Source organism: Talpa occidentalis, unplaced genomic scaffold (assembly GCF_014898055.3).
Source record: "Talpa occidentalis isolate TD23 unplaced genomic scaffold, MPIMG_talOcc4v2.1 talOcc4.5, whole genome shotgun sequence".
Taxonomy (NCBI): Eukaryota; Metazoa; Chordata; class Mammalia; order Eulipotyphla; family Talpidae; genus Talpa; species Talpa occidentalis.
This window is the reverse complement of record NW_023604861.1, coordinates 127197955-127468745: the sequence shown is the minus strand read 5'-3', so window position 1 is coordinate 127468745 and position 270791 is coordinate 127197955. Positions and strand designations below refer to the sequence as shown.

Sequence of the window (270791 nt, the reverse complement as noted above, 5' to 3'; positions counted from 1 at the left end):
GAGGAGCTTGACCTCAGAGTGAGGGCAGGCTGGTCTGTTCTGACTCTGGCCTTTGACACTGACATGAGCATCTAAGCCTTGAGGTCACAGGGGGCACCAGAGATAGAGCTGGGCTCAGCTTCTCTTCACAGCCTGTTTGATTCAGGAAGGGGCCAGCAAGAAGCTCTGGCTCCCACCTTTGTGCCTGGGCATGGACATGTGCGTGCACACACACAGAACAGTGTCTTAACAGTGGGGTATCACTGGCTGTGTGGTACCAACTTGGTAAGACAGATGCAAAGTCAATTTCTACCCTGCTACCATGTTATGTATGCTATGCTTTGGAAACCTGGGCAAGGCAGGCAGAGTCAGAATCTCGCGCCAAATGTTACCGGTTTGTTTCCAGGACTTCAGCCTCAAGGAGTGGCGCAAGGAGCCACCTCTAGGAATCAGGGACTAGATGTGAGAATGGAGACCATCACGGGCTAACAGGAGGTACTAACTCCCTTTTTTCCTCAAGGCAGCCGTTTGAAGCAGGTACTTATATTCAGATGAGGAAACAGGCTTAGATTAAGCATCTTGCCTGAGGTGAGTTGATGGTGCAAATGATCTTGAGCCCAAATCTGCCTGACTCAAACCTGTAGAGCTAGCCAGTGCTCAAGGCATTTGTTGGGGGTTTCTAGTCTCTGGACTTGAGTATCACTGGGATGTTTCCTCCTCTGGAACCAAATGCCAGCATCCCTGCCTCTGACTTATGCTCAATCCCACTGTAATTCCCATCATTTCTACTCACTAGTCTTCAGTTCACACTTGCCCACTGGGTCTCCCCACATCTCCACATCCCTATTTCAGAGAACTCTCTCTTTGCCACCAAGGCCAATGTGTGGCTAAGAGCAGGCATTTCCCCTCACCCTTTCTGTCTCTACGACCTTGTCCATCTCCACTTAAATCCAGATCATACCATTCACTTGCTCAGGACCCTCCTGATCCACCTTGCATCCCATCCACATAGTCCCTATGAAGGCCTTAAGGCCGCACAAGGTCAGGCAGCTCAAATGCCGCTTCCTCAGTTAGGCCTTTCTGGCTCCCCTGCTAACCCACAGGCCCAGCACCTCCATGTACAAGTATGTGTCAATGGTTTGTTTATTGCTTGACAACTCATGAAAATGTACACCTCACAAAGACAGGGACCTTACTGCTGCATCCCCAATGTCTAGAAGAAAATATTTAATATGAAAAAGTGCTTAATGAACAAGAGAATGTTCATATTGGCCTCATCCTAACACAGCCTTCCTTACTTCCCTAAGCTTTTTCCTCTCAAAAAATTCTGCCTTACCATCCTCCCCATCCATTACCACCACAGCATTTTCCTTTAGTCCTCACCGGCCATTCCCTCCTTAACCCATTAAACCTGGGCTCTGCCCCCCACTAAGGAGCCAGCACAGCCTGGCGGGATGATCCAGCACTGGAGAGAGAGGTAGGAGTCGGTATGTTGCTTCCATCTTTTACATGTGTGACTGGTGAATTTACTCAACAAATCTGAGCCTCCGTTTCTTTTTTGACCAAATACATACACTATTACTTGCATCTCAGAATGGCTATGAAGGCTAAGTAAGACAACAACTGATTAAGATGCTGCAGAAGAAAACACTCAGGGACCAACAGTCATTAATGCTGACACTATTTTTCAGAACTTTATTCCCCCTTGGCCTGATACCACATTCTTGGTTTTTCTCCAACTCTGACCATTCATTCATTTGCTGTCTTTTCCTTTGCTGCTGTTTCTTATGTTCCATAGTAGTCTGAGCTTCCAGGGTCATGTGATCGCATTATCCCCACCTACCCATAAACTGCTACAGTCTCTCTAACTCTGAACTCTGCTGAACTTCAGCTTCCCAGCTCCAGCTGGGCACTGAGTGTTCTTCAGGCAACCACAACATCACCTGTCCAAAGCAGGGCTCATCACCTTCTCCCCACACTTCTTCTGCCTCCTTCATTTTCAGTAAATTACAGCAGCATCTGTCTAATCACCAAAATCAACTTGGTATCCTCTCAGATTCCTTTCTCCCCCATTCACCCCGCCATCCCTCTACCAGAGTATGGACAAAGCAACAGAACAAAAGAATTGCAGTCTGTGGGTTATTATCAAATGGTGGAAGTTATTTGAAATGGGACAGGAAATGTAATACCAGCTCTGTATGGGTGTGCTCATACAGTGAGCTGCGGGAGCTGCTTACTGAGAGTTTGAGCTGTACATGTGTGTGTCTGTGTCCTTTTCTGGGACTCAGTTTAGCTGGGGATAGTTAACTGTGTTTTGACTAGTGTCTCTTAAGGACAAAACTGGTGCATAAGCAATAGGAAATTCATGTTATGCTCTAACTGTTCCCTAATATAGCAACTATATTGGAACAAATATGTTTTCAAAACAAGCATTAAAATAGAACTAAGTATATGTGTGTGGGCATAAATATATAGAAACCCTACATGATTCCAAACTCATTAAAGGGATGAAATAAATATTTATAAATATTTCCAAACAAAATATAAGCAAACTAAGTGGCAACGTCTAAAAACATACATTATGAACATATTTGGTTTGTTCCAAGAACACAGAATCTAACATTAGAAAAACCTATCAAATAAAACTTACCACATTAACAGATTAAAGGAGGAAAAAATTATCCCGAAAGAATTTAGTAAAAATCCCCATAAATGCTGACCCACATGGCGCAGCAGAACTCTCCTGTCTCACCCGCTTCTCCCCTCAGCAGTGTATTTCAGTCAGTTGCCTGTTCTGCTCCCCACTCTGTTTCTGGTGAATCCTCTCACCCTCTCTGGCCTATACCCCAGTTTTTGTATGTATAATAAATAAATCTTTAAAAAAATTAAAGTTGTTCAGAAAAACATATCTTAAAGAGAAGTCACAACCGAATAAAGATACCAGCATAGCATAACATTTAGAACATGTGAAGAATCCCTACGAATCAACAAGAAAAAGACAACCCAAGAGAAATTTGGGCAAAAAATTTGATTGGCTAATAAATACATGAAAGGTGTGTGGTCTTTGGTGGTACGGAAGTGAAAATTAGGATCACAGTGATACCATTTAAAACTACTAGAATGTCATAAATTAAGAAGCTTTGAACATGACTAGTAAGGGCTCTGGTACACTGCTGCTCAGTGAAGGCTGATATAACAATACTGAAAAATAATTTGAACTCATACATACCCTGTGATCCAGCAATTTCAGGCAAAAGACCCTAGAGATACCTTCAAACACCTATATCAGGAAACATTTAGTAGCATATTCTGAATGACACAGTTTATAACTGCAAAAATAAAAACCAGGAAACATTCCAAATGTGCATGATAGAAAAATGAATAAATTGTGGTAACTCTGGAACAGTGAAAGTAATAGAATACATACATAATAAGAACAAATCTTAGAAAGAATGTGAATGAAGAGAAGCATGTCCCACAAAACTATATATACAATACCATTTATATAAAGTTCAAAATAGGCCAAAGAGTTTAGGCCAAAGAGTTACAGTGGCTATTGTGGAACTTTTTTAAAAAGAAAGAAGATATGATAATTACAACAATCAAGAGTTAGTTATCTCTGGGATGGAGAGAGAAGGATCAAGGAGGAGCACAGAAGGAGCTAGAAAGGTTCCTGGTGATGTCCTAATGGTAGGGGGTTCAGCTTATTATTAAGCCATTCTGTATTTTATATCAACTGCAAGTATCAAATAATAGCCACACAAAATTTAATAAATTTGGGTACAAATTGGGATGTATAAATAATGTCTTTCCAAATGCGAAATATTCTCAGTATGTTAAGCACTGAAGAACTTAACTTTCTTCCTGTCTCAAAAGTCAGCAAATACTGGATTACCTTCTATTGTTCCAATCATTATAATACCGCCAAAGGTCAAGGAAAAATCTTTTGAGAGATGTCATGGAATCAGATTTGTTGTAGAAAAAGAAATAATTTGTAGTCTAGACTGTCCACCAGAAGTGAAATATGAACCCAAATATATACACACACAATCAAGAACATTTCTCTATACCAGCAATAATCAGCCACAACCATTAGTGATTTTATTGAAGATACATTCACAGAATTTTTTGATCAGTGAAATGTGATTATAACATCTATCTTGGGGCACCTCACTGATCTCACTTCAGAATCCGCCTAACCCCCTCTTTGGGCTTCACAACAGTGTACTTTCATCCCTCCTGATACTTCCTTTGCAAATTGAGCCAGGCCTCACTGTCCTCAGCCGCCTCCATCAGGCAACTGAGTACAGACAAGTGGCCTCCACTTCCATTATCCTGGCAGCTGTCTAATGCATCTGAACCACAAATGGGCCCTCCCTCCTTCTCTATCCCAGCTCCATCTTCATAAACTGAAGACAGGAGTCCCCAAGGCATACAATGTTTCTTTCTAGATCATTTTAAAGGAGTGGGGGGAAAGGGGGAAGGAGATACATATGTGCTAATGGAGCTTGGAAGACTGAAACAATTTCTCTGCAGATGTGCTCTGACTAGCCACACACTGATCAATTTTGTTATGCTGAAGTAACTGAAATTAATGGTCCTATTTGAAGGCCGTGGAAGTGATGTGTCTATCTGAAGCTGGAAGAAAAGTTTTTTTCCAACATGCTAAGCTGGTACTTTAACCCATAATTATAATAAATTGGCACTTTTTAGAGCTACTTTAGAGTCACTGAAATTTCCAACTTTCTGAAGAACTTTTTCTCACAAACTCTAGGCTGGTCTCTAAAAGTTAAATAGTGGACAAAGAGAAATATCAAAATGTAAGTGAAAATTGAGGGGAATTGATTACTGGGAGAAAAATAGGAAAATTTTGGAAAACTTTTTTTTAAAAAGGCTTATCAGCGAGAAATCACAAGTGGTAGCAGCTCAAATGCAGGCCTTGGGCCTCACCTGTGCACAGCTTTGTACTTCTAACAGCACTTGCTGAAAACAATGGATCTAGTCTCCAGGAGTCTATAAACACTTGAAATTTGCTCAGGGCCAGTCTTCAGGAGTATTAGATCTATGTAAATCACAATTTTCGAAGGAAGCAAGAGGGTTAGGTTTAAATCCTGGGAGATCCAGCCAACACTAGAAATACTTCCTGTTCTAAGTCAGCCCTGGGGGCATAAGGTGATCTGATCATTGTCTTCCTTCCAGCTTTGCTGATTCCTACTGGTTTGGGGTAAAAAGGATATGCTGAGGCACAGCTTCTCTAACATTTCTTACCCTCATCTTTAGCCAAGAAAAAGATCTATGACAATGTTAGGTACCTTTTAAGTGCTTCTACGACAGCGTTAACACAGTTTTGGGCAAGGGACAGAAAACCTCAGAGAAACAATAAAACACAATCCATATGGCACCATAATATTGTTTTGTTCTGGGAATTCTGCCCTTAGACAAAACTGCAGTCATAAATACATAAGCAGCCACTTTCTGAGCCATCTCATAAAGACTGAGCTCAGCCACAGAGCAGTCAGCCTCGGCTGGGGAAGCAGGAGAGCAGCAGGCATGCCAACTACGGCAAGTGCTTCACTGCTGTGAAGTGCAAATCCCAGCTGGGGAGAGTCCACAGTGGAAAACAGATCGTGTCTGTAATGGTCTCAGCTGAAAAACAACGCAGCACATACTCCGCAAACAATATCCAGCCACACTGCCTAAATGGTTAGCACAGTCATCCAAACCTTGGGAATTAAGGTTTCTAAAAACTTCAAGAGAAGGACTGGGAGCTCTGAAAACACTGGATCTAGAGGCTGCCATCTCTTATGATTATTTCCTCTGTGGTTGTGAAAGTTACCGGGATAAAGCCTTCACTATCAGCAGAGAGAAGAATCCAGTGGGAGTCTGCAAAGTAAAATAAACAGAGGCAACTTAGAAAGAAAACTTCTTTCTACAAAGGAAACTTGACAAGATGTTTCTAGGGGAAGAAAAGAGGTAGAAGAGAATACTGAATCTAAGCATCACAAGTTTACAGAGAATGGGAAGATGGAAGTACTGAGCCAGGTTATATGGCAGGAAAGGGACGCTAACAACTTACTCACAGTTAAGGGACATACATTTTCACCCAGGCTAAGCATTTATCACTCAGAACTACGCTTTGTGTGCACACATGTTAAGGATTGAGTGTGCTGTGTCCCTACTTAATTATCTACAAGCTATTCACCAGTTTTTCCAGAAACTATGTGATGTTGGGAACAAGCACGAAGGAAACTTCTTCATTCCTTAGATCCATACCAACCTTTATACACCCAAGGAGGCTGAGCTGACTACACCAAGACTAGAATAGGCCAGATAATCCTGGTTTGTTCTGGGTAACCTAGAGCCTCTAGCATAGCACAGATCCGGACCTTCTCTGGTTCTTTCCAGTCTAATGTGTCTCACCTTTTGATTTTGTCCCCCAAAACAACATAAAATACACAGCGATTTTTTATTAAGTATTATTTGTAACACTAAAATGTTAAAGAAAACATACTAAAGTAAAACACTGTACACCTAAGAATGGAATATTAGCCCCACCCAGTAATAATGACAATTATAACATCATATCAAAAATGCATGTATCAAAATGGAAAAATGCTGGTGCTATAATGTAGTGGTTACAGTGGAAAGAATGAAGCATAACAAAACTGCCCGCCTGTCTGATGGAACACGGGCATGACTCAGATCCTAACCATCTAGGAATGTCCAAAGTGTGCTGCATATTAAATCAACAAGTGCTTTAAGAAAGACCCTGCAAGGCTGTTAGGATCTTTAGGTTTTAGGGCAATGGGTGTTCATGTCATTCCTTACAGTTTTTATCTATGGCTTTGTAACTTTTCTAGTTTTTTCATGTGCACGTTTAGGTTTTCCAGCTAGGTTCTAAGTTCCTTAAAGGTAGATTCCAAATTTTTCATGTTTTGTTATACAGGCCTGGGTATACAGTAAGCAATTACTAATACTTATTAACTGTTTAATCTCCAAATGGTTGGAATACCTCGTTTTCACTACCAGTGAAAGTTATGAAATAGGTGGTAGAGGGAGGAGGGTGTGGGTTGGGTACAATTCTGAATTTTACCTACCATGCAGCATTTCGATAAGAGAGAGGCCAAAAGCCTGCTGGACTGTACTGAGCCTTAGTTTGCCATTGCAGAGAAGCAGGGTTCTTTTTTCAACAACAGGTTTCTTCAAATATAAAATAAAAGTTATTAAACTAATTGCAGAAGCAATGGAGTTATTAATATTTCTTGACTATAGAATGCATAAATATTTTTTACCAATTCTTACTTATTACCAACTACATTTCAGGTTTTTGGTTCTTTTTTTAAAGATATATTTAATTTTATTTATACATACAAGAGCAGGGGTACAGGCCAGAGGTGTAGGGGGTGAGAGGACTCACCAGAGACAGAGTGGGGAGCAGAACAGGCAGACTGACTGAAATACACTGCTGAGGAGGGCAGCGGGAGAGCCAGGAAAGGCGTGCTGCGCCATGTGGGTCAGCTCCCTGCCAGGCTGGTGTGCTGCAGTGGCCGCTGATAGCTTCATAGTGCTGAGACTTAACCCCTTGCACCACAGGAGGCCCTACTTTTCAATTTTAAATGACTTTTTTCCCTTATATTATTTGAAACAACAAAAGGATCAGAACCAAACATATTCCCAAATTTACTTTTCTTTTTGCTCTGTTCTTTCCTTAGGGTTATGTCTTTATCATAGGGAAATGGCCTTCCTAAGATCTAGTAACACTATAGGATGATGACTGGCAGGCTGAGACACAGATTGATAGTAAGGAATAACTGGTTGGCTGTTTTAGATATAATTAAGAAACTTCATGCTTTCCTTATTGGGGAAAAAGTACCAGGAAAGACTATTCTAAATGGTTGTATATGAACCAGAGGTTTTGGGGGAAAAAAAAAAAAAAAAAAAAGCTGTTGTCAAAACTCATTTAACTTAGAAAATTATTTAAAAATTTTTAAAAGTCACATTAAAAATTAATTCATCTGGGGCTCCCTGGTAGATCAAGGGGTTAAAATTATCACTACTCCCTTTCTGAATGCTGAGAAACAATTTCAATGATGAAAAACTGTATCCATTGGTGGTAGGATGAACAAATCAAAAACATCCACTAATAACATTTTAAAAGACACTTCTGTGAACATGTTTTAAAATGAAGATATAGGGCCTCCCCTGGTGGTGCAGCGGTTGAGCGCTGGGCTGTGAAGCTGCCCGCAGCCTCTGCAGCGCTGGTTTGATCCCCAGCCGGTGGCGAGGATCCCATATGGCGCGCAGACCTCTCCTGCTGCTCGCTGTGCCCCTCAGCAGTGTACTTCAGTCCTTCTGCCTGTTCTGCTCTCCGCTCTGGCTCTGGTGAATTCTCTCACCCTCCCGTGCTTCTGACTGTACCCAGTGCTTGCATAAATAAATAAATAAATCTAAAAAAAAAAGGAAGTCTGAACTAGAATTTAAAAATGAATAAATAAATAAATAAAACGAAGATATATAAGCTCACAATAATCAAATCAGTGTGGTACTGGTAATGTTCAAGAAAAGAAATCTGCATTACAGTAGTTAAGTATGGAATATCCAAATTAGATCCCTCTATTTTTATGTATATAACTATCACAAAATTAGTAGATCAAGTTTAGTGGGATAAGGAAGAATTTTTGATAATACTTCTAGCTTAACTGGTTATCGAACTCAGAAAATGGAAGTATACCATATACAAAAATGTAGTTGTTAAAATATAAATATAAAAAATAAAATAATAAAGTATTGCGAGAAAATCTGGAGTATTATATGATGTACATTAATTTCTATAACATAAGCTTACAATACAACAGAAAAAAAAATAGGCAATTTACATCCAAATGGGCAAAAATATAAAGATTCACTCAAACTCACTAACAGACAGGAAATAAAAATTTAAAAAAGTGTAAAACACCACTTCACATTTATCAGGCTGATAAGGATATGAGGAAAAGGACAGTCTCGTAGGTTGATGGTAGGCATGTGATGATGCCTTGTTAAGTAAAACATCTTTCAAAGGCAATCTGGCAACTCAATTAAAAGTAGAAGTGTATGAATGTGTATATGTAAAATTATATATATAAATATATATGATTTACATATCTACTTATCTACTTCTGGGAACCAACCCAACAGAAATAGAAGTATGAATACATATACGAATACTACTGCAGCACTGTTTAGAGTATCTAAGAACTAAAAACAAAGCGTCCATCAACAGGGCAATGGCTGAGGAAGAAGCACACTTTCAGCGTGAAGTATAGAGTGCACCATATGACCCCATTTCGGTAAAACAGTGATGAACACCACCAACTCTGCCGCCACACCCATATACAAAGATCTGTGCAAGATTACGTGAGTATGAAGTAAGATATGGAAGAATCCACACTAAGCACTAAGTTGCTGGTTAAAGTGGGTTACTGGGACAGGGGTTAGGGAGGCGGCCAGGGCCAAGTTCAATGGGGAAAATCAGTGTTTATGACACAAATATGATATGGTCCCACTTATGTTATATTGTATTTGTACACGTACACGTGTACATAACTGTATCTACATTTTTCAGGAAATAGAAGCTTTCTTATAAATGGATATGTCTGCACTACATAAGGAAAAGGTTTTTCATAATAATATAACAGAATAAAAAACTTTTTTTCTGAATATAAGTGGCCAGAATGAGTGAGTCATTCATTTTTCCACACCATGCACATGATTTTATAATCGCGGTGCATGCTGGCAGATGGTATACTAGAAGGGTATAGCAACTTGCTTGCAACATAACATGCCCCATTCAGTAAAGTTCCATTAGAACACCATCTTCCTCATCAAGTGGTTTTTCTTGCAGTACCCTCTGGCTGCAGGAGCTTTTATGTTTAGTGTGAGCTCTTCAAAAGAGAAGTTACCTGGTAAGTGATGTGAACATAAGGCAGATCCTGAAAGAGTGGATATGTGGGAGAAATTTTCTTTCCGTTATGCAGGAAGTCTTTGAGTGAAGAAAGACACTGCTGTACTTCAGTCAGGTTCCGAGACAAAATTTCCAGTTCTTTAGACAGCTGATAAGTTTCCTTTTCCCTTTGTAAGTTCTTCATTTGAAGCAAGTTGGGAGATTCCAGGGTGCTGGTGTGGTCTGGTGAACTACAGGTTCTGGGCAGCATTTCCGGCTGGTTAAGAGGTTTAGCATCTAGAGTTTCCAGGGCTATGAAGTCATCACGGATACTGGAAGGAGGACTTTTGACTTCTTTAATAAGGGTATGTCCAGGCCTGTCACTTTGACTGTTGTTATTAGCTGTTGACAAGAGCCAACTGTTTTGGAGACAAAAATCTGGGGGCAGACTTTTAATCAGCTGCTTTTTATTTGTTATATTTAGCAGAGTATTGAAAGGAGAGGAGTCACTCTGGCTTTCACTCAATGTTATTGACAATTTTTCCAACATTACTTCTCTAACAATCAAACGAATGATATATTGATCAGATTTTGAAGAAGGAAGAAATGCTGAATCTGTGGCTTTTTGTTTTCCCACCAAAATTAATAATAATTTATCTGTCAAGAAACAAATGCCTTTTGGTCTTTCACTACTCTCTAACTGAATTTGCTGGATGTTTGGCATAAATGATGGAATGACAGAATAGATAAAAATTATATTACAAGTATTAGAAGCTACTGCCACTACCTGTGCTTTAGGATTAAATGCTATTAGATCAGGAACCAGAATACCTGGAATGGCTAATTTTCTGGTTCCAATAACATCTTTCTCAAAGGTTATAAGGACCAAATGTGAAGAATCAAAGCCAGTTCCTGAGAAGTGGCCCTTTTTTCTTAGACAAAGAAGAGAACTATCCTCAGACCTGGATTTATCAAAACGTATATGAGTTAGATCCAAAGGATCTAAAAAGGAAGAAGAAATGGGAGAAACTGATGTTTCAGGAGGGACTGCCCCCTTATCCGCAGAGGATATTTCATCAATAACCGGTGAAGTATGTAAACAAGTGTCTTCACCACAAAGCTGAGTGTCAAAGGCCTCAGCTGCATTTAAGCCACAGATCTTATCTAGGGGGAGCTCAGTGGCTACGGTGACCTGTGAGTCCACAGTGGCCCCAATGGAGCGGATATAGCTGTCCACCTCAAACACTGGGTAGAAGGAACACTTGTGAAGAGTCTTCTGAACACTGTCCCACATGTAAGAATGCAGGCTGCTGCCTACTGCTACTACCAGCCTCTGGCCATCCTGGGTCCAACATGCACAGTGAATGAAGCCCTGGGTGTTGATGTCTGCTTTTACCTGGGAACTGTCACAGTGAACATTATGGTAAAGGGAGACATCCTGTGCCGTCAACACAGTCAGGATAGCACTTTTGGGGTGCCACACACAGCCCTGGGGGAGGATAGGAAGTGACACTCCAATCTCACAGGTCTGAGATGTCAGCCACTGGCTGGTCTCTGTAGTGCTGGGCCAGAGCTGCCAAACACTGATGTGCTTCTCGTGCTGGACGGCGAGCAGGGCAGGCCTGTCAGTTGTGCCATGCGGGGCCCAGGACACCTTATACACACATTCAAATTGTCCAATGACCTTTGAGTCCCCAAATGCAGCCTCTCCACTGTGAAGCTGTAAATCAGTCAGGAGTACCTGGGTCCCATCAGTCCAGGCCAGGCCATGAATTGGGTGTATTGCTTGATACAGTGCATTCAGCCCAGTTCTGAGAAGTCTCCCTTTCCCCAACTCCATCCTTTCTAACAAAGGTTACCTGAAATAATGAAGAAAGTAAATTATACCACTGAAAATAATTAGACAAATCCATAAAGTAGGACATTTTACAAAATAAAAGACTTACACCCTTCACAGGTCAATACTGTGAGGGGCTAACAGGATGGGGAACGTGGCAGATTAAGAGAACACTCACTGACACGGAATGGATATTAGAAGATACTGCAGACTTATTAACTTCCTTAAATGTGAACATGGTATTGTGGTTATAGAGGAAAAAGTCCTTATTGCTAAAATATGCATGTTGAAGAATTTGGGGTAAAGTGTCATAGTGACTACAACCTGCTTTCAAATGGTTTAACAACAACAAATTAGATAGATAGGCAGAGAGATAAAACAAAGGTAGCAAAATAATTGTTGAATCCAAATGGAAGCCATGTCAGTACTTATGGTAATTTCAACTTTCAAGTTAGAGGTTTCCAAATTAAAAAGTTTGGAAAAAATCTTTACTATCTAATTTCTATTCTCCTTTCATTAACAAATCAATAGCTGATATTTATATCCTTGACTTTATTATCACTTATTTCCTCAGCTCCCTTCAAAATGGCTTTTATCTCTATTCTGAAATGACACTCAAGTCATTATTGCTATTTCTACTTCGTCGTATTCAAACGTCACAATAATTTTTAGAATATTTTCATTCTCTGTTGCATTTGCTCCTTGAAACAATACTATAAACTAGGTTAGGCTAATAAATAGGGGCTCAGTTGGACATTTCTCTCTCCTGCTTTCTCAGTTACCGAGTCCTATTAATTCTCAGAATTGTTATTGAACCCAGTACTTTTTATTTAAAGATTTATTTTATTTATGCACAGAAGAACTGGGGTGTAGGCCAGATGTGCGGGGGAAGGGAGGGTTATGTGTTTCACCAGAGACAAAATGGGGAGCAGAACAGGCAGATCTACTGAAATACAGTGCTGAGGGGAGCAGCAAGCAAGACAGGAGAGGTCTGCTGCACCATGTTTGTCAGCTCCATGGCCAAGGACCAGAGATCGAACTTGTGCTGCAGTGGATGGCAACAGCTTGATAGCGCCGAGACTTAACCCCTGCACCACCAGTGAGGCCCTGAATCCACTACTTCTTATCCTGGCTCAGAGCACTATCATCTTAAACTTAAATAATCAACTCCTAATTGGTTTCCCTACCTCTAATCTATCTTTTCTTCTCAAGTCCATCTTTTATAAAACCAATCTTAAAACGCCCTTTTAGGTATGGCACTGATCAACTTTAAAACTGCTAGATGTCACCTAATGCCTTTAGCTGTGCCATTCAGCACAACACCTACTAGAGGTGCTATGTAAATTTAAATCAATTAAAATAAAAATCCAGTTTCTCAGTACACAAGCCCCTTTTCAAGTAGCCCATGACTATCATACTGGGCAGAGCAGAATAGAATACTTCCATCATCAAAGAAAATTCTGGACAGTGCTGGCCTAGAGGATACAAGTCTGATTTTTTCAGTCTGATATTCAAAACACTTCCCATTTGAATGTACCTGTGTCTCCATCTTATTTCTGCTTATTAATCTTCAGAGTTACGATGCCTGGCCCATTCCCAACAAGTGACAGGTGAAGGCCCAGCTTAAATGCCATCTCCTCTGAGAGGGCTTCTTTAGCCTCCAGGTAACAGTAGATGAACTAGAAACTCCTACAGTCCTTGGAATCTAAACTACTTAGGTGACACCTTCCGTTTCCTACTGCAATCACCATATCCCATTTCCACAACTAACAAAGTCCTTGAGAGCAGAAATGAGACTTAAATTTTATGCCTGTCAGTGTTTAGCATACATTATAAGTGCTGGCAAGTATTTTCAAATGGAGTATTCTGACTTCATTACATTATATAAGGCATTGCCAAGTGGGTCACAGAATTGCCAGGGGTTGTGTTGACTACATTTTATTTTATTTTTATATTTATTATTATGCCTTATGATACAGAGTCAGTAAAGGCCCTTGAATTATATCTGGACATACTTTCTTTTTTTTTTTTAAAGATTTATTTATTTATACATACAAGAACTGGGTACAAGCCAGAGATGTGGGGGGCGAGAGGATTCACCAGAGACAGAGTGGGGAACAGAACAGGAGGAATGACGGAAATACACTGCTGAGGGGAGCAGTGGGTGAGCCAGGAGAGGTCTGCTTCGCCATGTGAGTTGCTTTCTGGCTGACTGGGGATCGAACTTGTGCTGCAGAGGCTGCGGATTGCTTCACAGTGCGGTGCTTAACCCCTTGCGTCACCAGGGAGGCCCCTGGACATACTTTCTGAGGCTGTTAAATAATCCAGGATTTTAAGAAATAAGTGAAACAATGGGGATACTATATTAGGATTTGCTGCCCTCCCCTTCCAGTACTTATTATCTCAATGCAGCTATAAACTAGCATTTCTCCTTTCTTACATGGTTAAAAAATAAAAAGCATAAGCAACCATACATATTGCCTCACATTATTATTTAAATCATAAGGACAATTAATGTTGATAAATGATCATTTTAACATTTTATAAAAATAGTACTTAGCAACTGAAAGTTTTCTTCCTAGGTAGTTCTGCGACGGGGGTGGGGGGACCCACATCTTTATTTCTGGTGATTATTACAATGTAGGTTCTGTCAGCAATGTAACAAGAACACCTCTCCTCGCATCATCTTATGTACAGAGCCCAGGCTGTACTGTTGCTTTAATGAGCTTCCAGTTGCACTATTTGGCTCTGCTTCAGTATTCAGCCAGAATCTACTGTTTAGTTTGGATTTTAGCCTTTGGAAAGCATAATGGTCCAATGCCTCAGGCTCTAAATGTCATTCATTTCTAGTATACCCGAATGCATGTATGTCCACACATATCTAAGATCCATAAGGTCAGTATAAGAACAAGGGACATTATCTGAGTAAGTTGTAGTATCTGAATGTTCACTTTCAAATCCAGGCTAACATCATAAGAATTCTTTTTTTTTTTTAAATAGAGGCATGTTTTATTTATTTATTTGTTTGTTTGTTTGTTTGTTCGTTTATACATGCACTGGGTACAGTCAGAAGCACGGGAGGGTGAGAGAATTCACCAGAGCCAGAGCAGGGAGCAGAGCAGGCAGAAGGACCGAAGTACACTGCTGAGGGGAGCAGCGGGCGGCAGGAGAGGTCTGCGCGCCATGTGGGACCCTCCTCCGGTGGCTGGGGAGCAGCCGGGGATCGAACCGGCGCGGCAGAGGCCGCGGGCAGCTTCGCAACCCAGCGCTCAACCGCTGCGCCACCGGGGAAGCCCAAGAATTCTTTATTTAACAAGGCAATCAATCGCCTCAATTAAAAGTTCTATCAGTGAACTGATACATAAATGTATAATGTAAGAATAAAATGTTCCAATAATAAAGACTGTGAAAGATTAATTTTGGTACAAAAACAGTTAAGAAACAGCCATGATGAATCATTTTCAATTCAGACACAGTAATGAAAATGAGAATGCAGGGAAAAAAAAAAAACCAGTGTAAAGTCAAAATGAGGTGTCCCAAAATATCTTATACTTCTACACTCCCAGCTGAAAGGGAGTGGCTATTTGGCACTAAAAATATGTAGCATAGTGACAAGCATAATCCAGGAGCTGGCAGTGCTGTCAAATTTTCTTTTCCTGAAAAATAAGGCCAAGTTTTGAGATTTAATGAGTAAAATGTTACGAGAATAAAATCTATAAAATTGGAATGAAATTTCAGATCTTCCTTTTCCCCACAGGTTTATATGATTTTCTGAGCAAAATTCGATTTTACACTGGATGATTTATGCAGCCTAACTGTATTTTGGTGGCACCTCTAGTTTAGACTTTCCTGACCATATAATCAGAACTACAGGCAAAATAATAACTATGCCTCTAGTAGGCAGTTCTTGGTAAAAACTGTAAGCCATTCATGGGAATCAAGTAAACAAAAAGTATGTACACTCTGACTACTAATCCTGTCTCTTTAAATTACTGTAACCACAATGTTTGGATGTAGCCACTATGATGCTATGATAAAATACACAAGATGCTCTTAAAACCCAAAATGAGTAAGTGCACCATGGAGTTGATCAATACAGTAGAGGGCTGTCTCAAATCCTTCCTGTAAATAGACTATGTAACAATTCTATCCAGCAATATCATAAATGTGTATATAAAGATTAGTCTTATAAAATTAAATGCCAAAATTTAATTCTAATGTGCACACTATCTGGCAGAGTAATAATTTTTATTGCAGTTAAGGATCCAAGAAATTTAAAAACCTATCAATTTTGATGGCAAAATGTTATGTTTAACCTTTATGAGATGTAAGACAGGTCAAAACAAAGGAAATCAGGATGTCATTGTTATTGAACATGCAAAAAACAGACTATATTCTACAGACACATCCAGGTATTATGTGAATTTGCTGGACTATCTAAAAGGAAACCAAGGGAATAAATGTGCCCAGTGTGTGCCAAACATGGTGCTGTCACCTAGGATTCAGGTGTGACAGTCTTCTAACAGTCACCAAAGGAAGGGCTATTATTTTTATTTGAGAGATAACAAAGCTTCAAAAAGTTAAGAATCTTGCCACTTCATGTTTTACAACAAAATAAATTCCAAATAGATTCAAGATCCAAATTTAAGATGTAAAACAAAGACTTTTTACAGTTCTACAGAAATACCCAAATGTATCCACACATACGGATATTCACTGTAGCAACCTTTATAACAGAAATATATAAGTGTATATCAGTATAGAAATAGTTAAGTAAAAAATAAGGAAGCTCTATGAGAACTAATATCAGAAAAATCTCTTACCACGTAGAGCAGAGAAATTCACAAGATGTCTAGTATGCGCATAATATTTATGAAAAAAATTCCACCTTTATATGTCTGTACATGTGTTTTTTATATATTTACATAAATATGTAGGAAAAAACCAGGAATGATATACACTATTGATGGCAGATACTGAGATAGGGTGGGGTAGCATAAGAGGTAAGGGGTGACACTCTTTGTTTATCTAATTTTTGACAAAAACTTTTCCTAATAAGCTTGTATTCAAATAGACCTTTTGTAACAGAAAGAAATGAAGATTTAAAATACTTTATAGAGAGCTTTCATAAACCAGTTAAAAAGATAACAAACAGGGCCTCCCTCATGGCCCAAGGGGTTAAGACGTAACCTATGAAGCTAACCACAGCCATTACAGCACAAGTTCGATCCCCAGCCAAGGAGCTAAAGACCTCTCCTGACTCGCCTGCTGCTCCCCTCAGCAGTGTTTTTCACTAGGTCTGCCTGTTCTGTTCCCCACTCTGTCTCTGGTGAATCCTCTCACTGCCTCGGCACCTCTGGCCTGTACCCCAGCTCTTGTATGCATAAAAAGAAAATAAATCTTAAAAAAAAAAATAATAAGCACCCTAAATTTAAAATACCAACAGGCAATTTACAAAGTAATAATATAGTGATCAACAAACATATCTATAAGTGGTGTTTAACCTTATTATCAAATACTTGTATAAATTTGCAATGTCTATTTTTTTTTACCACTCTCTCCTTAACTCACCCCAAACTGATCCCATTTCCACTGCTTCATCACAGCCCCTTTCCCCAAAGCACCAGTGCCATATGCATCACTGAATGCAGAGAACATTGTCAATCCTGCTTTACTGAGTTCAAAGACAGAATGTCAAACTCTAAATCCAAAGAAATGCATTTGCTCCCATACTACCTAGTGATTTTAACTTACTGCAAGTGATACCTTATACCTCTTTGCTAGCTTTGTCCTTGCTCTTAGAATCTCTCACTTAAATGAACATTTTGCTTCTACACATGATGTCAGATTAAGTGGCTCATCAGTGGTTTGCTAAATGGACAAATAAGTTCCCTGTCATCACTGATGAAGAAAACTGCCATCTCTAAACCACTGGTCTTATATAAGATAATATATGTTCTCCCTTAATATCTACTTATGCACTTTTAAAAGACTTATTGATAAATAATGCATGATACATTTTCCTGGGCAGAGAAAATTCCTAATGGGCCAATATCACAGGCAATTTATATGTTTTAGGCTACCCATGGTAGTCTAATGTCGTTGACAGAGTGTGTGACCAGGGAGAGCAGAGGGTAAGAATTTGTGAACAGGGGGAAAGACAGACAGAATAAAGTTGTGGAAGTCTTTAAAAAATAAACTAGTATTTTCATCTTTACTAACAGGAAGCAATTTGGCCTATTTTTCTCAAACACCTAATGATAATTGCAAAATCTGCTCCAATCCTTTCAGTCCATTACTAGTGCAGATTCTGACCACCTCTCCCTTTTTTGTAGGGAAGGACAAAGAGAGGCCAATCTGGCTTGTTACCATTCTTCTCTCCCACAGAGCCTAGATTCTGTGTGGTTGGGCAGAATTATCTTCTTTGAAAATCACAGCTCTTACCATACGACCCCGCAATTCCACTCCTAGGGATCTACCCAAAGGACACAAAAACATTGATTCACCTGTACACCTGTACACCTATGTTTATTGCAGCACTATTTGCAATAGGTAAAACCTGGAAACAACCCAAATGCCCAAAAATAGATGACTGGATCAAGAAGTTGTGTCATATATACACAATGGAATATTATTCAGCAATCATAAAAGATAAACTCATGCCATTCACAGCAACGTGGATGGAACTGGAAGGAATTATGCTCAGTGAAATAAGCCAGAAGGGGGAGATATATCGGATGGTTTCACTTATAGGAAGAACATAGGGGAACCAAATAAGACATCAGTGTAAAAAAATAACAGTACAAAACACAACAAAGCAAAAACGGACAATTATAAATCAGGGACAAACTGCAGGGGAGGAGGAGGGAGAGGGATCAGAGGGAGGGAGGGAGGAGCACAGGGGACTGAGGTGATGGCGCACGGGTGCACTGGGGAAGGAAACTCTGGGGACTACACCTGAGGGGGTGGAGGGAAGCAAATATTGTTTAAAAAGGAACAATGATGTAAAAAATTTAAAAATTAATTTAAAAAAACACAGCTCTAATCATTTTGCACTTCAGCTCAAATACCTTAGAGGAGTCTCCACAGCCTACTTATATTAAAAAAGCTCTTTCAAAATGTCTTAGAAAAGGGCCTCTCTGGTGGCACAAGTGGTTCAGCACCGCACTATGAAGCAATCTGCAGCCTCTGCAGCACGAGTTCAATCCCCGGCCGCCAGAGAGCAACCCACATGGCGCAGCAGACCTCTCCTGTCTCGCCCGCTGCTCTTGTATGCATAAATAAATAAATCTTAAACAAAAAAGTCTTAGAAAAGCATTTAAGGCTTTACATGATCTGCTATTAATGTACCTTTCCAGTCTTATATCCCTGATCATAAAGGATCCGCCGAGGAATTTGGAGGAACCAGCACACACTCGTGTGACAATGTGCAGGTGGAATCTAAGAAAGAAGTTGAGAAAAACTCGGTTTCAAAAGGGGCCATTAAACAGTCTGAATGTCATATTAAAAAAAAAAAAAAAGTGAGACCAGTTTGTAGCTACTTCAGTGGGGAAAGTGGGCCATATTCATGAGGTATTTCTCACACTGGCGGACGGCATCAGGGAGCGTGTGAGAGGCGAGAAGGGAGAATGAAGGATAATTTCTGGCCGGGAAACGCTGAAGCATTACTCAGAGAACGAGAAGGCACAGCCTACTCTGAAGGTAAGGGGGGGTGCAGGGTGCGGGCCCCACGCCAGCCTCCGCAGCTCACATCTCTTCTCGCCCTCCCCTCCCCGCCCAGCCAAAACCTTCCCACCCCCGCCAGTCCCCGCAGAGTGACGACAAAATACCTCAGATCTCACTGCCCCACTGAAATTGCCTTCCCGCGGGCGCCCCGCCTCACCGTCACGGATCCCCGTCCCGAGAGGGTACCGGAAGCACCGCCACCCACGCCTCCTATTGGTCGTGGAGGCGGGGCAAACTCGGCAATGTCCCCTGACTATTGGCTACGACATGTGTCACTTTAGGAGTAAGCTCGGATTTTGCCGCAAGGGCCTCTGGGAGTCGTAGTCTTCAAACCTCCACCGACATCACCCGTCCTTTATTTCTCCCTCCCTCAAGCAATCTGATGCCTTCCCCCATTTCTCATCTGTTCTCTTAGTCTAAGGAGTCCTAAAGCAACATGGTTTCTTTCATTTTATTTTTTTTGGGGGGGGAATGGAAGGAGCTGAGGATTCCCCAGAAAAAAGTGTCTATTCACAAAATATGCATTTTGCTATGGTTCATGGTGGGCTCGGTCCATATTCTGCTCCAGTTCTGAGCGCCTGTTCTTACCCCAAAAATGCCTGCCCAAGGCCGTAGCCCACAGAGGTAGGGCGGCCCCTGGGTTCTTTAAACCAGTGCACTCGGGAGACGCCGAGCCCTGCTTTGGGGCAGCCCTTGGGGAATCTCAGGGCCAGACTCTCGGCGCAGCTCCAGACCATCGCTCTGGACCAGCCCCGCCGGCTCCTGCAGCGATGCTGGCGACCCGAGGCCTCCGTGCTCGGCACCGGTGGGAGGCGAGGAGGACGGCAGTGGAGGAAGGGCATCTCCAGAGCCCGCCCTGGGTCCTTTTGCCCAGACCTCTCCACGCCTGTCCTCCAGCGCCGCTCGTCAAAATCACTCCTTCATGCTAATGTTCGGTACCACGCAGGGAAGAATAAGAAAACTGGAGAAACATTTAAAGTCCCATTCACTCATTACTCGGGCAATTACTGCCGCCTCCAAAAAAGATCTCTCCAGATTTCTGGATCTCCTTTCGGACAGGGAGACTCAGGATTCATTCATTCACTCGCTCATTTCGCAGTCGGAGTCTCTCCACCCTGGAGTTTCGTCGCCATCCCTCGCAGATGAACTTCCTCGAGGCCAGCAATTAATCCAACTGAATCCGATGAATTCAGTTGCTGTCCCCAGGGCGCAGTTTTTACTTTGAAAGGTGGACGCTCACCTGCGGGGCGGGGCGGGCGGGGCGGAGGGTGACAACGAAGCGGGGGTGGCGAGCAGGGTGCTGGGTGGTGACAGGAGGCCTGCGACGGCTGCTCTCCTAACCCCCCCCCCCCCAACTTGTTCCCACAGACGCGGGCCGCCCGGGGGGTGCGCGGCGCTCTGGCCCCTCCACGCCGTGCGGGGCTCCATGGCGATGGGGAATTGCAATTAAGGTGCTGCTTGCCTTGCCGGTCTCCCTCTTCCGTGGCGCCGGGTCATGCCCCAGAATTTAGCACAGAGCGGGCGCAGGTCCCCGCGGGGCGCGCGGGCGCACGGCGGGGAGCGGCGGGGGATGGAGACGCGGTGCCGGCTGCGCGCGTCTGCGCCCCCCGCGCCCCCCGCGCGCCCCGCAGCGGCCGAGCTCTCCGGCCCGCCGGGCTCGGGGCCGCCGCGTCAGGGCCGCCCCCCGGCGCCAGGCCCACCCCACCTTTCCCCGCCGCCCCGCCCCGCCCCGCCGCGCCCCGCCCCGCCCCGCGCAGGTCCCGGCTCCGCGCAGCGCCGGCTCCGCAGTGGCGGCGGGAGAGCAGCCGAGCGCCGGGCGGGCGCGGGAGCGGGGTCGCGGCGGCTGCGGGACCCTCGGAGGCGGGGCCGGCGGGACCGCGATGGGCGTGGAGATCGAGACCATCTCCCCGGGAGACGGTACCGGGCGGCCGAGCCGGGGAGCGGAGGGCCGGGCGGAGCCGGGGTCTGGGGTCTGGTTCCGAGGTGGCGCGGCGGGTGCCGGGGGAAGGGGGCGGGGAGCCCGAGGACGGGCGGCGGAGGACCCCGCAGACCCGCGGGCTGGGGGTCGGGGGCAGGTCCCCGCCTGCTCTCCCCGGCCCGCTCACCTCCGGGAGGCGGGGGCTGCGGCCGCCCCCGCCCCGGGCCTCGGCTCCGCCGCCGCGGCCGGAGCTGCCGGGTTTCCCGCGGCCGTGGATTTCCCCGGCGGGTCCTGACTCCGCTTTCCCTGCCCTGCTAGGTGGGCTTTGGAAACTGGGGAAAGAACACGGCTTGGGGCGTCCTCTGCTCGGAGGCAGCCCCCTCTCACGCGCCCCCCGCCGGCCTCGGCTCGGGGGGCCCCTGCGGGATGGGCGGGGAGGCGCCGGGCGGACCCAGACGGTCTGGGCCGGGGCAGCGCGCCCGCCGCCTCTGCAGCGCCGTCCCCTCGCGCCCCCCTCAGCCTCTCCGGCCATCCTGCCCGCTGCCAGGGTGTGCAGGATGGTCTGCACAGCGATGGCCTCCAACTTAAACCTCCAGCCCGCACCTCCGATGTGAGCTCCCTGTGGCCCATTTATCCAGTGGCTGCGCGACCCCCACCTGCATGTCCCACGGATACCTCAAAGGCTGCAAGTCCGAAAAGGAAATTATGCTCCTCGGCTTCCCACTCCCGAGCGCTCCCCTCAGCTCCCTGCCTCCGGGGATCCCGCACCACTCACTCTCCTAAGCCAGACATCCCAGGCCTCACCCTAGTATGAATGGTTCTGAGTGCGCAAGGAAAAGCTATTTCTTAAACAAAACCTAACTCAGACCCTTCTGATTCTATAGGATTTGGCAGGCAAACTTCATTCCTGTCCCACTTTATTGACACCCAGCCCCCCAGGAAATAGGAGGCACCCTCGGGTTTCAGGCCACCCTCCTTGTTGAAAGGAGTGGTCCCTATGCGTCCCAGTCATGATTCTGGATCACCCTTGGGGTGCAGGCTTTGTTACCCAAGCTAGGAATGGAGGCGATTGATATCACCCCTCCTCAAACCCCAAGGCCACAGGGCTCTGTCAGGGACCCAGAGGCCTCTAGTCCCTTCCTTCGCTCAAAGAGGCTTCTGTCTCTAGAGTTTTCTCTCTTTAGCCTCCCTCTCTGGCCAGGGACAAGGGCGTTTTCTTTTGATGGGGGTTCTGGACTTTTAGAGAAAGCCTGGAGGAGCTTTGCTTATCTGCTTTCAGGGGAGTCTAAACCTTTGGGTCAAGGAAGCACAAAAGGGCCAGCAGCCATACTGTTATCCTAGAAAGGAATATACAAATTAATATTTCAACAAGTTTGCTGCCGAACTGGGGATGCCTGTGTTAACCCACCAAGTCCTGTCTAGTCCTTCTGCTGAATATCCCCAAGCACCATCCCTCAGCCCTGCCCTAGTGCGAGCCACCATCTTCACCCCTGGATTTCTGTACAACCTCTAAACTGGTCTCCCCACCTAGTCTCAACTCCCTGCCTTCAGTTTGGCCTCCCCACTTCACCCCCACTCATTTTCTACACCACAGCTTGAGGACTCTTTAAAATTCCTATCACACCATGCCCCTCCCCCAGGCAAAAAAAAATAATAATGTATTTTCCATCTCCTCCAGGTAGATGGTGATAGAGCCTCACGTCTCCTTGCCATCTGTGTGCCCCCCAACTTTTTCTCCAGTTTTAGTAAGCTGCCTGCAAGTTGTTAAACACACCTGTCATTCAACAAATGTTTATGAATATGTACTGGGTGCTAGCCCCTAGTGTTGCAGCAGTGAACCAGACAGGCTCCTGTTATTGCTCGACTCTAGGCCTTCGAACGTGTTCACTCTTCCGGGATTACCTCCCTTGACCTCCTCTGGCAAACATGGCTTAAGACCCAGTATATCCTCTCTCTGATGCTTTCCCTGAGACCGTGTCAGTTCATTGCTCCCTCCTCTGGGCTTTAAATGTTGATTCAGTTGTTAGCCCTCCCAAAGCTTTGTTACCCAGTCCCAGAGTGTTAAATTCTACCCAAATTTATACCTCCAGTGCAGTCTCTCCATCTGCCTAGTTGCAGTATAAACTCGGATGTCTAATATGCATCTCAAGATTGCCACCCGCACAAATCTGTCCTCCCCAGCGCGGGGATGAGTACCTCCCTTCTACCCTGTCTCCCGCCCAAACTGAAAAAGCCAGCATCATGCTTATTTTCTACCCCCTCATCCTGGACCCCATTTCTACTCCATTAGCATACTGTCAGCTCCGCTTCTGAAATAAATCTCCATTTCACTTTTCTCTGCTGCCTCCTTGTTAATTCAAGCCTTCATTGATTTTTTTGTCTGGATTATTGCAACAGGCGCCTAACAGTCTTTCCTACACACAGCAGCACCAGTGAATTTATAAAATCTCAATTCGGATTATGTCATTCTCTTGCCCAAAACCTTCCAGTGGCTTTTCTACTGCACTTAAAATTCAGTCTGGCTCCATAAGCCCTTCATGATCCATTTTCTCACTTCTCCCCACCCACCCTTCTTTCCAGTCACTTAACCTCCTTTCTGTTCCACACTGAGCCTTCCCTGCCTCCAACTTTGCACTCTTGTGGCTCCTTCTTCCCACAGTGCTCTGCTCTTCCCAGCATTTTGGTCATCCTTCAAGTCTCAGCCTCTCTGACAGGCTGTCCTGATCTGCCCTTTTCAGTGTGTCTTATCCCATTGTGTCTCTCGTCATTCATCAGTACATGTCTTGTCTTTAGACACAATCTATGATCGTTTACTTGAATGTTGTCTCCCTCCATTCGATCTTGTCTCTGTGGTTCACTGCTCTATCCCTGAAATCAGGCACAGGCCACACACACACACACACACACACACACAGGCCACACACACTCTAGATGTTCAGTAATTATTTGTGAAGATTTTATGTATTCATCCTGACAGCAGTCGTCACTCTGTCTTAATCTTCTGTTTATGTGTGTTTCTCCAACTTCATGGTTAGTTCATATGGTGTGTCTGGAATTTAGTCCAGACCTAATACATACCAGGTGTCAATAAATGTTTGTGGAATGGGTAAAGCAAAGTAAACGAAGCCATCAAAGAAAAAGGACCAGGAGAGAGTGGAGTTGAGGAACCCAAGGAAATAAAGTTCAAATCAAGCACGATGAGGATGGTGTGGCTGGCACAAGGCACAAAGCGAGACCTAGAGCCATGGGCATCTCTGTGGTATGGAGGGGAGTGTGGGTCAGAGCTCTTGGTCATGACCAAGAATGTTCCTGGCAACTTATCTAAAATCCTAATCATTCATGTGCCCTTCTGTCTTCTTGCAGGAAGGACATTCCCCAAGAAGGGCCAGACATGTGTGGTGCACTACACAGGTAGGCCTCTCTCCCTCGCCCTCTTCCAGATCTGCCCCTTCCAAGCCAGGTCTCTTGGATCCTCCTCTCTGGAGGTAGCTACTCCATTGGGTCAGGCAAAAGCCCAGAGCAACCAAGTCTCCTTCTGAGCAGCTATTTCCCACTCCTGCCAGCCTTGTGGGAATGAGAAAGGTTTGCAAGGTTAAACCCTTCCCACTAATACCAGCAAGGGTCTTCTGTGGTACCAGCCTCTAATGGAGCCACATCCCTCCAGGCTCCTTTCCCATGTTTGCAGGTTGGAGTCCTGGCTGCGCTGGTGTCTACATTTGAAAATCCCTCTTAAAACTGAGAGCCCTGACCCTCCCTGGGGCCCTCTTTTCATCCTATATTATTAGAGGACTTTCAATTACTTGAAATTTCCTTTCTTCTTTCAACAAGTCTATTCAATTCAGCCTACTGTTATGAAGCACCTACTGTGTGTAAGATGCTGTGCTGGGCACTGGGAGCACAAAGGTGAAAGGGAAGATTCCTACCTTCATTGGCTGGGAGGCGAGGTGGGGGAGGGCATACAAGCCTCCCAGAGCCTGGATGCAATTCGAGGACTGGGGTGATGGCAATGCTCGTGTCCGGGTGCTGAGGGAGTCAGAGGAGGGCCCACATCTCTGCTGACCCCTCTTGGATGATCTGTTGGAAGGCCAGGTGGGCTGAGGAAAATAACAGATAGCGTTCCTTTGGGCTCTGGCAGGAAGATCACAAACAGGTGTTTGTTCCAAGGGGGGTAAGCACTCTGCCTTGTGACCTGCTTCCCAATATGGAAAACTTGGTGACAGCCACTTAGCAGAGTATAAGGCCAGTTTAATTCCTGGGACATATTCAGATGGGGCCATTTTTAGCAGTTCTCCAGGCCAGTGTGAAGTGCCAGGTTAATTCTAGGCAGACGGTGTGGGTATTTCTCAACAGCTATGTTGCCAGTTGCTGACGTCAGTGGGCTGGAGCTGTGTTTTATCTCCTGGTGATACAGCCTAATTACCATGAGTCCTCTGAGGCCTCCGACCTATGTAATTGATTTATCTGTTCTACATGTTGCAGACAGATCAGTACTTATCAAGTTACGGAAACCACATCCTTTTGCAAAGACTCTTCACAGTATATACAGAGAGCAGGCAATGTGCGCTGAACACTAACATCAGCTGTAAAGGGTTCTGGCTTGGGGTGGGATGTCAAATCTAACAGGAGACTGTATGAGAATTTTAAATACATTTTAAAATTAAATATAAATATAGCAGAGAGTATAAATCTAAGATGTACAGCTCAATGAATGTCTTCAAAGTGATCACACTTATGTAACCACCAAGTCAACATGTACATTTTCAGCGCCCTAGGAGTCTCTCTCATGTCTCCTCCCAGTCATTATTCCTCCTTAAGGTAACCATCATCCTTTTGTCCCTAACGACTGGTTTTACTTGTTTTTGAACTTCATATAAATGGATCAGAGTATGTGCTCTTTTGTGTTTGGCTTACTCAGTGTATTATCTGTGAGATTTAGTCAGAGTGGTTTGCTCCTTTTTATTCCTGTACAGTCTATTGTATGACTGTACTATAATTTACCCCTTCTATAGTTGATGAACATTTGGGTTGTTTAGAGTTTTGGTATGTCTAGTGTTACTTTGGACCATCTAGATGTCTTTTGGTACAGATATGTGCCACTTCAATTTGATGTACACCCAGAAGTGGAATTGCCAGATCATAGTTTTATACCCATGCTTAACTTCAGCAGATATGCTAAATGACTTTCCAAAGTGGCTATGCCAGTTTCCACTTTCACCTTCAATGGATGAGTATTCCAGTTCTCTTATATCCTCATCAACCCTGGTATTGTCAGGTTTTTGTTTTTTGACCCCTCTGGTGGTGTCCAAAGGGATCTCACTGTGGCTTTGATTTACATTACTCGGACTGAAATGGAACAAACCTGGAGGAATGAGGTTTAACATGGTTGGTGGGTCCTCACCAGTGTGCTTATGAATGCAGGACATGGGCCAAAAGCAGACACATGGGGAAAAATAATAACAGGATTTATTTACACAGAAAGTAAGAAAAGAGAGTATTCAGACTGACATGTGACCAGAAGCCATCTATCCTACCCCAGATAGCATCCACTGAGCAGAGATTGAGCCCCAAGCCAAAGCCAGACTTAACAACCAGACATCCCTTTCCCTGTGGCTTAACTGCCAACAACCCCCGCAGACCCCTCCAGCAATTTAACTACCAGAAACTTCAGCTCAGCCCATATTCTGATCATACTCTGCTCAGGGTGTAGAGTTTGAAAAGCTCCACCTTCTACCACTGAGTGCCATCCACTGGCTCAGAAACTGCTCCTCATTGTCCCCCTTACATGATGACTAATGAAACTGAGTATGTTTTCATGAACTTACTGGCCATATCCTCTTTAGTCTGCTCAATTTATGTCCATTAAAAAATTAGGTTGTCTTTTTCTTATTTACAGGAGCTCTTTATATATTCTGGATATAAGGTTTTTGATTATACCTATTCCAAACATCTCCTATGCTAGCTCTTGCCTTTTTACTCTCTTATTGGCATATTTTGAATAGCAGTCATTAAGTAATAAAGTCCTATCAATCTTTTCTATTTAGAACTTTTTGTGTTCAGTTTATTTATTTTTTATTTTTTTAAGATTTATTGATTGATTGATTGGTTGATTTATACAAGCACTGGGTACAGTCAGAAGCGCGGGAGGGTGAAAGAATTCATCAGAGCCAGAGCGGGGAGCAGAACAGGCAGAAGGACCGAAGTACACTGCTGAGGGGAGCAGCGGGCGGCAGGAGAGGTCTGCGCGCCATGTGGGACCCTCCTCTGGTGGCCGGGGAGCAGCCGGGGATTGAACCGGCGCTGCAGAGGCTGCGGGCAGCCTCGCAACCCGGTGCTCAACCGCTGCGCCATCGGGGAGGCCCTTTGTGTTCAGTTTAGACCTCTTTGTTTGTTCTTAGGTCATGAAGATATTCTCCTATTATCTTGAAGTGCAATTATTTTATCTTTTATATTTTATAATTAAATGTTCTATGATTCATCTGGAATTGATTTTTGTGTGGGGTGAGGTAGGGGTCAAGATTCTTTTTAGCACAATATGAATATGCAGTTAATCTAACCACATTCATTTAAAAAATTGCCCTTTATCAGTTACACTGCAGTGACACCTTTGTCAAAGCAGGTAACCATATATATGTCGGTATGTTTCTGGCTGCTTGGTTTTTTGACTGAACTTGCAACAGTAGACAACTGTAGATTAAGTCATATGAGACTGAAGAAATTAGGCAATGAGAAGACCAGCCTTTAAATGGAGTATGTCAGTGTGTATGTGTGTGTGCATATCTATTTGCATATTTGTCCAAGTGTGTGTCTGTATGTAGATCTGCGTATCTAAATATTTCTTAGCATTTATTTGGCTCTCAGGGTTTTTCTTCTGAGTGCAATTGCATAAATTCATGTGTGCGTGCATGAGAGTCTCTGGAATATTTTAGCAATCTGTGTATGCTTGAGTTTGTGTTTGATCTCCTTAGTACCCATCTGTGTAGATTTCTGTGTAGCCATAGGGTTTTCTCCTTTGCCTGATTGAGTATTCAGGACAAGAGCCAATTTTGTTCTACCCAGAAAGTAGGTAAATAAGACTGCTTCTCTTGCTTTTACATTTAAATTGTAGGACTTAGGAAGCAGAATCATAGATGCTCAGACACGAAGCTGGTCTAGCCCTCCTATATTAAAGACAACAAATCTGAGACCACGTGAGAGGAGGTGATGTGCCCAATGGCACACATAGTTAAGTCCAGCCTCTGGACTTACAGGCCAGGTCCTTCTCTGGCACCAAATCATCTTTAGTTATGGTCCAGGGGCTGCAAGACGTGAAGTAATAGCATCATTTCTGAAGGTCTGATCTTAGATTAGAGACACAAGTAAGAATTGAAGATAGAAAAGCAGCTCTTGGGCCTGAGGCAGCTGACTGAGACAGTATGTCCTCAGGGATCTGAGCTGGAAGCTGAGGGATGTTCCAAGCTGCTGGAGACAGCAGCCAGGTGTTGCTGTGTTTGTATCGGTTCTGTAGGCCACCACGGACTGGCTGGGTCACTTTCATTGTTCACTGCTGTAGATCATGTGACCTTTGGGTTTTGCTTGTAGGAGCAATCTTGGGGAAAACAGGTGAGGACTCAACCTGAGGCTGAAACGCCTGGGAAAATAAATCTTCAGGCTGAGGAAGTATCATGAAAAAAGTAAAGTACAGAGGTTATTTGAGAAAGTTGTGTCCTGAATAGGATTTGGGTGGAATGGAAGATCATTGAGAGTGGAGAGAGGGTTGAGGCAGGCACTAGCTTGTATTCAGGACAAGAGCCTACCAACTGTCTGGGACTGAAGTGCCTGTAAGCTATGTAGGAATTTGGATTCTGCTCTGGGGAGCTTTTGAAATGTTTTCAGCAAAGGAGGAATAATCAGATTTGTATTTAAAAAAAAAAAAAAAATCATCCTGGGTGCAATGTAGAGAATGGAACAGAAAAGTGTGGAGAAAACAGACCAGTTAGAAGTTGTTCCCGTACACAAAGAAATATGTCGGTGATCTGGAAAGAACATAGGGTGGTGATAATAGAAATGGAAAAAATGGGTGGCTCCCAAGATATGAAGCACTTGGTGATAGGCTGTATGTGCGAGTCAGGCAAAGGGACGCACGCAGGTGTCTTGCTTGGGCCAACAGGAGGATGGGAAGACTGGAATCAGAACAGTTTGCACAGAATAGGAATTTTACACATTTGACCTGAACTGGAAGTTAAGTCATGACTGCTGCTCTTTTCCACCCTATTTTCCCTTTCGCAGGAATGCTCCAAAATGGAAAGAAATTCGATTCATCCAGAGACAGAAACAAGCCTTTCAAGTTCAGAATTGGCAAACAGGAAGTCATCAAGGGTTTTGAAGAGGGTGCAGCCCAGGTAGGATGGGGAATCCTCACTAAAGGGGACCTTGAGGAGTTGGAAGTTGAGGTTCAGCACTCCACCCTCCACTCTCACTCTATCACAGAACACTACTGCTTTGACTCTGTACCGGGCCCTGGTGACCCCACCCCTTTTGTTGCTAGCATGACTCCTTGGTGTCACCGGAGGCTCTCATCCCAAGCACATTCCCGCAGGCTTGCTCAGAACTAAGGAGGCCTGTGAGCTACCAGCTGTCTGGGACTGAGACAGCAGAAGAGTCAAGATGGGGGAAGTCTAGGGTTTTATTTTAACTTATTTTTCTAGAAACAATTTCAGACTTGCAAAAATGATAAATTCTCGTATACTCTTTCCCCATCTTCCCCAAATTTAGCATCTTATATAAGCAAGTTGCCACAATCAAAACTACATTAACATTGATATGGTACCATTAACTAATCTATTCAAATTTTTAATCAGCTATTCTAAAATTTTTAATTGATTTATTCAAATCTCACCAATTGTCCCCTAATGCCAGGCAGGTTCTTAACAACTGCTGCGACAAGGCCTGGTTCAAACTCTTCCTCCTGGTCTGTGAGATCCTATGATACTCTATTAGAGTAGGTTTCTTTGCATTCTCCTACAGCCTCTAGTGCCGTAACGTCACTGATGAACTGCTCCTATCCCCTTCTTTAGTGTGTATATCTACATTTGCTCTCTCTATACTCTCTTTAGGCTTTGGAAGAGGGTGAAGAACAATTATTAACAAAGAGAAATATTTGGTTCATACACTGTGACTAGCAATGTTTGTTAGATGAATGGATGAGATGACTTTGTGCAAGTAACTGTCCCACAGACAAATCTCTGCTAGTCTGAGGCAAGAATCTGCATTGTTACACTCTTAGCACAACTTCAAAGTGCTACATATAAAATTCATATCAGATCTTCAATGTTACCATGAGGATGGTTTGGAAAAATGCCATAGTTATCTTACTTTTTTCTTTTAAATCAAGCTGGGTCCTCTTTCTCCTCTCCCCATCTGCCCCCATCCCTGCTAGATGAGTTTGGGGCAGAGGGCGAAGCTGACCTGCACCCCTGATGTGGCGTATGGAGCCACGGGCCACCCTGGTGTCATCCCTCCCAATGCCACCCTCATCTTTGACGTGGAACTGCTCAACTTAGAGTGAAGGCAGGAAGGAACTCAAGGTAGCTGGAGATGGCTGCTGCTCACCCTCCTAGCCTGCTCTGCCACTGGGACGGCTCCTCCTGCTTGGGGCTCTTGATCAGTGCGCTAACCTCACTGCCCCACAGCATTATCCATTCTCTCTGCCCAAGTTGCTCTGTATGTGTTTGTTGTCATTGTTCATGCGCATCTTTGCTTGAGGAAACTTCAGTAGCAGATGGAAGCATTTCAGGTTGTGCATTTTGAATGATGCATGTTGCAGTCATTCCTGATCACAGAACACAGAATTCTCCTTTGCACAATCTACACTGCCTTATCTTTACTTAAGCCAGACACACAAGGTGCTCAGACATGAAATGTACATGGTGTGCACAGAGGGAGTCGAGCCAGTTTACTTTTGCTGTCAGTTTCTCTTAGAAATTTTGTTGACTGCTGACCTAAACAGTGTTCTCTTCGAAAATGATGTTAAATAAAGACTCTGTGCTTAACAAATTTCTGTTCATACTTATTGTAGGTAGGAAGTGTTTTAGGGACCAAATAAGCCAGCTTCCCTTGGGAAAAAGATTAGAGTCTTCCAAATAGCCAGCAAAGTGAAAATAGCTATGATGTATTGTTTATGCAGGGTCTTATTCTACGTAATTTCAAAAAGAATTGCCACCTACCCACTAAGAAGCTCTACAAGGTAGGTATTACTTGCTACTTACCGCACAGGTTCAGAATTTTCCTGCACAGCTAAAGGAATATAGTGTCCAAATCCCATAGTCTAGCAGTCAAACATGGGGTTTGAGCATTGGGATGAGCGCACCTAGATGGAAAAGAACACTGTGACTCTGAACAAATGAAGGCTGCAAATCCAACCACCACAGGTTGTGAATGTTGTGTGATACATGTAACCATTCCTGATCACAGAACACACATTTCTCAGTTCACACCATCTACACTGCCTTACCTTCACATAAGCCAGGCACACAAGATGCTCAGACATGAAATGTCCATGGTGTACACAGAGGGAGTCAGCCATATGAGGCTTTGGCGCTTAACATTAACTGTGACAAGTTATTTTTGAAAATTGCATGATTCTGAGTGTTTTTACGTATATGCTCAGTTTCACTTAGATTTGCTTTAACACACTGGGGGATTACTTCTGAGAAAAATATGATTCTGAACTTGTTTCCACATACCCTTATTTTTTTTATCTACATTTACTATAACTCAGTGAAATCCCCAGCTCATTTTTTTTTTTTTTTTCAATCAGTTCATTTATTGGTGTGGGTTGTGTGTACACAGGAGGGCAATATGGCTGAGAGATTTGGCTTAGGCAAGAAATACTCTTGGCCAGAGTCAAGATTACTTGGTAACAACTTGGGATTGCTGTAGGGCTGAGAATCCAGGGGGCTGCTAACAGGTTAGTTCTTCAAAGACTTACTGATAAATGTCACATGATGTCATATATATGATATAGGGCCATGACATCTTGCCTATTCATCTACCCCTGTCTCCAAGAACTCCTGGCTGTCTTCCTCTGCAAAGGGTTAGGAGTTAATGAAGAGGTGGTGCTTTGAGATGGGGAGAATGAAATGAGAAAGGAGCTGCCTTGCATCTAACTACCCAGTCCGTGGGCTCTCTTCTTCCAGGGACCAGACCAGCCAGAGGGTGCTACACTCTGGGGTGTTTCCTTCAGAATGTCTTGGTTCCTAACATTCCTTGACAACATAAATACCTATGAGAATTTCTCAAAACTCAGCTTTTTTCTCCCATGACACTAACAGGATAATGATGGCACAAAAGACCATTTCAGGTGCCCATGATGGAGTCATATAAAACTGTCAGTCTAGGGTATTTATAGTGTAGGTGGGAGACACACACTAAGAGACCCAAAATAACATAAAAAACCCACCCTCCTGGCTGGCACGTGGAAAGGATATGCTAAGCTTTGCAGGCCCTGCTTTACTGATATGCATAGAGGATGATGTGGCAAATTATGATGCAATATACTAAAGAGTCTGGACATTGTCCTTTGAGCGTTACTGGAAGCTGTGAAGCAGCAGACTGATAAAATCTGTTAGAGCAATCATCTTCCAACTGCAGTCAAAAAATTATTCATACAAAATTTTTCTTATAAACTTGAAATTTAATCTAGAGGAATGTAAAGCAGATTTGGCAATGCATACACAGATGTGCACATGGACACAATCATCTCCTGCACTCTTAAAAGTAGTTCAAAAACCTGGGCTTTAGATTATTGATGCAGAGGACCAACTGTAACTATGTTTCCAGCATCTAAGCATACACACACCCTACAAAGAGTCGATGTTCAATACCTGTGCACTGAATTAAAGTTCTTATAACTGGGACAGGATACAAAATTTCCTAACAATTAGAAGGTACTTTTAAAATTCTTAACTTTAGGTCCTGAAATTCAGCTAACAGTTATATTAAATCCAAATTATGGACCAGCCACACTGTCAATAAAAGTAACTTTCCCTTGTAATTGATTTAAAACCTCACTAAAGGCAAGCTTCTGTCATTTAGACAAATCATACTATAAGTCTAATTTGTTTTCCCCTTACAAAAAGGTTTTCAGAAAAATCTTTTCACATTTGTAATTACCTAACGGCACACCGTACATTACAAAAATCAGTAAGCATTCATCAGAGCATTCACAAAAAATTTATAATGGTGGCCCCTTTGTCCTGTCTGCCCTTGTTACAATTCCTACTTTTATAGTGCTTTCAAAAAACACTCAGAAATAATATATAAAACAATTATTTCTTCATTTTCAATAGTAGGTTTTGAAAACACAGTACAAAAAAGTAAAAAAATAGCCTATTTTCTTGAAGTAAGGATAAATTTTAAAACTAATTGCATTTAAAAGCAGAATAGATGGTTTTTGTCCATTTAAATGATTCCGTGCATACCGCCATCAAATTCATTTTGGGTTATAGTCATACACAAAACAATTAGCCCATGTTTTCCCATTTGGTTCATGCCTAAACTATAAAAATTAAATTACAGCGATCTCTTCTTAGCTGCCAAGCTCTGTTTATGAATGTGTTACCAATAATACTATTTTCATGCCTTTAGAGTTCATGATTGTAAGACTGAATATCATGTATTTTATTTATAACAAAGAGATACTATGATCTAAGGTGCAAAATATATACAGAGACATTATAACTACAGGGAAAGACTGCATAAATAGAATCTCAGACAAGTACCAACCAACACCACTGCTGGGGAGCTGGCTCTCAAATTTCTAACAATGTGCTGCATCTGGGCCTCCTTGGTGGCAAGGGGTTAAGACGCAACCTATGAAGCTAGCTGCAGCCACTGCAGCATGAGTTTGATCTCCAGCCAGAGAGCTGCCCATATGGCGCAGCTCACCTCTCATGACTCGCCCACTGCTCCCCTCAGCAGTATATTTCAGTCAGTCCGCCTGTTCTGCTCCCCACTCTGTCTCTGGTGAATCCTCCCCTCCCCACCTTTGGCCTGTATCCCAGTTCTTGTATGCATAAATAAATAAATCTTAAAAAAAAAATGTGCTGTATCTGACTGGCATTTCTAGAACAGACTGTTCTCAGGAGGACAAGGGTACTCATGTTGACAAAACTGTTACGTTAACTGTAAAGCAAACATTATTCAATTATACTGGTGTGGTTAATAACTGATGATACATCAGCTTTTTATGTAAACATTTTATTCACTCAACCAACATAATGAGACTTGGCTTCCTTATCTGCAAGATGAAGATACATCTTGCAGATAAGTTGTTATGAAGATCTCACTATTAACAGACATTCAATAAATGACAACACTAACAAGTTCCCTTGATGGCTAAATACCTGATCGAATATTAAGAATATACAAAGGTCCTTGCTCTGTCTCTGGGACCACCTACCATCAAATAATTCTTGATAGGGTTCAACTACCTGTTTTTTCCTCCCAGTACTAAATAGGAGGGGAAAAGCTCAAGAGAAAACACTGACATATTCTACCAAAAGCTATACGTTTATTAACATAAAGTATTCAAACAGGTATCCAAGTTTTAGGGAGGTCATTTTGAATCTCAAATAAGAAATCACAATATTCACTATTAATTAAAAACACAAAAAGGTGGTGGTTATTCACTGGTTTCAGTCCAAAACAAAAATACAGAAAACATTTACTTTGGTGGATCTGTGTTGATGCCATATTTCTCCTTGAGAAGCTTCAACTGTTCTTCCTTTTTCTTTGTGTCCATCTTCTGAAATGCCTGAAATGTGGTAAGCACCAAAATTAAGTCACCGATCTAGAGTTGCATGAATTTCACCAACAGCACTAGCCAGAAAAAAACTCATACTACACTTTACCCTGCCTGGCACAGCTCTACACTGATTTCTGCAGGGGCTCTCCATCCAACGGGAACCATGGTTATACTTACCCTGTTGGCATTATAGTACAAAACCACCAGGTATCTGTTACAAACGTTGAATCCTGAGAGGTGATCACATGCATTCTTGGCATCAAAGATGTCTTCATAGACCACATAAGCTGTTCCTCTTGTTTCAGGTGTGTTTCCCCTAAGAGTTAAATTACATGAACCTAATTAAAACACACCTGCACTGACAGTTGAATACCAGCTGTCTTTTAAAACAGAAACCATAGAAAATGAAATAGTAATACATTTAGTAATAAATGAAATGGTAAATGAATAGTAATAAATGAAATAGTAACAAATTAAATTGAAATAAATTTCATATAAGTATTGTGAGGCCAATTTGAAAACCACTGGAGGAATTAAACACTATGAACATGTATGCTAAAAAAGCTTGTAATTTCTTGAATCAGGCAATTTTGTTGTCCGAGAACCAATTTCTAGTCTTACACTGGAAAGTACAGATGTCGTAGCAATGTCTTTTATTAGTCAGCAATGTCTAAAATGGGGCTTTTATTACTGTGCATTTATGCAACAGAACCAGTACTTTATTTACCACACTTATCACCTGGAAACTAGTCCCTTATTTCCAAAGATTTTGATTTTTTCCCCTATTCTAATTTTAGTTTCAATTCTTAAATGCAAGATAATCTCAAATAATGTAGGAAATAGATGTTTCTCAGCAACATTTTACTAACATTTATTATATCCAAAAAAAAAAGGAGACCCATTTAGTCTGTAGAAGGGGGTGGCACTGGAGGGAAGTTCCTACCAAGAAGATAGAAAAATTATGGTAACTAGAAAAACAGCCAACCATCATCCTTTATGGCCAGGAAAGGAGGCCCTCCAGTGTAAGGAGCGTTAATGTAGTACAGAGAAATAATCGACATATATCACTGTATATGTCTAAAGTGTACAGAACGACAGTCTGATTTTCATATACTGGAAATGACTACAAGTTCCGCTAACATTTGTCATCTCCTATAGCTACAACAAAAAAGAAAAATTTTTTCTTCTCATGCCAAGAATTTTCAGATTTACTCTCTAAAAACTCTGTATCAAAAAGCAGTGTTGGGGGCCTCCCCCATAGCGCAGAGGTTGAGCGCTGGGTTGCGAAGCTGCCTGCAGCCTCTGCAGCGCCGGTTCGATCCCCGGCTGCTCCCCGGCCACCGGAGGAGGGTCCCGCATGGCATGCAGACCTCTCCTGCCGCCCGCTGCTCCCCTCAGCAGTGTACTTTGGTCCTTCTGCCTGCTTTGCTCCCCGCTCTGGCTCTGGTGAATTCTCTCGCCCTCCTGTGCTTCTTACTGTACCCAGTGCTTGTATAAATAAATAAATAAATCTTTAAAAAAAAAAAAAAAAGCAGTGTTGGGCCCAAATGCCCAAAAATAGATGATTGGATCAAGAAGATGTGGTCCATATACACCATGGAATATTACTCAGCATTCAAAAAAGATAAACACATGCAATTTTCAGCAACATGGATGGAGCCGGAAGGGATCATGCTCAGCAAAATAAGCCAGAAAGAAAAAGAAAAATACCAGATGGTCTCACTCACAGCAGGAATCTAGAAAACTTAAATAAGGGACCAGGAAAAAGAATATAAGAAAGAAAATATCAAAATCAATAAACAACTCAGAGACACTCTATGGGGGGCAGGGGGGGCGGGGAAAGGAGGGATTGGGGTCAAAATAAGGGGGTTGTAATTGTATGGGGAATATAAAAATAAAATTTAAATTAAAAAAAAAAAAGAAAATGCCTACATTGTACAATAATGGAAAATGATGATGTAACAAATACATAAAATAATTAAAAATAAATAAATTTAAAATTAAAAAAAGCAGTGTTAATTATAGTCATTGCATTATATATTACACAAGTATTTATTTGTATTATAACTGAACGTTTGTACCTTTTGACCACCTTCCTTCAATTCTCTCTTCCCTACTTAATTGCCCCAGTAACCATAAGACTGATCTCTCTCTGAATTTTTGCTTTTTTTTGTTTTAGATTCCACATCTAGGTTAAGTCGCGTGATACTTGTCTTTCTCTTTCTGACTTATTTCACATAGAATGCCTTCCAGTTCACCCATGTTGTTGCAAATGGGAGGATTTCCTTTTTCAGAAAATAACGGAATAATATCCCATTATGTTGCTTAACGACAGGGATACATTCCAAGAAATGCATCATTAAGGCTGCTGCCCTGCACAGCCTTTGGTGGCCCCACTGTCAGTTATAAGTCTGAGATTACAGAACACTGAATCTTTTTTTTAACGACATTTCAAAAGTTTCAATTAAGACTCACACTCTGATTTGACGAATAGGTCCATATTTCCCAAATATATCGTACATTTCTTCAGCTGTGATTTTGTATGGCAAGTTTCGTATATACAAAATCCGATTCACTTCAGGTGGAAGGCGAATCTAAAATGAGAAATGTATAGTCATCATGAGCAGGGGCAAAAAAGTGCTATTGTTTTAAAAAATTCTGAATGATACATAATTCTTAAAAAGGCAAGAATAAGAATTATAACGTGATACTTGTCTTTCTCTTTCTGACTTATTTCACATAGAATGCCTTCCAGTTCACCCATGTTGTTGCAAATGGGAGGATTTCCTTTTTCAGAAAATAACGGAATAATATCCCAATAAGATATTACTGAAAATGGCAAACTCCTCCAAAAATCAACTCATTTTAGGGGAGGTTATTAGTAGAAACTAGTAAGGGGCTACTACAAAACCCAGGCTTTCAGTCTCAACATCCAAAGTCTTAAAGTCCTGAATGCCTCAGGCATGTGCGGGAAAGAGTGCAGGGAACTGTTGCTGTTTGCAAGACTATGAAACTCTCAGGTCACCCCTGTGATGAGCCTCGGAGCTTTTCAGAAAATTGTTGATATCAAGGATGTCTTCTGTCTTTTACAGCCTTTTCCTCACAATTAGCCTTTCCTGGCCCTCAAGCAAGCAGTTGTTTATGTCCTGCCAATCCTTTCACACAGCAAAATACTTATTTGAATGCTTCATTTGTTCAACAAATATTTACTGAATGCCTTTTTTTTAATGGATATATATGCCAGGCCAGGTTTTAGAATTACCTAGTGAAGGAAAAAAGACAAGTTTTCAGCTTTCCCCGAACTTATTAGCGCTCTACTTATTATCCTATCTTGCTGGTTTTCTTTTTTTCCATCCAGGCATCTGGAAAGAGGAAACCTATACTCACTGCCTCGTATTCTCTACATCAATCACCAATACTCACCGACCTCGTACAGTCTAAGCACACTCTTTTCTAAGTGCTTTTTCTCACTAAGATCTTTTAGCTGCATAACGTCTCTGTGTCTTCTGACACTTTCCACTACTACCTTCTTAATCACACTTGACACTATTTCCTTGGCTTTCTCCTCACGCTGCTTAGGCCCGTATTCTTTACCATTTAAATAAGATCTTCCACGGAGTTTTATACTCAACATTCCTTTCTCGATCCTTTGGGATCCAGATTTTACTCCTGTGCTCTTTATTAACATATTCAATTACATACTGGACACTAGCTTGCTCAATAACTGATTGAGCTGGCAACTATATCAGGTGTTATAAATAAGAGCATTATATAAATAAAATATTTATTCCTTGCCTTCAAACTAGTGGTGGTGACAAATGGTAAACAAGTTTCAGATTTTAAGTTTCAAGGTTAAGTTCAGAGATCCAATGATCACAATATATGTCTCAAGTAAATTTGCTTCCTTGTTCTGCAAGACACTATATTACACTTCTCTTTCTCTCCTCAAATTCTATCACTACTGTTTCTAACACCTGAGGTGGGCGGTGTCCTCTTTCCTGCCCATCACAGGCTCTTCCTGTGGGTCTGCTAGATATAAGCGGCCTGTTCAGCCACCATTATGGTTATCTGCAGTTCTGCATTCCTATACAAACGTCAGAACTGTCCAGTCACAGTCATATGAGCCAAACCTTACAAGGTGCCTTTCATATCAATCAAGAGAAGAAAGCTTGATCACTCTGGGAAGGGTATGCATCAAGAGGTACGACCAGGAATGCTCAGGGGGCCGAGGACAGATGTATGATAAGGGACCCCAGAAGCTGATCAGTGGAATGCCTTGTTGATAAGGTTAGGACTGTGGCCGGGGGTTTGGGGTCTAGTTTCAATTACAACACTTGGTCATCAAGCTGATAACATGGTCAGCAGACTCGTGTCCCTCAAGCCCTAGATAACATTCCTGAGTTTCACCCATCCTTTTCTCCTTGTCCTCCTAATGCACATAGCTGATGCTCTATGATTATTCTAACAATGAAAACGGCCAAGATCTTGCTCTCAGCAGCATCCTGCCTTGTGCAGCCTCCTCCACAACTCCCGTGTCTTTGTCAGTGTGGTGTTGCCCCACGTAACACTCCCTTATTGGAGAAAACAAAAGTGAGAAATGATAAATAGGCTAGATTCATAGCACTAAACTCATCAATCCATATTCATCCATATCCTCCTACTTCTCATTACTATACCAATCCCTCATCTACTCCAAACACCTCTCTAGCTTAATCCATTTCTCTGACACCACCTACGTCTCCCACTCTACTGGATGGCTCCACTGGCATACAAATACACACTATGTCACACATCTTAAAAAAAGAATAAAAGACAATTATCAATCAATTCGTGTACTCCCTGTTGACTCAAAAACTCCAGGTAGAGGGCCTCCCCTGGTGGCGCAGGCAGTTGAGCCCAGCGCTGTGAAGCTGCCTGCAGCCTCTGCAGGGCCAGTTCAATCCCGGCCCGCCAGCGAGGGTCCCACATGGCACAGTAGACCTCTCCTATCATGCCTGCTGCTCCCCTCAGCAGTGTGTTTCAGTCAATCTGCCAGTTTTGTTCCCTCCTCTGTCTCTGGTGAATCCTCTCACCCTCCCGCGCATCTGGCCTATATCCCGGTTCTTGTATAAATAAATAAATCTTTAAAAAAAAAAGAAAGAAAGAAAGGGGCCTCCCCGGTGGCGCAGCGGTTGAGCTGCCCGCACCTCTGCAGCACCGGTTCGATTCCCGGCTGCTCCCCGGCCACCGGAGGAGGGTCCCACATGGCGCGCAGACCTCTCCTGCCGCCCGCTGCTCCCCTCAGCAGTGTACTTCGGTCCCTCTGCCTGCTCTGCTCCCCACTGTGGCTCTGGTGAATTCTCTCACCCTCCGCGCTTCTGACTGTACCCAGTCCTTGTATGTATAAATAAATAAATAAATAAATAAATAAAAAATAATAAAATCTTTAAAAAAAAAAAAAAAGAAAGAAAGAAAAGGAAAACTCCGGGTAGAGCCAGCTGCATTTTTTTCCATCCTCTTTTCATTCCACCGCAGCCAAGCTTTCATCCCCGAGATTATCATCAAGGTCGCCCACCATTGCCACCTCACAATGTCTAATTATCTGTTTTCATCATGTCAGCATCTTACCACTGACCACCCTCTTTCTTGAGATACTGTTTTCCAGTTGCCAAAACATCCCACTCTCTAACATTATAATGTAGGCGAAACGCTTTTCGTTTTACTCACTGCTGTAGCCCCAATACGTCGTCTAGCGTCTGGTACACAGCAAGTGTTCAATCACTGCAATAGGTAAATTGCTTTATAGCTCACAAGTCTGCCACAAAGAAGGTGCTCAAATATTTTGTCGAATTAAAGCGTTAATGGATCCCAGGCTCCAACTACCATTAAGTAATTTATTGGGGGTTTATCTACCGACTTTCAGGTCGAGAAGGTTGTGACGCCAGGTCAAACAACACTCACAGACGCTAGGACAGGAGACTGCGGAGTCGCGGGACAGGCGTAGGGGCGGGCGTGGGGCCAGGGCCTGTAAGGATGGGGCCAGGCGGGGACTCCCTCTTGCAGGACAGTGACTGCAGGCCTTCCCCGCCGGGGGACAGAGGGACACCCATGCTCCGACCCACGCCGAAGGGAACGTGCAGGAGCTCAGTCCTCCGCGGCCCGGGGATGCCCGATACTCACATTCGCCCTCTTGGCCGCTTGCATCGCCATCTTGGCGGGCCGGTGCGGTTACCACAGCAGACCAGGGCTCTCGGGACTCCTCCGGGGCTCCTCAGGCGCCCAGCGCTCCACCTCGTCGGAAGCAGGACATCAACATCCAGGCCCCGCCGGAAGCGGCCTTTACACGCCGGAACAGCACCTTCCCCGCCGCGGCGCGCTGACGTACATCCTCTTCCGAAAAGACTCCCGGGCGGAAGCGAAGCCAGAAAGGTCCCCGGCGCTTCTGAGCGCCGGACCGGAAGAGGCGGGACTTGGGTGAGAACAAGGCGGGGTTCCGGCCGCGGGGCCCGAAACCGGAAGCAGGCCGGGGCGGGGCCTGCGGGGAGGGCGCGGGGCGGAGCCGCGCACAGGTGAGTTCGGAGGGGGCGGGGCCTGGCGGGACCCCCCAGGATGCGGGGAGTGGGTGGGGCTTCAGATGTGAACTCTGGCGGGACGCGAAACAGCCCTGGCTGTGACTTTGCAGACGCTGTACCTGGTCCCTGAGACCCTGCCCCGGCAGAACCCCTGAAAGTGATCATCAGTTTATCGGGTCTCGCCCGTAGATCCCGCAGTGACGCGCGTCCCGATTCCCCCTCACCCCGCCCCGCGGCCCCAGGATGCGCGCCGGGGTCACCTGCAGTGAGCAGGACACCCTTCTAGTCCACCATCTTCATTTCTTTTTTTTTTTTTTTAAGATTTTTTTATTTATACAAGAGCTGGGGTACAGGCCAGAGGTGTGGAGGGGAGAGAGGATTCCCCAGAGACAGAGCTGGGAGCAGAACAGGCAGATGGACCCAAAGCACTGCTGAGGGGAGCAGTGGGGGAGTCAGGAGAGGTCCGCTGCGCCTTGTGGGTTTCTCCCTGGGCCGCCGGGAATCCAACCCGCACTGCAGAGGCTGCAGACAGCTTCAGAGCGCTGTGCTCAACTGTCTGCGCCACCGGGGAGACCCTCTTTATTTCTTTATACCAGTTCTGCACGGATCAATTGATGAGGCGGGGTGAGGGCCTGAAGGGAGGGGAAGGCCTGTGTTACAGGCTAACATGGGTAGTGCCTGCTTACTGTACTGTGAATTTCCTCCAAGTTTGCTCTGGGCAGGCCTGAGTTAGTCTTAACCTGCATTGCCCCATCCTCCTTCACTGGGGCAGCTCCAGGATGATTTTGCCTATGTTCTTGTTCGACTCCATATACACATGGGCCTCTTGGATTTCAGTCACTGGGTAAACTTTGTCCAGAACGGGCAGGAGACGCTGGGGTCCCTCCGTGGAGAAGTGAGGCAGGATTTGTTCCGTGAAAGCCTTTACCAACCTTTGCTTGTACTAAGATAAAGAAAAGGAGACCATCAGCCTGGACACATCCTCCCCTTGCCACTTCCCACCCTGCTTAGCCTATTTGCTTTCTCTGAAATGTGTACACGTGTGAAAAAGTGTAACAGGTGGTCCCCAGGGAAAGGGAAAGTTCCAGGTCCCCTGTCCCACCCAAGGAAGGGTGTAGCTGAGCTGGGAGAAGGAGAAGATATGGAGATGCAGAGCAAGAAGGAGACTTGGAGTTGGTGATGGAACAGAGAGATATGTGAAGAAGTTGCGCCTGCTTCTGGGTCTTGGACTTGTACCAGGGACTTGAGGAACACGGAATATTTGAAACAGAAAATAGTTGAAACAGACGTGGGTGAGAGACCTGTGGGGAGGTTAACAATGGCAGCTTATATATTGATTTTGATTTTCTGTTTTCCTTCTGGCCCTCCTGTCCCTTTTATATGGGTCCCCACCAGAAGGTGCCTTAGACTTGTGTCAAACCTTTGGGCCTCAGCAGTCCTGCATAGGGACAACCCTGTTTGGTTGGGCATTTACCCACTAGGGGATGGCTAACTTTGGGTGCTTAATTTGAAAATTATTTTATATATTCTTTCCCTTTTCTTATTTTTATTGCACACTAATTGTATTAAAGTTCCTTTCCCTTAAAGCTCTTACCCACTAGACTATGTTTTGTCTTGATGCGGAAGACGGCAGAACCTAAAGCGGGCAGGTTTGTGATTCCTGGGGTGCTCTTCACCCTGCCCAGTAACAAAAGCACACATGGGTACTAAAAACCTTTCCCTACCAGCATGTAAGTGTATGCCCTCAAATGTGTAAGCTCTGTTCTGAAGCGTATAGGAAAATATTAATATCACCGACAGCTGAAAGATTGTTTTTAAATAAAGGCTATAAGCAGGGAGCAGCCACAAACAGGACTCACAGAGAGCTTAGTTCAAAAGGGAGGCTTAAGCTTTGCTATCCCCCAGCAGGTGTGAAACCACATGTTGGGAACCATTCCCAAAGCTGCGCCTGCTAGAATGCCACACAGAATGCCACACAGATTTCACAATATAATCTGTTGAAGGCTTACTCACCTTACTTACAAAAGAGGTATTTTAGTTCACTGAGAATTCTGTCCTTGAAAACAAAGTCTTGGGACAATTAGAAATATTTTCTAATATGGTCAATGCTTCGTTCAGTCTGAGGCCAAGTTTAAATAATAAATGAAGTATTAGCTGCCCTATTTCCAAGATGTTGAGGCTTCTGTTGACCAATTTAAATTAGTTCTGTGTAATTGACTTACATATTTACAAATATGTAAAGGAGACAAATTTCTACATACGCTCCCTAATTTAAGATGTGACAGAGCTTCCTGAGCTTGTGTAAATAAATCATTTTTTTTTTAATAGAGGCATGTTTTTATTTATTTATTTATTTATTTATTTTATTTGTTTTGTTTATACATGCACTGGGTACAGTCAGAAGCGCGGGAGGGTGAGAGAATTCACCAGAGCCAGAGTGGGGAGCAGAGCAGGCAGAAGGACTGAAGTACACTGCTGAGGGGAGCAGCGGGCGGCAGGAGAGGTCTGCGCGCCATGTGGGACCCTCCTCCGGTGGCCGGGGAGCAGCCAGGGATCGAACCGGCGCCGCAGAGGCCGCGGGCAGCTTCGTAACCCAGCGCTCAACCGCTGCGCCACCGGGGAGGCCCAATAAATCATATTTTTCTGGGTAATAGTTAATCATATATTTTCTCTTCACTCATCATTTACCTTTTTGTCTCTGGATCTCAGTAGGCTGGTTATCAGATTTCCGCGTTTAAAAAGTAGCTTTGAAAACAGAGGTCCACTGATGTTAGCTCCTCCCATCAGACCATAGAGAACCCATCGACCATCAAGAGCCAGGCAGTTGACATTTTTCTCCCAGTAGGATCCGCCTATGCAGTCTAGAATAAGGTTGACTCCAGCGCCTTCCTTATGAAACACAGAAAGCTTAATGCAAAATAAGACTTGACATATTTGTAGATATATGGGTATAAATAAAAACAGGTACAAGTGGTAAATCTATAGATTGAAATAGAAGTGTTGTGGTAAGCAGAGTTTTAGTTAGCTGAACTCTATCATACATGTATGCTACATAGTTCATCTTTTATGATCCCTAGCCACAGCAAGATGGAAATTGGCAATACCATGATCTGGTATCTCCCCTGACCCCCACATAAGTAGAGAATGGCACCGAGGCATGGGTGAGAACAGAGAAGATCTAGGCCAGATCAGGGCAGGCTAGGGTTTGCATCTAAGTCATGAAGGATCTGCACTGGGCTGTCTGAAATGTAACTTTGCTGGCTTCAGTTCTCATCTCTCCTTTTCAACTCATGGAAAAATGGAAAGGGATGAACCAAAAATAAACAGATTTGTCTTTGGAATACAGAGGCATGCACTTCTACTCACTCTTTTGGGGAGCATTTATTAACACTACTATGACCAGCTCCAAAGTGGCCTCTGTTCCATGCCTTGTGTTAACTCACTGTGGAGTGACTGGTTGGGAAGAAGAGGGCCTGGAAAACTTGCCAACACTGCCTTTTCTAAAATATGGATAAGGTGTATCATGTACAAGAATATACATGGAAGCCATCTCTGTCCTAAGGACTCACCCACCTGTCTCCATTAGTCAAAGATCAGAGCACTGGATTTTGGCCAGGGCAGGTGATATGCATTTAGCAGAGGGAAGACAGATCCAGAGCACTAGCAACCTTGAGGCTGAAGAAGATTTTATTGTCATCTCTGAAATTCCTGCTGAGCAACAGAAGTTGTTTACCTTTGGTGAATCTCAGTGTTGCTTCAGAAAAGTCCACTTCTTTGTAATTGAATCCAGCAGCTGCCCCAAGTTTTTCTGCCATTTGAAGTTTGTGCTGGGATCCAGCTGTGACCAGCGGAATAGCTCCTGCCATCCGGACAAGCTGGATGGCAGCCGTGCCCACACCACTCAATCCTGCATGGATCAGCACAGACTCTCCAGCCTGAACATTTCCTGTGACAGAAAGCATTGGAACCATTCTTTTTTTTTTTTTTTTAAAGAGGCATGTTTTATTTATTTATTTATTTATTTATTTATTTATTTGTTTATTTATTTATTTTTTTATACATGGGTGAGAGAATTCACCAGAGCCAGAGCGGGGAGCAGAGCAGGCAGAAGGACCGAAGGACACTGCTGAGGGGAGCAGCGGGCGGCAGGAGAGGTCTGCACGCCATGTGGGACCCTCCTCCGGTGGCCGGGGAGCAGCCGGGGATCGAACCGGCGCCGCGGAGGCTACGGGCAGCTTCGCAACCCAGCGCTCAACCGCTGCAACACTGGGGAGGCCCCCTGGAACCATTCTTTACTTTGCGACTGCTACACATTCCCCACACAGGCATATTCTACCACTAGCGCCTGGCCCTGGCACCAGCAAATGTCAAATCCCTTGCTTTCAGAGACCACATTGACAATTTGTTTTGTCTTATTGTCTCTGGTCAAAGTGGGAAGCCTTTTGAAACAGTTATTAGCAGTCAGATCCATATAATCTCTATTTAATCTGTGAAATAATACCAGAATGTATATCTCTGAACTATACCTGAATAAGTAAGATTAGCCACCATTCCATCTGTCACCACCTGGAGCCAGTCCCTGTTCACTCCAAAACTAGCCTCCACTTGGTCACACTGATCCAGGAACCCCACACAACCCAGGATCTTTCTAAAATGAGCTTTCCTGATGTATTTTCTCCTCAAAATGTAAAGTGGTTCTCAGTTGGCTTTTGCATCAAGTTCAGACAAGCTGCCATTCAAGATCACCATCATCTAGTCCCAGCCTCATCTCTTCACAAATGATAGTCATTGTGCTTCATAATAGAGAACCAACCTCACTGGGACACTTTCTAAAACCACCCTAGCATTCTTCTATCTGTCACCCTTCTCTTCCAAAGAGTTTCTGACCACCACACCAACTTTCCCTATCATGAGCTTCTGTTGCAATAGAGATGGCCATCCTCCCACTGCAGTGGTTGTCTTCATTCTTATACATGTGTGGTCTTCCTGATTACATTGAGCTCCCCAAAGGCAGGGGACAGTCTTCTTAGGCTCCCTTATGTGAGTTCTTGGCTAGTCTTGGTGGGATTGGGGAGTCAACTAAATTGCCCCTTCTAGAAGCTGCATTAGGGATTCGAGAGAGAAGCTCAGCATGAGTATGAGAAGCTGGGGCTACTGCTGGCTATATGTATGAAGATGTGCACAGGTATTCTGTTAACTCTGAGTTTCAGCCTCAACATCGAGCCATTACTAATGTGGTATAAGGATCTGATAATACTGATGGCACAGCTGGGTGGCAGATGGGTCTGGATGTAGGTTGGGCTAAAGTTGCCACGGGGCATGGTTTGGAGGTGGCTGAGTCAGGACGGAATTGAGCCAGGGTGTATAGAGTGTATAGAGTAAACAAGGAGAGGGAGAATGGGGGAAGGGGAGAGGGTCCCTTACCCAGTAGATGTAATAGCTGGAAGGCAGTGAGCCAGGCCTCCGGAATGGCTGCAGCCTGGGACAAGGACAGTCCCTCTGGGATGGGCATGAGGAGCCCTTCAGGGACGGTAACATACTGAGCCTGGCCCCCACCGGACAGCAGAGCCATGGCTGGGTCCCCAATCTTCCAGTGGCCCTGGCAGCCAGGCCCCAGCTCTGCCACGTGCCCAGATGCCTCGAGTCCCAAAATGCTGCTGGCTCCTGGGGGTGGGGCATACTGGCCTTGTCTCTGCAGAGAGAGGAGCACACCAAATGGTGAGCAGGATCACAAATCTGTGGCACCATCTCTGGTCCTCTTCCAATAGCTCCTCTTTTTTTCAGACAGAAAATTCAGGATAAAGACAGGTTTTGTAAGTCAGAGAAGAGAAAGGAGAGGTAATTTATTTTATGCAGATATGCGCTATGTCACATAATTAGGGTATGTCACAACTGGTAGGGTCCTTTGGCTATCTCCCTTAAGGCCCTAGGATTGCAAATGGGGAAACTGAGGCCTGGGCAAGGAAATCCTTGTCCAAGATTGCAAAGCAGGACCAGGAAGCCTGCTGAAACTCTGGATTCCTTAAGGATAGTTCCAATTTATCAGGCACCAGTTTCTGTGCTTACCCAGCTATTCTCAGAAGGCTCTGACTAGAGGTTTTAGACCAGAGGGGATGAGCTAGGAGTGTGCAGCAGAACCCTTTGAAGGGATTTTTCAAAATACACATGCCTATGTCCCTGCCTGTTCATTTTTTAAGAGTGTCCCAGGTGATTCTGGTGCACATTTCTCAATTACACCAATGCAGCTGGCCCAGTGTACCACTTCACAAGGCAGAGGAGCTTAGAGCACTGCCCCCTGCTGTTCTGGGACCCTCACAGGAAAAAGTGCAAACTTTGGAGCCACCAAGACTTCAGTTTGAATCTCAACTCCTCTTATGTTGTGGCCTGGTGGTCCTGCTTAACAGGTCTGACCCACACACAGTTCCTTCTCTAGAACACAAACGGTGACCTGAGGAGTAGACGGAGCAAGGACACCCACGCCCACACCACCCACCCTCCTCAACAAATGGTAGCGCTCTCTACTTGTCTGGAAGCCTGCGCTGACTACAGATGGACAGGGGGCAGATTCTGCTTTGTAAACAGTCCCCTATTTTGTGCACACAAGGAGATTAAGTGGTTCCATGTTGCAGAAGCTCCAGCACGCCTTCATCTCTCTGGCGAAGGCTTATTGGAGGCCCTGGGCTCCTGCCCTGCCCGCGCCGGTGTCGGATGCCCGGTACCTGCAGCAGGTCCGCCCGGTTCAGGGCGCTGGCCACCACCTTCAGGAGGACTTCGCCCTCTCCCGGGCTCGGCTTGGGCACCTTCTTCAGGTGAAGGTTTTCTGGCCCTCCGGGCGGGTCGAAGTGCACCGCTAGCATGTTCTCTGCGGACACGTGGGCGAGCTCGGGCTTCCTCTCCGCGCCCCGCCGGCCCGGCCCCCGTGCTGGCGCCCCGCCCCCGCTTCCGCAGCCGCCGCGCCGCGCGGAGGGGCGGGTGTCCGCGTCGGGGTGAAGGTGCCGAGCAGGTGGAGGTCGGCCGGCGGCGGCAGGTCCCCGGCGCTCGAGTGGGACTCGCCCTCCCGACCCGCCGGCGTGAGAGACCCACTGGCTCCGGCCGCCCCCCGGCGCGGCGCCCTGCGGACTCCCGGGCCCTCGGGGGCCCATCCGGGCCGGGCGCCTCGCTCGGGGCGCGGGAGGGGTCGCCGGCCGGCCGCGCAGGGTGGGGCTGCCCCGCCCGCCCCCCTCCGGCGGCCTCGGAGCGCGAAGCCGGCCCCGGCACGTCGGCTTCTCCCGTCCTGGGAGCTCCCGAAGCCGGTGTCCCTCGGCGCGGCGGGGGCGCGAGGTCCCGCTCCAGGGGCCCCCCAGCTCCCGGCGGGCGCCCCCCTCCCGGCGTCGGCCCCGCGCCCCGCGCCCCGCGGCCGGGCTGAGCGCGGGGACCCGCGCCGCGCCCCCGGGTTCCTGGGGGCGGGGAGCGTCCCCCGGAAGAGGCGCCCGGGCAATGTGCAGGTCGTAGAGCCCACCGGGCCTCTCCCCTCGCACGGGTGCGGCAGTGTGGACAGACGACTCCCGCGAAGACCGTCCTGGGGGATGTTCAGCCGCATCTCTGGCCTTTACTGTTCGATACCCGCAGCCCGCGACAGCAAAGTCTCCAGACACCGCCGGGCTGGACTGCCCTGCCGGGGAGTCGCCGGGTGGAAGACCCCCCCCGCGCCCGCGCGCACCCGGGGCAGGTGACCTCTCCTCGCGGTCCTCGCTTGGGCGTCCTCGCCCTTCACGGAAAAGGAACTTTCCCTTCAGTGTGAGGAGCGGCGGGGACCCCGCGGTGGTGACGGCCCCTGGTTATGTGACCAGAGCGCGGCCGCCTGAAGCGCGCCCCCTGGAGGGGCTTCCACGCCGAGGAAGGCGCGGCGGAGCCGGACGCTCACGGGCGTCTGCAGGGCTCCGGGGGGCGGGCGACGCCGCGGCTCCGCGCAGGGGACGGCGAGCAGCCCTGGGCGAATCCAGCGAGCTCCAGGGAGCCGAGGCTCGAGACTGCAAGCCCGGGCGCGGCGGGGGGCGGCGGGGCGCGGCGGGGGGAGACCCAGCCGGGAGCGGGCGGGCCCTGGTTTCCGTTTCTTCCGGGCGTTGGTCTGCGGAGAAAGGTCTGCAGGGGGCGCCGCGAGCCCCAGGGAGGCGAGGACCCTGGCCTGGGCGGGGGTGGCAGCAGGAGTGATGCGGAGGAGACCAAGCGGATCTGCCTAGCGTGGGGCAGATGAGGAAAGGGATGCAGGGGCGGAGAGAGGAAGGGAGTAAATTCCAGGGGGTTGGCTGGAGCAGCTTACTGGCAGCTATTCTATTTTTCTCATCTCTGAAATGGAGACAAAAGTACCCATCTCTTTGGTCCCTGGGAGGGTGCAGTGGAAGAGTCCGCTTAGCACAGCGCCGGGCACACAGTGGGCCCTCAACAAACTGCACTTTCCTTCCTTGCAGGTGCGGCTCTCCAGCGGGCGTGGAAGGTGCCCCCGGCCGGCTCAGGGAGGGAAGATCCTCTCCTGAGTCTGACATAGAGCCTGAGAGCCCCTGGCTCAGCGCCCACCCATCCTCCCCATCTCCCATCCCCTCCCATCCCCCCTCCCTCGCCCCTACCGGCCAGCACCTTCAGGAGGACTTACCCCTCTCCCGGCTGGGCTTGGGCACCTCCTTTATGTAAAGGTTTTCTGGTCCTCCCGGCTGGTCAAAGTGCGCCTTACATCTTATCTGAGGACACAGGGGTTGAGCAATAGAGGAAAGAAATGAAAAGTGGCTCACAGAAAGGAACCCCCTTCCCCAAATCAGGATCACCAGGGACCATGGGCCTCCACCAGCCCGTTGCTCACTCCAGGCCCCTCTCAACTCTCAGTGTCAGGCTGTTCTATCTAAATCCCCGACGTGGGTAAAGAGGGACTGGTGAGCTGGCTTGGAATGAAAGAAACAGATTCAAGTCTTGGGCAAGACTGGAGCAGAAACATTCTATAATGTGCGGGGTCCAGGGAAGAGTAGGGCTCTGTGATATTCCCTGTCCAGGGAGAGTTAGGCTTTCCAGGGTCTTGAGGGGTGGAGGTGGGGGGGGAGGGGTGAGGCCCCGGAAGGCCAAGCCAAGGAGGAAGGACAGGGCATACTTGGAGCCATCCCCCTTGGGAGTCTCTCAGTGAGAACTGGGATGGCTGGGCCTCACCTCCTGCCTCAGGTGCAACCTGCCACTGCAGGCCCCACTCTGGGAGTGACTTTTTTATGTTCTGAGAGGAAGGGATCTACAGGCCCTTGCCTGTGATGTGGGTGTATTATGTGTTTGTTCATTTAAGAAAAATATTATCCAAGCAGTCTCATAATGTTCATTGCGTAGGTTTGGTCCTTGAGGGAAACAACCCCTCCTCCGGCCCCAACCCTAGGCGTGAGTGACCCGTTTTCTTCCTTGCACCAAGGGCAGACGGTGTGGGGGGTGCTGTGCAGCTGTGGGAACCCTGGTTGCTGGTCCCGGCTCCTGCCCTAAACAGAGATAATCATGTTTGGAAATCACGCATGAGCATATTGCGCCCCGCTCTGTGCCAGCCCTGTGGTGGGCAGAGGAGGGGCAGCATGGACTTTGGAAAGGATGGAGGTGAGGGACAGGAGCCCCCAAAGCACCTCTGGGAGGACCCTAAAGACGATGGGTGTCTGTTAGGGAGAGTCCTCAGGTTGGGGGACATGGATGTGCTTATGCTCACAGGAGCCTCAGCACCCCACAGAGGCAAGCAGGTTAAAAGACCCCGTTTCAGATGGGAAAACTGAGATTCTGAGAGGTAAATGCCTTGTCTGAGATCACAGAGCTGGCCCTGGGGCTCCTGAGTTAGGATCCAAAGGAGAGCCTGTCTCCTTATCACTCCCACCTGAAGCCTTCAGGGTAGGACACTGGGGAAGAGCTGAGCCTCACTGCAGAAGGCGGGCTGCTGCAGAATGGTCAGGGAGCATGAGGTTTCCCTTGTGCCATATAGATTTTCTCCATCTCTGGGTGCACTGACATCAGCTAATAGGTGTGCTGGAAACCCAACAAAATAGGTTGCCTTTCTTAAAACAGCATCTGCTACTCTGATTCAATTTCTGTCAAGATCCAAATTTGGGGTTAGGTCATAATTTTCAGATGCCTTATGGCAGTGGCAGTATTCAGTTCCTGGAATCACTGGCCTCTGAAGGATCTCCCCAAAGCTCCACATTTTAGCAGAACAAACAAGATCTTCTGTGTTAGGAGTGGGGTGGAAGCATGTGTCCCTGAAGCCCTACCAATCTGAGGGTGCATTTGTTGTTGCTTATCCTGAAAGTCAAATGCAGGTGGGAGATAATCCATTCCAGATGTCCAGTGGGCTCCCAGCACCCCTCTCCCCAAGGGTTCTGTGCTCAGTTCTGCTGATTCACCTTGAGACAGCAGCTTCCCTGGTGACCAAGCCCAAGCTTGGGCTGCACATAGCTCAGTGGTGACTCATGGTTCTAGAACAGCATGAGGTCAGAAGGTTTATGCTGAGGAGATGGGGGCATTCCACCTCTGGGTACCATACCAGCTTCCATACCTACAGAATTTTCTCTGGGCAATTCCTCCCCTCTCTCTGTGGGTGCAAAATCCTGAGGCTGGTGGTACAGATCTTAGGAGCAGGGGTTTAGAAGGCTCAGGAGGAAGGGCTTGGAGTCAGCCTTGTCCACCCCTGTCCTCAGAGGGCTGCCTATTTGGCCACCTGCCCCCACTGTCTCCTGGGCACCCATCTGCATGGCTCAGGACCCAAGACACTTTTTTCTTACTCTAGGCAATCGTTTTATTCTCAATTGACAAAGTATTTTCAAATACTATTTGTCCCCTTCACATTTTAAAATTGTTATCTAAAATATTTCATCTTAAATGTAAGAATTATTTCTGGCCATAAATACTGATATTTTATACTCTTACACCAGTCATTTAAATGTATCAGGTGGAATCCAGATTTCAGAGCAATTTAATAAGTATAATCATCCACAAAAATATACAAATTTTATTTTAACAGTTGGAAGCTTTTAAATTTCATTTTTTTTCTTCTTAGTACTCATGTTTTCATTCTGCATTTCTCATAGAATGATATCCTTTAGATCTTCAGTCTAACGCTCTCCCAACTGAGCTATTTCGGCCGCTTAGAATGATATCCTACCATATTTTATGCTTATTGATCATTCTCATCTGCAGCAAAAATAAATATTAACTGACATTAATTAAAAAAAATTATTTCCTGTGGTCACAGGGCTCTAAAAGTTAAATTTCTTCTGGATTTAATTATCATTACAATATTTTTAGTCCACAATTGATTTAAAAAACATTATTTAAAATAAAATTTTATATTAAAGTATTTTGAATATTAATATTGAACATAAAAAGTAAAATTTTATTGGAAAGACATTTCTTTTTTTTTTTTTAAGATTTATTTATTTATACAAGCACTGGGTACAGTCAGAAGCGCGGGAGGGTGAGAATTCACCAGGGCCAGAGCGGGGAGCAGAACAGGCAGAAGGACCGAAGTACACTGCTGAGGGGAGCAGCAGGCGGCAGGAGAGATCTGCGCCCCATGTGGGACCCTCCTCCGGTGGCCAGGGAGCAGCTGGGGATTGAACCTGCAGCCGGGGATTGAACCTGCGCTGCAGAGGCCGAGGGCAGCCTCGCAACCCAGCGCTCAACCACTGCGCCACCGGGGAGGCCCGGAAAGACATTTCTTAATGTTGTTGATGAAACTGAATTTTTCCAAAAAATTATATCAGTGGATGAATATTATTTACTGCTAGAATGAGACTGACCTCAACATTCTCTTCCCATTTTTCATTTTTATAAATAAGCTCTGAGAAATCTAATTTGCATAAATCAGATGAGAAAGAAAAAATTTCATTATAGGAATGTCAGCCAATTTTTTGCACTGAGTTATATGATAAAAACCATATAATGATCTATCATCAAAAAAATCATTTTCAATGCTCTATTAGCTCACAACTTATTTAAATAGGTCTTCCTTCAATCTTGTAGAAAGCAAAGAGTTAGAAACCACTCAACCTATAAAGAATTTGTTATCCAGTCATAAGAGTGATTCAGGTTCTCAGCTTCTGGGATTATTCCAGCAAAGCTTTGTGAAGATTTGCCAAATGAGTATTAATTATATCTGCTATTTTTTCACTTAGAGTCACCTTGTTTAAATTGATGTACTCAGCAAATATTTGGAAAGTACAAATGTTTAAATATATTTGGTTAAGACAATTTGGGGGGATCAAATCCACTTACTTTATCTAGTGCTTTAAATATATTTTCATAAACATCTTGGAGCTGCAGACTTAACTCATTTATGAAGTCATCTGTGGTATTCTTGCTGGCAAAGCCAGCCTATGTTGTTAAACTAATCAACCTCATGAAATTACTTTGTCAGAAAGGTTTTCTCATTTTTCAATTCGAATAATCATGTTAATAGGTGTCCTTGCGGCAACTCTCTATATAGATAGACATGGATCCTCTTCTCTTGGAAGAATTACGATACAAATTTTTCACTATTTCTCACTGATGCTTTTTGCTTTATTCTCATGGCACAACCCATCACACATGATGCGTTTTTTGACAATAGAGGATGGGAGAGTTCAGCACATTTGAAAATTATCTGGAGTTTTCCTTTCCTTTGCACTCACAGTTCTTATACTCCAAGTCAAGCAATACAGCAAGACTGCAGCTGAATGATAGGATGCCTTTCTTTTGTATACTGGGGGAAGGAGCTTGGAAGGGGAGGCATGAATGTAGAATGGCATGACTCTTCAATCAGAGCAGATCAGTTTTAGGAAAATACATGAAATGTGTATGGAAATGAAAATGAATAGGAAAAATGGAAAAAATGAAATAGAAATGGGAAAAAATGGAAATGAAATGAATGGGGAAAAGTGAATCATTAAATTTACTCATGCCTGTGTGACCCCGCTAAAGTGTGTGAACCACCAGAACACAAATTTCCTTAGTTTGGAGATCACATGCTCTCTGTGAACCTCCACGGGTTCCTCGGAGCTACCACCCAAAGGTCGCTTCTGTGGCTTTTTCTGAGTAACTGAGCCCAATTAGAAATTTGTCATGAGAATCACAGGAAACAATTGGAATGTCCTACACAGGAAGGCTCCAGATAGTGAGGCATTTGCCTGGAGGAGGTTTATGGAAAAGGCTCCCAGCAGGTCTCCAGCAGTGGGTGTGTCTAGAAAAGGCTGGTTGGGCATCTGGTGAGCAGCAAGAGACTTCATGGTGCCTTCAGAAGCTTAGAGATCACTGTTGTCCAGGCCAGATCTTTTTTTTTTTTTTTTTTTTTTAAAGATTTATTTATTTATTTATACAAGCACTGGGTAACAGTCAGAAGCGCGGGAGGGTGAGAGAATTCACCAGAGCCAGAGCAGGGAGCAGAGCAGGCAGAAGGACCGAAGTACACTGCTGAGGGGAGCAGCGGGCGGCTGGAGAGGTCTGCGCACCATGTGGGACCCTCCTCCGGTGGCCGGGGAGCAGCCGGGGATCGAACCGGCGCCGCAGAGGCCGCAGGCAGCTTCGCAACCCAGCGCTCAACCGCTGCGCCACTGGGGAGGCCCCAGGCCAGATCTTCTAACTTGTGGGTGTGAAACCTCAGTTTGTTAGCATAGGGAGAATGGGAGTGCAATTGACATAACTGAGTCATAAAATCCAGGTGTCAATATGCTGATTTACAAGGAGCCATCATTGGCATGAGAACTGACCTTAATCATTTATAGGTAGATCTACATGGAAAACCAAATGGTAAGCCAGGACTGAGGACAAGATGGGATGATTGTGATTAACTCAGTAGTTAATCTTCAGTCTGGCTGAGATAGTAAGATATACCCATTTCCACAGCAGGGACTTTAAGGCCAGATATGGTATAGTAAAAACATATTTTGTCTTTGGTTCCTGACAGAGCTCTTAAAATTCTTGGTATTTCTTGAGAGAGAGGAGTGTCTTTTGTTATTCATGTTAATGACATGCCTCCTGGTGGGGAATGGGGGGCTAAAGAGCTTCAGGATTGGGGCTGGCCACCAGAGGAACCAACCAGGTGCTTTGAGGGTTGGAACTTTCAGCCTCAACTCCTGAGGTCTGTGGAGGGAAGAGGAAATGGAGATTGAATTCAATCAGTAGGTGGGTAATTTAATCAATTATGTATTCTAATGAACTCCTATATAAACTCCCTGAAACAATAAGGTTTAGGGGGCTATACAGTCAGTGAACACACTGATGTGCTAGGAGGGTGGTCTGCCAGAAAATGCCTGGTTGCTCTGTGACCCTGTCCACCCATTCTAATACCCTGCCTTCCACTGTACTCTTGCTGAGTTGGAGCCTTCATAATAAAACTGTAATCATACATATAGTACTTTCTTGACTTTTGCATCATTTTAGCAAATTATCAAACCTGAGGTAGATTTAAGAGAATTCCAAGTTTGTAGCCAAGACAGACAGATGTGTGGGCATTGCAGAGACCCAGAAGTTATGGCTGGCATTTTAAGTGAAAGGAGTCTTACTGAAACTGGGTGAAACCGAGGGGTGCTCAGGGACCCCAAACTGTTAAGGGAAAACCCCCATTTTGCCTCTTTTAAAAAGGTCCAGCCACCCACAGGCACAAACGAAAGTGATCACTCTAGTGTGCTCAAAGATCTTTAACTGGGGAGAGGTTCCCAGGGAAAAGAGGGGTAGGGGAGAGGCTGCCAGTCAAACTCTGAAATCGACCCTCCCCAAACAGGCAAATGCCTCCTTGATCCCAGAGGTGAGCAGCCAGAAGAATGAGTTTTCTCCTGGCTGGGAAAAACAAGCACTAGGTTGGGTAGGACTCAGGATGCTGGGAGAGGAGAAACCTGAAATTCACACCATGCCTTCAAAGCTGGAGAATCCGCCAGGTCAAGATGACAGCTGCCATTGTCTTTGAAGAGCCCACCTGTCCACATGGCTTCAGTCCTTCCCCAAGTTCAACCTCCAAATAACTCCTCATTCCTTTCTAGCAGCCTCCTTTCAGGAAGTCCAGTTCATGGACATGCTGGGAGTTGTACTCCATGCCATCTGAGATGTCAATGGCATGAACATGGGGCCAGGGAAAATGGCACCCATTCCTGTGTCACAGTGAAATCCTTAATTTCTAAACCCTATTGTCCTGATTATTACCCAAGAGGAGCTAAACCCTTTTGTGGGGAAGCTTGCATTCACTGGCCATAATAAGTTGTGTGGACCAGGAAGAAGTGAGGGAGACACAGTCAGAAATCTTGGAGGCCAATGACTGACACTTAAAAAAAAAAAAGAACAAGTAAAGTTGATTAAATTATAAGAAGACGATTTCTTAAAATAAGGAAAATTGTTCCCTTAATTCATTCATATCTTTTCAATATTTCTTCTCAGTGTTTTTCAACCACAAAATAAGGCATTACTTTATCTTTAGGATCTATAGTTTTCCTCTAAAAATAATAAAATTTGCCTTTCATAGTCCTCTGATGACTCAATTTCCTTTTCTTCTCAGATATTCTCCTGGAAGAAAATATAGCATGGTTATAATTTATGAGCAGTAAATTACTGTTCATGAATGAATGATATCATTCATTCCACAAATGCTGGTGACAGCTACCATTTGCTAGGCACCATGCTAGAAACAAGAGATATAAGGATGGCCAGATAGTTCTGACCCAGTTATGCTTTCAGAGTCTAGGTGGAGAGACAGATCAATTATGCTCCTAGAATCTTTCATAATAAAACAATTCTGGGCCTCCCTGGTGGCGCAGTGGTTGAGCGCTGGGTTGCGAAGCTGCCCGCAGCCTCTGCAGCACCAGTTCGATCCCCGGCTGCTCCCCGGCCTCGGGAGGAGGGTCCCACATGGCGCGCAGACCTCTCCTGCTGCCCGCTGCTCCCCTCAGCAGTGTACTTCGGTCCTTCTGTCTGCTCTGGCTCTTGTGAATTCTCTCACCCTCCCCCGCTTCTGACTGTACCCAGTGTTTGTAAAAATAAATAAATAAATCTTTAAAAAAATAAAAATAAAAATAAAACAATTCTAACTAGTCATAATTCCTCATTTTCCAAATTTTCTGTAATGATCAGGTGTAATTTTTGAGAGAAGGTAATTAAAACAAGGAAATGGAAGTAAATAATGAGACAAGTAATTAGCTCCTGAGTAGTTATCAGCATGCTTCATCCTCATAAGCATCCAACCACTTCCAAGACGCCTATCCCTTCTCAAAGCAGTGGGAATTTTGGAATGATGTCACCTCTGTCCTTCTAACTAGTAACATTATTTGAAGTCTTTTGTGTCCTAGCAAGACTCCCAAACTTTAGTGCCAGTCACAGAACCTACATTAAAGTGGCCTGGCCAACTTCTCTGGTTCTCTCCACAGGAGATATGGAGCATTAGCCCTGGGTGCTAGCTGCCAGCAGTCCGGGCTGTTGACAATCTAATTGTCTATTTCCCCAGCCTTACTTCCGGATAACTTTAACTAGATAATTAGAGACAATCTACATGTCTCTGTTCTGCCTTCTGAATGCCCTACCTTACTGAAATGATCTCTTTCAAATTCTTCTCAAAAAGATGGTTTTAATTGTCAACATAAGGAGGTCATCCTGAGTTGTGTCCTGCACTGACGCAGTCCAGTTTATTCTAGAGCACCTCACTGCCAACTGTGTTGCATGGTTTGTGATAATCCATACCAGGGAACTGTGACAACTGGGAAGGTCTGTAAATGTATCCATTTGTGTGTGCTTGTACTGTTGCTGTGGTGGTACTTCATGGAACAAACCCAGTCTTCTTAGGAGAGATTAGTAATGAGTTATAGCCTTGTGCCAGTCCCTGGAATCCATTTTCCTCTGGCTTAGCTGCATTCCATCCTTCCAGTGGTTGTGTAAGTAACCCTATTGTCCTTCTCCAGAACTCCCCTTTCTGCCCTAGTTGCTTTGAATTGGGTCTTTGTGGCTTTCAGTGAGAAGACTTGACTACCATAAAGAATGAAGACAGGCACCAGGAGACAAACTTACCCAACTTCTCTGTGGCTTCCACACAGACACTAGGAAACATCCCCTCAGTGTAAGTTGCTACCAGAAGATACAGATTGGTCTTCACAACAATCACACCAGTGTTCTCCTGGATAAGAACAAAACAGAGTGCCCTTCTCATGTTCTAATACAGGACTGGCAGTTATGATGCAGTCTCATAGTCTACTTAATTTTCTGACTTCCATATATTTATATATTTGTTTTTGGACACTGCCCTTTTTATTTGTTTTGTTTTTGGACTCTACCCTTTTTACTCATGTTCCCTCAGAAAGTTTTGAATTGTTGTTAACAACACCCTGTGTATTTCCCAAACGTTACCTGAAGGATTGTAATACATTCCCTATTTGAATGTAAACAATGGATGTGATGCAATTTAGTAATGGAGTTTAGTGTGAACACATTTGTGAATCCGATAGACTAGGCTGGAAACCCAACATTCCATATCTGCTGAATGACTACGGAAGAGTTATTTCACCTTGTAAGCCTCAGTGTCCTCATCTGTAAAATGAGGCTACTTATTTATGATGGGGATGAAGTATGTCTAGCCCATAATTTAGGGTATCCAGTAAATGTGAATTTGAACTCTTTATTAATTTCTTATAAGCCACAAAAAGAGATCTTTTGGAGGAGGAGAACATAGACTATGGAGGATGAATGTAGTGGAGAGAAACAGCTCAGGCAAGGTTCAGTTGATAGCTTTGATAATGAAAGATTTTCAAAACCAGACCCTATGCCTTCCTGCTGCTGACTGTCTCTAACACTGCACAAATGGCCTCAGCTTGTTTTATAGATAGTTCAGGAAGGGCACAGATTGGAGTCAAATTATTATAGTTTTAACCAGCTCGCTTCAAATCTTGAACACTTACATTCTTAGCATAAAGAGAATAATCATCTGCTCGGACACATTTGTAATCCTGTTCCTTGAAATACAACCCTTGTCTTCGGGCTTGCAAAGGGTTCTTGGCGAATCCATTCACAAGCGTCCGGACATCACCAGGCATTACCTAAGGAGATTGAATAGACTAGGATTTGGCAAATTAAGGCAGGCAGTCACATTTGCCTGTTTTTGTAGACCTGCAAATTAAGAATAGTTTTTATATTTTTAAGTGGGGGGGGAATAATATTTTGTGAAATGTGAAAATTATATGAAATCCAAATTTGTGTCCACAAATAAAGTTTTATTGGGTAAGTCACAACCCTTCTTTTATGTGTTGTGAAATGGCTGCTCTCCCATCACAACAGCAGAGTAGTTGTGACAGGCATCATATGATCCAGAAACCGAAAATATCGACAGAAAGAGTTCAGTTAAAACTCTTAGGCCCAAACTCGCTTATTCTTACATTAAATCCAGGTGATGCTACACATAGGGACCGCTCGTGGAGTTTGATGAGGGCTGCATTGTCCACATGCTTTGTCCCTAGGAGGGTATCTAACAGCAAATTCTGCAAGTGACTCATGCTCCCTCAGATCTGAAAAAGGGAACCACAGTTGAAATGATTTGCTGTGGCCAGCCTTTGAAAGGTCTCAATACAATTGTCCCTAGGGTACTCTGGACATCCCCCTGCATACTTTGAAAAGATGAAGAATAAAAATGGTGGTCACTCCTCCAGTGTCCACCAATACTCAAAGAGAAAAACAGAATCATAGAAAATCACAGTCGACACCAAGCAGGTTATACAGAGAACATGGAAACACAGACTCATAATTGTCAGTCAGTGGTGTGAGCATCAATCGCGGTTAAAAAACAAAATTAAAAAAAGCCCTGCTGGGATTGGAAAACCACCAAGCCGACCGGCATCAACCCAACTGTGGACACCAACTATCAACTGCCCAATTTCGTCCAAGGGCACTAAAAACCCCTTTTAGGACACTTAAAACCACATTTTCCCCACAAGTACTCGACTTCTAGGGTTGTGCTCATCGGGGCCACCTCCACAAGCTCCTTCCTCGGGGCGGCGCGCGGACACCCCTTTCCCGCCATTTTGGCTTGGCCCACGGGGCGTTCGGGCCCCGCGGCGGGACTGCGGGCGAGGACGGGGTTAACGCCCCGTCCTGATGGCTGGAGGGACGCGCAGGCGGCTCACGGGGCTTGGAGCAGCAGCGAGGCCCAGACCCGACGGAGACCCCGAGACCCGCACAGGGGCCCCGACTCAGGCTAGGCACCGCGAGCGCCGGCCGCCCGTCCACGGGCGAGGAGGGCGGGGCGGAAGGCGGACGCGCCCGGCTATTGGCCGCGACGACTGCCCGTCACCGAAAGGCAGGCCGCGGCTCCTCGACCGGCCAACGGCGCCGCCTCTGTGTCCTTCCCCGCCCGCCGAGGCCGCGGCACTGGCGGCGCTGGGTTCAGGGGCCCGGCGGGCGCGGCCCCGCGAACTCGGGGTCTCCCGCCTGCCCCCGCGCGCGGACTCGTTTTCGTCCGCCGCGGCGGAGGCGCCGTAGGGGGCTGAGGCCGAAGACACTGGACGCGAACGCGCTCGCGTTCCGAGGGCCCCGCCGGCCGCGGGCGCTGTCGGGAGCCGCGGGAGCTGAGGTGCCCGCGCGGCCTGCACCCCGCCGCCTGCCCGCGCGAGCCGCGCGCCCCTCCGGGGGCGGGGGGCTGGGGCGCGGGGGCTGAGAGCGGACGGCGGGTGCCAGCCCTGAGGCGACTCCTCGCCCAGCCCCGGCCCTTGGGGAGGGCTGTGGGCCCGAGCGGGGGAACTGGCGCGTTTTGCCCGAAAGCCCCTCCCTCGCTGCACCCCGCCCCTCCCTGGCTGCACCCCGCCCTTTCGGGCTGCGCCCCGCCCCTCCCTGGCTGCGCCCCGCCCTCCCTGGCTGCACCCCGCCCTCCCTGGCTGCACCCCGCCCTCCCTGGCTGCACCCCGCCCCTCGCGCGCGCAGGTCTGGAAACCGCAAACCCAGCGCCTCCAGACAGGCTGATCATTGTCGCGCCCCTCGGCGGGCCTGTATCGTGGGCGGTCGTGCAAGTCCTGGGGCGAGGGGGGTGCGGAGGGGGCCGCCCCCCTTGGGCGGGCTCTGAAGGCAGCAGCAAAGCCTGTGGCGGGGGCCTGCTGCTAGGGGAAACCTGCGTGGCTGGTGTTCTGGGTCGGAACCGCGCCTGTTCATGGTTACAAACCATGATCATTGATTAAACAGAAAGGAAAATAAGATTATTGTGAGGTTTCCTTACTAAGAAAGCTAATTTTTTAGTTTTTCTAGGGACTCTGTTATTTGTGACTACAATGGAAAACTTAGACAGTGATGATCTGGTAACTGACAAACTGCTCAAGCCCAAAAGCTCAAAAGAATGGTTGGAGCCACAGCCAGTTTCTTTTATGGAGGTATAATAATTTGGCATTTTCAATTTTCTACTTGCATTGAGAAGTGGCTTCTGCTAAGTATCTTTTTCTATGTGGTCTATTTTATTCTGGTCTTTATTGTGTCTTCCTTTCTCCTTTGTGTTTGCACTCCATTTTCTGTCTTCTTAAGCTCAGTGCTAACATTAGCTTTTCTAATATAACAAAATCAAGTTTCTCAAGTACTGCTTTAGTTGCACCAGCTTTATGCAGGTATGCCTCATATACAATAAACTGCGTGCATTTAAAGTGTACAGTTTGATAAATTTTAACTTGTAGTCACACATGAAATCACCATAACCAAGATAGTGAATATCCAATACTTGGATTTTCCTCGTGTGTCCCATTGTAATTCCTCCCTCTGCCTGCCCACCCCCCATTTGGTTTCTATTACTATAATTAATTTTGCGTTCAAAATTTTGTATACAAATGTAATCTCACAGCATGTATTATTTTTGTCTGGCTTCTTTCACTCAGCATAATTATTGTGCTATTCTTTCATGTTGTTGCCTGTATCCATACTTCCTTCCTTTTCTTCCCTAAATGTTTTATACCCCAGTTTGTCCATCCTGTTGATGAACATTTGGATTGTTTTCAATTTTTAGCTATTAAAATAAAGCTGTTAGGAACATTCACTCACAATTCTTTGTGTGGACATATGCTTCCATTTCTCTAATTCCCATTCTAATTGTAGAATGGGTGGGTCATTATGGTACATGAATTTAACTTTTGATGAAACTGCCAAAGTGATTATGTTATTTTACATTTCTACTAGCAGTATTTGAGAGTTTCAGTTATTTCCCTCCCATACCAGCCAATTTTTTGGGTGTGTGTGCCCAGTCCTTAAATCTGAGATATCGTAACAGATTTATAGTGGCATCTCATTGTAGTTTTAAGTTGTATTTCCCGAATGACAAGTGATGTTGAACATCTTTTGTCTTTCATTTTATTTAATTTATCTTTCGTGGTGAAGTATTTGTTCAAATATTTTGTCTGTATTTTAGTTGGGATGTTTGTTATCATTGAGCTTTTATTATTGAGATACAATACTCATACCATAAAATTCACTGAAGTGTACAATTCAGTGTTTTTTGGTATATGCACAGGGTTGTGCATTTATCACTACTATCTAATTCCAAAATACTCATTACTCTGAAAGAAATCCCATACTCTTTTGCAGTCACGCCCCGATTTCCTTAATTCCCTGTGGTAACCACTAATCTACTTTCTCTCAGATTTGTCTATTCTGGACAATTTACACAAATAAAATCATAAAATATGCAGGTTTTAATGACCGACTTCTCTCACTTAGCATAATTTTTTTAAGGTTCATCTATGTTGTAGCAGGTATCAGTACTTCATTCCTTTTTATGACCAAATAATATTCCATTATCTGGAGGTGGCACATTTTCTCTTTTCATCAATGGATGGATTTTTGGGTTGTTTTTAGTTTGAGTTATTTTGAATAATGCTGCTATGAACATTGTATAGAAGTTTTTGTGTGAACATGATTTTTTTCTATTCTTTATTGGATATGAAACCTAAGAGTAGAGTTAACTGGGTCACATAGGAACTCTAACTTTTTGAGGAGCCACAAACTGTTTACCACAGTGTCTGTACCATTGTGGGGAGGGTACCAGTGTTTCCACTGCTTAGAACTCACTGATTTTCTTGCATCCGTGGGCTTATAGTTCCAACACATTTGGAAAAATTTTAGCCATTATTTCTTCAATTTGTTTTTCTAGCCTACCTTCCTTTTGGGAAATATAATTACATGTATATTAGCCTACTGATACTCTTAATTTTTTTGACTCCCCATCCCATTTTTCATTTTGAACAGCTTCTATTGTTATAAGTTTATTTCTGTAGCATCATATCCACTGACAAGCCTGTCTGGTGTATTTTTTCATCTCAGATATTACAATTTTCATTCCCAGGAGTTTTATTTAGTTGGGTCGTTTTTATATTGTCCCTGTCTCTAAACATTTAATAGCTTGGCCTAATAATTTTATTATCTACCATTTCTGAAGTAGTTTTGATTGATATTCCTTTTCACCCTTGGTGAAACTGTCCTTCTCTGCATGCCTGGTGATTTTTTATTGGATACCAGATATTATGAATTTTACCTTGTTGAGATTTCCCATAATTATTATTGAACTTTGTTCTGAGATCTAGTTAAATTATTTCAACACAGTTTGATCCTTTCAGATCTTGCCTGCAAACTTTGTTAGGGAGGATTATAGCAGCAACTGGCGTGTGGCTAATTTTTCTTCCATATTTATTCAAAACCCCTCTGAGTTCTGCAGTCTATGCTTTGCAAACCGTGAGGTTTTTTACTCTGGCTGATACTGAGAGGAATAACTCGCCGGGCCATGTGATCTCTAGGGATTGTTCTTCCTGATTCTTTCAGGTGTTTCTTTGCCCAGAGTTTCCTTGGGTAGTTTACCCTCCATGCATATAGTGTTTAGCATTCAGCAGATGCCCAAAGCTCTTTCTCTGCCTCACATTTCCCTCTTGTACTCTGTCCTGTGAACTCTAGGTACCCTAGCCTCCCCAGACTCCCACTCATCCCATTTAAGGGATGCAGCTGGGTTCATCTGTCTTCTGTACCACTCATGACTAAATGAATTCAAATAGAGGACTGATTATATCTATTTTAAACCATAAAGGTAACAAGCATTTTATAGGATGTGAAAAAAAAGATGGAAAGTGTAGGAAAAAAATTAGGTAGGACTTGTCTAGCTACTCTACCTAGTAATTTGACCATGTTGTTACTCAAAATCTCTATTATCTGAGTGGTTGTTTTTGCCTTACTATGAGAGTAGTAGAGAAAAGTTCAAATACTCTCTAAAAAAGTACTTGATGGTATGAGTTGAGGTAGAAAAATTCATGGAGACCTTTCAGGGATGTGTGTGTCACATAAACATTGTGAGTCCAAGTAGCACTAATAATTAAATTGTTTTATGATTTGATTTTCAAATTTTCATTTTGTTGTTTTAGGCATTAGCTAAAGAAGATATTGATGCAGCTTTTCATTCCATATTATATAGAGAAAATTATGCAATTAAGGTAAGAATTGGCTACAGAATGTCTCAAAGCTAATTTTTTTTACTTTGATGTAGTATGTCCTCATAAAAAATTTTAGAAAATTCAGAGAATGGAATTTGTGTGTTACTTGTCATTCAGACCAGGTTGTAGACAATTCTGCCTCTTTATGCTTGTCTTTTTTTTTTTTTCTCAGCGAATATTTTTTATTCCTTATTCTTTGTCATCCCTTCTCTTCCTAGATAACTTGTCACTCCTTAGGACTCATACCAAATGTCTCTCACCTAGGGAATCTTTTTTATTTTTTTTAAATGTAACCCTTTCTCTCATTATAGTGTAATACAGATAATATAAAATTTGCCACTAGTAACTACTTTAAGTGTGCAATTTAGTGACATTAATTTTATTAACTTTTTGTGCAAATTTGACCACTGTCTTTCCAAAACCATTTCATTACCCGAGTCCCTAGCTTCCAATTTACTTTGTTGATATGTAAGTGGAATCCTATAACATTTGACCTTTTGTATCTGGTTTACTTAGTATATTGCTTTCAATGTTCTTCATTATAGCATATATCAGAACTTCATCCCTTTTTATGGCTGAATAATATTCTGTTGTGTTTATATACCAAATTTTGTTTATATATTCATCTCTTGTTGAACACTTGTGTCGTTTCCACCTTTTGGCTAGTGTGAATAATACTATAATGACTAGTGGTGTACATGTATCTGTTTGAATCCCTGTTTTATAATCTCTAGGGCATATACCTATGAATAAAGTTACTGGTTCATATAATAATCCTGTTTAACTTTCTGAGGAATCACCAAACTGGAAATCTTTTAAAACTCTGCAAAATAGTTTTCCTCTCTTCTGTGTCTTCAGTTACTGTCTATCTCATGTCTTTTGTGTGTGTGTGCGTGTTATTATATTATTCCTTCTCCCTTGTTTTGTAGACATGTGGTCTGTATCCCCAAGGAGAGCAGGGCTGTGTCTCATTCATTTCGTACTCCTTTCCAGTATAGTGTGTGTCACACAGTAGAAGCCAAATAAATGATTGAATTGATAATGATTTTGTAGGTTATTCCTAGGAATATAAAGACTTTTTAAATTTTAGAATAAAAAAACTTCAGGATAATATATTTGTCTTTTCTATCACTGTTTACTAGGAACTAGATAAGTATTTGAAACATCATGACTTCTTAAATACAAGAAGAAAGGAGATATTATACAAAAGATGGGTTGACCATGTGGCAAATCCTCTCCAGAAGAAAATTATAGAAAAAGTTTGTTCACATAAGAAGATTAAAAATAGGAGAAGAGAAGAATTAGATGGTTTTTTAAAATATGTGAATAAACAGGTATTAAGAGATCGTTTGATACTCTTTTCAGTTGGTTTAAAAATTAAGGGTATATCATCCAAACACCATGCCCCCTTCTTTCAGATATGGCTAATCTAGACTCTGTTATAACAATTACCTTCTCAGATCCAGAGCATTTGGAAAGGATGGAGGAAGAGGCTTTGGTCTGGCTTTCAATGTGTATATTATAACCAGTTTTCTTCTCTTCCCCCCGCCATGTAATTATTAATTTAAAATTTAAAATTTTAAATTAATTTTAAATTAATTTAAAATACCATTTAAAAAATTTTGATGCTAGGTTTAGGCTATATATATGTTTTGTCCGTTTGTTTTTTTCTTAAAGATTTATTTATTTATTTATTTATTCAAGCACTGGGTACAGTCAGAGGCGTGGGAGGGTGAGAGAATTCACCAGAGCCAGAGCGGAGAGTAGAACAGACAGAGTGACGAAGTACTCTCCTGAGGGGAGCAGCGGGCGGCAGGAGAGGTCTACACGCCATGTGGGACCCTCCTCCAGTGGCCGGGGGAGCAGCCGGGGATCGAACCCGCGCTGCAGAGGCTGAGGGCAACTTCGCAACCCAGCGCTCAACCGCTGCACCACTGGGGAGGCCCGGTTTTTTTCTTTTGGAATTTGATTATTTTCAAAGCTATAAAATAGTTCTGTTCTCCTGGCATTTAAAAGAGATCCTAGATATTTGACTACTAATCCTTAAAAATAATGCCAAATATTTTAATGTTCTGACATTTTCAATTAAAAATTTTGCATAGTTTAAGTAGCATCCTTCCATTACTTTAACATTTGTTATTTGGATAAATTAAATTTAATTTCAAATTCAGTCTTCCTTTCCCTCTTGCATTGTCACTCATGTTGTTGACTCTTGAGTACTATTATGCTCAAAATTTATTGTGAACTTCCTTTTCTTCTGTGTGGTTTTATTTCCTTCCTATAGGGAACTGCATTTATAGAACATTATGATCCAAAAGAGTATGATCCTTTTTATATGACTAAAGAGGATCCCAGTTTTCTGAAGGTAGGATAGATTTCTTATTTTAATTTTTGTATTATGTGGTTGGTTGTTTTGAGCAGCCCAAATATGTGAATAGATCTTTAGTGATTCTCTAAGAGTACTGTAACATCTTAAGAAGAGTTAACCATTATCGTATCTTAGGAAGGAACAAAAAAGGCAAAGGCCAAAGTAAGTTAAATATCTGTAAATTTTGAAAATATTGTTTAATAATTGGATAAGAGGTCAGTTTTAGAAATTTCATAGGTTTTCATAAACTTTTAAATGTACAAAAATAGTACATTTTCATCATAGATAAATGAGAAAAGACTACTCATAATTCCTTTACCCAGAATTAATTCATTAACATTTTCTGAGTATACTTTAAGAGTTCTTTTTGTGTGTATACACACATACCATACATTGGGATTTATAATGTACTTCTTTTCCTCAATAGTTTATGATTTACTTCTTTTTTTTTTTTTTTTATGATTTACTTCTTTCTTTGTCAATAAATGTAGACATATAGTTTTACTCATCACATGATATTCTATTCTTAATGGCAGCTGACTTATAACGGGGGCTTAACCAAGTGTTGACTTTTTTTTTTTTTCATTTTACTTCATCTTCAGTGCTATATATGAAATAATTCACAGTTGAGGCAGGAGAGTCACAGATAGGGTAGATTACTTGTCCAGGGTCACATGATTGGAAATAGCAGAGCATATTTAATCATCTTTCTATACCATCATTTTAAAAAACATATTCCCTGTTTTGAACATCTGGATCTATTTGGATCTATTGCTTATAAATTACATTATGGTGGGCATCCTGTGGCTATTTATTTCTTTTTTTTTTTTTTTTTATAAATGACTTTTTTTTTTAATTTTATAGAGGCATGTTTATTTATTTATTTGTTTGTTTTTTGTTTATACAAGCACTGGGTACAGTCAGAAGTGCGGGAGGGTGAGAGAATTCACCAGAGCCAGAGCGGGGAGCAGAGCAGGCAGAAGGACCGAAGCACACTGCTGAGGGGAGCAGCGGGTGGCAGGAGAGGTCTGCGCGCCATGTGGGACCCTCCTCCGGTGGCTGGGGAGCAGCCGGGGATCGAACCGGCGCCCCAGAGGCTGCGGGCAGGTTCGCAACCCAACGCTCAACCGCTGCGCCACCGGGGAGGCCCGGCTATTTCTTTCTTTTTTTTTTTTTTTTTTTTTTAATAGAGGCATGTTTATTTATTTATTTATTATATTTGTTTGTTTGTTTTGTTTATACATGCACTGGGTACAGTCAGAAGCGCGGGAGGGCGAGAGAATTCACCAGAGCCAGAGCGGGGAGCAGAGCAGGCAGAAGGACCGAAGTACACTGCTGAGGGGAGCAGCGGGTGGCAGGAGAGGTCCGCGCACCATGTGGGATCCTCCTCCGGTGGCCGGGGAGCAGCCGGGGATCGAACCGGCGCCGCAGAGGCCGCGGGCAGCTTCGCAACCCAGCGCTCAACCGCTGCGCCACCGGGGAGGCCCAACGGCTATTTATTTCTTAAGCTTTCCTTTGGATAACTTGCTAGAAGTGAACTACAGAGTTAAATATTATACATTGTTTTCATTCATATTGCCAAAAGATAGCCACAGTGATTTGAAAATACTTTTCAAACAAGAATGAATCATGTTTTTGTTTGTTTGTTTGTTTATTCTTAAAGATTTATTTATTTATTTATACAAGCACTGGGTACAGTCAGAAGCTTGGGAGGGTGAGAGAATTCACCAGAACCAGAGCAAGTAGCAGAACAGACAGACTGACGAAACACACTGCTGAGGGGAGCAGCGGGTGGCAGGAGAGGTCTGCGCGCCATGTGGGACCCCTCACCCAGTGTCCGGGGATCGAACCGGTGCTGGAGAGGCTGCGGGCAGCTTCGCAACCCAGCGCTCAACTGCTGCGCCACCGGGGAGGCCCAAGAATGAATCATGTTTTCTTGGCTGCAGGGCCTTGCTTAAAAAGGTAGTGGTAACACGTCTCTTTGTAATGTGTTAAATATATTTAATGGTTAGGTTATTGGTGTGTAGATAATGTATTCTTGATTCTTCTGGCAGTGGAGCCATACATTCATGCATAGAATAGACTGACAAACACCTGCAACCCAGACCTTAAGGAGCGCTTCTCTTCTAGGTCACCATCCCACCACTTCGTGACCCTTTGAAAAAGGTACAATTTGACAAGGATGATGAAAAAAGAACTCTTCTTCAGTGTGAGAATGGTACTTAGTTCCTAATTGTTATGTGATTTCATATCCAGGAACAATGGGAGCTACATTTAGGGGTGCTAATTTTGTTTAATCTTCTCGCAGGCAAAATATATACAATGAAAGAATTTAAAGAGGTTGAGAAGGCCAGACTGCTTTCCAGATTCCCGAGAATTTCTAATTCAAGGCAATTTATGACTCCGAATGAGTGGCTTAAAGTGCCTAAATGCTACATAGAAAGTGAATTTTGTAAAAGGAGCAGGTAACAGTTAATATAATTAAAAATATTGTGGAATCTCATGGAAAACTTTAAGACAGTGATGCAAATTTTGTCTGTTATGATTGTTAAAAATTTCATTTTTCAGTGAGAAATCTACTGTAATTCCTCTCTTCGTTCTCTGTGATACTTTTTTTGATACTGTCAAGATTTTCTCTTTGTTTTGGTTTCTATTTGCTGAATTATACTGTGTTTAGTTGTGTGTGTGAGGGGGGTTGTTTTCCTTTCCTTTCTGTCTTTCTTAGGGCTTGCTGAGATTTTTATATCTGTGGTTTGATATCTCATTATTTTTTTTTTGGTAAATTTTAGTCTACTTTCACTTCAAATATTATATCCCATTCTTTGTTTTATCCCACTTATATCCCAATTCTTTGTGTTTTCTTCTGAGACGCCAGTGATATATATGTGAGATAATTTCATATTGACCCATCGCTCCCCAGTTCTTGGATACCTGTCCTTTGTATTTCATTTCCCCGCCCTACTTGTATTGCAGTTGGACAGCTTCTATAGACCTATCTTTAAGCTTCCTGAGTTTCTCCTCAGTTGTATCCCTTCTGCTGATCAGCCCATCAAGTGAATTTTTCTTTAGCTTTGTTCCATATACTGGAGCCCATCTAAGGAATTCTTCATCTCTGATGTAATGATTTTTATTTCTAGCATTTCTATTTGCATTTTCACATAGTTTCATTTCTCCTGAAAATATCCATCTGTTTATACATGTTCACCTTCCCACTAGAAGGTGACATATTAATATGTCTTTGACATATGCATGATAGTTTTAAAAAATTTGCTATGTGATAATCCCAACAATAGGTTCATTTCTGAATCTGGTTCTGTTGATTTACCTCTTGACAGTGGATTCCTTTGTCTTCCTATTATTTGACTTTATTTTTGGGTGTTCTTTTCACCTAATTTGGGAAAACAGAAGTATTTGCTTCTGTTTCTCCCTCTCTGACACAGTCATTACCTGGGGCCCACCTCATCTCCTTCCAAAGGTCTAGGCTCATTGTGGCAATCTTCAGTTTAGTGTCCCCACATTTCAGATGGGACAGGGCTCGTGTCCTGCTAGCCCTGTTATTGCATCTTCCCTGAAATCTATTTCTCCTGTGCTCTGCCCACCACTGCGAGCCCAGCTGCCCACACTTTTGACATTCACCACCCTCGTGTTTGGATTCTCTCTGGGGAAAAGAGTTTTGTAGTTCTGCTTGTCAGTGTCACAATCTCGCTGGCTCCTTATTGCATTAGAGTATAAGCTCTCAGTGAATAGAGAGTACTTTAAACTTTGTCTAGCTGATTCTTGGTTCTCAGTAAACAATCTCCCTCATGGTTTTAGCAACTCTTAATACCCATGAATATACAATAGTATATATACTAGAATATACCAATATTTAGTAGTATTGTGGACGATGTAATTACAGTCAATGTGTAACAATAATTTCTGTAGTATAGCTTTCAAAACACCCTCACACATATTATTTTGTTCAAGGTTAAAAGTGAAAGTGAATTTTAACGAGTGTAGCTTTGATGTGGAACCCTCAGTGAGAGCACCTCATCTTTTGGCATCTCAGGAAGAAGAAAAAGCTATTGTTTATGGGTAAGCCCAATAGTTGAGAGCTTTAAACTTACATCATTTTGGATGCTTGCTGTATTTTGCCCTCCTTTTAAATTGCTGGCATCAGGGCTGAGGTGTATCCCAGATTCTCTTATAGCCTCTTACAGCCTGTACTGCTTTGTCTGGGTGAGGTGGCACCTTTCCTTTCAGATGGAAAAAACTACTGGAGCAAAGTAATGTTATTTATTTGGGTTTCTTTTTGTAAGTTCATATAGAACTCAACAATTTCAAATGTAAATAAAGTATTAAATGCTACAACTGAGTTGATAAGAAAATTCTCTCCTGATTCTTCCCTCTAGAAATAAAGGGTCATCTTTTTTGGAAAAAGAACCTCTATGCTATCAGGAGGGAAAGAACCCAAGTCCCAAGGAGGCCAACTCTGAAGGGCACTTTTCTTCCCTGAGCCTCAGCCTGGAGGTGGAAAGGGATGAGGACCAGGATGCGGTGAGAGCCGGGCTAGTCCCATTTTGCAATATACAATGTGGCAACTGCTGATATCAAAATCTGAGCAGCTGGGAATTTTTTTTCTGTACAGCAGGCTTCCAGGAAGAGATGGGTCAGTGCATCCCCCCGCTCCCAGAGGTAGGGAGAGAAAGAGAAGCCTAGAGGAATGGAGAGAGTAGTCCCTGGAGCAATACATGAGGTGCCCCGTGGTGGGTGGACTAGAGGATTTCCTCAGCTCCCTTCCTTCTGTTTTTGTCCTGCTGTCTCTCCACCATTTCTACCTCTTAGCACACCTCAGCTAGGCCCAAAACTTTGTTCTCCTTAATTCAACCAATAATGTTGAAAATTCTCAGAAGGACTATATACTAAATTAAAGTAGAATTTAAGAAGTAAAAGTCCCAAATGTAAAATGCAGGGGTTCACAGAACACAGACTTCTCATTCTCAGGTAACTATGGTTCAACTTGTGGCCTTTGACAGTGCAGCCTGGACTGTGGCTTCCAGGACTCAGTGCCACTTCTCCCTCAGTTCCTGTCTCCGCTCCCTGTATGCCAGGCCTGGAGCACAGACTCTCAGAGGAGTGGGTTTGGAGAAGTCACAGCCCCATCTCCCAGTTAAAATCAACGTGGGAGTAATTTGGTTTCTGTGTATGCAGCTTTCTTTCATCCTCTTGGTCTTTACCCCCTAAGGACTAAGGAAACTACTTTTTTTTACTCACTTAGGGAAAATGCACTAAAACTTTCTTTTATGGGTCAGCTCCTTTCATTGTCATGTCTTAGTGTCCTCCCACGTGCTTGCTTGCTTTCTCCCCCAAAACGTTAACGAGCTCCTACTCTGAGTCAGACAGTGTGTGGGGGGCAGGAGACTTGGTAGTAAACAACCAGACTTATCATGTGCGTGGTAATGGGTGCAGTGAAGAAAAGACAGCGGGTGAAGTGAGGTCGGGGAATAAGTACCCCCACCAGAAGAGGTTTAAATGGATAGAGAGGGAAAACAAATTTACTTGTTTTATAATCATACCCTGTAAGCCTTCTTCATGTGTTGTTGTAATGGTTACATGTATCTTGAATTTAACTAGGCCCAGACAGGATTATTTCTTACTTTTGCATTTCTGTCCTTCTGGTACAAACTGCTTCCCTTCCAGTTTCCCACTGGGTCATCGGCTAGCACCATAATCCGACCAGGATGCCTCAGGACAAAATTCTAGAAGTCATCTTTGATTTGCTTTTGGAAGTGAGTACTTTCACACGCATCCTCTGCTAAAGGCGTTGGGCTGGGCTGGCTCCTGCGCTTCTCTGCTCCTCACTGCAGGCTTCAGTTCCGTCTCTGCGCTCTGGCCCAGCCTAGAGCACTGGCCGCCTGGACGGTTCCCTCTTCTGCTCTCACCCCTGTGTACTCAGTTCTCCATGCAGCAGCCATAGTTAAAAAAAAATGTTAATTAGGCCAGATTTTTTCCTTCCTCAAAGTCTTCGAATGGCTTCTTCTGACACTGGATCTTATTCTAACTCCTAATCGTGGCTTCTAACCAGCTGTATGGTTGGACACCTGCCGCCTCTGCAAACCCCGTCTCCTGCTTTTCTTTCCACAGTCGCTGTCCTCCATCCTCGCTGGCTTTTCCTGGTGTTCTCAACAGGCCTGTCTCACTCTTATCTCAGGCATTTGTCTCTGCCAGTCCATTTGTCTGGAACATTCTTTTTCCAGAATGACTCCATACCTGACTCCCTCAATTCACTCAGACCTCTGACCAAATCTTTTCTTCTGAGAATCCTTCTCATTATCTCTACTTAAGAGATATTGGCATATCTCCATTCCCTCATCCACTCCCCCTCCCGCCTCTTCTCTTCACCTGTAAAGAGATGGGACCCGGGACCTGAAGGGCAGACAGGAGGGCAGGATAGCCCGTCCATTGTGAGGGGAAGGAAAGCAGATACATGGAGGTAGATGAAGCTTTTGGTGAACTTTGTAAGGAGGCTTTTAAATTATGTTTCCTTCATTCTTCTCAGTGAAGTCAGAGGGTCATCTGTCAGCTGTTAGTGAAGGTGAGAGGTTTAAAAAGAGAAGTGCAGAAAGGAATCTCATTTTTCCTAACTCACAATAATCCTAGTGTACATTAGTACTCCAGACATATTGACATCTAAAAGCAGGGCTCCCAAATCATCACACGTCAGTGATGTATCCCACCTGTGAAAGGATTGACTCTCCCCAAATCTCTGCCTGTGTCTGAATCCAGATGGAATAAGGAGAGACTGAGGCAGGAGGTTTAGACGGGGCCTTGCCTGCGAGGTGAGTTGCCAGCACTGGCAGGAGTTGCAGGGGCATCAGCTGTGCTGGGCGGAGGAACTTTTTCTGCTCTCACAAGCCTCTCATTTAACACTTCTCTCCTGTCATCTTCAGAAGCTTTTAACAACCAAGGAGCACATACCCTAACCCTCCTGGTAAAAGAGGACATAAAAGGAGACTGCTTCAGAGGAAGCCACCCCTCAGCAGCAATCATTCAGGGTGAGGACCAAGGAAGGCACTCAAGAATTGTACTATGTCTAAGAAAGAATCTGTAATAAATTTCACTTTTGAGTTCAGTATCAGTATGATAATTAAGAAGTAACAATATCATGTATTAATACTTATTACAAATTATTTTCCCCAGATGTTAAGAAGTATTATTGGAAAGATCCAATAAAAATAATAGCTACCTTGCCAAATGTCTGTCTCAATTCATTCGATCTTTCCCTAAATTAAGTTGTGCCTCCTTGGGAAGGTACTCTTAAAATCCACACCCGGGTACTCTCCCCAGGTTTGTCCAGTAGTCCTAAGAAAATTAAAAAATTCCTTTTGAGTTTACCCACAAGTGATTAACCACTTGTTGATTCTGCATATCACCCTTGGTCATGGTAAGTTTACTTCTTGTCACAATTTGACATAGTAGGTTCTCGAACATTGGAAAAGGGGACACCTGGGAGCCTTTGCAAAAGCTGGGGGGTCTGAGCCCTTTCCTTCCATCCGTTCCACATACATACATAGTTATCAGAGTCTCCTCTTTCCCAGCCACTGCTCTAGCCTTCCCATGAAAGACTGATAGCATTGTTAATTCAAATGGAGTTGTAATTCAACAACTCACAAGATCAATGTATCCACTTGAGGGCCATGAACAGAATGGGATTTATTCATGGTGGCCCTGACAATAAATAAGCGTGACCTTGTATTTAGTTTTATGCCTTCACTGCAGATTTCTGGCATCTGAGCTTTTAATTCTTGCTTTATTCACTTAACCCTCTCATTCTATAGCCTTCATCCTCTTTCACTTTACTTTTCCCTGATACTTATCCAGTCTTCCAATGCCTCATGCCCAATCAATGTAACAACTAGATTAATTTTTAGGGAACTTTTTGAAAAGTATGCCAAAAATCAAGATCGTTATATGACACCTAATGTATCCAGCATCTGGCTTCAATAATGAATGGTCACTTCATGGCCAGTCTTGCTTCATCTGTATCTATACCTACTTCTCATCCTCAAATGGGTGACTTCATTTATTTTTTTTTTTTATTGTTTTTGCCATCCCTGTCCTTCAACTGGATGATTATGAAGCAAACTCCAGATAACATCATATCGCAAGCTATGGTTTCCCACTCTGTTTGGCAGAGAGTGGAGTCCTTTCCTTTCACTGTGCTTGGGCAAGAATACCAGTTCCAATATCTCACATATTCTCTGAAGGCTCATACAGTTTCTAATTAATGAGGATCCTGTGGGTTGTCAGTAACAAGCTAACCAGAACTAACAAGCAAAAGTAAAACTGGGATCCATTAGATGGCTTATGTGTCCTGATGTACGGATGGATGTGCCTCATGGAATCCTGAGAAAAACAGGAATTCCTCATGAAGGGTAAGCACCTTGACAACACTGGGCCTGGTACAAGAGACCCCAGGCCTTCTCCCTAGAGTGCTGTCCTGAACATGACGCATATACCTCTCCCAGTCTCAGTGCTTTTGTTCAAAAGTCTAATAAAATCCTAGGAGGAAATTATGAGTACCTGATCCCCGCTCCGGTTAGGTATGTACCCCCGGGCCACGAAGACACAGCCAAACACAAAGTCACAGAAGGAAGCATTCCACCAAGAGTCCAGTGCTGAGGGAAGGCATTTTGCCAGAGAGATGGGGCCAGACAGGCCTTGCCAATGACCACCATGGGCAGTAAGAAGAGGGGGAATGGCTGAAGAAGGCTGAGACAGAAGAGACAGGCAGGCCAGTTAGAGATCATGCTGAGGGATTGGAATTTAGGGGGAGGTCCTGAAGGATATAACACTCTTTAGTCTCTTCCCCCCTTTTATATTACCTCATCAGTCAAGTCAGACTTCTAGAAATCACATCATCATTAAAGGAGTATTGTTAACTCTACCTTGATTTTATCTGGCAGAAGAAAAGCTTAGGTAAAGTGAGGCTAGTCCTTTTCCCATGAATCATTCATTAATGCTTACTCCATGGTAGTCTTCCTGTTCAGGCGAAATCTGGATATTTCAGAAGCCTTCTTTATAAAAGGCAGCCTAAATCTATTTAGAACTTTTTTTTTTTTTTAGATTTATTTATTTATACAAGCACTGGGGTACAGTCAGAAGTGCGGGAGGATGAGAGAATTCACCAGAGCCAGAGCGGATAGCAGAGCAGGCAGAGTGATGAAGTACACTGCTAAGGGGAGCAGAGGGCGGCAGGAGAGGTCTGCTCGCCATGTGGGACCCTCGCCCAGTGGCCGGGCATAGAACCGGTGCTGCAGAGGCTGCGGGCAGCTTCGCAACCCAGCGTTCAACCACTGTGCCACCAGGGAGGCCCTCTATTTAGAATTTTTAAAATAGAATCCAAGTGCAAGTTTATTCTATGGACAAGACTAACACTTCACAAATGACACTGAGATTTTTGTCTTAAACAACTTTGGGGCAGGGCCTCCCCGGTGGCGCAGCGGTTGAGCGCTGGGTTGCGAAGCTGCCCGCGGCCTCTGCGGCGCCGGTTCGATCCCCGGCTGCTCTCCGGCCACCGGAGGAGGGTCCCACATGGCGCGCAGACCTCTCCTGCCGCCCGCTGCTCCCCTCAGCAGTGTACTTCGGTCCTTCTGCCTGCTCTGCTCCCTGCTCTGGCTCTGGTGAATTCTCTCACCCTCCCGTGCTTCTGACTGTACCCAGTGCATGTATAAACAAAACAAACAAACAAATAAAATAAATAAATAAAACATGCCTCTATTTATAAAAAAAAAAAAAAATAAACAACTTTGGGGCATAGAACTGCTTTTCTCTGTTACAGTCGTAAATGAATAAAGATACTTTCTGACTAGGTCAAAATGGCAACTCTACAGAGGTCTACTGTGAGGCTTATAAGGTTGATTCTCTCTTGGCTGAAGAGTCTTCAGTCACTTAAATATTGATTATGTTGATATTGAATTTCATTTCATGTAGAAGTCAAGAGTAGGTCTCATTTAATTATTCATTATTTACATAAGTATTTATTGTCTTTTTTTTTTTTGGGGGGGGGGGTCAGATATTCTGCCAGATGCTGGGGATATAAAGATGACCAGACACAAGCCCTCTAGCCTAGAGTTTAGTGGGAGAAACAGTGAGGAAAAGATTCCACTGCTATAAGATCTCTGATTTAGTAGGGTTATGTCTGGAGAATCAAGTGCCTACTTAAAAACTCAGCAAAGGACTAACTTTAAAAGGACAATCTAGCAATTATTTCTAACATTTTTGGGGGGTACATTTTTACTTCATTCAAAACCTGGAACTTTTACAGTCACTCTCCAAACCCTTTTCTCAAGGGTCATAGGATATGCAGCTATGACAAAGGACCCCATTTTATTCTATTGGAAGAAAAGGGCTAACATACACAATAGCGTCATTAAAAGGAAGTTGCAATCAGAAAACAATACTCCAACTCCCCTACCTGCCTCCAACGCTGCCATCTTCTGGTAAAAAGAGAACCCGAGGAAACAGTCAGTGGATTAGGTGGATTTCGAGTCCCCAAGGTTGCATTTCCAGATAAAACTATTGTCATACCTTTTAAAGTAAAAGTGAGGACCAAAGCCTCAGACCTCCACACTCTATCTACCTGCTTAATGTCAAGTCTCTGGCAGTTTCCTTAAAGAAGCCCATTTGGGTTTTACTACCAGGAGAGCTGAAAATTTTAAATAGAAAAAAGTCTGATTACAAATAAGTGAGTGACAGCCCAGGGAAAGCCCTTTACTGGCATTTCCAATGCTCTGTTCAACCCACACTGCAGAGAGACCAGGAAAAACATCACCTTGGTTCCCAAGTTTTATTCAAGAACTCATACAAAACATTCCAGATAAATTTTAATTCCCTGTATGATTTAAGCAGCTTGCCAGTGCATAAAGAATACAGAGCATGTATAGATCTTCATTCGTGACCTGAAGTTCACACCAACTTCATTAGTGTACTAAAATCTCCACCTAAGAGAGGTGTGGAGCCACCATTTTGTAAACATGCGATCTGTGGAAGCTGCCCAAATGCCCAGCCTGCTGGTACCTTCAACACCCAGTCACCAGAGACTCCTTTATCAGTCTTTCTTTTGAAACCCCCTTCAGGTATTTTTCCAGGGAGGCAGTCTTTTGTTTGTTTGTTTGTTTGCAAGATTTGTTTATTTAATGCATACAAGAGCTGGGGTGCAGGCCAGAGGTGTGGGGGTAAGAGAATTCACCAGAGACAGAGTGGGGAGCAGAACAGGCAGATCGACTGAAACACACTGCTGAGGGCAGCAGTGGGCAAGACAGGAGGGGTCTGCTGCACCATGTGGGTAGCTCCCTGGGAGGCTTCCAGGGAGGCAGTCTTGGGAGCTTAGCCTCTTATCTCCATTATCTGCACAGGTAATAAGCTCTTTACCTGATAAAAATTGGGTCTGGTCTATTTGGGACATGTCAAAGCAACAAACCTATTGAGTTTGTAACAAAAACATTATGTCAAGTTAAAGAGACCCCTCACAAAAGACCTCTTTCCTTTATCCTTTAAGGACAGTTTAACTGGAAATTAAAATTCTTGACCCTCACGGCACTCTTTTCTAGGCCTCCCTGCATGGTCCCTGTTTAAAGTGACCTGGTGGTTCTTGCCTGGCTGCTCCGAGGATTATTTATTTTTAAAGTCAATTATGTTAGACTAAGTCTGGGATTGACCTCTGTCACTTTTTCATGGTCCAGCACCTGCTCTTTCAAGAGAAAGGCTCATGTCCTGGATTAAAAAAAAAAAAAAAAAACTCTTTTAAACATTTGTTCTTGCCTCCTAAAAGACTCCAGTTATGCATGAGCAAGCAGGATCACCCTTGCCGGTTTTCCAATTATTTGTATTTGGTTTTGCTCATTCCTCTTGCTCCAGTCCCCTGCGCAGCTGTGTTCTCATCAACAGCTAGTCCATGGCTTCATCATCATGATTTTATTTATTTATTTATTTAAAAAAAGATTTATTTATTTGTGCACACAAGAGCTGGGGTACAGGTCAGAGATGCAGGGGGTGAGGGGATCCACCAGAGACAGAGTGGGGAACAGAACAGGCAGACTGACTGAAATGCACTGCTGAGGGGAGCAGCGGGCGAGGCAGGAGAGGTCTGCCTCGCCATGTGGGTAGCTCCCTGGCCGGCCGGGGATGGAACTCGTGCTACAGAGGCTGCGGACAGCTTCATAGTGTGGTGCTTCATCCCTTGCGCCAGCAGGGAGACCCACCCTCATGACTTTAAAGAATGCGAGGCCATGTTGGATTGGACGGTTGAAACCCCACGTGTGTCACAGGGCCTCCCGAAGGCGAGGGTGGCAGGTGGGGACCCTGACTTTCCTCCTCCGGGACCCCCCACCCCAGCGGCCAAGGCGGGGTCCCAGCCATCCTGCCCCAAATGGGGCGGAGGACCCCGCTGGTTACCTGACTTGGCCTTTAGGCAACACGCGGGGGATGCATCAGCCCCGCGTTTTTGAAACAGCGGCCCGGGCAGGGGTGGGGGCGAGGCCTGAGAGCTCTGGGGGCGCCCTCCCCGACGCCCCTCGGCGGGAGGGCAAGGGTTCCAACCGCCCCTCCGCGCAGCGGCCCCCCTTGCCGGCGCAGCCCCAGTCTCCCCAAAGTCCTCACCTCCCCGCAGAGGGCCGGCACCCATGGCGGCCTCGCGAACGCCCCGCTGCGAGGGACGCGTCAAGGCGGAGAAATGGAGAGAATGGCCGGAGCCCGCGGAGGTTGACCTGATGGAGGTGAAGCAGCGCCGGGCGCCGGGCAGGGGCTGTTCCCCTCGCGTGTTACTCCCCAACGGGAACGGGAACAGCTGGGGGGGCGCTCAGGTCAGGATGTCGGGGGACTCAGCTCAGGGCTGTCGGGGGACTCAGGTCAGGTCTGTTGGGGGAGGGGTGCTCAGATCAGGTCTCTCGGGGGACTCAAATCAGGTCTCTCGGGGGACTCAGATCAGGTCGGTCGGGGGACTCAGGTCAGGGCTGTTGGGGGACTCAAGAGAGGGCTGTCGGGGGCCAGGTGGGGGCTCAGGTCAGGGCTGTGGGGGGGGGGACTCAGGTCAGGGCTGCCAAGGAGGAGGTGCTTCGAGTCCCCCCTATCACCCACCTGAGCCAGGGCTGTGCGCCCCAGGCCGGAGCTCTGGTCTCCCCGATTCATTTGTGAGGCTTCAGGGGTTGATGCAGCAATGACCTTCTCATAAGCATGTTGGGTTTGGGGGGGTTGTGATGTGATGTGATGTTGTACATCATCCTATAATTTGCCCCGCTTTAAGGAACAGCACTTGGATACGTTGTTTTGTTCCTTTTTTTTTTTTTTTAACATTTATTTATTTATTTATACAAGCACTGGGTACAGTCAGAAGCGCGGGAGGGTGAGAGAATTCACCAGAGCCAGAGCAGGGAGCAGAGCAGGCAGAAGGACCGAAGCACACTGCTGAGGGGAGCAGCGGGCGGCAGGAGAGGTCTGAGCGCCATGTGGGACCCTCAGGTGGCCGGGGAGCAGCCGGGGATCGAACCGGGGATCGAGCCGGCACTCTAGAGGCTGCGGGCAGCTTCGCAACCCAGTGCTCAACTGCTGCGCCACCGGGGGGCCCTATTTTGTTCCTTTTGCCATCATGGCAGTTAGTAGTGACACTTACTTCTGCACAGAAAGCTGTGGCTTTCAAAAATGCTGCTAGAAATTATTAACATACTCCTATTTTCTGACAAAATCACAGAGAAGGAGCCAGCAAAGCAAAAACTGTATTTTCTTAAATAAAAAAGGCACTTTGGAAATCTGACCCATGTCTCATAGGGGATCTGACATTTGTTAATAATGTTAATAGGATGACTGCAAAAAATGTGATTTTCCAAAATGCTTGTCACAGTGTACGTTTCTACTTCAAATAAATAAGTTGATTTTTTTCCCGAATTTGTATTTGGTGTCAGGGGAAAACATTTGTTTACATGATTTTTTCAGTTGTCATCTTAAAATAAGTGTAGACAGGTTTTCAAGCAAGGTTCTATTTATATTTTCAAAAGACTTTTATTTTGGAGAAGATCCAAGTGCTTGTGTCACTTTAGATTTCATGGGAAGCTGTTATGTATATGGGGAAAAATATGACTCTTTTTTTTGAGCTTTCTCTTATTCTCAAATTCGATATTTGAGTTTGGAGTTTGGTTTTGATGCACTCACTGTGGCAAAACTGAAAGAAGAGCCAGACATTGAACAATATTGTCTTAAGGGACTATACCATTTTGTACTAGATCATTCTTTTTTTTTTTTAACATATGGAGGACTTGATTTATTTTTTTATTCATACAAATAGCTGGGGTACAGACCAGAGGTGTGGGGGGTGAGAGGATTCACCAGAGACAGAGTGGGGAGCAGAACAGGCAGACAAACGGAAAGCACTGCTGAGGGGAGCAGTGGGTGGGAAAAGTGAGGTCTGTGGCGCCGTGTGGGAATCTCCCTGGCTGGCAGGGAATCGAACCCATGCTACAGAGGCTGTGGACAGCTTCACAGCACTGTGCTCAACCTGCTGTGCCACCGGGGAGGCCCTATACTAGATCATTCTTGTAAGTGGTAGCATTTCTTTTCCAAGACACTGGGTTTTTATTGCCTTCCCGTTTGTTCCTACTTAGTTCTATAAGTGTAAAAGCTGGAAGATCATTTCATGATGATCCAAAGGAAAAGCCCTAAAGCTTCAACTTTACCCAAACTCATAAAGGAAACAGCAGGTCCCAGGTTATAGCATCTGGGGCTCTAGCCAGGAGCGGCCCCTGACTTGGTGAGACTCTGGACCAGTTGAACTTTCTTTAGTTCCTCAGTTTTGACTTATGAGGAGGTTTTGACTTAGAAAGGGATCTAGCAGAAACCAGAGAACATCTACAGCCTTTTAAAAAATATCTATTGGGGCCTCCCTGGTGGCGCAAGGGGTTAAGCACCGCACTATGAAGCAATCTGCAACCTCTGCAGCACGAGATCGATCCCCGGTTGGCCAAGGAGCAACCCACATGGCAAGGCAGACCTCTCCTGTCTTGCTTGCTGCTCCCCTCAGCAGTGTTATTTCAGCCAGTCGGCCTGTTCTGTTCCCCACTCTGTCTCTGGTGAATCCTCTCACCCCCTGCATCTCTGACCTGTACCCAGCTCTTGTATGCATAAATAAATAAATCTTTAAAAAAAAAAAAATAAAACATATCTATTGGGTGGGCCTCCCTGGTGGCACAGCGGTTGAGCGCTGGGTTGTGAAGCTACCTGCAGCCTCTAAAGCGCCAGTTCAATCCCTGGCTGCCGGGCGAGGGTCCCACATGGTGTGCAGACCTCTCCTGCCGCCCGCTGCTCCCCTCAGCAGTATACTTCATCACTCTGCCTGTTCTGCTCCCCGCTCTGGCTCTGGTGAATTCTCTCACCCTCCCGTGCCTCTGACTCTACCCAGTGCTTGTATAAATAAATCTTTAAAAATAAATAAATAAATAAAACATCTATGGGGGGGAGGAACCTTCCTGGTGGCTCAGGGGGTTAAGTCTTGCACTATGAAGCTATCCACAGCCTCTGCAGCCCAAGTTCGATCCCCAGCCAGAGAGCTACCCACATGGCACATCAGACCTCGCCTGTCTTGCCCGCTGCTCTTCTCAGCAGTGTGTTTCAGTCAATCTGCCTGTTCTGTTCCCCGCTCTGTCTCTGGTGAATCCTCTCATCCCCTGCATCTCTGGCCTGCACTCCAGCTCTTGTATGCATAAATAAATAAATCTTAAAAAAATTAAAACATATCTATTGAATGCCTGAAAGGAGGTGTTTGTTTCACAGAGGATCTTTAATTAGTAGCTTTCTTGGTATTTTATATGATTTAATAGTATCTGTGAGGGATATGTTTCAAAGTGATCTGGGTGGAGGTAGAGGAGAGAGTTGGAATTTAGATGAAATGAGATTGACTCTGACTTGATTATTGTTTTTTTAACCTTCTAGAAATCTTCTAATCACATTTGGCTGTTCATTATTCAAAATTCTAATGAATTTAAAGAGCTGATAATTGGGCCTCCCCTGCTGGTGCAGCAGTTGAGCGCTGGGTTTCGAGGCTGCCCTCAGCCTCTGCAGTGCCAGTTCGATCCCCAGCCACCGGCGAGGGTCCCACCAAAAAAAAAAAAAAAATAATAAAGAGCTGATAATTGTTAAGCTAAGGTGATGGGATCATGGAAATTTGTTTGAAAATTTCCATAATCGGGGCCTCCCCGGTGGCGCAGCGGTTGAGCGCTGGGTTGCGAGGCTGCCCGCGGCCTCTGCAGCACCGGTTCCATCCCCGGCTGCTCCCCGGCCACCGGAGGAGGGTCCCACATGGCGCACAGACCTCTCCTGCCGCCCGCTGCTCCCCTCAGCAGTGTGCTTCGGTCCTTCTGCCTGCTCTGCTCCCCGCTCTGGCTCTGGTGAATTCTCCCACCCTCCCGTGCTTCTGACTGTACCCAGTGCATGTATAAACAAAACAAACAAACAAATAAATAAATAAATAAAGCATGCCTCTATTAAAAAAAAAAAAATTAAAAAAAAAAAATTTCCATAATCGAAATTTATAAAATATGTTTTGAGATATAAATGTGAGATTTCCACTCAAACTATTGGTAAAATATACTGAGTTTTGTCATTCTGATTTGTTTCTTCTGGCATTTACATCCTAATATCTAATTCTGTAATTATAGGAATTAGCTAGAGAAGACATTGATGAAGCTGTACACACGATATTATTTAGAGAAAATTATGTTGTGAAGGTAAGAGTTACCTGCAGACTGGACCCGCAGCGTGTTCTAGGTAAGATGGCGCAGAGCAATGTGGTCCAGTGACTGTTTCTATATCACAGAGATTGATTTTGCTGGAAGAATGAGCCTTCTTTCCCTGAGTCACTTGTTTTCTAGTTTTTTTAATTATACTTTATACATCTGAGATTGTGTCACCTCTGCAGGATCACTTAAGTGCCGGGGATCCCCGTTCAACCTTAAGAGTGGGAGAGATTGTTCTCTTTGTCCCAGTACTGAAGAGAAACTCTTCCTCAATATTTTCGTCCTTGTATATTCCCACATGGATCCTGGTGGGGATCCATTAAGCCAACAGAAACAAGTTAATATTTAAGGGTAACGACCAAGCATACTGAGAGTCACTAAGGGGTTCATAAATTTAAGGAGGTTTTGACTTCAATGAAAGGGATTGAAATTCGGTTTAAAATAATGTTTTTCACATTTGTATCATGATTTATAATTCCTAAGGGAAGTTCAAGTATGTTCTCATTAGAGCACTGGAAGAGGTAGTGGGGTGACCTCCCTTTATGGATTCAGACGGAGCAGTGCTGGAGCAACTGTGGAGTTCTTTCTACTCTACTAATTTGGTCATAGACTTTACCAATGAGAAAAATCTAGGGACATGAAATGGGGGAGCTGGAAATGTTTTGAAAGACAAAGAAGCAGGAGTGTAACACGTTAGGAATGGCTTGGATGTGGTTTAATATCCAAGCACATTGTGGTCTACAACTTTTTATGAGTTCTTCCTGCTCTGTGCTTTCACATTCTCTTCCTGAACTTTATTCTGTTCTCCAATTATAGTATGCTGTATTTGCAACCTAATGTTCAAAGAGTTTAGGCGTGGCAAAAAGCACCTTCCCCTTACTTAAATGACAATACGTGGAAAACTTAATAAATTGTTTTCCTTGTTTGTATCGCTTGCATTAGAAATTGGATACATATTTTCAGCATCTGGATATTTTTAAGGAGAGACGAAAAGAGATGTTACATAAAAAATGGACTGAAAATGTTGCAGAGCCTCTTCAGCAGAAAATTATGGAAAAAGTAATTTCATACAGAAGGATGGAAAAAAGGAAACAAGAAAACGTTGAATATTTTTTAAAGCACTCAAAAAAAATGGTACTGAATTTTTAAAAAATTGGGTATATTAATCACCCAGGCTTTTTTCCCTATTGCTTTATTTCCTAAGATTCATATTTTCAGTTTATGCCCATCACCCTCACATTTGTAAATGCATTTGGTTGCTTGCAAGTCGAGGTCGCTAGGTCTGTGTTCTTGGGTTCCAAGCAGGAAGAAGAGGTAGAAAGGATGCCAGGGGACCCTTGTCTTAACACACTGGAAGTTCAGAGTTCCCCTGAAGTCTCATAGGCCTTCACTGGGTGACACCTCCCCACCAGCAGTTGCGGAACCTTTAGAAGAGGGTGGAGGCTTGATGACGCCAGAGGAGGAGCAGTGGAAAGACCCTCTTGGGGAAGAGAAGACATGAAGGGGAATGTTCCTTTTAGGATTTAAAAGGCTGACGTATGGTTGATGGGGAGGTGGAGTTTGTGTTCTCTAGGGGAGGGGCTCAGTCTGCACCTGCAGTGACAAAGTGGATTTCAACTCAGTCTAAGGACAAACTTCCTAGTGGTTAGAACTACCAAAAAGGCGCCTGCCCAACAGAGCAGACAGTCAGTCCTAAAGTAAGGCTGACTGGCTGATGGCATCTCAGCGATGGCGGCGTCTCATTGCAGTCTTGGTTACTCCTGGGGCTTCTTCGAGCCCTTTGAGCTTATGATTTTATGTAAAAATGGAATACTGTATTTGGCTTTTTAGAATCTTGCAAAAACACATTTGAATGTAGTGATTTGCTCTGAGGTGTATTCCCACCCACCCCAAGGCAATTATATTTGGAGATTTTTATGATCCTGAAGTATATGCAATTCTTTTTATAAGAAGAAAAAGAACCCAAATTATGGAAAGGTAAGTTTCTTTTGTTTCTTTTTTCTTTGTTTTTTTTCACTGAAAAAAAATAATTTTATTGAACATAGGATTACATAGATTTTTTACATTTATTTTTGCCTTATGGTTATTGTTCTTGAAAGCCATCCAACCCATCACAAAACTTACTAGTTGAGGGCCTCCCTGGTGGCACAGGGGTTAAGTCTCAGTGCTATCAAGCTAGCACCAGCCACTGCGACATGAGTTTAATCCCCAGCCAGGGAGCAACATACATGGTGCAGCAGACCTCTCCTGTCTCGCCCACTGCTCCCCTCAGCAGTGTATTTCAGTAGATCTGCCTGTTCCGCTCCCTTCTCTTGTCTCTGGTGAATCCTCTCGCCCCCCACACCTCTGGCCTGTACCCCAGTTCTTGTATGCATAAATAAATATTTTTTAAAAATAAAAAAAAGCTTAATACGATCCTACTGGGGTCCTCAGAGAGTCACTTTTTTTGTAGGTTACAGTCCTACCATTTTGTGATCCTCTGTTTAAAAGACAGCAAGAGATGGATAAAGAGAAGAGAGCCGCTTTACAGTATGAGACAGGTACTCTGTGATCCCTGGGCTTGAAATTAGAGGTTTTTAATAGTTCAATGATTTCCTAGGTGAGTGGCGCTGACTTTGAGAGAGCTGATTCAGGTCTTCTCTCTTGTAGGAAAGCACTATACCTTAAAAGAATTTCAAGAAATGGAGAAGGCCAGGTTGGATGCCAGATTGCCCCAGTTCACATTTACGCTGCAGAGTGTGAGTCCAAAGGAGTGGCACAAAGCTCCTGAGAGGCTGGCAAGACAGAAACCTCACAGCAATAAGCACTGGTAACTGCTGAGCAGCCACCCTAACACTGTCTCCCTGGTTTTGCCTTTTGCAGAATGTCATGGAGTTGGACTCACATCGGCTAGAAACTTCTGCAGATTTCAGCTTCTTCTTACAGGATTTTTTTTTAAATATTTATTTATTTATTTATTTATTTATTTATTTATTTATTTATTTATTTATTTATACAAGAACCGGGGTACAGACCAGATGCCCGGGAGGGTGACAGGATTCACCAGAGAGAGAGCAGGGAACAGAACAGGCAGACTGAGGAAATACACTGCTGAGGGGAGCAGCGGGTGAGACAGGAGAGGTCTGCTGCACCATGTGGGCCCCTCGCTGGCCCGCCTGGATCCAACTGGCACTGCAGAGGCTGCAGACAGCTTCACAGCGCTGCGCTCAACTGCCTGAGCCACTAGGGAGGCCTTACAGGATGTTTTAACGGGATCAAGAATGTAGGGTTGGCAGCTTTCTTTCGGCATCTTTCCTACTTGTTTTTACTTGTTGATTTGAGAAGTCAGCTGCCAGGCTTTCTGTTGATTCTTTGATGGTAACTGTCTTTTGGGATGCTTCAAAGATTTTCTTGGTTTGATTTTCAGTAGTTTTACAGCAGTGTTTCCACATCTGGATTTCTTTTATTTATTCCACTTGGAACTCATGGGTCGTCTTGTATCTGGAAAGAGATGTCTTAAATTGGTTCTGGGAAGTCATTTTTCCTTTGATGGTTAACTTCTGCCATACTCACTCTCTCCTCTCTTTCTGGGACTCAGTTAAACATATTTCAGGTTTTCTCACTGCATCCTCTCTGTCTCTTATCTTTTCTTGTGTAGTTTCCACCCCTTTTGTCATTCTATATTGGATTCTAGATATTTTAGTTATCTCTTTAGTTGTGCCTAATAACCTGTTGTTAAACCTTCCCATTGGGTTCTCACTTTCAGTTGTTTTATTCTTATAGTTCTAGTATTTTATTTGGTCCATTTTAAGTAAGTTTGGGGAGGTGTCTCTGCTCTGGAGGGCCTGGAGGGTCCCTGCCCAGCACTAGGGAGCCTGTTCCAAGTACACGGCTTCACTTGCCCACCGGGGAGAGGGAGATGTTGAGGACGAGGCTAAGTACCCAGCTGCCAGGAGGCCCAGGAGGAGAACATCCACCTGTCGGGACTGAGGCTCTGGGCCACAGCAGAAGGGTTATGAGACACACTGCCTGCCTAAGGGTGACCAGCGGGAGTGTGCTGGGGCGCACTGACTGACAGCCCTCAAGTGATGCCCACTCAGACTTTTCATAGACTATTGAGTTCACAAAATTAATTTTCAGATAGTTATTGAGTGGTCTAATTCTGTTTGTATTGAGTAAATGTTTTTCTACTTTTCTTTGCAGTCCTGAAAAGATCTGCACAGAAAAGAAACACGCGCCTAATAAAGAGAAACAAATTACTGACTTAAGTCAATCTGCTTTTGAAAGGCAGTTTTACTCCTCGAAGCTCAACAAAGGGAATAAAAGGAATAAAAAGAAGGTTCTGGTGAGCAGAGATCTGGGGGTTGCTGGGTGTGGCTGCCAGTTTCACAACACCCACGAGCCAGCAAGTGAGCTCTGATTTGGGAATCTGAGCTTGACAAGTCTCTCCCTCCAGTCGACCCGGAGGCCAGAGGAGGCAGAAACCAAAGAAGGACGTGAAAAAGGGGAGGCAGGAGAATTTCTTTGACACAAGAGTTTGTGGGGCTGCCTCTGGGCTCGTTGCTGCTGTGCAGACAGGACCCCTTTGGCAGAAACTCAAAAAAAGAGCAAATTGTGGGACTCTAGTCCCCACTTTTGAGGGCCAGATTGTGCCCTTACCTGGTAAGGAAAGCCCGGCCACAGGGAATCTGCCCACTAAGATTTCCTCCACTCTTTCCCTGAGTCTCTGCTTTTCTGCCATTTTTCCACCAGTGGCTACTTATTTCATTCCAACCAGAACCTTAGTTCAGTCACAATAGGTAGGGATATTTTGGAAATGACATTGAGACTAAAACACAATGATTTTTGGATCTATAAGAGTTATTATTTTAATTAGTAATTCATTTAAAAAGGCATCTGATGTGCAGGTGTTTTCCTGCACAGGTTCCTTGGCCAGAGCTCACAGCCAGGCTGCCGTGGCGTCCAGCTCCTGGTCTGTTTCTCTGGTGTCCGCTCCCTGCGTCAAGCCTGAGTTTTGGGACTCAGGAGCAGCTGGGGCGCCTGGTTGGTGGCCAGTTGGTGACGTGTCTTGAGGGCCCAGTGGAGCTTGGTTTCTCCTTTCAACAACCCCTTGTTCCCCCTCATCCCACACACAAGGCACTGTTTCTCCTTTGTAGCTTGAAAACCTCCGATCTTGTGACCCAGCTCCACTCTTCTCCCCAGTGCCCCCCAGAAATGGCATCTCCTGTGTAGCAGTTATCATACCCCTTTCCTCAGCAGCTGCTTCTGCACAGGACTGCCTGAGTGGAAGGTGCCCTCGAGCTGCCGAAGGTGACGGCTGTCGCTCTGCCCTCTGGCACGGTAGCCTGGCTGCTGTTACCAAGAGGTCCCCAAGAGGCGTGTGGCTTACACACCACGGACATTTACTTTTCACCCAAGAGCCAGAACCATCTTCGAGGTTGCCCTGGAAAGTGATCTTAAAATGAAATTGCTCCCCTAGAAGGGATCATGCTCAGCGAAATAAGTCAGAAAGAAAAAGAAAAATACCGGATGGTCTCACTCATAGCAGGAATTTAGAAAACTTAAATAAGGGACCAGGAAAAAGACTAATTAATACAAAGTAAATCAAAATCAACAAGCAACTATAAACCAGAGACACACTACGGGGGGTGGGGAGGGAAGGGGAGAGGAAGGACTAGGGTCAAAATAAGGGGGGGTGCAATTGTATGGGGAATATAACCAAAAGGATAATGCATACATTGTGCAAAAATGAAAAATGATGTAAGAATTATATAAAATAAAATATTAATTTAAAAAGTTATCAGACAATGAAAAAAATGAAATATGTGTCAACTGAAAAAAAAAAAAAAAAAAAGAAAATGAAATTGCTCCCGAGGCTCTCCCCTGGGAGTGGAGGAGGCCCAGACCTCGACAGCTCTTTGGCCTGGACCAGCCATGTGACCGTCCCCAGCTGTAGGGCTGGGGAACCTGGATGGTCTGAGCAAAGTGGCAGGGAGAGCAACCATTTTGCGGCCAGCTCGCCTCTCTGCCGACCGCACTCCCGTAGAAGGGTAGTAGTGTGTGGCGTCCAGCAACCAGGAAAGCCTGTTTCCGTGTTGCTGGAACCAGAGGGAGGATGGAGCAGCGCTGGGAAGCTGCCTGGAGGGTCTCCACAGGAGGGGACGGTCAGGCTCTGCTGGGGCCTTCCTCCTGCTCCCCGAACCCCTCCCCTGCCCAACATTCAGTTCTCTTTTTCTGTAGGTTTTAGGACAGCAAAGACCCAGATCCTGGACTGCCGGGGAAGGTGGGTTCCGCCGGGGGTTGCCTCCCACGGAGAGAAGAGTGATGACGGCAGAGGTCCTGGGGCAGCATCTGGCCTCCCTGCAGCTGGGGGCCAAGCAGGACCGCAGGCGCCCCGCCTCCTCCTCGGAGGCCACAGCAGGAAAGCACGATTCCCTGGATTTGGTTCCAGCGTCGCTGCAACAGTTAAGAAATCTCCCGCCTGTTTTCTCTCTTCAGAAATGAAAGGATAAAGCAAGAAATAGCAAAATAATAATCGTTACTGTTTATCGAGCTCCTGGTGTGAAGTAGGACCCGTGTGAGGTATTTTATATCCATTTAAAACTTTTCACAGCAACATAGAATTATCTCCCAGGACATGAGGGCCAGAGGTGGGTGAACTGCTCAAGTCAGTTGCAGAACTTGAAAGTGGCAGCGTTTGACTTCAAGTCCTGGCCCTCCGGGGCCAAAGCACAGGTGCTTTGGCCAGGGCGCACCCTCTCTTCCCGTCCACTCAGGCCTTGTAAGGTTCGCCAAGCTGCCGAGGGCTGAGGTTCTCTTCCAGAGGATGGAGCTGCCCTCTGGCCAGGGGGGCTTCCTGAGGCTGAGGAGCCCACAGGACCCTGCTGATGTCCTGCCCTCTGCTCCCCCATTCCCCACGGATATACGTGGTCTAAGGGCACCCCCCCACCCCCACATGCCCTTCAGAAAATCAGGCGAGAACTTGATTTACTGAAGGGCCGAGCTTTGCTCCTAGTCACAGGCGGTGGCTGGAGTTGCTGGGGGCACCGCCATTAAATCACCCCTGGGGTTTGGTGGACGCTGGCCCACTGCAGGCTCCCCTGTCCTAAGTCTACAGAGAATCCCGATGTATCCAGACAGGGGAAATGGCGCCAGCCACAGCTCATCCCAGTGCGGGTCCCCACAGACCCAGGACTAGTCCCAGGGATTATCCTGGAGCTAATTCACAGGCAACCCCAGAACTGCTTTAAGCCCCCCTGTGTGGAGCTCTGGAGCCGGCAGGCGGAGGCAGCCCATGAACACCAGCCCACGATTGCCCCCCTAAACCCACACAAGACTCTCCTGAAACCCTTCAAAAGCCCAGCAGTCTGCTTTGCTCAGCATGGCCGCGCCTGGCCGGCCACTCTCCCTTAACCTGGCACGCTCAGCTGTTTGCTTTCAGGTTCTGAGAGCGGCTCTTCCTTAGACCCTGGGGCCGGTGTGTTTTAACCAGTCAGCGCAGAGGATTGAGAACCTGAATGACTGAGTGATGAACTTTGAATATTCTGAATTGTGCTCTAGCCAATCTTTGCCCAGTGCTTATTTTCGGAGGAAGGGGGTTGGGGGGGCAGGCCTGTGCCTCAGCTCCCTGAGAAGTCTGGCAGCCAGAGCCATTCCTTCCAAAGACTGGTCTCTTCCCTGCTGGGGAAACCCAGGGATTTAGCGTACAGGACCTTATTTTTATCAGTGTTTCAGGACAAAGCTCATACGTCACCACGCAGAGGCGGAATCAGCGGTCCTGGTGTGGACGTGGCATCGCGGGGACAGGGTGGGGATGGTGCGCCTGGAGCTGGGCGGGTGCAGCCGCGCTGACGGGCACTGCTTGTGTGTTTTCTTTACTCCTAAGTTACCCCCCCCCCCCCCCCGAGAGCTCCCCTCAGCCAGACAGGCACAGGATTCTAGAGGGTTCAGTCTCGTCCCACAGAGACCTCACTGAGAGGCCACCAAAGTAACAGTCCCAGAAACGTTCGGTGGTGTCGCTGGCAGTCAAGATGGGGGTCTCCTGAGCTTACCCCCCCAATCCTGCCCTTGGTTTTTCGTTGTTGTTGCAGAAAGGAGATTTGGTTTTGTCCTAAGCAGCCTCTCAAGAGCCTTTGGAGAAGAAAGTAAATCAGTCTATTTTGCAAGGTTTCATTCATAAACATATTTTTATTCTCTCTGTACATATTGGCAATGATAAAGCTTAAAGATGCATGTCCTATGAAATATGCAAAAAACAAGAATTTACATAAATAAATTATACCTCAGAAAATTAAAGGCTGAAAAATATTTTCCACATCATGAGAGTTCACAGTTTTTAAAGTAAATCAAGCTTTCCCCTTAGATTTCAAATTTTATTGTCTCAGCAGAGAATGATAAAAATCTAATCAGAAATAAAATGATCAAGTTTGCTTTTTATTCAGTGCACGAGTAGACACTCTCTCGGTAGCAGGCTGTCCCCTCGCCCAGTGGCAGGTCTCCCTGACCCTTCACCGGAGTGGCCATGACCACAGGGGTCACGTGGTGTGGAGTGGTTCTGGCGTCACCCAAACCACCTATGGGGGACACGTGCAACCAGGTGGTCACGTCTGGTGGTCTGATGCCTCATTTCCACGTAATACTTTTTATAGCCCTGAAAATGGAAACCTTGGCATCCAAACACAACCCAACGTGGTAACACTAATACAAGGCACTGTGCTATGGGGTTTGGTTTATAGGAAGAAATCATGTTTGCATAGTTTGCTAGCGATTTAGTGTGCAATAAAATAGAGGGCTCCAGCGTGCGTGGCCCTGTGATGCGTGAAACCCGGATGCTCTCCAGCCCTGGGTGGCGCTGGCAGCTGCGTCTTCTCCAGCCCCCACCGGGCGGGCAGATCCCTACGGCTCCTACAGAAGAGTTTTTTGCTCAAAAAGTTGCAGGTCAAAGCGGACCCAGACCTCCCCGGTGGGGACCTCGTGCAGCAGGAGCCGGCGGGTTGTAGGGCCTTTGCTTTCCTGTTCTGTTCGGATTTTTGCCAGTGGAACTTCAGTACGACCCAGGAAATCTGGAGAACAGATATTTTTGAGTCAGAAGTCGTCGTCTTTATAAAGCTGTATGAAGAACTACTACACGGGAGTGTCTGAAACAGGATTCACAAAACTTTCAAATCCAGGACAAGCAACATCTTTTATTAAAGGCTGTTTGTTCTGTGAGAGGCTGTGTGTAGAGGGCTACCGATCGTGTGAGGGAGACTGCCTGCTCAGAGCCCTGTTTCGGGCCAGGGACGGTCTCCCCCTCAGCAGGTGCCAGGAGCCCCAAAATCCCATCGTGTGTGTATGTATGGGGTTGAAGACCTAACATACACCTTAACAGACCTAAAACCACCCCATCCGCTGCTGCCCAGTGTGAGCTGCTACTGACCACAGCCCACATGGCTTCCAGAAGGTGGGATGAAAATAAGGTCAAGCACTGAATCCATACCTAGATTCTAGAGCATTGGGGACCCTTCAGCTCCCCAGCCGAGTTATACTTTACCATCTGGTGAAAACTGGTCTCTGTCAAACATGGTGAGACACAGCACATCTTGGTAAAGATCCTTAATAAAGAACTGGCAGTTAAAATTCCACTTGGGGTTTAGTGTGTCCTGGAGGGTCCTGGTGGTGTAGCTCTGGGAGCCCATGCTGATTTCACAGTATGGGTTGCTCTTTCCTGAACAAAAACAAAAGACACATGAGGCGAGGTAGATGAGAGACTGACAGAAAGGCCTTCCTTGAGCAGAAGAAGGATCCAAATGGACGCTCCCTCTAGAGACCACAGCAGCAGGGGCCACTGCCTGGGGACTCCCAGCTTGCCCAGCCCTGTGCTAGGAAGCAAGCTAGGAAAGAAGACAGAGACATTCACTTCTCTGGTCTCTGCTCCCTGTGCTGACAGCCTCAGAAATCCGGGGGGAGGGGGGGGGCACTGAGCACATTCAAACACCAGGACTGTCCCCCACAATCTTGGGCAAGCGTCTGTGCAACTTGCTTCATGCTTTCTCCATTCAGAAGCACAGGGGAAGGAGGCCTTGGTACTTACTGGGGAAACGGAGTGATGATAACATCAGTCCAATAATCCTGTTAGTGGCACTAGAAACACTTTTAAAAAAGTATCCCATTACCTAGTGCCCAGAGAGTCATTAGCAAAAGCAGGGCAGCTAACCCCTCTGTTGAATTAAAGAAGCATTTACCGTTCGGCTTACAGGCTTTTAATTCTGTCGCTTCAATGATATGCACCATCAGACGCCCAATGCCAGAATTCTTCTGAGAGCGAGCTAGGAAAGAAGACAGAGACATTCACTTCTCTGGGAATGCAGAGCGCGCAGCGATGAGGAGCTACAGCTCCTCACAATCTGTCTTTCTAACCAAGCCTCACACTCCCCAGCCTCACCTGTCACTGCACTGGGCCTGGCCAGCCAGCTGGCATCTGGCTGTGTGGCCTGCGAGGCATGCCTTGGCCACGATCTCTACTCGTTAACCTTCAAGATGTGGGTCCAATCTCAACCCTCCCTGCGATACCCCTGCCCTCCTCTGTGCATCCAAGTCCTCGGCTTACGAGCATCCCACAGCATGCTGGGCCTGAAATGCTGTGCTGCCCCTCTCTCCAAGCCACTGTATAGCATGGACTGTTTACTCATCCCTGTATTAGCCCTCAATTGCCTAACAAATAGTAGCATTAATAAAATACTGCATTATATTCATTTAGCATTTAAAAGCAGGTAACATTTATTGCATACTTCCTTTGTGTTAGGCATGTGCTAGGCCCTTTTTGTAAGTCAGTTTCCTCGCAGGGTAGCCCTTTTAAGCTGCCTCCCATACGTGAAAAAGTGGAGACCTAATGTGGTCTGTCACGCGCTCCAACCACATGCTTCTAAGTGGCAGGGTCAAAATGTAAACAGCAGATATCAAAGTATTTTCTGAACCACTCACCATAACCCCAATTATATGTAATCACCAGCTTATAAGTAGTTTCACTGAAGGCCTTTTTCCATTGAAGGAGGTACTCAAAACTGCTTTCTTAATGTGGAGAGAAATGAAGCAGTGAACTCACATTATCTCAGTAAGTGTGAAGTCACTGAAGTAGGTTTGCCCTCTGGGGTTTAAAAACTAACAAAGAGGCTGCTTGGTGTGCTACTGATTTTTCAAAATTTGGGGCAAATGGGAGCTTTTCTAAGAGAAGGGGCCCACCCCTCCCTCATGCCCACCTCCCACCGCTGCACTCAGGTCCCCTGCAAGGCAGGCTGGAGCACGTCCATCTCGGAGGGCCTGGTGAAGGCTAGCACGGGGCCTGGCACAGAGTAAGTAATCAATAAATGCCCGAAGAAATTGAACATGTAGGAAATACAAAACAATATGTACAGATATTGATGTTAGGCCAAACATAGAAAAACTTTGATTGACATCGTAGGCCAATTAAGAGATCATTATATGCTTTATGAACGATTCAATCATTGATTTTTCAGTAGCAAGCCTTTAAAGGACCGTTAAAACGAGATTCAGTTAGCAAAAGCTGATATACACATACCTTTCAGGAGTATATAACAAAATAAGAGAAACCTGAATAAAAAAACATAAAGAGCTGCAACAACAGCAGCGGACACAGAGGACGGGCTGCCGGGCAGGGCACTGGGCTCTGGGTGGCCCTCTCTAGGCCGCGGCGTGGCAGCCAGAGCCGGCAGATGGCAGAAATGGGGCTGGGCAATAGGTAAGACAGGGAATTCACTGGTAAGAAATGTGCCCTAAATCCAGGAGGCAACAGGGAAGATGCTTACGCAAGGCCCTGTGAAGAAAATCCATCACTGAGCTGTCTGTGGTCGGGTGGGGGGCTGAGGGTCTTCCTGGGGCTGTGTCACTGGGGAAGGAAGGGACTGAGCAAATGGGGAAGAACAATGGGAGAAGACACGGCCTGGGACAGGGACTGGAGGGGAGGTGAGGGGGGTCAGAGAGCCTGTGTCCAGTCTGGTGGACGAGGACAAGACGGCCGCCCACAGAGATTCTCGGAGGAGCAGTGAGTTCAGGAAGGAGTTACTGAATCCCACCGGAGACAGCAATTTATCTCGGGCACCCAGGAGAAGGGGAGCAGGGTCCCTCTGGACAGTGACCAGATGAAGCCCTGGGAGGGAGTGGCCAGAACTCCCAGGACAGGGAAGAAGAGGAGCTTGGAGGGGAGAGGGCAAAAGATCAGGTGCAGGAAGACTCTGGGGTGTCAGGAAGAAGGAGAAGGGGTGCTGACTCCCTGCCAGAAGGCACAGAGAGCCCCAGGAGGGGGAGGGAGGAGGCCGCTGGCCAGGTCACCGTGTCTGAGAATGAGCCATTCCCACTGAGCGACGGGAAAGCAAGGGGACGGAGGCTGGTGAGCCAGGAGGAGGCAGAGACCTTTAAGAGCCAGAGCCTGGTGTCAAGGCGGGTACGGATGGATCTGGAGGGGGACGGGCAGAGGCTGGTGCGGGAGAAATGGGCAGAGTGGTTGTAAGCTGAAGGGAAACAGGCCACAGAGGGGACGTTTGCTGGAGCAATATGGATTGAGCAGAGATGGGGCTGGGTGCCCACAGAAAGACCCCTTTCCCGGAAACAGGTGAAGAATGAGTGTGGAGGGAGGACGTACAGGGAGCCGCCGTGAGAAGGGAGGCCCTGGAGTGTGTGCGGGACCACGTGACATCTGTGTAGTGGGGGGAGGCGGTCAGGGAAGTTCAGAAGGTTTCACTCAGCTGAGGGGGCAGCAGGAGTCAAGCCAGGCTCCTTCATGGCTGAGTCTGGCCTGTCACAGACCCACTCACCCCATTGTGACATGGCAGGAGCAGTAGCTGCGTCCTGAGGGCCAGACCCCACCGCCCCGGCCCCTCCAGGGCCCCACCAGCTACCTTGATAAGCCTTCTCCCGCTTCTTCTTCTCAGTGTCGATGTACTGCTCGGACGCAGCCTTGATCTTCTGGACCCAGGCAGTCCTGGAGGGAAACAGAGCACGCGTGGAGGCACCCCACACCCTCTCAGTGCGCCGGGGTGCCCTCATGCCTGCTGCTAACCTCGCTGCGATGAGTTTCCAATCACAGACTTAATACTAGCTCAGCTGAAAGGCTCTGCTAATTGAAGACAGAGCTGAGAATTTCTAGACAGATCCTGATGACTTACAAAACCTGGGACACCTCCAAGGTGCAGCGGGCAGGGATAGGGTCTGCGGTGCAGAGACCCATGGCAGGAGAAGCCCTGCTGGGCCTGCAGAGGTTCTGCTGGCCACACCTGAGGACAGCGAGAGAGGAAGGTGGCCCACACCCAGGGGCTGGGAAGCAGAATCTGGCTGCAGAATAGTTCCTGTAGGGGTCCAGGAGGGGCCTGAGGCCCAGAGGCTTGAGGGCCTCAAAAACCAGAGGAATTCAGTAGGAAGTGGGGGTGGGACCTGCTATTTGGGAAGATTTTGGCCAGAGACTAGAAGCCAGGAGGTGCTAGGTGTGGAGGCAGGGGACTTGGCGTGAGAGGCTGGGGATAGGGAATCAGGGGGACTGGAGCACAGTGTGAGGGGGGATCATGGCAGCGGCTATCTCCTGGACTTCAGGGCAGGTGACTCGTGGTCAGGACTGACCTCTCGTTGATGTTGTCTGTTCGGAGGGTGTAGACTCGGTCAATGTGAGAAATGTGGAAGACCGGCTCATCGCTGGAAGGGTCGGTGGGCAGTTTCACCAAGACTTCATTCAGGAAAATGGGCTGAAAGAATCAGGGCCGAAAAACAGGCCGTGAGTCACTCTACCCGCCGACACCCAGAGTCCTGTCTGCTCTCAAAGGTCTAGGGGAGAAGCCTAGAGTCTTTTACTCAGGAAAAACAAGACCGACTCCATTTTGTGCAAGTCACCAGCTGGGGCTGACTGGCTGGCCGAGTGTCCAGCTCTCCTCATGAGACAGGGTCCCTCCCCGGCGCACAGACGCTGGCACCGTGCGGTGGGCTGGGTTTTACAGAGGACCGGATGCTGAATGTGGACATGTGTCGTGTGTGCCAGGGAGGAGCTGGGCCCAGAGCTGGCATCGGCTGGGACTGACAGACTCATGAAGGCCTGGCCACATGGGGCCTCATCCGTGGAAGGATGCATGAGCCTTCCGGAAGAGGTGGGCGTCCCCAGAGGACAGGAAAGGCTCAGGTATAGGAAACGCCTGGCTGTGCTTCTGGTGCCACTGCTGGGGCTGACACTCACTGTCTTATACATTTTGAATTGAGCGTTGGACTTGGAGCTGAAGAGTTTCTCAGAGCCGGAGGAGACGGCAAACTGCTTGACCATGCAGGTGAGAAGCAGGAAGTCGTTGAAGAGGAACCCGTGCAGCTCCTTGTTGCTCTTGGTCTTGTACAACTTCCCGCTGTGCAGAAGCTTCCGGGGGCCCAGGCAGTTGGTGAGGGAGTTGAAAATCAGTTGCTTAAAGAGAAAGACATTGTGCCACCGTGAGTCCCGGCAGAAACCATCCCCGCACCCCCGGGGGGCGAGTGCCCTGGGCCCGGAGGGTACTGGGGTCGAGCTCTCTTGTCGGGAGCATGGCTGAAATCATTCACCTCTACACAAAGGATCCTCACATAGCTCTCTCCGGAGCGTCAGCCGGGACAGTGACAGAGACTGTTCTGCCAAGAGAGCACTCGCTCTACCAGCTGAGAGCTCAAACATAAATGTCAAGTCTTCTCTCTTTACACAAAAGGAAGATGACAACGCAGGGAGGGCGGGGGAGCAGGGGCTGAGGTGCAGACTGTCCGCACGGCAGGCCTGGACCTGGCTCTGCATGCAGAGCAGCCTATGGCACAGACTCACCTCTGCGAGGCCTTCGCACTGCACGTGCGCCTGGATCCACTCCAGCCGGTCTGAGTTCTCCTTCTCCCGGACCCCCTCGTTGACCTGCAAGCAAAGCTCCTCCGCCCGCTCGAGGGCCAGCTTCAGGGAGGAGTGGTCTACGTGGGTCTCTGGGGTGTTCTCCAGAATCTGAAAGGGAGGACCTGGTCATGTGGGGTGCACCGTCTTCCGCCTGCCCCCAGCTTCCCGGTGGCCGCCATTATGTGCTGCGGGCTGTGCCAGGTGCTGGAAATGGGGTGGCCAGCCCCTGGGTTCCACCAGCCCCTGGGTTCGGCCCTGGACAGGCTTGTGGGCACTGCAGTTCTTGGGGAGACAGTGACTCAGATGCAGGGTGGGGTGCAAGGGCTCCACTCTGTGTGCCTCTGGGTGGCAGTGGTCTTTCATCCAGTGCAGGTGCACGGCTCTTGCATACAGTTTCAAATGTGAAAAAGCCCTGAAAAGCTATTTTTTTCCAATATTCATTTGGTGGCAAAACCTAAACTGAAGAGATGTATTTATTTACTCTATTTTCAGTGACTGTTCATATTTTGTATTTGTTTCTAGATGCTGCCCAGGCTTTATTGGGGTGTCTTATCACCTATAGTAGTGGAATTACAATCTGAATTCTAAAACACACTTGACCCAAAATATTTCAGATAAGGGGCCACTTCTGTGTATGAGTGCAAGAGTGTGGTATGAGCACCTGGACCACGAGACCTATTTTGAGTTAAAATGACTTACAGACAAAGGTCAAGGGATGATTTTAAAAGCAAGCCTTATTTCTACTGTTTTTTCATTTTAAGGTGCTTAAAATTACATCAGTGATTACTAGTGGAAAATCTGCCTTCTCCTTAGAAAGCATATTGGTTCAAGAGGCCCACATTGCTTATGTCAAAAAGATGGATGGACTTTCAGAAGGACTGTTGAGTCAGCTAGCTGGCATGGGACACGGCGAGGGGACGAGCTCTGTTTAGGATGTGCTGGGCTGTCGACTCCGGGACTGTGCATAAAGTGTTGCGTCGATAGATGAATTTAGATCTTCAAGAAAGACTGGCGCTAAAACTGGGCTAAGGGTGGACTCTGTGTGGGCCCTAGAGGGCCTTCTCCCTGCTGACCAGACACTCCTCGTGACTAGGAGAGGCTGGGAGTTCTCCTGGGAAGGGGTGACAGGTTAACAAGTGACATGGGATGCCTCTTATTTGATTGTCCAGCAGGGCTGGAATCAGACCACATGGCAGCGTACCCGCCCCTGTGACCTCAAAGGGCCTGGCTTCTCTGCCCCAGCCCGGCACTCACACTTCTGATGAGGAGAGGGTAGCGGGTGATCCTCTGCATGGGCTTCAGCAGGAAGCTGGAAAGGGGCATCCCTTTACACCGAGGGTCAGATGCCAGCTTCTGCAAAAGAAGCGAGAGGTGGGTGAGGAAATCACAGTGGAAACAAAGGCGACACTGGTCATACTCCTGACTTCCACACCTTTCTAATTTCTTTCACAAACTCAGGATCCAAAATGATCTGCTATCATGTGACAGCAGCAAATCTCTCCCAACGTGGGCCAGACCCAGCAGGTGCTTTTCCACTGCTTCTTACATGCATCTGGCAGCCTGTGCCATCACACCCTCTTTTGCATCCAGAACCACCTCTCGGGGCTGTCTTCCCTTCTGCTGATCTCCCCAGGCCTCTTCACTTCCTCCTCCCTCTCCTCTACCCACACTTCCGGCAGGTGCTGCCCATGCCCCCCTGCTGTGGACTCCCAGAGCAGCACCCAGACATCCTTTGGAGTCTCCCACTTGCTGCAGTATTCTCCTCACTCAGTGTCCTCAAGGCACCCCAATCTCTACACAGCTCCAAATGAAGTCCTCTTCTTCCCTCATAAAAGCCTCCTCCTCTAACTCTCTCTGGCTGAATTGGCAGCGCGTCCTGCACACACCTGCCCGGAGTCACCACTGACACCTTCTGCTTGTCTGGTCAGTGGCTCTCCAGCTCCCCCACCTCATTGTCCACGCCTCATTTCCTCTTGTCTCCTTTCACTCATCCATTTACTTTAAAATTTTAGTTTATCTTCTTGCATTTTATACATTTAAGTAACCTGTTATATTCTTTCTGGAATGAACATAAAACACAATTTATAAAATTAAGAAAGTGACATCCTGGATGTTTGTTTCTGGAGTTTAAGTAGCTGACTCAAGTCAGCAGGTTTTTAAAAAAAACACTCTGCTTAGGTGGGCAAAACCATGGCCCCAGTGCCAACAAAAATCAATTCAACAAAAAAAGTCACGCAGAGCAAGCAGAAAATTCCTTGCCAGATTTGTGTTTCCTTTGGAAACTGATAGAAGGCTCCCCTTCTCCCTCACTGAGCTGCCTGACTGTGCCTGGCCTGCAGGGGCACAAGGACGCCCATCCCCGTGAAGATGCAGGCAAGGCCCCAAACGGAGGTACCTTTAAAAACTCTTTGAAGTCCGCATCTTCATCGGTCTTCTGTTGTAACAGAGTCGCCCCATTAAGCTGGCAGCTGCAGAAGCGGATATAAGCCTGCATGTGGGCCAGCTCGGTCGCCAGGATGTCCCCGATCATCTGCACAGGCATCTTCTCACCCCCAGTCTTCTTCCGCACGCGCAGGGCCCTGCAACCGACACGCTCTCTCACTTCCAGTTTCTTTTTTTTTTTTAAAATAGAGGCATGTTTTATTTATTTGTTTGTTTGTTTGTTTGTTTTGTTTATACAAGCACTGGGTACAGTCAGAAGCACGGGAGGGTGAGAGAATTCACCAGAGCCAGAGCGGGGAGCAGAGCAGGCAGAAGGACCGAAGGACACTGCTGCGGGGAGCAGCGGGCGGCAGGAGAGGTCTGCGCGCCACGTGGGACCCTCCTCCGGTGGCCGGGGAGCAGCCGGGGATCGAACCAGCACCGCAGAGGCCGCCGGCAGCTTCGCAACCCAGCGCTCAACCGCTGCGCCACCGGGGAGGCCCTCACTTCCAGTTTCTAAGTGAAGGTTCTTGGTCAGTGAAGGGTGACCCTTGTGCAGGGGACTGGTGGTAACAATGGCCAGTGAGGTACCTAAAAACCACTGCACCGTGCAGGAAAAAGTCAGCAGGAAGTGGAGGCAGCTTGGGCTTAAAGCTCCAGGCCAAGCCCACCTGTGTGAAGTGTTAGCAAGGAAGAAGGGGTGTTTCTAGGCTTTGGAGTTACTCTGGTATCACCTTATTTTCTTTCTAAGCTCTTCTTGGCCTAACCAAGGGGAAGGAAATTTCCCATACTCTGTAGGGAAAAAACAAAGGGAGCAGGAGCCCATGGAGGCCAGCAGCATGTCCCCCAGAAAGCTGCTGAGCCCCACAGAGACACAGCCACAGCTGGGAGCACCGATGTCTCTCCCAGGAGCCTGTCCTTGCAGGAATAAGGGACGGAAAATCACCCCAAGGGATGGAGCTTCACAGGGAGACTGAGGAGATGACCACTGGTTATGTCAGGGTTAGGAGCTGGGCTTGCTCCTGATCCCCCCACGCAGTCCAGCATATTCTGGAATCATACGTGAAGATATAGTGTGCTTAGTGATCTAACTTCTTTGTTTGATCCAAGTGTTTTCTTTGTTGTGTTTCTTTACTTTCTTCAATAATTATGGATTTAAGGGCCTCCCTGGAGGTGCAAGGGGTTAAGCACCACACTATGAAGCAATCTGTGGCCTCTGCAGCACGAGTTCGATCCCTGGCTGGCCAAAGAGAAACCCACATGGAGAGGCAGACCTCTCCTGTCTCGCCCGCTGCTCCCTTCAGCAGTGTGTTTCAGTCAGTCTGCCTGTTCTATTCTCTGTTCTGTCTCTGGTGGATCCTCTCACCGTCCCCCCGCCCCCACATCTCTGGCCTGTACCCCCAGTTCTTGTGTGCATAAATAAATAAATCTTAAAAAAAAAATTATGGATTTAACAATAAGAAACGACAAGTAAAAAGGGAGCGAGAGGGGCATAGCTGGAAGTGCCTTGGTTCAGTGGCCCTGCAGAGCTGTGTGGGGCTGGGGCTGGGCGTCCACTGGGTGACGTGGGGCCACGGACTCACTTCAGCAGCTTTGTGTTGGACATGATGAGCTCTTTCCAGTTAACAAAGATCAAGGCCATTTCTCCTTCAGTGAGAAAGCCTGACTCAGCCATCCGTTTCTGAAAAATCTAAATTCAAAACAAAAGAAAGGCATTAGCTTAAGTGGGAATAGACAGTGTGTCCTTCAAGTCTCGCCCCCACGTCGCCTTACCCCAGCCTCACCTCACTTTACCCCACTGTACTGTTAACTGTCTGTCCTGCTTCACAGCAGGAATGTTCTGTTCCCTAGCTCGGTGCCTCGCATGTTGAGTTCAACATGAGTCAAACCTCGGATAAAAGTTGTATGAGTTGGGTTTCTCTGCCTATCCATAGCCCTGCGTCAGCCTGCAGATGCCAGGACACCCGTGAGAGAGATGGCCTGGAGAGATGGTGGGTCTGCGTGGAGCCTGCTCCCCAAGGTCAGCGAGGCTCTGACTGTCCTTGCACTCGCTGACTGACGTGCAATCTGTTCATTCTCTTTACCTGCTTCGTGCTAACCTCAGCAAGGCAATTAGAGGCGAAACACGGGGGCTCTGTGGGAACCTCTGTGGGAGTGGTAGAGAGGAGGCCTTGTCTGCGAAAAGTGCTGCTCACCCCAAATCCCTGACCCCACCTACTCCCCAGAGCATCAGGGAAAGTGGGTACAGTGGGAATAACCTCTTGAGAAATGGTAAAGTGACTGGCCTAAGGTGGTGCAAACACCCTGGCCACTCACCTGCTGAGCCGGGGTCAGAGTTACTGCCACACCTTCCCCGAGCCCCGAAGCACAGTGACCTGGCCATAGGGCTGATCTCTCAGGAGTTAACCAAGAGGTGGGGGCAGTTTTTCTCCTTTCCTTCTAGGCCTCCTGTCCGACCTAGTCCATTCAGCACTGACCATACTGGGGCTTGGGGGTGAAGGATGCGCAAAGTCTTATGGGGGAGACAGAAATGGCCAACTGGGAAGGCTGGGACAGTGGGTGTGTGAGAGGAACAATCGGCCCGTGTCTGGGGTCCCAGTCTGCGATTAGGTAGACCGTGACTTTGGGGCCATCTTGCCGGGTCAGAGGCAAAAGGACACAGTCTCTGCCCCAGCCTCTGCTCCATGTGGCCAGGGAGGTGCCACACCTGTGGGGCCTGAGTGGGCCCCTGTTCACTTCAGGTGGTTTGCTTATCTGACTGGTGTTCTCATCTGAGCACACTTGGTGGGAACTAAAATCCGTGGAAAAAAAGTCGAGTGGAGCCACAGCCACACTTTGCTTCCTCAGATGGCAACAAGTGCTGCTCTAACAGCTGCCGCCAACTCAGCGCTTGCTAAATAGGCACAAATACAAACAGTGCACATGTGATAATTGGGAAATATTTTACAATATGCTCCTGTTTGCTTTTCCAGACTACCAAGGTCAGGTGAATGTTTCCGCTCCTCTGGAAATTCTGAAGTTACACAAGTCCTCCTCCAAGGCCTTCCTCGGAAGGTTGGGTGTCAAACAGAGTTAGGCCGAAATTTGAGGTAGATGAGGTTGGCTTTGGTGACTCACCTACTCTAGACCCTGGTCCTTCTCTGAGGGCCTTCTCCATTGAGACATCTGAGCCCCTTGTTCCCTCTCTCCACCCTGAATGACCTCATGTGTGGAAGGAGCTCTCCGGTGGGCCCAGAAGATGTTTGGAGGGCGTGTGACTCCTAGTGAGTTCACACAGTGGGGTGCTGCCAGCTTGGAGCGCCTGGTTGGCCTCCCTGGAAGAGACACCAGAGCCAGGCCCTCACCTCCACCACCAGCTGTAGGTCGTCCACGTAGCGCTCCTCGGTCTGAATCAGCTCGTGCATGTAGCCCTGCCTTTTCCTCTCAATTGGCTGCATGGTGTCCAGGGTCTGAAGATCAGCACACCCTACAGGAAAAGAGGGGCAAGTGTTAACAGGTTCTTTTAAGTCCACTATGTAGAAAACGGACATTTCTTGGGGGTGTGCTGGGTTTACAAGCATTGCCTTGGAAGAACCACACACATGGCATTCCAGAGGTTGCTGGAGCTGGGGCAGCGGTGCACACCTGCGGGGAGCAGCCTTAGCCACCTGCCACTCGAGGCCCCAAAGCTGCAAATCAGCATCACCTGCAACATTTTGATGTGGTCCTAGTTTCTAAGTAGCAGCGACTTTTCAGAAATGGCCTCAAAGACATTAGAACGGTGCTGAGCTTGTGGAGAACCTAAGCTGTTCCCTCCATCTCAAGACATTTTCAAAGATATTGAGACAATTAAAGAAATCAAATGCTTGAAACCAGTGTTTCCCCAAGGCAGGTCACGAGTTATCAGTGGGTTGATGTTATTTAGTCTCTTAAATGCTGCTTAGGTCCAGTATTAAAAAAGAAAGGAAAGGAAGGAAGGAACTATCGTAAACTAGTGTTAAAAAACGCCCGAGACCTCTCTTTAGATCGCTCAAAGCAAGATGCTAAGTTAGAAAACCTAATGTTCTCAGGACCCAGCAGTTTCCAACAAGCTGCCTCGGCCCCACAAGGACAGAGCTGCTGGTTTGGGACAGACCCAGCCGCGGCGACTCCGAGAGTCCTGTGTGCTCACTTTGGATCAATTTACAACACACTAGGGCTGAGCTAAATGTCCAATGGCGGAGTGATGTGATTCCAGAATCATTCAGTAGGAGGCCGAGGGCTTGCCTCTGGCACAGTGATATCCCGGACGCCTTCCTCAGACAGAAAGGAACAGCAGGCGGGTACCCAGAACTACCGCAGGAGGCGGCAAGCCAGCTGGGTGCTGTAGAAAGGGAAGAGGAAGACAGTGGAGCAGGGATGTTCCTGAGGGCAGCAGAGAGGAGTGAACTCCTGGCAGGGGGCGGCGGGGGGTGTTTCAGGAAAGGGATGAGCCAGGGAAGCTCATCTGGGCCTGTAATGAGTGAACAAGGCCCCAGAGCCAGAAATGCAGACGAGGCTGGCCTTGCAAAAGGGGATTTCTCTTTCCGATTGTCCTTGAGTTTGTAGGTTTTGTGTAGGTTTGGGTTTACCGATAGGTCTAGTGAAGATGGCTTTTCTATTTTCTGCTCATGTTGCTGACAGCATTTAGAAAATTACACCCACGGTAAAATGAAAATTGAATGGAGTCGAGGTTAGGTTTGGCACCAAGAAGCAACCACTGGGCCACCAGCATGTTCAAAATCAGTGATGTGCTCTGGGGGTTGTATTTTGTAGTTCTGCCAGGGAGAGCTGTGGGGATGACCAAGTGTTTGGGACCGGCAAGGCTGACACAGATCCCTGTCTTCTGCGAGACACCGTGGCTGGCACCTGGAGGACTGGCACGGCCCACGAAGCGGCCTAGGGTCAGGGTCAGCGCTGACCCTGAATGTGGCCATCAGAACAGTCCCATGAGTGTTCCACAAATTTCACTCATACTCCATCTGCTGTTCATGTACTATTTTCTCCCTCTACATTTCCTCATGCTTGAGTTAAGTAGGAAATCCTGGGTTTGACGTGCTGGTGCTGTTTCTTCTAATAGTCACTAACGTAAATATCTAACCATTAAAAGAAAGCAAGTCCTCCTGGGCACCGTTTGGCTTGCCACTGCGCTGTGCACCATGTGGACACGCATGTCACACTTTGGGATACAACTTACATCAATACATTAAAGCCCACAAGCACGGGGCTTTCTGTGGGTTACGCATCTTGGAAAACAAAGAACTTGGGTCTTTGCGGAGCTTCTCAGGCAGGGAGGTACATGCCACTGGTTTTTCAGGATGGACGTGGGCAGATCTGTGCTCTAGCCCCAGCTGGGCCCTTTGCATTTCACGACACTGGTTCTTCAAGTTTTAATCTCTGTTCAAGTTTTCAACTTGACCACTACCCTCTCTTTCAGATGTTCTTACCTCTGAGGTCAGGGGTGAACATTAAGACATGATGCCCCTCTGACTTTCTGCCCTTTATCTCCCTGCTCGCTCATCCCTGTAGTTCCTTCCTGTGTCAGGGGTCTTATTTCCCCTAAGGCCAGCGTCCTTAGCTGCCCTTTCCTGAGAATCCTTCCACCTGAGCTTTCACTGGCTCCTGCTCAGTCCACGTGCTTAGGGGTCCCTCCCACCCCATCTCGACCACACTCCATTCAAGCACGCTCTTTCCGGCCCCACGAGGGGACTACATTCCCAGCCAATCCAGGCTCTCCATGTCCCCTCTCCAACTTAGAGTGCTCTGGTTTCTGTCCTGCCACTCAGCACACTGCTCTTGTGAGGGTGATGACACTGTTGGCGTTGCCAAGTCCAGTGACCCATTTCTGGACTCACGCCCTCCTCCACGTGCCCAACGACCCCTCTGAGTGCTTCTTTGGGCACCGAGTCTCTCTGGTCCAGCCCGTGCCTCTGCCCTCTGCCTGGTGTCTTTTTCTGTATGTCTGCCTTGCCTGCCTTCAGGCTCTCTGCTCAACCCAACCCAGCAAATACTCCAGGATGTTCCAAGCCACCATCACCGGAACTAGTCTAAGAGGCCTCCTTGCTTCTGACCCCTTTCCCTACTGTCCCCGCGTTAATCCAGCAAACCAGAGTTTCCTGTTAGAACAGATCACTTCATTCTATTAAACTCTCCAACGGATTCTCCTGAGCAAAAGCCAAAGTTCTTTCAAACAGCCCACAAGAACCAGAGCAACCTCCCCCGACTCCGGGGTTACCACTTTTCCTCATTTCCTCTGTTGTTTGCTCCTCCCTCTGTTGCAACACGCTGGCCTCCCTACCACTCCTCAGGCATTACAGACGCTGACAAGAAGCGTGAGATCTGGGAAGCTTTCAAAAGGTGAAGGACAAAAGATAATGTGTGACTAATACAAAGACGGCTTATTCAGGTTATGTCATAAAGTCCCAGAAACAACTCTTGGCCCATCCCGAGGAGAGCGATGCCACTGAACAATGCTGTTCTCTGTGTGCCAATGTCAGCAGAGTATCACGCCATGGTTTTCTGTCTGTGTTGAAGCTCAGTGATAAGAAGAGATTTTAACAGTAAAGCCAACTGACTAACCTCAGCGTACTTTCTAAAGGGCTGCTTTTAATACTGAAGTTTTATCAGGGCACTAGAAAATTACTGGGTATCTTACTGATTAAAAGAATAGCCTTTTAGCTACGTGGCAAATATTGAGTGCAAATGAGAGGAGATAGCAAGCTTCCATTACAAAGCTGTAGATATCTGCGATTTTAATTTTGAAAATTTAAATAATTCTTTAACAGGTTTTTTAAAACTTCTTTTTGGATGCCTGTCAAACCTGTTGCATGGGGTATTGATTTAAGAAGTTCATATTGTATCTAATGCTTCAGACCATCAGAAGCAAAATATTTGGTTATCAGAAAACAGAAGTATTCTAGATCTTCCAAAAGCAAGTGTCTATAAAAGCAAGTGGGTAAAGAAAATTTTTATTGGTTTTATTTTTATTTTTGAATCTAAACAGGAAAAGGTCAAAAGCTTAAAAAACAGTAAAGACCCCTCAATGGCACAGAAGTTTAGATCTTAGCCTGATCAATCATGTAGTTCAGGTTAACATTTTTATCAGCTTCTAGACTGCCAGTTATGCCTGTGATTCAGCTGAAGGAATTAATGTGCTATTCAGAACATAGAGGATTAAGAAGAGATGTATGATCTTCCAGTTTGCCCAACATAGAATAATAATAAGTGTTAATAATAATAAGTGTTATCAATGTGTATCACAATTTATGACTTCCGCTCACTCCTCTGAAAAACTGATACAACTTTGACCCCTACTGTATAAACAGATGGAAAATCTGAAGCGTGCTGGCTAAGTGATTTACCATAGAATTTAGACCTACTCATAATTATCACTTAACCTGGGTCTCCTGATTCAAGCCCCATGCTTTGAAATGCCAGGGCATTTTATGTGGTGTTCACACAGCAATCCTAGTAGAGGCAAAACACTCAAGATAGTGTTGTTTAAACTTGACCTGGGGCTTATGCTTACTGAACTTAATCCTAGAAGGAAAAAAAAAAGGATTTAGGTAAAATATTCTGAATACCAAATAGCACAAAAGTACTGAAAAAGCCAATAGGGCTCTTACTCTTTTTTCCTTAACTTGTCTTTGTCTAAGTGACATGATTAGTCCCTGACATACCCTTGGACTATGTCACATGCACAATTAGTAGTTTGTATCTAATGTCCAATTTTAAACCCACCACTCCACACATCTCAGCACAACTATTACTACAGCACTATCCTGGGGCACCAGGGGTTCCGAAAGCACCTATATACTTTTCTCGGTATTACTAAACAGCTGGCTACACCCCTAATTTTCCTCAATGGTATGATTACACAACCTGTATTTTCAACTTGTTTATGACTACATAATTGGATACTTTGTCCCAAACTGCTGACTTAGGACACACTGAGTCTGTAGCATCACTCTGATGTCATGGGGGTTACAGACCATCACCGATGACACAGAGCTCTCAGCAGTGGGTTCTCCCAGCACCTAGAAATGTAACTTGACCAGTTTGGTTTCATTTAAGCAGTTAATTCTCTTTACCATCTTCTCACATGTCTCCTGGAATTAACTGATGCCTGCTCTTATGGTTGGGAGTTACAGTAGCTTCCATTTAACAGAAAGCAGCATGGGGATGGCTAAGTGCCAGAGCTTTGGAGTCAGATCTGGACTCAGGTTCCAGCCCCAGCACTTAATAACCAGGTCAGACATCAGAGTGTCCATCAGTAGACAGTGTTAGCTGTTAGATACTAGAAATAGCATTGTCTATGCAACAGACATTGAACTAGTGCTTCATAAATCTCACAGTCTCATCTATAATGCAGGTATTTCTAGTCTCATTACACAGATGAGGCTCAGGCTCAGAGCGGTGAGCAGGGAGAGGCAGGATTCACAGCAGCCTGCCTTACATGCACTTTAGCACGTTCTTGAAGTGATTTTACCTTTTGACAACAGCATCAAGACATCTCTTTTAAGCACATCTTTCATAATTTATTGTTCTTGTTAAAACAAAGTAGAAAAAGTGATTATGAAGATAAATCACTCAATTAAAAATTATGCTAAAGATCTGAAAACACATTTCTCCAAAGCAGACGTACAAATGGCCAACAGGCACATGAAAAGATGTTCAACACTGGGCCTCCCTGGTGGCGCAAGGGATTAAGCACTGCACTATGAAGTAATCCGCAGCCTCTGCAGCACAAGTTCGATCCCCCGGCCAGCCAGGAAACAACCCACATGGTGCAGCAGACCTTTCCTGACTTGCCCGCTGCTCCCCTCAGCAGTGTATTTTGTCAGTCTGCCTGTTCTGCTCCCCACTCTGTCTCTGGTGAATCCTCTCACCACCTCCTCCCTCCCACATCTCTGGCCTGTACCCCAGCTCTTGTATGCATAAATACACAAATCTTTAATAAAAAAAAAGATGCTCAACATCATTAGTCATCAAAACCACAATAATGTATCACATGCTACCCGAGGATGGCTAAAATAAAAAGCCGGCTAATAATGAGTGGTAGTGAAGATGTGGAGAAACAGAAATCCTTGTACACTGCTTATGGGGATATATAAGTGTTCCAGCCACTTTGGAAAATGGTCTGGCAGTTCTTTAAAAACATGAAATTACCATGTGATCCAGTCATTTTTCTCTCAGGTAAATATCCAAGAGACATGAAGACATATGTCCACACAAAAACTTGTACCTAAATGTTCAGAGCAGTATCATTCACAGAAGCTTCAAAGTAGAAGTAACCCAAATTCATATAATTGACAAATTATTTGGTATATCCATATAATCAAATACTATTTGGCCATAAATAGGAATGAAGTACTTATATACATTACACCCTAGATGCACCCTGAAAACATTATGCTAAGTGAAATAAGCCAATCACAAAACCCCATGCGTTTTATGATTTCATTTATTGCTACGTCTAAAATAGGCTAAAATAGGTTATTGGTAATTGCCATGGGCTGGGAGGGGGGAACAGGAAGATAGGTGGGTCACAGCTAAAAGTTATAGGGTTTCTTACTGAGGTGATGAAAATGTTCTACAATTGCGCCAATAATTGTACAACTTCCAACATACTAAAAGCCATTCAGCTGTGCACTTTAAATGGGTGGACTCCATGGTACATGACCAAAAACAAGTTTAGTTCAGCTTCCTCCTTTACTCTTAAAGACACCTGTCCTTGTTTCTTATATTCAGTCCTCGCCTCCTTGTCTCTTCTCTGCATGTACCTATGTCATAGAGAACACATGATGCCATCTCTGACTTTCCTCTTTTCAAACGATGGTCATACTGGAGTAACTTCATTAATATAAAAATGTTGACAATGTCAGCCCAGGAATGTAGAGGCTAAGCATGGTTCTAGAGCCAGAGCACTTGCTACCATTTATCAGCTTGTAACCTTGGACAAGTTATTTAACTTTTTTAATTTCCTAACTTTGAAAACAATAATAAGGTAAAAGCATTCAAGGATCTTAGAAAAGTACCCAGACAAGTAAGTGCTCAGTAAGGTACAGATTTATCTCACTAGTATGAGAGTTATACAGTCAGAACTTTATTAATTTATTTAAAATGGTGGCAATGTTAGCACCAAAATCTCCTCATTCAAGGGTCCTGTCACCATCCAACCCTTCACTGCTGAGACCCTCCAAGGACTTTTCTCCCTATTCATGTTTATTTTCAGTGATTCAACAACTATCATTATATCAGCTGATACACATCGGAGTCTGTGTATCTTAACTACATCTGACTACTTGCTGGAAAATTCTTTTTTTTTTAAGATTTATTTATTTATACAAGCACTGGGTACAGTCAGAAGCACGGGAGGGTGAGAGAATTCACCAGAGCCAGAGCGGGGAGCAGAGCAGGCAGAAGGACCGAAGTACACTGCTGAGGGGAGCAGCGGGCGGCAGGAGAGGTCTGCGCGCCATGTGGGACCCTCCTTCGGTGGCCCGGGAGCAGCTGGGGATCGAACCGGCGCTGCAGAGGCTGCGGGCAGCTTCGCAACCCAGCGCTCAAGCGCTGTGCCACCAGGGAGGCCCATGGACAATTCTATCTTCATGTCCCACGGTACTTCGTAATCAAAACCAAACTTATCTCCCTCCAACTCTGATTATTTTTAATGCTGTCAGTGGAATCATTATTCTATCCTGTCACCAAGATACAATGTGGGGGCCCAGCTGACTCTCCACCTGCCCACACATTCCATCAATCCCTAACTCCTTCCAGTGTTTCCTCAGAAAGTGAACTCACTCGCCACTTTTTCTGTACCATGCCTTCCTTATCAGAATCCCCTGGGGAGCTCTGAAAAATCACCATGTCCAGGATATACTTCAGGCCATTTAAATCAGGACTTGGGCATCAATATACTTTTAAAGTTCCCGAGGTGCTTCCATGACAGCAAAACAAAAGAATAATTGATTTAGCCCCTCTTCGGCTTTTCAAGTTAAAACTTTCATTTCCTGCCTTTGCATCTACTCCAGCAGTCATAAACTGCTTATAATCACAGCCCCAAACCCTGCTGTTTTGTGTCTTTCTGGTACACTCCACCATCCCATCCTTCAATCTGGTTTCCTCCTACTTATTTTATGGATCTGGTAGCTGCCTCCTCTGGGAAGTCTTCTCAGATTCGCTGATCTATATGCACGGTTGAATTAGATATTCCTTCTCTGTACTCTTTTGGTGCCTAGCAAATAGTTGTCACTGTGCGCATCATGCTGTTTTATAATTAGTTGCAAATGTGCCTGATCTCCCCACAGAGCTAAGTAGTACCTAAGTCTAGGGTCTTCTGACGCTCATTTTCATATTCCCAGTAGCTGCGATTCCATTTGGCCTAACGCAAATGCTCACTGCCTGTTAGCTGAGTGTCTTTCTAGAGATGAGGAAAGGTTTTTGTGAAGTGTTTACACTGGACATTGATTGGATTTTGATTCACATTTTGCACTCAATGTGAAACCACTAACTTGATGGTGGTTAACTCTGGTGCCCCCAAGCATTCACTGCAGTCTCTTTTATGGAGGCTCTTATAGTAAAAATATCTTATTCTACATTTGCAATGAGTATCAACTTGTAAGTTCCTTCCAATCATTTTAGAAAAAAGTTGTAATAAAAACTGTAAACAACATAATAGCCTATTATTATTATTATTATTATTATGCTAGACGATACTTTGAAATCAAAATTTCCGTTGCTTTTAAGATACATATGATTATCTTGGATTAAACTACTTTAATCTTGACCACATAAAATTTCTCTTACCCCGTTACATAAAATACTTTGCTGATCTATGCCCAGAGACTATTTTCAGGAAAAAGAGAAATTCTACCATGACTACATGTTAATAATTAAAAAATAAATTTTAAAGGATGCTTCAAAAGAAATACACAATACAAGTAATGTAGTTTGTGTCCTTTTAATAAACACACTTGCATAGTTATATTACAGTTTTGTAAAAATAAAAACAGATCACCTCATGCCAAGCGTGCCCAGCATTTGCACAATCCAACACCTTTAATACTATAATTTTCAAGACACACAAAATAAAAATTTAAGGCAAAAACCAGCACTTTGCAACAATTTAATAATTTATTACATTACAGTAGCATCACAGCAGCATCCAATAATGCCACTTTAGGCAAAAGTCTCTAAGTGTTTTCCATTAGAGATTCTATTTACAGGAATTTATATCGTGGTAAAATTCATTCTAAGAAAACTTGGCAAATAAAGCTCTGGAGTGAAATTGGCATTTCTTTCTCTACCTTTCCTTCCTCCACTTTTTTTTAATCTTAAGCTATCAGTATTCCTACTGTATTTTAAGACATTAAAATACCAGTTACAAGACTACACTTTCAGGGATCATTTCTATGGATTGCTAATAAAATAGCAATTGCATCATTTTAATAGCTGTATTATATTTAAATGATTCTTTATGTTTCAGATGAAACTATGCAAGGTTAGGGTTGATTAAATTTTTTTTAAATCAGTTTTGGTTTTAGAACTGTTTTTTTTTCATTGTTGGAAAACCCATTGGTTTAATCACATATTTTAAAAATGATTATATATTGCAATTTTTAAATAAACAGGTATTTTGATTCTTTACTTCCTACAGGGTTCATATTTATTCAGGGGTTCAGATTTATTTATTTGTGCCCCTATTTTAATATCCTGTATTTCTGAAAAACTCCATCTAATGTTCCTTTCTAAGCAAACTGAAAGCTGCCCCTTATACTGAAGAGAATAAACACATGGTGGAAAATGAGGTATTGCAAAGGAACACATGCGCTTTTAAGAAGGACTTGGGTTATTATTATATGCCATACAATTTCCTTTACTTGTAGCTTTCTCTCAATATATATCAAAATACCTATACAAAGAGAGGTATTTCAGTAAATATAGTAAATTTATTTTCCAGGCTGACATTCAGCTTAAATATTGATTTATGTGATTTAGTTCACATACCTAAGGAATACTATTTTCAAACTGATTACAGATGCTAAGCTCTACCTGAATGTCATTCTGAATAATCTGTATTGGTGAAGTGATTTGAGCTATAAAAATACTTCTGAAAGAATGTATCAGTGTATCAGAGAAGCCCAAATTCAAAATTGTGAAGACAAAATGTTATACTAAGTCACATGGCTAATTTGCAGTAGTCAGATTTCTAACCTTTGGGTTTAAAACAGATGGAAAGTAATTGTTCTTAATCTGAACTCAACCAAAGGGTACAAAAGCAGAATGCTCAGAAAATAAAGGCAAGACTGAGTAATCTACACAATTTGGAAGATCAATTGAATTCACCAGGACGCAATCCAGTATCTCCTATGGTGGCTACAGGCAAGTCTGTTATTCTACCTGTGAAGTGATATTATTGCTTTCCTATTAATGTTGTATTTTATAAAAGTATCATGATGATGCCGAATGCTAAAAACTGAGGTGACTGATAACTAGAAATCCCTGCCCCAGGGAGCACATGTGCTGATCACCACACAGCTAAACAATGGGCAGCGTGCTGGAACACTGACATTTGCACTTTGTGAAGTTCCAACTAAGCTGCTGATCTCTCTCAAGTACCATAAAGTCATGACTTAGGCAATGCAGGACTGAAATCATTCATTCACAATGTATAGGCACATGAACATAAATATTGCACAAAATATGCTCCTAAACTCAAATATAAAAAAGCACATTTTCTCATCCTAAAGAACTCTGAGGAAATAAGACTCGGTGATTGTATGTACACTTTTCCTGATGTACTGTGACATTCATAAACAGTAGGTTGCACTGCAGTTTGTAAACATTTTAAATTGCATAATCTTGTTACTGATTTTCAAATATAGTTTAATACTGTCTACTAGAACTCCTTTTTGTTTCAGCTAAGTACTCCTGCATTTATTAGTTTATGATAACGTTTATTATCTTCAAAGTGTTTTCCATTCAAGGAAAAGTAGTAAACTCCCACGCCAAAGTAGCCAACGTGGTTGAAGAACAGACAGGAGCCAGAAAACTCTGGGAGGGTAAAGTCAACCTCCCAGTCTCAAAGCGGCTTCAATGGACATAAAGGAACATGTTTCCTTCACTTGAATTTTTGACAAGACAGTGCCTGTATGCCTGCTTCAGGGGCATTTAACCTCTTCCAGGATTCCTTATTAAATACATTAATTAAGAAGAACGCCAACCAGAGTCCTTTTGTGACATGGGAGATATAGTCACTTGATTAAAATAGGTAACACAAATTTTGACTTTAAAGTGTATTATAGATGTAAGTGACATCTAAGCTGGGGAAGGTTTTCTATCTCGGTCAGTGATGGGAGTCTTTCATTCCTCAAAAATAATCCATTTTTAGGTCATCAATAAAAAGTGACAATTGACTCTGCTGGACAGGATGCAATATCTTCATAGCCCAGAGCACATAAAGACCCTAAAGGAGCAGCCACAGCAATGTGCATGCCTGGGCAGCTGAAGCACGGCAGACACAACTACTCTGCATGTGCTGCTGAGGCAGGACACGTGCCTCTTGTCTTGAGATAAGAAAAGCTCCCCTCAATGTCATGGCTTCCACCCAGAAATACACAGAAAACAGAGAAAAGGTTATTTCCAGTTCTTGGTCTTAAAACAAATTTTTTACTCATAGTGGCATGTTAGAAAGTAATAAACAATGCATATTTGGGAGCAAATCATATATTGAACCATTTAAGAGCTCACTGTGATTAGGATTAGATCAAACATAATAGCAAAACATAAGCGAGTTTTATCTGAATTCTGTATGAAGACACATGTTGCAGTAACATTAGTTAAGCATGGCAGCCCATTTCAAATCAGCGACAACAGCTTGTGCAAATAGTGGGTCTTTGTGTGTTTGAACTCCCACCACGTAAGGGCAAACTCAAAATGCATGCTAATGACCTACAATTAACAAATTAAAAAAGGAGAAAAATGCTAAAGGATGTCAGAGTGAATAGCAGGGAAAGCCACACAAAGACCCACTATCCTTTAACTTGTTACAGATAAATTTTAACTGTAAATTAGAAACACAAAGAAATAATCACAAGTGGCTCTAACATTCAAACGAAGTTAATGATTTGTGTAGGAGATATTTGATCAGGGCTGCCTGCCCTGCCTCCACGCTAGAGTCAAACTTGGATAGTGGGTCTCTGAGGTGCTTTCACACTGAAGACAACATTGGGTCCTATAAAAAGAAAAATGAGGAATAAAATGAACATAATGCAAATTAAGTGGCTGAGAAAAAAATTTGACTAATAACATACAACGTCAATTAAACAAATTTGAACTATTAAAATTTGTAACCTTTAAAAAATATCCTAATTACATGATAAAATGAAAATAACACAAGGTCAAAGAAAAACAAATGCTAGTCTAAAATTTAACTAGTTTTCACTGATTCTACAAAGACTACAAACAAATTTTTCATTTCTAAAAAGCTAGGTAGGAACAACAAAGAAATAAACTCATTTCCTGACTTTAAGGATTTTAAGTTTTCTGAACCACATCCCATTAAAATTATTGGCTTAGAGAAACATAATGTGAGTGAATCTCACAGCAACCAATGCAATTAACTTTATTCTTTATCTTCCTCATTTTCTGTGAAAATGCTAATTATGATTCTTCAATGTTTGATAATTATTTTAAGTGGAAAAAAAACCCGACAAAACCCATATTCCCCTCCCTGCTCTCAGGAGATTTGAACAGTTATCTTATAGAAACAATAAGCATTCTCAGAGAAATCTACTTGGGAATTGTTCTCAACGGCAGAATTGACCATCTTTATATTCCAGGAAGGATGATGAACATCAGTTCATCCTTTTAGGTAAAACAATAAGGTTCTCAGTTTTTAGATATGGTAAACGGAAACAAAAACAAAAACAAAACACACTCAATAATAAAAGGCAAAGTAATAGGTAAGATACTGGCAAATCTTTTATAACAAAAAGAACTTTGAAACTGCTCCTATTTTCAAATAACCTCTTGAATATTCAATTTACCCAGCTCCTAAATATGTAAAATGATCATGAAAATAACTGGAACCTCTGCCCACCCCTCTCTTCCTCTATCCTCAATACCTGCATCTCTGCTTATCCTTAATGTCCCACTTCAAATACTCTGTAAAGTCTTCCACAACAAGCTTTCTTTCCCCATATAGATTTAGGGAATCTTTTCCCAACACATACTATGCAAATATTCATTCTAGCACCTGCTGCATTTACCTGAAAGTCTGTTCCCTGTTAAACTCTACCGCTACTTGGCAGTGGTATTTCTGATTTAATGATCACTTTTATGACTACTTCCATTGCCCAGTATGTACATACAGACAAAGAATACTTACCAAGTGAGGGAATTTGTTAACTGAACAGTGTGAAGAATGTTAACATACGGTATTTATATAAATACCATAGAAAGGAAATCTGAATCGCAAGGGGAATTTTTTGTTCCTTTAAAATTATGATGCTGGTCAGTACTGACTAAAGGACAACTTCTTTTTCTTCATGTGTCTGTTTCAATATTGCTATCTCTGGTTTCATTTCAGGAGGGCCTGAAGTAAGTTGTCATTCTAGTTGCACTGTCGAATATAGTAGTCACCAGCTACAAATGTCTATTTAGGCTTAAATTTATTAAAATTAAGTAAAATTTTTTTAAAGATTTTATTTATTTATACAAGAACTGGGGTACAGGTCAGAGGCACGGGAGGGTGAGAGAATTCACCAGAGAGAGGAGCAGAGCAGGCAGATAGACCGAAGACACTGCTGAGAGGAGCAGCAGGCGAGACAGGAGAGGTCTGCCATGCCATGTGGGTTTCTGCCTGGCTGGCCAGGAATTGAACCTGCGCTGCAGAGGCTGCGGACGGCTTCATAGCTCAGCGTTCAACCCGCTGTGCCAGCAGGGAGACCCTAAGTAAAATTTAAAATTGAGTTTCTCAGTCATATTAGCTATACGTTAAATGCTCAAAAGCTCCAAGTGACCAGTGGTATTGGACAGTGCAAAGGCAGACTATTTCCCTCAATACAGAATATTCTATCGGACAGGGCCCTTTTAAGACTTATACCTCCTATCGCTTAGTCAGTGGCATTCTCTGGCCAAAATAATTTCCATGGCAAGTGTGTATTGGGAGAACTAACTCATGCTAATCTATTTTCCATATCATTTATGTATCAAACATTTATTGACAAACTATTATGTTTAAGAAAAAAAGCTGTCAATCAATGTCTGGGAAGGTAATTTTCTGGGGGTCACGACTGTCTTGAATGAAGTAGATTTCTTTAGAACAGAGATGTAAAAATGATCCTCAGAGGGGAACCTGATGGGGCTGCCATAGAACAGGTAGTGGAAAGGAAGGTGAGGCTTGGGGCCAGAGTCCTGGCTGTTCTTTTATTACTGCTTTATTTATCCTTTGAATCTATCATTTAAGACTTAACTGGGAAAAAAGTGTCCCCCCACTGGAAAACAAGGTAGACAACAGCAAAACCTTTGGCTCACACTTGGATCACAGATGCTGTGACAGTCCAAGCACCCACACACTCCAGGGAGCAACAGCCAAAGATCTGCCAGACCCAGCACCACCCTCTCTCAGGCCCAGGAAAGCCTCCTCTGGGGTTTCTCATTGCTCAGATGAGCCGGCTAGCACTATGGACTGCCAAACCATTAGACTTAACAAGCTCACCCAGGTCGGAGAGCTCTTCTTCACTACTTCTCTTGAGACCCTGAGGTGATTTTGGGATTGTTCAAACGATAAAATCTGGAATCCTCTCACCTCTAAGTTGGGAAATTAAGTTACTTTTACCTAAAGTAGCTAAAATTTATCTCCCAAGATGAGAACTATCTTTGTAGACTCTAAAGTGACAATAATGCAGAATATATTTCACTATTATATAGTATCAAAAACCTAGATGTATCTCAGCTTGGCTATCATTTCTGTGTCCTTAGCAATTAAATTAAAATGAATGTCTATTTTAGATAATTTCACATGTATGATAAAAATGCAAATCATGATGTATTTTGTAGGAAAAAAAATTCAAAGGGTTGAGAAAAGTGACATTCATTTTATAAAGGTAAAAGGTATTTATTTCCATGGACTGTTGAGTCCCTCATTTATTATTAATGCTATGTTTAATTGTCAAATATAAGAAAGACTAGGTAATTATCAAGAGATAATTGTACATAATACCAAATTTCACACTTTGAGATCTGGACCCATACTTTAAAAATAGTGATATATATCTTGAGTCATAATCTCTTGTGACATGAGGTCTATTTATCTAAAAAAAAAAAATCACTGCATGAGAGTTCTGCAAACAGTTTAAGTGGGTTTTTAATTTTCTTCTAACCTGGATGATATTACTAGCTATTCTTTATTAAGCTGAAAAAGAACACTGGATGCTAAAAAAGGACCGTGGTGGAGGGAGGCTGCAGCTGACTGCTGTCCTAACTAAAGAGCTGGTAAGAGAACCATAATTTTTTTTTTTTCCCAGATAAAGTCTAACAGCAAGGAGAAAAATATTTAAAATAGAGCAGTATAACTCTTGACCTTGTGAAAAGCTTTCTTTTGTGCATTCTTGCTTCAAACACTGACATGCATTTGCTAAGCGCATGGGTGTAAGACGTATGCACCCGCCACAAATGCTGCGCTTGTCTGCAAGCCTGCGCGCTAGCAGAGAGGCAGATTTGGCTTTACTCACATTGCTGACTTGGATCTGAGTCTGTCGTCATCTTGACGTAGTTTGAAGGAAAGAGACCAGTCACCCCGTTGATTTCTCCTTGCCACCAGTCAGGGTCATCTTTGTTCAAAACATTAATAAGTTGTCCCTTGGAGAAATTTAGCTCATCCTCATTATTTGCTGCATAGTCATACATAGCGATCACCTGACACACTACCAGAAAGAGACAAAATAACAAATTAATTACCCCAACATGAACCAAGTTAAAATTCCCTGAGGATGTAAATTACTCTAAAATTAAGTATTAAAATTAGCCTAAACTTTCCCTTTGGCTGCTCTCTCTCATCCTCCGCCTTCCCCCATTCCCTGTTTTCCAGAAACAAGATTTTCCCAACTATAATTAAAAATCCAGTGAACTGCTTCACTTTAAGGATGATGGACTACAATTCCACTTTGAAAAATTTGGAGGAGTTGAAGTGGTTCAAGTATAGCTGTTTCAACACTGAACAGTTTAGAAAGGAAGTTCTCGGTGGCACAGTACTTTTTAAGGGAGAGGTAAAGAAAGGACACATTTTTAAACGTATTTTTCAGTTAGCTAATTTAAGAAACTGCTGAATTTTAAAAGAACTTCTCTAAGACGAAATACAAGTTAACCCACTTCCATACCAGGATGAAAGGCAGGTGTAGTTCTTTCACTACTTGGACCCAAAAGTTTAACATGGCTGGCAGGAAACCATCCTTTCTGTCGTTTTTTCCCTCTGGCCTGTAAAATTAGCAAAAAGGAATATAAAAGATTAAAAACAAGTGTGAAGAATTTAAACATTAGTAAAACCCTGGCTATTTTCAGTAAAGAATTTAAATAGGTGAAAAATACATATATTCAATATACAAATACACTGAAGTATGATGTTGTATCCCGAAACTAATGTAATATTGTATGTCAATTATATTTCAATAAAAAAAAAGAATTTAACCTTGCCCAAAGAGCCTCTGGCTCCTAAGAGATGATGTCCATACCTTTGGCATATCCTGACCAGAAAATGACTTAGCTAACCTGTGAGTCTTGCCCACACCCATGGTCTAACGACGTGATTTATGATGGGAGCTTGGGTCAATCTCTGGAGGAACTGGAGACTGCATGTCTAAGTGATGGAACCTAAATACAAACTCTGAACACGAAGGCTCCGGTGAGCTTCTTTGGTTGGCAATACTCTATTTTCACAATCTGTTGTCAAGAGGAGTTAATGCTGTCCACTGGGAGAAGACAATTGAAAGCTCTGTATCTGGAACCCTCCTGGACTCTGTCCCATACACATCTTCCCTTGGCAATATGAATTTATATTACTTGGCTATAATAAACCACAATCCTGAGTATACTGGTGCTTCATAACGTCTGTGAGTCCTAGTGAATAACTGAACCTGTGTGTGATCGCGGAGGTCCCTGAACTCAACACTGGTCAATATTAAACACATGGAAAACTCCACACGCATCTCAAAGTGCTACTGAAGACGCAATTTGTAGAAGTGTTTTTTGCTCGTCTTTTGGCCTCAAAGTTCTCCACTTATTTCATATAATAATAATTTATAAGCTACAATGACTTTTCTAGAGTTCTCCTAATATATCCAAATCAATGCTTAAATCCTTCTTTGGGCTTTGTAATTAAGTAATCAGGAAATCATAAATAAAATTTGTGGAGAGTCAAGTTTTCCACTTAATTGGGTCAATCTTTAAAGGAAATCAAAAGGTGGAATTTCAGGTTATTCAAAAAGATGATAAATTTTGAACCCTCACTGTTTTTGAGCAATTAAGCATTCTTGCTGACTTGCAAGAATGACGCTACATCTACCTTCTATATTATAATCATATATCAACCTTATACTAAAATACATTATGTCCCTCCCCACCATCCTTTAATCCTAAAGTGCTCTTTTCATTTTAACTACCAAGGAAATTATAGGAGAGAACTTTTTCTGTATCAAAAACATGTGCAATAACTGTCTCTGCTAACATTTCAGAAAAAAAAGCAGGCTCATTTTAAGCCTGAAATTTCTTTCCTTTCACTGGTCCATGGGAAGAAGAGTTTAATGGGCAGTGTCTCTTAGTATACAGTGGGAATCATATTTTTCTCCCACAGGTCTTTTATATTGCAAGTCTAAGGTGACCCCACGCAAGACAATGCTATGCTTTTCTTTAAGAAGGTGACCTATGGTTTATTAAAGCAGGAGTTATTGGAAAACAATTATGTCTTTATATTTGTTACTTATGACAACAATTCAACTGTACTAAAAATAAACAGGGAAAAGATTAGAGAGAAACATAATCCACTAAAACATATCAATTATCTCTAAGTAGCATGACTATAGAGTATCTAAATTTTTTTAATAAACATGCATTACTTATATAAGATAATAAATGTATTTAAAGATTATTACCTGTAACTCCCCTTGCCACCACCCACTTGTATTTTTCTTTAGAATTAGTATTAACTGCCCTGGTGCAAGGCTAAGTTGTTCAGAACCAGAAGCCACATATGCTGAAGTTACTTGAGCAATCTCTGGAAAGAAGAGAAATGAGAAACTATGAATTCAAGACTATAATAAACAATTTAGAAATCTTCAAACTTCATTACTATACATACCAGGTTTTTTGTTTGATGTTCCCGATTTGTTTGCACTCCCAAAACTCTATAAGGAAAAGATAGTGTTTTATCATTTTCTAACAACACATATGTAAAAATTATAAAGATTATTAGGAATTAGAGATTTCTAATTTGCAGGATTCTTGTTCCTTTAAATGACCATAACATTTGGGAAGATCTGGTCTGGCAATACATTATGTTTAAGTGGCTGATGTCAGCATCCACTGACCCACTAGGACTTGCTTATTTTCTGGATCTTCCCTGAATATTAAATATGACTATCTAGGCAAAATATATCTCATCAATAGGGTTAGCATCAATGTGCACACACAACACATGTGTTCTGGATGTTATGGCATATGTGAATCTCTTCAGAAGGAGCAATATCACTAACATCATTTTTGCTATGTTCCCCCTAAAGCTGACCGAAGAACAAAGAATACATATCCTGGGTGGTGACTAATACTTGTTTAACTTTACAGGATAAAGCCAAGTTTCCTCTTTTTTAGAATTTGAATAAGAAAAGGGAAGGGTGTAAACATTTTTCCTTTTAATACACAACTGTATTTAAAATACTGATGCAGAATTGAGGGCAATAAAGAGGTAATGGACTGCTCTGAGAATTTTACATACGTTCACTTACATTTAATTTTCATGATAACATTATTAATTGTGATTACATCCATTTTAGAGAAGTAGACTGAGGCACAGAAAAGTGAAGTGATCTGTACAAGATCAACGAGCCTCTAAGCGGCAGAAGCTAGACATCAACCCAGAGGCTCAGGGGCTTCACAAGTGGCTTGTGGACCCGTGGGGCCCATCTTTGACCCCTTTCAGGGGTCCGGGAGACACTGTTTTCACATTACCAAGACACTATTAACCTCTTCCATGGTGCTGACACTTCCATCAGTGGGTGAAACTGCTGGTGCCTTGGCACGAATCCCGGCAGTGGCAATGGGTTACACTAGCAGGTTACATGCTCTCCATGGCCACGTGCTTCCGGTGAAACAAGCTAAGCCAGTTTCACATAAATGTGCTTCAGTAAGCAGTACAACACGTATTGGATCTTAATATTCAAGTACACATCTTAAAATTCTGTGTGACTAAATGAACTGTGTCTGCAGCATTTCTGTTGCATACTGCATTATGATGGTTCTCAAGGAAAAGCACTTGTGTGATTAAATGTGGCTAAGTTACACTTCTGTGGAACATTTTTATAAAGAACAGCTACATGACAAGCTATTCAACCTTGGGGTTTAACAGACATTTTCTCAAAGATGACTGAAATAAGTCTATGCATCAAGGAAAACAGCTAACAGGATTTTTGACAATGATAAAATTGACGCTTTCAAAGGAAAATTTTAATTTTGGAAAACATGTTTGAGTTTGACAGTTTCAAAGTACTTAAAGACTTTTCTATGAGATCAGTAATGATGTTAACAAATGTGGTTTTTTGATATTGTATAATGAAATGTATTAGTAAAGAAAATATTTGTATAATTCAGTTGATTTAGTATTGTCCAAATAAGCAATAAATGATGTCACATCATGCATGGGTGAGAGATCTATTCAATGTGCAAAACAGACTGTTTAATTTTCATGCAAAACTAAGATGCGTTCATTGATACAGCTTCAAATTCCATGCTGTAACTAACCTAGAACAATTAACACTTGTCAAGTTTTGGTATAACATTGAAGAGAATATCCACAGATTTTCAAAAATGTTATTGAAATACTTCCCTATCTTCTCCCATACCTGTGTGCATTTAATTTTCTTCACATACTTCAGCCAAAAGACCATATCACAACAGACTGAATATAGAAACATATCTGAGAATCTAGCTGCCTTAGATATTTATATTAAACTTATGTTTGAAAATATATTGTTTTTTCATAAAAAGCAAGTTATTTCTGGGCCTCCCCTGTGGCGCAGCAAGTTATTTCTCTTACCGCATAGTGGGTTTAATTTTGTTATTTTACGATGAATTAATATTCCCTAAATACAAATTTCCAATATGGCAGATATCACTGGATATTATCCATATATTTAAAAAGAACTCTTTGGAATTCCCAGTAACTTTTTTAAAAAATGTAAGAAGTTCCTAAAACCAAAAAAGTTCTAGAACTGCTGCACTATCCCATTTAGCGGTGGAATGAAAAGCAGCAGGAACTCAGGCTGTAGGTTAATCACATAATGCCATAGTCTCAAAGATTTACAAACTCCTGCTAGGTGGTCCCTTGCAAGCTACCCTCACTGGGAACTGTTCCCGATCATTAGTTATCACGATTCTTGTTCTGAAATTTCATGAAATCCTGTTTCCCTTATCTTTAACTGAACCTCAACAATAAACTCTATTTACTTGGTGCCACCTTAAATGGTTTTTCCTTGTAACCAAAGTAGTCTGACTGCAAGCCCACACGAGAGTGTTTTAAATATGAATCTTGATCAATGAGAATGGAATGATTCTGTTGATATACCAAAATAACTCTTACCTCTTGATCTTTTGGTTTCACATAATTTGATGGAAAAATCCCTGTTCTATCTCCAATGCTTCCAGTCCACCATTCTCCATCTTTCTGGGTCACCAGTATCTCTTCACCCTCAGTGAATGTTAAATCTCCAGGTTCTACACTTGAATATGGATAAAGTGCAATATACTCTGTAGATAACAAAGCAAAAAAACCCTAATTTTGGCTGTCAGATCACAGTAGTAAAAAAAAATTGTTAATCTCAAGGATTTTGAGCAAGTTCACAGTCAAAGTTTTTGTTTACTCGTTATAGAATTTATGATCATTCATGCCTGACCTCCCCATTCTACTGTGAGTACCTGGAGACTGTGTTTTATTCATTCTTGTATATTTCAGATAGAATCCCTAACATAGTAGATAAAAAATAAACTGCTCCATTTTTTACCATTGACATTTTTGAGCAACATAAACAAATGAGAGTAGATAATCTTTCATTCTTTAGCATGCTGACAAATTCAAAATTACTAATGAATCAAACAACCCAAAGATTCTAGAAAAAAAAGTCTGTAATATTTATGATAGATGTATCTTGATTTCAAATTCCTATCTGATGATTTATATGGTATAATGTAATTACAATACCATTTGTAAACTAAATGTACTGAAATCACCTACCTTCTCACCATATGTAATCTAGATACATAGCAGGAAAACAAAAGCCTTCATGCTACCCCACTGTACCACTTTTCATTTATGATCTTATTTACTGAGGCAATCTATGCTGAATTTTTATAGTGCTAACTTTTTAATAAAGAACCACGTGTTTCAGCCATATTTTTCATATATCCTCAATATTCAAGGAAGGCAGCTTTTCCTAACTTCATTTGAACAACAGAAGACTAAGATAGGAAAGGGGGAGGGGTGGATCACAACTGTAGGGAGTTAGATAAATTAACTCCCATCTAATTTACAAATTGCCCAAAGCTTACCTTCTCCAACTGCATAGGCTGTGGAGGTAGGCTTCTTATTTATAGCTGCATACAAACTTTCTGGTCTGCCAAATAAACATACAAACAGATTAAAAAAAAAAGTAATGAAACAAACTAAAAAGACATCAACAAGCAAAAAACAAGAAAGACAATGATGCATGCAGCCATGCTCAGCCATTATTAGGGGTTCTTAATCTAACTACTGCCTTGGCACACAGTCTAGAAATATCCTCATAACCGAAATCCTAGTGGATTAAGAACCGCCTAATTACAAACTTCTAAATTGTTTATATATTGAAGTAATATAACATTTATTATATTATAACATTTATTATATTATTATATATTACTTTAATATATTAAAGTAATCTAACATTTATAGTTTTCAAATGCCTTTCTAAAAGAACTTAAAAAACAAGACTCCACTGATAAATGAGCAGGAACTAGAAGAAGCAAATATTGGGCTTGGCTTAGTATAGCGAAGAACAAGGGCAATGTACAAATTTTATTACTTATTTAGAGCACACTACATTTATATATATATATAATATATATATATACACACACACGCACATACAATAAACTTTTGTTTTTATATTTCAGAACAGGCAGAGCTTTACACTTCCAATTTAATGCAGGAAGACTGCTGCTTTTAAGAAGTAGACATCTGTAGGATGCAGCGGGGCTCCCCAGGGTCTGTGAGTGAGTTTTTAGGGAGACAGTAGAATTTTAATACAACTCATGGCTACAACTGAATGGGTTCTCTTGTTTAGCGCTGAACTCTCTATTACTATAGGTAGTCAAGTTACATGCCTTATTTATTAGAAGAGATGAGTAACTGAAAGAAAAGTTACCAAAAATACCCCTTAACAAGAAATTAGATAATGTCTATAAAGGGCCTTATATCTGTCAGCTATATGGTCTTGTTGATACTGCTGTTATTTCACACTTTGAAATCTAAAATTCAGTGTCAATCTGAAAAGTAAATTTCTGTATTTGAACTAAAATTGATACGCAGTATTTCAGCACTGAAGGGATTTTTAAAGATTATTTAGTTTATTCTTTTCATTCAATCAATTAGAAAACTGAAGACCAAGCAGGTTATTCCACATGGCCTGGGAAAGAAAAAACTTAAGCCTCTTGGTTTCCAAAGACCAGTCCCTTTTCTTTAAATCAGACTGCCTTTTTTATTCCATATAAAACACAGGAGATAGTTATTCATAACTACATTAGAATACTTATTCTTTGTATTAAAGATATTCGGTGATCAGACTCCCCTGCATACTGGGAAATAAAAGCTGGGGAATTTATCTAGTCTTTGCTTTCTATTCATTTGAAAGTTAACCATTTGACAGTCCATTCTTTACTAGCTCCTGTCCTCATTCACTGAGTTAAGTGACAGCATAGATAGTATGCAGGAGGATTACAGTAGGCATGGAAGAGGTGCAAATCAAAAATTTAAAAGAAGACATGGATCCTGCCCTTATAAATTTATTATCTAATAGGAGGCATGGGTCAGAAAGCAAATAACTACAACACAGTGTGTTATAAGTAATAAGACAGCTGATGTTTAAGGACCCTGGAGGCCACCCGAGAGTGTCCTACACCAGCAAAGGGGAGGTCCTAAATAAAAATGCTTTTAAATATTGATAATTTATAGTAAACCAGGGAGAAGTGCTCCAAAGAAAATGAAGGGTAACTTCTCTGACCTGATGATACAAAGAAAGCAAACAGATCTAACTAAGCACTTTGAAAACTTTAGGAATCTGAAATAACTAGACTAAAAGATACTCTAAAGCTGGTGGAAGTATCTGATCGTTCTTTTCACTCTAGGAATTACTCTTTTGATATTCAAAGTCAAGCACAGACTTTTAATTTAATGTCATAGCAAAGTCATTGTTGAAAACACCAACATTCACATTTCCTGTAAACACACAAAACGCTTACTCTTCCCGCTTCACTTCACTCCCAGGTATGATTTTGACATAAGATTTTGGAAACCATCCTCTTCCTCCATGCACCTCGCCAAACCACCAATTTTCTTGCTGCTCCAAGACAGTAATAATATCATGCTTTGAGAAGTTCAAGTGGTTATCTTTCTTTGCAGTCCAGGAACAAAGGGCCTGAGCTTTTAGGTTTTCAACAACCTGTCCCTATGAATACAAAACCACAATATTTTAAAAAAGACAATCGTAACCATGACTTCTGTTTACTAGTATACTATATGCTTATGTTCAAACAGCAGACCTGTTTGGTGTGGTGGTAAGTTATTATCAATGGTGACTTAACCTTAATCTACTAAACAACTTAAAATTATGTATGACAAGCATCTGAATAGCATTCTGCTAAATTAAAGACTGAATACCTACCATTCAAAGAAACATTTTGGCATTAAGTATCACTGGTATGGAAGGTACTCAAGAAATGCATTCATAAATCCATCCAGTACATAGCATAGAGCAGATGAAAAGGGAAAGAGTTACTGCAACCCTTTCTCCCTCCAGTTTCCAATGTCTCTTCAACTCCCAATGTTGATGGCTGACTCCACTAGTATGGAGATGTGGCCATGCTCAGTTTCCCTCTCCTTTTTTGCTTTCTGTCTCATGACTTCTTCCAACTCTTATCAATTCTTTCTATCTCTCCTCTCTCACAGGAAGGAGTGGTTCTGTTCTGTTGATAAGGCTAACATCTTTGCTTGTACGCTAAGTCTACTATGCCCTCCCATTTTCTAAACGTATTCTGTAACATGAAATCCTTCTCTTCAATCTTCAATCTCTCCACTTCAGTGCTTACTTCTAAGGTTCAAAAAAAGGAACAATCTAAAACTGGCTTTCCAATTTCACCCCTCAATCATTCTAATTCAGGTCTGCATCCATCATACAACTGAACCTCTTCTTGACAAGATCACTGGTAACATCAAAGCCAAAAGCCTCTTCCAAATTCTTAATTTCCCTGATCTCTGAACAGTGCTGACAACTCTGACACCCCTATAGTTCCTTAGATCCACTGGCTGGTGACTGACAGCTCCTATTTGGTCTAACCCCTTTCCTTTCCTTTTCCACATGATTTCCCAAAGAATGTTATTTATGCCTATGTGTTCTCATCTGTTCTTCAGTGTAACTTTATCTCTTTAGCTCCAGACTTGTGAATCCAAGTTGTCCCAATACAGATAGCTAAGCTGCATGTCTAAAACATAATCATTTTTAGAATTCAACAAATCTACTCTTCTCACATTGCCTCTCCAGACAGTATCACCGTTCCTTCAGTTATTTAAACTAATGACCCTGAAGAAGTTCCTTTAACTTCTATTTCTTCCTCATTCCCCACATTCAATGGATTGCCAAATTCATGTCAATTCCTAATACCCTTTTAAATCTATCAACTCTTCCATGAATCCTGCACTCCAGCTATACTATACACAAATCTCAGTGACTGTCCCCAAATTGTTCTTTCACAGAAATAATTTTCTGTCTCTGGTGAAATCCTGTTTATCATCAATGGTCTTATTCAAATGCCTTGCCCTTTTGAGGTCTGGTCCAATTCCCAGATCGAATGAAATGCTCTTTCCTCTGTATACCTCTCAAGACTGCAGAAATCTTTAATATTTCTCCTACCTTGCTGCTATTTATTCATATGTCTGTCTCCATTAGAAGACGAATTGTTACGTGCAGAGTTTTTTTTTCCCCCCTTAATTTTCTGGTATATAATGTCTGGAACCTGTGGTCATGCAATGAACATAGAGTGAAAGTGAAACCCACAGCACCCTATTCTGAGTAAGTCTGAGATTACTTAATAATAATGTTAATGTAACAATGTTTGCAATGGTTACACCTAAATCAGTGGCTAAATTCATGTAACACAGTTCCTAGGCAAATGACTTATTAAAAGCAAGCAAACAAACAAAAAAACCCTCACGCCAAAATCTCTTCTCATGACTACAAATTAAGAATATAATCAGATTTATAAAAATGATAGTTTGAGCTTAGAAACTTTAGCTGCTCATAACTTGATACTATGAGAATGAATTGTTATAATAATTTCTTCTATTTTATTTCAAACATGAATAAGAACAGAAACAGGATGCTACAAGACTCTGGTCAAATGAGTGAATGATGGCTGTGTACAAAACTCCTCATTTTATATGAATCAGGAGCAGAGTCAAAGAATAAAGCACATACAAACAAAAGACACGTACCTGTCCGTGAATAGGTGATACTGATCCAGGCGACACAGTGCGAGTAAAAGCTGATTTTTTCTGCCATGATGTATTAACAGTTAGGTTTGAAAAAGATACATTTTGATAATCAGTCACTGATGCTGGTTGATCTGAGGAAAGTGATCTGCAAATATAACACTTTGATATAAGTATACTTAATTGTTTAGACTCTATTGAAGCACTATCAATTTATTATTTTATTTATTTATTTTTACGTAGAATTGGGGTGTAGGCCAGACATGAGGTGGGTGAGAGAATTCACCAGAGACACAGTGGTGAACAGAACAGGTAGATCTACTGAAATACACTGCTAAGGGGAGCAGTGGGCGAGACAGGAGAAGTATGCTGTGCCATATGTGGGTCAGCTCCCTGGCCAGGGGTCAAACTCAGGCCCTGGCAATGATAGAGCTGAGACTTAACCTCTAGGCATGGAGGACCCAGCACTACCAATTTACCAACTTATACACAATATACATTGCATTTAAACATATTTAAACATAACTTATGGAAAAAATAGTTCATGAACAAACTATTGACCTATTTATTTTCTTTTACTAAATTTCAATATTAAATTTGAGACAAAAAGATATACTCTTTTGTCTCATGATTAAGTAGTAGGTTGACACAAATACTTACTGGGTATTTGTATATTTGCAGAGCTGTATAAACTCCATTATTAACTAAAAACTTACTCAGAAGAAAGAAACTAAAAAAAATAAATTAAAAAAATAAACAAAAAACAACTTACTCAGAAGGAGTTGAGGTAGCAGGTAAAGATACTGTAGGAGGAAGTAAGGCTTTCTTAGGAGACACAGCTTTTTCACTTGATGATATTTTTTCTACATAGTTACATGGAAACCAGCCAAAATTTCCTTGAAAACTACCATAAAGCCAACCAGGTTCCCCTACGGTTTTTTCATCAACCTATGGAAACAAAAAAGGTTAACAGTGGAAAGAGCTACGACTATGTACTGTCGAGTAGGTTATCATCAGAATTAAGCCCCTCTAATGAAGTAATGATGGCATTTTCTGCAAAGTTAGATAGATTACTATCTCTAATGACTGACAATGCGCCTTTTAAAAATCAATTTTTAATTTTATTCACATTAATACATTGTTGAAAAGATAATTTCTCAAAGATAAACAGCATTCTACATGGCTTGTGGTGGAAGATGCCACACCTCCTCATGGCCCTGATTTCTACTCTTAATGATAATCTGTCATTCCTAGTTGTTTCTTTTGTAGTATCTTCTATATTTCTAAATAATATAATTATGCTATTTCTTGAATTTTTCAATTTTAGACACTATGTAAGCTTTTGGTTATGGAAAATAAAGACTCAGTTCTCTTTTGCTGTTTCCCCTTATTCTACCAACACTGCTATGTCATAATTTTTGGTTAAATAATATTATGACAATGTAAACATTTCACATCTGAGTCATGTAGGGTTCTAATTACATTTCCTTGCTTCACCTATAGTGAAGTAAACTTCACCTATAGTTAATTATTATTTTGTTATGTTGCTTTGTTTTTGCTTCGATTTCTCTGTTTTTGTCAGTCTTCTTGAACTCCCCAGCAGAACAACAGAGTCTTTGAATACTATTTCCCAACAGATAAAACACACAGGTGATTTATGGCTTCGGTTCTTCTCCCAGAGGTTTTCCTTCTACAGCCTGATGTCCTTTGACCTCACAGAATTCTTTCCTGGCCCCTGGCCCTCAAACACTGGTAACATCTTGTGTTTCTAAGTGATAGTTTTATAGACAATTACAGGTGAACAAATTATTTGAGCTATACACTTATGGTTCTGTACTTACTATACTTTGATTAGAAAAAAAAAATCTCGGGCCTCCCCGGTGGCACAGCGGTTGAGCGCTGGGTTGCGAAGCTGCGCGCGGCCTCTGTGGCGCCGGTTCGATCCCCAGCTGCTCCCCGGACACCGGAGGAGGGTCCCGCATGGCGCGCAGACCTCTCCTGCCGCCCGCTGCTGTTCGATCCCCAGCTGCTCCCCGGACACCGGAGGAGGGTCCCGCATGGCGCGCAGACCTCTCCTGCCGCCCGCTGCTCCCCTCAGCAGTGTACTTCGGTCCTTCTGCCTGCTCTGCTCCCCGCTCTGGCTTTGGTGAATTCTCTCACCCTCCCGCGCTTCTGACTGTACCCAGTGCATGTATAAACAAAAACAAAACAAACAAACAGCAAGCATGCCTCTATAAAAAAAAAAAAAAAAAAAAAAAAAAAAAAATCTCCCTCTACTAGAGATCTACTCTCTCCAGTCTTATTAACCCTTTCCTTCTCTGCAGATCCTTTCATTAAGTTTGTTCAAGCTTCAGCAAGTTAAAAAAAAAAATGACAAAAAATAGAACAATTTCCCTCAACTCATATTCCTCATGATTTCCCATCTTCTCTTTCATCACCCTTCCAAAAGCCAAGATCCTTCAAAGAGTTTTATGTATTTACTATCTCCTCAACCAAATGAAGTAGTATCTAAGGTATAGTCCAAAAATGTAAACCACTGCATAAAGCTAGAGTCAAGATCATTATTATAGAAAGCAATTTATTACGACTGTATTCAGTCTATTGATTGGATAAAAAACTATTTTTCCTACCTGTATTATATCCCCAGCATTAAAACTCATCTCATCATGGTTCCTTGCTTCGAAGCAATATAATGCTTTGTAATTCACCAAAGCTCTGGGAAGCTCGCCTAGAGAGAAGATAATGGTCATCATTTGCCACTTTCCTGGATACACATCTTTGCTATGACTCAATAAAGTGCTCTTTAAAATTAGAAAAAATGGCGCATCAAACAGCATACTGAAATTCCATGTGATAAAGGCCTGCCAGAATTTAAATATCTTGAGCAATCAGACTCCTGGCAAGACCAAACAAGGACATTCATGTTAAGCAGCAGGCGGTAGAACAAGGGTGCATGGCGGGCACGGGCTGAGGTGGAGTGGGCGCGGGCTGAGCAGTGCAGGGGGGAAGGAGACTGAGCAGCAAGAGGCTGGTGTGACCCGTGGGAGTCAAAACGTAACAGGGAAGAAAAGCACAAAAGAGAAGGTCACTCATGCAAAGATCAACAAGTAAACAGAATCAACTGAATCAAAATCAATCGCTTATCTGGATGGTTCCAAGAGAAACAGAGAGTGCACAACTCCTCTGGACTTGATATACTTTACTTAGTTCATTTACGGAACAAAGGCAAACAAATGCTTTAACTTAGTGATTTTTCAACATAATGATTCAAAAAGATTTGTGCCTCCGAAAGAGAGAATTATTTAGGCATGGACTCTGATGTGTATCAAAAACAAAGTTTATCTCCTGAAAAAATGTCAGTGTGCAAAGATTTAAAATTTTACTGTGTTTCATTAAAACAGTTTAGTTATACTGATTGAATATTTAAAGCTATTTACTTCAACTATAAAGACCATGTCAGGGTCTGTTTACAGTCAGTCAGTGACTACATTCTTCCTTTCTACAAGGTCTATCCTCAGTCTGTTTTCCTTTTTGTCAAGTCTACACACTTCTTATACAGGTTTAATTTAGAAAAAGGTTTTTTTCCGACTCAACGTTAGCATCTATTTTCACTTTTTTGTTCTATCTTTTGCCTCATCAGAACCTTTATTTTTTCTTGTTGTTTTTGCTGCTCTGTATCAGAAAAAGGAAATCTGTGATTTTTATTCTTATCCTTACATTGTTTCTCCTCAGCTTTCCGCTCCTCTGCTTGAACTTTTTCTTGTGTTTTTTCATCTTGGAGTCGCTTTTGTTTTTCTTCTTCCTCTTTTCTAAGACTCTCTCTCCATAAGTTTTCTTTTTCTTGCTTTGCTTTCCTTTATATAAAAGAAGAGGGTTGCAGGTTGTCTTAAAAAAATTTTTACACAAAAAATACAATAGAAGATCTTGTCCCAAACAGGTGAAAGAAATATTATTTATTTTGTATGTATCTATATAAGATCTGGTATAACTGTATATCTGTTATAAAGAAAAGAGTTTAGAAGGGGGGCTGTGGAGAAACAGTGGGATCATGGATGAAGGGGAAAAACCAATTAATTGATTAATCAAGAGGAGAGCTCTGGACAAACAGATGAGCTGTTTATCATACTGTCAAATTCCTTCTAACCAGCCAACCTGCCAAACCCATTATAAAAAACAAAACAAAACTCAGTGATGAGTGGGTGGATGGGGGAATTAAATGGAACTATCCAGAAAACAAATGTAAAAACTACATCTAAATTCTCTTCCTTTGATTCCAGATTCTTCACAACAACTGTCTTCCAGCTCTTATTTCCACCATTCTGCTAATTCCAATTTTCAGGATTCTGTCATTGCTACAGAAATAGAATATGATTCTGGACAGATTATTTACTTTGCAAATCATCATCTTAAAGTCTTTTTCACTTGTTAGAGCATTTTTCCTTATATGTCTACGCTTCTGTGCATGTTTCTATGATATCCAAAAAACTGCAGCTTGATTTCTGGCTGGTCAAGATAATCTGTGATCAGAGTCAGTTATTTTATTGTTAGCACTGAGGATCATCATAGCTCTTCCTTGCATATATTACACCTCTTACTCAGAGGTAGAGCTTTCATCCTAAATTTAGCAACCTCAGCTAAACTAAAGCTCTCCAAACCGCAGCATACACAATAGGGACAGTGCAGACTGGGGTTGGAGATATCCTCATTTATATCCAAGGTAGAAACCTTAGCTTCGTTCCATGTCTTCATTCCTATAATTCCTGGAGGAATTTGGAAATTCTGGATAATTCCAAAAACTGCAGCCCCAAGTAATCATGAACCTTTTTCATCCCCAAACTGTCTCCTCTTTCACACGCCTGGTACATTAGTCCTTGACTAGCTTCCTCTCAATCCCATGCAAAACCTCCTACGCCCTCTATTACTTCAGAGAGCTTCCTCCCACATTTTCTGTAACTGACATCAGTTCTCTCTTGAGAGCCAAGCTTCTCTTATAATCCTTACTTAACGCCAACCACTTATTCCCTTTCCTGATCCCAGTCTAGCCTTTACTTGAATCCCCGTATCCTATAGGCACCACCTACATGAGAGTATTTCCTACAGTTTTACTGGGATAAATAAAATATAAAGAGAGTTAAGATAATGTCAAATCAAAGTCTGTAAAATTCTTATTTATGAGTTAGTGATGAGAAATTGATCCAGAGCCAGAAGACACCTCAAAAGCTGGACAAATGGCAAAGAGGTCACATCTACAACATGAAAACGACTACCGAGAGCTTGGGACAGGATGGGAACATACCTGGGCACATGACCCAGAACTCAAGATAGAACTGTAGCTCAGTTCTGGATTAATCCTACAAGTATATTACTAATATGGCCTGTAGGCCCAAAAGGAATTGTGAGCAGTGATGAAGAGGTATCAAGATATCTGTGTCCACAGAAAACTCTGACACAGTGACTGGCTAGTAACTACTGCACAGTTCCTTTATGCGATGCTCAGTGGCACAACTCAAGTGGAAAAGAAGTCTTCTTAGTTTGAACTTCACTGTCTCTACTTCTATGTTATTTTAATATCTCTTGTTAAGGGCCACAAAAGTGAGGCTCTTAGAGTGTCACAACTCTTTGTTTAGCTGTCTGAGTCCCTACTAGGATGATGAGTAAGGAGTTAGGAGTAACCCAGAGTCTACCTGCATCATGACCAACAGTGGCCACCCAATAAAAATGTGTTGAAAGTTGTTACTATGAAGCATTAAGAACAGAATGCTGCTAAATGGTAATGTGTTCTTCTTGCCTCCCAGAAACTATTAGCTCTTTTATGGGCATTACTTATTTACTCTCATTGAAGGCAAAAGAATCATGGTTCATTGATATTTGCTAACTAGTCATACTAATTTCTGACACTAGGGAACTTAGGAGTTAAAGAGGGTCTGACTGACAGAAAAAAGGTCAAGCAAAATCTCCAAATGAACAGTTCAATGCTTATTTCTCCTTGCTGTAAGTGGAGGCAACTGAGATTCTCAGTGGTATGAAGACTGCTTCATCAACATGGCTTCTGCACTCAGTCTTGACACTGTGAAACTAAGTGTTCAGTTTTTATACTCTTTCACAAAATAGTAGTAGGTTTACTATGGAAATCCTGGGGGCAAGATATTGTACTTGGCTTTTGGCAACATTACTTTATTTAACTCTCAGTTACCATGAAGTATGTTCATTAGTAGTTTATTTTCCAGATGGAGAAACTGGGGTTCAGAAAGGTAAAGTGACTTAACCAAGGTTATCCAGATAGTATGCGGTAGATCAAGAATTCTAATCCAGGTCTGACTCCAAAGTCCATTCTTTTACTAACTGAACATAAAGCTGATTACTGCAAACTCAAAGAAGATTGAATTTTGAAAATTTAAAATCTAATTATTATCCCAGAATAATCCTTTTATTTTCCTTAAAATTTCTAGTCAAAAGATACAGGAAATAGAAGTAGAATTCTAATAGCAACAGAGTATAATAGGTTATCAGCTCTATTACCTGGCAGCCTCATCTTCTAGTTTCTTTTTTTGTATAAGTTCTGATCTTTTTCTTTCAACTTCCTTCAACTTGTCACGCTTGATCTTATGAAGTTGTTCAAGGGCTAACTGCTGTGTATGGTAGCTTTCTCTCAGTTCCTAAGGAGAAAATGAAAATAAGTCAATATATTTTGTCTTAAGTAATGATGTGGCATTTGCATCAAAAGACAAAAATCTTAAAGCAAAACAATTAAGTTTTAAAAAATATCTTGATGATAAAAGAAAAATCTTGAATACAATTATTTAAGTTATGTAGCCACTGAAGACAAATACATGTTAAAATCATCTATTTTCATATTAATTTACTTTTAAAGAACACATGGCCAATTCTTTAATTTGGTACTTTGTTTTCAATAAGAAAGTAATCTATCAAAAACACAAGGAAACAATCTGCTTGTTAGAACACATGAAGAGGAATTTTGCTCATTCATATATTTGACATACGTATTTAACCAAGTTACCCATTACTTTTATCCAATAAGAGTCTGAACTAAACACAGAAGCAATTATTTAATAACCTAATTCAAAACTAAAAATGGAAAAACTAATGTCTGCCTAGAGCCATGATTCTAATGAGCTAAAATAATGAAAATTATTCCAAACAAGAAATGAAGAAAACAATTGCTTATTAAGCATATTTCTATGCAAAATGCTACAAAGGTTCACAGGAGTTTGACCCAAGGTCATTTGACTGCCAAGTCTATATATAGTCTTTGCCTTCTATATTCTCAAAGCACAGAAAAGTGCCGCAGTGTAGGATATCATTTTCTTTCTGTCTTCTTCTAACAGCATCCTTCTGGGGACATGATCTCTGCACCCTACCCTCTAGGTCCTCCCACCTCTCCCCCATGTTGTTTTAAGGAGTCTGTCACATAAAGGATTCCTCCCAATCCCACCCAGGTGTGGTCATTTAATCCGGGTTTAACTGATGACAGCACATCATCTCCCTGGCCACATGACTGGTCCAAAGGACATGTACATGACCCAAGCTGGGATTCAGATATATTGAAGAAGAAAGAAGGAAGTCTTCCCTTCTCTGAGCTCATGAAACTGGGATAAGGCAAACCTGGAGTCCCCACTGCTGAGTGAGGCCATCAGAGGTAGGAGTAAAGCAACAGAAGAAAGAGAGAAGGAGAGAGAGAGAGAAGAAGAGAGAGAGAGAGGTGTGTGTGTGTGTGCATGTGCGCACAGAGGCAGTGAGATCAAGAGTTGTGGGAAGGGGACTTCAGTCAGTTTCTCAGTGTCCAGGGGTCTTCTACTGATTCTTAGTGGGTCTAGGGCTCTTCTAGCAACACCCTCTTCAGCTTAACTGTTTTGAACTGAGTTTCTTTTACTTGCAATCAACAGAATCCAGAACAAGAGAGTACAAAAAAGGCTGCAGTAAAAAAGAGGAAACAACCCAAAACCCCACAAAAACCTAAAGTAATCAAAAAAGCCTTCATGGTGAAAGTGGGAGCTCAGGAAGCATCTGGACAGAATTTTTTGGTAAAAATATTTTGGGACATCTACCCACATACAATAACAAGACTCCAAACTGAAAAAAACACAACTATTTCTTTTCAGAAATAAAATATTTTATAGGTGAACACTTTTCACTTGATTGAAATAGTAGATCTGATTGAGTACAGTGTGGTCTCAGATACTATGTCCAAAATGTCTGAGGTCAAGACTTACATCTTAAGTCAATAGTAATACAATTACTACATTCACAGCAAAGTTTCCACAGAGCTCAGCTTCTATGGTTCTGTTTGTTGTAGCTTTCTCTAAATCCTGTTGAGCAGCAGAATATTGTGGTTATAACCTGTGCAGAAGCAGCATGGCTTAGTGGTAAGAGCTAGTGGTAAGGGCCTGGAAGGAGACCATCAAAGTCTAAGTCAGGCTCTGACAGTGACTGAGTAATCTTAGGGAAGCTACTTTACAGCTTCCTCATCTGTACAATAGCCTTAAAGTACATGCCTTGTATCAGCGTTGTAAGGACCAAATGGATCAACACACTTACAGTGCTTACTAATAATAGGAGGCACATAGTAAGCTCTCAATAAATATTAGCCATTATTGCTGGCTGAAGTCTTAAATGAGAGCTCTAAGGGCCTCCCCGGTGGCGCAGTCGTTGAGCGCTGGGTTGCGAAGCTGCCCGCAGCCTCTGCGGCGCCGGTTCGATCCCCGGCTGCTCCCCGGCCACCAGAGGAGGGTCCCACATGGCGCGCAGACCTCTCCTGCCGCCCGCTGCTCCCCTCAGCAGTGTACTTCGGTCCTTCTGCCTGCTCTGCTCCCCGCTCTGGCTCTGGTGAATTCTCTCGCCCTCCCGCGCTTCTGACTATACCCAGTGCATGTATAAACAAAACAAACAAACAAATAAATAAATAAAATAAAAAAAAATGCCTCTAAAAAAAAAAAAAAAAAAAATGAGAGCTCTAAATTTAAAAGGACAGTAATGTCTGATCTTAACATGGCTATAATGTTAGTCCTTTAAAGTACTGCTCCAGTCCTCTACCAGTCCCTTTCCTCTGGGGTCTGAGTTGATGAGCTCCCTGTATTCCCCAAGGCACTCTGCATCCCTGTCACAGTCTGTGTCTGTCGACATGCTTGCCTCCTGCACTGGAGGGAGTTTCTTGACAACAGGACTATGTTTCATCAAGGCCCAAGAGAGGGCCTAATACAGTGCAAATATGCTAACTGAAAAAGCATAATAATAATCTATGCACATTAGTAAGATTTGCAGAGTACCACAATGTTTGCCAAAAACATCTCTGCCTGATTACAGGGATCCTGGGAATTCCTATTTGAGATTCACTCCTCTGGATTAGGTCATTGCTTTCAGGCATCTAATTGGTTAAATGTAAGTTAACAAGAAAAAGTAAACCAATCACACTTAATGAACAAACTGTTCTCAGTCTTAGTGGAATGACAGATTATCTTTTTCAGGTTAAGGCAGTTCTCTTCAATTCCTAATTTACTATTAAGTTTTTCATTTTCGAATCATGAATGGGTGCTAAATTTCTGCATCTAATTATATGAGCATACCATTTGTCTCCTTTAATCTGTTTATACAGCAAATTATAGTAAACATTTTTATATGTCAAAACATCTTTGCACGGTTATGATAAATCTATCTTGGTCATAAGAGATTTAAAATTTCTGTTTTTGGCCTTTTAATTTGTTCTGTCTTTGTTCAGAGACTCCCCCTCTGTGTTAAACTGGCCTATAATTATTCTTCATCAGACTCTTCTATCAGGTTTGCGATCATATTCATAACAGTCTCATATGATAAAATGGGACTATTCTCCCTCTTTCCTGTGCTTTGAAAGAGCTGTGTAAGGCTGAAACTATTTACCCCTTCAGTAAAAACTATGAATTTGGAGTCCCTTTTAGGGGAAGATTTGAACTTCAGTTTAAAATATATCAGGGGCCTCCCCGGTGGCACAGCGGTTGAGCGCTGGGTTGCGAAGCTGCCCGCAGCCTCTGCAGCGCGGGTTCGTTCCCCGGCTGCTCCCCGGCCACCAGAGGAGGGTCCCACATGGCGCGCAGACCTCTCCTGCCGCCCGCTGCTCCCCTCAGCAGTGTACTTCAGTCCTTCTGCCTGCTCTGCTCCCCGCTCTGGCTCTGGTGAATTCTCTCACCCTCCTGCACTTCTGACTGTACCCAGTGCTTGTATAAATAAATAAAATCTTTTTAAAAAATAAATTAAAAAAAATAAAATATATCAGACTGAAACATTTAAAAATTTTTAAATCACAGACTTCAATATTTAAAGACGGCTTGGGCAAGGATGATTCTGCTGTATTATCTGGGTTGCAGTAAAATTATTAATTTATACTAGACCTAAATAAAGCAAGAATACGTAGTACTATCACTTCTTGGACACTCACCAACAGAAAAGTAAATTAACAAACTAATAGAGGAGGAAATAATAGATTAACAATTTTGGTCAGAAAATTGAGGGCAAGAAGGGAGAGGAAACAGAACAAAGCAAGTGAGATGAATAAATAACAGAGAAAAATGGTAGCTTTAAGTCCAAACTTGTCCTTTTACATTAAAAGTAAACAAACTGAATACTCCAATTAAAATCAAAGAGACTAGATTTTAAAGACTCCAACTATATGATTTTAATAAGACAACAATTTAAGTATACACACAAACAGGTTAAAAGTAAGAGACTGGAAAAAGACATACCATGCTAACCAAAGGAAACTGGTACAATTAAACCAGTATCAAAGAAAACAGACTTTAAGGCAAGAAACAGATCTACAGGAACACCTCATAATGATAAAGTGATCCATTCACCAGGCAGCAGGCAGCTGTAACAATTCTAAAGTTGTATGCACATAGCAACACAGTCTCAAAAATCTATAAAAAACAAAATTTAAAGAGGAAAAGACAAATCCATAATCAAAGCATAAGATTTTATCACACCAATCTCTGTCTGATACAAATTGATAGAATAAGTAAATAAGAAAATCAACAAGTCCAATTGTAACAGGGTGGTCCCCAGGAAAGGGGGAGGTTCCCTGCCCCACCCAAGGGAGGGTGGAGCTGAGCAGGAAGAGGAGAAGCTGCAGAAGAGACTGAGGAAGGAAGGAAGCAGGATGGAGCCAGGAGACCTGGAGGAGGCGCATGGAGCCTAGAGACACGTGAAGAAACTGTGCTTGTCTTTTGGTCGTGGACTGGGTGACACAGATGTGGGCGAGACCCATGGGGAGGTGACAATGGCAGCTTTTATCTTGATATTGATTTTTCCCTTTTCCTTCTGGGCTTGTCTGGTTGTTTCTGACCCTTTTCTGTGGGTCCCCACTGGAAGATGCCTTAGACTTGTGGCAGGCTTTGGGGCCTTGCTCTGGGCCAATCCCATTTGGATGGACTTTTACCCACGAGGGGACGGGTAACCTTGGGTGCTTGATTTAGAAACTAGATTCTTTGCCTTTCCTGTATTGTTTCCTAGTTTTATTAAAGTTCCTTCCCATTAAAGTCTCTTATGTTTTGTGTTGATGCGGCGGATGGCAGAACCCTACATAGAATAGGCAGGTTTGCGGGGTTTGGGCTGCCCCTCTCCCTGTCCTATAACAGATTTGGCAACCACGAAGGGACCATATTTGCATAGAATAGCACAACGGTTCACCCGAGGTTGTCAACTATGTGCCAGGAATAACCCCAAGACTGACTCCCACCCTAAAGCCATTGGGGTTCAATATCGAGGCAAGTGCCCTTTTGAGGACTGGCAGGTGGACTTACACAAATGCCTAGAACAACAGGCAACTTCAAATACCTGTTGGTTTTTGTGGATACGTTCTCGGGATGGGTGGAAGCATTTCCCACAAAGACGGAAAAAGCTTCCGAGGTTACAAAACAGCTGCTGAAGGACATAATTCCTCGCTTTGGGTTGCCGGATTCTATCCAGAGTGATAATGGGCCAGCATTTGTCTCTGATGTTACTCATGCAGTAAGCAGTGCATTACAGATCAACTGGAAATTGCATGCTGCATGGAGACCGCAGTCTTCTGGACAAACGGAGAAAATGAACCACACCTTAAAGAAAACCTTGGCAAAACTGTGCCGAGAAACACAGCTTCGTTGGGACCAGGTACTATCCCTTGCCCTCCTCCGCATAAGAGTGGCACCTAGAAGTGGGCTACAATTAAGCCCCTTTGAAATTGTGTTCGGAAGACCCTTCCAGGCCTCAGTTCTAAAAGCCACTCCGGAAATAGCTCAAGATTGCCGGATCACACAATATGTGAAACACATCCAGGAGGTTCTGGCAGTAATTCATAACTTTGCAAACTCAAGGATCTCTATGCCTCCTGATCAACCATTGCATCCCTTCAAACCTGGAGATCAGGTCTTACTGAAGACCTGGCAGAGTGGGGACCCACAGAAAAGGGTCAGAAACAACCAGACAAGCCCGGAAGGAAAAGAGCAAAATCAATATTAAGATAAAAGCTGCCATTGTCACCTCCCCATGGGTCTCACCCACATCTGTGTCACCCAGTCCACGACCAAGAGACAAGAGCAGTTTCTTCATGTGTCTCTAGGCTCCATGCGCCTCCTCCAGGTCTCCTGGCTCCATCCTGCTTCCTTCCTTCCTCAGTCTCTTCTGCAGCTTCTCCTCTTCCTGCTCAGCTCCACCCTCCCTTGGGTGGGGCAGGGAACCTCCCCCTTTCCTGGGGACCACCCTGTTACACAATCACCTGTCTTCATTCTCAAGCAGCAGTCCCTAACAGAAGAGCCACAGACTTTATAAGGGTGTTGGTTTTTTATTAGCATTCAGGGGTGCATGAACTGGAACAGGGATAAAATTAATCTTTCCTTTCAGTAACCTCTATCTGCAATACAGCATTTCCTTCAACTCAAAATATAAGCAACACACCACAGTAATGTTGGCTGTGCTCGTAATGTTTTTACCAACAGAAAGCAGGTATTTTCCTATTATATTACGGATTACATTTACAGATTACAAAACTTTGTGTTTTACACAACTTGACTTGAAAATTATGGTATTATACCTGTTATCAGAGCTCATTATTTAATTCACTAATACAGAAGCACATATATTGCATTTAAAACATTATTCTGAAAAGGGGTCCAAAGATGTTACCAAACTGAAAAGTATGTGGCAAAAGAATGGTTAAGAGTCTCTCATTTAGAAAATATTTCTAACCCATGCTTCCCAGAAGTTCTTCTGGCCCACACCTCCTAATATTATATCCTAGCTTGGAGGAAAGAGGTTATTAAGGGAGACCTCAATGACCTAATGTAGGTTACCCCAGATCCTTGGAAGCTAAAAGAACCTAACTCCTTGAAGTAAGCTATAATACTGGATTCACAGGTTCTATTTTCCCTCTAAGAAAAAGTACTTTCTGAATCATTCATTTTCCAAAGTCAACAGCAGTGACTTTCCAATGCATTAAAGGTATTTTGGATATTCAAGGTAATCTCTTCCTCAATGAGAACAACAAAAAAATCTGTATAGTACCTAACAGTTCACAAAGCACTTTCATATATATATATATATATATATATATATATATATATATATAAAATCTCATTTAATCATAAGACTCAGCAGCGAAGACAGAGCAGATATTGTGAGCTTCATTTTATAAATGAAGAAAGCAAAATTTGGAGGTTAAATGACAAAGTAACACATCTAGCAAGTGGCGTGGACAGGACAAGAACTCATTTCCTCAGATTCCCAGACAAGCACTGTTTTTGTACTTCACTGCACATGACAGGCTATTGTGTGTGTTTCCTTAGTGGAATAACAGTCATCAAATGTCTCATCTTTGATCTCACTGGATTTGTTATTTGTCTTAGCACTTTAAGCAAAAGAATAAAAATAAGTGTTAATCCTGTACATGTCTATTACAGGGTCCAATAGAGCATGATTTCTTAAGATAAAGAATTTTAATTATTATACTTCTGTTGTCACTTTAGCCTAAAGTGTGCTTATAACTAGACAACCGAACTTTGGTGGAGAAAAAGCATTCAATCAAGGATGACATTTTCAATTTAAATTCACGATCTCCAACTTCAAACAGGCCTTCAACATTGCTCCCACACCTACTGTTTCCTCTGTTAAGCCTGCACCCCCAACCCCATCAAGATGTCTACTGCTGCATACTTCTCTCTCCTGAAACTTCCTAATCTTCAACCTAATTCTGCACACTACCAGCTATTAACCTTGCTTCCTTCATTAAGCCACTAGATTGGAATGTCCTCATTTTTCTATCTCAAAATCAATAAATCTTCTTGCCTCTACATCCACAGAAAGAAGGTTGATACCACCTCTGTGGATGGGCTCAATTATTTTTCCCCCAGCTTTATTGAAGCATAATTGACAAAAATTGTGTACATCTAGGCCGTAAAACGTGTTTCAATTTATGCATACAACATTAAATGATCACCACAATCAAGCTAGTTAGCATATCCATCTTCTCACACAGTTGCCCTTTCTCTACCTTCCTTCCTTCCTTTCTTCTCTCTCTCTTTTGAGGGAGGGGTGAGAATGGTTATGATCCATCCTTAGCAAATTTCAAGCACAGAGTATTATCTGCAGTCACCCTGCTTTACAATAACTATTAGATCCCGGAACTTACTCATCTTGCATAAATTAAACTGTATCCTTTGTTTTTCAAGTCAAATCAGAAAATAAATATTCCTGACTTCATACTGTCTTTTCACCCTCGTCCTAAAGTGTTGTTGGAATTCATTTTATTTATTTATAATAATAAATTTTATTTTTATATTATAACCCGCCTCAGCTCCCATTCACTCCTAATTTGCAGCAATCCCTCCTCACTGATCAGTCAACTGAATGGCACTATCAGTAAGGTCCCCAAGGGTCTCCTTGTTGACAATTCAATGGATATTCACAATGATGGTTAAAGAAGACCTCTTCTCTTGCTTTCTGTGACAACATCGTCTCCTGACCACTGTGACAAGATTTCATCCCCATTTAGCTTCTTAAATTGTCTTTGATGAAAGTATCAATAAGCAGTAAAAAGCTAGAAGGCAGGAAGCAGAAGGAAGAAAGTAAAACAATATTGGAGACAAGGAGACAAGAATACTGCTGGCCTGTGGAGAATCAAATGCTAACTGAAAGAATCAGACTTATATGGGTGTGAATACCGTCATAAATCATCATCAAACCTCATTTCATGTATGAACAAATTTAGGCTTAAATTTCTGTGCAATGAGCAGCAAAAGTTCTAAAACTAGATAATCTGGTCATTCATGCTACAACCAGAAAGGAAAGGCCAATACCATCTTTCCAATTTGCCCTACCTTTGTTTAGGTAACAAATGAACTCTACTTAATGTGTTCCTGCCTTTCACTGTGCTGCACACACACACATACACACACGCACACACACACACACACACAACTGCTCTACTGTCATTCACATAAAAGCTACTAGGTCAGCGAGTGGCAAATACAAAGTACCTTTCTTCAAACTTTATTAAAGCAGAATTCTCTGAGTATTTTAAATACTCTGTGTACTATATGGGACAAAGTAAATTACTTATTTATAAATGTGATTTAAACATTCTTATCTGAATAACAAGCAAGTCTAAATATAAGACCTAGTAAGTAACTAGATATAACTAAAGCTGTCCCTGCGTTATTGGTTCTTTAATATTTTCCTTAGAGCGGTGTTAAGAAGTAGTCTGGTATTACGTGACACAACCTTGCCCTAGATTTCAGACAGTATAAGCTTTAAACAATCATTTTCAGTGATACGGGCAGATGATTCAATCTCACATTCCCTCAGCTTTCCTATGAATTGAATTAGTAATCATCCCAGCAGTTAACCCAATTCACAGGGATGTTGTAAGGGAACCAGATATTTAATTGCCTTGGGTGTCTCATGACAAAGGCTATTTTGGGCAAACCTACAGATTTCTGGCATTAGACTCAAACAGGCAGTTAGATAGCAGAAGGATACTCAAGCAAGCAGAAAGAAAAGAGGTCTACATTGTATGTTATTTCAAACAAAGATATTCAGATAAATGCAAAGAATAGTCTAGTTTTTTAAAAAAGGAAACAATAAAGTAACTCAAAGAAAAGGAGCTAGATATTAGAAAATAACCTTAAGTAAGAGGAAGAGGTTGTTGAGACAGCTTAGCAGAGACAAAAGGCACTGAAGAACAGAGTCATCCATATTCCCACACTGTAAGATAAGGCAGATAAAAAGCCAATTAAACTATGTACAGATGTTTAAAAAAACAATGTAGGGAAGATAACTTGGTTGGCTTGTCTGTCCATCAATGACAAATTATTAGGTGGTTAAATGTTTTTCCTAAAGAATCTATACTTGTGTAAAATTTATTATTAACATTGGACAACTAAAATTTCTCCTTAACTGAAACCATTAAGGTCTCCTTTTTTTTAATCACACTGTTTGCTCTCTAATTGATGTAATTTTACTTCAAATAACTCAGCAAGATAAAAGTCACTTGAAGAGACAGTTAGCAAAGGAATAACTGAGACTATTCCCAAATTTTAATAACGTGTCAGTAGTCTGGATTTTAGCTTTTAATATCTTCTTTCACAGCTATGGCTTCTGTATACAACTAATTCTGCACAGAATGTTAATCATATGGAATATGTTTTAGACAACTGCTTTGCCACTGCAGCAAACAATTAGTCATGAACTTCTAACTTTTCATGCAATTTGTTGTGCCAGACTATGTTCCTGATTTCACTGATAAACACATCATTCCCACAAAGGTTAATTTAATTAAATTATGACAGGGTAACAAAAAAGAATGGCGTGTGTTAAGAGAGTATCACCAGGACTATTTTAAATTTTCCATATTCCTATCTTAGAATTTTGCTTAAGAACATGCTGGCTGAGATCAGTTCTACAATAATGAGAAAGGCAATTATACTTAAAATGTATAAATGCCAATAAAAAAGTCATCAAAAGCTGGAAACTATGGCAAATGACATGTTTAGTTATATGACACAATCTTTATAATATCTACATAGAACATTAAGAACAATCTTACAATTGTAATATAACTGAAGTTATAAACTATGAAAATATACTACATGTAACAATAACAGCTTTAGTTATTCATTCTACCAAAATAAGGAAGGTAAGAAGACAGCAAACTAAAAATGAATTTAATAGGAGACAAATACCTTCAGTTGATTGTTAAATGAATCCATTTCAGAGAGCTTAGCTGCAGTTTCTTTTTCAAGAGCATCTAACTGTTCTTTAAGTCTTTGGCATAATTCTTCTTTTTCTACAGATTTTTTATGAAGTAAACCGATCCCCAAATCTGAAATATAAACAGAAAATTTACATTTGGTATAAATTCCTATGTCATTACTGTCTGATCAAATTGGTAAAAATAGAAAAAGAGGAAGGACTTACATAGGTGTTGAGACCTGATGAAAAGAAACAAACCAGTGGTTGTTTCTCTTTTCCAGCTAACCCTTAACACCACCATCCAAAAATAGTCACATTTCTGTTACATTTCTTCCCAGTATTTAGAGCCATGAAATTAAAATATACTGTACAGAATTTCACATGCTATTTTTGTCACTACCACCTTCTTCTGTCACTTAAGTTCTGTTAATTGTTTAATGCCTAAACAACTTCCATATTACTCTCATAATTCTCTTCTCCATTCCCTATCTTTGAAAAAAAATTTTAAAAGATTTATTTATTTATATAAGAACTGGGGTACAGGCTAGAGTCACAGGAGGGTGACAGAATTCACCAGAGACAGAGCGGGGAGCAGAAAAGGCAGATGACTGAAAACACTGCTGAGGAGACAGTGGGGGAGACAGGAGAGGTCTGCCACGCCATGTGGGTATCTCCCTGGCCGACTGGGAATCGAACCCGTGCTGTAGAGGCTACAGACAGCCCCACAGCACTGTGCTCAACCCACTGTACCACCAGGAAGGCCCTACCTTTGAAAATTTTAATGTCTCCAATTGGATGAATTTTACATAAAAACAAGATAAGCAACTGATTATCTCCTTAAAATAAATTCCAAAGCAACACTATATTAAATATGAATATTGCCAAATTGCCTTTTAAGACGCTTGTCCTTTATATTCCCACTAGCAGTATGAAATTTCCCCACACTCTCACTGACTCGTAAAATTCACTCTCACTCATTCGCTATGTAAGAATCAAATTTACAGGTTAAATAAGCTCCTTGTTTTATTTCCTATCTCATCTATGTATAATGTATTCAAATACTTTTCAACTATTAGCAACTTCTTTTAAATCTGTCCAAAACCTCTGCCAAACTATGTTTTGAGCATTTATCTTTAGTTTTTAATTACTCTGATAATCAAACATTTGACATATTAAGGATAGTAATCCTTTACCGGACATTTAAATTGGCAATAGCTATAAATATTTAATAGTTTATAAACAATTATAGAACCAGTTTCCCTTTCAAAATATAGAGAAGGTTGTTCTCCTCTTCCTATTAAAGAAAATGTTTTACTTCCCAGTATTTGGAAATATTTATGCCTTTCATATTATGAAGATCATCATATTTAACAAGTGCTTTTACTGTGAAAATAACTTTCTTAATCAATGTCCATAATAAAGACGCACTTTCACAATTCAACAAACAACTCAAAAAAGTTTTGTAGCCCAGGAGTAAAATATAGTCCCATAGCAGATTTACGAGATGTCATGGTGCAAAATTAACTGAGCGATGGTAATCGTCCCATAATTTCCAACTCAAATGTTCAAGTTAGGGCCCTGATCATACAGAAGGATTATACTTAAAGGAAATTCACAGCTCAGGGTCATTCAATTGTCTGCATAAAAAAAAATTAATAACTGGATCTAACAGTATTATAATTCTAGTGAACAATTTAACAAGGATCTCTGTATTTTGGAATCCCAGTTTAGTCAATAGCAAATAAATATCAGTCCTTATCTCCCACCAATCACTCAAATGTTTCTTTCTAATGAATTGACCATTACATTTCCTAAGTTCTAGAATGGCCAACAGACCATAAAAAGACATTTCTTTAGGCTCCTGCTTGAAATCAACAGCTTCAGCAAACTGTTCGTCTTGATTCAGGGCCAATGTACTTTAAATTTTAATTGCTTATGATTCTTTCATCACGGAAAGGCTTTTCATTTTTATGTCAACAAATATGTAAATATTTTCCTCCATAAATCTATGACTTGTTTGAAAAGACTTTCCTCATACCAAGACTATAAAATTTTTTTCTATGTATTTTATTTTCAGTTTTTTTATGTTTATTGTCTTATTTTACCTAGAATTTATTTCTGTACATAAATTGCTATAAATACACTGGCCTGCTTGTAGACTCTATTCAATCCTATTGTTCTTTGTTTCTATTTCTGATCAATAACACATTATTTTAAGGACTAGAGCTTACATAACTCATGTTTTGATATCTGAGAGAGCCAGTCTCTTCCCCAACCAATGTTTTTTTTTCAAATCTTACTTAATTTTACACATTTTCTCTTGTAGGTGAACTTGTGAATTATCTTGCCAAGCTTCATTTAAAGAAAACTGAATAGAAGAACTTAATATACAGATGAATTAATAAAGAACTGACATCTTCACAGTATTTGAGCTAGTTCATTCAGAGACATAATAGACATAATATATATCTGCTTAACCAGGAATCAATTATGTCTACCAGTAGAATTTTGGAGCTGTACATTTCTTCTTTATTCAGAATAAAGAAGAGTATCCATGATACTTTCTGATTAAATATCTTTGATATATAGTAAAGTGACTAATTTTTATATGCTGACTTTGTATTTAGGCACTTTGCTAAATTCTCTTATAATCTAACAGTTTTCCAACATTTCAACAAATATTTAATCATTACACATCTCCTATATGCAAGGCACTGCACTGTTGTCTGTGGCATGTTATACAAAGAAGGTTAAGGCAGAGGTTCTGTCCTCAAGTAGTTTAGAGTCTCGCTAAACTGGAAGATAAGCAATGTGAAAAAATAATAGCAAAAGAATATTCAATCATAGTGTTCTTCAAATTGATCATCATTTATTAATGGACATTTTAATATCAAATAAGATGATAGCATAAAGTTGTGCCCTGTGTAAAGCAACTGAAAGGCAAGGCAGTGCAGTGTCAGCATGAGACAAGACAATTTGGGAACCACCATCTCAGGCAGCTACTTGATCTCTCTAAGCCTCAGTTTTCCCGAGTTATGCAATGGCAGTAACAACAACTCCACAGGTCTGTTATACAGATTAAAGGAAATAGTATACAAAAACTGCTGAGCATAGTGCTTGGCACATGGTTGGCAATTTAAGTGGTAGCTGTGACAGAGCGTCATCTAAGGGAGTGCGCATTTCAAACAAAAGCTTCCTATTCTGAACTATATAGCAACCAACCAGCCAGGTGAATTATCAGTAGATAAGTGTTAAATGAGATCATGTTTCACAGAGAAAGTAGTTCTATTGGGTCCCCAAGGAGACCAAATGCTAAGAGTAATGACGGGCACGATGATCTCCTCTCTCCACTGCACAGACCGGGAGGGCTGGACATGCTGCCCTGGAATGTCTGTGGAGGGGCGGGGGACTGATATATTCTGAACAGTCAAGAAAAGAACTAAGTGCAAGGAAGACTGAGAAGAAATACGGACAGATCACATCACCAGTGGGAGGTGGCGGACATTACAGCAAGAGTAGTGAACAGGCTCATTTTTCTATTCTGCGATGTTTCTCCCATGGAAAGGGCCCTTTACTACCACAACATTCCCAGTTCTTTCCAACCATTCACTTCCTGCTGTGCTCAAGATAAAGACCTGCTCATACACAGACTCAACCTTGAAGTGCCCCAAAGAGAATCTGTGTCTTGCTGTGCTCATGTGGCAAGTGACCCATGGGTGCAGCTGCTCTGTTCATAGATAAGCCATGGAGTCCAGGTTGTTCATAAATAAAATGATGATACTTGATCTCTCATTATGTGTTGCTCCTTCGTCTGACTTCTCAATTTGTTTCATATTTGGACAAAAGAAGGAGATGTTATTTCTTAGACCTCCTAAACAGCCGAAAGTGTAATAAAGACTCCTAGGATGAAAAGACTGATACTCATTGGGAGACATTTAGAAATTTTAGGTAGTTCTAACACAACCTTTGCAGATACTTTATTTATTTTTAAAAGATTTATTTATTTATACATAGAAGAACTGGGGTACAGGCCAGAGGTGTGTATGGGGGAGGCGAGAGGATTCACCAGAGAGAGTGGGGAGCAAAATAGGCAGATCGACTAAAATACACTGCTGAGGGGAGCAGCGGGCAAGACAGGAGAGGTCTGCTGCGCCATGTGGGTAGCTTCCTGCTCAGGGATTGAACTCGTGGTGCAGTGGATGCGGACAGCTTCATAGGTTGCATCTTACGTCTTGCGCCACCAGGGAGGCCCCTTTGCAGATTCTTTAAATAAACGTTTCCTCTGTGTTGCTATCCAACATAAAGAGGTTTGTTTCTTTTTCTTTCCTTTTTTTTTTTTTTTTCTTAAAGCTTTCTGGTTGGGACTTGAACCAATAAGGTGTTACATTCCCACTGATTATCTTGGAATGTTTTGTTCCACAGGTATCAGAGGGCCAAGATGGTAAAATGCTTTCTACAAATCATGGAATTAGAGAATAAAAAGGTCTGGGAAGGACATACTGATCAAGGTGTACATTAGCACCCCAGAACCCTACTGGTTTGGCCCTACAGTAACTGTGCTTTATGGTTAGTGCAGGATTTTGCCAAATGTGCATATGGTCTTATGCGAGAGTCAGACTTACATCTTTTTTTTTAAGGGTTAAGCCTGTGTACTATTCTTTTTTTTTTTTTTTTAAGATTTATTTATTTATTTACACAAGCACTGGGTATGGTCAGAAGCATGGGAGGGTGAGAGAATTCACCAGAGCCAGAGCGGGGAGCAGAACAGGTAGAAGGACCGAAGTACATTGCTGAGGGGAGCAGCAGGCAGCAGGAGAGGTCTGTGTGCTATGTGGGACCCTCCTCTGGCGGCCGGGGAGCAGCCAGGGATGGAACCCGTGCGGCAGAGGCTGCGGGCAGCTTCACAGCCCAGTGCTCAACCGCTGCACCACCAGGGGAGGCCCCAGACCTACATCTTGTTTGCCTGTAGTCAAACAAATCAGTTGACTGATATTTGAAATACATAAATAAAAATGTTATCAAGAAATGAGGGATGCCACAATTATTACTGTTATGTTTATTTAATTTTTAATTACTAAAAGTGCTCCATTGCATGTGGTATCTTCCATTTTTGAATTTTTTTAAAAAAAATTTATTTTTTTTTAATTTATACAAGAACCAGGGTACAGGCCAGAGGTGCAGGAGGATGAGAGGATTCACCAGAGACAGAGTGGGGAACAGAATAGGCAGACGACTGAAATACACTGCTGAGGGGAATAGCAGGCGAGACAGGAGAGGTCTGCCTCACCATGTGGGCATCTCTGCGGCAGGCGGGGAACGAACCAGCACTGCAGAAGCTGCGGACAGCTTCACAGCACTGCGCTCAACCGCCTGCGCCACCAGGGAGGCCCTCATTTTTGAAATTTTTAACTACAGACCAAAAAAAGGTCTAACACAATAGTGGTATTTTAAAAAGTAACCGGACACGACTGATACATTCCCTCAGAAAATAACAGAAGAGGTGAAACAAACCTTGGAGACTTACCTGGTGTATTACCAAGCTGCATGTTTTTAATTCTTTCATTTAATAATTGCTTCTCAGGTACCAAATAGATAAGCTTATTTTGATATTCCTTACAAAAAAGAAAAAGTAGTGCCTGATTAAAACTCTGCAATATGTACAAACTTTCTGAAAACTTAAAAATATAATTTAATCACTCTTGAAGCAGTATAGGGATAACATTCATAAGCTTACAACTTATGAATAAACTAGAATGGAGTTATGCACAATTTTAAACACATAAATCCATTTATGAATGACAGGTAGAAATTAAAAGGTGGTGAAGAAAGCCTTTGTTAATGGGAGTGTGTCTAAAAGCTTTACAATTTTCTGAGCACTGAAAACACAGGAACACACAGGCACAGGCTCAGAGGAGCCCCCGGTACCAGCACTGAGTACAAAGGTGAGCAGGCTGCCACCCTCCAGGGTCAACGTGTGTATCAGAGAGGGACTGAAGACTCAGGGACAACTAGGGAGCATGTTTCAACCGCATATAGGAAATGTTATTTGACCTTTGTCTGTATCTATTGTGACAAAGTGACAAAGCTTTGGTTCATACAGAAAGAGAAATTTGCTGAGAAGACTCCAGAGAAGTCAAAATTTCCCAAAAGTAGTAGCAATAACCTTAGTTTAATGTACAGGCAGACATACAGACAAATATTTATAGAAAACTTAAAACTCAAAGTGATAAACGTCCATTTGGAAAATACTAGGTAGAACTTAACCCCAGCTGTGGAGCAGAATGTCGGGGCGTCTGTGGGATTCCTAATAGGTACCCAAGGTTGTATACATTTACATTCTTCTAGGAAGGAGGTCAAATCAGAAATTCAAAGGGGTTCATGACCCCAATAGCAAAATCCACTCCATTAGGAAGAATTATTTTTTTCCCAGTATTTTTTTTTAAGATTTATTTATTTATTCATACAAGCACTGGGTACAGTCAGAAGCGCAGGAGGGTGAGAGAATTCACCAGAGCCAGAGTGGAGAGCAGAATAGGCAGAGTGACAAAGTACACTGCTGAGGGGAGCAGCAGGTGGCAGGAGAGGTCTGCACGCCATGTGGGACCCTCACCTGGCGGCCGGGGATCAAATCGGCGCTGCTGAGGCTGTGCACAGCTTCGCAGCCCAGCGCAGCGCTCAACCGCTGCACCACCAGGGGAGGCCCCAGGAAGAATTATTAATTATCATTATTAATAACTGCTAGTGCTTAAGGACAATCCAGCTGCAAAGAACTTACCTGAAGTTCTTGTTGGAGTTGCTTGATTTCCATAATTTCCAGGTCACACTGCTTATCCAAAACTTCCAGCTCAGTCTTTTGAGTTTGCTTTCTGAGCCGCACGTCTTGTAGTCGGCCTGAGACTTGTTGGTGTTTTCCATTCTATAGGAAGAGCACAGAACACAAGGTAACATAAACAGCTGCTAGGAAATGTTCCTATCAGGACAATAATATTTCTATTTAAATGTCCTTTATCACTTATGCTTAATCTGAGATAAATGTTTAAAATTTACATGCTTTATATATGCATATACTTATATGCTTTAGAGTTGTATCTGCTAACTTAAGAGAGTTATTAGCAGGAGATACTATTCTTAGAGCTCAAAGAGCTTATGGATTAAGATGAGAAAGCAATAACACACTGAATTTGTTTCTGAAGTCAGCATTTAGGCCTTCACATCTAATATTAAAATAGAGACTTCAAAGACTTTGAGGTTTCAAAGAGTAATAGGACGAGTAAACGTTTGCACGGAATAGTTCGCATTACCTTCCCTGAGTTCTATTTCTACCCTCACTGCTGCTGTCTAATTTCTGCTAGTGTACAGGAGGGACTTTCTGGCACAGTTCTCTTCTATACAAATATTTCTTACTTCTTCTTGTGAGATATGGGGGGGGGGGGCGGGGGAACCCAGACAGACAGTAGAGAGGCTCAAAGGGGATAAGAAGGATGGGGTGAAGTGTTAAAGGCTAAATGTACCCCACCACCCCAATTACATGTTGCTGTCCTAACCCCAGGAGCTCAAAGGTGATGCATTTGGAGATAGGGTCTTTACATGAGGTCCTAGGGGTGGCTCCTAATCCAGTCTGACTGGTATTCTTACTAGAAGAGAGGAAGCGCTCAAGGAGCACACACAGGAATGGCCACAGCAAGAAGGTGGCTATGTGCAAACTTAGGGGAGCAGACTCAGAAGAAACCAAAGCTGCTGACACCTTGATCTTGGAATTCCAGCCTCAAGAACTGTGAGAAAATGAGTTTCTGCTGGTTCAGCTACCAAGTCTTTGGTATTTTGCTACTGTAGCCTTGGCAAGCTAATACAGTGGGGTGAAGATAAAGGAGATTCCTGGCTAAAAATCCCTGATAATGGAAGTTATTACCGAAAAGAATGTTTCATATTTGAGAAATCCATGCTAACAGGAAAACACTGTTTCACCCTATAGTTTGCTGTTATCTCTAGCATCTATAAATATGCTGAAGGCTCTGGAGCTTTTCCATACTCTGCACATTAATCTATGCTATGGCTTGGTGCATCGTCCAGTAAATTGCCAAAATGACCAACACAAGTGGAGAGAGGGGAGATCCCGGCTATATGTTCTCTAGGCCTTTCAAGAAACATAGAGCTGAATGTGTGAATCTACAAGAAAGGTGACACTGCAGACGTCAAGGGGATGGGCATTGTTCAAGAGGGAATGCCCCACATGTGTTACCATGGCAAAACTGAAGATGTAATTATGTTACCCAGCATGCAGCTGGCATTGGTGGAAACAAACAAGTAAAGGGCAAGAATCTTGCCAAGAGAACTAACATTCCCATTGAGCATATTAAGCATCTAAGAACTTAATAGCTTCCTGAAATGTGTAAAACAAAATGGTCAGAAAAAAAGGAAGCCAGAGAGAAAGTTGCTTGGGTTCCACTGGAGCGCCAGCCTGCCCCACCCAGAGCAGCACATGGTGTGAGACTGCTGGAAAGGAGGCTGAGCTGCTGGGAGCCACTCCCTATGCATCATGGCACAAAAGTGTGGAAAAAAATAATAAAATGCCTCTGAAGTATTAAAAAAAAGAAAGAACCACAGTCCTGCTGTGATATGAGATCATTTGGGTCAGCAGTTTCAAATCATTTTTTTCTTTTTAGCAACAGAATGCTTTTTTGCAAATAAATGTAAGTATAAAACCCTCATACATAGAGCAGATAAACATGAAAAGAACTACAGCTTGTATGCGCGGAGGCATGGGAAGAACAGGGGAGAGGAGAGCAATGTCTTGCCACCAGGACTTCCTCTCTACCTTCTGGTTATCTTTCTGTAGATCATCTTCCAGAGAAAACTGAAAACTATAAACTAGTGCAACCCTTTATTTTACTGTTGGGCAAAGGGAGGCATAGAAGAGGGAAGTGTCTTGTCCAAGGGTGCGTAGCTTATTGGCATCTCAGCTGAGACCACAACAGAATTCTCAGCATCTTCAGTCACTATCTTTTTTCAATGAACTGTACTGTCAAGACTGTTACTGGGTTGTCTGAAAAGTCATGATGCCTTTATGTTTGAAAAACATAGAAAAAGATAAGTCATGACTTTTCCGAACCTAATAGTTAAAAAGCAAATATAAAAATATAAATACATAATACAGTAAAACATATTTACAAGGCAGGTTTTAAAAACAGTGACATTTTTCAATAGGTAACATCATTTGGATAAATTTCACTTAAATTTTAGCCATACCAATACTTCCAACTCGAGATGAAGACTCTTCTTTTTAGATTTTAACCTCACAATTTCTTCCTGTTCTCTATTCCTTTGATTGAGAAGCTCCTGCCGACGAATCCTCTCCCATTCTAACCGGCGCTGCCGTTCAAGTTCCTGTTTTGCTGCCTGAAAATAATGAATTAATTTTTAAATGAACAATTTTGCATAATTCATTATTTTCAGGCAGGGATGACAAAGATAAAGGTGAGGCAGAGTTGAACCTGAGTGCCTACGGGTAACTGGCAGTTCTAGTTTGATCAGTGGGCCTAGACTAAAGACTTCCACAAAGCAACTTTATCCACCAGCCTTTTTGATTGTTTCTCAGAACCATTCTCTTGTTGCTGTTACTTTTCTCTTAATAAGCAAAGGGCTGATTTCATCAATATAAATGCTAACAGGAATGATTACACCTTCATTCTGATATTTGTGCACTATTTCAGTGTGCTGCAATTTACTGTGCTCCATCCAGAGCACTTTGAAGCACAGCTGGTCCTCCTGGAGACCCCACATACCACTGCCCAAGCCTACTCTCTCTTTTTTTTGTTAAAGATTTATTTATTTATTTATACAAGCACTGGGTACAGTCAGAAGCGTGGGAGGGTGAGAGAATTCACCAGAGCCAGAGCGGGGAGCAGAGCAGGCAGAAGGACCGAAGTACACTGCTGAGGGGAGCAGTGGGCGGCAGGAGAGGTCTGCGCGCCATGTGGGACCCTCCTCCAGTGGCCGGGGAGCAGCTGGGGATCGAACCGGCACCGCAGAGGCTACGGGCAGCTTTGCAACCCAGCGCTCAACCGCTGCGCCACCGGGGAGGCCCCCACGCCTACTCTCTTGATTTGCCTCTCCACCTCCAACGCCTGACTCTCATCTTTCCATCTCCAATTCCATCTCTTAATCTGGACCCTGAACTTCTGTTCAGTGACCTGCTCAGAGGGATTCATTCCCTCCTCTGGCTCACCAACTTTAGCTCCTCACTCAACTCAGCTTTGCAACCAATCCTTCTTCGACTGATGTTAGCTGCAGAAATGTCTTCTCTACAGTACTGGCCCCAAAACCTATCCCTTCTAAACAAGGGCCTTCTTCCCGCCACAAGGGAAGGAAGATTTGTGTAAGAGTGAATGAATGACACAGAGGAAAAGACACAATAACCATTTCTTAAATCAAATGAGATATAGTCACGGTTAAAGGTAACGATTTTTCTTAGGAAATAATTTAGAAATAACCTCTCGTCTTTCTATCTCTTTTCTCCTTTCTTCTTCCCGTTGTCTTTCCAATTCTCTCTGCTTCTCCAAGCGTTTTTCTAATTCGAGTTGTTTCTTCCATTCTTGCTCTTGTAATTCTCGCTGCTTCCGTTCCCACTCTTCCTTTTCTTTCTGGGCCTTCCGCTCCGCCTCCCTCTGCTGCTGCTCCATCAGGGCTTGGCGGCGCTTCTCCAGTTCCATGTTCCCTCGCTCATAGTTGGCTTTGCGCTTGTCCTCGAAGGTGACTAAATGGGGTACACGCACCATAAGCATCCTCACACGCTAAGAGCCAACAGAACCTGGAATCTAGTCAACACCCTCGCACCTGGCCTTCATCTGAGGGCTACTACTCTGGACATTTTCAAGGAAAAGTAAAACAAATGTCAATACTAAAATATTTAGTTTTCTAAATTGTTCCTTTTTAGAAAATAAATTTCGAAGCTTGAATCCACCCAAGTGAGAAATGATTTTACTATTCCTGCCAATAAAAAAATAATTCTCAGAAATTTTCTTTAAGGATCATCAAAGCTGTGTGACTACACATTGGATATTTTTGATAAGCCTTTAACTTTAATATTTTAAACATCTACATACATATGTTTTCAACCAATACATAAACATTTTTTTAAAGCTAGAGATTTTATTACAGGGCATGTTCTAATATATTTCTCCTAAAGTGGGAGAAACACTTTTACTAGGATGTCTAATATCTACACTCTTGCCAAATACTCACACTGTCCCTTTCTCCTATATACTCTTCTCAATTTTGACTTCTCTTAATTTTACGTTCTTAATGATGATTAGAACCCTCGCAACCATTAAATGGTTTTCTCATTTTATATAAAATATTAAAAACACACAAACCCTAAATATTTACTTACATTTCATGTAAAATTTAAGAAAAATCACTATAAAAGTATCTCTTAGAAATTCAGTGTTACCTGGTAATTTTTTCTGAGGTTCCTCTTCTTGTATTTTCTGATATGAAGACAGAGTTCCATTAATAGAATCAATTTGCTTTCCTCCTCTAAGAAAAGCAAATGACAAATTTAACAACCTGCAGTCTGGGAATATTTAGACTAGATTATACAGACTACCACTGATTAGAACAATTTAATATTTGGAATTTAGTATTAAAGATATTTAAAACACAATATGGTCTGCATTTATAGTGCATAGCAGTTGTCAAGCCAGAGAGATTTGAATTCAAATCATTTTTCAGCTAATTGCTATTCTTGGCTAAATTTATTTTTTAAATTCCTTTGGTCATCACATTCCTTGTCTAAAAACACACCTACTCCTAATATGGACTCGTTCCCGTTGTAAATCATTAAATATCAAAATCAAATGGCAGTGTCAGTAGTTAATAGAGGCCTCAAAGTAAAAATTCAGTCTGTCAAGGGATAAAGTCACACTTCCTCACCTCCAGACTCACTCACCTGAAGGATGGAGGGACCAGCTCGGGAGGTAAGGTCAGTGGCAGTGGCTGTCCAGCCTTGGCCATATCAGTGAGGTGCATCGCAAGGATAAACTCTTCAGCTCTTAGTTGTCCATCCCCATCTATGTCTGCCAGGGTCCTGAAGAAATTGGAAAAGTCCCAACTTAGAAAGTCTACTTGATTAAAATATATTCAGAAGAGTTCAATTTTTCATTTTTTTTTTTAAGATTTATTTATTTATGTATACAAGAACTGGGGTAAATGTCAGAGGCGCGGGAGGGTGAGAGAATTCACCAGAGACAGAGTGGGGAGCAGAACAGGCAGAAGGACAGAAGCAGCAGTGGGCAAGGCAGGAGAGATCTGCTGCTCCATGTGGGTTTCTCCCTGGCCGGCCGAGAATCGAACCCGCGCTAATGAGGCTGTGGACAGCTTCACAGAGTGGTGCTCAACCTGCTGCGCCACAGGGGAGGCCCCAATTTTTCATTTTTTCATTTTTGAAAGAGGAATAATGACAGATAAACATATTTGGATAAACATATTTTTAGATAAACATATTTCAGCAAAATGTAAATACATACAGAAAAAGCGAGCCAATTTTTTACCACTAATTTTCTTATCACAAGAGAGGGAAGGAACTTTGAAAGAGAAGGAAAATATTCTTTCTGAAAAGGTGGCTTGTGTTGTTTCATGGTTAATTCACCAATCAAGTCATATTTAGCTATACATTAAAAATGAGATATTCTCTAATTCTCCACAGAAGGCATTGTATGAAAAGCAAATTTGTTCTACTTATAAAATAATTAAATGCCAAATTCTCAAGAATATGATTTTGCACAATTTTATCTGGTTTCAAGGTTACATTAACTTTCAAATGGTTGCTTTATGAAACATCTTTGAGTTGTAATTTTTTATAGAAACAGTATCATTCTTACAATAGAGAATGTATAGTCAAAAACCCTAAGTAACAAACATACTCACCAAATAGTAGCTAGTTGGGTTTGAGACAGATTTGACTGAAGAAGGGCATTTCTAGCTTGAAAACCTGATTGGGTGGGAAAAACCATTAAAAAGGAATTTTTAGCCTCTTTCAAAGTCATGCAACCTAAATAGCCATACCTATAAAAATAATACTGCTGTTATTCTGGGAACTTTTAACATCAGAAAGTTTTGATGCCAGGTAATGATGACAAACATTGTCCTGTCCCAAGGAGTTGAAAATCTAGAATCAGTGGGATCAAGTATTCCAGGTGTCCTTTCACAGTAACTAAAGGTAACAGCACAGAGGGTAATTGCCCTGACCGCAGATGAGCCCTGGACTCGGAGTAGTAGAGATGCTCAGAACCCAGGGCAACCTCAAGAACAGGGTCCTTCACACATTCCCAGTTTTTCTCTTATCTCTCCAATCATTCCTTTGTCTCTTTGACCTGTAAATGTTGGCATTTGGGATGGGTGAGTCCTTAGGTTTCTTTCTCTGTATGGTCATATCCATTCCATGGACTGATAGCACTCAGAGGCTGATGACTCCCAAATGTACACCCCCAGCCCAAAACTCTATGTTTAGACTTCTAAATCCAACTGAAAATATCTACCTACATATTTCACAGGCATATCAAACCCATTGCGAATAAAATCATGCTCTCAATCACCATTCACACCTCCTTCCCAATAATCTTCACCCAAACCACTGTCCCTGAGTTTTCCTTTGCTCTGAATGGCATCACTGTCCAGTGGTGCAAGTCAGTAGTCAGAAAGTCACCTTCAACCCTTTCCTCTCCTGTGTGTCCACAGCCAAGCCAACATTAAGCCCTACAATTCTATATCACTGCATATCTGAATCTTTCTTACCATGTAAATCACAATTTAATGTCACCTTCTCAGAAAGATTTTCTGTCTCTCCACCATATCATCCAATATATGTCCTGATTGCTTCATGTCTCCTATCACAATTTGTAATGTAACATCTATCTGCTTATTTGTCTCCCCCCCCTCTAATTGTTAAGTTCTTTGTAGACAAAAACACTGATTACATTATTAACTAATGGATATCCCAAGCCTGGTACATAGATGCTTAATAAATATTTGCTAAAGTAATAAAGTTGATATCCAAAGATATCAGCAGATATGTGATACAATGAATTACTCTAAATAAGTATGAATTACTCTAAATAAGTATTCATGGAATAAGTAAGGGAAGAACAAAAGGAAGAAAATCCACGAGTTGCTAGAGTCACTGAACGAAGCTGGGGTACATACTCATTGTCAAAACACCAGAAACAACTACTCTTTTCAAAGAAAATGCTTCCCTTAGCTATGGACATATTGCTTTACCCATGTGAGTCTCACAGTCCTAACACTGTCTGGAAACAACACAACTGTCATACAAAAGGACATATACAAATAACGCAACATCGAGGGATCATTTCCTCACAATTGGCTACTGCTGCTATTCACATTCCAAAACAAACCCGCCTTTGTTTATACTGCATGTCAGCAGTACACCCAGAGTGTACTAATCTTAAGTGTAGTGCCTGATGAATTTTTACATAGGTATGCACACCCATATTAAGTTAAGGAATGTTTCCAGAAGTTAAGGAACGTACACCAGAGGGTTCATGCATGACCCCATCCCAGAAGAGTAACCACGCTACTCTGACTTATATTACCATCAATTACGCTTCCTCTTTTTCATAATAGAGACCTTTCGTGTCAGGCTTCTTTTACTCAAGATACTATCAATGAAATGCATTCAGGTTGTAGCATATTCATTTCATTTATTTTTGTTACTCTACTTATCCAGTTTCCTGTTGGTGGACATTTAGGTTGCCTTTTTTGGATGCTTTGAATGAAGCGTCCATGAACAATTTGTTTTCATCTTTTTAATGCACTTTTGTTAATTTGAGAAAAAAAATTTTTCATGCAAAATGTGGGGTCCAAAGAAGTTCATTTTTTTCAAAGATGGAAATCATGACATCACATTAATCTCAAGTATGTTTGAAAACTGTATTTTACAGACTTGAAGATGCCATTAATTTTAAGACACATCATTATGATATATCAGACTAAGGAAGAAAAAACACTGCCAATCAAACTGTTTGCTTGTCCAGTCAATTCCAATAGTCACATTCCTCCCTTGCCCCACTGCAGATCTAGAGACCCAGCCTCCTAATTTATTTATTTATTTATTTTTAATAGAGGCATGTTATTTATTTATTTGTTTGTTTGTTTTTGTTTATACATGCACTGGGTACAGTCAGAAGCGCGGGAGGATGAGAGAATTCACCAGAGCCAGAGTGGGGAGCAGAGCAGGCAGAAGGACCGAAGTACACTGCTATGGGGAGCAGCGGGCGGCAGGAGAGGTCTGCGCGCCATGTGGGACCCTCTTCTGGTGGCCGAGGAGCAGCCGGGGATCGAACCCGTGCCGCAGAGGCTGCAGGCAGCTTCGCAACCCAGCGCTCAACCTCTGCGCCACCGGAGATCCCAGCCTCCTAATTTAGACTCCTTTTCATTCACCAAACATGTTGTGTACTTTTTGCTCTTAAGATTTCTTGTGTGTCACCCATTCTCCTTCATTCTCCATCAGTCCAAATCCTAACTTCATTTTGTCATGCAGTTTAAATGTTTGCTGCCCACAAGATGTTTGATCTGATGCTTCAGTACAACTATCTCCCAAGCTAAGTTCTCTAGAACTTTAAAGCTCTATCACTTTTAAATACTTATTTTACTCTGCCCTAAACTGTAATTTGTTGCTGACTGAAGGGATAGGGGTAAAGTTAAGAGATGGGAACCTTATCGTTTGTTTATATTTCTTTCACTATGCTCAATAAACAAAGTCTGGATAATTTCTTGTTTGAAATCAAATGTCCAATGGGAGCTGAAGTCAAGTTTTATGGCCACATTTGGGTTGGGGCACTAAAAAATGAGCAATGTTCACATGGCAAGAAGATTTTTAGGGAAGAGAATCTCAGGAAAGAGAACTAAGACAAAGTCCCACATACTCATCATTTGAGGTTCTCCATTCCCTGCCTTGGAGGATAAGATTTGATCTTAAGGTCTTTTTTCCCCAAAAAGTTGGGGCTACATCTGTGCTCAACTTGTTTGGAAGAACTTTGGAGGAAGCAATCAAGTCATATCTACCTCTGGACTCTTATACAACTTACAGTATTTCTATTTATTACATGCCTACTATATATTTTTTTGCTGTTAAACCTTTAGATGAGCTACAAAATACACATTCAAATAAAAGTGCTTCAACAGAAGTTCCTATCAAAAACTTAATTTTCTCATATTCTTAAGCACCATATGCCACTTACCTGAGAGGTATCCACTCATGCTTTTGTCAAGACTATTAAATTTTTGCCGATATTTTAATCTTGAAGGCTGAGGAACTGCCCACTCTGAGGTCCCAGTCTTGGGCGAGTTCCCTGAGAGTGAAGCAGTTGAGGAAGTTGAGCTATAACAAAATTTATTTAAAGTTTTCATGTTACTAAAGAAAATACATTTACTTAAATTTTATAAGGCAGAGATATATCATCCATGTTAGTAATTGGTTTTGCATTTGATATCAAAAAAGATTAAGCAACTACCTTATTCTTAGTAGAGCAAAGACTATATGCAGTATAGAACTTGCATATATCAAGAAACCAGCCCCTATGTGTGTGAGGGCCTTTACAGAGATTATTTACAATCTCACAGCAAACTTAAAAGGCATCACTGTTCCCATCTCTTTAAATAGGAACACTACGGCTCAATGAAGTTAAGGGAAAACACAGGTACACGACCAGTGAGTGTTTAAGTTAGGATATAATTGGATCAGAGCTAATACTCTTTGTACACTGCCTTAAACAGTTTTATAGTGATTTATATGAGGGGTAGTGAACACTGATGCTTTTGTGATTTCTGAAATTTAAAAGATAATTAACAGTGTTCAATAAAGAGATTAATAAGTACAGTGATTATGAGATATTTTCAGAAGCACATATTTTTATTTTTATTTTATTTTCAAACCAGCACCACCAGAAGCACATATTTTTTTAAGGAAAACTATGTACCTTTAGGAAAAATACTGACTGACTAAATATATAGCAGGGTAGTTTTAGTTTATATGAAATAATTTTTTCAAAAGTAAAATGACAATGTATTTAATATGAGTTATAACTAGTAAATTCACCTTAAGTATTTACATTTGGCCATTATAAAATACAACATGGATAAGCTCAGGGATTAAAAAAAAAAGTCACTTGGTAAATGCTCTATTAAAAACCTAAAAAGTCAGCAGTTTGATGTATTCATACCTACTAGATCCTAGATCAATCAGAGACTGGGCTTTCTGTATACTAGCACCACCAAATCCTCCCATCATCAGACTGTAAGATGACGCATGAGGCAATGCTAAAACAAAGAAAGAAGGTTTGCATGAAACATTACAAAGCCTGAAGAAAATTTGTGTCCATTGGAACAAAAATAAAGCTTCTTTCTTTATATGAAATACTAACTCATCAGACCTACAGCACTTACTTGAAGAAGAATAAGGAATGGATAAAGGCTGAATGAGACTTGCTGTTCCATTTGGTAAAGAAGATGTGCTTACAGAAGGCACTAGGGGAGCAGGCATCATCAGGGGAGGGAGGGTGGTCCCTGAAGTCGCAGACGACAAGGGCGTTGTTATAGGTGCAACGGGAGGCAGCGACTGAGGAATGGACAGGTTGGGCATGCTTCCCATTCCTACAGACAAAACAGAACACGGTCTCCAGTGCTAGTAAAGTGACAACAAAACACAAGCCAAAAAACAAGATTACAATACAGTGAGCAGATCCAATATTTATGGGAACACTATGGGAAAACTATCAAGCCAAAAAATTCACTACAGCAGCTTTGACCCAGTAGTGAAGAAGGTCAACTATGGCTTTTAATAGCAATAATCTGGTCTGTGTGAATTAAGGGAATGCCTACTACGGAGTTAAACATTCTCTTCTAGCATCATAAATAAAACTTTTTCCAATTAAATATTAGAATCCTCAAAGAGAAAATGTATTACCTCATCAAATGTGTTTTTTGTGTGTAAGAATAATAAACACAGTGTTATTGAGTTACCGAACAGTAACACACACACTCACTCCCCAGAACTACCCCTCCAAAAAAAGTGTGCTAACTAGAGTAATTACTTTAAAAAGCAAAGTTTTAGGAGACCCACTTATGCATACCCACTATTTGCAAGAAGAAACTATACCAAATACCTCACTTTTCTTATAAACAACACACCTGCAGATTAAAGGATAATTCTTTAAAAGGAACAAAGTGCTGACTGTTTGTTCATTTACTAACTATGGAATATTAAGTAAACTATACAAATATGGTCACACAAGGTTTTGGTATTTGTTTCTAGAGATCATCAAATAGTAAAAGAACGTAGTATTTTAAGATGTAACCTCTGGAATGAAGAAACATGTTTGGATGTATAGAGGTACTCATTGAGTGTTCCATTCAGTGAGTGCTTTTCCCATATAATTAATAAGAAATTGGGTAATTGAAATTAATGGAAAACATCATTCTCTGAAGAATAAGTAAATTAATTAGTACGAAGTCTGCAACTTATAGCACTAAATTTAGCTGGCTAATTAACCTTTAAAATAAAGAAATTTCTACTTTTGCATAATTTTAAATTCTCCCCCCCCCCATCAAACCATTTCAATTGAGTTTAAAATTGTTCACATTTTTTTCTGTTACTTTATATAGAGTATAGAGGAAAACTAATTAAGAATAGTATTTAGGATTAGCTATAACAAGATCATATAATTTATACCCAAGTCAAAGATAGATGTCAGGGCAAAAGATACAAAACCATCCCTGGAAAATTGTACCCAGGAGCATGCCAGCTATGACAGCAGTCTAAGACTTCTTATTGCAAGCAAAGCAAAGGGACAAAAGAAAACTCTTGAGATCTGCCGCTAGAACTGAGGCTACCAGAAGAGGGCACGGGAGCAAAGTGGGGAGGGGGTGCAACGGACTATGGTGAAGGATTACTAGGACTCTGGTGGTGGTTGTGGTATCATAACACACATTTGTAGAGGTGTGACCTTACTCCTAAAACATATGCATTGCTGTAAACTAACGTCACCTCAGTCAACTTAATTTTTAAACAAATATAATTTCTTATCTTAGACATAACAATGAACTTGTAGTCTAGGGACTGTGATTTTATGCAAACAAATCCTTTTCTAACCCTCAAATATTATGCCTAGGAATCAAGTTAAGTACCAAATGGGATAATTAAATTAATAAATGCATACCAAAACGAGCAGAAATTAACGGAGAGAACATAGGAGGCTGCTTCATAATGGGAGGAAGAACCATGGGCAGCTGTTGGCCTTGAAGCTTTAGTTTGATGAGTTTCATAGCTATGGAGAACTCCTGCTGATCCATCTTCCCATCCTTGTTCAGGTCTGATAAAGCCCTAAATGGACCATAAAGTAAACAGATTGGTACATGGGGTCAACATTACTTTCAAGAATGATAAAATAAAAACATGTGTATCATCTCTTAGTTTACTTATATGTATATATGTATATAAATATTCATATATATAAAACAAAAAGCTAATCTTGTACATTAAGAAATTCTGACAAGAGGTAGTAGCATCTAATACAATCCTACCAGGTCTATATAGTATCTATAGAGATCTTTGGGATGAATTCCACCAAGTGTGGAAGGAAAAAATTATTCAAGAGTAAAATCAATCTAAATTTTATTTATTCATGTGTCAAATATTTATTGAACGCTTGCTGTGTTCCTGGCACTATGCCAGGCAGGGGAATATTCCAACCAAAAACAAAGATGGGGCAGGGACTGGTATTTATTGTAAATATATTTAAAAACAAAACCCGCACTCTTATAGAGAATAATTTCCTTAAGATAGGAGGAAGAGTTTATAAGATGACAAAATTAATAGAACAACTACAAATTAACAGAAAATAAGATTTTGAGACTGCCAATTATAAAGAATTATTTTGATAGCAACATATATATCTTTCTTCCTTAGAAATACTAAGGAAATTAGAAATCTGTCCTACAGCACAAAACCCCAACTATTTTCATTTACTCAATAAAATTTATTTTATGAAAAGTTGAAGAAATACTCAGTAACAACAGACTGCAAGTAAAAACAACTTTATGTTAATACTCTATGAAGAACAATTGAAAAATCACTCTGCCACAATTTCCATTTGCCTACGAAAGAAAATACTTTACCATATTTCAGCTAAGATAGGAGCTGGCAGTCCTGACTGTAAGAAAAAGGTACGTGCTTGATCACCTGAAGGTAACAAAAACAAAAGCCAAGCAACAGATTAGTCGATGGAATTACTCCAATAATAGGCAATAACAACATTAATTGTACATAATGTTATTGATTTATAATTTTAATTCCAATCATTAAAAAATATATTAAACAGATATGAGTCATTTTTTAATTTAAATTTTTTGGTAACCTTTTTTACTGGGGTAAGTTAACAATACTGTTTATGATTTAGGGGTACTGATAATACTTTAACGAGATTTATTTTTTAAACAAAAACGTCACAACTGAAGCTATACTTAGCTATCAGTGATGAAAGATTACTTCTTTCACCTTGTTAATCCACAATAATTGGAGGCTTAATTGATAATATTTTTATTTAATAAAACTTAAGAGCTAAAAACGCTATTCCCAAAACAGTTCTAAATAAAATATAAGCTAGTGGGGAGAGTGAGTCCTTCAGGGGTCTCCCGCAATCCCCACGTCCTACTGGAAATGCCAGGACTGGAGACTCCCGCTGATCTCTGCTGGGATCATTTTTCAGAACTGGGTTGGCAGTTAAAGACCAGATAATAGTTCCCTCTGGGACAAAGAACAAGCTTGCTTACTGCTTGCTAACAAATGGTAGATTTCCCCAAGCTCAGTGTTCCTTTCCTCCCACCACCCTCCCTCCCCTACCCCCAAGCAGCAGTCCTCTGGGCTCCCTGCAAGGAGGGAGGGTGCTCAGAAGACAAAAGCATGCCCACACTCATGTGGCCAGCTGTGCCATTAGTGATGAGGTCCTCTGTCTCCAACCAGGAATCTCAGGACTCTGATTAACTTCTAAGTATGGTAATCAAATTCCAGTCCCATACCCAGTCCCAGGAGCTACTGTTACACACACACACACACACACACACACACAAAACATTAAACTATAAAAGTTACGAGGATGGATACCAAAGTCAGATTTCAAAGCCCAGATCAACACTAACCATCATCTCTGTGACCTTACATATATGTCACAACATCTCTAAGTTCCAGTTTCACCATCAATAAATACAGAACAGTAACTACCTCATAGGGATGTTGTGAAAGTTAAATGAGAGAATGCATTCAACACAGCATGTGACAGGTCAGTGTTAGCTACTCAAGTTTGCTATAAATACGGCACTCAGGTGCTTTGGTACAGGGAGAAAAGTTTCAATTATAAAAACATTGGAAAGACATAATTAAAAATTAATCCTCTTTGACTCTGAAGGGTTTTGGGGGGGCAAAAAAAAAATAACTTGGTATACAGCCTCTCAAAGGCAGAGAATTAGCATTACAAAAACAGGTTCCAGGAAAAAATTCTATATTATCTTCAAGAAAATGGAACTGATATTAATACTGATCATTATGTTAGCAACTGGCAGGACATATTAAGAGCATATTGACAAATTTTGGGGGGAAAAAGTCTTAATTACCTTAAGAAATAAATTATGAATTTTCTAAAAATAATGCTAAAATGTGAAACTGGACATTTAAATCTAAAATTATTAACTAGGGTCAAGAAAATATCTTCCATGTGCGAAATTCAAAACCACAATTTAAAATTAGTAAAATAAGAAAGCCACTTCTTTGAATTCTAGAATTCTGATTGATTCTTAATTCTAAAATTCTAGTGAATCTTCTTAATCAAATTCGATGGCAGGTCAAATTTAAATGAATTCTAAAATGTAACATGAAAGGGAGTCTAACCCACAATTAAAATATAAACACAAACCAGTTATGTAACCTCCAGAGGGTTTGAGGTTATCAAATTGCTTGTCATGCTTAGTCCGTTCTTCAGAGGTAATAGCCCACATATTTGGCCCTCCTAAAACATAAGACAAAGAAATTAGTGTTTATATGAGAATGCTCCAAATACAATCCTAAAATACAAATTTGATCACGAGTATTCATTTAATGGCAGTACCCGACACCTGAGGGACGGAGGGCAAAGCTCCACTGTCACCACACATAGCACCACACAGCCCTGAGACTCTGCCCTCAGAAGCCCAAACAACATCCATGGAACCACCACTGCACAGCACCCACCAGAAATGGGCACAAGCTACATTCCAGAAATAAAACAACAATAAAATCTCCTCATCCTCAAGGGTGGGAATCCTTGAAAACAAACATAAGTGTTTAGGGTAACCTGTTTAGAATCAACCCTATGCAGAAACACACACAAAAAGCCGAGTGAGACGCACTGAGAATGAGAAAGCAGGAGAGATGTGGCGGACTGAGGCAGAGCCCTGAAGCCTGGCTTGAATTCTGCCAGCTGAAGGGCATTTCAGAGAAAGGCCCAGCAGAGAAGCCAGGGCATGTGCAGGACGTGAAAGGTGCCCTGGATAGACCAGGAACTAAAGCACCATGTGGGGGTGAGAAAGTGGCAAGAAATAGGTAGATGGATTTCATTCTGAAGGGTTTTAAATACCATCCTCAACGACCTCACCTTTGCCCTGGAATTATAGGAGACTCTGGTAACTTTTAAAATAGCCTTCTTTATTCAGAGTAATTTTAGATTTATGGAGAAGCTGCAAAGAGAGTACTGAGCTCCCATATACATGTCACCCAATTTCCATTATACTAACAATTTACATGACCATGGTACAAATAAATGAGCACTGGTATACTGCTGCTAGTTAAACTAAATATCCCAACCAGCACGACTGGCTGGTAAACCCCAACTAACTTGGACTCTGGTTTTCGAGACAGAATAAGCCTTTGTGACTGAGTATGTCACCAACTGGTGCCTCTGGCACAGGGAAGAAACCTGCTTTTAGCTTTAAGGCCCAAATGCTTGACTTGGGAGGCCTCAGTTGACTCTCCAGTCTTACAGTCCTATTTTTGGATGGGTCACCTTGAGTTTTAGAACTAATTAGGTAAGCAGTACCCCACAAGGCTTACCTGTCAAGTGAAAATGTTTTCTTCAAGAAAACTGACAGCCAGGCCCCAAGAGCATCTACACTTTACATGAAAAAGTGCCAGCTGTCCCGCTGAGGGAACACACAGCTCCTACTCCACTATCTGAAGCACAGCACCCAGAGCAACCGCTCATCCAGCTCCCTCCGGGTGCTTGGGCCTGTCCACTACTGGTTCAGAGAAGCTAAAGCCAGTGGTTGTCCACGCGCAGCTGTGACCTGTTCCGTCTCAGAGCTGTTTGGCCTCAGAGATACGCAGAACTAAAAGCAAACACGGGCATTCTGTTCAGTGGGCAGGACTCAGATTCTTGGGCTGTTGCCAGTGGCCCAGCTGTTTGCTTTACCATTTGGAAAATTACAAACAACAGATTAAAGACACCCTTTGGGGGCTGCTAACTGAAAACAAATTTTAATTGCTAATTGAATGGTCTGGGTCATTTTTGTAGATAACCATGGTAAAAGCCCATTCTTTGATTTAGAGTGAATTCAAGGTACTGATTAAGTCTAATGCTATGTTTCTGACTGCATACTACTTGTAATGTGTGTGCATGTGTATGTGTGTGCAGGTCTCACTGCATGAAGCAGTGTCCCCTTTGGCTCTTGGCAAACTAATTACATGAAATCTTTGACCGCCGCCCCCCCACCCCACACCCCACACACAGACACTACTGGTGGTGCCTCAAACTGCTGACACTTTCAGCTTACCAAACAGTCCATGAAGTTCCTATCTTCTGTGGCCTCTGAAACTAGCATATCATGTCTTCAGCTTTCTGGACCATTTGTACTCTGACCTTGACATATCACTTATCATAACAGTTACTCAACAATGCACTGATGTCTGGCTCTATTTCTACCACCTCCTCCTAATCCACACTCATTAAAATAAGATAGTTTGGCCACTGAATGAGGCTGTCCCAGAAAGGGATCAGCATTAATTCTTGGCTGCTTCCTGGCTAATGATCAGGACTGTAGGTCATAGGGGACATATTGACCTACTATGAAAATTCAGGATCTGTCCTGACCATTCTTGGACAGATGCATCTTTCTTTCTCCTAATAGCAACTGCGGGCAGGCGTGGTTAGATACCCTCCAGATGGCAATTTAGCTAAAAAGGAACGTAGATGATTCAAAGCACCTTCTGGTAAGGGTTTACAAAAATGTCCCTTTCCCTCTTGTACCTAACCCTTCTGGATCACTAGAAAACAGTGAAGTTGTGATTATATGGAACACCCAGATTTTGTGGAGGAGGAGACCCACAACCCAGAATGTGAGGGGGAAACACCTTAAACCAGAAGATGTACAGGCGAGAGGCATTGCCAGCCTTCTCTCTCAGAACTGTCCCAGAGCCTTCATCCCCAAGGAAAATGCCTGTTGTGGCTCTCCCAAACTCTTGGGAGCACCTTAAATGCAACTGACTGCTGAGCCTGCATCCCCTACCAGATGTCCAATCCACACTCAAGTCTTAGGCAGGCCCCAGGTGCCTGGGTCCTGGGGGTGTGGATGTCTCTGTGTTCCTACCCCTCCACCTTGTGACATTCAACCCCTCCCTGAGTCTGGCTGGTCTTGGCAAAGACTATCCAGCTGCTTGCCCAGCAGTGAAGGAGCAATACCTCTACTTGTTATTGGTATAAGTTCTTAGGACCAAGACTTCCTCACCCTCCCTCAGTGGTACAGGCTTTTCTTCTGCCCTTACCCTAGCAGCAAAGTATCTCTGCCTCAGTCCCTGGGGTGGGTCTTTGTGGACTCTCTCCCAGTGGCATACAGCTCTTGCTTACTAGAAAAAAAAGACTGCAAGAAAATGCATGGTACTCTCTGCCGATCCCCTTACAGCCGCCTGTGACACTGACATGGTCTCTTCTTGCACGTCCCCAGTCTTTCTGGTGGGCACCAGGCTGATGCCCACAGGAAACAGCTTATGAGTAAGTACAAGCTCCCCTTGTGTCTGCGATGCCCAGCTACTCAAAACTGACATGCTAGCCCTCACTTGTCTTTTGGCACTTCATTAAACTTCTGATTTCTGCAACAAATTCCCCAGTTTACTTAGAGCAGTGTTTGCATCTAAAGAGTCTGAGACTGAATTCTGTGGAAAACTACTCAAAATGCACTGGTAAAACCACAGAAATCCTTTGATTTGCTGTCAGCCCTATGTCCCTGCCTGGATTCCAGCCTTCTTTATGATAGAGTTCTACTAGAAACATCAGTCCATCTATACAGCAGATGTGATCTTAAAGCAGAAAATGGTTTACTAAACCTGAAATGTTTGAAGTTTTCTCAAACTACAAAAAAAAAGTAATTTTATCATCTTTGCCATTTGCTCTGAAAAGGAGACCTGGTCTCTCAACTTCCTGCCACCCCCAGATACAGCTTTCCCCACTTTCTCTCACAGTTAAACAACAGCAGTGGAATATAAAGAACTGAGAGGAGGTTCTGCTCCTGTCACTGTGTTAATTAGTTTTGTGATTTAGGTAGGTTTTTAACTCTTCTCACCTTTATTTCCTTACCTATAAGTCATTCTAATAATGGTGTATGGAAAGGTGCTTTCAAAGTCCCAAGCATGTTGCAGGCAATACCTGAGCAGCTGAGTCCTACACCAGAGTCTTTCCACCCTGGCTAAATCACCAGGGGAGTTTGGAGTGTGGGGGAGAAGGGCCAAGGGGAGCTATTCCAGCAGACCAATTAAATCAGAGTCTCTGAGGGATATGGTATAGGCTTCATAATTTCTAGAAAGCTCTCTAGATAATTTTAATGTGCAGCCAGAGTGGAGAACCACTGTCCTTACAAACAAAAGTTGCACACGGTCTCTTCATTCTATCCCTCTGCTAAATGTTCTGCTCCACCTCTATCTTTGCAGCAACTCTGGAAGCATACGGAGGGGCCCAAAGACAGCACCTGATGGCTGTCACAGTGAATGATCCAGCCATCTCACAAATTCTTTTCTCCTAAGGATGATACATATATATTCTCACCTTCCTCACATTTTCCCACAGAGATAGAGATCTTTCCCAACCCTTTTTATCTGACTACTCTCTCAACTCTTGACCAACTATACCTTTCTATCATTTATTAATATTTGTAAGCAACCTTCTCTATCATTTATTTCCAAAGTCTAACAACATTAGCAGAGTAATAGGTAGCATTATGTAGTAGAAGCAGCAACTACTATTTACTGAGTATTACTATATGCCAGGAATCAAGTTAAGTATATTAACATCACATTTAATTTTTATAACTCTGTGGGCTTTGTTTCAGAAGTATTACAGATGAGAAAAACCAAACCACAGGAGGTGAAGTGACTTGCCTATGTTTGTGCTGTTAGCTACCATACCAGAAAGCCCCCCAAATCAACTCCGATATTGTAGTTTAGCGGTGTTATTTTGATTATTTAAAAATGCTACGAAGCAAAATAAAAGAGAGCTGACTCTAAACTGATTATTTGAATATAAAAACACGGGTCTCTTTTCATGTTAAAGGAACCAAATCTTCCCCTGGAATAATGTACCTTAACAGTTTTTTTGAACAATGATTATAATAGCATATAGGTTGGGGAGAAAGTGACTCCACTATAAATGTATTTAAATTTTAATGAGAATAAATAATATAAAATAAAAAGCAAAGATAAAAAGAAGGGATGATGCCCTATCTCCAAAATGTCAATCCTCATAAATCCCATATAAATAACACACTCTTTCTCACAAGATGACCAGTGTTCCCTTTACTTGGCCCACTATCCGTATCTTCTTTTTCCATTTCAAACTTTCTCTTTCAAGATCCAGAGCAGCTGTTACTTCCTCCAGGAGGACCCTGATACCTGCAAGTCAAATTAATTACTTCCTCCTCTGGATTTACAAGAGACTTCCCCATGCTTCTACAGAGCACTCAGAAAGGTGTGTGATTGTTCTCTACCCATCTCTTCTACCAGAAAATGAGCCCCTGGCAGACAGGAGCTTTGTGTGTTTATCTTTCTATGCCCAGAACCAGCAGGAAACCAGCAGAGAGCCAACATTTAATGATTGGTGAGTAAATGTCTGGATGAATAAAAGAGGGAGTTGAGAAAAAGAGGAGTGGTGAGATCAGGACTTGGGAAACACAAAAGTTGCTTACAAATGTATTTGTTGTCCATCCTTCACAGCTGGTTAGTGCTTGAAGGAGGCCTTTTAAAGCTCTACATATTCAACATGGCTAACAAGCAACTACACTTGACTCGAGACAATCTTTTCAGCTTACTCAATTTCTACAAATAAGGGATCATATATGCTTAGGTATATATACACATGCAAATTTGCATTAAAAATCTGCCTTACAAAGTTGTTTCCAGGAATGTGTATCACTGAAAATAGGTCCACAATATAATTTTAAACACAAAAATGGATTTTACAAATAATTCTTAGCCACAAATAACTATATTTTTTAAAATCTCTAAACATCCCCCTTTAAAGAAAAGTTTTAGGACTAGAGTTAAAAATGAAGAAACAGTATTTGAAGTAGCTTACCGTTCTGAAGTAGCTTACCTGATGGCTCATTATTACTGGGCTCTCTGTATTAATAATTTCGTCAAATTTTTGAAAGCAAACAACAAGCCTACCATTATTATAGATGGCTGTGGCAAGGATGCTTCTGCTGGTGCAGAAGACAGCAGAAGTAGAGTTACAAGTAGTAAATATGATGTGCTGATCTTTCCCAGCTCTGGTAAGGACATGGGAAGTGAAATGTCACAGACACTAAGAAAAGACTACTGTCCAACAGAACTGTCTGAAATGATGTATATGTTCTTGAATCTGCATATCCAGTACAGTAGCCATTCGCCACATTTGGCTATAGGAACTTGACAGTGTAACTGATGAATTGAGTATTCAAAGTATACTAGAAATTCAAAGAAATCTAGAATGCCTAGTTAGTCTGGGGATAATGAAACAGAGATAGCAAATCTGAGGAATATGTCAGAAGAATTTAGATAAATAGCTTGGTCTAAAAGTCAAAGCCCAACAATGTTGGACATCAAGAAGAAATTTAACACGATCTGTAACTGAGAATTTACTAGAAGAGCAAGTGCTGCTTTTGAAAGTTTTGTGCTACACATGGATGCCTAGTTCAAAAAGACCTTAAACGCTGACTTGGACTTATATTAGCTGCAAACAAGATTATCTCTAATCTTCAACTATCTTGTAACCTAAGTTATCTTCAACTATCTTATAACCTAAGTAGGAGGGTAACAGTCTACACTGCAATCAATTCTTCAGAAGCCTTAAAAAATTGCTACCTCTCTTCCCAAGATACTCCTGTTATTTGCCTATATTTTTGAGAATTATTCAAGTAATAATTTTTTGTTATCAAACATTTTGTTTGCTTCCACCTAGCATTATTTCTTTAGCTCTAATGCAAAGAGCTACAAAACAGATACATAAGTGCTTAAGGAAAGAGACAGAAAAGAAAGATTGGGACTACTTCTGCTTTCTTTTATGTTCACTTTGTTTATAAAATGTCTTAATTTGGTGGCTGAAGTCTATATCATAAACTATGTGTTTAATGCAAACTCCACTGCATGGGGCATAGGAATGCTCATATTTTGGTAGAGTATGTTACTACTACACTACCCTGATTTTACACTTATGTTTAATACATTATGGAAAAATATTATTTAATTTAAATAACGGCATCCAATAATCTTCCAATAATCTTCATAATCCCATACTGCTTCCATAATAAAAGCAAAAAAAATTTTTTCACATTAACTCTTAAATCAGAGTTCTGAAAAAGCAAATAAAAAAACTATCTCCAGTCCCTCTTTAAACAACAGAATCCCACACCTTAGATTTTTTACTTTTTATTCAAATATTTTTTTTTCCTAAAACTTTTCTAAATTTCAGAAAGTCAATCCAAGTCTTAAGACTTTAGATACATAACATATATATACTGATTTGGCCTTTAAACTAAAACCTTGAAAAAAAAAAAACAAAAGATAATACTAGGTGGGAACATTAGAACAGAATTGTTTTGTAGAGGTGGTGAAATCACTGTGGATTCTTCCCTCTTCCCCCTCACCCCATATTCTTTAATACTAACTGCTTCCAATTTAAATGTTAAAGAATTTTTAATTAGATACTGTTTCCTTATAGTTAACTAATACAATTTATCTCAAAATTAAGAACCTACCATTTTTTTACAATACAGGAAATTTAAATTCCACATCTTAGATTTCTTTACAGATTTAAAAATATAATGCATTCTCTCAATTCTAAATAACATACACAGTAAGCTAGTATTATGAAAGGTGGTTAATTCTTATCTGGGAAAAAAAATTAAAACCAGAATCAGATAAAAAGCTCAAAAATTTTTATTACTGAAATTACCTATTTTCTTTTAAAATGTTGAAAATGTTGAAAACATTTCACACTGAACAATGCCCAGTGTGCAGGCATACATAATCTTTTATAAATGGAATACTTAAACTAGTTTTATATATATTACTAAGTGAATATTGTCTTAATCAGTTTGCAATCACCTCATGCTATCAAAAACACCTTTAAAATTCTTCACAGAACAGCACTCTGGCTTTGTACTCTAGTTTTATACATCAAACACCATATACTTTTAGGTTATTTTTAACTGCTCCAAGGCAAGCACACATTCCAGATGATACTGCAGAACAGGCTTATACTGAGTTCTGGGATTTACTGCATAATATGCTAACAGAAGATACAGGCAGTGTTCTGAAATAAACTATCAAACATATACAACAATGATACCTTAAGTTTTGCATTTATAAGCTTAAGGGAAAAATAAACAAATATCTCTACCCCCCCCAAAAAAAAAACCACACCCATAACCTCTTTATTTTGCCACATGCACAAAGCTGCTTACCATTCATTGTGGTGGGAAACTGAGCCATCATGGTCCTGAATTTTCCTTGCTAGCTTTCAGCCATCTGCAACATGAAAACATCGTGCCATTAATAATACAACAAGGGCAGATCACAGCTTAGCGCACCCGCCAAGCAGTGGGAATGTCTGTCCCCTTCGGCTCACACTTCCAATAGAAAACAATGCAGAGCTTCTGCTGCTGCTGAACAGGCAGAATTTGCATTTGGGGAAGGGTAGGAGATTTTGTTGGGTAATCATGCTCTCTTTAAAAGCGACCCATTTAAAAGAAAAACATCCCCATATTTAAATAGCAAACACTGAATTAAAGGAGAAAAAAAAAAACTTGGCATGGGCTAATATTCATGTAGAAATTAGTCTGGGAGAGAGTATAGGTAAGAATTTATTTCAGAGAAAACCAACTGCATAAATTAAGTATACAACAGTCACATGAAAACCCATGATACTCTTTTTCAAAAAAGAATCCCCAAACAAGAAAATATCCAAAGTAAACGCAACATGGCTATTTAAGCAAATTGTACAGGTTTTTAAACCTGGGTCTAAAAGTAAATGTTAAAATGTAGGTTTACTTAAACATAACTAAATGTGCTGGACATGCACTCTGCATTAGTGGTTTTAAAATCTTAAACATAATCTAGTACACTGACTGACTCACAGAGGGTATTCAATAAATGGCTAATTTGCAAACATCCAAGGAGGGTACAACATAATTTTGAGCCGTGAATTCTTTATTTTACTATGCGAAAATTCACAGTTCAAAATTTGTGCCATTAATCTTGAAAGGAGGATCAGTTAGAGACAGAAGACACAGCAAATTTAGAGCAAAGCACTTACTAATTAAAACCATGGATTATAACACTACAGGAAAATACTACATTCTAAAAGACCACTCAAAAAGTAATTCATCTATTTATCTAAATCATTTAAATATTAGTACTTTTAGAAGCCCAAGGGAAAATGTTTGCACAAGTCATCTGAGCAAAGAAGACATAAGAGCTGCACACTGGTAGCTGCCACCAGAGCCACTGGCTGCTGCCAGGAGTGCGACCAGGTACCTGGAGTGAGCTCAGTGTGCTCAAGGGAGAACACAACTGCACCAGTGACAGGCTCCCAAAGGAGTCACCACCTACAAAAACCTGCTGGAGACACCCAATTTACCACGGAAAATTAACAGCCAGGAAAACAAACAGCTGCTTTTCTCTTATAAAGTGAATCTTACCTGAATTTTGACCCAATCATTGTGTGGTGAGCAAAGGGAGGTAGCCGTGATGCAAATGCATGGTGTTGCACCAGGCATGGACAGTCAGATGCATCCAGCTACATGGCAGGGTAAGGGCTGGCAATGGGGATGGGGGACCCTTGGTAATGCTTTGAATGGCACTGCCAGTGGTACTCTTCTCACTCCCAGCTTTTCTGTGTTACCATTATATGCCATTTTCCCTCCCAGAGTGTACATTCTTTAGATATTAAGCTTTACTACAGTGCAGTTTTATTTTATTTATTTTTAAAAGATTTATTTATTTATTATTTATACAAGCACTGGGTACAGTCAGAAGCGCAGGAGGGTAAGAGAATTCACCAGAGCCAGAGCAGGGAACAGAGACTGAGGAAATACACTGCTGAGGGGAGCAGCGGGCAGGGTAGGAGAGGTCTGTGTGCCATATGGGACCCTCACCGGTGGCCGGGGATCAAACTGGTGCTGCAGAGGCTGCGGGCAGCTTTGCAGCCCAGCGCTCAACCGCTGTGCCACCAGGGAAGGCCCTACAGTGGAGTTTTAAATCTGCTATCACTCATAGTCTTCCCCTCATGTACAAGTTGATTTCCTTCAATCCTTTCTCAGAAGGTAAACTCCAGATATTGAAGTTGTTTAATATATAGAAAAACAATATCTCAACTATGGTGGAGTGATCAAGAACTCCTTTTGTGGTTAATCTTAAAGGATGAATAAAAAAGTAATTATAATGTTAAGAAGCTTGGACTTCAATGTGTGCTGACAAAGATTTTCATGACTGTAAGGAAGGGAATACAGACTTTACTCACCAAGATGTGGCAAAAACAAATCTAATGGAGGGAGGAAGAGAAGAGCTGAGAAAGATATCAGGCAACTGACCTAGCCAATGGCTGGAGGAATAAAGGCAATGGGATGAAGAAGAGAAACAATGGCGGGTTCAAAATAAATAGAATCCAATATGAAGGATTATGGAGTAAAAGGATTCAAAGTGATGACTCAGAATTATAGTTTGTGAAACTTGGGGAATTTTGGTGTTACCACCTAAAAAAAATAGTGAACACAGAAGGAAGTATCACAAAATTACACTATGACTACCACTTCCTCAAATATAAATTCTACAAACATGTACATTTTTACTTCCCCAATTTCAAATGATCATAATTAATGTAAAACCAAAATAAGTTCTGCATCTTCAAAGAAACTACCTACAGATATGCAGTAGCAGAGGCATCTGATTTTACTAGATTTCTGTTGGTGAGGCAAACAATTTTAAAATGTGGGAGAAAATACCCCAAAACCATTATACATAATGTATTTAACAACTGCATACCAGCATGTGAATTACCAAAGCTAGCTGACTAGCAGAGACAGCAGAGACTTAATAAAAGCAAATAAGGAATAGGATTTCAAAGTCACTAAGCCATAATCTGGCTAGTCATCCTATATTCTGTGAATGGGAGTTTAACAATGAAATGTTCCACTGTGAGCATTCCTAATATAACATACCTACGAAGACCTCCAGGTAGAATATCCAAGAGACAATAACAACTCTCTTCAGAGACCCAGATTTGGTTGCCATCAGGGGTTGGGAATAGTTATATTCATGTCAATGAATGACCTTATCCATGGAAAACATCTCTCTATAGGAAATGAGAATCGTACAACAGTGGTTGAGAAAAAGTGAAATCAGTACATAGGTAGATACAGAGACAGAGTTAAGAGTTTCAAAGAGATGATGGTAATAATTGCCCAACGTCATGGTGCCAAATGTCACAGACGACATTAGTTTCAGTAATTTGTTGAGTGCTGTTCCATAGTTAGTTGACTATAAAAGTCAAATTGAAGAGGATTAGCAGCTAATGAGAAGTGAAGTGTAGGTGACTCAAGAAGCTGGAGGTTAAGGGCAAGGGGAAGAAGAGTGGGAGGAAAGAGAACAGGATGCAGGAAAGAGGCAAGTCAAAGGCTTTACTTTGTAGATAGGAGAACAAAAAAGGAGGGAAAGATTGAATTTCCAAAAGGGAGAAGAAAAGGAGACTTTCTAATGAAAGGTAGGTAGGGTCCAGAGAAGGTAGTGATTAGTAGATAGCTCTAGAGTATAAAATTAGAAGCTAGTAGACATTTCTGGCTCTGGATACAAAGGACAGGAAAGGCAGTAAAGACAGATAAAGATATACATACACCTGGAAGCATGATCTGATCTCCTGGGGCCCCAAGTACCTAAGCACAAATTTCCTCTTTGAGCCAAAAAAAGAGGTCACATACAAACCAGTTTCCATGTGTTCATATCAGCTGATATCTCACATATCAAAACATTCGTTAAATGAATAAATGAATGAGGGAAAAAACATTTCCAGCACAGGTCAACAGTATGTGCCAAAGCAGAGTAAAGCATGGTCTGGGAAAATAAGCAGTGACATATTCACATGAAACAGTGAAGATCTATAAACAATGCAAGGAACTATAACAATAGTTGTAAAGTAAGTATTATATTAATACCCGACTGATACAAATGTAAATCAGCACAATTACCTTTGGGAAAGGAATTTGAAGCATATTTACTTATAGCCCACTTTATACCAAAAAGAATTAAAGCACCCACAAAATACAAAAACATCAAAAAGTAAATGGGTAAATGAAGGCAAAAAATAAAATAAGTGATGACTGTATTCCGACTTTTGCACATGGATGACATTTTTTCATAATAAAAGTTGAAATAGAAAAGGAGTTTTGACATTCATGCTTCTGACATGACCACTGGCTTCCTCCTGCACTGTTGTCCCTGAGTAATCCCTTGAAAGCTTTAACATCTGGTTCACTGTATCCTCTCCTACATTATTCCCATAGTAACTCTTGGTGATGCCAAATAGACAAAAGATCCTATCCATATCCTGGCTCTTAATCTTTGACCTCCTGAATTTCAAAAATCTTTCCACCATTGTATCTTAGATATCCATCTCAAGGTCACATCCTAGGCCCTGGTATTACCTATAATAGCTGGCCTCTGGGATTCATTTCAAGCCTCCTACTCTCCCTTTACCAGTATCTGTATCTCAGAAGTCCACTCTCTCTAGCTCCTAACTCCATTCATTCAACTCTACCGAACCTGCAAACTATTGGCCATATCAACCTTTCTCTGTTCCTTATTTTTCCTTATATGCACACATCCCTTTCCTTATGTTCTATATCCCTCCTTATCTAAATTATATTATGACAGTCCACCATTAGAAGCAATTCATCATATGTCAACTTCACTTCCCACTCCCTCTAGAAGCTACACATCTGGCAAATTCTAACCCTGACTAAACCCAACTCTATTCCACGGCTGGATAAATGAAGTTGCTGGTTGGTCTCACTTTAAAACGCTGACCACTAACTCAAGTGGGCCCAATATGTTGCCTGACAAGTCCACACTCCCCAGTCCATTCACTCTCCCTCCCTCCTAGATGACCATTTTACACTTCTCTCTTTGAATTCCCCAGAATTGTAACATGTTGCCAACACTTTCTACTCAGGTTGTTGACTTTTAATATTAGCATTTTCATTCTACCAACTTCTTATGCTAAGAAAGGCCTATCCCATACCAGGTCTCATAGCAGTTTCTTAAAAATTTATATATTTGATCTAGCTAGATTTTTATTTTGGAGTGAATAGACAAATATGAACCTAAACTGTTTTCTCCACTCTTCTACTGACATCACCACTTACCACCTTAAGCAGTTTTTTGAGACCATCTATAAAATAATTCAGCTCTTCCCAATTGATCTAAAACACATCTACTTTCTTACATACTAAAGTTTACACACAAGCCTAGATTTCTGTTCTGTGGGTCTTCCTATGTACTCCTGAATTAGAGTTCTAATTACCATAATGTTAGACTATACAGTCCCAATCAAGTCACCGTCAGTTTTTTCATAATTTTCTTGATTATTCTCAGATGCTAATTTTTCCACTAAAAATTAAGAATAATTTGCGGAGTTTTGGAATGAACATTTGTACACTCTTGGCTTTTCTTTTTCAAGAACATTTAGTCAATTATTCTTGTGTCTTCCAGTAGAGTCCTATGCTTGTCTCATTTATTTCTAGGCACTTTATAGTTAAAGTTAAAATGACATTATTTATTTATTTTGACATATAAGAAATCTATTCATTTTGGTAAATTTATATATTGTCATGGGCATGCTTGGTCATTTTGCCTAACCAATTCATGACAATTTGTCACATACATACCAGACAAATTCCAATAGGGGAGCATCTTACAAGCACCCCTTGAAACCATCAAAGTCACCAAAATCATGAAAGGCTGCCATTTACAACCAAGAGGAAACTAAGGAGGCATGACAACTAAATGCACTATGGAGTCCTAGAAGGGACCCTGGAACAGAAAAGGCCTTTGGGTTAAAAACTAAGGAAAACTGAAAAAGTACATACTGTAGTTCACAATAGCATAGCAATACCGCCTCATTAATAGTTACATATATCAGACAAACGTCAAGATGTTAATAACAGGAGGAATTGGGTGGAAAAGAATATGGGAAACTCTACTATTTGCTCTATTTTTTTGTGAATTTTAAGCTGTTGGAAAAAATTAAGTAGATCAATTTCTTTAAAGGCAAAGACCATAGAAGTATTGATAGAAGGTTTAAGGCAAAATAAAGACAAAACATGTGCCTCTAAATTTGGCAATATTAATCCACAACAAATATCTACTTGGCCCACTTACAGGATTGTGGCTTACTCATCCAAGACAGGTAAAGGATTCAAGGGAGCATATCACAGTGTCATCAATATTAGAAAAAATATAGGGCCTCCCTGGTGGCGCAGGGATTAAAGTCTCAGTGCTATCAAGCTATCGCCAGCCACTAGGACATGCGTTTGATCCCCGGCCAGGGAGTTGAACCACATGGCACAGCAGACCTCTCCTGTCTCACCTGCTGCTCCCCTCAGCAATGTATTTCAGTAGATCTGCCTGTTCTGCTCTCTACTCTGTCTGTGGTGAATCCTCTCACCCCACCCCACCCCCGCACCTCTGGCCTACACCCCAGTTCTTGTATCCATAAATAAATAAAAATAAATCTTTAGAAAAAATACAAATAAGACAATTTATTAGATAGGAAAGGAACAAGAAAACAAAGTTATCTTTACTCAGAATACAATGCACTTTTTACAAGTAATAATTTCAAGGATACAGTAGATATATAATGTTTATAATATTATGTATTTTAATACAAAATTCTAGAATATGAATGCAAATATTTAAATTGATGTACACACATGAAAGGATTAGAAGAAAAGCTCTTGAAGGGAAGAAACTTAATGAATCCAGTGCCTAAGAGTATTTGCTCAACCTTCATTCACTGAGTAACAATATTCATTACAATTTTATTATACCAGCAACAAACTTGAAGCAACCTAAACATCTGAAAATAGGCATGTGGTTAATCACCATTTATAACCTAGGAAAAAACAGCATAGCCATTAAAACTTACAAAAATTATGAAGAGAAAAAAGTTTCCATGCAACGAATAAACAAAAATCTACACTGCAATAACAACCATGTAAAAATATGTATATGTATATATATGCTATATATATCCTGCTTAAAGAATATTAATATGCTAACAGCAGTTGACTTAGGTGACTTAATTGACGTCTCTATTTCCAAGTTTTGTTGCTGTTTTTTTGTTGTTTTTTTTAATCTCATATGAAGCACATATACCAAATGTCAATTAAAAGTGGTCAAATATTAAGATTTTGGTAATTCAATAAAAAGAAGTCAATGGTAAATTTACTATTTGTTTTTCAAAAGCCAGGAATACCATCAAATTTCTAGAGACTTCAGGAAGCTCCAGAAATGGGCTAATTTCAGTTTACAAACACTAAATTTTAGTATTCCTTAAGAATTTAGATTATAGGTAAATAACCCTATTCTAATACATAAAAATCAAAGACTATGGGAATGAAGTAACAATAACCTCTAAGAATTGAAGTAATGACTTGCATTTTGGTTTCTTTCATCAAAAAAGAGCCTCCCTGGGCCTCCCCGATGGCGCAGCGGTTGAGCACTGGGTTGCGAAGCAGCCCGCAGCCTCTGCAGCGCCGGTTCAATCCCCAGCCACTGGGTGAGGGTCCCACATGGCGTGCAGACCTCTCCAGCCGCCCGCTGCTCCCCTCAGCAGTGTACTTCGGTCCTTCTGCCTGCTCTGCTCCCCGCTCTGGCTCTGGTGAATTCCCTCACCCTCCCGCGCTTCTGACTGTACCCAGTGCTTGTATAAATAAATAAATCAATCTTAAAAAAAAAAATCTATTAAAAAAAAAAAAGAGCCTCCCTGGTATCTTGAATCCAGTGGGGCAACAGTATTCAATCCAATGATTTCAGCCATATTCCCACTATGATTCTGAGTAACAGTCTTTAACAGTATAAAACCTCATCTCTAAAATTGGACTCCTCATGAACATTGCTAGTGGGAGTGTAAACTGGGTCAGTCGCTTTGGAAAACAAATTGACAGCTCCTCATAACTCAGTAATTCCTCCCCTAGGTATGATGAACTCAAGGGAAACTGAACATATAAGCATATACCCACACAAAAACTAGCACACAAATGCTCACTGCAGCATTATTCATAAAAGCCAAAAAGTGGAAGCAAACCAAGTGTCCATAAATTGATGGATAAATGTGACATAGCCATACAATATAATATTTGGCAATAAAAATGAACGTATTACTGATACATGTTACAACATGAATGCGCCTTAAAAACACTATGGTGAGGGCCTCCCTGGTGGCACAGCGGGTTGAGCGCCTTGCTGTGAAGCTGTCCGCAGCCTCTGCAGCGCGGGTTCAATTCCTGGCCAGCCCGGGAGAAACCCACATCGCGTGGCAGACCTCTCCTGCCTCGCCCGCTACTCCCCTCACAGTGTTCAGTCCATCTGCCTGTTTTGCTCCCCGCTCTTTCTAGTGAATTCTCTCACCTTCCCGCGCCTCTGATCTGTGCCCCAGTTCTTGTATAAATAAAATCTTTATAAAAAAAAAAAAACCACTAAGGTCAATGAAAGAAGACAGTCAAACATACCCCAAACTACATGTTCCATTTACATACAATGTCCAGAACAGGCAAATTCATAGACACACAAAGTAGATTCACTATTGTCTAGACTGGGGTGTTAGGTAGAAATGGAGACTGGTTGCTAATATGCATCGATCTTTTGGGGATGATAAATGTTTTGAGATTAGATAGTGGTGAGGATTGCACGATTCTGTGAATATACTAAAAAACACAGAATTGTACATTTTAAGGATGAATTTGACAGTATATGAATTATATCTTAGTAAAGCTGTTATTTTTTAAAAATCTAATCTTCACATGGTGTCACAGAGTCTATTCTCTACCTACTTCTCTTCTGGCTCCACTTTTATACCATTTTCCTCCCATTCCCCCTTTCTCCAAACCTTGGAATTACCTACCTACTCGGACATACGTCCCATTTATGAAAACCTTTGTTACATTCCCATTTCATCATGTACAAATCTCCACTAAACCACATACTAGCTAGTACTGAAACTTCTGTTTTCATATCTGCTCACCACTATTAAGCCTGAGCTCCTGTGAATGTCCATTCTTCATATATCTAGTACCCACCAAATAATTAGTCATGTTGTGGGGCCTCCCCGGTGGCGCAGCGGTTGAGCGCTGGGTTGCGAAGCTGCCCGCGGCCTCTGCGGCGCCGGTTCGATCCCCGGCTGCTCCCCGGCCACTGGAGGAGGGTCCCACATGGCGCGCAGACCTCTCCTGGCGCCCGCTGCTCCCCTCAGCAGTGTACTTCGGTCCTTCTGCCTGCTCTGCTCCCCGCTCTGACTCTGGTGAATTCTCTCACCCTCCCGCGCTTCTGACTGTACCCAGTGCATGTATAAACAAAACAAACAAACAAACCAGCAAACAAATAAATAAAGCATGCCTCTATTAAAAAAAAAAAAAATTAGTCATGTTGTGAGCACTAAAATATCCTTTAGTAAACACAAACCCTTTAACTCTAATGTCCAAGTTCTTTCAATTGCACTGAGGACCAGTGGGCTAATAGACTGGAACTTGAACTCTGAAAACAGAACAACTTGAGTTTGAATCCCAGGGAATTACATAGACTTACATATGACATAGCGTCAATTTCCTAACTATAGATGTGGATGACTGAGCCTAACGCCAGGTTGTCTTAAGACTTAGATATTACATCTGTAGCGTTCCTGGCACAGAAAAGGAGCTTTACATCATAGCTATTACTACTATAATTTCACCATCACCTTCAAATACTTTAGTTAACTTGATTTTACTAGACTGGTACAACAAACTACAGTTATACCAATTGCTAACAAAAATGACAAGTTTTTCTCACTTTAATATTTAAGAAAAAGGTTAGTATTATTTCTAATGGGGGACACAGGGCTCCAAATATTCACAGCATGTTGAGACTTTAAAGCTTCAAAGAAAACTTTTCTATACAACTTTAATTCTTAGTTCTAGATTTGCAACTTGAATATTCATTTATGGTGTTTAAATATAAACTTTAACTTGGACTTTTATAAATGTTAAGTTCAGCTTACAAAGAATCAACCAATAAACCAAGAGGGCATAAAAGAAGAGCAGTGGTAAACTAATACCGAAGTAGCTGGTCCTCCACTATATATTGAAGATTTAAATCAAACCAGTTTTAGAAGAATTAGTCAACAATTCTGAACAAGACAATTCACCCACACAAAGGGGTAAAAAACACCTAAGAATAGCTTGTGACTCAGCCTGCACTGCTGTAAGGGAGGTTGCGGGGAGCCAGTTATTTGGCCTATTCTCTCTTCTGTCTCACATCAGGATTAAATATTAAAGCAAAATATTTATTTGGCTTGAATAAAAAGTATAGAGGGAAAATTTCAGATAGATGTTTCATCTTCAAGTAAAATATCACCTCTTCGAAACAAAGATATCTAAGTTTGAAGCCACTCAAGAAAACACAAAAGAGAAAATAGATTCTTCATATTGATTTACGCTTCTGTTGAAAACAAAATTAACAGGTAAATAAATGGAGAAAAATCACAACATATATGACAAATATTAAATTTTTTATTTAACATATTTAACTTTTATGTTATATTAAAACATATTTAATATAAAATATATTTAATATAAATGTTTAAATTTAATATATTTATTATATCTATTTTGTTTAATGTATAGAGAGCTATTAAAATAGATAATGAAAACACTAAGATCTCAAATAATGGACAATTTTCCAAAAAGGAGATAAAACTGACCAATAAATATTAGCCTCACTGATAGTCAAGAAAATGCAAATGAAGTTGTGTCTTGTTTCTGCTTATAAATTTGCTTTTTACAAAAACAAAACTTGGCTAATATTCAGAGCTAGCAAAAGTGAGAGGAAATGAGTGCTTGCAAACGCAGCTCATGGGAGCACAAACTGGTACAGCTATTCAGAAGGCAATCTGAAAACGCACAGCAAGATTTCTACCAAGTTTGTATCCTATAAGCCAATGCTTTTACTTCTGAGAATCTGTCAAATAATAAATGTTAGAAATGCTTTATTTCCAAAGATAGTAATTACAGTTATTACAGAAAACAACTGGAAATGACTTGTGTGTACAACAATGGGAGAATATAATCGGCCAAAAGGTATAATGCTACTTAAATCTAACTATAATATGGGGATGACACCTCAATAAACCTAACAAGTCCAGCTAGACCATGTAATAACATGGAAATTGCTTGTACTCTTATGATTTAAATTTTATGATATGAATGTGTATATAAAAAAATAATGGCAGTCAACAATCACTGAACATTTACACAGTGCTGAGACTCACACTGGGGGCCACTCCCCAAAATATATTAAACTTTAAAGGAAGCCTCAATGTAAACATTTTCATAGGCCCCTTCAGAATGCATCAAAATTTTTTTTGAAATTAGTTATTTCAAAAAAGAAAGGTATAGAGCCCTAGACCTGTCTCTATCCTCCAAGCACAGCCCAGAGTGGCAGCTCCAGCTAACCAAAAGATAGACCTGATTGATACCATGAAGACTTAATTATGAGAGGGTCATACTAATATATTATTTTTTTATGCTTATAACAATCTTACAAATATTTAAAAATCTCCACCAAAAAAAACCCTAAAAAAAACACAAAAATTGAAGCTTCAGTGAGATTCTTACACTCACACCTAAAATCCCAATCTGACAAAAAATTCATTCCTAAACTACAATGTTGTAAAAGATGTTCAACAATAAATATGTAAAAACAAATAAAAGGAAAGGATGGGGTGGGAGGAAGCACCATATGTGGTTGTTATTGCTTACTGGACTTGAAATGACTTTTTTCTCCTACTTGCTTTTTGTTTCACAAAGTTTTTTGAATCAGCATGTATTACTTTCATAAGGAAAAAAAACTTAGTGTCATATTGAGAAATAAAGTTAAATTTAAAGAGGAAAAGGCTTGGAAAAACATTTATATTCATTGACAAAGTATATTTTAATATGTAAGGTGTATACTCATTCTGGGAGACCAGCAGTCAGTCACCTCAAAATTAAACCAGGAAATTGACAGGCAAATGTCTCTCCTCAAAGCTAGAGGAAGAGAAGTGTAACGAAAGCTGGAAAGAAAAGGAGTTGAGGGAAGTTATGGCTGGAACCTGAAGTCTCCAAAGAGAAAAAGCTTCAGGGTCGGGTCTCTTTTCTAAGACTCCGACTTCTGCCAAACAAAGGCTGCCAGGGGGTCAACTCCACGAATTCACCAAACTTTCCTGGGCATTTCAAAATCTTACCAAGATTACATCAGGAGCCTCCAACCAACCCCATTAAATTGGAAAAGGGGAAAGTGAGAAGAAAAACATAATCCTGTTTTATAGAGGAGCACTAGAAGGAAGAGTCAAATATTCTGAACCCAAGAGAAGGCGTGAAAGGAAGATTTATTTCATCAGGCTTTCCAGAGGCAAGGTTAATATCCTTGAAATCCCTCTAAATAACTTTCTGTCCCCAGAATCGGAAATTTCCACATCTGTTTTCACTCACTTTTATCCTCTGGGCCCTTCCCTCTGCACCTTTCCCCACTGGCCTTCAAAGCCCAGCCCCAGTATTACTTCTTCTGTGTAAGTTCTCCATTTTAGATACTTGGAAGATTGACTCCTCCTTGGTATCGCCAACATCTCCACTAGCACCTTTAATTCCAACAGACATTTACCAAGTCATCGGATGTGCAGGAGCTGTCTAAGATGTGCAAGCACAGGGAATACAGAGAAGAGTAAGACTAAGACCCTGAATGCCACAGAAGTGCTACAGACACAAAGCAAGACAAAAGAATGGGCACCTAGCTTTGCCTCAAGGGACTGGAAAATTGTTAGATGAGCAATCCCAGAGGAAATGACTCCTAAATTGAGTAATGATTACTAAACAAATAGGTATCACCTATCAGGCTAGGAGGAAAAAAGAATTTGCAAGGAATTAGGAACAGAAATGGGCAAAGACGCAGGGGGAAAAGCCACTTAAGAATTAAAAGAACAGGGCTTCCCTGGTGGTGCAGGGAGGTTAAGCATTAGCACTATGAGGCAGCCTGTAGCTACTGCGGCATGGATTTGATCCCGGTCAGGGAGCTGACCCACAGGGCACAGCAGACCTCTCCTGTCTCCCCGCAGCTCCCCTCAGCAGTGTATTTCAGTGCATCTGCCTGTTCTGCTCCCCACTCTGTCTCTGGTGAATACACACACACACACACACACCCCCAAACCTTTGGCCTACATCCCAGATCTTGTATGCATTAATAAATCTTTAAAAAAAAAAAACGGAATTAAAAGAACAATGTCAGAGGATTTCATGGAAGGCAAAAAGGGGCTAGTAATAGCACTACTTCATAGGGATATTGTAAAAATTGAATGCGTTAATAAATATAAGTTAGGGACTTCCCTGGTGGCCTAGGGGTTAAGTCTCAGTTCATCTATGCAAAAAAGAAAAAAAAAGTTTGTGCTAAAAATAAATGAGAGAACGCTGCTATACATAGGAGGTACTATATCAATATTGTCTATTACCATTTATAAAAATCCACAAAGCTAAGAAACAAACTTGGAAAAACTGTTCACCTCTATGGCAAAAAGTTGTTATTAATATGTACAGACTTAAAAAAAAATTTTATTTCTTTTTGCGTAGAACAGGGATGTAGGCAAGAGGAGTGGGGCGGGGGGGGGCCGGGGGGAGGTGAGAGGATTCACCAGAAAATGGCAGATTTACTGAAATACACTGCTAAGGGGAGCAGCCAGCAGGACAGGAGAGGTCTGCTGCTCCCTGTGGGTTAGGTCCCTGGCCAGGGATGAAACTCAGGTGGCTGAGACTTAACCCCTAGGCCACCAGAGAGGCCCATAGTAATATATGAAGATGTCTTAGAAATAAGCAAGAGATGAATATGCCAATGAAGTGAGAAAAGGGCTAAGAGAAATATTTCTCAAAGAAGAAAAAATTTTAAAGTATAACCTTATTAGTACTCAGAAAAAGAAGTAAAGCAAGGAGGCTTTTATCACATTGCCAGACATTTTTTTAAAGCCAGTGTTTTGAGGATGTGGGGAGTAGAACTGGTTTCACTTGGTACTAACAAGTTTTTCATAAGACAACTTGGCAATTACATGCGCTTTGGGAAGCATCTACTACACCTTTTGACCCACTACTGCAACCACTGGAAATTTATTCTAAGGAAATAATGATAGCTGTGAACACAGACATTACAAGGATGTTAACTGCAGCACAATTTAAAATGACAACAAAAAAATTATAATCTTGGGCCTCCCTGTTGGCCTAAGTCTCAGCACTATGAAGCTATGGGCAGCCACTGCAGCACAAGTTTGATCCCCAGCCAGGGAGCTACCCACATGACTTCTGTCTTGCCTGCTGCTCCCCTCAGCAGTGTATTTCAGTAGATCTGCCTGTTCTGCTCCCCACTCGGTCTCTGGTGACCCCTCTCACACATCCCACCCGCCCCCATCCCATAACTCTGGTCTACACCCGAGCTCTTGTATGCATAAAAAAATAAATCTTTAAAGAAATTATAAATCTTAATGTTAGAGAACCTATATGTAGATAATGACACGAGCACAGAATATAGAAAGAGGTAGACAAAGTTGCATCTACTACTTTTAGCTGTGGGATCTAGGAAGATTCTAAATCTGTTCTTGCTCAATTTTCCCAGTTGCAAAATAAATAGAATACTACTGAGAGAGGAGAAGAGAAAGGATGAAGACTAAATGAGTAAAAATATGTGAAGTGCCTCAAAAGTAAAGATGATATAGTAAATGCTCAATAAATACCAGACATTAACATTCAGTAGTAGCAAGGTAGTATTATTCAGTGAATAAAAATTATATTGTAGGGGGGGTTGCAACTGTATGGGGAATATAAAAATAAAATTTATTATTTAAAAAAAATTATATTGTATAAAAACACATAATAAAGTTTAAGTGTATTTTTGATAAATGCTAGTAAGCTGAAAATCAGGTGACATAGCAGAGTATGTAATTCTATTTTCAGAAAGAAATATTTTTTTCCCCCAAAGCTTTTCCAAAGCTCCTTCATAGAAGGAGCTCTACCTAAATAATAACACTGAATTATTTCTTCAGGTGACATGATTATTAGTTGACTACTATTCTCCTCTTTAAATTTCCCTGTAGCTTTCCAGTATGCCACAAGAAACATTATTATTCATCACCAAAAAAATGGTATAGGGCCTTCCTGGTGGTGTAAGGGGTTAAGATGCAACCTATGAAGCTATCTACAACCTCTGCAGCATGAGTTCGATCCCTGGCCGGCCGGGGAGCAACCCACATGGTGCAGCGGACCTCTCCTGACTCGTCTGCTGCTCCCCTCAGCAGTGTATTCAGTCAGTCTGCCTGCTCTGCTCCCCACTCTGTCTCTGGAGAATCCTCTCACCCCCCTGTACCTCTGGCCTGTACCCCCAGCTCTTGTATGCATAAATAAATAAATTTAAAAAAAAAGGAGATGGGGCAAGGGAGCCTCCCAATACATGCTGCCTCTACAGCAAGACAAATTCAACTTATGCGCATTCATTGGAACTTGAGCAGAAAGCAAGCCTAAAAAGTTCCCAGTGAGAAAGTAAATGGACATTAAATCTCATATCATAAGCATGGCTTCTCTTCTACAATTCATGATTTTATATTTTATACAAAACTAGATTAGAAATGCTACACACGTATTCCCAGTCCTCACCATTCTTGGCAAATTTCACTGATCTTGAATTTCTCACTTGGAGTCACCAAAAATTATTTCACGCTCACTAGAAAAATAGTCATATTATATTATTACATAAGTTGCAAAATTTATTAATTTGACCTACTTAATTTTTCTATTTAAGCAGTCATTCTTAAGCACAAAGGAAGTACAAAGTGTCCATGCCAATGTATATAAGCTGGAATGAACAACAAGGGCAATGGTTATCAGACTTCTGTCTGAGCAAAGCCTGCTGGTTCCTTCTCAAGTGGACTCTGCAGATTGACAGAGGCCCCATTCTCTCCACTATCAATTTCACACTAGTCAAGCACTCCCTGAAAAGCAGAAGTTATTTAAACACCTGGATTCAAAGACTTTAAAATGATAATCCAAAGCAGTAGTTTCCTTTGCACATATAGAACATTGTCTTCCTGTGGGCTGTTTTAGGTTGTTCTTTCCGCCCCCCCAAATTAATGGTACTAAAGGGGCTGATTCTCGTTGGCAGAATAGTGTCTACTCTAGAAAACATAAAACAGTTGCTTATATGGATTGTTCTGTTGGTTAAGGTTTAGAATTAAGAACCAAAAAAAGGGACTAGGCTGATTAAGGTTGAAATCTTTCATTGAAGCAAAGAGAAATAATAACAGGTAAATTTATTAGGGATTTAACCAAGCAACAGTCACTGTTGTATGTACTTTTTACATACGACAACACTGTAAGATGGGTGCTATTATGCCCCATTTTACAGAAGAAACAGAAGCTCAGAGGATTAAAGTAATTTGTTCAAGGTCACACAGCTATTTGGTGTTCAGGTTGGTTCAGATTTTTAACTTGAAAGCCTGCACTTTTCTCTTTGTATAGTTTCTTACTATACTTGAAAGTTTTATTAAATCACATATAATTTTTCTAAGATGAACATGCACTGGTGAAGAAAATGACCTAGAAAACAAAACAGTTGCTCAACTAAAACAACGTCCATGGTCTGGTAATGAGATCCTGAATGTCTACCATAACCACTGTCAATAGCTCCACAATAAGTCATATGTGTCCTGATATAGCTGTGAATCTCTCAAAATAACACTTTATATTTGCAAATGAAATATGCTGCCCTCTTAGAATGGTAAAAATACATTATTTCTTGATGTAGTCATTCCCCTATTTCTGCTTAGTCTCCTCCCTGCTCCCCACCCCCACTTCCTCTCTGCCAGCAGATCCTTCAAGACCATTCAGTTTCTCCTTCTCAAGAATACCTATGTGCACACTTGACCCAACAGGACCCTAACATCAGTCGCTGTGCTCTACAGTTAAAGGGTGGTACAAAGTCCAAACGAACTCAAGAAAAAATAGAGCATTTCTGATGCATCTGCGTCTTTAGAGTGATTCAGTTACAGAATTAATTCTAAACATTCTTATTTTTCTATTTCACACTTGGAATCCTGTCTTTAACATCAGCTTACCAGAAAGTCCTCCGTTTATTTTATGGCCTTTCTTCAAAAAAAGTTATTCCATGAAATTTTCCATAAATTACTGAAAAGATCAGAAGAAAAAAGAAAAAAAGAAAAACAAGCAAATGCACTGTTAAATGGTAATAAATATCACATTTTCAGTAATTTAGTCTAAATCATTTCTGGAACTTGTTAATAAAATGCTTTATAAGCAAATATAGTATATCAAAATGCTAGTTACTTATTAATGAACTAACATGTACCTTCATCCATTTCCTCAACAAACATTTATTGAAATCCCAAATAACTTGGTTTTTAAATTTCTGAACCCAGATGAAGGCACCAGAGAAGAAGAACACAGGTGCTGAAATGAGGATGTTGGTTTGCAAGCTGGCTCTTGTTCTGACTAACTCAAAGACCTGGAGGAGTCCTTAGTCTCCAGGTCAAGATAACATTTCACTTATCTATTTTGAGGTGAGGAAAACAACTACTTAAAGGGTCTTTGTGAGCTTTAGATGATTATATAAAAGTCAGCATGGGGGCCTCCCTGGTGGCACAAGGGGTTAAGACACAACCTATGAAGCTGTCTGCATCTTCTGCAGCATGAGTTTGATCCCTGGCCGGCCAGGGAGCATCCCACATGGTACAGCAGACCTCTCCTGACTGGCCCACCCCACTGCTCCCCTGAGCAGTGTACTTTGGTTGATCTGCCTGTTCTGTTCCCCACTCTGTCTCTGGTGAATCCTTTCACCCTCCCACCCTCACCACACCTCTGGTCTGTGCCCCAGCTCTTGTATGCATAAATAAATAAATCTTTAAAATAAAAAAAAGTCAGCATAGGGCCTAGCATGTAGTAAGGGTGCAAGAAATGACAACCAAGGTAAATATATGTTAATACTTCACAAAGTAGTTGAGAGAGATGGTTAATATAAGTTTTTTGTCTTACTAGAAAGATGGAAATTTGTGAAACTATGGTAAAGATACATTAAAAATAAAAGTTCTAAGGTTATGTAAGAAATTTTCCATATTAAAAAAAAGAAATGTACTAGGTATATGGAGTGAAACATCTAAAAAATAAAGGTAGGAAAGAGAGAGATAGGTAAAAGAAAATCTTGAAAGCTATGCGTTTGGCTGATGGATATACTGATTCCATATACTATTCTATTTTTGTGACTATACAGATTTTTTAAGCCATAATTTCAATCCCCAGAACATGTCTAACACATTTTCTCATATTCAGAAGAGATCAAGATTTTAGCCTTGAGCTATATTGAATTAACAATAGTTCCTCCGTGCTCAGTAATTTAGTACAGGTCAAGTTTTCTCAGACAATTCTACCTTTCATTATAAAAGTGAGCAAAGGGAGTAACTATATGCATTCAAGGCAAAAATTCAAGCTTTTCAACTGCTCATTAATATTACAGTAAAGCAGCAGCAATGCACATTTTCCCGTGTTCTTCAAAACAAGAAATTCTGTATCCTTAAATTAAGCTGTTAAAATCGCTTCCACATTACATATTTTTGGAATTACAAAGGGTATATGTCAATTATATCTCAAAATAAAAGCTGGGGGTTTGGGGGAAGAAGGAATTACAAGGGAATCGGAAGCACAAAAATACCTAAATGCGTGCACAAAGGGTTGTTACTATCTTTAAGATTTGAGGGGCATCATTAGTAATTTAAGCAAAGGTTTCACCTGCTGTTTCTAGACTGCGTTTAGGTTTTATCACTGACTAACCATACAGCAAACCAGCGCCAGAAGGGAGGCAATTAATTTTCTTCAGAGGTTTAAGAAGCTTAACCTGCAGAGTCCATGCTGCGTAAAATAAGCTGACTAAAACAACACAGAATTTCAAGTCACACCTCGTCTATTTCTGGGTAGGCAAGTAAATACTAGTAAGACCACACCAGAGCACTTAGCAAAGCAGCCCTTGTCTTGATAACCTTAATGCCTATCATGAAGTGGTTGCCTCTCTCCAACAAAAATTCCAAATCGGTAATGAATGCAAGCATCGAATGAAGACTACTTGCCACGGGCAATCATTCATGGTCAAAGTACAGGATGAATAAACAGATGCAAAGAGCGCATCTTTCTACATCCTGCAAAGCCATCTGCGCTTTCAGCCTCGGGTCACCCTTGCACTACGCACCTGCAGGCGTCTTTTTAAAAAATAAGCAGCAGCAGTAAACTTTTCTCTGGCCTAAGAGATTACGTCTCTCCGTCTTCCTGTATATTCTGGAAATCAAAGACGCTAAAGTCAAAATCGAGCCTCTCCCAACTTTGGCTGAACGCGAGCAGCGGCCACCGGGCATCCGCCGCCGTCCTGGGCGACTCCAGCCGCCTCGCGGCTCAGGGACGCGGCTCGCCGACCCTCACCCAGCGGGGCGCCAAGTCCGCCCGAAGAAAATGGGCCCCCCAGGAAGCGTGCTAACCCCCGAAGGGCTCTCTGCCGCCGGCCCCGCGAAAGCTAGGGGCCCCCCGCGCCCCGGGGGCGTCCGCACCTGCCCGGAGAGGCCGCGGCCGGGACTCGGTGCCCGCGGCGTCCGCCCGGCCCCGGCCGCGCCGCGGGGGCAGGAACCGGGGCCGGAGGTTTCCGCCCGGCGCCGCCCAGCCCGCCGGGGGCCTAGCTCGGGGCCGCCGGGCTCCGCGCCGCGTCGTCCGGGGCGCGCAGCCGCCTCCCCGCGCCGCCCGCGGAGCCTCCCGCCGCGGCGCCCGCACCTGCCCGCGCCCCGCCGCAGCCCGGCGGCGGCTTCACCCACCTGGCGCCTCGCCGCCTCCAGCGCGTCACGGCGCGACCCCGGGCTCGGCACCGGCCGCGCGGGCGGGGGGCGCCGGGAGGCCTGGCTCGGCCGCCGCCGCCGCCGCCGGGTGGGTCGCCAGGCCGCCGACTGCGAACCTGTTGCGCAGCCTGTCACGGCCGCTCGGGCTCCGCGGCGCCGCCTCAGCCCCACAACAACATGGCGGCCACGGCCTCCGCAGGAAGCCGAGGGGCGGGGAGGGAGGCGACGGGCCGGGCAGCTGACGGCCCGCCCGCCGCCCGCCCGCCCGTCGCCGGGCACCGACTCCCCCGCCCCCGGGAGCCCGGGGTTGGCTCCGGCGCCGCTGCTCACCCCCACAGCCCCGGGGCCCCGGACCCCGCGGGCCTGGTCCTGGTCGCCGCTCTCCCCTCGGGGAGGCCCCGAAGCCCCGGACCCGTAGTCCCTCCCGGAGCGACGGCGACCTACCTGGCTCCTCCTCCCCGAGGTGATACACCGAGGTTGGGTGGTGTGTTTCCTGCCACAGCCGACCCCATGGTTTTGGAAAGGGCCCTGTCCGGCACCTCCTTGTGGCGCCCCACGTGGGGCTCTCTCTGGAGCCTCCTCATTCACTCGGGCTTCTTTCTGATCTGGGACACGGTTTCCCGGGAATGGGGGAGTGGGGCTGGAGAAGGAGGTCCTTCCCACCTTGCACCGGAGTCTCTTACAGGCCTCTCAGACCCGCCCAGGTACCCACAAGGACAAACCATACCCAATGCCCATCACCTCAGCATTGCTCCCCCTCCGTAACACAAAAAAAGGTGCACGTGGTAGGGCCTCCCTACCACATCCACATGCAAGAGTAACTCCCCCCAAATGTCTCACCGAGCAGTAAGAAGGTCATCTCTCCCCAAACACCACTAGCTGCAGACCTACTGAAGCTGAACATTGTTCTCCACACCAGGGCTACCCGGCAGGTAGCTCAAATGCAAGCTCAGGTGAAACTCAAACTCAGAATTTCTTTTTTTCTCCCTCTCAAGTCACTGGTCTCCTGACCAAAAGACCAGATTTCAACTCAAGGCACTCCCATATGCCGAGGGCTAACCTTTGACTCCACCGTCCTTCAAGAGAAAGAAACTTGGAAGGCTTCCTCTTTGTTGGAAGGTGAGAGAATTCACTGATTCCTTTGGGCATAACAAAATGAGGGTCCAAAACCCAAGATAACTGTTAGTTTTTTTAGAGGCAGAATGAGGGCTGGTACCATGGAAAAAACTCATATCCCCATGACTTCTGTTGGTGAAGGGAAAATCTGTGCAGATCAAGTGATACCATGCCTTCCTTTCATTCCTTACCTGTTGGGACAGATGATGGTAACAAGAATGGCGTCAAAGAATGACCCTAATGTCCAGACCTATCTGAACTGGCCAACCAACTTATGTGAGGAACTCAGCAAACGTCAATGAAGATAAACAGGCTTTTCCGCTCTCACACTCACACTCATTCTTCGATTAGGACTTGACCAAGACCTGACAGACAGGTCCTGAGTTTCAATGACACAGAGAGACCTGACTCCTTTCTATTTTAGTCCAAGAGGTTCCTTATCTACTAGGGACCAGGCTTCCCATCTGCCAACAAACCACCCAACGTAGGGATAGCACTCTTGAACAATGATCTCATCCCCAAGGCAGACATCAATGAATTATAGTACTTCCTTTGAGAGCCCACTCAAGAGTCTCAGCCTCAACATAATGCTCAGAGAGTTGGCCTGTAAGGAAAAACCTATTTTTATAACCAGTCTCCCTTCCCTTCCCATCGTTTGATGGGTGTCACTTGTGTTTCCGGATTCTGGACCCAGTATAAGTCACCCTGAGCTCTCTTTCCTCCCTGAAGAAGGTACCAAATTGTTGGCAGGACAAAAATGAAGTTCATAGAAAGGGATGTTTATACAGAAGTAAAGGGAAAACCATTTTTTTAAATGTCCCTAAAATAAACCAAAATGCCAACCTCTGATGGAAATTGGAGTCCTGTATATAACTGGGTGTCTATGGTATCCCAAACTCTAAAATAGCTCTCTGTATTCCAGGGTTCCATTCAGAACTTCGAGATCAGTTTGTCTATCCTACTCTTTCAGTATCTATGATTCACATAGGTGATAGAGCCACCATTCCCATTCTTCGACTTCCTCCACTCCTCATGGGACACACCTTGGAACTATGTTTATAAATTCATTTTTAAGTATTTCCCATATCTTACCATCTCTTGTTCACCTCTTGCACCAACTGGAGATAAGATACCTGGAAGAGCTTAATTCTACTCAAAATATGTAGATAGTCCTACATAATTCTAGACAGAATTATGAAGTAGTATAGAGTGCAAAGGTTGAGAAATAAGGAAAGGAACTAGGTATATTACATTTCTTCTGCCCTAGTTCTGCCATAATTTAGAATGGATTCTTAGGTCTGTTCCTGGTAATCTAGCTTTTACCAGTGAAGTATTTAATCTTATTCTTTCTCCCCTTCCCTGAACTGACTTTCCTTCTCAGCTGTATATATCCTAGGTTCTATTTCCCCCTTATGTTAGTTTTTAAGGGTTCCTTCCTTTACCCTATTCTACTCTCAAAACAAACACCCACAGTGGTGGGAAGAGGCTAGCATAGAGAACAGACGCAAATCCAGACTCTAAGCAACTGATAAAACAAATACATTATCTTATTGAGTAGGAAGACTGTGAGAACTTGGAACTTATATTTTAATTCCTCTACTACTAGTCTCCCAAGACAATGCTATAAATAATTTGTAAAGAAATTAAATAAGTAATCTATAATGAAATTAAGATAAATAGTATGACCAAAATAGTCTTGATTTACTCAATATTTATCATTGCTGGTGTTCTTTATTCTTTCCTGATGATCTCAGTTTCCATCTGATATATCCCTTCAACCTGAAGAACTTCCTTTAGTGTTTCTTATAGTTCATGTCTGTTGGCCACAAATTCTCTAAAGATCTATTTTATCTGAAAATGTTATTTTGCTTTCACACTTTAATAATATGACCCATGGATATAAAATTCTAGATTGATGGTGTGGGTTTTTTTTCTTTCAACATTTTAAAGGTTTTTTTCCATTCTCATCTAGCCTATATGGTTTCTGTGGAAATTAAGCTCCTTCAGGTATCTGATTTCAGTAGGTATAAGAGGTGAACAAAAGTTGGTGATATTTGGTAAATACTTAAGAGGAAATTTATAAATATAGTTCCAAGGCGTGTCCCATGAGGAGAGGAAGAAGACAAAGGATTGGAATGGTGGATGTATCATCTACGTGAATGATAAATACTGAAAGATCTGGTGTTGATCAGATAATTTTCTTCCCTATATGTTATTTTAACTTGCTGCTTTCAAGATCTGCTCTTTATCTTCAGTTTTCAATAATTTGTGATGTACATTGAGTGAACTTTTTGGTGTTTAGCCTTCTAGGGGTTTTATTTACGGTCTTGTGTCTGCAAATTTCTGTCCATTAGATTAAGAAAAATCTTAGCCAATACTTCTTCAAATACTTTTTTCTGCTTTCTTTCTCATCTCCTAGCATTTCAACTACATGTATATTTAATTGTTTGAGCTTATCAGGAGTTGGTATTGATATGCTTCACCAGTGTAGTGGTGCTCGCCGTTGAACAGAAAAACGTGGCTCTACCCTCCCTGATCCATCAGACATCTGGAGATAGAACAGTGAGTTGGAATCTAAAGCCTTTTACTTCTGTTTCTGATAGGATTAATCTACTATTGTTCTCCACCACTCCTGAACACACATACCCTCCACATGCTAATCTACTGTCACATTTGGTTCTGTCCCTCTGAAAAGTAGAATGAGAGTGAGGTTTGTCCACCTCTCAGTTTCTTTTTCCTCTCAAAACTCACAGAAAGAATAGATGTGCTGACATTGGTTCCTTGTGCATAAAGAAGTAAAGTCTGAGAAACCAAGCTGAAGCTGCCCTACCATTTGGTCCTAAGAGCAAATGAAAAGCAGGCCAGAGATAGAGAGGTCAGGACCCAGGAAAAGGCCTATGGCTTCATTTGACATGTATTTGCCCTTTCATTAATTTGATATTTGTTTTCATTCAGTGAGTGGTTATTAACATGCATTATGTTCCAGTCACTGACACAAGGAGTTAGTTAGGAATTGGCACTTAGAAGGGAGCAGCCGAGAGTCAATTCAGACGAATGGTCAATGGGATAATGTTCCAAGGGAGCCAGGGGGCAGGTGAGAAACAGAGAAGAGGTGGAAATAGAAGTGACTTAGGGGTAAGAGGAGGGGAGGGAAATTCCCTAGCATAGAGGAAGGCACCTTCTTATTATTGGTCTACTTGTGTTTTGCAAAACTTGAGACTTTGGCTTAAGGCCTCATGGTACCGGAAAGGCTGTACCGGCAAGCTAGAGGGGGAAGTTAGCCCAGACTTGGCCCTTGGCCAACACTGCAGGGTGGAGCCAAAGACCAGACTGGGCCAGGCCCTTGAGGCTCTGGACAGGACGTGCCCATTCATGACTGAGGCACCAGGGGCTTCCAGTCTGGCAGGTGTAGCTCAGCGAAAGGGAATCCAGCCTGCATTCAAGAGTCATATGTGCTTCCTGTGTCTGAAAGATTTGCCCAGCTGTCTGCTTAGTTTACTGTTGCTGTCTGCCACACAAACCTGGAGTGATACCAGCTCCCTTCTTGTAATAACCTAGCTAATATTTATGTAGCGTTTTGCATTTAACAGAGTACTTTTGTTATTTCATAAAGTCCTAACAACAGTCCTGGGAAGCCAGGTCAAGCTCAGTTTGTGGTCCTCTATCTTGGTTGGTATGGAGAAACACAGGTAAAATCTGTGTCAGGTTGTGATTTTCTTTTCCCCCTTTATATAGAGAAATACTAGCTGTGCTCCTCTTGGTTTAGACAGCAACAATATTTTAGTTTAAAATATACAATAGATCGTATTATTTTGTACTGCTTGACCCAGTCTGGCTCACAAACATTTTTGTTTCTGGTATTGTCATTGTCTTCTTCCTAGGTAAGCTAGTATCTTGAGCCAATGAAACATTATAAAGGTAACTACTCCTCCCCTGACCTCCACCCCCAGCCCCTGGGTGAGAGATGGAGTAACTGCCCTTGCTTTGGTGCCAGAGCACTAGAGGAGGGTAACCCTCAGGCAAAAGAGAGGTCACTTTTTGCTATTTTTAGATGATATACTTGAAACTTGCTCTGTCTTGGCTTCTCTCAACGAATACTATGAAGCTATCTGTAGCCACTGCAGCACGAGTTCGATCCCTAGCCAGGGAGGTGACCCACATGGCACAGCAGACCTCTCCTGACTTGCCCCCTGCTCCCCTCAGCAGTATATTTCAGTCAGTCCACCTGTTCTGCTCCCCACTCTGTCTCTGGTGAATCCTCTTACCCCCCCCACCCCTCTGGCCTGTACCCCAGTTCTTGTATGTATAAATAAATAAATCTTTAAAATCTTTAAAATAAAAAAAAAAGAACAAGATGAACATCTAAAAGTTAGAGCAGTGAAATCACTGACTTAAGTGGAATCAGCAAGCTCAAGCCTATCACCAATCTCATCTACTCTGAAGAATGACCAGACCAGGAATTTTATGTCGTGGGTCTCAAGTAAAGGTATGAGTCCAGTGCTTGGTGCTACTTTGCCATTTATTTTTCCTTTTGTGTTCCATGGATCCCATAAATAGGTTGTGCTCTCCTTTTCTAGTACCTATAGTTTGAAAGTGCTTGATTCAGTAAAACCACCTAGCAGGACAAGAAAGAACAAAAATAGACTGTTTGCAAATTGATTGAACCACAGAAGCTATTCATCAACAGGTGGCTATTTTTTTTTTTTTATAAGTGAAAAACCTGAGTGTCAGAGAGACTACAGAACTTGAACAAAGCCCTTCAGTCAGGAGCGCTGAGGATGGCTCATATCCAGTTCTCCTAACACTGAACAAGCACCACCATCATTCTTTGCTGAGTATTGTTTCTAAAACTTACAATAACAGTGTTCGGCAGGTATTATTGACTTCAGTTCATAGGCGAAGTAATTGAAGCTTAGAAAAATTGGATAATTTTCCCACGATCACATATTTAGGAAATGGAAGAGCTAGAACTTGACTCCTAGTATTTATGACTATCAAGTTCATGCTCTTTCTGCTCTGCTTCCTCTCTCTATTCCACTTTCTTTTTTTAACATTTATTTATTTATGCATACAAGAGCTGGGGTATAGGCCAGAGGTGTGGAGGGTGAGCGGATTCACCAGAGACAGAGTGGGAAGAAGAACAAGCGGATTGACTGAAATACACCACAGAGGGAAGCAGCAAGCGAGACAGGAAAGGTCTGCCGTGCCATATGGGTAGCTCCCTGGTGGGGTATCGAACTCCTGCTGCAGTAGCTGCTGATAGCCTCATAGTGTTGACTTAACCCCTTGTGCCACCAGGGAGGTCCCTCTATTCTTCTTTCTGATAGCAAAAAGAATTTCTCTGTTTTTGTATTAAACATGCCTGAGTAAAAACCTCCAAAATAACACATCTTCTAAGAACAGCTACCCAAAACATGAAGATGCAAATAGTAGGTCAAGTTCCAGTCAGACATATTAATGTGATGCCCTCAAGCTTGTGTCTACTTCCCCTCAGCCAAGACCTCAGATGACAGGGCACTCCTGTTCTCTGTGTCAGTCACAGATTTCCAGCGTGTGATTTACATGATTCCTTTATTAGTCTATTATATAATAACATATCTCTTTAGAAAAGAGAATCCATCTACTCATTTGAAAAGGAGTGGCAGTAGTGACCTTAACGATCACCCAGCCAGCCACTGGAAACAGTAATAACTAATTAAATGAACATCTTGCCATTCATGATCACCCACCTTTCCCAATTTAGTAAGGTCAGATTACCCAAAATACTTAGAAAAGCTTCATTACATTTCAAATATGCTAATTAAGAAAAATAACATCTTCCTAATGTCTGTGTATGATTTTCTGAGATGATCTTATCTTAATCCAGATCATTCTTTCTTCTTTAATGAGGAATAATTTATAGGTTGTTAGGGATAGACATCATAAACTTGCCAATTCCTAGATTTTACACAGGTAAAATCATACAGTATGTACACCTCTGTATCTAGCTTCTTTTTTTCCCTCATGTTATAGACATACCATTTGGAAGCAAGAAGGCTTTTACAGCAGTCTGAAATAGTCTTCCTAGAATTTACTCACTTGTGTACATAAAAATTAACAATTTCAGCCTAAGTCATATTTAAGAGAGTGTCTATTATCTCATTTTAATCAAGAAGTACTTAAATGTTTTATGTCCATCTATTTATCCATTCCTCGCTTTATTCCAAGAAATAATTTCAAATTCTGCTACAACTGTACTAAGAATTTTCACTTCTATATTCTGGAAAACGCCAGGAATGTTTTGGTACTTAAGAAAGTTGTTGACAGTAGTCCCCATATCCAACAAGCCCTAACTCTCTGCAATGCTCCTTTTTTCTGAAGAAAAAGGTGATTGTTTTTTTCTCTTTTTATTACCCAAATAACATTATATCAATAATTTGAAATAAATTTATAATTATACCGTGAAACAAAATAATGCAGTTGTACCATTTCAACAAATGAAACTTCTTTCATTTTTCTTTTAGTGCTTGTCTGTATGGATATATATATATATACACACACATATTTTTAAGATTTTGTTTATTTATTTATGCATACAAGAACTGGGGTATAAGCCAGAGGTGTGGGAGGGAGGGTGAGAGGATTCACCAGAGACAGAGTGGGGAACAGAACAGGCAGATTGACTGAAATACACAGCTGAGGGGAGCAGTGGGTGAGTCAGGAGAGGTCTGCTGCGCCATGTGGGCAGCGCCACAGGTGGGGATTGAACTCGTGCCACGGTGGCTGCGGACAGCCTCTTAGGCCGCATCTCAACCCCTTGCACCACCAGGGAGGCCTGATGCTGTTTTTTAATGGAAAAGATTAAAGTTGCTTTGCTGTATTGCACTCTTTGAGATTCTTATTATTGTAGCTTGATATATTTTAGTTTGTTCAAATGCTTAAGGAAAATATAGGTGATATCTAAGTGTTTTATATGTTATTTCATTGTATCATTTGGGATAACAAAGAGTAACTGAAATTATACTACAACTCTAGCAGTCTCAAGAGAATGTTCTTTCCCGGAATGGTAGTAGTAGCATTGTTAGAAGATTAAATCAAGCCAAAACAAAACAAAATTCTACTCTCAAGCCAACAAGTTCTGGTTAGAATAATAGTAACTTCTTAGTGATTTTACAAAAAGGTCCCTGAACTTCATGTCTTTCAAGTTTAACCTTGCTTTTGAGTTGATGTAGTATGTAGTCTGAATTGATTTGTTTTTGAAATTTATATGGTAAGCCTTAGGGCGGGGACCAGGTTTTGACATGTACTTAACAATTTATACTGTGTTCTCAATATTTAGAAAATAATAATTAATGGCTAGGTATTGGGTGTTTGGCACAATATTCTGACTCTAAGTATAATTAACTTTAAGAGCTATTTTGGTTTATGATGAAAATGAGATATGAAAAATGTCATGGCTTCTTAGAAGGAGTCAGGAATATATGCAGTGTTGAAATTTAGGATACTTGAATGTAATTGCTTAATGAATGTGATGACTGGACAATTTTAATGTTAAAAATTGTAAAAAAACAAAACAAAGCAAACTATTTTTTGTTTTGTTTTCTTTATTTTTTTAATATTTTATTTTATATAATTTTTACATCATTTTTTATTTTTACACAATGTATACATTTTCATTTTGGTTATATTCCCCATACAATTGCACCCCCCTTATTTTGACCCTAATCCTTCTTCTCCCCGTGTCCCCTACCCCCCGCCCTAGGGTGTCTCTAGTTTATAGTTGCTTGTTGATTTTGATTTTTACTTTGCATTAATTAGTCTCTCTCCTGGTCCCTTATTTAGGTTTTCTAAATTCCTGCTATGAGTGAGACCATCCGGTATTTTTCTTTTTCTTTCTGACTTATTTCACTGAGCATGATCCCTTCTAGCTCCATCCATGTTGCTGCAAACTGCATGTGTTTATCTTTTTTGATTGCTGAGCAATATTCCATGGTGTATGTACCACATCTTCTTGATCCAGTCATCTATTTTTGGGCATTTGGGTTGTTTCCATAGCTTAGCTATTGTGAATAGTGCTGCTATAAACATAGGGGTGCAGGTGCCCTTTGGAATTGATGTTTCTGTGTCCTTTGGGTAAATACCTAGGAGTGGAATTTCTGGATCATATGGAAGCTTTATCTATAGTAGGTTGAGTAATCTCCACACAGCTCTCCATAGTGGTTGGACCAGTTTGCACTCCCACCAGCAGTGCAGGAGAGTTCCTTTTTCTCCACAACCTCACCAACATTTGTTGTTGCTAGTTTTTTAATATGTGCCATTCTCACTGGTGTAAGATGGTATCTCATTGTAGTTTTGATTTGCATTGACCTGATTGCAGGTGATGTTGAACATTTTTCATATGCCTATTGGCCATTTGCATTTCCTCTTTGGAGAGGTTTCTTTTTAGCTCTTCTGCCCATTTTTTGACTGGATTATTTTCTTTGTTGTTGTTGAGTCTTATCAGCTCTTTGTAGATTTTTGTGATCAGTCCTTTATCATTAATGTTGTGTGCAAAAATTTTCTCCCAGTCGGTGGGGTTTCTCTTTGTTTTGGTTATTGTCTCTTTTGCTGTGCAGAAGCTCTTTAATTTGATGTAGTCCCAGCTGCAAAACAAACTTTATATTAGAATTAATAGCACCAAGGTTGGATTAAGAGTTTAGAGGGGGCCTCCCTGGTGGCGCAGGCAGTTGAGCGCAGCCCTGTGGAGCTGTCTGCAGCCTCTGCAGTGCCAGTTCGATCCCCGCTAGCCTCGGAGCAACCCACATGGCGAACATGGCGAACAGACCTCTCCTGTCTCGCCTGCTGCTCCCCTCAGCAATGTATTTTGTCAGTCTGCCTGTTCTGTTCCCCACTCTGTCTCTGGTGAATGCTCTCACCCTCCCACACATCTGGCCTGTACCCTGGTTCTTGTATAAATAAGTGTTAAAAAAAAAATAAAAGAGTTTAGAGGCCCTAAACACTAAAGCACCCAGGTGTGAAATTATAATAAACAAAAGATACAAAACTTCAAAATAAGTGTTATGAAGTCCTGTAAGTTCTATGATTTGTTTATTTTTTAATTTTGGGTGATAACTATTCCAATGCCCCTCCCTTTTTTGAACTCTCAAATATTGCTGCCAGCACCCTAAGAAGGTGCTTAAGTTGCCCTTTGGATATCCACAAGGGGTATACCATGTTTTTCAGAAAACAGGATGTTGACTAGATTGTGTAGACTTTGGTTCCAGCGATGGAAATTTGGCTGGGTAACTTGGCAACCAAGGAACTGGCTCAAAAAAGAGTGTTGTGCATGGTGTCTTCTACTTCATGTGGTTGGGACGCGGTTTCATATTTGAGCATAGGAGTTTTGCTCCAGTGGGATCTTGATTAACTGCACATGAGCAGTTTACAGAGGGCCTAACTTCATCAGCAAAAACCCTTTCCATTGTTTTCCTCCCAAAGTTGGATTTTTTTCCCCCTTCATTAAAAAAAAAAAAAAAAAAAGCATTCAACATATAAAGCTTTGTTGTACATGAGTACATAAATAAGATGACCTTTAAGAAAAGGAAATAAAGGAAATAGTCTTAAGAGTTAAACTGCCTAAATACAAAATAGGCAGGAAAAAATAGGCAAAAGTTACTTTAAGGAAATTAAATGGCTCCAGATCTGAGCAAATTATGACTGTGGATGTTAAGGGTGCTATCTGAAGGAAATGGAGGTTTGTTAACCTGGAGAGATTTTTATCAAAGGAAAATCTCTGAGATAAATTTTCACAATGCCTATTCCACTACTATTGTCCTGAGGAGAGAAAAGTCTCACACTTGGTATTTGTGGTTCCAGTGGCAAGGCCTATTTATTGAGGAGAAGGGTACTACCTGCCTGTTTATCCAGGTCTCATACCTGCCCCAGGTATGACTCCAGGCTCAGTGAATGACACTCTAATCACTCTTTGGTTCCTTATATAGGTCACCCCATGGGGAAAAAATGTTGGGGTTAAGCTTGGTGTACTATTCTGGCCTCTGTGACTATGATAATTATCAGCATGCACTAATACATTGTCCTAGTTTGATCATCGACTTCTGTGAATTTGGTTAACGTAAGAGATGATCTCCAATGGGCTGACACGTAGGGTTCAGGAGCCAGCACAATTGAGAGCCAAAAAACCTCACCAAGGGTTATGGCCTCTAGGCTCTCAGAGGGCAGACTGTGTCCAGTCAGGGATTGGCACACAGTGGAGACTCAGTGTTCACTTATCTGACTAGTGAGCTCCCATTTTATAATTATTGGAAATTTCATTTTATAATTATTGGAAAACATGATCACCAATCAGTTTTTTTTTTTAACTAAAAGGTTTACCCAGGTAATAGACATTTTTATGAAAAATTATAAAGGTAAAAAAGAAAACACTTTAAAAAATAATCATTCACACATTTCAATTACTTAGGAAATCCATGTATTATTTGGTTAATTTAAAAAAAATTTGTCATTGAACGTATTGAGGTTTTCAAATTCAATAGCTGAATGATGACTTTTTATTTTATTAAATTTATTTTCTTACATCGTCGTTCATTTTTGGACAGTATTTGATTTCTCTCCTCAGGTGTAGTCCCCATAGTTCTCCCACCTCCACAGCATGTCTGACCCATCACCTGGTGCTCTTCCCTCCCCAGTTGTTTTTTTTTTTAAAGATTGATTGATTGATTGATTGATTGATTTATACAAGCACTGGGTACAGTCAGAAGCGTGGGACGGTGAGAGAATTCACCAGAGCCAGAGCGGGGAGCAGAGCAGGCAGAAGGACCGAAGTACACTGCTGAGGGGAGCAGCGGGCGGCAGGAGAGGTCTGCGCGCCATGTGGGACCCTCCTCCGGTGGCCAGGGAGCAGCCAGGGATCGAACCGGAGCTGCTGAGTCTGCAGGCAGCTTCGCAACCCAGCGGTCAACTGCTGCGCCACCGGGGAGGCCCCCCTCCCCAGTTTTGACCTGTCCCCTCTGCCGCTTTATGCCTCAGATCCAGGGTCAGTTTGACTGTTTGGTTAGCTAAACAGTTCTCTGAACCGAAGACAGTAAGTGTAAGGAGTCTTTCAGTTTTTGCTCCTGTTGCAGCTTTTTCTGCATATCAGCAACAAGAAAGTGAAATCAGAAGCATTAGGACCCTAAGTTGAAGAAAGGCATTCATTTCATGGCAACCTAGCTTTTCTTACAAAAGATATTATGAACGAACTAGGACATCACAATAGTTCTCAGTGATACAAACACAACTCATACATCAGTAGAAACAAACCTGGAGAACGAAAATATGTCCCCTAACAGAATAATCTGTATACTACTGATTTAAGGTTTTGTGGCTTGTATACTAATTTCAAAGGAAAATATAGGCCATGCACCTTATTTTTTACTTGCTAAACCTGGCTATCCTACCTTAGTCTTTAATCTAATACCATCTGCCCTAAATCCAGTAAATTCCTCAAAGTCTGATAGTTGGATGCTTCTCTGTCTTCAATGCTGATACGGATCTTTCCTTACTTTACATTTCTTTGGTCATTTTTTCTGTTGGAATTGGGAGGGAATGGATTCAACCATGTCTTTCCAAACTGCCATCTTTTCCCAGAAGCATAAAAGCTTTATAGAAGAACAACAACCATGAATTCAAAGGTTCATGAAGAAGGAAAACATATCATTTGGAAAAAATAGGTGAGTTACAAAGTGTGTGTTATGAGCCCATTGTAATTTAAAATGATAAACATAATAAGATTCTAGATTCAGTCCTCAAACTCCCGGTTCTGCCTTCCCAGTGGTTTTACCTTGGACAACTTAGCATTTCTGAATCTTTATCTTTAAAGAGGGCAGCAACCTCCTTTGTAAGTTTCTCTCGTCTTGACACCTCCTAGGTCTTCTGTACTTGCTCCCTGATTGGGAGAGCACACACAGTCTTAGTGGCCAGACTGCTCTAGAGGTCACTTAAATTTTGTGTATGTGTTTTTTAAAGATTTGTTTATTTATGCATACAAGAACTGGGGTGTAGGCCAGGGTGCGGGGTGGGACTGTGTGTGAGAGGATTCACCAGAGTCAGAGTGGGGAGCAGAACAGGCAAATCTACTGAAATACACTGCTGAGGGGAATAGCAGGTAAGACAGGAGCAGTCTGCTGTGCCATGTGGATCAGCTCCCTGGTGGGGGATTGAACTCATCCCACAGTTACTGGTTTGATATCACTGAGACTTTAACCCCTGTGCCACCAGGGAGGCCCCAATTTTGTGTTCTTTTTATGAACATGTTCTAGGAAGTCTTAGATTAAATGTGGGGAATTATTCAATTGATGTTCTAGGCCTAGGAATATAAATTAAAGGGATTTAGTATTTAGATACATATTTTCTAAATCAGATCTATGTGTTTACTATATATTCAGTGATATATCAAGATTAGTTGTTTATATAAAAAAAAAAGATTTTGGATCCTGTATACTCCAAATACACTATCAGCTACCTACATGGACACCCTACTAGAAACTCTGGCAATAGCATATCCGGGGAAAACAAGGACATTAATTACTGTTTTGCAGGCTGGGAATTTGGCCCAATTTCCAGTCTAATCTTCTAAGCACTGAAGTACTTCAAAATCAAGACTAGGTCAAATGTAGGCCTCTCAGGTCCTTTACCCTCAGGCTCACACTTTGATCATATCCTTTGAGAGAGTGAAAAAAAGAATAGAAAAAGAAATTAGGAAAAGTAGAGCCCTTTCTCCATAAATCCTAGCAGACTCTTTCCTTCACCAGACTCTTTCCTTCAGGTTGCTTAGAATCTTCTTTTCTAGGCCTAACCCACGCCCCCCAACCGCATGCCCCATTACCAGGTCTGTGTATATGGTTTTAGCAAGAATCCTGCTAAGTCAGTTTAGCGCGATTCCCTCACCTTGATAGCTGATAACCCTTGCGATCTGATCAAGTTCTTCATTCCTTACCCATTAATATCTAAATCCTTGGCCTGCCATCAGCAAGAGTCCTGTGAAATCGATTTAGCAAGAATTCCCCTACCCTTAATTTCTCTACTTAGTTATTGGAGCTTTCACTCTGCTCCTTGGCCACCAAACCTGACTTGTCCTTATTGTATGGAGAGTTGAGCCTAAGCTGTCCCCCAATTGCAAGAGTTGAATAAAGTAATCTTTACCATTTTTTAAACAAGTGTAAACATAATTTTTCCTCCCTCCCGCCTCCACTTATTGAGATGTAATTGACATATAATATTGTGCAAGTTTAAGGTGTGCAACATGATCATTCGATATACATATACACATATAGTGAAATAATTACCACAATAACACATCCCTTTCCTCACATACTTATTCTCTCTCTCTCTCTCTCTCTCTCTCTCTCTCTCTCTCTGTGTGTGTGTGTGTTGAGAAATTGTAAGGTCGACTCTTAAAAGCTTTGAAGTAGACAGCACAGTGTTGTTGGAATGATTTTTCCTTTAACAACTTTGGCAAATCCAGCTCAGGCTACCTCAGAAAACCGCTTTTTAAAATGCAAAGTTTAAATAGGAGCCAGAGGGAAAGGACATTCCAGATGTTAGCAAATGCCATTTACCTTTTAACTCCTTGTAGTCTTTGTTCCATCCTTGAAATTAGAGCCCCAAAGTGTCCTTGATCTGCATCACATTTCCTCCTCCACAGGAATGGAGGTTGTTTGTGCATATCCTTGGGCTCACCCTGGTGGCTACAATGTGCATCTAATACTGACAGACAAACTATGTGTTGCTGAAGAATTACTACCAAAACTCAAAGACTTGGGTGTTTCTCTCTCTGAGAAGCTTAGCGGAGTATCAGAAATGTCCTTTCTGTACAATATTGCTGCTGATTCTTTAATCCTTGCTAGTTCTCAGTTCACTGAGGACTCATGAGAATATGCACTTCAGTCCTTTTACAATGGTTCCTTTCAATGTTTGCAATGGTTGATGGTTCTGCTCAGGCAGCCAGAAAGCCAGGTTAGGATATTCCATCAAGTTCAATCCAGTTATTTTCGCAAGTGTGTCCTGTGGCACACCTGCATAAGAATATCTAGCGTTTGTTTAAGTGAGGATTTCTGGATTCCATCCCAAACCATCTGGCACATTTTTGAGGTTGGGATGGCTATGGAGATGAGGCAATTTTTGTGCACTGTGAGAAAGCCCGGCTGCCCACTCCTTGAGAAGTTTTCTTCCATTCTGGGGCTCATTTAGAGTCGGCTGTCCAGTGCTGAAATCACACTTATCACAAGGGTCACACACACACTGAGTAGGATGAGATGACAAAGCATGCCGTTCTCATACCCTGACAGCAGAACACAGCAAACATCCTTCCCTAAATCTTCAAAAACTTAGAAAAGGTTCACAGAGTCTTTCATTTACCTGCTCAAATCTGCCTTTGAATCCCTTCAGTGAGATTTTAATTTTTGGTATTGTACTTTTCAGTTCCAGAATCTCTTTTTTTAAAAAAAAAATTGTATTTAATTATGTGTTCATGCATAGAAGAACTGGGGTGTAGGCCAGAGGTGCAGAGTGTGAGAGGAGACAGAGTGGAGGACAGAACAGATGGGTTTTAGTGAAATATACTGCTAAGAGGAGCAGCGGGCGAGATGGGAGGTGTCTGTTGCACCATATGTGGGGCAGCTCCCTGGCTGGGGATCGAACCCAGGCCATAGGAGTGGTGGCTCTGAGACTTAACTCCTAGGCCACCAGGGGGGCCCCAGTTCCAGAATTTCTTTTTGTTTTCCTCTTATTTTTTTCCTCCTTATTAATAATTGCATTTGTTTATGCATTACTTTCTCAACTTTCTGTACCATCTTTAATATAGTTGTTTTAAACTTTTTATCTAGTATATCTGCCATCTGGTCTTTTTCTGTGTTTTTTTAAAATAATTTATGATTTTTTTTTAACTGGATATTTAAATCTAGTAATGTTGGGACCTCCCTACTGGTGCAGGGTAAGTCTCAGCGCTATCAGGCTATCACCAGCCACTGTGGCATGAGTTCGATTCTGGCTAGGGAGCTAACCCACATGGTGCAGCAGACCTCTCCTGTCTTACCTGCTGCTCCCCTCAGTAGTGGATTTCAATAGATCCACCTGTTCTGCTCCCCACCCTGTCTCTGGTGAATCCTCTCACTCCCCACCCCACCCCCTCACCCCCCATACCTCTGGCCTATATCCCTGTTCTTCCATGGAAAATAAATTAAATCTTTGGGGAAAAAATCTAATAATTTGTAACTTTGGAAATCAGATTCTCTCTCTTTCCCATGTTTTTGTTGTTGTTGTTCTTGCTTTTGTTTCTTTGGAATATTGTAGACTCTCTTCATACCATGGATATAACTTAGGGTATAAATTTAATATCTATGGTGTTTTCAAAGCCTGTGCCTTTCCTGATGCACATACAATCATTTTCTAATTTCCCTATATATGCAGTGGTCTTTTAATGTCCTAGTCTCTAATGTCCTAGTCTTAAGGGGAGAGGGAGGGGGAGAATGAAGGGAGAGGGAAAAAGGAGGGACAACCTTTAAATTTCCTGGCAGTAACCTAAGCTGGAGAGAGAGGGACTTCCAACACTGGGAGTAGTGTAGAAACAATGGCCACCCACCTTTATTGTCTGCATCTCCGTGGTCAGAAGTTAACAGTTTGCTCTCAGGACATAGATCCTACCTTTGGAAGACGGTGTCCTTTTCTCTCACCCTGGCTCCACTGAGCTGTGTGCAAGCTGCTTTAGGAACCATGTCTAGTTGCCGATTATGGGGTTGAGAATGGGTAATAGGTAGCTGCTACTGGACTAAAAGCTGTCAGTGACTGAAATTAGTCATGACTTAACTGGAAGTTGCAAACGTCAATGGATTCTAGAGTTTTAAAATAGTTGCCTAGTTCAGCTTCTGCCAGTGCAACTGTAGAGATCCAGAGACAAATTCCTGGTGGTTCCTTTTCTGTCATCTCCTCAGAATTCTCTCCTACATTTTCTTTTTTTCCTAGTAATTTTGGTTTATATCCTGGCTATTATAAATGCTCCACACTCCTAAGTTATTATTTTTACATCTTTCCTCAGAATCTATACCTTTTATCCACTGGAATCTTGATTTGATAGAAGCTACTCCACCATTTACTATGTTTATAATCGATTAATCTCTCAGTCAGTTGGAATTCTTTTCTGAGGAGTGTTTTCTGGAAGTGTACAGAGCTCATAGGATATACTATTGCATACCATAAAATATATTCCTGTTTTCTCTACAAGTTAATGTCAGCATCTAATAATTTGAATTCTTAGGAGTTTGATGAAAATCATTATGTCCTCCATGATATGCTTCTTCTCTTGGGCATTTTCTCCCCTTTATTTTTATGTCCCAAAACTTGGATGAACATTAGTACTTTAATGCCATTGCAATAATGTTTTATCAAGGAGAAACATAAACGTAACTTGAAAAAACCTAATACTCTGTGAAGGCTAATGACAGTAGCAAAACCCTGACACTTGTGCTAAACTTTTCATTGTTTTAGCTATTTCTTGTATATTTTAATTCTATATTTCAAAAAACTGTTCTTACATTGTTTTTTATATGTTATCTGTTGAGGGCCTCCCCAATGGCGCAGCGGTTGACCCCTGGGTTGCGAAGCTGCCCGCGGTTTCTGCGGCGCCAGTTCGATCCCCGGCTGCTCCCCGGCCACCAGAGAAGGGTCCCATATGGCGCGCAGACCTCTCCTGTCGCCCGCTGCTCCCCTCAGCAGTGTACTTCGGTCCTTCTGCCTGCTCTGCTCCCCGCTCTGGCTCTGGTGGATTCTCTCACCCTCCCGTGCTTCTGACTGTACCCAGTGCATGTATAAACAAACAAACAGACAAACAAACAAATAAATAAAACATGCCTCTATATGTTATCTGTTGAGATCCTGTTATTGAATGGCAGGACTTTGCACATTTAACATGCCCTAGTTTCCTTCATCTTCCCCATATACTTATATCACTTTTTTTTGTTGCTTAAATCAACACATAGTATGTTTACATTGTCTTGTTATGTAAATCTTGCTCACTGTTGAGTCAGGTAGTATAATAGTAATTACTTTTTATCCATATTTGCTTGTGGGTTGTTTTAGTAATTTTCTCTGTAATAAATACTAGTTTAACTTTAAAATGTCCAATAGAATTGTGATACCCCTCTGAATACTCTATCACTAATTATCTTTGCCTTCAACAGTGTTTGGTATCTTTATGTCTAGATTTTTTAAGCTTCTAGACTCCTAGTCTTCCGTTGGCATGGGGAAGAGGGACCACTCACTTCTCCAGGATGGAGTTCTAGAAATCTGAATAGGCCATTTAATTTTGCAACCAGTCCTTCTTTTTTTTAGCTATGCAATGCGTTTCTGTCTTTAGAAATATCTGGAGCCTCCAAATTCTGGATATTTCCAAGTTGTTCTGGTGATTTCAACTTTTTTTTTTAGTATTAGCATATCACTTTGCTGTTAAGTTTTCATAGTTCTAATAACTCCTTTATCCAATTTTCATCTTTCAAAAATTTGTTGACATCTCTTGTCTACACTTGCGTTATTTATGTTTGCTCCTCCCAATCCATTCTCTATCTTTTTCTGCTTTGCTTTGTGTCATGAGAAAATAACTTCTATGAACTTTGGCTCCCTTGACTTTTGGCTTCTAGTTAGATTCAGTTAATTGGAGGTACTGGAAGGTACTGAAAGACTGAAGAGTGGGAAGAGATAGAATTACAGATGTAAGAATATTTTATTCCCATTGCTTTCCTCCCCCACATATTATCTCCCTGAAGAAGTCGCAGTTTTGATGGTGACAGTATACTTCTACCATATCCATGACTCCTATAGGGTGATTCTCTCCTATGCTTAGAACTTTTACCAGGTTCTGGTATTCATTCTTTCTGCTTATCCCTTCAGGTCAAGGAATGATGATAGTTTCCGAATATTGCTAGCCCCTGTGTACTGCACCAGCTCTCACTGGTTCTCTTAATCCTGCCCACACCTCTGTAAATAGTTTTCTCATTAAGGTCTATTCAGTTCTCCTTTGAGTGTGCCAATCTGTTTCCTGCCAGAACTCTGACTGCTGTGTCGCTGTTCATGTTCTCCCTTTACTGTGTTTATTCATTTCAAAAATTTTATTCTCATTTTAGCAGAGTTTCTAGAGGCAACAGAAATAAGTGCCATCTGTTCCATCTGCCATGTTTAACTGTTAAAAATCCCTTTTCCAATATCTTTTTCTATGAAGTATCTGACTCCATTTTCTCTGAGATACTATAGTAATTTCTCACCCATGTCCTAAGAAGACTGCAAGTTTAATTTACAGATAAATTAAAAAGATGGGTCTCAATGTGGGGACAAAACGTGTTAGGCAAAGCAGAAGAACCACAATATAAAGAGTGAGATTAAGACCAAGTCCAGGGCCTCCCCTGGTGGCGCAGGGGTTGAGTGCTGGGCTGCGAAGCTGCCTGCAGCCTCTGCAGTGCCCGTTTGATCCCAGGCCACCAGCGAGGGTCCCACATGGTGCAACAGACCTCTCCTGCCACGCCCGCTGCTACCATCAGCAGTGTGTTTCGTCAGTCTGCCTGCTCTGCTCTATGCTCTGGCTCTGGTGAATTCTCTCACCCTCCCGCGCTTCTGACTGTACCCAGTGCTTGTATAAATAAATAAATAAATCTTAAAAAAAAAAAAAAAAAAAGACCAAGTCCATATAGTGAACGAGGGCCTTCCACCCACTCTCTTTTGAGTTTCTCAGTACCAAGAATGCTGAAAGCCAGAACGCTGCTAGCTCTATCCCATGCACCGACCAGTCAGAAGCTTCACAGTTTCTTGATTAGAGAAAGTGAACAGCCTTAAATAATTTTTTTTTAAATTTTATTTATTTATGCATGTAAGAACTGGGGTACAGGCCAGAGTGCAGGGGGTGAGAGGATTCACCAGAGACAGAGTAGGGAACAAACAGAACAGGCAGACAGACTGAAAATCACTGCTGAGTGGAGCAGCAGACGAGAGAAGAGCAGCAGACGAGACAGGAGAGGTCTGCTGCGCCATGTGGGTTGCTCCCTGGCCGGCCTGGGATCGCACTTGTGCTACAGACGCTGCGGTTTGCTTCACAGTGCTGTGCACCACCAGAGAGGCCCTAAGATTTGAACATATATACTCAGTTCTTTCACAGTGAATCTCACCAGTTGAAATTTCAGCACACATATTCAAATCATCTGTAGGGTAAGGAAAAATGTCAGGCTTTTCTGCCCTCCCGCCATCAGGCTAGATGATGGATCCTTGCGGTCCTGAATGCGTGCCTGATGGCGGGCACCTGGAATAGCGTGTGGGCATAGGTAGATGGGATTCACCTGGGCTAAGACTGTGCTTTTTAAGGGCGGCGTCGCGGGGACGCCGGCAGAAGCCGAAAGAGAAGCCGAGAGAGAAGCAAGAGAAGCAGAAGCTGAGAGAAGGCTGGAGAGCCCAGAGTGAAGACCTGCTGGGGGCTAGGAGGCCTGCCAGCCTCCCGGCCCCCCACCGCCCTGCCTGCCGTGTACCTGGTAATCCCAATAAAAACCTGCAAATCCACTGAGGACTCTGACTCCTCCTTTACCCGGTCTGCTGGATCATAGAAAACCTGCACAGTGGCCATTCCTGCCCTCTACATCATCTGATCAGTATTTCAGTGCTGTATTTTAAAAAATGAATGGACAACAAAAGATTACTAGATATTTGAGAAAGCATTATGAAGAGAGACAAAAACAACCAATACTAAATGCATAATCAGCAAACAAGCCATAACAAGAATTCAAAGGAAGAAGCAATTCAGAACTCAGAAAAAAAAAAGAAAAATAACAACAAAAACCAGTGCTTTAAAATTCTGCAGAACTGTGATTTCCAATCTATAATTCTGTGCCTCAGGGGCCTCACTGGTGGCACAAGGGGTTAAGATGTAACCTGTGAAGCTCTCCATTGCAGCACGAGTTTGATCCCCAGCCCGGGAGCCACCTACATGGCGCAGCAGAACTCTCCTGACTTGCCTGCTGCTCCCCTCAACAGTGTACTTCAGTCAATCTGCCTGTTCTGTTCCCCACTCTGGTGAATCCTCTCACCCTCCATACCTCTGACCTGTACCCCAGTTCTTGTATACATAAATAAATGAATCTTAAAAATAAAATAAAATTCTGCACCTCGGCAAATTGTCACTCAAATAAGAGGGTAAAATGATGACACTTTTATTCAAGAATAAAAAATTATGCGGAAAAGGAAGAAGCCTGGGAAGATCAAGACACTGGGGTCCAGAAAACGGAAGATCCAACACATATGGAGGAAGAAAAGATTGTCTGGGATTTTAGTGATGGGGAATTTCAAGGTGATAGCCAGACATCAGGTCTGGTATGAGGTCAGTACAGAAATGAGAATGAGGACAGAGGCCCTGAGTGAGCTGTTGCCAGGCAAAAGCTAAACTTACAGAGTGCCTGATGTATTTGAATGTATTAAGAAATAATTTTTGGTTGTATTGTATAGTTTGAAGTTGAATTAGTGAGTTTGATATGGAAAATAAAGCAAGTGAGTAACAGAAAAAGCAAGGCAATTATTAATACTACATAAGCATGAAGTTCAAGGAAGAAACGTTATAATATATATTATCACACCTGGGAATAATAGAAATTAATCATAATAACATAGATATTTATTTCAACAAAAATGCTAGGATAATTTGGGAAAATGGGAATGAGGAAGTAAGTATATATGAGTGAGTACATTTAAGGAAGATGATTTAAAACAGCTAAAGCTCTGTTTACCCTAACAACATGTCAATAGGTGATAGCTAAAGTAGAAAGGAAGGGAAAGAAATAGCAAATTTATGGAAATAGAACCAGATGAAACAGCCAAAAAGCTTGTTACTTAATGGTAGTAGGCATTTAGGAATACAGATCCAAGGTACAGAATTCAGCAATTATCCATCGTAAGCTAATAATTCTGTTTAATATTTTGTAAAGATTTATTTATTTAGGCATAAAAGAACTGGGGTGTAGGCCAAAGGTGCGGGAGGGCGGGGTCGGAGGTGAGAGGACTCACCAGAGACAGAGTGGGGAGCAGAACAGGTGGATTTATTAAAATCCACTGCTGAGGGGAGCAGCAGGCAAGACAAGCAAGGTCAACCGTGCCATGTGGGTTAGTTCCCTGGCCAGGATGGAACTCATGCCGCAGTGGCTGGCCATAGCTTTATAGCGCTGAGACTTAACCCCTGCACCACCAGGGAGGCCCTGTTTAATTTTTTAAAAAAGATATATACATTGGTTTAATGAAAACAAAAAATATATTCTCTATGTGACCTGAGGTACCGAAGAATAGTAATTTAGCAGTGATTTTTCTCTCTCCCCCCACCTATTCTGGAAGCATCTAGGTTTCCTCCTGGAGTTCTTGGAATGTCTGTGTGGCATCTCACAAGTGTTCTGTGAATTTGTTCTCTTGGCTGCCTTGAGTTTCTGTTCTTGCTCTTTCTTCAGAGGCCAACTGAAGGCCACACCCCTGCTGGCTGCCGGCTCACACTGATCTCTGTTTCAGAGCTGCCAGTATCTGGTGTCAAATTATTGATGTTTGTGCCAGTGATGCTACGTCTCATCACTGCTGAAGCTACTGGCTCCAAGGCTGTCGACATTTCACACCCCACACAGTTGTGTTTTCCTAAATGGAGGAAATTTGTCTCAATTCACAGATGCAGGAAATGATACTCTTTGGAGCATCAGTTTTTATCTCTTATGAACACTGTGGACATGAAACTGACTTTCTTCTTTCTGGGGGCTGGCTACTAGAAGACTGCTATATTTGCTTGTAATTCTAGAATGTGTGGAGGATCTTACAGTTTGCATGTTACTTTTAATTGACATTTGTACTTTGTTTTATGCTTATGTTTTCTTTTGTCTTTTATTCATTCAATAGGTATTTACTTTTATAAGGGGACTCAAATCCTTTGTTGTTGGAACAGGGCAGTATATAAATAATTAAAAATAAATAATTTTTTGCTTTAGGAAAACTTTCCTTTTATTAAATCTCTTTATCTTAGGACTCAGGACTAAATTCATGGTAACTATCCTGATATTGTAGCTTTATAGTAAGTTTTAGGGTCAGATATTGTGATTCCTTCCTTTTTATTCTTTCATTTCAAAATTGTTCTAGCCATTTTGGTTCCTTTGCTTTTTTTTTTTATTTTATTTTTATATTCCCCTTACAATTGCAACCCCCATATTTTGACCCCAATCCCTCCTTTCCCCACACCCCCCATAGTTGTTTATTGATTTTGATTTTTTTCTTTCTTATAGTTATTCTTTTTCCTGGTCCCTTATTTAGGTTTTCTAGATTCCTGCTATGAGTGAGACCATCCGATATTTTTCTTTTTCATTCTGGCTTATTTCGTTGAGCACGATCCCTTCCAGCTCCATCCATTGTGCTGCAAATTGCATGTGTTTATCTTTTTTGAATGCTGAGTAATATTCCATGGTATATATGTACCACATCTTCTTGATCCAGTCATCTATTTTGGGGCATTTGGGTTGTTTCCATAGCTTAGCTATTGTAAACAGTGCTGCTATAAACATAGGGGTGCGGGTGCTCTTTGGAATTGATGTTTCTGTGTCCTTTGGGTAAATACCTAGGAGTGGAATTCTTAGATCATATGGAAGCTCTATCTTTAGCAGGTTGAGGAATCTCCACACAGCTTTCCATAGTGGTTGGACCATTTTGCATTCCCACCAACAGTGCAGAAGAGTTCCTTTTTCTCCACATCCTCGCCAACATTTGTGGTTGCTAGTTTTTTTAATATGTGCCATTCTCACTGGTGTAAGATGGTATCTCATTGTAGTTTTGATTTGCATTTCCCTGATTGCAAGTGATGTTGAACATTTTTTCATATGCCTGTTGGCCATTTGCATTTCCTCTTTGGAGAAGTTTCTTTTTAGCTCTTCTACCCATTTTTTGACTGGATTATTTTCTTTGTTGTTGTTGAGTCTCATCAGCTCTTTGTAAATTTTTGTGATCAGTCCTTTATCATTAATGTTGTGTGCAAAAATTTTCTCCCAGGGCCTCCCCTGGTGGTGCAGTGGTTGAGCGCTGGGCTGCAAAGCTGCCCGCAACCTCTGCAGCACCGGTTCAATCCCTGGCCACCGGCGAGGGACCCACATGGCGCGACAGACCTCTCCTGCCTGCCCGCTGCTCCCCTCGGCAGTGTATTTCATCACTCTACCTGTTCTGTGCCCTGCTCTGGCTCTGGTGAATTCTCTCATCCTCCCACATTTCTGACTGTACCCAGTGCTTGTATAAATAAATAAATAAATCTTAAAAAAAATTTTTTTTCTCCCGTTCGGTGGGGTTTCTCTTTATTTTGGTTATTGTCTCTTTTGCTGTGCAGAAGCTCTTTAATTTCCTTTCCTTTTCTAATAAATTTTAGAAACAGTTTATCCAGTCATAAAACCCCCTACTAGAATTTTTAGAGTGAGCATTTATTGAGATATAAAATACTATAAAATCACTCTCTTCAAGTGTACATTTCAGTGCCTTTCATACATGCACAGAACTGTGTAGTCATCACTACTATTTAATTCCAGAATATTTTCATCACCCCCCCATCAAAGAAACCCTGTACCTTTTAGAAGTCATTCATCCAATCAATTGAAAGGCTTCAGAAAAATAGCCTGGGGTCACTAGAGGGAAAGGGTAATCTGCCTGCAGACTGCCTGCAGCCTGAATCCAGCAACAACTCTTCCCTGGATCTCTAGCTTGCTGGCTGACTTTGAACTTGCCAGCCCCTACAATCATGTGAGCCAGTTCTTCTCTGGAGAATCATGACTAATCTGGATTTTGAAATCATACAATATGTGCCTTTTCTATCTGGCTCTCCTACTTAGCATAATGTTTCAAAGTTTCCTCCATTTTCTAGCACAAATCTATCTTTTTTTTTTTTTTAAAGATTTATTTATTTATTTATATTAGCATTGGGTACAGTCAGAAGCGCAGGAGAGTGATAGAATTCACCAGAGCCAGAGCGGAGAATAGAACAGTCAGACTGACGAAATACATTGCTGAGGAGAGCAGCGGGCAAGACAGGAGAGGTCTACCACTCCATGTGGGACCCTCGCTGGCGGCCGGGGATCTAATGGGCACTGCAGAGGCTGCAGGCAGCTTCGCAGCCCAGTGCTCAACCACTGCACCTCCAGGGGAGGCCCACAAATCTATCCTTTATTCCTTTTTATGACTGAATAATATTCTCTTGTATTGATGCATCACATTTATTTTCCTTTCATTAGTTGTTAGTGGAACTCTCAGTTGTGGCCCAAGGGGCCTGCCATGAATAATAAAAGCCTTTTGTCACTTGGAAAAAATGTAAGAATAAAGAGGTTACCTCTCAGAGACAGGACAAAAGCCAGACCTCTCTTTTCCTGAAGGAGCAAGATTTCTAGTTGAAATTTTGGTTAAAAAAACAGAATTCTGGGCCTCCCTGGTGGCTCAAGGGGTTAAGCACCACACTATGAAGCAATACACAACCACTGCAGCACGAGTTTGATCCCCAGGGAGCAACCCACATGGTGTAGCAGACCTCTCCTGGCTCGCCCACTGCTCCCCTCAGCAGTGTGTTTCAGTTAGTCTGCCTGTTCTGTTCCCCACTCTGTCTCTGGTGAGTCCTCTCACCCCCCACATCTCTGGCCTCTACCCCAGCTCTTGTAAGCATAACTAGATAAATCTTTAAAAACAAACAAAACAAAACAGAATTCTGAAAAAATTATTTCAAGTTGAAATAAAAATATAACAATTTTTGGTTAACAGTAATTTCAAGGGCTCTTAAATAACAGACATTTAATCCAATTCCTTCATTTTATTTTTTAATTATTATTTTTTTAAGATTTATTTATTTATACAAGCATTGGGTACAGTCAGAAGCGCGGGAGGGTGAGAGAATTCACCAGAGCCAGAGCGGAGAGCAGAACAGGCAGAAGGACCGAAGTACACTGCTGAGTGGAGCAGCGGGCATGGCAGGAGAGGTCTGCGCACCATGTGGGACCCTCGCCTGGCGTCCTGGGATCGAACAGGTGCTGCAGAGGCTGCCAGCATTTTCGCGACCCAGGGCTCAACCGCTGCGCCACCAGGGAGGTCCCCAATTCCTTCATTTTAAATGTAAGGCAACTATCCAAGAATAAACGAAGTTCCATTCTGTGTTTTATGTTTTGAAGCTGACAGGACCTTTTAAAAAGTCAGCCACTGCAGAGGGGAGACAGCAGAGGATCTGCTTCTTCACATGCTGGCAATCACATCATGGTTTCCCTATCTCTTAGGGACTAAGTCTTGGAAATATTTCAAGGAGTTCATTTTAAGTTCAGTCACATCTGAAGTGACGTAATTTATTATAATTTAATAGTTACCAAATATCCATGCACTGCCCTACATTTCCCAGCTTCTTTGCAGTTAGGTGAGTTTGTGTGACTAGTTGTGACAAATGCACTTTGAATGGAAATGACGTGTGTCTCTTCTGGGATAGAGGAGAGAAAAGAACACCTTTTAGTTCTTGATGCCTCTCTCTCCTTCTGCCACAACAGCAGAGGTCAGGTGTCAAGATGGTATAACCAAAAGGTGGAACTGGCCTGGATGCCAGGCATGCTTGGGAGGGAAATGCCCAGCAGAGGCACGGCACCTTCGTGTGAGTGAGAAATAAACTTTAATTGGTAAGCCAATTAAAAAATTGAGATTGTTTATTTTTGCAGCATAACTTAGTCTGTCCTGGTTACACATTAACAATACTATTTTACATCAGTCATGTTTTATTTTATTTTTTTTAAATATTTATTTATTTATTTATACAAGCACTGGGTACACTCAGAAGTGCAGGAGGGTGAGAGAATTCACCAGAGCCAGAGCGGGGAACAGAACAGGCAGACTGACGAAATACACTGCTGAGGGGAGCAGTGGGCGGCAGGAGAGGTCTGCGCACCTTGTGGGACCCTCGCCCAGTGGCCAGGGATCAGACCGGCATTGCAGAGGCTGCGGGCAGCTTCTCAACCCAGCGCTCAATAGCTGCGCCACCGGGGAGGCCCCATCAGTCATGTTTTAAACGTTCCATAGTTATCTAAAACATGGCTTACAATCTTTAACTTTCATACAGATTTGAAAGATTTGTATTTCTTTGCATAATCATCTCATAAAAAGAGACAGCAAGAGAATTGTTTAAAGTAGATATTGCGTAGGAGGAGAGTCCAAAAGAAAATATATCACCTATGATTGACACAAAACATGGTCCAATTTAATCTTGTTTAATCTCTTGACTACATCTGAGTAGGTAACAAATTTTTTTGTTTAGTTTATAAGGTTGCAGGTTTGCTGTCTTTATCAGAATAAACTAACTCATTTTGGAGAATAACACAAAAGTTCTTTCAGGACTAAGTGATTTACTTTTCCTTTAAATTTTCCTTAAAGAGGCAAAGGGGCCAATTTTAATTTGCTTCCATAAAATTGAGAGTCAAAAGTTACAGAACAGTCACCATGCCGTGCATAGGATACCCAGAACTTAATCTTAACCATATGACAAATCATTGGAGGACCAACACCAAACCTCCAACTCTAATTGTTTCTACTATGTTTCTGCTTCCTTGAAAAGTAATAAAGTGGTAAATAGAAGGAGGGGAAATAGTAAAGAAGTACTAGGCTGAGACCCTGGAGAAGATGAAAAGCTGCTAAGATGAGCGTGATACCCTCACTTTTTTCTCCAAAGGCTATTTGCTTATCAGGAACATGTAGGACATGTAGGACAGAGGCTATGTAGTACCTCTGGGCTAGGAAGACAGCTTTGGAGTCTGTGCCCCAGCAGGAGTACATGTCCTATACCTTGAGGTGGAACTAAAAGTCAGACACTAGAAACAAGGGTGAATTGAAAATGAACCAGTCCTTGCATATACAACAGTCCTGTAGCCCAGAAAATCTCAGGTTGTGAAACTGTGTTAGTATAACCCTGTGTTAGTATAACCCTTGTTGCCTCTATGTACCTAGCAGAAGCAATAAAAATTCTCTTTATAGGGCCTCCCTGGTGGCGCAAGGGGTTAAGCACCGCACTATGAAGCAATCCAAAGCCTCTGCCACATGAGTATGATCCCCGGCCCACCAGGGAGCAACCCACATGGTGAAGCAGACCTCTCCTGTCTTGCTCCATCTACTCCCCTCAGTAGTGTATTTCGGTTAGTCTGCCTGTTCTGTTCCCCCCTGTCTCTGGTGAATCCTCTCACCCCCTCGCAAGACCTCTGGCCTGTACCCCAGATCTTATATGCATAAATAAATAAATCTTTTTTTTAAAAAAGTCCCTTTAGACAATACCAAACACGTTCTGTGAAGCCAACATTACACTAATACCAAAACCGAACAAGGACAACACAAAAAAGGAAAACTATAGGCCAATCTCCCTAATGAACACTGATGCAAAAATCCTCAATAAAATTTTAGCTATCAGAATCCAACAATGTATCCATAAGATAATTCACCACGACCAAGTAGGATTCATTCCAGGGACACAAGGATGGTTTAACATCCGAAAATCAATCAACGTTACCCAACACATCAACAAAAAGAAATATAAAAACCATATGATAATATCAATAGATGATGAGAAAGCTTTCAAAAAAATGCAACACCCATTCATGATAAAAGCTTTGAAATTCTTGGGATACAAGGAACATACCTCAACATCATAAAGGCCATATATGACAAGCCAACAGCCAGTATCATTCTCAATGGTGAAAAGCTGAAAGCAATTCCATTAAGATCTGGAACAAGATAAGGATGTCCACTCTCATCACTGCTTTTCAATATAATACTGGAAGTCCTAGCCAGAGCAATAAGACAAGAGAAAGACATCCAAGGAATCCAAATAGGAAAAGAAGAAGTCAAACTATCACTATTTGCAGATGATATGATAATATACATAGAGAACCCCAAAAACTCCACAGAAAAACTAATTCAACTCATCAATCAGTTCAGTAAAGTGGCAGGATACAAAATCAACACGCAAAAGTCAGTAGCCTTCCTATACACAAACAATAAATCTGAAGAAGAAGAAGAAATTAAAAAAAATCCCTTTTATTATTGAAACAAAAAAAATCAAATACTTGGGAATAAATCTAACAAAAGAGGTAAAGGACCTATACAAAGAAAACTATAAAACACTGTTAAAAGAAATAGAAGAAGACACAAAGAAATGGAAAGACGTCCCCTGCTCATGTATTGGAAGAATAAACATTATTAAAATGGCCATCCTACCAAAAGCAATATACAGATTCAATGCTATTCCAATGAAAATTTCAAAGTCATTCTTCAAAGAAATAGAACAATTATTGATGAAATTCACATGGAATCACCAAAAACCCCAAATAGCCAAAGCTCTCCTGAAAAAAAAGAAGGGAATGGAGGCATCATACTCCCAGACTTCAAACTATACTACAAAGCCATAATCATCAAAACTGCATGGTATTGGAACACGAACAGACACACAGACCAATGGAATCAAATAGAAAATCCAGAAATAAACCCACAGATTTATGGTCAACTAATCTTTGACAAAGGAGCAAAGAAAGTTTGTTCAATAAATGGTGCTGGGAAAACTACGTTGCTACATGCAAAAGAATGAAGCTTGACCACTACCTCACACCATACACAAAAATCAACTCAAAATGGATTAAAGAACTAGACATAAGACCTGAAACCATAAAATACATAGAAGGAAATATAGGCAAAACACTACGTGATGTTCACATCAAAGATATCTTTACAGACACATCACCCAAAGCAGTGATAGTGAAGGCAAAGATAAACAGCTGGGACTACATCAAATTAAAGAGCTTCTGCACAGCAAAAGAGACAATAACAAAAACAAAGAGAAACCCCACTAACTGGGAGAACATTTTTGCACACAACACTAATGATAAAGGACTGATCACAAAAATCTACAAAGAGCTGATGAGACTCAACAACAACAAAGAAAATAATCCAGTCAAAAAATGGGCAGAAGAGCTAAAAAGAAACTTCTCTGAAGAGGAAATGCAAATGGCCAACAGGCATATGAAAAACTGTTCAACATCACTTGCAATCAGGGAAATGCAAATCAAAACTACCATGAGATACCATCTTACACCAGTGAGAATGGCACATATTAAAAAAACTAGAAACAACAAATGTTGGCGAGGGTGTGGAGAAAAAGGAACTCTTCTGCACTGTTGGTGGGAATGCAAAATGGTCCAACCACTATGGAGAGCTGTGTGGAGATTTCTGGACCTACTAAACATAGAGCTTCCATAGGATCCAGGAATTCCACTCCTAGGTATTTACCCAAAGGACACAGAAACATCAATTCCAAAGAGCACCTGCACCCCTATGTTTATAGCAGCACTGTTTACAATAGCTAAGTTTTGGAAACAACCCAAATGCCCCAAAATAGATGACTGGATCAAGAAGATGTGGTCCATATACACCATGGAATATTACTCAGCATTCAAAAAAAATAAACACATGCAATTTGCAGCAACATGGATGGCGCTGGAAGGGATCATGCTCAGCGAAATAAGCCAGAAAGAAAAAGAAAAATACCGGATGGTCTCACTCATAGCAGGAATCTAGAAAACTTAAATAAAGGACCAGGAAAATGAATAGCTATAAGAAAGTGAAAATCAAAATCAACAAACAACTATGAACCAGAGACACTCTATGGGGGTTGGGGGTCGGGGAGGGGAGGGATTGGGGTCAAAATAAGGGGGTTGCAATTGTATGGGGAATATAAAAATAAAATTTATTAAAAAAAAAAAGTCCCTTTAGAGACAGAGAACATCACCATAGTCTTCAAATTAGTTTTAAAAATAACTCAAAATACAATTTTCAAGATACAGTAAAAAATAACCAGGTATACAAGATGATAAAATACCATGAACAAGAAAAGTAAAATACAACAGACTACAGAAACAGACCCACCAGCATTTCAGGCACAGGTCGTAGAGCTACTGGGCTTATCAAGTTCAAGTAGAAAAAAGTGAAGCTTGAACAATTTAGCAGAGAAAGAACTCTAGAGAACAACAACAACAAAATAGCAGTGTCAAAAAAGAATCAAATAGAAATTCTAATACTAAAAAGTAGAATTTAAACCTAAAATTAATCAATAAATTTATGAACAAGTTATAGTTCTGAAAGAATTAGTATACATGAAGATAAGTCTGGAAAAAAAAAAAAACCTCAGAAAGCTTACAAAAAGAGAGAAAAGAAAAACAAGAAAAAGAATGGAATGAAATATTTACCATATTCAACTGGAGTCTTAAAAGAAGTAAAAGAGAATGGGACAGAAGCAACATTTAATGAGATAATAGCTGGGAATATTTCAACTCTAGACATCAACCCCAAAATTCAAGAGCCCCAAGAATCATAAGAAAAACCATAAAAAGAAAGCCACACATAGACACATCATAGGGAAACAAAGAAAATCAAAGGCAAAGAGAAATCATTAAGAGCAGCCTGAGGCAAAAATACAGTTTACCTTCAAAGAAGCAAGAGTTAGACGGAGTGCTGAATTCTCAGAAGCAATTATGGAAGCCAAAAGATTCAGGAAAGATACCTTTAAAGTGATGAAGGAAATAGCTGCCAACCTGGAATTATATGCTCAGTTAAAAAAAAAAAAAAAAAAAACTAAAACACCATGAAAACATTCCCAAATTGAGTAATTCAATCATTTACCCTCTGGTACCTGCTGCAGGTGTGCACCTGCATGTTCTACCATTCCTTTCCAAAGAGCTATGCAAGGAGCCAGGATAGAAGTGAGAATAGGAGTGGCAGGAAGGTAAAATTAGGGATAAAAGTTCTTACTTGATTGTCACTTTTGGAATATGGTTTCATATTCTCCAGGGATATTAAATGTTTGAAAATGGCTCTGTCATAGATTGTCTTCAGAATTCATAATCCAGATCCATTGGGTTGTCCATATTTTTCTTACTGATTTGTAACAGTTCTCTATATATTCTAGATACAAGTCTTTTTCAATAATATGTGATCCAAATATAATTTCCTGTTCTGTGGCCTTCCTATTCACTCCCTTCATGGTATCTTTTTTTTTTTTAAGATTTATTTTTTATTTATTTATGCATACAAGAACTGGGCGTAGGCCAGAGGTGCGAGAGGATTCACCAGAGACAAAGTGGGGAACAGTGCAGGCTGCACTGCCAAGGGGAGCAGTGGGTGGGATTGGAGAGGTCTGCTGTACCATGTGGGTTAGCTCCCTGGCAGGGCATTGAACTCATGCTGCAATGGCTGGCCATAGCTCTGAGACTTTAATCCCTGTACCACCAGGGAGGCCCCTTCATGGTATCTTTTGATGAACAGGTCTTACTGATTTTAATATGGCTTGATTTATCATTCTTTTCCTGATGGTTAGTGGTTAGTGGGATTTTCCCTGTTTGAGAAGTTTCTCTTGGCCACTTTTAAATAATATATGCCAAGCCTTTTCCATCATTATTTTAAAATCCAAATTTCACTGTGTAATATTGAGCAGAACTTTGCAGCCTAACCAATGGTCACTTCCCACTTCTGTGCTTACAAAACCAAATTGACAGGAGAAGGGATTAGGGGAAATGTATGCCCTTAAAACATTGGGTGTTTGACCAAAAGAACCTTTGACCTGGCCTACTCAATCAAAATTCTTAGAATAGAGGGTGGAGGCATGTAATTTTTTAAAAAGTTCCCCCAGTTATATCTTGACAAGGAGCACAAAGGAAAAAAAAATCCCTCAAGTGTCTGGAATATGGAAGGAAGGAAGGAGAAATTTTCTGGCAGGGGTTGAAAAACAGACTCAGATAGCAGACAGGGCAGGGAAAATGACAACTGAGAAGGGGGTAAACTCTCCTCTCTAAGATGATTAAGTTCTAGGGATCCAGAGAGCACTGCGTCATGTATTTGAAAGCTAATAAGAGTGTATTGTCAGTGTTCCCAACACACATTCAGAAAAGGCAATCTTGTGTGGGGAGGAAGGTGTCAACTAACCTTATCATGGCAATGAAAATACATGAATCAAATCATCACATAATATGTCTTAGACTTATTATATGTCAATAGCACCTCGATAGCTGGATAAAATATAAGGCATATGTGAAAGCTAAGAAGAAAGACCTGGGCAACAAAACTACAATGATAGTAAGCAATTCCAACTGGTTTTAATATTGTAGGCATAAATATAGAACGAGGATTCTAAAAATATGTGTAGATTTTTGGGTAACATTTACAGAACTGATTATTAATAAACATTAATTTTGGAAAAGACTAAGAACATAATGCTGGAGTTTGGCTTGAATCTTCAACGTGATCAGTAAACTGTAGGCTTTAAGGACAGAGGCAGGGTATAGAATTTGGGTTACATGATATTGAGGATGGTGAGCAGGTAGTCAGAAGTGAAAAAATGGGTATGCATCAGATATTTAAGAAGAGAAGATGGTAATAAAAAGTTTTGCAGAATTAAACAAAAAAGTATTTTTTCAGTTTTAACACTTGAGATCCAAGAACCTACAATCTTTAAATCTGAAGGTTAAGAAGAACTTTAAAAATAGTCTTTAAGTTGAATTCTATCAAATACTTACATTTCTTTTACAAATCCTGACCTTCTGTTTGTACTTGAAACTCCTCAGTGGGCTTTCACCACCATTGGCAGTAGCCTGCTGTGTTTCTTCATGGTTCTGAGTGAAGGTTCTCCCTTATCATGAGCTCAGAATTTTCCTTCTCAAATTTTGAAACAGGACAGATACCAGCTGTGGGGAAATGTCATCTTACTAATAAATTTAATGGCATTACAAAGGAAATGGTAAAAAGGGTCCGACTTGGTTTGTTTTTTTGGGGGGGAGGCGGGGGGTTGACTGGATCCAACTTAGCCAAACAGGACAGTTCAAGAAATAGCTGTTCTTCAACATTTTTGAAAGTTAGTTCTTTGCTTTAGGTTTCATGTGGCAAATATATAACCCACATATTCAACAGTATGGTATGTTGTGTGGTAACCACATGTCAGAATTCTGAACCACATAATTTAGGAATGACTTTGCCTGAAAGGAACAGAATATCCAAATAAAACTGCTCAAACCACTTTTGTGCAAATTACCCATAATATGTCATTTAATAAAAACGTGGAAACAGGTGGTGACTGGGTGGGGTGGGGGTGTCGTTCAGCGGCTGGACCACACACCTGGGTACAATTTGGCTATTCGCCTGTGGCCACCAGATGGCGCAGCTGCTCCAAATATTAGCTCCTCAGAGCCCCATGTCCAAGCAGGAAGACAGGCAACTGGAGCAAAAGGGCTTTCTGTTTCTCTTCTAAGCAGGAAGAAACACATGGAGGCTCCTAGCAGACGGCCAGGGCCGAACTTGATCGCAGGCCTATCACTGAACTGATAAATGAGAAATGAGGGTGGCATGGTTTACTTAAACCTTGAAGCTGGGCATATTATTGCCCTACCAAAATAGGGTGTTTTATTTATTTTTAAGCAAGAAAATAGTAGGGAATAGCTGTTGGGTAGCCTGCCAAAGGCTATAGTCCCTTCCAAAGGAGCTCAGAAGAAATTATACACGCTAAATCCACTGGGCCCTGTGCCAAGGGCAGGACAATGCCTCTTCAGAAACTAGTAAAATGTTTTTCTTCCTGTGATAATTATTAATTTTCTGCAGTGACTTAGAAAATTCCTGGACTCAATTTCTTGCCATTAAATGAGACTAGAATCAGACTGTAAAACTACTTTTAAGTCACTCTGCTTTTAACCCAAACCTCAGTCTTATCTTCCCCTTGCATTAGCTGTGCGAATCCCCTCCAGCACACAGAAGAGAACAAGTCATCTCAAAGTAGACATTCCTCCTAGAACTGACTGTTGTTGATTCCCAGTACTGTCTTTTATTTTTGACATGCTTTTAGATGACTGTTATCTTATATTTGCAGCAATTCTCAGGCTAAAAATTTCTTCTCAAAGCTTATTTTTCTAGTTTTGAAGAATAAAGCGACCTTTTTTTTTTCTTTTTGAAATTGCTGCATCAGGGGGCCCTCCCTGGAGGCGTAAGGGGTTAAGATGCAGCTCTATGAAGCTATCCACAGCCACTGAGTTCAATTCCCCGCCAGAGAGCTGACCCACATGGTGCAGCAGACCTCTCCTGGCTCGCCTGCTGCTCCCCTCAGCAATGTATTTCAGTAGATCTTCCTGTTCTGCTCCCCACTCTATCTCTGGTGAATCCTCTCACCCCCCCACACCTCTGGCCCCTACCCCAGTTCTTGTATGCATAGATAAATAAGTATTTTTTTTAATTGCTACATCAAGCCCAGCAACATTAATTATTCTTTCTTTTTGAAATTGTACATCAAGTTAAAAAACATTGACTCTTTAATGGAAACTATTAATGTCAAGTGATGGATGTAACATGTGTTAGCTGCCCTATCTCTCAGTGTGCCTTTCTTGTTCTTGGGTAGATCCTCATTCCTCTTGGATTTCCATTGCACACCAATTCTTTTGCATACAGCTGTTTACTGACAGCTGTTCTCTTCGCTGCCCACCATGCAGCTGCCCTGCTGCTAGTAGCTGTGCTCTAGTTTCCATCTGTGGAAATCCCAGCCTCCCCGTGTGGGTGCCCTGGCTGGGCCTTCCCCTGGCTCACAGACATGGAGTTGGTGACCTCAATCAATTCAGATGTCGCATCCTCCTGGCCAGACTGATTAATAGGTGCTCCTTCAGAATTAGTGAGATGTAATGATACTTTCCCAGGGATTACCAGGACAGATTCTTTCTGTCCTGCCAGATTTTTACCTTTAATGTAAGGCCCAGGGTACTGTGGCTTTACAACATTATACCTTGAGAGAGAACCAATCAGAGAATGAATTTGAGCAACAGAGAGAGAGAGAGAGAGCTAGAGAGAGAGAAGATTAGATATAATAGATAAGATAGGTAATAGATTAGATGTTAGACAAGGTAGATTGATAGGTGTTAGATTAGATAGGCTAGATAGATGGATAAATGGAGAGAGGTAATAGATAAGTTAGATAATACATGATAAAGTATATTGATAGATGGTAGATAAGATAAGTAGGTAGGTAGGGAGATAGATAGATAGATAGATAGATAGATAGATAGGCAAAAGGAATGGGGGAGAGAGAGGGAAAGACACACACACACACACACACACACACACACACACACACACACACACACACCCTGGGATACATTTCAGTTCAGTCTTCAATCCAAGGTAGCAGCCAGCAAGTTCAGTTACATCATGGAGAAAGTACCCGTTTCGTTTGAGCAGCTTTTGAAGCAGACCTTCCTCTCACTTGCTGCCCAAAGAGCTCTGACCTGTACATGGGGGTCAGTATCTCTAATGACCAAGAAATCATCTCCCATACTGAATGTCTCCTAAAAATTCATGGAATTGTAATTTTTTATGTCCAATATTTTTACTGTCTTTTCTTCAATAGCAATGTCCAGTTATCATGTAATACAATATAGACAAGACTTTAATATTCTGGATATCCTGTATTATGTGATGTGCTCTGGGGACAATTTCCTCAAGACTGTGCTCTATTTCCTTTTTGACTCTAAATTATCTCTCATTATTTTGAAATAAAATGGTTTGGAAGATATTTAGAAATATTAAGAAATTAGTGGTACATATAAACCTGTAATTATAACAGTGGTGGTCTTATACCTTTCTCTGGCTGTTTTTCTTGTTCAAATACCACTGTCCTGGGGAGCAGGCAGGACAGGCTGACCCGGCTGTGTGACCAGTCTGTCTGCGCTTGGCTGAGAGCCACTGGTGCCTGGAGGTGGAGAGCATGTGAAAAACTGTTGACCCAAAAAGCATTGTTCCCTAGTCACTGGTCCCAGCCTTTGCCATGGTGGCCTGTGCTGCTCCATCCTAGATGTCCACAGCTTATCAGTGGATGTACCTGGCCATGCAGATGGTCATGTCGGAGAAATGGTCAGTATGTTTAGCTGAAGCCTTCCCTGTTCACAAGCCTGGTTCATTTCACACACAGATGATTAGATAAGCAGGTGATGAAGTAAGGTGATGAAGTAAGGCAGGTTCCTCTTCTTTATGGCGGTAAAGAACACACGGATTGTGTCAAGGGTTCTCTTCTTGGTGTGTCCCTGTCATGTATCAGGAGGTTGCGTTGGTGACTAGACGTCAGGGAACCCCAGAGTCTGTGTTCACAGATGGTTCTTTCACATGACTCAACTTTCAGAGTCCAAACTCACATTTGTGAAAACTTTCCTTCCCACTCTTGTTTCTCAGATGCCCAGTTTCCCACCCAGCAGCAACTCTTTGCATGTTTTCCAGTATCTTCTCTGGTGATGGGTGCACATTTCAGCAAATGCACTGGACGCTCTCTTCTGGCTTTGGCCTCAGTAGTGATATGGACATAGCTTTGCTCCTCTGGTTTTTCGCATGGGAGTTCTTGACTCTAGGTCCAGGCTGGTACATAAGGAACTTCCTTGTCCGTTCTTGATAGTCTCCAAGTATCCTGCAATTTGTTTCCAATCTTTGGCTCTAACAAGTGACACTACAGTGAACAATAACCTTGAACATACATCAATCTACACTTGGGCAAGTGTATCTTCAGCCTCAATTTCTAATAGTGAAATTTGGGAGCTGAGGTCATGTATGTTTGTATTTTTTCCAGGTAGTTATTATACTTGAAGAAGTGGTGCATATGTCAGGTGGAAACCACGGAACAAGCAGCATGCAAGTGCCTGCAGTGAAGGGTTCCCCTTGGCTTTCTTGCCCCCTCCCCAGAGCAGCCGTTGTCTGCATTTCTGGAGAGGATGTGCATGCACAAGCACAAGTGTGTGACTACACACCCATCACTGCCACACCATTCTGCACCCTGCTTTCTCCACTTTACTTTAGAATTACCTAACAATCAGTGTAGATCAATGGCATGGCATTCTCTCTTTATAGGCAATGTATGTTGGGTTATCATTTAATAAGGTTAAAAAAAACTCTGTCTCTGGTGAATCCTCTCATCCCCCACACCTCTGGCCTGTACTCCAGTTCTTCTCTGCAAAACTTAATAAATAAAATCTTTTTTTAAAAAGGTACTTTATATTTTAGTCATAAGTAGGCACTAAGAATGAAAGACCCTTTGCTAATTATGAAAAGTTCCATCCCAGCATACTCTCTATTATGATTTAAGAGTCCCAAATAAAGCAAGTCACTTAAAATAGCCACATTATTAAAAAATCATTTGAAATAATTCAGCCTTATCAGTTAAGTTATATATTTGACTTGTATCTTTTCTTACTGTGATTGTGTAATTCTGGAGAAAAGTTGTAAAAGAATGACTGTTGGAACTTGCAAAACAAAGACTGTCAAACTTTTAAGCTTTCTATTTTGCTGTCTTTTAATTTTGATTATTTTGCTATCTTTTCTTATTTATTTATTTATTTATTTGTTTGTTTGTTTGTTTGTTTGTTTATGCAAGCACTGGGTACAGTCAGAAGTGCGGGAGGGTGAGAGAATTCACCAGAGCCAGAGGGGAGAGCACAGCAGGCAGACTGACAAAGTACACTGCTGAGGGGAGCAGCGGGTGGCAGGAGAGGTCTGCGCACCTTGTGGGACCCTTGCGGCAGCCGGGGATCAAACCAGCGCTGCAGAGGCTGCGGGCAGCTTTGCAACCCAGCGCTTAACCGCTGCGCCACTGGGGAGGCCCTATTTTGCTATCTTTTCAAATGTCCCACAGGTTTTTCCAAGTATAGTGATTGATTCCCATAGAATTTTTTAAAACTCATTTGTTCTTTGGGCATATTTTGTTTAGTTGAATAACTCTTTTTGAAATCATTTTTCTTGGGCCTCCCTGGTGGTGAGATGCAACCTGTGAAGCTATCTGCAGCCACTGCAGCACAAGTTCAATCACTGGCCAGGGAGCTACCCACATGGTGCAACAGACCTCTTCCAACTCGCCTGCTGCTCCCCTCAGCTGTGTATTTCAGTCAATCTGCCTGTTCTGTTCCCCACTCTGTCTCTGGTGAATCCTCTCACCCTCCCTCCCACACCTCTGGCCTGTACCCCAGTTCTTGTGTGTATAAATAAATAAATCTTTAGGAAAAAAAAAAAGATTCAACCTATGAAGCTGTCTGCAGCCTCTGCATCTGGCCAGGCCAGGCTTGCCAGGGAGCAACCCACATGGCGATCAGACCTCTCCTTGTTGTAGAGCAACCCCGATACAAAACGGGGTGCCTGACTGTGGGTCCTCACCCGCGCGCTTAAAAGGACTTATCAGTGCTCTACTGCAGGCACACGTGAAAGGTTAATAAAAGGTTTATTTACAAGGGAGGGGAAATGAGGAAATGTACAGCTCTGGGAGAAAAGTGGGAGACAAAGTTTTAAATGAGTCCTACCCAATCCGCCGATCAGGAATCCCAAAATGGCGCTCTTAGAGTTCGCCGCCAGCCAGGAGTGGTGAAGCCAGGAGGCGAGCGATAGTGAGCCAGAGAGAGCCCAAGGCCCATGTGTTTGGTTTTTTATATCCAACCTGGCTGCCCAACTCCACCCTCAGGTCCCAGCCACCCTCCCTTGGTGGTGATGGGATTTGTCTTTCCCAGAGTCTTTATGGCTTTAGTCTGGAGTGGGGGTGGGGTCCACAAAGCCTGTATGGGATTATCTCAGGACATCATTTCCCCCTAACATCCTGACTCGCCTGCTGCTCCCCTCAGCAGTGTATTTCACTCAGTCTGCCTGTTCTGTTTCCTACTCTGTCTCTGGTGAATCCTCTCACCCCCCATACCTCTGGCATGCACCCCAGATCTTGTATGCATAAATAAATAAATCTTAAAAAAATCATTTTTCTTTTTAAAAAAATGTATTTTTTAATCAAGGTAACATAGATTTACAACACTGTGCATGATTTAGGGGTACAGGTTCCCACCCATTCAGGTGTATGTTACTACACCCCACCCACCACCAAAGACCATCACAGTCCATTGTGCCCCCACCCCTTTGGCTCCTCACAACCCACCCTCCCCTTCTGGTAGCCTCTGCTCTGAAGTCAGATTTCTGGAGCTTGTTTTGGATTAGATTTTTGTGACAACTTTGTTTTTAGTGCTTCTCTCCCTTCAAATCTCTCCTTTGAGGGAATCCTCTGTCTCCTCTGTCTGGGTGAAGACTCCAGCAGTTCCATGACATTTCTGGTTATTTTCAGGTAATATCATCCATAAGGTGGCTTTAAGTCACAAACTAAACCTCCACCTAATAATTAAAGCTTTTTCCCTTCCTCAGCTGGGGCTGCTGCCAGTGAGACTGTGAGTCAAGAAAGGCCAGAGGGGAAACAGCTTCTCTTTTCTCACTGCTGGCCTTCTGGCCCCCACGCCCAACTAGGTGCTGGGCGGGAGGGTTGGGGGATATAGTCTGCCTGGGATGGGATAGGTGGAGTGGGTGTCACCAGACCAGATCGGAGGTAGGGGTAGAAATGATTAACACAGTTGCTAAAACCAATTATAGAAATGAAAAACCCTTAGGCCCCGAGCTATAGAAAGTAGCCTAAGGTGCAGACCAGAGGGATATGGAGAGTAAGGGCCATTGTAGAGAATCACTGGTCCTTACAAATGAACCTAGTCACACCCTAGAAGTAATTAATTTAACAATAGATAACAATTCCACACAGGAATGAACCCCTCCCAAAAGGAAGAACACTATCAGAACAATTTCTGCACTGGCAAAACAGCAATTCTGCCTGCTGTGTCTGTGCAGCTTCTCTCTTTGTAACAGGGTGGTCCCCAGGAAAGGGGGAGGTTCCAGCTTTCCTGCCCCACCCAAGGAAGGGTGGAGCTGAGCAGGGAGAGAAGAAGCTGCAGAAGAGACTGAGGAAGGATGGAGCAGGATGGAGCCAGGAGACCTGGAGGAGGTGCATGGAGCCTAGAGACACGTGAAAAAACCGTGCTTGTCTTTTGGTCGTGGACGGGGTGACACAGATGTGGGTGAGACCCGTGGGGAGGTGACCATGGCAGCTTTTATCTGGATGTTGATTTTGCTCTTTTCCTTCCGGGCTTGTCCAGTTGTTTGTGACCCTTTTCTGTGGGTCCCCACTGGAAGATGCTTTAGACTTGTGGCAGGCTTTGGGGCCTTGCTCTGGGCCAATCCCATTTGGATGGACTTTTACCCACGAGGGGACGGGTAACTTTGGGTGCTTCATTTAGAAACTAGATTCTTTGCCTTACCTGTATTGTTTCCTAGTTTTATTAAAGTTCCTTCCCATTAAAGTCTCCTATGTTTTGTGTTGATGCGGCGGATGGCAGAACCCATGTAGAATAGGCAGGTTTGCGGGGTTTTTGGGCTACCCCTCTCCCTGTCCTATAACATCTTCACAAAGCTGGTCCTTGGAGCTCTGGAGAAACTTCTCAGAGGGAACCTAAAGACCTCATCCTCTGAACCCAACATCTCCCCAAAACAACATCAAGAGGAACAAGAGGTCAGAAAGCACTTATTTGGAGGTGCTAGCTGGCTTCCCCTCCCCGGGCCTAGTGGAGTCTGAGCCACATTCACGGGCCATCTCCAAGCTTCTGCATTCATTCTGTCCTGGCCTTCACCACGTCCTCTGGGCTGAGAAGAACCCCACCTTTTGGCTGTCTCTCCCCATAGCATCTGTGCCTGCCAGAATTTATTTTTACTTCTGTCTTCATGGGCAGAATATGTTCAAAGTGACTCCTGAACAAGGCGTGATCCTGTGACCGCAGGGCCTGGGTGGGTTGACCACCTGTTTTGCAGGTGCAGCCCTCTTCCCTGCGACCCCTTTAGCCTTCCCTGTCATGGCCCCAGAACTAATCCTGGGAGGAGTGCATGGCAAGTGTCTAGGGTTCCTGCAGAAGCTCCCCCACCTTTAAGGGGGAAGGATTCCTAGCTTCCTCCAAAGAAATCCTTCTCACAAAGTCCTTCCTCTCTCCTTTGCCGTCTGAATGTGGGTCATTTGTCTAATCTGTTCTTAGCACCTGCTTTGAAATTTCCACATGGCCTCACACCTCACTTGGGGATCTGAAATCTATCCTAAGCCTGCATCAGTAAAACCTCCTAATTAAACATGTTTTCTCTTTCCTCTGAAGGAAGTTCCTTTTACTCATGGGGTTATCTCTAGTGAAGCTTCCCTCTAGTGAAGCTTCCCCCAATGGGGGCCTCTCTCAGGGGGGTCCCACAGACACCATCATCCCAGGTTCCTTGGGGGGCCACTCAGCTTTCTTTATGGAACTTTAGTTGGTCACAGTTTTCACCCAATTTGTGACAAGATTTTTCTGTGTAGTTCTTTATCTGTGTAGTTCTTTTTCTTGCATTTTTGTAAAGACAATCTCTGCTATTTTCCTTTTGGTGATTTCTCACCTGTAAGTAAAGGCACTTTTTCCAGCAGTGTGGACACAATGCATATTTCAAAGGGACAAATCCAAATTGTACTCTCCCCAGGGGGCGCCCTAAACACAGATTACAATGTGAAGGGGGTTTCTAGATAACCGTGTGCTGAAATACTGGTGGGGAAGGGACTGGAGCAACGAGGCTAACTCCTCCCCAGCCCCGTGGTTCCAGCAGGAGTTTATGTGAGTTCTGCACTGACAGTTGCTTCTCCACCTTGTTACCGCACAAATATGGAGGATTCGTTGCCTCCTTCCCACACCAGCTGCCCCTGCCCCTCTGTTTTTCAAGTGGAGTCCAGGGCAAAGCCAACAGCTTGTTCTGAGCAAGGTATTGCTGGTATCGCCCCTCTGGGAGCCACACATGTTGGAGCATTTGAGTCCTGTAGGCTCTGTTTGCAATATCAGTTTCCCGACCTGGATGTCCTTTCTCTCTGGTTTGGCTATCACCATAGAAAATAGCTTTCTTCATCTACATGAATGTTGAGGTTAAAATTGTTTAGTCAATTCAGTAAGATAAACTTTCCCATTCTCCTTATTGTTTTCAGGTGATTTAAAATTTTTGCTCTCACAAATAGGGCTGCAATTGTACATAACTCAGTTTGCAGATTTGCAAATATATCTGTAGAATAAATCCCTAAAATTGGATGTAGGTTAAAAGGGTATATTCTCATTTTTAAATATTTTTATATATATTTTTTAAAGATTTGTTTATTCATGCATGCAAGAACTGGGATACAGGCCAGAGGTGTGGAGAGTGAGAGGATTCACCAGAGAGCAGAACAGGCAGACTGACTGAAGTACACTGCTGAGGGAAGCAGTGGGCGAGACAGGAGAGGTCTGCTGCACCATGTGGGTTGCTCCCTGGCCGGGGATGGAACTCATGCTGCAGAGGCTGCGGATTGCTTCATAGTGCGGTACTTAACCCCTTGCGCCACCAGGGAGGCCAGTATATTCTCATTTTAACTGATGTTACCAAATATAGAAGTTGTACCAATTTATACTCCCATCAGTTCGCATCTCACTTCCTGGAGCATGGCGGTGAGGGCAGGTGGCTGTGCTGGGACGCTGGGCTGGGTGGAGGTGTCCACCAGGCAGGGGAGAGCTCAAGGTGGTTCTGTAATAGGGTGGTCCCCAAGAAAGGGGGAGGTTCCAGGTTTCCTGCTCCACCCAAAAGAAGGGTGGAGCTGAGAGAGAGAAGAAGCTGCAGAGGAGACTGAGGAAGGAAGGAATCAGGATGGAGAGTCAGAAGGAGACCTGGAGGAGGCACATGGAGCCGAGAGACATGTGAAGAAACTGCGCTTGCCTTTCGGTAGTGGACTGGTTGAAACAGATGTGCGTGAGAGAAGCATGGGGAGGATAACAATGGCAGGTTTTGTCTTGATTTTGATTTTGCTCTTTTCCTTCCAGACTTGTCTGGTTGTTTCTGATCCTTTTCTGTGGGTCCCCACTGGAAGGTGCTTTAGACTTGTGGCAGGCTTTGGGGCCTTGCTCTGGGCCAATCCCATTTGGGTGGACTTTTACCCACGAGGGGGCGGGTAACTTTGGGTGCTTGATTTAGAAACTAGATTCTTTGCCTTTCCTGTATTGTTTCCTAATTGTATTAAAGTTCCTTCCCATTAAAGTCTCATATGTTTTGTGTTGATGTGGCAGATGGCAGAACCTATTTAGAGCATGCAGGTTTGGGGGGTCTGGGGTGCCCCTCTCCCCGTCCTGTAACAGTTCCACCACTTTATTGGTTTTTAAAAAGTGATTCATCAAGTTGTGATTATGGATCTTTTCTTTGATAATTTCTGGGCTTTTTACATCCTTAGAAATAACCTTCACTCTAATGCAAGGAGAGTCCCTTTGTGATCACCATCTATCAGGGTGAAAACAGGGCTCAGAATGAATTTCTCAGCATCTTGCACTGTGGCTTATTGGGGTCAACAAGAAGACATGAGACAAGTATCTTTTCCTCAGAGACCTAAAAGGATCTGGGTAATCTGCTGGCTACAGATTGGGGCTTGAGTGTCAACAGAAGGGTCCCTGGTCTTCCTCATTGTTGCTCCTTGTAGGGTAAGCATAAAAACAATCTTGGTGGGGGTGATAGTCAGACAGCTGGACACGAAGATGTCTAGGTTTGGTATTTAAAATGTGAATTTATAAAAATATGACAATTTATAAAAAAATATATAGGAAAGTTTTCAAACTTGGGAATTTTGGGGCCAGAGGCAAGTTGTATAATAAAAATAGAGGAGGATAAATATGCTGGTTTCCTACTTTTATACCCAGGAGGTTGAAAGAAGTCCTTTAAAACTAATAAATCAGATAAAGAGGTATAATACAGAAGACGGTACAAAGGAAAACCCAAAGACTGATACTATAACAAATAAAATTGGGTCAGGTTCTTGATTTCAACAATAAAATCTTTACTAACTAGTTTAGGCAGAAAGGGATTTATTAGGTAGCTTGTATAAGGCTGGAAGAACAGGCTGTAGATTAAGCTTCCAGTAACCACTCTCAGAACCACACTGCAGAACTGGCCTGGTGGGGTGGCTGCCGCCACTGCCAGTCAGCCATGCTCACTCAGGAAGGTGTTGGTGGACATTGAGAACTTTTGACACCAACTGCAGAACTATCCTCTGCTTGCTGAGAATGTTCTTCCAGAGATCCATGCAGCTCTCTCCCTGCTTTCCACTCCTTGGTCTCTGCCCAGACCCCCTGAGTTGGATGCTCCTTTAGAAAAAAAAAAAAAGATTTATTTATTTATGCATACAAGAGCTGGGGTGTAGGCCAGAGGTGTGGGGAGGGTGAGATGATTCACCAGAGACAGAATGGGGAGCTGAACAGGTGGATCTACTGAAATACACTGCTGAGGGGAGCAGCAGGCGAGCCAGGAGAGGTCTGCTGCACCCAATGTGGGTTAGCTCCCTAGCTGGGTATCAAACACAGGCCTTAGTGATAATAGCAATGAGACTTAAACCCAGGCCACCAGGGAGGCCCCTGGATGTTCCTTTATGCCTGAAGTCAATTCAATTTGGTTTCTCAGAGATCACTGAGTCCTTGTGTGGGAGGTGCTGTGCCACCAACCCGACCTTTGTCCACAAGGACACTAACTTGAAGGGGGCAAGAAGCAAGCCAGTTTGAAAGTGAGATTCTGTCCTAAAAAGGGGAGACAGGACTCAACATGTCAACCCTGTAGACAGCCTGACCTTCATGACTTATCCTGATGAGGTTCCTCTGGACCTCCTTTCTGTACTTGTCCCCACTAAGCCACCCACACATGAGGCACTTAGATGTGCCTGACAGTATGCTAGTAACAGGAGCTACAACCATTACACAGGAAGAAGGAAAGAAACCTCAGAGAGGGTAAAAATGAAACCTGCTGCTGAAGGTTTGGGACCAGGGAGAAAACAAGATGGAAAAAGTAAGTAAGATTTTACTGATGGGGAAGTTAAGTAGCAGGAGAACCCAGAGTTATGGAGGGAAATGTTTTGACTGGAAGCTCTGTCACAGAACAGGATTCTGGGAAGCCATGGGGTTTTAGGAAAGTGGCTCTGGGTTATGGGGTGTGCTTTCCTATATGGCAACCACTGGCCACATGCAGCCCTCAAGCACTTGAACTTCAGCTGGTGCCATATATTGAAATGATGATATTTTTAATATATTGAGTTAAATGACATACTATTAAAATTAATTTCACCTGTCCCCTTTTTACCTTTTTGATGTGTTCTCCAAGAATTTTAAATTATGTGTGTGGCTCATGTTTATTTCTATTGGACTCTGCTGAGCAAAGCAATCACAGGAAGGATCAATGGGCTAGAAGCCTTTCATCTCTCCTTTTCCTTGATTTGGCCTTTTTCTACCTTCTCTCCTTATAAAACTAATTTAAGAACCAGAAGGGGTCTTCCCCCTGTGTGACCCTCTTTGCTTTATATTACCCTTGCGCTGAATCCCAGCTCCCTTTCACATACAGTTTTCCTTACAGAGCATGCACGTACATTCTTGGCTCTGTTTGTCTTATGTTACCTGTCAAGCACATTTTGGCTCAGACTGACAGCAAACACATACAAAGGAAGAGCTCTACAAAGTTTCATAATTGACTTTCAAACTCTGAGCTTTGCAGAGTGCGAGTAGAAGCGGCAGTTCATTCTGTCCTTCATTCAACAAATATTTACTGAGTGCCTCCCAGGTGCCAAGGGTTGTTTTAGATACTGAGGAGTCATAGCAAACAGCTTATATTCTAGTGTGTGTGTGTTGTTGTTTTTTTTTTTTCAGCACTAGAGAAGATTTTGAGGTTTGCATGATTGCCTTGAGGTGCAATCAAGTCAGTCCTCTTGTATCTCCAGGGGCTTTGTCTGATGAAGAGATGGGGAAGAAATGTTTGGGATCATAAAATAAAACCATATTCCAAAACAACATGTTTATTTCAACAGCGACTGTGAACTTCTCAGCTTTCAGTGGCCAGATAGGCAACCTAAATGAGTGAAGGGCGTATGAGGCATCTGGGATGGTGAAGACGCCATGCCTAGTAGAGTCTTTATGACTTTCATAGCCCATTCAGATACATCAAACAAACACCAACATGTTGAAGCTAAAGGAAAAACAGAAACAAAAAATGAGTTTGCAGATTAAATTTGCACCCCCCAACCCTTGCCTTAATAATGGCCCTGGGCGCAGAGGCCAGTATAAATCTGTCAGTGTTCTCGGCTTTCATCTTTCATTACCCACTGCTGCCTGCCTGCCTCGGGATAAATCCCAGCTTCAATGCTCTTCTTTTGAAGCAACTGAGTAGTTTCTTTCCTAGGAACGAGGAGAACCATGTTCTGAGGTGAGAGAGTGGGCTCCACCCGATACTGTACGGAGTAGATATGTATCCAAGCAGAGTCCATCTCAGAATTGAAAGGAAGATATTAAGAATATTTTGTGCTAACCCCTCCCTGCCTTGTAACTCATCTTTGAGGACTGGATATGATTCAAAGGCAAGTGTCCATGGCATGTACTTGAGATCATCTCTTATTTAATAGATTCAAATTTTTTTCTGTCATGTGAAACAGCCTTTTGATACCAGGTCAAAAGATAGGCCCCCAGTTCATTGATCATGTCATGCCCTTTCTGATGGACTTGCTGGCATGTTTTCTTTCCAAGGCTGCACACCATGTTCATGCACTCTATGGGGAGATTATTTTTAGTCATCAAATTCTTTAACATGTTGGTGATGAATTTCTGCTAGAGATTTTTTTTTTTTTGCATTTGAAAAATCAAATCACAGCATGAATTTCATCTGGGAACCACATGTCTAGGAAAGTAATTGTTTCAAACCCAAGGGCATAACCGACCACAGCTAAAAAGGATCCAGTTTATGGTTCTGCCATACTTGCTCATAAAGCATCAGGCTCCTAAGGAAATCACTGTGCTACACTTTGGGCACGGCCCCCTGGCCTGGTTACTGTTTTGGGAATGGCTTGGATATTTGGGGACCTGAAGTTTGAGGGACTTTGTAGTGTCTGTGGAGAATGGGGACCAGCTGAAATGATCAATTTTGAGGGATTCTGAGCCATGAAATGCAGATGCAAGAAAACAGAATCACAGATTTTTTTTTAAATCTTCATTTATTTATTTTTTTTTAAAGATTCATCTATTCATACAAGAACTGGGGTACAGGTCAGAGGCGTGGGGGGTGAGAGGATTCACCAGAGATAGAGCAGAGAACAAAACAGGCAGACTGAGTGAAATACACTGCTGCTGGAAGCAGCGGGTGAGACAGGAGAGGTCTGCTGCACCATGTGGGTTGCTCCCTGGCCAGGGATCGAAATTGTGCTGCAGTGGCTGTGGATAGCTCCATAGGTTGCGTCTCAATCCCTTGCACCGCCAGGGAGGCCCTAAACCTTCATTTATTAATGTTGACTGTGGTTGTGAGAGGAAATTAAACTAAGTTTCTTCAAGGGAAGAAAAGAGCTTATCCCTAACATAAACCTGCTTGGTACAGGTGCTTTGATGATGAAAAAAAAAAAAAAGCACCAGGTCTCCTGAATTTGCCAGTCAAGTCATTGTTGAATTAAGGGCAGAGAAAGCCAGCTATACCCCCTAAAGAATAATTCAACCAAACTTTGCTTCCGTATTTCTGCACATCTATATGGGTAAGGGCAAGCTTCCACAGAAAGCCATTCTCAGTGGAAAAGGCCCTACAACTGATACTCAAATTTACTATCTGTTTGCCCTTGACTGCATTACCATATAAGACTCAGTGTATTCACTTACGAAAATATAATTTGAACTAGTGCATTCAAGGAGAGCAATCTTGCCTTACCAAGAAAAATTCAATGAGAATAATTGAAGCTCATCTCAGTCCAACAGCACCCCTTTATGAGAATGTTCTTTGCATAAAGGGAGCATGCAGGAATCCAGTATCCATTCTAGGGGAAGGGATAAGGAAAAAATGGAGGATCCTTATCACAAAATATCCTGTAGCAATTAGAAGTGATACATTATTGTTATACAGAATAACATGATTAGACCTTTAAACATAGTCTTGAGTAAATAGAAAACACATAGAACAATGCCATATCGATTGATTAAAATCATGGAAATTTCTAAAATATATGGAAAACAACCCATGTGTTTATCAAACGTACACAGTTGTGTGATGACATATCCCAAACACATTAAAAAGGATGCCTATGGAGGATGGTCTGGGAAAAAACAATGTAAAATAAGCCTTATCCATCACCAATGTTGAGGACACAGAACAATCATCTCCAACATTATGAGAAACTGCTTCTCTACATCCATGGTGGAATTTTTCTACTCACCCTGCTGACAGTCATGGAGTTTCTTTTTTTCCTGAATTTTTCTTTAGGAACCCAAGGCTTTTCCAGTATTCTGTTCAGAGATCCCATTCATAATGCTGAGAGCCCATGTGTACTTTGCAAATGTCCTTTTGTTCCCTAGATTTTCCTCATCAAAGTAAGTATTAGATGTGAATATAAAGTAATGAGCTTTTAAACTTGATCCAAATGAATGTTATTTCTTCCAAAGTAGTCATAGATTCCAGCAGTTCTGCCAATGCTTCAAACATTTTTGGAACTGCGTGTGTGAGTATGTGAGAGTGTGTGTGTATGTGTGTGTATATGTGTGTGTGTGTGCATGCATGCATGCATTTATGGGTTGGCCAAACATTTTATTATTTTAAATTCTCACCTTCGTTATCTGGTCACTGCCCAACTCTCCAACCTTATCTAATCCACTCTTTCCACCTTTCCCACCATGGGCCAGGCACAAGCACCGACTTTTAGTTTCTACAGCAGATGAAATTCATTTCTTGCAGTTCCTTCGCCATAGCTGCTACCTTGTCTGAGATGTTTACCCTTCAGACTTACTCCTCAGGGTGGACTCTTCTGTCCTTTGGAAATTGCTTAAATGTCACACCCTCAGAGAAGCTCTCTGATCACCCAACTGAAGAGCCATCTGATAACTCGCTGTCCCACCTCCCTGCTTTAATTGTGCCCATTATTACTACTTATTTGCTTATTTATTGGCTATATTTCCAATTTGAACAAAGCCACACATCCTCAGTGCCCAGAAAGGTGCCTGCCACAGAGTATGTGTTCAATGAATATTTGTTGAACAAATTGAAGAGTATAATTAATGATGATCTCTATACCTGAGTTTCCCATTCAACATAAATACAAAGTTATTGTAGGTTCTTTTCACCCTGTTAATTTATTATAATTTTGTTGTTTATTCTTTTATGTACAGTTTCTTTTGTATCACATATGTCTATTTATAATCATATCTATTTTTCCTACTAAGTTGTAGGCTTCTGAAAAGGATAAACTATGGTTTTCATTTTTATATCCCTTAGAGGACTTAGCATCAAGCTTTGATATTCTGAGTATTACGTATACAATATATTAGCTTACTGAAGTGAAGATGAGTTGTATGAAAGGTGTGTGTGTGAGTGTGTATAAGAAAGAGAAAAAGAGAGAGAGAGAGAGAGAGAATGAATTGTATGGCCTTATTTGAGTACATTTTATGCCAATGAATTTCAGACTGATTTTGAGGTCTACTTACATTTAGAAAGTGCAAATTTGGCTAGTGATCAAATTTCTGGACCATGTTGTCATAGCAGCCTAAATTCCGCAAGACATAAGCCAAAATGGAATATGGACAAATGGAAATAAGGTTATGTGCTTAAGATGAGACATAACCAATTTACACAATATGCTGCTTTTCTTTTCTTTTTCTAACATAAGGGAGTTAAAAGGGGATCAGACCATAAAACCAGAGTTACCCCAATAGTTAACTGAAGTAGGTAGGATACTGTCTGTGAGCAGCTTGAGTTCTGACCCTGTGTCCTGCTTGTTTTTCTCCACTGTTACTAGCACAGTACATAATACATAGGAAACACTTAATATAAATGTATTAAATGATGGATTAAATGAAAGATGGATAAATAAAGTAATGAGATCGATTCTTTCACATGACTCATAAATTGGCTCAGAAGCTATGGCTCAGGAAGAACTTAGTTAAAGAGTTCCAAAATTGCGGCCTCATTGACTTAAGTGTAAGACCTCTTGAGAATACATATTTAGCTGTAGAAGTTGCATTGCTATCCATCAAGTCACCATCTTCCATTCTGTCAGGCTACAAAGTTTAGAAGCTTTATATGAGTCATCCACCTTATTTCCTTTCCACATCTAAGTAGTCATTAGTGCCTGCCACATTTACCTCAGAAATATTCTCTGCCCCCATTCCCTTATTGCCTAATTTCTAGACAATAGCTTCTTAGGTGGGATCTATCCACTTGTCTTCCTCACCTTTGCAATCAATCCTCTCCCAATCATCAAAGTTATTGTCCTATAGCTAGTATATTAAACAAGCTGTACTTGGGAGGATTCAACCAGAAAGCAATTTTGTTTTGTCTTATTTAAATTGAGGTAACTGGTTTGTAACACTGCCTACATTTCAGGTATACAGCTGCCTTATTTCTTTTTTATAGCTGAATATTATTCCATTGTGTATATATACACACCAATCTTTATCTGTTCAGTGACTGGCCCTTTAAAATTATTCTCTCAAATCTCTCATGCCTACCTGTAGTTGTATTGAAAAGTTCAGTCAAATCTAATGTCACACTTCAATTTCTTATCCAAATCAATGTTCTCCTTTCCGCTGAGTGGATCACAACCAACTTGAAAACACACGATGAAGTGGGAGTTCAGTCATTTCTTTTTGCTTCACCAGCTCCTGTACTCACTGAGCCCAGGAGAGAGAAAGGATTAGGGAACATGAGGCAAGGTCTTCAGTGGCTACTGCAGTTGTTATAACAGAGACCCTCTGTGAGTGGCTGATCTAATAGGAGTTTCCCCTGTGGCATGATTTTGATGATTTGTTTAGGGACCCTTACTACCTGGGATATCTTGCTATAGCATGCTTTGACAATGCCTCCTTTGGCTAGGCTTTTATAATTGCCCCCATCCCTGGATTTCTGCAGACTACCTCATACCATGTCTCCTATGTTGGAATCATCTAGAAGGTCCCCTTAGTGTCTGAAAGGCAGCTCAAGTCCAATTCTTTTTCTCATGCTCATGTTTTTATGGCACGGACTTCCCTATTGTCTCTGCAAGGTCAGCTGGGACCCACTGACTTTGCTCTGCTGGGCTGCTAACAGCCAACCTTTCACTAAAGACTTTTTTCCAGTGGAATCAGAAGGCAACCTCTAGTTTCCTCTCTCTACCTCCTCTTGCAAAGCCTGGGGGTGTATGAAGGTCCACTTGTGGCAGAACCAGCTCCAGGCCACTCTCTTTGCAAACCCTACCTAGACAGTCTTGTGTTTCACTTAGGATATGTGTGGTGGGGGGAGACATCAACCTAGTGTTCTCAGCTTTGGAGCCTCAGCCAAAACCCTGAGAAAGAAAGAGGCCTATTTTAACATACCTGCATTCTTTTAAAAACATCAGATACTGTTTTGCTTTCTTTTAATCAATTGTTCTAAGCTCACAATGCTTGATTTTGAGGTGTTTAGCAAGCTAAGTAGTTGATCACTGAATTCCCTCTCATTTTGCAAATAAGAAACCAAAGCCCAAGAAAGTTGATAGACTTATGGAAGATCACGTAGTGAGTGATGGTGGGCCAGGACCTGGATCTGGTATTTGGCCTCTAAATCTTATCCCCCTTTATACCACATTATCCTGCCTAACGTGCTTCTCCTTAAAGGGGACCAGAGACACTTGCTCCTGAAATAAAGCTACCTATATACATTGGTCAATTGAAAGGAACATGTACTTTCAATGATTTTCAAGTCTATAAACTGGATGCTGTGAATTTGGATGATTTAAATTATTTGGGCTTATATGTATTGGCTAAATTTTCTGTGATGATCATAAATTTCTTTTACTTTAGGATACAAAACATCAAATCATTCTTTTTAAGTATAGCTCTCTATAATAGAAAATTCTATATAAATGAAAACAGAAATGCATTTATACTCTTTTTGGTACATCCATTGGAGTGGAAAGAGACCCAAGTTACATTCCTGGAGCTACTTAACTGTATCACCTCAAGTTAATCACTCCATATCTTTGGGAATCATTTCCTCAAATGTAATGTGTGGAAACTGGACAATATAAAATCTAAGGTGTTTTTCAATTCTAAAGATAGGATAAAAAACTTAAGAGGGGTCTTCCTGGTGGTACAAGGGGTTAAGTCTAAGCACTATGAAGCTATCAGCAGCCACTACAGCATGAATTCAATCCCCGGAGCAGCAGACCTCTCCTGTCTTGCCCGCTGCTCCCCTCAGCAGTGTTTGGTCCTTCTGCCTGTTCTGCTCCCCACTCTGTCTCTGGTGAATCCTCTCACCCTCCTGCACCTCTGGCCTTGTTTGCATAAATAAATAAATAAACCTTAAAAAATCTTGAAAGCCTTAAGAGAAGCAATTATGAAAATTTATCTCAAATATATACATCTCAAAAGATAAAGCTCCATGTAAATTTATGACAATAAAGGACCATGATTTCTTATCATTTTCTAGCACAAGCCTTCCAATCAGCCTTGTCAGTTTATCCAAGTAAAGCCCTCTGCCTCTGTGTTACCCTCTAGGTCTTCACTCATCTTTGAGAGCCACCTGCTCCCTGATGTCTCCCTGACCACTGAACCCTCCCTCTGAGTCTAAGACTCTGAGCCCGCACTGCACCCATTAGCCAACCAACCATGTGATGCTCCTCTGTGTTGCTCTGATGGTTCTTCATGTATTAGATTTTCTTCCCTGGTACAGCTACAGGAGGCAGGTGTGTCTGCTGAGCACACAGGGCCTTCTCCATCTACATCTGTGAGTGAGATTATGTCTGTTAGAAGGAGGAAAGTCTGAAAGGTCCAATTAGAGATGCAAGAAGTGGGATCTCCAACCATTCTTGGAGAAGGGTGCTGATAAGGGTCAATCAGGGTCTGTTGGGATCAAGTGAAATCCATTTTTCCTTCCAGCCCCTGTTGTTGGGTCCCTCCCCTCCAGGACCCTGGGCAAGGTTCACTCTGCTACTGCTACCCTTCCTAGAACTGGACCCATCCTTTGGACTTCTGGAAAGGGATCCAGGTGACTTCCGTGGACCTGGCGAAGGGAATGGGTCTCCCAGAGCACTACGCTGTCTGGGATATGCTCTAGGCCTCTTGACTGAGGCCAAAACACTCGCAGTCAGTTCCGTTGATTTTCACTCTCTCCCAGGACCTGGGGAGAAAGGAGGAAGGGGCATCTCTCTCACTGCTCTGTTTGGCCTGTCTCTTCCTCCTAACTGCCTCTTTACCCTTCACAGCTCTGCTTCTCCATGCCTCCCATTCTTGGCCTCACTGCTGTCGTGGGATTAGGGGAGGTGATTACCATGCTTGTGTGCCAGGTAGAGAACTAGGTGATTTCTATACATTTTTCACATGTAAGAGCTAGACTCTTGTTTTGTTTTTTTTTAAAGATTTATTTATTTATGCATGCAAGAGCTGGGGTACAGGCCGGAGATGCCAGGTGTGTGTGTGTATGTGTGTGTTAGAAGATTCACCAGAGGCAGAGTGGGGAACAGAACAGGCAGACTGACTGAAATACACTGCTGAGGGGAGCAGCGGGCGAGTTGGGAGAGGTCTGCTGCACCATGTGGGTAGCTCCCTAGCTGGCCAGGGATTGAACTTGTGCTGTACAGGCTGCAGTTTGCTTCTTAGTGTGGTGCTTAACCCCTTGCCCTAGAGGGAGGCCCTAGACTCTTGTTATTTTAAGATGTGCAAACAGGACCCTTTGCACCAGGTTGCACCTGGGAAGCTGGTGGAGGGTCCAGACAGATGTTGTCTCAGACTCCAGCTCCTGAGGTGGAGACCAGGGCTCATCTCCTCCACATGTTTACCCCCAAACTGCCCCTAAACAAAAACTGACCCATGAATGACTAACCCATGGTGAGTGGCTATATGTGTCCAGAAGGAAAGGGTTAGGGAAAGCTGTAATTTAACTGTGTTGGGAGAGACACCAGGCCAGTGTAACTGGCGAGAGGGAGGGGTGCTGCTGTGAGGAGCCTCTCCGTTGGTGGTTGACTGAGGAACTCAAACCCACGTCAGGGACTTGAGAACCTGAAGACTATACTGAAGTCGGGGCGCGCAGGACAGAGGGCACACCAGCAACAGGAAGCTTGTCAAACCCACCGCACAGAACCGACCGGAGGCGCTGCCTGCCCAGGGAGAGATGCTGGAGAAGTGGGAGCTTCCAAAGCAGGCCACGTCAGCTGTGCCACACAGCTCCGAGCTCCTGATCAACCCTTCAGAGCACAGCGCCTCAAGTCACACATCCAAAGTGAAATGTGGGTGTTTTAATCACTGAAGAGAATCCTTAATACTGCTCCTTCAGCACAGAGCTGCCTCTCCCGCGCCAGGAACCGCGGGGAGCCTATTGCTTCCCATCCTGAACTGGATCCAGAGCGTTAGGTGATGCTCAGTACAATTTTCAGTTGTTATCATATGAAGCCCTTAGAGACGCTTCTCAATTCTAGCAATTAGCCACACAGGGGTCAACCAAGTGTTCTCAGCTCTAATTAACAGCTGTGTTGAATCTGGGACACATGCAATTCCTTTGGGGAGGCACTCTTCAAACAGAAACAAAACCAGAATATCAAGCTCTTTCCTCCTTAGCAGAGGCTGTGAAGTCTGGAAATTGCTGCTGAGAGTATTCTTAATAAAAATTCCGGGAAGTTGAGCAGCTTCTGGGCCGAATGTATGAATTTAAAGGCAAAACTAGCATCTCAGCTGCACCATGAAATTATCCCGTGGGGCCCAGGAGGCTCCGGGGAGCGCTGGGGGAATTAGGTGCCTCCCAGATGCAGGCCCAGAGCCCAGCTACACCCAGCAGGCTACATGATAGCATCGCCACATGAATCAAAGGCTTGCTCTCTGGCTTCAGAAGGAAAAGGAAAAGGAACAGGATGCTTTGTGTTGGGAGTCCTGCCCCAAGCGGGAACTATGCTGATCCTGCTCAAGTTGTTCTCTGGGTATTCTGGCTTCTTGCCCTGTCTAACAGCTGCAGGAGTTCTGTAAGAAATCCGAGGGAGAATTTCCTTTGCAGCCATGACGGAGAACCCAGGATCAAGAGCTTTGCGGACAGAAAAGACACAACCCTTCAAATATCCCCAGTCATCTAGGAGGGTCAACAGGCAGCCTGCAAAAAAAGCAGGGCTGCTGACTTCTCGGCCCTGGATGAACAAAATCTATTCCGCTGGGAACCAGCCACTTGAATTTTTTTGTTCTCAGAGCAACTGCGCAGAGGCATTTAAAAAAAAATTATAACACTGGAATATGTCAAACTGCTAGAAATGTACAGAAAACACCTATGGCCCCAAACATTAACTGTGGGCCACATTTTCTTTTTCTAAATAATGTACATGTACATTTGAGCCTGCCCCATACTTTCCCTGGCCTTGTCCTGAGGGCGGTGTGTGTCTTCTCCTGGATCCCCATCCAAACATATATATACTTACTACATATGGAAGTAGCCACAAGCAACCACATCCTTCTCTCAGTTTTTGAAATGTATGTAAGTAGAATCCCTTTGTACCTCTCCTTTTGCAACTTGTTTTAATTTCAGCTGACTGCAGACTCACCCACATGGATACATGCAAACCTGGCTCATTCATTTTAACTTCAGAGAGGTATTTTATAGATAGACTATTAAGTCATTTAATTAATTTTTTTGGAAGCACAAACCTTGTTGCAATACACAGTCTTATGCTTGTCTATTGGGAAATAAACGGGAGGTTTTTTTTTCTTTAGGGAGGCGGTTCTCAAGAGTTTGCTCTCAGGATCCTTTTACATTGCTAAAATTATTATGGGCCCGAATAGTTTTTGTTTATGTGGATTGTATCTCTTTATAGTTATAGAGTTTGAAATTAAAATGAGAGATTTTAAAAAATATTTGTTTACTGATTTTAAAATAACCACAATAAACTCATTACAGTCTAATATAAATAACATATTTTAATTAAAAGAACTATATTTACCAAACAAAAAATATTAGTGAGAAGATCATTGTGTAGCATTTTTGCACATCTCTTTAATGTCTGGCTTAATAGAAGTCAGCTGAATTTTCCTATCAGCTTCTGCATCCAATCTGTTGCAATATGTTGTCTTGGTTGAAGTGTATGAAGAAAAATAGGCCTCACACGGATATGTAGTTGGAAAAGGGAGGAGTATTTTAATAATCTTAGATAATTTGGACACTGAATCAAAAGTCAACTCATAATAGTTGCAATGTGGAATCTAATTAGATTGGTTGCAATGTGGAATCTGAAATCATGTAGATGAACTTCTCATACTCCTACATTAAATCTCACTGATACATTCTAACCCTAAATCTCACCAATCCTTCTTGGTCGTTTGGAAAACATTGGTTCACTGAATTGTATATGGCTAACAAATATTGACAGATTCCATTACATAATATCAAAAAGCACATTTATTTATAGCACCCTGATTTAATCATAAAACGTTTTAAAAATTGGGAAATTGTCAAGGTCATGGTAGTGGGCACAAGTTTTCCAAAATGCTAACTTTTATGTAAAAGCTCAAAATTTATCATAGGCAACAGATGCAGTCAGTTGCTTCCTTGAAGTGACAGGCTTACTTTGTTCATTTATGAAAAAAATGCCTGCCAAGATCCCCAGTCTGAATAACCATAGTTTGAAAGTCTTTCTTTCAAGTAGAAATAGTGTCCATGAAAAAAGCAGCCAGTTCAGCTCATAGCTAAAAGAATGCCTCAGTATTTTTCCTTGAGAGCCATGGTATCTGCCTGTGCAGAAGTGCTTTATATATTTCCCATTTCACTACATAAAATATTTTAAAATTTTTATTATTTTATTTACTTTTTATTGAAGTAATGTTGGTTTATAACATCATAGGTTTTTCAGGTGTATAGCACTATAAATCATCATCTATAAATTCTGCACTAAAAGTTTAGTTTCCATCCTTCACCACACAATTGCCCGCTTTTACCCAATTGACTCATCCCTCATCTCCCTTTCCTTTCTCGTAACCATTACTTTGTTCTTAAGGTCTAAGGGTTTGTTTTTTGTTTTTCATTGTTTGCACATTGGTTTTTGTCTCTGTATCTTCCACATATGAATGAAGTTATACATTATTTATCTTTCTCCATCTATTTCACTTTGCTGTCCTCTAGGTCCATCCATGTTATTGCAAATGGCAGGATTTCATCTTTTTTATAACTAAATAGTATTTCATTGTGTATATATTCCACATTATTAAAGTTAACAAGAGAAAATTTAAAAATACTGCTAGATCTATAATCATAAATGAAGAGAAATAATAGTTAAGTCTATCACAAAACATGAGGTTCATTTTATAGTACAGGAGAGTTCATTTCCAGAAAATGCATTAAAAAATGGAAAGTTCATTTTATGAGGCTAGTTCATTTCATGATACCAAAACCATACAACAAGTGTTCAAGCAAAGAAAATATAGATCAATCTTGATTATGAATAGAAATGAAAAAAATCCTGGACAAAATAATAGCAATTCAAATCCAGGTAGTAGGTATTTTTTAAAAATTATGATCAGTGGGTTTATTACACAAATACAATGATGAATTACCATAAGAAAAAGGCTGTTGTTTCATGTCAACACATTAATAAATTAAAGAAGGAAAACCACATGATCATCTCAGAGGATGCAGGAAAAGCTTTCAATAATATTCAATATCCACTTATAGTGTAAGAAAAAAAAAACCCACAAAATTCTTAGCTGACTAAAAATATGAGACTTTTCGAAACTGAAAAGGAGTATCTACCAAAAACCTACCACAAACATTATACTCAGTGGTGAAATGTTAGAAGCATTTTTAAATGTATACATCACATGTTCTTTATCCATTCACCTGTACATGGGCACTTAGGTTGTTTCCAAATTTGCTATTGTGAATAAAGCTGTGATGAACATGGAGGTCCCTAGCTATTAGTCCTTTTTTATTATACATCTAATAATATTTTTTGTTTCTTCTGAAGGTAAATTTAATAATTTATATTGATCTTAAAAATCCATGTCATTTATTTTTAAATTTATTGGCATTCATTTATTCAAATACTTTTACCATAATCATAGTTATAGCCAGATATTTATTTCTAATATTATTTATTTGTGCCTTTTCTTTTTTGATTTATCAGCTTTACCAGAAGTTTATCTACCAAATGTTAATGAATCTTAGATATCATTAATTGTAAAATATGTCCTAGATGTTGACATGTACATAAAATATTTAACAGTAAATAAAACCTTCACATTTTCATTTGTTTTTCATTTCATAATATCTGCTGTTATCTTCAGTATTTCCTTCCTTCTTCTGTTATTCACTTTCTAACATGCGGATTTAGAAACCTAACTCATTAATTTTCACTCTTCTTTTAAAAATATATACACTAAAGGCGATAATATAATTTTCCTTTATGCTATTTGTATGATAAATTTGTTATGGCATGTTTTCATTGCTATTCATTTGCTGGGTGTTTCATTTTCTTAGTTATTTCTTCTCTGAAGACTAGATAAAAGTGCTTTCTATTTTTCAAACATTAAACATATTTTAATTTCTTTATCACATTTGTTCAGAAAACATGATCTATCAAATAGATCTTGATATAAAGCCTGTAATTCATATATGTCCTGTAATTCTACATATAAATTCTCTAATTTATTTTATAATTGGTAAATATTCTTTAATATTTACTAAGACTTCCTATATGACCTGGAACATAGTCAGTATTTGTAAATGTTTTCTTTAAAATTATATAAAGATTTTGAAAAATGATGTGTTCTATAATTGTTGAGTACAGGACTCTTTGTATGTCCATTGGATTGAATTTATTAAGTCAATTATACAAATCATCTGTATCTTTAACTAAATTTCTCTGTTTGATCTTATTATTTGTTACCTATGTGAGAAATGTTAAAAATCTCCCGTGTTATTGGTTTATCAATTTTTCCTTAGACCTTTGTCTAGCTCTCTTCTTTAATATTTACTAAGACTTCCTATGTGACCTGGAACATAGTCAAACTGTTAGGTTTGATGTTTCCTTGTGACAATTAATTCAACCATTTATTGAGTGTCTACTCTATGCCATGCATTGTTCAATACAGTAAAAAAAAAAAAAAGCATTGAGCAAAACAGAGAATTACTCCTTTTACTGTTACGTAATAAAATCATGGATCTTCTTGTGATTAGTAAACTTTTTCTGTTTGTTTGAAATGTCTTTGTTTTGTGCCAGTCTCAGCCTATCCATAGTAAAGTTGTTATAGGGCAACCCCAGGGGGAAATGGAGGTGACTCACCTGCATACCTTGAGAACTCAGGACAAGACCCAAAAGTATCCAGGCAGAAAGAATTTATTTATTTTTTTAAAGGTTTATTTACAAGGGGAATGAGAAGAGGAAGGAGGTGGAGGAAGAAAGAGAGAGAGAGAGATGTGGGGGGCCTCCCTGGTGGCGCAAGGGGTTACTACGCAATCTATGAAGCTATTTGCAACCTCTGCAGCACGAGTTTGATCCCCAGCCGGGGAGCTACCCACATGGCGCAACAGGCCTCTCCTGACTCACCCGCTGCTCCCCTCAGCAATGTATTTCAGTCAATCTGCCTGTTCTGTTCCCCACTCTGTCTCTGGTGAATCCTCTCACCCCCACCACCTCTGGCCTGTACCCCAGCTCTTGTATGCATAAATAAATAAATCTTTAAAAAGAGAGCGAGAGAGAAGGGTGATAGAGAGAGAGAGAGGGTATTTTAACTGGTCAACACTTCATATCAGCAACACCATCTGAGCCGACAACCAGGTTGCAAGTTGAAGCCAGAAAAACCAAGAGAGCCAGAGCACACATGTGTTGAGCTTTCAAGCCAAGCATGGTTGCTTAACTCTGGAATAATGAGGTTATAGCCTTTGAGATTGTCTTGTTTCACTCGGCATAATTCCCTTGAGATCCATCCAAGTTAAGTGTATTAATACCTCATTCTTCTTTATTGCTCAGTAGTAGTCTAAAATGGATGTACCACAGCTTTTTAGCCAGATGGCTAAAAATATTTTCAACTACTTCCAGTTTGGGGCTACCCTGAATGAAACAGTTATGGATATTCATGTATAGTTTTTACACGAATATAGGTTTTCCTTTCTCTGGAATAAATACCCAAGAATTCAATTGCTAGGTAATATGGTAACTGCAAGTTTGGATCACAAAGAAATAGCCAGTGTTCCAAAGTGACTATATCATTTAATCTTTTCAGCATTGTATGAGAGTGATCCAGTTTCTCTATAGCCTTACTAACATTCTAATTGGTATTGTGGTAAGATCTCATTGTTGTTATGCTTTGCATTTCCCTAGTGGCTAATGATGCTTAACATCTTTTGTATGCTTTTCATCTGTATATTTCTACCTGTATATTTTTTTTTTTAATAGAGGCATGTTTTATTTATTTATTTGTTTGTTTGTTTTTTTTTTTGTTTATACATGCACTGGGTACAGTCAGAAGCACGGGAGGGTGAGAGAATTCACCAGAGCCAGAGCGGGGGGCAGAGCAGGCAGAAGGACCGAAGTACACTGCTGAGGGGAGCAGCGGGCGGCAGGAGAGGTCTGCGCGCCATGTGGGACCCTCCTCCGGTGGCCGGGGAGCAGCCGGGGATCGAACCGGCGCCGCAGAGGCCGCGGGCTGCTTCGCAACCCAGCGCTCAACCGCTGCGCCACCGGGGAGGCCCACTACCTGTATATTTTTTGATAAAATTTTTGTTCATAACTTTCACCCATTTTTAATTGTGTGTGTGTGTGTGTGTGTGTATGTGTACTGTTAAGAAACAAGTCCTTTGTTGGATATGTGGTTTCCAAATATTTTCTTCTAGTCTGTAGCTTATGTTTTCACCTTCACAGGGCCTACTGTAGAGCAGAAGTTTGAAATTTTTATGAGGTCCAATTTATTGCCTTTTCCTTTTAACAATCATGTTTTGGTGTCAGCTCCTTAGTCACTGTAACTTAAATATCTAGTAGTAGCTTTCTGATTTGCTGGTGTATCTAGTTCTTAGTATACAAATGTTTCTCATTGTGTATACAGTTTCATCTCTGTTGTATATTATGAGTTCTTTTTTTTGGCAAAGGTTTTTTTAAAATTCAAATTAATAAAAGAAAAAAACACATTCACACAGAAGAGACTGAAATTATCTGCTCTGAGGAAATATATTAAAGAAAGTGAAAGGTTAAAAAACAAATCAAACCCCAAATAATGATAAAAATAGATGTTTCCTCTGTAAAAATCAGGCTTAATCTTTGTCTTCATCTTAGTGCCCTGGACTGTGAGAATCACTTTGACATTTTACATTTTCTCATGCCAGGTACTGAGAAACATTGAGTCCTGGACCAGTTTGGAGAATTCTGTACCATGAGGGTATTTAAGGAAAAAAAAAAACAGGCCCTAAATACTGTCTAGCCCACCAAATAATTCCTAACTTAATTTCAGTTTCAGCCTCTCCCAAAAGTAGAATTTTCAGTCAATTAGGCTGGGGTTTCCTGGTCAGCACTAGTGGATTTCTATATGATAAGCCCTGTCTGCCTTCCCTTAATGGAAAGTGGCTTTGTCTGAAATAATATTTATTTATATATTTATCTAACAAGTCTATTCTTAAATGTCCAACAGGCTCCAAGACACTTCATTCTAGCTATTAACGGCAACAGATGGCATGACAGGGAACCCAGGTGTTTGAGCAGGAATGGAATTAAGGATCATCATTACCCCAGGCACAGGAACTGCTTACTTTTTGCCAGATTTCTTAATTCCACCTGTGGCCAAGTGGCCTTGCCCCATAACTTTGTCTTTTAGCTCCCCCAGTTCCCACTGTTCCTCTTTCTGCTTTTCCTCATCTACTTCCTTGGCCTGCTTCTTGGGCTGCTTCAGGGGCTTCTTATTGCATTTGAGGTTATACATGGTGCCTGCCACCCCTTCCCCCAGACCCTGCCATATACGTGTGTGTGTGTGCTGAACGTCGAACATCAGTATACAGCTAGTATGTATACTGAATGTCAGAAATACAAATTAAAATATGTATATATATATATATATATATATATATGAAATCTTGCCATTTGTGACAACATGGATAGAACTGGAGGGGATTATGCTAAGTAAAATAAATTGGAAGGAGAAAAACAAATGCCAGATGATTTCACTTGTATGTGAACTACAAAGAAAGAAAACAAAGGAAAAGAAAAGCTAAACTAAAATAAGCCCTAGAATTATGACTGTAGAATTGAGATTACCAGAGGGAGATGATGGAAATTGGGAAGAAAATTAGGGGGAGGGTGGCCAATGGACTATGGTGGAGAGTTATAGGTTCTTTGATTGTGGGTGTGGTGTGGTAACATATATTTGAAGGGGTATAAAACTGTATCCTTAAAACATTCAGTGTCCTAATCCAATATTACCTCCATAAATTATAATTTATTTATTTATTTTTTCTTTTCACTTTTTTTTTTTTTTATATAGAGGCATGTTTTCTTTCTTTCTTTCTTTATTTGTTTGTTTTTGTTTATACATGAACTGGGTACAGTCAGAAGCGCGGGAGGGTGAGAGAATTCACCAGAGCCAGAGCGGGGAGCAGAGCAGGCAGAAGGACCGAAGTACACTGCTGAGGGGAGCAGCGGGCGGCAGGAGAGGTCTGCGCGCCATGTGGGACCCTCCTCCGGTGGCCGGGGAGCAGCCGGGGATCGAACCGGCGCCGCAGAGGCCGCGGGCAGCTTCGCAACCCAGCGCTCAACCGCTGCGCCACCGGGGAGGCCCCATAAATTATAATTTAAAAGAAAAAAAGTCTTAGTTCTGCTACTTACTAGCTGTGTAACCTCCATCAAATTACCTATCCTACAACTTTATTTTCTTCATCTGTCAAATGTGGATAAGAATAGATTATTATGAATATGCTTGTAAAGTGCTTAGTACAGATCTGGCAACTGATCTTTATAGTGTGGTTGCCCTGAAGACAGAGACTAGGTTTTATTCTTTTTTTTTTTTTTTTGTACTCAAGCACCTGATACATAGTAAGTCCTAGTAGGTTTCTTGAGTGAATTTGCATGTCCATATAATAGTCCTTTCCTTGACCAAAGGTCATCTACCATGATAGTTGGTGCACTGGAAAAGAAAGCAGATCCCCAGAGAACCTTCCTTTTACTCATCAGGTAGGACATGCTTAGGGGTATGTAGGCTAGTTACTGAAACTTGTACCTTTCTATTGCTATGGTCTGGGCAAATTCTCTTCATATGTATAATCCCAAAGTTCACATGTCCATTGATTTTTCTGGTCACCATTGCAATTGATGATGTACCTGTACGTCTTCTCGTATGACTAATCATTTTGTTTTAAATTCACCTTTGAATTTTTATTCCCAACCATCCTGTATACAGCTAAAGTTATTTTGATAACTCTGAGAAATATAAAAACTCATGTTAGGCCACATTCTTCTCTTTCCTCTAGTTAAGAGAATGTTACATTTCCCATTAAGTTTATTTAGAGTTTAAAGGTGAAAAAAAGGGCCTCCCTGGTGGTGCAAGGGTTAAAGACAGCGCTATCAAGCTATCGCCAGCCACTGCAGCACAAGTTCAATTCCTAGTCAGCCAGGGAGCAACCAACATGGCCTAGCAGGCCTCTCCTGCCCCACAGCAGTGTATTTTTTTTTTAAAGATTTATTTATTTATGCATACAAAAACCGGGATACAGGCCAGAGGCACGGGAGGGTGAGAGGATTCACCAGAGACAGCGTGGGGAACAGAACAGGCAGACTAACAAAATACACTGCTGAGGGGAGCAGCGGGCGCGACAGGAGAGGTCTGCCGCGCCATGTGGGACCCTCCCTGGCCAGCTGGGATGGAACCAGCACTGCAGAGGCTGCGGACAGCCTCTGCAGTGCTGTGCTCAACCGCCTGCGCCACCAGGGGAAGCCCCACAGCAGTGTATTTCAGTAGATCTACCTGTTCTGCCCCCCACTCTCTTTGGTGAATCCTCTCACCCCCTGTACCTCTGGCTTATACCCCAGTTCTTGTATGCATAAATAAATAAATGTTTAAAAAAATTAATAAAGGTGAAGAAAAAACTAGTCATCTTTCTTTCTTCCTTTTTTTTTTAATATTTATTTATTTATTTATAGAAGCACTGGGTACAGTCAGAAGCGCAGGAGGGTGAGAGAATTCACCAAGGCCAGAGCGGGGAGCAGAACAGGCAGACTGACGAAGCACACTGCTGAGGGGAGCAGTGGGCACGGCAGGAGAGGTCTGTGCACCATGTGTGACCCTTGCTGGTGGCTGGGGATCAAACTGGTGCTGCAGAGGCCATGGGCAGCATCGCAGCCCAGCGCTCAACCGCTGCTCCACCGGGGGAGGCCCAAGACCAGTCATCTTTCCCTTTGACTTACTGTAATAATTTAGACAGTCTCTTTAAAAATAATGTGAGGAAATATTTATATAAATATAGGTATAGTTATGGGAGTATTGAAGATAAATATATGGTAGAAAAAGTCTGGAAGAATATATCTCAAAAGGTTGACAGTGGTATTTTTGGAAGGTGATATCAGTTTTGACCTTTTCTTTGTGCCTTTCAACATAAATGGGTTGATTTCCTTTCTGCTTTTACTTTAGTTGTGACAATTCTCTTAGAGACCACTAACTATCTCTAAATCCTTATCCCTATTCTTCTTTAGTAAAAGAACCCTTAAATTTTAGGTGAATTCAGGGACATCCGGAATAAAGACTCAATTTTCCTTTCTCCCTTGATACTAGATGAGCTAAGTGTCTACCTTCTGGTTAATGGGATGTAATTATTAGAAATGTCATGTGCAATTTGGGAAAAGTGTCCTTGAACAGAAGAGGCACACTCGGCTTCCTTTCTTTTTCTCTCACACTGACTGAGAAGTAGAGATAATGGCTGAAAGTTTAAGCATGAAGACAAAGGTCACCACCTAGGGATAGCAAACTGGAGGAGCTGGAAGAAGGCTGAATCCATGACTACTTTGTGAAGCTTGCCCTATCAGTCAGAGGTTTTCACCTCTGATGTTGTACATGAAAGCAATACTTTTGTTTAACCCACTGTTTATTTGGATCTTATGGTATAGCCAAATCAATTCCTAACTAAAGTAGATTTGGTGTATAATTAATATATTCCTTTGCCTCAAATATGCTTTTCCCTGACCACATAACTCAGTTTCTATAAGTGAACTGTTGAATCTTGATTCTTTTTGTTTTGATTCTTATACAGTGTTAAGACTCTTCAATTTCATAAAAACTAGTCAATCAAAACATTAGGACATGTTTACCAGAATATAATAAAAAAGGTACTCAAGGAAGAATCCATTTGTAATAGCAAAAATTTAGAACCCACTGATGAAAACCAAAAGAACAAGTCCCAGAAGACAACACAAATAAGTTCTAAAATATGTTGTTTAGACTCACACATATTCATATGAAAATGTAAAGAAATGCAAAGCTAGGATTAAAGCAAATTTTAATATAGTGGTTACTACAGGAGAAAAGTTGGAGTTTGAAGTAGGGAAGAAACTCACAGATTAATGTAAATCATGAAAAACTTTTAGCTCTTGGGTTGACAGGTGGGTTTATGACTAGTATATATTATTGTAATATATATTCAGTGTAAGTCAATAAAATGAGGTTATATAAGGACCAAAGGACCAATCATAGTCTTTGATACATGACACACTATTAACATGAATCAGGGCTATGATTAATCCAGTTTTGTGCTTCTGAAGTTCATAAAACAATCATACTACTTAGGAGGCTGCCTATTAGGCAAGTCTGGTTTTATTTCTACAAACCAGGCAACAAGGACGGATGTGTATCTATTTGTGTACCCAACTGGTTCCCTATCTAGGTTTTTAAAAATAAATTTTTAATTTTAGAATAGTTTTAGATTTACAGAAAAGTTGCAAAAATAGACAGAGTTACTATAACCATACCACCACTGCCGCTCCTTTTTCTACCACTGTCAACATCTTACTTTGCTATGGAATATACATTTGTTCCAATTAATGAGCCAATGTCTATGCATTTATGATTAACCTTCCCAGATTTTAAGCTTCCTGAGAGCAGGGCCCATCCATCTTTTCCCCAGCCTCTTGCCTCTACTTAGTGCTACATGTATTAAATTATGAGGAAATTAAATATACTAAGTGACTAAGTTTTCTGGAAAAATAAGCCCCATATTTCATGATCGCTTATAATTTGCTTTAAGCAGCAAAGGCAGCTTTGAGCTATAACCCTGAGCTAAGTTGTGTCTAATGTTCTTAAAAGTCATTGTTTTTGAATTATTTACAAGCATTCTCATTAGAATGAGCACAGGGAGCCAAGTGCTGAACTGGGTTTTTCTTTTCTTTTTTTTTTTCCTCCCTGGGTTTCTTTTCTAAATCAGGTCACAGAAAATGGATGCTATTTCTTTAAATAATATAGCCAAGCTGATCCCTGGATTACAATTAGGTTACGTAACTTGCTTATGAGCTGCTTTTCATTAAGACTTGCAGTGGGCAATGGTGCTTTACATTTCAGAGCAAAGTGGAGAGAACAATCCTGCTAAAAGCCAGAACACATGTGGTGTTAGACTGCAGTCACTTCGGCACGATAGTGAGTTCAATGCAGGCGGCTCCTTTCCTCTTTAAATCCTTAAAACATCTTTTGTCCTACCAAACTTTCTTGTTCCAAATATTTCCAAAATATACACGCTGAGGGCCCATATCATGAGGGGAGATCTGGGTGGCCCTTCCCCAGAAGGCTGAGAATTGGGGAGCCCTCCGGGGGGACATTACCAAGTTTCTACAGAACTGTGCCTCAGATTCATTTCTTGCTGAAACAAATTACTAGGAAACATTTTCAAAATGTGGCCAAGGGAGGTAACAAAAAGCCTACTACCAGTCTATAACCACATTGCAAACAAGCTTTCATAGGTACACAAGCTTTTCATAGGTATAAGTTATCAGTGCAGGTAGGTAAAAAGAAGTTTGGTGTCAAACCTCAAAAAACCAATCAGAAGAGATTCTGGGTGTTGGATTCATCAAAACATACAAACATCTGTTTTTAAAAATGAAGATAAAGCCAACTTTCCCCAAAAGGAAGTTGTTCATGACTGTTATACAAGAGGTTCACTAAAGGATAACAACATTTTTGATACCAATATTAAAACCTCACAGAAGATGATAAATGCTGAAATGCAGTCTCACAGTGAGAGTAAGCAGAGGTATCAGAGGATAGGACAAAGCACTCTTGATAATAATTAACGGGGGGAAATTCTGTTGTACGAACCACAACAGGCTGTTGGAAAGAAAGGACAGTGTAATGCCAAAATTCTAACAAATGCAAAATTCTTTTCTGAAATGGAATTACTGCATAGTGATTAAAATAGCAATCAGGAACAATTAAATGAATTTGGAGCCTTTCATATAGTCAAAGAAACACTTGTCATTTATTATATGGGAACAGCCAAAGGATCCTTCTTTAAGCAGTTAAATTAAAGCTTGTTTCTTAACTTTGAGCAATATGATCTCTTACAAAGTTGAGATCTTCCTAACGTCAAGATTTTATTCCAGAGTTATACAAAATTATGGATAAAGAATTTTTTCTTTTAACGTACAGTTAACTTTTAAAAAAATTGTGACTTACTTTCAACTAATGCATATTTTATAGTTACCTTTTATAAAAAGTAACATAAAAGAAAATGTAAAAATAAACTTTTAACTATCAATAATACTATCAATGCAAATGCACACTATATGCCTGAATGCAAAGTAGTTAATTAATTCTAATGGTATTGCACATTAATCTTGGCTTCAACACAGTCTAAAACTTGCCTAAGCCCTGTTGGTTGCTGGGCAGTCTTTGATTCTTGTGTGTGTGTCTAACTTACTAATGAACTTGGTGTCATTTAGGGCTGAACCAAGCACATCTGAACTGTCCTGGCTGCTCCTGGGCAGCTGAGGAAGGGCACCCATAGTGTTCTGAGCAGAGTTGGAAGAACACCAGAGCTGAGATGAGTCAGAGGCTCTCAAAGTGTGTGGTGAGTCAGAATCAATGCCCCCCACCACCCTGCAGCAGCTGTAGCAATAAATAAATAAATAAAATAAAAAGGTGGGAGGGAGTTCTAAAGGGACACACCACAAACCTCCTCCCCATGACTCTTTGTACCCTGTGATCCTTTGCACCCTGTGTTGTGGCTTTGCTGGTTCCTAAGGAGGCACAGACCAGAGACCACAATCTAATGATGGCTAGAAAGAAAGTCAGCAAAGCTAACTTTGATCTGAACCCTGGTATGATGGTCAGCAAGAGAGAGGACTAACTGGCTAGCACCTGCCCCTGGCGTGTGATTACCAGCAATGAATCTTGGGAAATCTGCAGACGGTCCTGGGAGCCAAGGAGATGCATCGGGAAAAGTGTGTGAGCTCTGGTGTCTCAGGAACTTGGGTTCAAATTTAAATCCTTCCTCTGTCACGTGTGGGATATTAGGGCAAGTCACTTAAACAGTGGGAACCTCACTTCCCTTATCTTGGGTGGTAAGATCCTTTCTCAGGTGATTGGCTTGGGGTATGTGTCTGTCTGTGTTTTGGGGGATGTTTACAGGTAGCTAAACAGGATTCCATGGTACTGCTTAACTCAACACTGGGTCTAAAATGAAGTAGCCCATAAAATACTTATTGACTGAATATCTGAATGACACTATACTAGATAATCCAGTTTGGGCTGAGTTGGATACCTGGTTGACATGTTTTTGAGGAACTAATTTCCTTAGACACTCCTGCAACCCCCAGAGATTAGGAGCTGTCTCCTAATTTGGAAAATGTTAGTATCCTGTGAGAAAAGATTATGTAGAAAAACTAAAGTTTAAATAAAGTCTCAAAAAGATCTGTCCAATAATCTACAGTCATGCACAGTCTTCACAAACATGTTTCTCCCAGTCAACCTACCATTGTTGAAGATTCATATTGTAATGATGAGAGAGCCAGAAGCTCTTGAGTACTATTTCAGTATTAGTTTTTATAGAAAAATCTTTCAACACTTCTGTGGACCAAATTTTACTAAAGGATTCTCTTCTGCAAGACTTTTAGTTCCACCCAAAAGGAAGAATTAGATAAGGTGCAGAAGCCTGATCTCAACCCTACAATCTTATAAAAGGAAATGACTGCACAGATGACTACAGCAAAAAAGCTGACTGTGGTAAGGAAAGCATGAAAGCAGAATCGTGAGACTGTTCATTTTTGTATTTCTCATAGGGCAGTGTTCTGCTATGCAAATAATAATGACAATAATAGCAGTGTAATTGCAAAACCCTATGCACTTACTTCATACCAAACATCATGCTAAGAGTTTCATGTAGCCATACTTGTTTCATTGAAAAATTTTTTAAAGGGCCTCCCCAGTGGCGCGGCGGTTGAGCGCTGGGTTGTGGGGCTGCCCACAGCCCCTGCAGTGCTGGTTCAATCCCCGGCTGCTCCCCGGCCACCAGAGGAGGGTCCCACATGGCACGCAGACCTCTCCTGCCGCCCGCTGCTCCCCTCAGCAGTGTACTTCGGTCCTTCTGCCTGCTCTGCTCCCTGCTCTGGCTCTGGTGAATTCTCTCACCCTCCCGCGCTTCTGACTGTACCCAGTGCTTGTATAAATAGATAGGTGAATCTTAAAAAAAAAAAAAAAAAAGAAAAGAAAAGAAAAGGAATTTTTTTTAAAGATTTATTTATTTATGCACACAAGAGCTGGAGTGTAGGCCAGAGGGGTGTGGGGGTGGGTGAGAAGATTCACCAGAGACAGAGTGGGGAGCAGAACAGGTAGATTTACTGAAATACACTGCTGAGGGGAGCAGCTGGTGAGTCAGGAGAGGTCTGCTGCACCATGTGAGTCAGCTCCCTGGCCAGGGATCGAACTTGTGCTGCAGTTGCTGTTGATAGCTTCATAGTGCTGAGACTTAAACCCTTGCGCCACCAGAGAAGCCCTGTTTCATTGAATTTTTACATCTCTGTTAGGTAGCATCTCTTATTAAACTGGATTGCAGAAAAGGGATGTAAGGCAAAGATTTTTGCTGGAAGACGCTGAAGATATTCATTTGTTTGTTCCGTTGAATCAGCACCAAAAATGTAGCACGACATAAAAATTTGGGAAGCAAAATGGAAGGAAATTTTAATTTTGTTTCTAGATGTAGACTAGAAAGTAGGCTGTTTCTAGAAAGTAGACTTTGAAGGGGAAAGAAGAAAGTTAACATTTCTTCAATATGGGTTACATGCCGAGCACCTTTACATACATGATTTCATTCACTCTTCATTTCACAGGTGAAAGAATGGAAGGGAAGAGAGATTACAAAAGTCCAAATATGCCAGACTCCAAAGTCCACATTCTTTCTATGCTATCAGCGGGATTCTGCCACTTACTCTTATGTTTTCTAAACCTGGTTGTTCTTAACAGCAAAATGGGGATAAAATATGTGCCCCACCTAGCTCTTAGGATGTTTTGAGAAGTCATGTGAAAGAATTGTAGTAGTCTGTGAAACAGGTTTGGATTCCAATAGCAAATAATCCAAATTCAAATAAAGAAGATATAAACATAACTATGATTTCTTTTTAAGTTAGGTGTCGTTAGGTGTTTGAGCAAAATGCTGAGAGTACAGAAAACAATTATTTCTGTTGCTTGAGTGAACCATGGAAGAGTCCACCTACAAGGAGACATTTGAGCCAAACATTTAGAATGAGGAGGATTTCATTAGGTTATAAAAAGGGGAAGGAAGTGAAAGGAGGGCATTTGTAAGAAGTGATGGAGTCAAATACAAGGAGGCATGAAAAAGTGTGATGTTTCCAGGACACAGGGAGCCATAGAGAAGGTTCAGAGTAGCCAGTGTCCTGGGATTAGCAGACCATGAGCTGGGAATGATTGGACCAATATGGAAGGCCTTGAATGCCATGCCAAGGCCTTTGGACTTAATTCTGTAGACAATTGGGAGCCACCAGGGGTGACTACCCAAAGAATCCATAAGGACAAAGAGTCTGAACAGGGCCTTTTGCCATCCTGTTCTTGTGATGATCACAAAGTCCCATGTTCAGAACATCACAGTCTGTTGCCATGGAAATAGTAATGGGCCTCACTAGGGGAATAAATTATCCTCATCATTATACCTTTCTTCCAAGGAACTCAAAGTGTTTGTTGTATGTGTTTTCTTTCCTTTCTTTCTTTCTTTTTTAAATAGAAGCACCAGATGGTGGTTAAGGGAAAGAAGAAAGCCTAAAGACTGTTGAATTAAAGGAGATTTCAAAGGAATGGAAGGAAAAACACAAGTTGAATTTTGAAAGGTTTAATCAAAACAGATGGCAGAATATCTCAGCCTGAGGGAAGGGGAAAATTGTCTCAGAACCCATCTGAAGTGGGAGCTTCTTCACCCTGGCTTCCCGGGGCCCTGTCTGTTGCCTCCCTGCAGGCTGGTGGTTCAAGCTGGCTAATGAGGAAGGAGAGACGTGTGTGTGTGTGTGTGTGTGTGTGCACGTGTGTTTAAGATGATATATATGCCAGACACAAGAATTAACACTACTGAAATGACTTTTTAATTTGTTACTATAAATACTGATTTATTATACTCATGATCTTTATTTTCAAACAAAAAATATTTTTTTAAAATAGCCTACAAGAAGTTTTACCATCCTCACAAAATTATTTCCACTCTGGGGGTAGAAGAGGGAAACTATTATTTTTGTGTACCTGATCTGTACAGCTTCCTATATCACCTTATTTTAGCCGCCTATTCTAATTCAGTCTCTGGGATAGAATAATCCTATGAGGGAGGCAGCGTTATTCCTCCTACTGAGGAAGATGAGATACCAAGATTGCTTTTATTTACCCAGGGTCCTTCCAAGTGGCAGAGCATAATCTGAACTCTGGTGAGCTCAGGCTCTTTCCAGAATCCAAGAGAGTTCTAAAACTGAGAGATCCAGGGAAAGTAACTCACCCTGTCTGGGCCTGGGTTTCCACCACACAGTAAGAAAAGCCGGGTGCACACCCCCATTCTCCTCTCCCAACTGGGACATGGAGTGGAAGGTGATTGGGAAGAGACATGAACACTGAGTATATTTTCTGACGTTTGCGCCTCTGTCTTGTCAGGCTGTCTGGGTTATTTTGAGTGAATCAATCGTGTTGTAAGGCTTGAAGTGTGTGTGTGTGTTTAATACATTAAAAAATGCAAAGAGCAGGGCGACGCTAGGGCACTGGGATGTCCCTAGTGGTTACATTTATACCACACGTGTTTAGTGAGCATGTGCTACGTGC

General features: G+C 42.0%; 8 protein-coding genes, 2 long non-coding RNA genes and 1 other non-coding gene across 31 annotated transcripts; 4 read left to right on the top strand and 7 right to left on the bottom strand.

The window, feature by feature from the left end:
* Nucleotides 1-3461: 3461 nt before the first annotated feature.
* WDCP (WD repeat and coiled coil containing) lies at nt 3462-19629 on the bottom strand. 2 transcript variants are annotated; one of them, XM_054701323.1, is made up of 5 exons: nt 19568-19629; nt 19089-19178; nt 9921-11760; nt 7077-7179; nt 3462-5862 (listed from the first exon to the last, which is right to left on the bottom strand). In XM_054701323.1, exons 3-5 carry the CDS (start codon nt 11739-11741, stop codon nt 5765-5767), a joined length of 2022 nt encoding a protein of 673 aa, XP_054557298.1. In that variant the 5' UTR covers nt 11742-11760; nt 19089-19178; nt 19568-19629; the 3' UTR covers nt 3462-5764. The 2 variants fall into 2 exon arrangements, with proteins under 2 accessions (XP_054557298.1, XP_054557299.1); XM_054701324.1 differs by lacking the exons at nt 3462-5862; nt 7077-7179 and adding an exon at nt 7419-8426.
* Nucleotides 19630-21247: 1618 nt separating this feature from the next.
* Nucleotides 21248-31413, top strand: FKBP1B (FKBP prolyl isomerase 1B). 2 transcript variants are annotated; one of them, XM_037528435.2, is made up of 4 exons: nt 21248-21380; nt 24745-24792; nt 29647-29759; nt 30797-31413. In XM_037528435.2, exons 1-4 carry the CDS (start codon nt 21344-21346, stop codon nt 30923-30925), a joined length of 327 nt encoding a protein of 108 aa, XP_037384332.1. In that variant the 5' UTR covers nt 21248-21343; the 3' UTR covers nt 30926-31413. The 2 variants fall into 2 exon arrangements, with proteins under 2 accessions (XP_037384332.1, XP_037384333.1); XM_037528436.2 differs by having other exon boundaries at nt 30752-31413.
* Nucleotides 31414-34914: 3501 nt separating this feature from the next.
* SF3B6 (splicing factor 3b subunit 6) lies at nt 34915-41517 on the bottom strand. Its single transcript, XM_037528433.2, has 4 exons — nt 41324-41517; nt 37640-37758; nt 35342-35480; nt 34915-35173 (listed from the first exon to the last, which is right to left on the bottom strand). The coding sequence occupies exons 1-4, from the start codon at nt 41351-41353 to the stop codon at nt 35084-35086; spliced, it is 378 nt and encodes a 125-aa protein (XP_037384330.1). The 5' UTR covers nt 41354-41517; the 3' UTR covers nt 34915-35083.
* A 546-nt stretch (nt 41518-42063) lies between these two features.
* On the bottom strand, nt 42064-48601 carry TP53I3 (tumor protein p53 inducible protein 3). Its single transcript, XM_037528432.2, has 5 exons — nt 48435-48601; nt 47140-47407; nt 45449-45661; nt 44404-44600; nt 42064-42658 (listed from the first exon to the last, which is right to left on the bottom strand). Exons 1-5 carry the CDS (start codon nt 48570-48572, stop codon nt 42476-42478), a joined length of 999 nt encoding a protein of 332 aa, XP_037384329.1. The 5' UTR covers nt 48573-48601; the 3' UTR covers nt 42064-42475.
* A 1264-nt stretch (nt 48602-49865) lies between these two features.
* On the bottom strand, nt 49866-52153 carry LOC129146852 (uncharacterized). Its single transcript, XR_008554133.1, has 3 exons — nt 51969-52153; nt 50345-50429; nt 49866-49930 (listed from the first exon to the last, which is right to left on the bottom strand). It is a non-coding gene; the product is annotated as an uncharacterized LOC129146852 (long non-coding RNA).
* A 3126-nt stretch (nt 52154-55279) lies between these two features.
* Nucleotides 55280-61004, bottom strand: PFN4 (profilin family member 4). 6 transcript variants are annotated; one of them, XM_037528429.2, is made up of 5 exons: nt 60986-61004; nt 60075-60203; nt 59601-59738; nt 58717-58822; nt 55280-57225 (listed from the first exon to the last, which is right to left on the bottom strand). In XM_037528429.2, the coding sequence occupies exons 2-5, from the start codon at nt 60189-60191 to the stop codon at nt 57197-57199; spliced, it is 390 nt and encodes a 129-aa protein (XP_037384326.1). In that variant the 5' UTR covers nt 60192-60203; nt 60986-61004; the 3' UTR covers nt 55280-57196. The 6 variants fall into 6 exon arrangements, with proteins under 6 accessions (XP_037384326.1, XP_037384325.1, XP_037384322.1 ...); XM_037528428.2 differs by lacking the exon at nt 60986-61004 and adding an exon at nt 60898-60933; XM_037528425.2 differs by lacking the exon at nt 60986-61004 and adding an exon at nt 60819-60888.
* Nucleotides 60846-74729, top strand: LOC119259505 (protein FAM228B). Of its 6 annotated transcripts, none has more exons than XM_054701319.1 (11): nt 60846-60888; nt 61921-62051; nt 65067-65135; nt 66278-66469; nt 67420-67500; nt 69634-69721; nt 69812-69968; nt 71470-71577; nt 71895-72039; nt 73183-73271; nt 74433-74471. In XM_054701319.1, exons 2-10 carry the CDS (start codon nt 61953-61955, stop codon nt 73243-73245), a joined length of 1002 nt encoding a protein of 333 aa, XP_054557294.1. In that variant the 5' UTR covers nt 60846-60888; nt 61921-61952; the 3' UTR covers nt 73246-73271; nt 74433-74471. The 6 variants fall into 6 exon arrangements, with proteins under 6 accessions (XP_054557294.1, XP_054557295.1, XP_037384321.1 ...); XM_054701320.1 differs by lacking the exon at nt 60846-60888 and adding an exon at nt 60972-60991; XM_037528424.2 differs by lacking the exon at nt 60846-60888 and adding an exon at nt 61211-61264.
* A 5360-nt stretch (nt 74730-80089) lies between these two features.
* Nucleotides 80090-92138, top strand: FAM228A (family with sequence similarity 228 member A). Its single transcript, XM_054701311.1, has 7 exons — nt 80090-80258; nt 84186-84254; nt 85206-85397; nt 86716-86803; nt 86913-87072; nt 88446-88587; nt 90483-92138. Exons 1-7 carry the CDS (start codon nt 80166-80168, stop codon nt 90744-90746), a joined length of 1008 nt encoding a protein of 335 aa, XP_054557286.1. The 5' UTR covers nt 80090-80165; the 3' UTR covers nt 90747-92138.
* Nucleotides 92139-92412: 274 nt separating this feature from the next.
* ITSN2 (intersectin 2) lies at nt 92413-199493 on the bottom strand. Of its 9 annotated transcripts, XM_054701305.1 has the most exons (41): nt 197479-197503; nt 196869-196954; nt 194731-194800; nt 177770-177833; nt 169726-169818; nt 167936-167999; nt 166978-167141; nt 165206-165412; nt 164983-165079; nt 164002-164141; nt 160670-160733; nt 159693-159830; nt 159195-159280; nt 158236-158498; nt 156992-157141; nt 154521-154661; nt 153270-153357; nt 147736-147875; nt 137057-137193; nt 134255-134391; nt 133168-133265; nt 131310-131485; nt 130541-130685; nt 128293-128498; nt 126346-126410; nt 125381-125547; nt 122888-122933; nt 122682-122803; nt 120915-121011; nt 120270-120461; nt 104880-105001; nt 103119-103225; nt 101510-101693; nt 100369-100467; nt 99055-99222; nt 98455-98670; nt 97851-97972; nt 97136-97218; nt 94466-94549; nt 93775-93948; nt 92413-93304 (listed from the first exon to the last, which is right to left on the bottom strand). In XM_054701305.1, the coding sequence occupies exons 4-41, from the start codon at nt 177798-177800 to the stop codon at nt 93147-93149; spliced, it is 4971 nt and encodes a 1656-aa protein (XP_054557280.1). In that variant the 5' UTR covers nt 177801-177833; nt 194731-194800; nt 196869-196954; nt 197479-197503; the 3' UTR covers nt 92413-93146. The 9 variants fall into 9 exon arrangements, with proteins under 9 accessions (XP_054557280.1, XP_037384320.1, XP_054557279.1 ...); XM_037528423.2 differs by lacking the exons at nt 194731-194800; nt 196869-196954; nt 197479-197503 and adding exons at nt 146678-146758; nt 197944-198124; XM_054701304.1 differs by lacking the exon at nt 197479-197503 and having other exon boundaries at nt 196869-196998.
* Nucleotides 149521-149657, bottom strand: LOC119260032 (small nucleolar RNA SNORA2/SNORA34 family). Its single transcript, XR_005128672.1, has one exon. It is a non-coding gene; the product is annotated as a small nucleolar RNA SNORA2/SNORA34 family (small nucleolar RNA).
* LOC129146851 (uncharacterized) lies at nt 197855-269078 on the top strand. Its single transcript, XR_008554132.1, has 5 exons — nt 197855-197962; nt 198495-198618; nt 201035-201177; nt 266429-266556; nt 268814-269078. It is a non-coding gene; the product is annotated as an uncharacterized LOC129146851 (long non-coding RNA).
* The last annotated feature ends 1713 nt before the right edge of the window (nt 269079-270791 follow it).

Bases quoted from the DNA above. Each gene is read 5' to 3' on its own strand.
- WDCP (XM_054701323.1), bottom strand. From the start codon at position 11,741: ATGGAGTTGGGGAAAGGGAGACTTCTCAGAACTGGGCTGAATGCACTG. The intron at 7,180-9,920 runs GTAACTTCTCTT...TTATATTTGAAG, and splicing joins ATGTTCACATCACTTACCAG to AAACCTGTTGTTGAAAAAAG. The intron at 5,863-7,076 runs GTAGGTAAAATT...TTTACTTTGCAG, and splicing joins TCTTATCGAAATGCTGCATG to ACTCCCACTGGATTCTTCTC.
- FKBP1B (XM_037528435.2), top strand. From the start codon at position 21,344: ATGGGCGTGGAGATCGAGACCATCTCCCCGGGAGACG. The intron at 24,793-29,646 runs GTAGGCCTCTCT...TCCCTTTCGCAG, and splicing joins ATGTGTGGTGCACTACACAG to GAATGCTCCAAAATGGAAAG. The intron at 29,760-30,796 runs GTAGGATGGGGA...CATCCCTGCTAG, and splicing joins TTGAAGAGGGTGCAGCCCAG to ATGAGTTTGGGGCAGAGGGC.
- SF3B6 (XM_037528433.2), bottom strand. From the start codon at position 41,353: ATGGCGATGCAAGCGGCCAAGAGGGCGAAT. The intron at 35,481-37,639 runs GTGAGTCTTAAT...TTTAACTCTTAG, and splicing joins CCTATTCGTCAAATCAGAGT to GGGAAACACACCTGAAACAA. The intron at 35,174-35,341 runs GTAAGTATAACC...ACCACATTTCAG, and splicing joins TGTACTATAATGCCAACAGG to GCATTTCAGAAGATGGACAC.
- TP53I3 (XM_037528432.2), bottom strand. From the start codon at position 48,572: ATGCTAGCGGTGCACTTCGACCCGCCCGGAGGGCCAGAAAACCTTCAC. The intron at 45,662-47,139 runs GTAAGGGACCCT...TTTCTGTCACAG, and splicing joins CCAGCTATTACATCTACTGG to GAAATGTTCAGGCTGGAGAG. The intron at 44,601-45,448 runs GTAAACAACTTC...TTCATAAGGAAG, and splicing joins AACACTGAGATTCACCAAAG to GCGCTGGAGTCAACCTTATT.
- PFN4 (XM_037528429.2), bottom strand. From the start codon at position 60,191: ATGAGTCACTTGCAGAATTTGCTGTTAGATACCCTCCTAGGGACAAAG. The intron at 59,739-60,074 runs GTAAGAATAAGC...CAATCTCCTTAG, and splicing joins TAGCATCACCTGGATTTAAT to GTAATGCCTGGTGATGTCCG. The intron at 57,226-58,716 runs GTAAGTTTGTCT...ATTTTCTTCCAG, and splicing joins GGAAGCCACAGAGAAGTTGG to GAGAATATCTGAGAAGAAAA.
- LOC119259505 (XM_054701319.1), top strand. From the start codon at position 61,953: ATGGAAAACTTAGACAGTGATGATCTGGTAACTGACAAACTGCTCAAG. The intron at 65,136-66,277 runs GTAAGAATTGGC...ACTGTTTACTAG, and splicing joins GAGAAAATTATGCAATTAAG to GAACTAGATAAGTATTTGAA. The intron at 71,578-71,894 runs GTAAGCCCAATA...TCTTCCCTCTAG, and splicing joins GAAAAAGCTATTGTTTATGG to AAATAAAGGGTCATCTTTTT.
- FAM228A (XM_054701311.1), top strand. From the start codon at position 80,166: ATGGCGGCCTCGCGAACGCCCCGCTGCGAGGGACGCGTCAAGGCGGAG. The intron at 86,804-86,912 runs GTACTCTGTGAT...TCTCTCTTGTAG, and splicing joins CGCTTTACAGTATGAGACAG to GAAAGCACTATACCTTAAAA. The intron at 87,073-88,445 runs GTAACTGCTGAG...TTTTCTTTGCAG, and splicing joins CCTCACAGCAATAAGCACTG to TCCTGAAAAGATCTGCACAG.
- ITSN2 (XM_037528423.2), bottom strand. From the start codon at position 177,800: ATGATGGCTCAGTTTCCCACCACAATGAATG. The intron at 167,142-167,935 runs GTAAAGTATTTT...TGGTCCATTTAG, and splicing joins CCTATCTTAGCTGAAATATG to GGCTTTATCAGACCTGAACA. The intron at 103,226-104,879 runs GTGAGGGCCTGG...TTTTGAATTTAG, and splicing joins ACCTACAGCTGGTGGTGGAG to ATTTTTCAGAAACGGATGGC.